The sequence below is a fragment of the Emydura macquarii genome, unplaced genomic scaffold (genome assembly GCF_026122565.2).
Source record: "Emydura macquarii macquarii isolate MOO-44397 ecotype Brisbane River unplaced genomic scaffold, CSIRO-AGI_Emac_v2 contig_2768, whole genome shotgun sequence".
Classification (NCBI taxonomy): Eukaryota; Metazoa; Chordata; order Testudines; family Chelidae; genus Emydura; species Emydura macquarii.
Window position 1 is genome coordinate 27458483 of NW_027132905.1, and position 288358 is coordinate 27746840.

The 288358-nt window shown below is 43.1% G+C and overlaps 2 protein-coding genes across 6 annotated transcripts; both read right to left on the reverse strand.

Annotated features, from left to right (window-relative positions):
- Positions 1-92945: 92945 nt before the first annotated feature.
- On the reverse strand, positions 92946-218154 carry FBXW11 (F-box and WD repeat domain containing 11). Of its 5 annotated transcripts, none has more exons than XM_067566758.1 (14): positions 218031-218132; positions 197358-197459; positions 159556-159618; positions 156427-156652; positions 131967-132153; positions 130909-130999; positions 108151-108288; positions 107773-107891; positions 106495-106744; positions 105083-105201; positions 104209-104319; positions 102851-102929; positions 101039-101227; positions 92946-95526 (listed from the first exon to the last, which is right to left on the reverse strand). In XM_067566758.1, exons 1-13 carry the CDS (start codon positions 218073-218075, stop codon positions 101066-101068), a joined length of 1692 nt encoding a protein of 563 aa, XP_067422859.1. In that variant the 5' UTR covers positions 218076-218132; the 3' UTR covers positions 92946-95526; positions 101039-101065. The 5 variants fall into 5 exon arrangements, with proteins under 5 accessions (XP_067422859.1, XP_067422862.1, XP_067422858.1 ...); XM_067566761.1 differs by lacking the exon at positions 197358-197459 and adding an exon at positions 207413-207492 and having other exon boundaries at positions 218031-218090; XM_067566757.1 differs by lacking the exon at positions 218031-218132 and adding an exon at positions 201609-203119.
- A 30382-nt stretch (positions 218155-248536) lies between these two features.
- On the reverse strand, positions 248537-281039 carry ETF1 (eukaryotic translation termination factor 1). The gene is made up of 11 exons (XM_067566763.1): positions 280902-281039; positions 280706-280813; positions 261928-262103; positions 261116-261255; positions 257931-258069; positions 256629-256819; positions 255916-256045; positions 254961-255116; positions 254242-254306; positions 252473-252620; positions 248537-250725 (listed from the first exon to the last, which is right to left on the reverse strand). The coding sequence occupies exons 2-11, from the start codon at positions 280789-280791 to the stop codon at positions 250643-250645; spliced, it is 1314 nt and encodes a 437-aa protein (XP_067422864.1). The 5' UTR covers positions 280792-280813; positions 280902-281039; the 3' UTR covers positions 248537-250642.
- Positions 281040-288358: the final 7319 nt, after the last annotated feature.

Here is a 288358-nt window from a genome sequence, read left to right on the forward strand (position 1 = left end):
CAGAACAAGTTCCCCTCCCCCTCCACCTTTCCCTCCTCAGCTTTCGCAAATTACCCAATTAAAAGAATGATTTGCAGGATTTGTGAAGTAGACAAGAGGGGTGGGACTGAAAGGGAAAACCTTTACAGAGCACAGGATGAAATGCTAGGCTCTCGATGTTATATTCTTTCGGGGTTTTGAGCCTCACTTAGTTAAATCACTAAACCATAGTGACATGTACATAATAATAAAAATACTTTGCAATTATAGTGTGTATTCAACTCCAAGAATCTCAAAGCACTGATCAAGAGGAAGGATGCTCTTTCGGTTAAAGTGCAGTAAATTTAGGGTCAAATCCTGCAGTTCTCACTCAGGCAAACTCCTTGTGAACTCTAGTTGGTTTCAAAGGGAATTGGTCTGAATAAAGATGGAGTAAAAGTAAGGATTTGGCCCTTGACATTTAATTCCAAAGGTCAGCTGATTAAATGCATTCTTTCCATTGCACTTTACACCATGATTTGTTCTAATTAAATGTTGACATTTTGTTTTGCCCAGTGCTTCTTCAATTTGCCTCCTTCGAGGCAAAAACCCAAAAACCACATCCAATATTGCTAGTCAGCCAAATGTACAGTGACTTCTTTATTCCACTCCAATAATACCTAGAATATGGACAGACTGACATAAAGGAAACCGGTGAGTCAAGGCATCTATGGTAGGAAAAATAAAGGTGACCCATAAAGTACTTCACCAACTTTCCTAAAGACTTCATGTTTGTAACTTATAAATCATGGAAGTTTGTTCCATAATGGCTTTGCCAATTATGCTACATTGCTCTGAATATCTTTAAGAGCTCACAGTGACACAATGGCTTGTTGACTGAACGTATTTACACAAAATTTCCTACATCAATCTTGGGGCACAAATGGAGGTGATGTAATAAAGCTGTGAAACAACTATCAACTGTAAAAAAGCCAAAGCTGTCTCGAGGGCTGAGGGTTGCTTTTAATTTACCAAAAAAAAAAAAATTGAGCTTGAAGGTCTGTGCTTTGGAGTCAAATGTCCCCATGACATAGAGCTTGGAAGAAGAACTTTATTTAGAGCAGCAAGTTTCACGTTGTGTCCGCCTAGTGCTTAAGTATAGTAGTGTCCACCAGCAAGAGCCATTGCAGTTAGAAGCATGTCAGTATTTCATGGAATTTATAACTCAGCCATAAAAATTTGTTCCAGACATTGGCATTCAGAGACTCAGCCTAGCACTGAACAGAACCTGTTGGGGGAAACGGAGTTGGGTGTTAACTAATTTTCAGAAGAAAGAAAGCCGTTTATTTTCCATTTAGAATGACAAGAATCCATTTCCTGGTTTTCCTTGGACAATTTTTGGGGTCCCAAGAGGCCAAATTTCCAAAGAAACAAACAGATGATCCCTCAGAAATAATCTGCAACTGTCACTCACAAAGCCACATATCTATACTAAAAAAGAACCCTGATAAAGTTCAGACCTTGGTTCTAAATGATCCTCAAATTCACAGCCATTCTGATATAGAGGCTTTGGTTCTGCCTATTATACAGATAAGAGCTAGATTCAATTTTCCGCTAAACTCAAGGGTGTTTAGATCTGGCGATATAGTTTGGGCCCGTTTCCAATGTGCATATGCTAAACGAGCGCTTATAGGTAGTTACCCAATTTGCATATGCAAATATATATTTTTTTGTTTACACATGTATCTATTTTGCTCACCACCCATGAATATTGGGCCACGTAAGCTCAACTAGTTTCGTTTTTATTCAAGAAACCTGCTGTAGACATAGAACGTGGTGGGCATGAGTAAACTTTCATATAGCTTGATTTGAGTGCAAGATTAAACTGTCAAGTTTGTGACATGCTGTGACCTGAAGAGAGGTTCTTCAGCTAATTGAGATAAATTGGAACACTTTGAACGGATAAGCGTGAAATGTAGAAAAGATGAGGACATAAGTGATCGGTCCCTACATAAGCCATGCAATATCCAAACCAATTAGATTCAAGAAGTATAGACATTAGTAGCTAGGAAAAATGTACATCAACTGTGTAGTGTGTGGAATTGCTTATTACCCTGTACCTAAAACCTCTGCATCTAGGCCTGGACAGTGGGGGCAGAGAGCAGTTGCATGCCAGTAAAGTAACATGAGTGATGAGCTAGAGTCAAACTTAGGTTTTGGATCCCAGAGAACTAGATGAAGTTTTCTCCTAAAATTGGACAAGGTATTTTGGATAAGCTAAGTGGAAAAGGTCTCGGCGGGAATCCCAACACCTGCACATGCTCTGGTCAATGTATTACTCTGAAAATGGGAAGCATGAATATACCGGGCATGTAATTATAAATATAGGGTCCAATCCAGCCCTGACCTGAGAGAGGCACATGGACAGATAAGGTATCAGATTGAGAAAAGCTGCAGCAAAAAATGAACTGCAAAGCTTACCAGATCAGAATTTCATGCAAGATGTCCAGCAGGGCTGCAAATACAAAGAACAGCTTCTCTCATGGTAACAGTCTAGATTATCCAAAAAATCCTTTTTGACCTTAATATCAGTTAATCTATTTTGACCCTCCTCCTCCTGTTTCTGTTCCCCATTGGGAAGCACTGAGGCTCATGAAAATGAACAATAATGGGAAAAAGCCCAAACAGTTCAAACTTGCATAAAGGGTTTGGGTTGCATTTTGGCGAGAGATTGGTTCTAATTCTATCCCACCAGGTTCAGGCAATCTTAATACAAATCACCAATTCTGGATCACAGGTGCATGAGGGTAATGGTGCCCCTGAAGCTTTCCTCACTGGTATTATTTACATATGGTTGTGGGAGGGATACAAAACCATCTGATCTAAGTCAAGCCGTATATGATCATTTTTGAGGTCATGCTTGATGGAAACTCTTGGTGAGGTTTTAGTGCAGTCATGTGTCTAATATTATGAGATGCAACATTACATAAAAAATAAGGGTCGTGGGACAGCAGACTGACAGATTGTAAATTTAACAGTAATCCAGAACTATTAAAAACACCAGCATGGCATCTCTTCTAAACCAGCCTAACATCTGGGAGATCAAGTCATAAGAGAAACTGTCAAAGCTGCGTCTTTTCACAAGGAATAGCTAGGATGCTTGCCAGTTTTGTGAGGCATGAAGAGTATTATGGACCATGGCCTTTTTAAAGAGGCGATTTCTCTGCCCTAGTTGTCAGTTCCCATTATTAACAGTGCAGCCTTCACTCTCCTGGCCCTGAACTATAGAGGCCTGTGTGCTAACTCGGTTTCAGGGGAACCCTGAGAATGGTGAGTAATTTGGCAATGCTAATCTAAAATTCACATCTGCCAACAATTACACTCGCTCACCAGCCACAAAAGAATTTTGCTTGTTTGTACAAAACTGTAAATGAAACATGGCATTGGCTTTCAAACACAAAGATAAGTCTGTCATTACCTCAATTGCACATTATCAAACTTTTAGACATGCCAGCAATTACTCTCTGATTTCCAAATGGTAAGGTGGCTGCATATTAACCAGCATCATTTGCTACCCCTTCCGATTCTTTTCATTCAGAAGAAATTAGTCCAGTACCAAATGCATGAATAAACCTTTTCATAACAGAATTAATGTACATGTAAGTAAATTCGTGAGAATTCCTTTCAATCAACACGTCTATCAAAAATGGTCTCTGGGTTTTAAACAGCAAGTTGTTATAAACAAATAGATAAGGGTCCAATCCCAAAAGGTGCTGAGTTCTCCTGAGATGTGCTGAGCATCCCAAACACCCTACTGATTTCAATGGGAAGGTATCTCAAAGGATGTGCTCAACACCTTCCAGCACTGGGTTTTAGTTGTGAACAAGGTTGAAGGTGATTGGTATTAAACAGAAGAGCACCACACCTGGCTGTAGGTACACCGCAACACTGATGCTGCACAGGGCATTGATAGTTTTGGTTGAGGTCTGGTATCAGTGATGCATGTTCCTCTCACACACTGAAAGTGCACTTCACTTTCATTCATAAATACTCTGCGAGTGTACACATCCCAGAAATACAAGATGGCAACATCTTGGCTCATTCCTATTGAAAAAGAAGTTCTGGAATGTTAGCAGCACCGCAAAGACTATAGTAAGACTAAACCAAATGGGCGAATGGGATGAGAGTATATCATCCCAGGTGTCTGTGGCTTGTATCAAATGTGTTTTGTGGGCTTTATCATACTACCCTGTAGTACAATGATTCCAATTCCTGGTCTCTGGGCACCACGTGTCTTCTCAGCTACTTCAAGGCTGCTGCTTTGACATCACTGGCAGTTGTACTGATGTAGCCAAGATGAACATTTACTCTCCAGAAGGGGTCTCAGGAGATGAGCCTGTGGTATTTGAGCTAGCGAGGTCCCATGAGTGGTAGCTCTAGGGTAAACACTAGGCCAGGGAGTTGACTTTTGACAATGGGGACCCTTCTTTCAGTAAAATCAGTTAATACAGAGGAAACGGGTTAGTGTTAGGTTAATGTTTGTCCTTTGACCCCACGCAGGATTCTACCGGCCAGCAGGATCTGGCAGAAGATGAACCTGCAGACAGAAGGATGGGGAGGGGGGAATCCTGCTTCCCCCCTTCTCTACTCCAGGCAAGGAAGGACAAGGCCCTAAACATTTTCCATGGAAATACTACGAGCTGGGGTACGTAACAAAACTGCTGAATTAGAAGCATGTGTTAGGGGAGAAGTGTGATATAACTGGCACCGCAGAGACATGATTAAAGCAAAACTGTGGCCATGTCTACACTAGAATACTTGCAGTAGCACAGGTGTATCGATAAGATCGCTTGTGTAGCCGCTGTATGTCGATGGAAAAGAGTTCTCCCATCAGCATAATAAAACCACCTCCATCAGCAGTGGTATCTATGTTGGCAAGAGAAGCTCTTTTTCACACCCTTGACTGACATAAGTTATACAGACAAAAGTGAGAATGTAGACGAGCCCAAATTGACTTGGAGATTAAATTACCAGGGCACTGAGCTACAGAACTGCTGAACGAAACAGAGAAGAAGCAGAAGTGACAATAGGAGGAAGAGAGAACTTTGTGTCTCATTGAATAGAAACCACAAACTGTCGGCTCATTTTCAGCAAAGCCCACGTCAGCGTCCAACTGCTTCAACTATAAAGGAAGCTTCAGGCCTGATCCTTTCATTTCAGCTCTGCTTAAACTTTAACAGGGAAGGTCTAAGCCATAGGACCGAGGTCTCCACGTAGATACCTGGATTACCCTGGAATTCTCATGGAAAACCTCTAACACACACTACATCTGAACTGCAATTTGGACTATAACTCTTTGGATTAATTCCAGAGAGCCTTTTACAAATCAGCAGCTTCAACATCACTGCTATGAAATTGACCTAAGAACTTTACACACATTTGTATGTATATTCATCTCAACCATTCAGAACTCTGTCTTTCTTTTTTCTTTTATTAAAAAAAAAAATCTTAGATTTAGTTAATAAGGATTGGCTGTAAGCATGTATTTGGGTAAGAGCTGAACTATTCACTGATTTAGTGGTTAATGTGTCTGATCCTTTGGGATTGGTAGAACTTTAAGTATGGTGAATGTGATTTTTAGTAACCCCTCCCCCCACAATATTAGACTTGATTGTCTAGATGGAAGCCAATGGCTGGAATGCCTAAAGGGGACTGTGTTTGGCTTTTTGCTAACCAGAGTGGTACTACAGAAGTACTTTTGTTACTGGCTTGGTGAATCTAATTTAGAATAAACCAACCGTTTTGGGGATTGTCTACCCTATTTCTTGCAGCCTGCTTTGTAGGTGGCACTCTCAGTGTGGCCCCTCAAGAAACTGGTCACGCACCCCTCACCTCCAGCCTGGGAAAGGGGAGATAGGACACTGCTGTCCCCCCTCAGTCCAGGGGACTAAAGTACCCAGGAGGATCAGAAGTGAGGCTGAGGAGGCAGAACAGAGGGAGGCTGAAACAGATGGGAGGACTGGGCAGAGATAGAAATGATGTGGGGACAGGATTAAATTCTGGGAAGGGGCCAAAAGACACCTTACCCAATGCATTTGAGACAGTGGGCAACACTTGCTGTCACACGCACCTGGGATAGGCAAGGAGAGTTCAAAAATCAAAAGACAGACTGGAAAAATATATTTATATTTGTTTTTTTTTAAATCTCCTGATTTGGGAGCCAATCGTGATTTTTCAAGGTCCAACTCATCATTTTTCATCTCTTGGGGGGGAGGGGCTCTGTTGAACACATGAGGGGGTTTCCCTCTGTGGATGGGCTGACAATGGCACAGGGGCTGGCGTTTTTTGCCTTCATGGCCAGATTGCCTGCACTGGGGCCAAAATGAGAGGCAAAAGGAGCCAACTCCATATTAGTGTCATTGATTTCAGTGGGAGTAAGGTACTAAAAAGTAAGAACAGCAGAATAGGGCTCTTTATTATTTCTATTAAGGTAGAACCCCAGCTGAGATTTGGCTCTCATTTTGCCAGGTAATATACAAACACACAGTAAGAGAGAGTCACTGCCTCAAAGAGAGACCACCAACTAAACAGAGGGTGAGAGGGGAAACATGAGCTATTTTACCCAATGGCAGAACCAGGAAGAGCACCCTTTGTTTCCTGAGCAGAGCTGGGCAAATAACACATTTTTGAGTTTTCTGGCAATTTCAAAAAATTTATTTAGAAAAACAAAACATTGGGAATTTTCAGCAAATCAAAAAGTCAAAAAAGATGTCCTTTGAAGTCAGACTACATTTTTCATTTCAATTTCAGCAATTTTTAATGTTGCTTGTTTCCCCACAAAATTACAAAAAAATTCATAATGAAAAGTCATTTCAAACGAAAAAAATTATTTTTTTTGGAAACAAAACTTTCGGATGTCAAAACAAAATGTTTAAACTTCCTGAATTTTGGGTTTTTTCCCTCTAAAAGATCAATTCAGCAAAACTAACACAAATTCACAAAATGTTTTGATTACACCAAAGCTGCATTTTTCACCAAAAAATTTTGGCTGAAAAATTGTGCCCAATATTAATCAATTCCCAATTCACTACATTGCTCACCGGCCTTTATGCATTGACTTGTCGCTTTGCGTTGCCTTTTCCATTGCTGCAATATTAAACATCTAATCTGATTTCCACTCTGTTAGTGCCAGTTCACTAGCAAAAAATGAAAATACACCTCTTGATTGTGCCAAAATTTACATTTCCTGGCCCTTATCAAAAAGCTTTGTGCAAAATTAGCAGAATACCATGGATTAGAAGAGATCTAGAATCCGACAGAAAGGAAAAGTGTATTGGGAAATCACTCAGAATTCAGGATAAAATTTCCACCAGGGAAGTTTGCAGACCTTTCCAAACCTGAGTTTTCCAAACCAGTTATTTGCAACCTCACTGCTGTAGAGAGCTAAACCTGCAGTTTTAGGTGAATATTTCCAAGACAAAGGATGTAGCATTTGGAAAAGATACCCTGGTTTTAAAAGATGAGAAATAGGAAACTGTTCTTTTAAAATAAATGCAGTGTATTTTACAGTTAAAGTGAGACTCATTATAGCACTGTAGTATCCTTTTAGAAGGGAGGTTACTACTAGACTCTTTAAATATACCTATGCTAATTTTTAATTATTATTTTGTATAGGAAATATTAAATATGAAAACCACATTTAAAATTTATATGAACCTGAATTGATAAAAGCCAAGAAATCCCAAGTTAAAACTGGCACTATTCTCAACTTAAACAATTAACGGGGAGAAAAAAATATTAAAGTTCCATATGGCCCAAAAAGGGATTCTATAAAAATGGCTTCTGGTCTTACTCAGCACATATGCTCCCTGTGAGTGTGTTCAGAATAATACTTCACTTAGAAAAATAAGCTTTGACTCTGGAGCACTAAAACAGCGATGCCAGAATGAGCTGGATTCGACTCTGGCTCATACATCATTAAACTCATAAGCTGGTCCATTTGCATGCCCAGTGTAGTTGCATTGGTATAAATGATGGAAGAATTTGAGTTCCAGAATCAGTTACTAGAAATTATGGACAATCCAGAAAGAACCCACCTGGGCAGGCAGTTAAAAAAAATTCTTACTTGGAAAGTAAAAATCTATTTATTAGGAGTCAATGAGGACCAAGTTTCTAAAGGTATTTTGGTACATAAAGATATAGATGGACATCTAGAGGCACCTATATGCATCTCTAGGCATTTAAATACCTTTACAATCTGGCCTTGAGAGAAAATAAACATGGTACCATCAGATACCAAAGCTACTTTTCAGAGCAATCTTGCAGCGTATGGAGATAAAGGGATTGATTCAAAAGAAAACCACAACCAGCCTAACTTTTTGAGTCTGCAATTTGCACACACAATTATTTATTAGAGCAATGTTGTGCATACACTTAATTGAAAGTGAACATCAATGTATAATCTCCAGCAAACTGATCTACAGTCCTCCATGAACATTTGTATTTCTGAACCACTCCTAATCAGAGAATTTGTCCTTAGAAAGCAGCACAAGGTCAGAGTATCATCTGTCACCTCATCTGTTTGTCCTATCTATTGAATGCCTTATAATAACAGTGTCATCAAGGCATCACAATCCATGACAACGAACTATATTGCTCTTTTTGTATATGATATTCTGCTTTCTCTCAATGAAATACAATCAGTGCCTTAAAGAAGTCTTAATGACCACCAGCACTACCTCTGGTTTCCACATAAGTAGGGCTAACTCAGAAACAATGCCCTTAATAACTCATTCAGTGATACTGATTAATTTTCCCCGATAAAAGTCTCTAGAAGAATTCAAATACCAAAAAGTACCAATCTCACCCAATTGAACTAAACTAATAACTAGGGATGATCCAAAATTTTCCATCAATTTGGTTTTCAATTAAACAAATATTTTGGCAGAAAGTGATTGCTTTCCTTCAAAAAATTTGGTGTAGTATTGTAAAAATCTAAAACCTGAAAATTGATTTTTTTTCAGTTTTTCATAGCTTTGGGGCAAAGTTTTTTCAGCCAACATTTTTTTGGATTTCTACAGCCTGGGGCCAAAATTTTCAAATTTTTAATTGCCAAAAACAAACAAATCCAGTTTTGATTATCTGGAAAAAAATTCTGATAAGTTTTGACAAAAATGACATGGTTTTATCAAAATTTTATGTGGGGGAAAAAAAACCTATGCTCATAATGCTGAATCTGCAACCCCTTACTATATCTTCATCAAGACTTCAGAGAGATAATAACTATTATTATTTATGTGTGGATGAGACAACTTGATATTAATGAAGGTCCTATCTCAAGTCTTGTACTTTCCACAGATCCTACTGATCCTTCTACTACTTTAGTATAAAAAATAGAATATGGAGCTATTGTATATGGCAAAAAAGAGTATTTGCTTTTTAAAGGTCCCAAGACAGAAAACAAAAAGCGATATTAACAACCCCAACTGGAATTTCTGTGGGGTGGCAGCTGTAATTCAATGTTTGGAACAGATTACAATTTACAGAAACTCAAAAGACAGCCACATGAGAAAGCATTGAGGCAACTTAGTATTCCTTTAAAAAGAGGTAGTTAAATCCTATTTAGGAAGATAGAACTGCATAAATTCTGGCAAGTGAAGTGTAAAAATATAATTAGGAAGGCCAAAAAGAATTTGAAGAACAACTCCCCAAATACTCAAAGTTACAGCAAAAAAATGTTTAAGTACATCAGAACAGGAAGCCTGGTAAACAATCAGTGGGGCCCCTGGACAATTGAGATACTAAAGGAGCATTCAAGAAATATAAAGCCACTGAGGAGAAACTAAATCAATTCTTTGCATCTGTCTTCATGGCTGATGATGTGAGGGATATTCCCAAACTCGAGCCATTCTTTTTAGGTGAAAAATCTGAGAACTCCCCCAGATTCAGGTGTCAATAGAGGAGGTTTTTGAATAAATGGATAAATTAAACAGTAATAAGTCACCAGGACCAGATGGTATTCACCCAAGAGTTCTGAAGGAACTCAAATGTGAAACTGGACATCTATTAACTGTGGTATGTAACCTATCATTTAAATCAGCTTCTGTATAAGATGACTGGAGGATAGTTAATGTGATGCCAATTTTTTTTAAAAGGCTCATAGGTGATCCAGACAATTACAGGCCGGTAAGCCTAACTGCAGTAACCAGGCAAATTGGTTGAAACTATAGTAAAGAACAGAATTATTGGTAACAGATGAACGTGATTTGTTGGGGAAGATTCAACATGGTTTTTGTTAAGGGAAATTATCTCTCACCAATCTACTAGTATTCTTTGATGAGGTCAACAAGCATGTGGACAAGAATAATCCAGTGGATACAGTGTACTTAAATTTTCAGAAAGCCTTTGAGACGGTCCCTCACCAACAGCTTTTAAGCAAAATAAATGGTCATGGGATAAGAGGGCTCATACAATACATTCTGGCTAGACTGCATCTGAAAATGTCATTCCTGGAATAACTGTCCAGCTACTTCTATTTCCATTTCAGAATGGAATCAGTGATTTCAACTGGCTTAAGCAATTTCAATTATTTTCTGAGCTTGCACTTATTTTGCTTATTCAGCAAGAATCCAGAAACAAAATTATTTTCTTTAAAAAAAAAATTAAAGCCACTGCATTGTTTGAAAAGCTGTCATGAACAGCCAAACATGCTGCACCCATGACAGCAGATGTCCTGGCTGATCTGACATATGGATGGGTTATTTTCAAATCCCTGACACAGATGACTGTAACCTCTAACCCCTCCAATCATTTATGCCAGGGTGTGTCACATGCTCAGAATCCTCCTTTGTTTCTTTGCAAGTGGGATAATCACGAGGGGGACATGATGAATTTCTCCCATCCAGGGAGCTGGAGATTTCAGTTCTTCATTTGAGGCATCAGGCATGCAGTTACTTCTCCATCAAGTGTACCATGCAGCCACGAGATGTATGTTGCCATGTTCCCCAGAGGCAGGCAGTGCTGCTATCCCCCACCCTGCCTGACCCCATATCCATTTCTGGTTTTTCATTCTTTATTAGTCATGGAAGTTATGACTAAAACCCAACTCACTCTCCCATGGCTGTGCTGGGTCTATAACGTAACAAGTAGAAAACACTCAGATTTGTCACTAACCTAAGCAAATCCCTCTGGACACACAGTGAGCAGATCTGCTGGGTAATCACTACGTGTTAGGCACTTCCTTTTCAGAGCAGAACAGCAGTTTGAATCTACCTTAGCGATTTTAGTTTGGAGATTATATTAAATAAAATGGGTGGGAGACATCAGGTGTTTTTTTTTCTGGAAAGGAAACTAGGAACAGAGCATGTGAGCTTTGTTGCAAAAAGGAAACCATTTCCTAAGTCAGAGCAAGATCTATCATCACATCCTGAAATTCCCACCTTCAGGGCTTCATTAAGTTGCCCCTCTTCCCAAGCCAGAGGAATAGCACTGCTCATATTTTCAGAGGTTCCCATCAGCACAGCCACATCACCCTGTCCTCAGCCAACTGCAGCAAATCCCTGTTCCTTTATGGATCGTCTTCACTCATTTGCAAATCCCTCATGGGTAGGATCTAGACTGCGTCACAAAGCCTGTCTGTTACAGCCGGGGCTGGGACAGTCACATCTAGCAGTCCGAGCAGGAGTCAGGATCCCGAGCCAAGGGTGAGAGCCAAAACTAGAGTCAGGAGTCAAGCCAAGGATCAGAGTCAGAGACGAAGGGCAGAGATCGGAAGCAGGTCTGGAAAGCAGGGTTCAGGAGCCAGGCAAGAAAGCAGAGTCCAAGTAGCAGCCAGCCAGGAATTTATTCAGTTGCACACAGATGACTTCCTCTTCCTCCTTCTGGCTTAAATAGCACAGTCAGACCAATCTGTGGGGCCTGGTGCTCCTCCAATCAGGGCTCCCCGGGCAGTGCCTCTGGTGGGGCCAAGGTTCAGTCAGCCACTGAGCCCACCAGTCAAGATGGTGGCCAGGACGCGAAGGCTGCCTGAGGACCGATGGAGCTGGGTTCAGGACCTGTGGATCCTCACAATGTCACCCCTACCTGCCTCCCTTCATATAGCAAGGGTCTCTTCTCTGTCCCTTGGAAAAGTAAGAAGTGTGAAGCCCATATCCATCCCCACTGGTAGCATTGTAAGCAGTGATTGCACTTGGGGCCTTTGGATGCAGCCCCTTCACATGATCTCGCTGCAGTGGCTGCACAAGCCTTCCTTCCACCTTGCTGGGGCTCCACCAGTTTTCAAATCCGATCTGAAAGCATTCATTGCCTGTGGTGCAGCTAATGTGCTTTCCTAGTGTATAACTTAGCACGGTAACTTCCACTGGTGTATGCAGTGGTGTTGCAGCCTTGTCGGTCCCTGGCCTGTGGAAGAGCTCTGTGTAAGCTCAAAAGTTTGTCTCTTTCACCAACAGAAGTTGATCCAGGGAAAGACATTACCTCATCCACCTTGTCTCCCTGTTAGCTCTGTAAAGCATGTTGGGTGAACAGCTTGTCAGAAGGATGCTACACAGTACAATCACAAGTGACGTTATTTTCCTGCATAATGAAGGCCTGCAGTGCAGTTGTTTGACAAGAGACAAATTGCCTCTGACTTGGCTAAGAAGGTTCTTTGTCCTCCCTCTGTCCCAAATCAGAAGAATGGGTCTCTAGTTTCATTTGTATAACAAAGTTCCAGCTGAGCGGAAGAGGATGAGGTAAAAAGAGGCAAGGAAGCTGTGAGAAATTATGATCAGTCCCTCTGTATCCCCTTCAAACAGGTCCACAAAATATACCCAACTAACACTATTGTCACCTCTTTTGCAATATTTGGGGTCTTCCAGGTTGTTTCTGTTAGAAGAAGTTGATGGAGTCTCATGTACCCATAGCAGAAATCAAATCAGTCCACTGCCTCTGCATTTGTTATCAAACTGCCCTTGGGCCACACAGTCCACTCACTGCTTAGGTGATCATGCTGTCTAGCCCTTGGGTGGTGGTTTTCCATTGTTTCAGCTATCACTAAACAAAGGGCCTTTTAATTGCTCCTTTGTTTAGCCTAAACAGAAGGCAGCCATCATGCCAAAGCTTTGACAATATGGAGTGATTGTCCAACCCACAGGCTCTTAATATCTTCCTGGAGGAGTCTCTATTGCTGCTTTGATTTATTGGCTGGCTGAGCAAATTCACTGTTTGGCTAGGATTAGTTTTTGCTCCTGGTTAGTAATCATTTTTTAGGTTTCTACGTTTTTGTGTTTGGATGTTTTAAATTATCTAAATCTAAACATAAAACAGGGTTACTTACCAGTAACTGTTGTTCTTCGAGATGTGTTGCTCATATCCATTCCATTATAGGTGTGTGCACGCCCTGTGCACAGATTCCCGGAACTTTTTTCCCCTTAGCAGGCCCCGTAGGGTCGGCTCAGGCGCCCCCTGGAGTACCGCGCTCATGCCGTGGTACAAAGGGTGCTGCCGACCCCGCGGGACCTCAGTCCCTTCTTTCTGCCGACTCCGACAGTGGGGACGGAGGGTGGGTGTGGAATGGATATGAGCAACACATCTCGAAGAACAACAGTTACTGGTAAGTAACCCTGTTTTCTATCTTCGAGTGATTGCTCATATCCATTCCATTATAGGTGATTAAATAGCCATACCTTGGAGCTGGGTAGGAGTTAGCGTTACACCGCCCTTGCCAGGACGGCTCTGCCGAACCCCGCGTCCTCTCTCGCCTGCTGCACGATGGTGTAGTGGGACGTAAAGGTGTGAACCGACGACCAGGTCGCTGCTCTGCAAATGTCCTGCAGTGGCACTCTTCCCAGGAAGGCTGCCGATGAGGCCTGGGCTCTGGTTGAGTGCGCTGTTACAGTCCTGGAAGCTCCTGGAAGCGGCACCTTTGCCTGCTCGTAACAGGTCTTGATGCAGGTGGTGATCCAGGTGGAGATGCACTGGGTGGAGACAGGTGAGCCTTTCATCCAGTCCTCCACTGCCACAAACAGCTGCGTCGATTTCCGGAATGTTCTCTCAATGTAGAAGGCCAAGGCTCGTCTGACATCCAGGGAGTGCCATCTCTGCTCCTCCTCTGAACCGAGTGGTTTGGGAAAAAACACGGGGAGGAAGATATCCTGCTTATAATGAAACTGAGACACCACCTTCAGCAGGAAGGCCTGGTGGGGTCTCAGTCGCACCTTATCCTTATAAAAAACCGTGTAGGGGGGCTCTGAGGTTAAAGCCCTTATTTCAGAGACCCTCCTGGCTGATGTAATGGCCACTAGGAAGGACACCTTCCAGGAGAGGACGAGCAACGGGCATGTAGCCATGGGCTCAAAGGGGGGTCCTGTCAGCATGGTGAGGACCAGATTTAAGTCCCAGGGAGGCACTGGGTCACGGACCTGGGGATATAGCCTCTCCACCCCCTTAAGGAACCTAGATGACATGGGGTGTGAAAACAAGGATCTGCCCTCCATCGGCTGGTGGAAGGCCGAGATGGCCGCAAGGTGCACCCGCAGGGAGGCCAGGGCTAAGCCCTGCAGCTTCAAGTGAAGGAGATACTCCAAAATCACCTGTATTGGCGAGGAGCATGGTAGGATGCCCCGGGACTGGGCCCAACACGTAAAACGCTTCCACTTGGCTCGGTACACCACCTGGGTGGAAGGTTTCCTGCTGCTAAGCAGGACCTGCTGTACTTGCATGGAGCAGGCTCTCTCTCCCTCCATTAGCCACAGAGTCTCCAAGCTGTCAGGTGGAGGGAGTCCAGGTCCGGGTGGAGCAGGTGACCCTGGTCCTGGGAGAGCAGGTCGTAACGCCTCGGGAGCGGCAGGGGCGTGGCTATGGACAGGTCCAGCAACATGCTGAACCAGTACTGTCTCGGCCAAGCTGGGGCGATCAATATGATATCCGCCTTGTCTCTCTTGATCTTCAAGAGGACTCTGGGAATCACGGGAATCGGGGGAAACGCATAAATGAGGGCCCCCATCCAGTCTAAAAGGAACGCATCGGAGATGGAGCCCAGCTCGTGACCTCGGAGCGAGCAGAACCTCAGGCATTTCCTGTTCCAGGACAACGCGAACAGGTCCAGTTGGGGAACACCCCACCTGCAGAAGATGGAAGCTACCACCTCCGGGTGCAGTGACCAATCGTGCCGGGGAAGGAACGACCTGCTGAGGCGATCCGCCTCCTCGTTCCTGATCCCCGGGAGGTGAGAGGCAGATATATGAAAGTCGTATCTCACCGCCAAGTCCCAAAGTCGTATGGCCTCCTGGCATAGGGCCGAGGAGTGCGCACCCCCCTGCCCGTTCATATAGAACATGGCTGCTGTATTGTCCGTTAGGATCTGTACCACTCTGCCCTTGAGGAACCGGAGGAAGACCTTGCATGCCAGGCGGACTGCCCTGAGTTCCCTGACATAGATGTGTAGGGACATCTCGCTTGGTGACCAGCACCCTTGGGTGCTCCCCACCCCACATCTGAGGCGTCCGTGATCAGAGTCACCAACAGTATTACCTCCCTGAAGGGAACTCCCTTCAACACCTCCCTTGGATCCTTCCACCACAGCAGGAAAGCCGATATTGGGGTGGGTAATGTGACCATCCTGTTCAGAGGGTGTCTGACTGGGGCATACACTGAGACTAGCCACATCTGGAGAGGCCTGAGTTTGAGGCAAGCCAACCTTACCACATACGTACAGGCTGTCATGTGTCCCAACAGCTGCAGGTATCGCCTGGCTGTCGTCGTGGGAGACCTGTGGAGGTCGTCTATTATGGCAGCCATCGTCTCGAAGCGGGGCCTTGGGAGGAAGGCTCTGGCCTGGGTGGCATCTAGTGTGGCCCCAATGAACTCTATGCGCTGCACCGGGGCGAGAATGGACTTCTGCTCGTTGATGAGCAGCCCTAGGTTGGTGCAGGCTGCGCACGTGAGCTCCAGGCTGTTTCTGACGTGGGCCCTGGAGCTGCCCCGAATCAGCCAGTCATCCAGGTATGGGAATATCTGAACTCCCTTGCGGCGCAGATGGGCCGCTACTACCATCATACACTTTGTAAATACCCTTGGGGCGGAAGAAAGGCCAAAGGGCAGGGCTGAAAATTGGTAGTGGGCACCAGCTACCATGAAACGTAGGAACCTTCTGTGTCCTAGGATGATAGAAATGTGAAAATATGCGTCCTTTAAGTCGAGGGCAGCATACCAGTCCCCTGGATCTAGGGTAGGAATGAGAGAGGCTAGGGAGACCATCCGAAACTTGAGGCGTCTGATAAACCTGTTCAGACGGCGGAGATCTAGAATGGGCCTCAGGCCCCCCTTGGCCTTGGGGATTAGGAAGTATCGGGAGTAAAATCCTTTTCCCCTTTCCCGCGGGGGAACTTCCTCCACCGCTCCTAGCTGGAGGAGGGAGCAGAATTCCTGAGCGAGGAGTTGCTCGTGAGAGCGGTCCCCAATGGGGGATTGGGTAGGAGGGGAGTCTGGAGGAAAGGCCGTCAGCTGCAGGGCATAGCCCCTGTGGACAATATCAAGGACCCATCGGTCTGAAGTGATGGTTTACCAATGAGCCTGAGTCTGCGGGCAAAGGGCCGGTTGAGATCCAGGAGGAAAGGAAGAGTGCCACCCTCTTGCGCACCGTCAAAAGGATTTTTTATTATTTTGGCCCTTATTAGGGCCTTGCTGGGCCCCTGCCGAAGACCCTGAATGGTTGCTGTGGTTAGGACCTCTGAACAGCTCCCGACCCCTCCTAGGTTGAGCGGGTCTGGGAGGTTGTCTAGGAGGCGGCTGAGGCTGCCGCTTGGCCTGAGGCCGAGACTGACGCCTCGAGGCCTGTGGAGTGTAGAGCCCTAGGGACCGCAGCGTGGCCCTGGAATCTTTCAGGGCATGCAGCTTATCAGTTTTGTCCGAAAAGAGGCCAGCACCATCGAAAGGGAGATCTTGAATAGTGTGCTGGGCCTCTTGGGACAACCCCGATGATTGGAGCCACGAGGACCTTCTCATCGCTATGGCCGAGGCCATAGCCCTACTAGTGGCATCCGCCACGTCACTGGAGGAGTGCAGGGCTGCTCCTGCCACTGCAACGCCCTCCTCGATCACAGGGGTAAAGTCCGCAGTCTTGTCCTGGGGTAGGACCTGCGGGAGGATCTTGGCGAGTCTCTGCAGCGAGGACGAAAGGTTGAGCTTGTACCTCCCGAGGAGCGCCTGATGGTTAGCGATCCTCAGCTGCAGAGATGCCATCGTGTAGACTTTGCGGCCAAACAGGTCTAGTTTTTTGGCCTCTTTGTTCTTGGGGGTGTTACCCTGACCCCCGTCTATCCCTCTGGTTCACCACGTCCACAACCAGTGAGCATGGTGCAGGGTGATTATATAAGTACTCCATCCCTTCAGCGGGTACAGAGTACTTTTTCTAGAGCTCCCTTGGCAGTAGGGGGAACCGAGGCAGGGGTTTGCCAGAGGGACTTCGCCACCTTGAGAACCCTCTCGTGGATGGGGAGGGCTACTCTCAATGGGCCTACCATCCCAGAATCCCAGAATAGGGGATCCTCTTCCTCTGAGAGCTCTTTAAGATCTAACCCCAGGTTGCTGGCAACCCTCTTCAGCATGTCCTGGTGAGCTCTAAAGTTAGGTAATGGAGCCCTGCGATCCCGGGAGGTGACATCATCTGGGGATGAGGAGGAGGACTGAGGAAGCAGCCCTGTGGAGGGGCCTTCCTCTGGGTCTGACCCCCGTTGGAGTGATGGTACTTATCCTGCTGGGTTACAGGAGGTGGTGGTGGCGGGGCCACAGAAGAGTGGAGTGAGACGGAAGCCTGGCCCACCTGTGTACCCCAGGGACCCCAATATGGCCACTGCAAAGGCCCCTGAGGCCATGCTGCAGCTGGTACGGGGGGCCGAGATCTGGAGCCGGAGCCGCTGGATCTCCGCTTACTCCCTTTTTTGGGAGAGTGGCTCCTAGAGGACGCGGACGACAGTGAACGTCGGTGCTGTCGGGTGTGGTGCCGGCGTGGAGAGGAGCTGCTGGAGCCCGAGCGTCTCCTCCCTCTCCACGACTTGCGTCGACGTTTGTCCCCCGGACACCTGGAGAGGTGCCGTCGGGAGGATCGGGACCGCGATGATCGGTGCCGACCAGAGAAGCAGGACCAAGACGAGTGGGACCAACCACGGGATGACGCACGAGTTGGTGCCGAAGGCAGCAGTGCCGGTGGCGGTGTGGTGCCGGAGCCGATGGTGGTGCCGCCATGTAGGGCACCGGGATCCGCGCCGGGCTGGGTGCGGGGGATCGGGACCAGTGCCGTGTGCTGCGGTGCCGAGCCGGACTCTCCACGGAGGACTGAGAGGTTAGTCCTTCGTGAACTCCTCGACCTCCCTCGGTGCGGTGTCGAGGAGCTGGACTCGGTGCCGGAGCTGGGAGGGGAGCCCACACTCTCTACCCTCCTTGGCCGTCTGGGGGGAGACTTGGACTCCTGTCTCAACCACCCACCGGGGCCACCCAGCGCGGGTTTACCCCGAGACGCAGGTCCCCTAGCTCTCGGCCGAGGAGGCGATGGAGGCGTGGGCAGGCCCAAGAGGGCACGTGCCGCGGCGAACGCCTCCGGCGTCGACAGTCCTTGCAAGGGCACTACCCCATTCCGCGGAGTCGGGGAAGGCTCCCTGCGTGGAGATGCTGGTGCCGGAGTAATCTCGATGGCACGTGGCTGGGGCATCTCCTGACTCCCCCAGAGTCAAGTTGGTGCCAGGGAGTCTCGATGCGTGGAGTCCTTGCGGCGCTTCGGTGCCGGGCCCTTGGTCGACGGTGCCGGTGCCGGTGGAGCGCTCCGCACCGGGGAGACGCTCGGTGCCGCAGGTGACCGCGCCAGTTAGGAGTGCGGACGGAGGGCAGACTCCATCAGGATAGCCTTCAGCCGCGCTTCTCTCTCCTTTTGGGTGTGTGGCTTGAAGGCTCTACAGATTTTACATTTGTCCCTGCGGTGCATCGGAGGCAGCGAGAGTGAGGATCACTCACAGGGACAGGCTTAGTACACTCGGTGCAGGGCTTGAAACCCGTTGAGCCAGGCATGGCCCAACGTGAAGAAAAAAAACCCTGAGGGTTTCCTAACTATCTACTACTGAAGTCTTTGTTCTAAACAACTAAGTACTAAGGGGCTGTGACTTGCAAAGCAAGAGGCAATGTTCCAGCAACCGTCAACGGGCGGAAAGAAGGAGCTGAGGGCCCGTGGGGTCGGCAGCACCCTACATACCATGGCATGAGCGCGGTACTCCAGGGGGCACCTGAGCCGACCCTACGGGGCCTGCTAAGGGGAAAAAAGTTCCGGGAATCTGTGCATAGGGCACGCACACACCTATAATGGAATGGATATGAGCAATCACTCGAAGATGGAACTGATTAACTAGCGTAACTAAAATTGTATTTAGAAATTAAACTGAAAGACTAGAGCAAAGACTATGATCAGCAGCTAAACATTAATCGCTGAGAGTGATGCTAGTATTTAGCATGTGACTTATAGAGGGAGGTGTTAAAGAAATTGCCAGCAGGGTGGGAAAAAAGAGGAGGAAGGAATCACTTCTGAGCCCACAACAATTGCCCACTGAATTGCTGCTCTCTGCTGATAACAGCTAACCAGATTGAAATCCCATATATATATATTTATCACTAGAGAGCTATTAAAAGAATCAAGAGGTTGCCTATGTTCCCATTCTTCTGTGGGGTATACCTGCCCTGGACACATGCCCATGAATTTTTTTTAAAAATACAGACTAGAACGGATGGAAGAGCAAACTGAGGACAATCAGGAATGTGGGCAGGATGCTGGGTTGAATGGACAAAGAGATTCATGACCAGGGATTTGTTTATATGACTAGTTTCCTTTTCCAGTCAACCATGTCTCCCTAAAGTCCTCTTTCCAGCTTAGCATAGCTCATCATGAATCAAATCCAACCCAAAGCGAAGCGAACAGAGAGGTGAGTGGTACTGGAATTGGGATAAAGAGGTTTGAGTATTGCAGGGCTGATACAGGAAGAACAAGATAAATGAGTGCATTGAAAGAGAACAGAGGTGGAGTACGAGGAGGAGGAGAATGGTATCGTAGGAAGGGTAAAGGAAGAGGTAATTGTCCATATTCAAATGGGAGTGGAAAGAAGCTGACACAATGGGTTAGATTCTCAGGTGGTGTAAATGGGCATCGCTTCATTGCCCTGAGAGGAACAACACTACTTTACACCACTTTACAGCAGCTGCAGATCTGACCCAGTAATCCTAGGCTTCAGGATAGATCACATTCATCTCAGGACTGTAAGCCTTCCCCACCCTAAGAAAACAAGCAGCATAATCTGCTTCCAGAGCTTGCTTTAGCCAAATGGAAAAGGTGCCAAACACCTGAAAATCCCATATGTGAGGCTCTTTATTTTTAAAGAGAAATTCAATTTTACTGCCAAATAAAAGGGTTCCTGCTGCTTTTCTGTAGAGAAACAATGACATCCAGTGGTAAGTTATGTTCATCACCATGGCTTTATATTAGCCCTTTCTAGCCCACACCTGCTCTTGGAGAGGTACCAGAAGCTGCCTCCATCCTGACTGTGTTCAGCATTATTCCACCTCTTATGGAGTTTTGAAACTGTTCTTTGAGCCAGCTGGATGCTTCTGCATTTTTCTGCCAGTGCAGTTCTGAAACCCTGCTCTATAGGACTTTAAGGCGCTAAAGTGGGGTTTAATCTTGTATGGCAGAGACACATCCTCTCCTAGACTTCCATAGGTCATCAACTCCTTTTCAGTGGTGACCTAGATCTTGGCCCCATTCTCCCCCATGTGAAAATAACCCACACAGAGGAAAGGAAACTTCATGTCTTTCAGTGTATGGTGTTTCCTCTGTTTTCTCAGATCAGGGGACAGGATTAAGAGAATGGTTTTGCCCACTGGGGTAGGAACACTCTCTTAGATACATGTGGGTTATATGAAGCAAGGGGAAAACACATACAGATGCAGGCTCCTGTCTGTTCTGTAGATACCAGGGTGCCATGACTTCCAGAGATTCCCTCCAAACCCTTAAAAGTGGGAGAAAAATGATTCCAGCTCAGGCTGCATGATGCTTCGTTGTGTGTTGGGAGATTCCAGAGGATCCCTTGCCGGTCCTTTGCCATCTCCACTGAACTATACTCCCACCAGTGGGGCAAGGTGGGAGCACATGGCTTAGGTAGAATTCCCCCTCTGCAACAGATGCAGAGCCCATCCACATATGGATGCCAAGGAGAGCATGGGACCATTGATATTGACAAAGTTTAAAGCCTTGCTGCTGACTGTGTAAACAGATCACGGCATTGCTGCTGATGAGAATATAGCAAGGTAGAAAGAACCATGTCTGTGTGATGGAGCCATCAAAGATGAGAACGTTCCAGTGGGAACCCGCTACCTCCACAACTGGGATTGTCTTGGTTCCTATGTTTGGACAGCACGCAGCACAATGTAAGGTACATATCTGGCCCTCACATCACTGTAGTATCTCAGTGCCTTGCACTCATCAGTGTCTTTATCCCCACAGCATCCCCATGAGACAGGGCAGTGCTGTTACCCCACTATCCAGATGGGGAGCTGAGGAAGAGAGAGAATAAGGACCAGATTTGTCACTGCCTTTAGGCAGCTGAAGATGCAGATAGGTGCCATGGGTGGTTATAAAAGCACATAGGTACCTAACTTCCTTTGATTTCAAATGGGAATTAGGCACCCAGGCACTTCTGAAAATCCTGCTAGACACTTATCTGCACCTTTAGGCTCCTAAATACATTTAGATAGGTGGCCCTAATTGACTCATCCAAGGTCACACAAGAAGTCTACAGTGGGGTAGGGAAGTGAACCTGGGCTCCTAGCAACCAGACTCAATCCCAGCTGGGATCCCAATGCTAACTGGAGCGCTGAGGCATTTCCAGAATACCAATATTTACTACTAGCAAACAGGTGTTGCTGAAGGGTAAGCTAATTATACTAATGCACCTCTTTCAATATCTCCTAAGAAAGACCCCAGAATCAGACAGCAAAAGAGGAACCAACAGCAAAGCAGAGGACTTCTATTCTCCAGCCCACTGCATTAGGGAGTCATCCTGCAGGTTCCAGGGTTAAGGTTGCATTAGGTCTATCATCATTTGAATTAAATCTTTGTAACCATTTTGTCACAGTCTAACTTGATTGATTTTGATCAACAGTAGGGAAAAATGATAACTCAGAGCATCTCTGAATTTTCACAGCATTCTGGGTTCCTACATTAGAGTCACAGGGTGTTTTTTAAAATCCATTTCCTCCCAGGTATTTAAACAGGGTTATTTCTCAGAGATTTTTTTATGATTGTCTTCTCATTTTGTACTGAACACTTTTGACAACAACAAATAAAGATCATCATAAAAAAAAGAGAATTATCTGATCAGTAAAAACACTTATATTGAAAGTAAAATCCACCAAAATTTCTAACAGTGCACTAGCTTACAACAGTACAGCAGACATGACAAATTGCTGTGATGAGCTCACCTGTATAACAGGGACATTTCCCGTCTCCACAGTTTCCAGTCCAGTTCTCCAACTCTAAACCCAGGAGGTGACTATTTGCCCTAAGAGCAGCATGGAGTTCTAAGGCAGATAATGAAAGGTAGCAATGGGCTGAGCATTGGACTGGGAGTCAGGACCTCCAGCGTTCTAATCCTAGGTCTGACAATTACTCCCTCTGTGGCTTCAGCCCAGTCACTCACCTCTCTGCCTCTCTTTTCCCATCTGTAAATGGGGGTAATGATACTTCCCAACCTCAGATGAGGACAGGCAGGTTTAATTGAAAATATTATTGTTTATAAAGCACTGTGAAGATGAGTACTGCAAAATATCATCGTTATATTCTCATTAAGGACGAACAGGACAACCGTTGCACAGGTTAACCAGCTAGTGGCTCCAAGCAGCAAGTGCCAGTCCCCATCAGAAGGGAATGTACAGGTCAAAAGGTCAAAAACCCTCAAGCAAAGAAACTAGCCAGAGGATGATGTCTTTGGCCTAGCGTCTGAGGAGATGTATAAACACAGCTTCTTGGTTATGTGCCAGTAAAGGCCCACTGACAACCACAAAAAGCTGTGTAACCACTGCAAACAGCTGGAGACTGGCAGAGAAACACAGGACTGGCAGAAGTCTCTATAGCCATTAATAATGGCACCCACTGTACAAGCCTCCAAAGAGAAATGAAGGAAAACACCACTTGAAGCTAAGAAGAGCAGCATGGTTTCGTGGCTACACAGTGAACTAGGGTTAAGAGGATCATGCACACTGCTATTAGCTTTTTGCGACCTTAGGCAAGGCACTTAACTTCTCCATGAGCCAGTGTCCCTATCTGAAAGCTGGATGACACTTATCCACCTTGAGATTCATAAATTAAAAGCACTACAGAAGCACAAACTTACCAATGTTATTGAAGTCATAGAATTTTGTACTCTGAATGAAAGAAAAACAATGTACAGCAACAGCAAAATCTGTATAGCTAAACAAAGTGGGTGAAAACCTATCATGCTAGAAGAGGACGAATGTTACACCAGACTCAGAAGAAATAACACTGAATCAAAGCTCTTGAGCAAGTCACAGGACTGCACCTAGTAAAGTACTGATCATTAAATACTTTGCACTATTGTACAGAATCCATGAAGCTCAACATGAATTATGAGGAATTTTTGAAGTGGCAATGGCGGGAGACATGGGGAGTAAAGAGAAGAAACATTAGCACATAAGACTGTTCTGGCAGAACCATTCCTACGTCCTTCTATTGTCTTTTCACACAGCCAACCAGCTGAATCCAAAACCCAGAGTCTAAAACGTGTCTAACATCCATTGAAATCAGTGGGAGTTAGCCTTTGAAGATCTGAGCCCAAGTGATTTGTCTCTGATTTGACCAATGCTGGATGCATCAGAGGAAAACATATATAGTGCCATTTTGCACCTAACTACACCATAAAGATGATTACAATTTTTCCTACCAGAAGGATTTTTTTGATGTTATTGAAAAATGGCCTTTCTTCAAAAACAAGTTTGAGAGAAATTTAATTATTTTCAGTGATTTTCACAACATGAAATTCTCATTTATGTAGCAGTCAATTTGTTTCTGAAACTTACGCAGCTAATTTATTTACCTCAGTAATATCCTGGGTTAATATACAGTTTAATTATACGTTATGTAAAAAACAAAATAGCATTTCAAAGGCATGATACTGCTTCAGGATGTTTGCTCAGAGCGAAGAGGTGTGTGTTGGCTGATGAATGCACCAAGAGGTGTGTGGGTGTTGGCTGATGAATGCACATCCTTTTGTGTGCTAAAATTATTAGTATTTGTATTATGGTAGTGTCTAGAAGCTTGATCAATATCAGCATCTTGTTGTGCTAGGTGCTGTACAAACACATAGTAAGGCTTTATCCTGAAGAGCTTACCGTCTAAACAGAGAAGGCAGACAAAGGGGAAACAGAGGCATAAGAGAGGGGAAATGACTAGACTAAGGGCATACACCAGGTCTCCTAGTTCAGTGCCTTTTCTCCTACCTATTATCTTCTAAGATCATGGGATGATATAGCTGAGGTTAGTCCTGCTTTGAGCAGGGGGTTGGACTAGATGACCTCCTGAGGTCCCTTCCAACTCTAATATTCTATGATTCTATGATTCTATGATCACAACTTCTACAGATTGGCTGGTCTATGGTGAAGAATTTCCTTTGTTCCAATTTCATTCAGTGACCCCTTGTTTTCATGTTCTGGGTCAGTTAGAGGAACTGATCAGTTTTCATGGCATCTTTCTTAACCTTAAGCATTTCACTTACATCCCCTCTAACTCTTCCCTCTTCCAGGCTAAACACACATAGAATCATGAAAATGTAGGGCTGGAAAGGCCCTCAAAAGGTCAAGATCAGCCCCCTGCACTGAGGCAAGACCAAGGTTCACAGGGTACTTCTTCAGCTACCCAGAGTGCCTTGCTGCCTAGCCGAGTTTCATGGTCCCTCAGTTACAAACACATTCAGGCTGTTTCCCTTTCACCACATATACCTTCGTTCTTCAGTTCTCCAACAAGCAGAGCCTAACACAGGCGTTCTGCAGAAGAAAACTTCTACGCAGCTCACCCTCTGAGCTCTCCTCCCTAGGCTGCCTGTTCCTCCCAATTACTGCTAAACATATCATTAGCCCAGCAATTAACACCCAGCTGTTCCTAATCCCCCAACAGAAAATGGTTAATTGCTCCTACCTAAGTCTGCAGGCATTTCTGTGCTGCAGTAAAGTCACTCATGACAGTGCTACAGCTAGTACTCTGTCACACCAAATAAACCTAAGCCAGCCCTGACAGGTGGTTGTCTACTCCATTCTTAAAAACCTCCCGTGCTGGGAATTCCACAGTGTCCTTAGGAAGCCTTTTCCAGAGCTTAATTATCTTTAGAGTTAGGAAACATTTGCTAATATCTATCCTAAATCTCCCTTGCTGAAGATTAAACCCATTACATCTTGTCCTATCCTCAGTGGACATGAAGAACAATTGATTAGCATCCTCTTTAGAACAACTCTAAACACTTTTGAAGATGTATCAGGTTCCCGCTCAGTCTTCTTTTCTCGAGACTAAACATGCCCAGTTTTTTTAATCTTTTCTCATAGGTCAGGTTTTCTAAAATTTTGTTACTCTTCTCCAGACTCCCTCCAATTTGGCCACATCTTTCCTAAAGTGTGGCACCTAGAATTGGACACAGTATTCCAGCTGAGGCCACACCAGTACAAAGTGGAGCAGGATAATTACCTCTTGTGTCTTACATACAATACTCTAGTTGGTTTACCTCAGACTGATATTAGCCTTTTTCACAGCTACATCACATCGTTGATTCAAATTCAATCTGTGATCCACTATAACCCCCAGATCATTTTCAGCAGTGCTACTGCCTAGCCAGTTATTCCCCATTTTGCAGTTGTGCTTAGGAAGTTAAAAATCAAATGCAAAGTACTTTGCATTTATCTACTGAATTTCATCTTGTGGATTTTGGATCAATTCTTTAATTTATCAAGGTTGTTTTGAATTCTAATCCTGTCCTCCAAAATGCTTGTAACCCTTCCCATTTTAGTGTCATCCGCAAATTTTTTTACTCTCCACTCCGTTATCTGTCATTAATGAAAATATTGAATAGTACTAATAGTAAACAATCCTCAATTCCATAATCTATCCCCAGATATAAACCCCACCCAGACCTCTAACCAGTTTCTGACATGCTTTTGAGGGATTTCCAAACCAAAGAGGTTTCCAAACTGAACCTCCAAAAATGTTTGAGGTTTCCCCATCTCTGAATAGTACTTTCCAAAAGCACACTCCCATTGATTCTGAATGCAGCCTTCCAAAATAATCAGAGTGCAGTCAGGAACAAGTCTGGTTAGTTTATAATGAGCGACTATGCTGTTGGGAAGTATCACGCGGTGATGGGTAAACCTCAGGCACATTGGAGGGTCTGTGCATAAAATTTTTTCATCTGAATGTCTGACCCACTAGCAAGGAGATGGTGAGCATGCAGGCACACAAACGTGCCAGCTCTGATACAGAAGAGCAATCACCACAATAGGCAGATGGCATAGTCCCTTACATACCCAGGCCTGTCAATGGAGACATCAATCCCAGGTTTTTATCATGCAAAGAAAATGGAACATTACCAGTAAAAAAACCCAAATAAACCAAAACTATGCATCTAAAGTTACAAATCAGCTTGCCCTACTTTATAAACTCTCAATCCAGGCAGCTCTGGCAAGGCTAGTTCTGACATTGCTCTCAGATCTGCAGCTGCATAGGACTCCAGCCAGGACAGGTTCAAATGACAGTATGAGCTGTACTTCTCAGTGCTCCTGAGCCACATGAAGTATAAGCAGGTTTGTAAAAACAGAACTCTGTGGGGATGACCTGTTCTTTTTTGCAGTTGCTTTTTCTTGGTCCATATTAAAAGCCGTTTGCACATTGGAAGTGCATAGTTTACTCTTGTAGTACATGTAACTCACTGATCACAGGTCCCCCTCTGTGATCAATCCACAGAGGCTAGGAGTTTGTTATAGCCCCCAGCTTCTGAGCCTGACTTTTTAGCTGAAGCTGTAGAGACTTTTGCCTTCACCTCCGAATGGCCCCAGTTTGCCAACAGGTAGCCATCACATAAAGGAACAAAAATTCTGGCAACGAGGTTGGCACTGGAAAACAAAACCAGGAAAGGACAAGAGTCAAGCCTCCATGAACAAGCCATCTCTTTCTCGCTCACTCATCTGTCATGGGAGTGGCTGGCTGAGCTCTGCACATGGAGGGCCTGGTTTTCATTCACATGAAGACCCTTTTGACACCACTCTAGCAGGGTAAAAGCCACCCCCTTGAAGGCCTCATTGCACTGCCAAAGCTATGTAAAGGCCTTAATGTAAATAAGAATTAGGCCCAGGGGCTTTATAAGGTGCAACAAATGGCATCATCATTTCATAGCTGCATACTCTGCACCATGCCCCACTGTAGAAACCCCCAGTAGTGTGAACGAGTTGTGACACGAGACTAGGATTATGTACTTGCACTGCCCTGACCCCCCTGCACAAAAGTCTTAAATCTGTTAGCGAGATACAGAGCGAGTATGAGCTACTATTGTGATGTCCAACTGAGTAATACCTGATTTCTAATTTTAACTTTCAAGAGGAACTTTTTGTTTGGTCTGGCCTGGCTGGAGAGCCATTGGCAGGTGCCTTCAGCTCTAATGCTAATAGGTCAGGAATTCAAGCTGGCATCCTGCATCCCTGTGCACTGATGAGGATTTGTTGTTTCTCAGTGAACTCTCACTTCCCTGTCTGCCTTTGAAGTTGGCCTCTAAGAATGTCACAGAACAGGAGGTTTGCAGGTCGTGTGGCCCAACTTCCAATGTACTGTAGGCTCCTGAATGAAGTCAATTGTGCATCAGTGCACCTCCTCCTCAAGTGAAATGGAGTTCACAGACAACCAAAGTGCCTGGGAAATGTTATCAATTTTAATCTGATGCTTATTGTGATTGGAGAGTTGGGCAAAATGGGTTGGAGAAAGTAAGAATTGAACCAAAATGAACTTGCTAGTTTTAAGGCCTGAAAAAACTTAGTTAACTTTTTATTATAATAATATATAGTTTTGTGCAGCCTCTGCGTTTCTGAGCTGCAAGCAGTATGGGAACAGGAATGGCCAAAATACTACAAGAAAGAGTTCTTACAAAATCATGATTGCACTTCAAGCCATTCCTCTCTTGCTTTGGGGCTTGTCTACTCAAAGGTTGGTGGAGTTCAAGGATTCAGGTAGGTCTGTCTCTAGGTCCTAAGGGAAGTGCTGCCTGGGCTGCTCCCACAGCTCTACCACCTGACCCAGCTGAGTGATTTCAGCTTTTGTTGCTGACTAGTGAGATCTGTCTCAGAGTCCCTCAGGATGGCTGCTGGTCTCTGTAGCTTCAGCATATCACCTCAGCACCCTCACCTGCCTCAGCAATATCTGCCATCTTCAAGCTACCTCAGCTCAGTCCAGCCTACTGTCTCAAGGTCATCCCTTCTCTTGAAGATGCCTCTAGGGTGAGTCTTGAGAGAAAAATTAGCGATATATAGGACCACTAACAGAGTCCTTGCAACCCCAGGATCACACCCAGCATGAGACAGAAGCCAATCTCTCCACTTTCTAGTCACCTCATGCTTTGTCCAGACACCATTACCCAACTGTGCCAGGCCATGCTGATGGTCAGGATGATCTCTGACCCCAGGCACATTTGGTGTAGTTCTCGCACCCTTTCATTTCCCAACAGGGATAATGGCATTTTATTGTCCACAAACTCAAAAGTTAATAGTATTTTAACCAAAATGCCCCAAACTGTCACATAACAGAAATGCAAATGAGGCCTACCCATTCAGTCATTGCCCCTTGTTCACTAACAGATGGCAACAGAGCTATCCTCCCACGGAGCTCCTTTCCAGCTGGAATTCTTAAGCAGCTCTGGGCCGCTGTTCTCCCATTTCCCCTAGAGGTGTTAATAGCAAGCTCCCTACTCTCTAGGACTCCAGGCCACAGGTCTTACACATTTTTCAACAAGTCTTCATATTTGCCTGAGGACTCTGCCAGAGTGAGATACATGCCCCAGCAGCAGCTACTATGATACTTGCAACGTACAAAGAAGTCACTTTGATTTTGCAAACATCATCTGGGAGCCTATTATTTTTCTAAGTCAAGCTGAGTTTTAGAGAATTTAAGACTAACCCTCGTTCAAGCTTGGGAAAAACACATTGTTCCCGTGAAAAGCTGGCTTTTCCTCTTTATGGCTGGGTTCACTTTCTGCCACAGCCACTTCAGCTGACTGCTGGCAAAATCAGAGCAGGTAATAGAATTTGATGCTACTCTATTTGGAAGAGGGACAGAAGCTGTCATTGACTCATCTGTGCTCAGACACGCTGATCCCAGGCACTGACTCGTATTTAAGATTTTTGTCTACCGGGAGAGAGATTTATACTTTGATGGATTAGCCTCTATCATCCTCCTGATGGTATTGCTGGGGAAAAGGTTTTAGCAAAAGGCTCACTGCCCCAGATAACAAGGTTGTAGGGAAAGAGATACCTGAATTCTAATTTGCTTTGGGGAAAGCATTTTGTTGATGCCATATTTCCAGTATGGCTTTGTCTGGAAACTTCAGATGTGTTTCTTTCATGAACCCTGGACAAGATACGAGGCCAAATCCTTGACTGGTGTAAAACAGCATAGCTCCATTGAAATCAATGATGATATGTCAATGTATACCAGCTGGGGATCAGGCCCACTGACTCCAAGGGAGCTTGGCCATTTTACGACAGCTAGGGACTTTTGTACATAAAACCGTTTTAGAGAAAATGGGAAACTTATTTTGGCTAAAGGAACCAGTGAAAGCTTAGTCAACATAGAGGAACAACCATCCACATGGACACAGGAATCACCATACAGCATTAGCCTTGTTCTTCAGCTGATGGGGTCCAGATCTCTCAACAGCATGCCATACCTCGCTCTCCGGAGACAATTCTGGCTCCCTGTTTTGCACGTGGGCAGTGTGCCACTATCCGGGCTGCTCTGGGGAGCAGCCCCCAGTAGCTAGCTAGGAGATGAGCGGAGGAGAGCCTGTGATGCACACTCCCATCTGTGTGCATGGAGAGATGTCACCATGCACAAGTCACACCCACTCTGTTATGGGCAGGAGTTGTGAGCACCTGCCACCCTCAACCTGGGTCAGCCCAGAACTGCCACATTCCACAGCAGCTGAGAGGCCCACAAGGGTGGGAACACACGGAGAGCAATGGGGAGGTGTGGGTGGTGCAAACTGGGAGCAAACCAGGGAAATAGGCAGGGAGCAAAGAGTTGGATTGAACAAAGAGGTGCAAGTGGGGGAAAAGAAAACAAGGGAGGGGGGAGCAAAGAAGTCTGCCATAACAGCCTATTGCCAAAGATCCTAGGAGAGTTCTTGCCATTTGCCTCTTTTGGTAGCGGAGCCATCCATAATGCAGTCCTGGAAAAGCATCCTCATTCCAAGTCTAGCACACAATGGATCCAGGAAATATTAAATCCAACTGCTGTGGAGAAAATGTGTTATCACCAGCAAAAACCCCCGTTTGATTTATTCTCTAGACACCCAGTCATTGAGCTGTGCTATCTAATGTGGTGAGACGACTTCTAGGGAATTAACCTGTCTTTGCCATGACTCACAGTGTTTGCTTTTCCCCTCTTGCTTTATACTCATCTGATCCCTCCCTTCTTATTATGATTCTAGACTAGTTGAAAGGTTGTAATTTATACTAAGGACTGTGGCTTTCGTACTTTTGTCAGTAGCTCGAGCCAGGGAACGGAGTTATTCTTGCCCTTCCCTTGTTTCTCTGTCTCATTCTCTCCTGGGCTGGAGTCTTACTCAACCTAGAACCTACAAGGCCGTGGTGTCATTTCACTTTCTAGTGAACTTGTCATGTCATTTACAGTACAGGAATTGGCTTGGAGACCTTTTGTGCTGGGGGTTACATATTTCATTTGTACTAATAACTTACCATGACAGAGCACCTTTCATCCCAAAGTGCTTTCCAAACTATATATTTAGACACACAAATCACTTCACTTAGCACTGAAATACAGCCACTTCTGTTTCGTGCCTTGTCTTCACTGCAGAGTTCACTTGGACTCCTACTCACATGTTGCCCCAACCTGACCACACATAAAAGCCCTCTCACCTGAGTATGGTGAGGCTTTCATCCTAGGCTACCTGGCCCATACTGGGGCATAGGCCAACGCCCAGGTGCTGCTTACACTCAGGATGCATGCCTGCCTGCCTTACAGAGAGAACATAGGCAAAACCACTCACGGGCTAAGTGTGCTCCCGTGCATTCCCACAGCTTCCCCAGTGTGCCAAAAAGGACGGAGCAGTCAGTCTACCTCTCAAGCCCCCAGTCGGGGCGAATGAGCAAGGAGTCAAGTGCTCCAACCCCTAGGCAGGGTGAGCAGAGGCGGATCGCTCAGGCAGGGCGAGCGAACAGGAGTCTATTGCTCCAACCCCTAGGCAGGGTGAGCAGAGGTGGCAACGGCTTCAGGCGGGGTCAGGAGAGCAATTCTCCTGGGGTGGCTAGGGACAAGGGGGAAGGTGAGGGGGACGCAGGCCCACCCGTCTCCACTGCGTCCCAGCCGAGGGCCCTAGCAGTGGCAGAAGCAGCTGCCACTGTGTCGGCGGGGCTCCCGCCGCAACACACCGACTATGATGCGGCTTCAGCCACAGGCCGTGGCTGTCCCTGGGCTACTTCCTCCCCACTGACCCAAGTAACTGCCTCCTCTGTGCCGCGAGAATAGTCCACCTGGGGTAGCGCTGTCAGTCCTTCCTGATCGACCGGGTGTAAGGCAGGAAGCTCCTCTTCAGGGGGCAGCTCCTCAAGGTCGTTGTATGGTGGGGCCGGGGTTCGTCGGCGGCGGCTAGGCTCTGGCCTAGGCCTCTGCTGGCGGGGCAGCACGTCTGCCTCTGGCAGCAGTCTGGGGCCTACTGAGCTCAGGGGCCAGGCTTTTGTACTTCCCCTTCCTGTTGGGGCTCTGCCCCGCGGCTGCCAATTGGCCTGGCTGGGTGGTCCTATCATGGCCCGGGTCCCTTGTTGCCAGGCAGACTCTGGGGCAGGGCGTGAGCTGAGCCAATCAGAACGCTGGTGTCCTTCCTCAGGCTCTGGCTCCGTGGGAGGCCACAGCGGCTTCCTACACACCCCCTACAATGAGGATTTTGGAATGGCTGTGGTCTAGAGAAATACCAGAGTCGGGCCTGGTTGGTACTTGCATGAGAACCTTCCAAGGAATGCCGAGGGGGCCTCACCAAGGTAGGGTTAGCAATTCTCTAGCTGGCATCTGAGGCCATTCTGTGCTGGCTTCCTGAGAGAGGAGCTGCTATCTTTTCAATTGGGCAAAAGTCTTTCAAGATGACATAGCAAGTTGCAAGAGAATCTGTGTTAGCATCAGGGCCCTGGACAACTCAGAGCTGGTCAATTTAAAGTACATTGTACCTGCCTTAAAAATGTTCCCACCATATTTTAAATTGAAACAGGTATACTTAATCACTTAACAGCTGTGCGCTGTTTAATAGCTGCAGTGGTCCACCCCAGGGATGGGTGCACTTCAATGATAGGTGAAGTGATTCTTATATTTCTGCTTAGAGGTTTCCAAAGGACCATATATAGCTGAAATGAAAGGCACCATTTCTCTTTATATCATATCATTATTAATAGTATTATTTCATACCAGCCTTTTGTCTCACATTCTGGGGTTACCAACAGAACATGAGTCTTCCTGCCTGTCCCCAATCCTCTAATTAGTCATGGCTCCTCTCTAACACTGTAGCACTTTGAATCAGATTAGTTTCCAATCATTTCGGTTCACAGAGCCAGACGCTGGGTGTTTCTGTACTCGGTAAAAAACTTAAGAATTTTTTCCATCTAAAATAAAAGGCAAAGTTATTTGTTAAATGACTGTTTTGAACTTGAATCCAATATTTTTAGTAAAAAAGAAAAATGCTTTTTAAATTGGAAGCAATCCAAACTATCCACAACTTTTATAGCCCAGCTTCCTTATGAGTCAGGATATTTACTGCCAGATAAATATTATTTTAACTTTCTCAGTGTGGTGCAGTAGTGACATCCAGTGGTTAGTAGTTAGCTTAATGAATGGCCAGGTGGGAAATACGACTTTATGGACATTTGGGGACTGCTCCAACTCCCATTATCCCATTGTTAAAAGTCCATTAAGCTTTAATGGAAATTGGATCAGTTCCTTTGAATCTGTCAGTATTTATCATCAGAAAATTCTAATGACAACAAATCCTGCATCTTGGCAGGGGCTTAGACCAGATGACCCTTGTGGTCCCAACCCTACGACTCTATGATTCTATGATAGGCTGTAACTTTCTTTGAGTCCTCATTTATGGCAAGCAAGGTGAAATGCAGCCTGGTCCCTTCCTTGGTCCATTTTGGAGCATCTCAGCATGAATGTGCATTAGCCAAACTTTTTAATAAAACAATCCATCAATTGCATTTTCTCTTTTTTTTCCATGCAATCCACCATTACATATTGGCATCCTTTGCCCTGACACACAAACCGAGCCCAGGGCAGAGGCAAGGGGAGGCAGGGGAGGAGAATGAGCCCATCTGTAGCAGCAGCTCCCTTGACTGTAGCCATATACTTTGGACTCATGACAGATAGGTGGCCAGGCCAAACCTCAGTGGCACTGTGACCCCATGAACCAGGTCACAAGGATCAAAGGGGAGAGCTGGGGCAGGACAGGAGCAGCCAGGTGAGAGTGGGGGTTGACTTTCCAACCTCTACCCCCAAGTCAGGAAAAGTGTAGGTTTGCCTTGGGCCCCATGACCCATCTAGAAACTGCACATGACCCACTGATGTATCAGGCCCCACCATTTGGGAAACACCGCATTAGCACCTGCTAGCAACCACCTTCACCTCGACCGAAAGCAAGGAGAAGTAATGTTCTCATTTTTCTCCTGCACCATGCACCACAAAGTAATTTACACCATGCAGCCTAAATATCATGGCCGTGTCCCAGCTCCCATTGACAGAAGGAGCAGGACCATGTCTTTAATACTAATGGAACAATGGCCGAAGTCCTTTTTTGAGCCCTGCTCCAGCACACATGCTTAACTGTAGGCAAGTGAGCAGCAAAATCCTCAAGTTCACCTAGCCAAGTGAAATTGGAAAAGTCAAGAAACATATGTTAAGGTTCCTACAGCAATATGAGGGTGGCCATTTTGCTCAAGTGTAATATTTTATATTCCTGGGATGGGCGTTTATTAAATATGTAGTTTAACATATCGTTTGTTTATTATGGAGTGGCAATTAAGATTACAGCCTATTTCCATTATAAAGCCCTAATTTTAGCTTCTCTTTCCTTCCTGTCAATGTCTTTGCTGTAGAAAATTAGATAGGCACACAAATTGCCAGATTTCCTCTGAAGACCAAGGAGAATGTGCCTGTAAATTTGAAGAAAATTGGTCAATTGACTTTGGAGTTACAGGTCATTAAAATGACTCTGATTTGAAATGCTAACACAGATCTAATGTTTGTTTTTGTTCCTCTGACTCAAAAACAGTTTGTCACTTGTTCAAACCTTCCATGTAGTTAAATTGGTAGTCCTGTTCAAACAAAACAGGTAGTAATTAAACAAAGCTATTAATGAGGTTTTTTTGCTTCTAGTTCTGGACCTTCTCCTACCCCCATTGGGGTTAGCAGGCGGTTTTTGCCACAACATTGCTGCTGTTCCTGCTGAAGTATGTTTTTTGTAAGAATGTTGCCCTGTATTGGCTGCTTGCAGCTGAGAAAGACCATAAGGAACCTTCCCTAGCCAATGGCGATCTCCCTTCAGCTTACTTAAAAGTCTGTTACACACAGCTGTAGGACAAGGGTTCTAGTTGTGGCTCCGCAGGTGTGTCTGTTTTATTGTGGAAGGATTTACTTTTCCCTTGTGCAGCAATGCCAAGACTCAAGAGGAAAACATAGCTGGGAGACGTCTAATTTAATATTTGCCTTCAGTCTGCAGATTGCATGAGATATTGCAGAGTCCAGTGCAACTCCCCGCAAGCATCCAGGATTCTTAGATTTTTTTTTTTTTTTTGTGACGTTCAAATTTTTGAAATCCAGACCAAAAAATTCAGACTTTTTTTCCATTTATGTAGTCAAGTTGTAATCCTCTTTCACAAATGGCAGGCTGAGGAAATGAACAGTCAGACTCTAAGTTTGACTTGAGCATTGGAGTGGATATCTAATTAAAACCTATATCTGAATGTCCACAGTACTTGATGAAACTCAGATCCCAGAACCAAACTGTGCCACTTGGATCCTACCCTATTAAGCACCCACTATTCGGATAAACAAAAAACAAGGTTACTTACCAGTAATTGATGTTCTTTGAGATGTGTTGCTCATGTCCATTCCACTATAGGTGAGTGCACACCTTCATGCATGATTCCTGGAACTTTTTTCCCCTTAGCAGATTCCGGAGGGCCGGCTCCGGTGCCCCCTGAAGCCCCGCACATATGCCCCGATATATGAGGCACTGCCGGCCCCACACACCCCCAAGTCCCTTCTTCCTGCCAATTCCGGCAGTGGGGACGGAGGGGTGGGTTGTGGAATGGACATGAGCAACACATCTTGAAGAACATCAGTTACTAGTAAGTAACCTTGTTTTCTTCTTCGAGTGACTGCTCATGTTCATTCCACTATAGGTGATTAACAAGCCATACCTTGGAGGTGGGTAGGAGTTACCGGTGAACTGCCCTCAGCACCGCTCTGCCAAATCCTGCGTCCTCTTTCGCCTGCTGAACGATAGTGTAGTGGGATGTGAAGGTATGCGCCAATGACCAGGTGGCAGCTTTGCAGATGTCCTGCAGGGGCACTCTCTACAGGAAGGCTGTAGACGAGGCTTGAGCTCTGGTTGAGTGCACTGTGATGGTTCCCGAAAGCGGCACCCTTGCCTGCTCATAGCAGAACTTGATGCAAGATGTAATCCACGAGAAGATGCGCTGGGTGGAGACAAGGGAGCCTTTCATCTGGTCAGCCACTGCAATGAAGAGCTGCGTCAATTTCCGGAACGGCTTTGTACGCTCAATGTAGAAGGCCAGGGTTCATCTCACGTCCAGCGAATGCCATCTCCTCTCCTCCTCCAAGCCGTGCGGTTTGGAAAAAAACACGGGGAGAAAAATATCTTGATTACAATGAAATTGGGAAACCACCTTGGGCAGGAAGACTGGATGCGGCCTCAATTGCACTTTATCCTTATAGAATACTGTATAAGGGGGTTCGGAGGTCAAGGCTCTAATCTCGGAGACCCTCCTAGCTGAGGTAATGGCTACCAGGAAGGCTACCTTCCATGAAAGGTTGAGTAGAGGGCATGAATCCATGGGGTCAAAGAGGGGCTCCGTGAGTCTCAAGAGGACCAGGCTGAGATCCCAGGGAGGCACGGGTCACAGACCTGTGGATAAAGCCTCTCCACCCCCTTGAGGAACCTGACCAACATGCAGTGGGAGAACAGAGATCTCCCATCTAGCGGCTAATGGAAGGCTGAAATAGCCACAGGTGAACCTTCAGCAAGGCCAGCACCAGACCCTGGAGCTTAAGCTGGAGCAGGTACTCCAGGATCGCCTGTACAGGAGAGAGGCTGGGCGGAATACCCCAGGACTCCACCCAAGAGGTAAACCATTTCCACTTAGCCCGATACACAACCTGTGTGGAAGGTTTCCTGCTGCCCATTAGGACTTGTTGGACCTGCACCAAGCAGGTTCTCTCTCCCTCTGTCAGCCACAGAGCCTCCAGGCCGTGAGGTGCTGGGAGTCCAGGTCTGGATGCAACAGGGACCGTGGCCCTGGGAGAAAAGGTCGTGTTACTTCGGGAGCTCCAGGGATGGGGCGATTGAGAGGTCCAGCAGCATGGTGAACCAGTGCTGTCTCAGCCAGGCTGGAGCGATGAGTATAATGTCCGCCATGTCCCTTTTTATTTTCAGCAGGAACTTGGGCAGTAGCAGAATGGGTGGGAACGAGTTCATGAGGGTCCTCGTCCAGTAGATGAGGAACGCATCAGAAATCAACTGAGTCTCGTGACCCCGGAGAGAGCAGAACCTCAGGCATTTCGTGTTCCAGGTCAACGCAAATAGATCCAGTTGGGGAACACCCCACTTCTGGAAGATCATAGCCACCACCTCTGGGTGCAACAACCAGTCGTGGTGGGGTAGAAAAGACCAGCTGAGGCGATATGCCTCATCGTTCCTCACTCCCGGAAGGTGAGAGGCAGTTAAGTGGAAATCGGACTGAGGAACGCGCTCCCCACTGCCTGTTTAAGTAGAACATGGCTGCGCTGTTGTCCATCAGCACCTGTACCACTCTGCCTGTCAGGAAACAGAGGAACACCTTGCACGCTACGCGAATGGCCCTCAGCTCCTTCACATTGATGTGCAGGCACCTCTCTTCCCCCGACCAAAGCCCCTGAATGCCTAGGTTGGCACAGATGTGGGCTCCCCATCCTACATCCGAAGCATCAGAAATTAGGGTGACCGACAGGACCAGCTCCCTGAACGCAATGCCCTTCATCACTGCCCTGGGAGTCCACCACCAGTTCAAGGAGGCTAAGACAGGCGGGAGAACTGGGACCACCCAGTCCAATGGGTGTCTGCTCGGCACATATACTGAGGCCAACCACGCCTGAAGCAGTCTGAGCCTCAGGCGAGCTAGTCTCACTATGTATGTGCAGGCCGCCATGTGGCCCAACAGCTGTAGGCAGTGCCTGGCTATTGTCGTGGGGTATCAGTGCAGCTGGGAGATGATAAAGATCATCGCCTCGAAACATGGGTGAGGCAGGAAGGCTCTGGCCTGGGATATGTCCAGGGTCCAATGAATTCTATGCATTGCACTGGAGTTAGTGTGGACTTCTTGTTTATGAGCAGTCTCAGCCTGCTGCACGTGGAGCAAGTGAGGGTCATGCTCTCCTGCCCATGGGACTTGGACCTTCCCCTCATCAGCCAATCATCCAGGTAAGGAAAAATTTGCACACCCTTTCGTCTCAGGTAGGCAGCCACTACCGCCATGCACTTGGTGAACACCCTTGGAGCCGAAGACAGGCCAAAGGGTAGGGCTGTAAACTGGTAGTGGAGCCAGCCACCGTGAAATGGAGGAAACGCCTGTGGCTGGGGAGGATAGACACATGAAAGTATGTGTCCTTGAGGTCAACGGTGGCATACCAGTCTCCGGGATCCAGGGAAGGGATTATGGAGGCTAGGGAGACCATGCGAACCTGAGTCGTTTGACATATTTGTTGAGACGATGTAGTCTAATATGGGTCTCAGACCCCCACTTTGCATTGGGGATGAGTAAGTACTTTGAATAGAACCCCTTCCTCCTTCTGCTTTGAGGGACCATTTCCACAGCTCCTATGTTGAGAGGGTGTCCACCTCTTGCAAGAGGAGTTGCTCATGAGAGGGATCCTGAAGAGGGATGGAGGGGAAGGGTTATTGGGGGGGTAGATGTAAGCTGTAGGGTATAGCCCCTTGAGACTATGCCAAGGGCCCAACGGTCTGAAGTGATTTTTGCCCATTCAGGATAGAAGGGTCTTAACCTGTTTAGGAAGGGGAGGATCCAGGAGAGCAGTTGGGGCGCCACCCTCGGGTGCACCATCAAAATTGTCTGCTCTGGTTGCCCAACCTCCTGGGGGGCCCCTGCTGGGGAGCTGATTTCTCCTTCTAAATTCCCTATTCCTATCCCTATTCCTAGAATAGGGTCGACCCACCAAAGGGGAGGTCCCGAATCCACTGCTGCACCTCCTGGGACACGCCCGAGGATTGCAGCCACGAGCACCTTCTCATGCAGATGGCGGAGGCTATGGCCCTGCCCGCCGAGTCAGCAGAGTCACAGGACGCCTGGAGCACTGCCCTAACCACCGTGGTTCCTTCCTCCACGATGGTGTTAAAGTTTGCAACCTGGTCCTGGGGCAGTGCCTCAGCGAACAGACTGAGCGAGTCCCACAGATTGAAATTGTATCTGCCCAGGAGGGCCTGATGGTTGGCAATCCTGAACTGCAGGCTTGCCGTGGAATAAACCTTTCTCCCAAACAAATCCAGCTTTTTATTATCTTTGTTCTTGGGAGTGGATCCTGGCTGACCTTGCCTGTCTCTTTGGCTAGCCGCGTCTACCACCAGGGCTCCCGGGCAGGGTGAGTGAACAAATACTCAAACCCCTTGGCCTGGACATAATATTTTCTCTCAGCCACCTTTGATGTAGGGGCGACCAAGGAAGAGGTTTGCCATGGCTCTCCTGACGGCAGTGCCCCTGGGAGACCCTGAGTCACTGGACCGGCGGTGCCGTGAACGGCCTCGGTCCCAGGCGTCTTTCCATGCCAGGATTGCCCTCTCGATGTCTCCGACCTGGAAGACCATGAGGACTGCCTCCATTGCCCCGAACAGTACCGACGAATGGAGGTGGGCTCCGAAGAGCTAGAGGTACCAGAGAATCGTCTCAGTACCGATGACTTCCAGTAGCGCTTGCCATGTGGCCCTGCAGACCCTTTCAGTGACCGAGGTCGGCACCACTTCGAGCTCCTCGGTGCCGAGCTGGACTCCAGCGACCAGGTTCTACGTTGTGGACTGCGCAGTGCTGGGTCCTCCACTGGCAACTGGGTTCTGCACTGTGTGGGCACGGGCGAACTCCCCGGTGCCGGTGAAGTGGGACGGGAACTATCCGAGAGCTGCCTGGCAGACCTCAACCGCTACCACCTCCTGGCCTGCGCTGCCTCTGGTGCCAGGGATCGATGTCAGTGCTGAGAGGGAGACTCCGCGTCCTGAGTCGAAGGAGATTGACAACAACGCTGACCTGGAGCGACTGCTGGGGGACCATCTCTGCTCTATCTCTGGTGGCTGTCCAGTGGGAGATCTTCCTCCCCGTACTGGGGATCTCCACCGCCCTTCAGTGGGACCCAATGCGGGTTTCCCCCATGACACCAGCCCCTTCTCCCTCGGTGGGGGGGAGGGGCACAGAGGTGGCGTAGGCAAGGCCAACAAGGCTCCTGCCACCTGAAAAGCCCCCGGTGTCGATGACGTCGGCTGGGGCACTCTCCCAGGAGTCGGAAGAGGCTCCTTGATTGGAGATGCAGGCACCGGAGAAGACTCAACAGGACGGGTCTGGTGCATCTCCATGCTCTACCCTGCCATACCAACAGCACAGGGGAGTATCTATGCTCCACACACTGCTTCTTCCTCCTCAGTGCTGGCAATGTTGCACGGTGCCAAGTCGAGGCTGGTGCCAGTGGTGCGCTGTGCACAGAGGTCACGCTCAGTGCCGAATTGGAGCAGGCCGGCTCGGACACCGGGTGGAGTGCTGCCTCCATTAACAGGGCTTTCAACCGGATCTCTGGGTCCTTCTGAGTCCTCGATTTGAAAGCCCTGCAGATCTTGCACTTGTCCTTTCTGTGTGCTTCCCCCAAGCACTTAAGACAACTGTTGTGGGGTCGCTAAGCAGGAAGGCCTTCCCACAGGAGGCACATGGCTTGAATCCAGGTGACTGTGACATAGCCCGGCCACTCTAAGTCCCTGCAGGGACTTGCCTTATCTCTAACTACTTAACTAACTAAAACTAGCTTAAAATAACAAACAAGTTCAAATAAGGGGAATGGTACTTGCTGAGAGCAAGGCTAGTTCCAGCAACCATCACGGGCGGAAAGAAGGAACTGAGGGGGCATAGGGCCAACAGTGCCTCATATACCACGGCATGTGCGCGGGGCTCCGGGGGCGCCGGAGCCGGCCCTAGGGGATCTGCTAAGGGGAAAAAAGTTCCGGGAACCGTGCATGGAGGCGTGCACTCACCTATAGTGCAATGAACGTGAGCAAGCACTCGAAGAAGAAACCCAAATTAGGTCCTTAACTTTCATCAAACTATCTTGCCTGAACATACATCAGGCAGTGTCCTTTCCAGATCCAACTATCGGTGTCAGACGTCATCTCCAGAAATTACACACCATTCCTTTGCCCAAGGCAACATGCTATACACATGCTGAAAAGTGGCATGTCAAAGCAGTCACTCGGGGGAGACTTCAAATATTCCATCATGCCCAACAGGGATATTTATACAGCTGCACTTTCAAACACATTCTAGCTTCTCCCTTTCTTAATACACGCAGTCCAGTTAAACGTTCAGCCTCCCAGACCCAGGCATGTCTCTTTTATTTGACCAACCCTCTGTTTTTCTGACCTGCTCCCATAAATGTATTTGCATGTGTTGATTTTGCAGTTCAATGGGGAAAAGAAACCAGATGACAAGCTACACATGTAACTTTGGTATGTATTCAGCTACCATACAAATACATGGACAGGGTGACAATTTTCTATCTGTTTAATTTACAGGAAGAGAAATGGCATGTAAATTTTATAGAAACAGTCCCCAGGGGGTTATGGTTGCTTTTTTTTTTTTTTTTTTTTTTTTTTTTTTAAAAGTATCAACCCATTTGTTTTCCATGGGAGAGAGACTGTATTCAGAGGTTCACTTAGTCTGCTGCTCCTTTTGTGATGCCACAGCTTCAGACAAGGACATGAAGGCAGGGCACCTGGTGGGGTGATGGGCGCTTAATCTGAAGAGATATGGAACACTCACATCACTAAATGAAATCAATAGGAGTTGAGAGCACTCGGCGCTTTAAGGTTTGGGCTGACAGTTTTCAGATGATGAGATGGAGAAACTTATTCTCCACAAGATGGAACTAGTGGAGTCATAGCATGTTAGCACTTGCGCTGAGGCACTGGAGTCTTGAAGATAAATATGGCTCTAAAGACCTAATATCTGACACCTCAGTTAGATAGAATAGGAAGTCAGGCAGTCCTCATGATCAGAAGAAGCACAACATGTTTCTACTGAAGAAGTTATCCAAAAACCTTCCATCCTGGGCTTTGTCAACAGTACAGTTTTTTTGTCCATAACCTCCCATCATTAGTACCATGAGATCAACTCCACCACTGGCAATGCTAGTGTAAACATGGCACTGGCAGCCATATTGCTAGACTATTTTGAGCAAGATTTAGATGATATGATACTTAAACTCCTAGCAGCTGCTAGCACCCTTTCTACACTAGTGCACCTACTGGTGGGACTGAACCAGTGGTAGCAATAGTGGGAAATGTATGGCAAAGAAAATCTAGTGTAGATGTCCACTGATGTCCAACCTCCACCCCCATCTTCCTGAAATTGCCCTTTGTGAATAGCTATCATTTATACAACAAACAGATGCTGCCTCCTACTCATTTTCATTCCCTCATTCTGGCTTCTGTAGCCCCCCTTCCACATAAAGGCAAACCAACCTATCATCAACAGTAAAGACTGCAGCTTCATTTTCAGAGGTAGGCACCCAAATCCCATTGGCATTCTACCAGAGTTTGGTGCCTGACACCCATAGACTTCTGTGAAGATCCCATCCTGTACATGTCAGTAAAATCAAAGACCCATCCACTTACTGAAGGTGTTGCGAGCAGGTGAACTGTAAAGAACAGAGCTCTGCTCCCTCCCGTCATGGCTTTCGGGGATTAAAGTGGTGTGACAATCTGAACCTACCCGTAAAGTTATAATGGGATGTCAAGCAATTTATTGCCAAGTCTGAAAAAGAAAAACATTTCAATATCCCTAGGGCGCCTCCACAGTCCTATAGCCTGCTGAGAACTGGGCTCTAAAAGTGCTGTCCTCACCAATTGCTGTGACCTTTAACTTCTACTTGGAGGCATTGTTTTTCACTCAGCTATAAATAAGTGACTGAATCCTGGGCCTTTTCAAAGGGAACACGCACCTGGAATGTGTGGAAAAGCTTGGGTTAATGCTCCAGCAGTGTGTCTAGGCAGTAAAAGGTAATTGCATGTAAAAGTTGTGCAATCCCCTATGGCAGGAGCTTTGCATCTCACAAATCATTAGAATTAGACAAGGGGAGGGGGCTGGGCATGTTTCCTTATTTGGGCTTCTCGGTTCTATTTTTTGTACCTTACTTTAAGGTGTGCAATCATGATTTAATATTTTGCTCTAGACGTTGTTGCCATCTGGCCCAAATTTGAGAAACCGGAGAGGCTAGCTCATCATAACATTGTATCTAAGTAAGCAGTCCAAGCTCTCCAGTTAGAAAAAAAAGATAGTTTGATTAAAAATAGTAACACTTGTTGTTGTCATCATTTAACTCAAAATATCTCAATTCCTTATTTTGTTCAATGAGAGAACTCAACTCCCCACCCCAGAGTACTACTGTTTGTGTGTAACCCAAGATTTTATTCTGCAACTCTACAGCCAAGCCAAGAGAAGGCACACAGGGTAATGAAGAAACCCAAGAGCTACACGTGCCTTATTATTAGTTACATTCTGAAGGATACTAATGACAGGAAATGAAGTTCCCATGGCAAAATCTTACAGGAAGAATTTTGGAACTGGTTGCAAAAAGATAAGAGATATTTCAATTTTTTTTAAAATCAACAGAAATGAACATTTTTGTTTTGTTCGAATTTTTCTATTACGTTTCTCTTTTCTTCTAAGAAAAGTTTCAAATCACATTTTAAAAAGTTTTGTTTGGTTGAGAGAGGAAAAAAACTCACTTTTTTACTTTTTTCCACTAGAAAGAAAAAGGGGCAAGTGTGCTTTATTACCCACAAGAAAGGGAACAGCCCATTTCCAAAACATAAAATGATAAATTTTGACCAACAGTCACAAAAATATTCATTTTGAGTTCAAAAGCATTTTCCATAGAAAAATAATTTTGGCCAAAAATTTTCAACCCGCTCTAGAAGACAGTCAAAATATTTGCCAAATATTAAAGACAAAGCTGTGCGGGATGGGGGAATTGTGATAGCACTGGTAGAAATAGGAACTAAATAACTGGGTTGCAAGAGGAGATCTGCTAAGCCAGAGCCACTCGTGTGCTGGGATGGAATGGAAGCTGCTTGTGCTTCTCCTATTCGTGGACTGTGGGGGCCCCCCGAGTCACTACAGGGGAGCTGAATCTCCAGGACACTATTCTACCCCAGCCATGCAGCTTCCCACCGTCAGCTTGCCCCCTGCACACTCTGCGAAGCCAGCTGGGCACCCAGTGAAGTGGCTTCATGTGCCAGGAGTATTCCCCAGGCAGTGGGGTTCTGGAGGCTCAGTGATCCCTTTGCAGAAGTCAGCTGAAGCAACAGACCCACAGGGCAACCATGAATCAGGCCCCCAGCATTAAATAGGATTGGGATACAGACCCAGACTCTCCAAAGAGCCTAGTGGAATTAGGCACCTAAACACCACTGAAAATCAATGGGATTTGGAAACCTAACTTCTTCAGTCTCCTTTGAACATCCCTTTCCCATAAGATCTGAGTGGAGTATTTAAACACCTAGGATTCTCCACTGCCTTGCATCGTATCTACTCGTGTTTTATAACCACCAGGCCCTTTCTTTGCAAGGTGCAAACGACTGCACAAGACAGGGGCGAATCAGGCCTGTATTGTCTAAAGGGCAGGAATTCCATTCAGGAATGATAAGCTGAAACGGCTCGCTCTCTGTTAGCAAGACAAACCCAGAGGGACTGTCACTGGCTAAGTGATCAACTCACTTACTCAACACCAGAGCCAGGTGGCTAAAACCATGGGGAGCAAGTGATTTCTGAGTTACAAGCCAAGCCTGTGTTCTTAAGGTGATGCTTCACTATGCTTGGGGAAGAGTTAAGACCCTCAGAATCTCAGCATCTTGGGACACGTTAGACAGAACACAGCCTGTTCTTGGCTGGAGGTGCTGAGACACAAAGCTGCTCTTGCTGGAGCTCTGAAAATTGTTCTGTACCTGTTATTTGCGGCAGCTTTGTCAACAAAAATCCCTGTCAGAGGATGGAAATGACCTGTGAATAAAACAGACTAGGAACAAAAGGGTCTGTCTCCCCTTCGGCCTCTCCTACTGAGGAAATAGCCCAGCCCAGAAAGCCAAAGCCTTGCTGACCGTTTGGAAGCCAAGACAATGCGTTACCAAAACAGTGTGTTAAACAGTGGAGAGTAAAAGAAACCAGACGCACAATCAAAAAACATGCAATAAAATGGGTTTTCATCACTTCTTCTATGTTAAAAAATCTGGCGTCTATTTTAAAAATGAACTGAATGTAACTGAATGACCAAAAAAGGCAAGTGGGTGATGGCAGGTACCCACTTCTCTGAGCCTCTCCTGCATCTGTCTTGTTCATTAGAATGTCAGCTCTTTGGGGGAGGGCCTGTTTCTCACTGTGTCTATACATCACCTAGCACAATGGAAACCTGATCTCAGCTGGGACCTCCATGCACCCCTGTGATGCACATAATATGATAAAGGGTATCTAATATTGGAGACAAGATTTTCAAAATCATTAGTGATTTCAGGTGTGTCCATCTGGGGGTGCCCAGCTTGAGATGCCATGAAGAGGCCTGGTTTTCTGAGGATGGCACTTTCTGGAGATCAGGCCCCTTATAAGTGTCTCAAGTTGGGCAACCAGAAAAACTGAGGATCTCAAAATCACTAGGCATACTTGACCTTAGAACTTTGAAGTGGAGACAGGAAGGTCAGGCTCGCATTTAATACAATAGAGTTAAATGGGCTACGGTTGGAATATATAAGGTTTGAAGGGATATAAAAAACAAAGATGCTCACAAAATTGTTCAGGGGTGGTAGATTCAAAAGCAAGAAGGATATGAGCTGACGCGGAGAAAGGCGTGGAAAACTGTAGGACTAGAAGCTCAGGTGGGGGGGGGGGATGGAGGGTGTTCTCTGTGGACTAGAATCCTTAAGACAACGATGGAAGCTGCAATTGTACATCTACAGTGAGATTTTCAAAAGTGCTGTGTTGACCTAACTTTCCCACTGAAGTGTCCCATTAATTCTTAATGGGAGCAGAATTAGGTCAGTGCTGATCACGTTTGGGAATCCCATCCACACTGCATGGGAAGACAGGGAGGGACTGAAAATGTTGAAAAAAGGTAACAGAGCACAAATGCTAGCTAGCTAGGCCTTGAAACATGCCAGAGATACGGTGATCTAAAAAATGACTAGCAAAGCCAGCTCCTCCTGTCACTTCACCAATCACTAGCTCCTAGTCCAGTTGCTCAAGCGGAAGATGATTTTCTTACTGCACAGCACCTCAGCACTGGTTGAGCCCAAGGATGAATATCCATTTCAAATGCAAAAGGTCACTTCTTGTTGGTTTGACAATCTACCAGCCAAATTTGAAAAGGGGTCTTTACTTATGAGTTCGGGTAGCCCATCAGCTAGAAAAGTGTTATTGCTACCATGTTAGGCACATGCTTGGTGGTCATCACAAGGGTGGATGTATATGGCTGCTATATTAAGTAGTGTTTAAACGTTATTGGGCATCCAATTTGAAAAAAATCATAAAATCACAAAAAGGGCCATATTTTAAAGAAACAGTCTGATTTTGGCAGAAAGCTTCTAAATACAACTGATGATGCTACTATGTACTCAAAAGAGTATTGTTTTGGAACGTTTGGGCAATATTTAACCTCTGGTCATATATTTCAAGCATTTTCCTGTCATTTTTGGCCTTCATTTAGAACAAAAGTCTGTAGTAACACAACAGTAAGAGCTTGTTTGTACCATATTCCAGTGTGATCATGTGAATTATACTAAATGAGGTTGCGTAAAGCCAGACTTCTGGAAGAGGAGAAACCAGATATACATCATGCAGAAAGCTTCTAAATACAACTGCTGATGCAACTATGTACTCAAAAGGGTATTGTTTTGGAAAGTTTGAGCAATATTTAACCTCAGGTAATATATTTTAAGCATTTTCTCGTACTTTTTTTACTTCAGTTAGAACAAAAGTCAGTAGTAACACAACAGTAGGAGCTTGTTTGTACCATATTCCAGTGTCAATTATACTAAATGAGGTTGCGTAAATGTAGCAGAAGCCAGACTTCTGGAGGAGGAGAAGCCAGATATATATTATGCCTAATTAATAGTCAGGGAGCAGTACATGGGACTGCCAGACCCTTCAGTGCTGTATGGCATGAGCTGGTCGCTGAGCAATCTCTCAACAAGGACTGTAGGAAGTATCAGCATCTTTGCACAAAGGATAAGGCTCTGACCAAGATTTACCTGAATGCATGTTGTAAGGCAGCTGTGACACCTATGACAAAACAAATGTGTGGGATGTACCGTTCAGCAACAGATCTTCACAAAGAAGCTACCAGAAAGTGCATGACTGCAGGTGAAACTGCTGTCCAAGATATTATAAACATTGTGGCTGAAAGAATAGCAAATTCTTTTAGCACTGAACCTGGAACAAGCCCAGACAACAGCCAGACACTTGTGAACATTGCAATATCTACTGTGTCCCCACCTGAAATCGCAGAAAGTTTGTGCATGATCAGAGAGAATGGCACACAAGAAATGAAGCAGTAGACCTATAAAAAGGCCTAATCTCAAAATCCTCTGGTGATCTCAACAAAAGAGTTGAACAAAAGCAGCAGCAGGCAGCACAAGCAATAACTATTGGTTGCCAGACATTCAGCAAGCTGACAGTTATTGTCCAGTCCAGAGAGGTTGATATCTAGAGTTTGATGAAATATGAGTGGGCACCTGTCCCACTTTCCCTCTTCAACTTGGATGGATCTCTATGGAAGATCCAAAAGAGCAACATACTGTCTTAATTAGAGAAAAATCTGTCAATTGTTGAGCTACCAGCATCTGATGAACCAGCATTAGCTATTATTGACCTCATGATGTGTCTGCAGGTGGTGTGCACTGAAACTGCCAAGTGCAAAACTTTGGGGGAGTTATGTGATCAGCTGCTGAACATTGTCTTTGTACGCAAGTGTCAATACACTGCTGTTGTTGGTAACAATCATGCAAATGAAGAATCAATCAAATCTGCTGAGAGAACCCACAGGGGGAAAGTCTGAAAGCGAGAAGTTCGGAACCCTCGGCACTGGGTCAGTACCATTACCAAAGCAACACTTGAAGATGATATCAGAATCAAAGAATAAATCAAACATTGCAAACTTTCCTCACGTGATGGTGCTGCCATCTACTCCAAACGCTATCCTCACCTTTGTGCAGTGTGACTGTGAGAATACTGGGGCAACAAGGAGTAAAAAATACCATAGGGAAGATTTGGTATGCTCTGATGCATGCAGGTGTGACAGTGACGAGTATGGCAACAGACTATTGAACACATCCGTCATAGATTCTGAGGGGGATAGAAATCTTTCAATTATCTGCAAATTACTGGGACTATTTTTGAGAGTAAATGTAGCTTAAAGGGGTTGCTGCATTAGACATTCAGTAGCTCATAATTCTATGTAGGGGGTCACAGAAGAGTACATGGTTATAATTTGTTATTCATATGATATATTCATACAAGACATTCTATATCCTTCTCCTAAGAGTCATTACTGTTATATAAGTAGTTTACATATATTGTTGTAGTTTTCAGTGATCACGAGATAATTACGGTTGTACCATGTGTGCTTTAGACTTATGTCTCCAGCCGAACAGATAACAACAAAAATATATGTTCTATAATTGAGGGCAAGGGTCCTTCTACCCGTATAACTTCATAAAATAGCAGATGAAAAAAGTTCTCAAACCAGGCAATTCAACAAATAATGACACACATTTTGACGTGTTACATGGTATAAAAAAGTTCATATTGTTGTATCACTACAGACTTTTGCTTGAACTGAAGGTGAAAAAGTATGGAAAATACATATCACCTGGGGCTAAATATTTCCCAAACTGTACTATTTTGAATACATGTTACATCCTCAATTGTATTTAGAAACTTCCTGACAATTTTGGTCAGAATTAAATTATATTTCTGAGAGTTATGGCCCTTGTGATTTTATGATTTTTTCAGATCGGATGCCCGATAACATTTAAATATTACATGATACAGAAAAACTGCACCACTTCCTGCATCTACATCCACCTTTGTGATGACCACCCGATACAGCCTAACATGCGGTAGCAGTGACGTTTTTCTAGCTGATTGGTTACCCCTTCGTTCCCAAAATGGATAGACTAGCAGCTTTAAAGGGAAATTTCATTAGGAGTCTGTCTCCATCTGTGCAATGGCTAAGAAAGAGCATGGCAGAGTCAATTTCTGCACTGGAGTGTTTCATGAGGGACAAATTAAATACTCAGTCATGGCTTCAGGAGCTTCCAAACTGTGGAGAAGGCGGTGGAAGAAGTAAAAATCCCACCAAGTCTCACTGGAATGTGTGTTTGCACTAACATTCATGATGGAAGTCTTTGCACAGTAAGATGAGTCCTATTTCAGTTATCCAGTCAGAGGGGAAACAATATCATCCATTTTAAGAGATTAAGCACACACTCTGAATGACCAACAGCAAACAGGCAAAAGCTCATCAAAACAAATAGTTCATCCCCAGTCCCTAGGCTGAAACAGATTCACATGGAGTATTCAGGCAACTCTGAACAAATTCGAGTGTTTGCAAGAAATCCACAAACAGAAAAAAGGTCTCAATTTGTCAAATAAATTATGTATTATAATTTCAAACACTTTAGCCAGCTCCACTCATAGCAAAAGTTTAGAAACAAATAGAGTAGGACGTGGTGTGAATGTATTGAACTGTATCAATAACTAGCCATAGGCACTCACAAGAAAACTACTCGTCTGTGAGACACTAGCTGAACCCACAAGCTGCCAGCAGAAATTTGGATCAGATCTTTGAAATCCAGACTGTTGGGCAGGGATCCAAGTACCCAGCACCACAATTAGGCAAGATTGTCAAAAGGCACCCAGCATTCACCCAGTGTGCAGAGCTCTTTTGAAAATACAGCCACTTATTAGGTTTCCTAAATGGGAGCTGAGCTCAATTGAAAACCTGGCCCTAACCACTCGAAAATGACAGCCTGGCTTTGGACCCAGTGTTGTCTCTCCATGGTCATAGGATGCAATAGAAAAATGAAACTGTGAGGGCGAAAGGAGATCCTCTCCAAGAACAGCAGTAAGAAACTGTTGTTCTGCTAACTTGCTTTCTAACTGGGCCTCCCTCCCAGTTCGACCCCAAGCAGCACATGGCCTGAACTGTGATGGATCAGCACCAGCACATATATAGTTGTAAATAGATCCTATATAATAATGTTTCTTCTTGTATTTTCCAGCTTGCCAGCAGCTATAGATACCATGTGTCTATGCGCAAGAGACAGAATTTAACCCTTAGAATAATAGCTACATCATTTCCCATATTATTTGTATTACGGTAGCACGTAGTGGCTCCAGTCAGGATCAGGATCACACTGTGGCATAGAGAACTGACTCTATACCATAGTCACACCGCTGATCGGTCACCGAGCTGGGACTTCCAGCCCAGTGTCCTATTCACTAGACCATATAGCTTCTCATAACTGAAAAACTGTACCGCTCTCATGGCAGGTGGGATACGTTCCCCATCACTATGACCTTCCATTCTTCTCCATCATTGTATTTACTACCTCACCATTTCTAGTATCACCTGGGTCAGGACAGCCAGGTGATCTGCCATAGCTGGAGCAGGAGCAGGGGCAGTCTGCCAGAGTTACCAGGCATCTTGACATTGAGCTTATATACCTCCCTTGGGTCACCTGGTTATATCCTTGCTTGTGGACTGGCTGGATTCTTAGGACTTGCAGGAAATTACCTCAGATGGCTCATTGGGCACAGAACGCTCACCACATCTCAAAATTTGATCACAGTTCATTTTACACCAAAGAAACACACGGACAAAGCAAGACTCAGTTCAAGACTTCAACTCATGTGCAACAAGCTGATAAGACACGGAAAGACAAGGAAGCCCAAGCAGTCAGGGAGACAGACGTGGTAAGGGGAGTAAGACTGGCACAAATACCTTCCAGAGTAACAAAGACCGGACACGAGGTGAAAAAGGCAGAGTTAAGAAGAGCCTCACCTCACTGCTGCTTTCCTGAGGCCTCATTGCTGGAGAAATGGGGCTGTTGTAGAGCTTACAGGCTAGACGCACAGTTTAAATTAGGTCTTTGTTGGGCTTGTTCAATGGCACTGTCTCAGGGCTCTGCAGAGGTGTGTCGGGCACTCTCTCCACCAACCACGTTAGCCAGTGTCCCATCCCCTATGAAATGCATCTCTGCTCAAGTGCTCAGGCATGCTAAGTTAATATTTGCTTGCCATAAGAACTTGTGACATACCAGGATACAATCCAGACTAGTGGGAGGGCTGTGTCACCCCTGCCCTGCAACTCTGGGTGCCTTACAATGCTTTGCTGTGGTAACGCCCACCTGAGCCACTCACAAATAGCCTTCTATAGATCACAGGTCACACCCTGAGTGTCTGTGTGCAACTAGAGCCAGCCAGCTACACCCTGGCTTTCTCCAGCCTTGGTTATACTACAGGGTGACCCCAACACACACCCAACTTAGATTTTTCCCCTGAAACGTATGTCCTGCACTGCCCAGCCCTCTCCTGGACAGTACAAATATTTTACGCCTGTTATTCCTTTAAAGGAAAAATATATCATCTTATTATCTTAAATACTTACCCAGACACTTCAATTTAAATACACTGAATTAGGTAAAACAGCAAAAAAAAAAATTATTAGCTACAAATAGATACATTTTCAGTGAGTACAAGTAATGGGTATAAAAGTCAGAAATGGTTACAAGAAAAATAAAGATATATTTACTAATGCCTAACAAACTATGTTAGATTCAAGCAAAGTTTCTCAGCACACGCTCCAGCCAATTACTCACCAAACTCTCAGGTCAGGACTCCTTTCCCAGAGTCCAACAAATACTTCCTTTGTCTCTTATGGTGCAGTGAATGCGATGGTCAGGGAAAGGTAGACAGGTGTCTTGAGGTGTTTTGTCTCTCCTTTTTATAGCTTCAGTCCCTCTCTTGAAAAACATTTCCAGCTAGGCACTCAGAGATAAAGTCTATGTGGAAGGATGTTCACTGCTGGCTTTTCTAACCTGTTTGAGCTTTCTTCGTTTCCCTTCCTGCTTGATGACTGTTTACTGCTTAAATGTAAATTAAGCCAAGCACACATTCCTTTGTTTGGGACAGACCTGTCTGCCAACTTCTGTTTCAGCAGGGTGATCGGGTTTGGAACATGTGTTAACATGTTTGGAACATATAGGGGAATCTTATAACTTCATATACAATGTCGCCATGAATTTTATCAGGACAATACTGACCAGCAAATCATGGGTTTTCATTTGATACCTTACAAGTCATACTTTGTACAGGGATTATTATAACAGTGTGTAGGGTGTAAATGCAGGGGTGTATTCTGGCACAAGTAAAACTCAGACTCAGATTTGCTCCCTATGAACATGCAAAAGAGGCACAAGCCTGGACAACACCAATTCATTTGTAAGGACTTGAACCTGCAAACACCCTGACAAGCTGATGCAGTGGGATTACTCACCTGAGTATCATTTCTCACATGCTTAAAGTTTGCAGGAGTTGACCCAGAATTTGAATGACTGCTCCTGAATATTTGTCTCCTGCATCGTCCCAGGATGGTGCTTCCCACACCAACAACTAAAATAATTTGATACCAGGAGAAATATAGAAAAACCTGGCCAAGAAGTGGTGCTGGGAGGGTGGTGCCTGTGTGCATGCTGATGCTGTTATGCAATTTCCAGTCCCGTTTTGCAGACCCAAGCAGTCTGGATTCTTCAGAAGCAGCATCCAAGATTTCCTTGGTGCTTCTATACCCGCACTCGACTCCAAGCCTGTTATTTGCATCTGCAGAGAAGAACTAGACTCCGTACACGGGGAGGAATTAATACACTTCTTTGCACTTGACAATGATTTTGAAGGGAAAGCTAATCCACGCTCCTCCTTCAGTCTTTACCCTACTAGTCATCCAGGGCTATTTCAGTCTCACTTCGTTGTAGTCCTTGCCATGAACATGATTTGTCCTTCCCTTGTGCCAATTTTCTTTCCAACCCTTGTCAAGAGAGCCTTCACAAAAGTTTATTGCCTTTCCATGCTCCATGAAACATGATCATATTGGAGCATGGTTGGACCTTTGCTCCCTTTCTGCCCAGTTCAGCACTCTCAAGCTGTTCCATGCAGCAAGCACAGCCGACTGGTGCCATGCCAGTGGGGTATTGTTTTACAGAACAGTAAGCGCAGCATCAGCAAAAAGGAGACCTTTCAGTGAATATTAGTGTAATGAGCCTCTGGCTCTGTCGCTACAGTCTCAAGGTTCTCTGGCGGGATGAGGGACAGATCCATAATGGGACTGGAGCATTGTACCTTAAATGCAGCAAACAACAGAGGCCAAAACCACCACTCGGAATCTGCTATGAAAACATGGTGTATAAAGACATGGCTACTTCCAATGCCAGGCTCCAGGCTGGCATGGCGCCATCTAACCACATGCCTAGCCTCAAAAACTCAGCCCCTTCCTTGCCAGTCACCTTCCTTTACAATTCCTGGTTCACTACCGGACGTGCCCAGTGGAGGGCACCTTCTAAGACCTTTCCCGAGCATGCTGCTCTGATAATTGGCCCTTTACCTTTGGTAGAGACAAGCCACAACAGCCTTAAAGTTGCCACTTGCTGCCTCCTCCTGCTTTTCTAGCTGGTAAATATTCCTGTTGTGACTTCTCTTTTACTGCTCACTGAGAAGATGATGCAACCTCCCAGGGCTCCTTGGCACCAGCCCCTGCCACCTGAGCTTGGGGAGCCACTTGAAGCTCAGAGAAACGGGCCCTTATCCTCACCGGGGAGACCAAGGCCCGTGCACTAACCTAGACAGTATGCAGGCACTTCACTGTGGGGTTTCCTGAGTCCGTTTTCACTCAGAGTGTAGTGAATGGGTTACCTAGGTTGGTGGTGGAATCTCCATCCCTAGAGGTTTTTAAGGCCTGTCCTGACAAAGCCTTGGCTGGGATGATTTAGTTGGGATTGATCCTGCTTTGAGCAGGGGGTTGGACTAGATGACCTCCTGAGGACCCTTCCAACCTTCATCTTCTAGGAGTCTAGAATCTCCTATTTCCCTCCCTGCCTTCACTCACCTGGAAAGGTATCATGTCCAGGTGACCCTTGGTCTGGCTGAAAGCCAGCCAGTCACTTCAGAGCAAGACATGCTGTTCTCACATCCTCCCACTGCCTGCTGAGGACCTGGCATTTCAGGAGCAGCAGAGCTTGGGGGCAGTCACAGGCGGTGGCAGGTAACAGGGCATCGGGTTGGCTGCTGAGCAGTGGCTGGCCTGCTATTCCTGGGGATGGACAGGGGAGGGGTTGTGCATGGGGCTGACAGAGGGAGGGAAGAGGTTAGGGTGGGAGACATTGCTTGGGAGGATACCATAGAAAAGGTATTTATTGCTTGTATGATCTACAGGTGCAGGTCAAACATGTTAATGCAAAAAAAGTCCTTGGCGGCCCTGCTCTCTGGATTGGGGGTGTCCCCTCAGGCGCTGGCCTCTGGAGCAGGACCCATTCAGGAGCAGCTGGAAAAGTGGCTGCAGGGAATGCACTCCACCTACCCCTAGCTGGCATGTGAGCCACAGGGCAGCGAGTGGTGATGGCTGGAGCAAAGACAGCCCCCAGGCTGGGGCAGGGAATCAGGGAGCTGGTTGCTGGTTCTTTTTAGGCTGGCCTGGCTGGCTGTTGGGGAAGGGGACCCTTCTGCTGCTAGCCGCTCCCAGTCCACTCTCCCCAGGGCTCCAGAGCTGCTTTCCTCCCTGCCTTGTGATGCAGCTGGCAGCCAGAAGGGGAGCGGCTCCGAACCCTCCCTTGCTCACACCAGCACTGCTGCCAGGGCTCCAGGGACAGTGGTGGCCTGTAGCCACGAAGGCCCTGGATCGCCATGCTGCAGGGAGAGCCTGACTAACTCCAACACCTCCAGGGGAAAAGTGCAGGGCTCTGCTCAGGGGGCACATTTCCAATTCATAATCGCACTCAAACGTGCCTCTCAAGACTGCTGCCCTGGAGGGGCACAAGTGGCACCTTAGGGCACGTTGGTCCCACAGCGGGGCATGGCAAGATGATTGCTCAGGGTGTGGTCACCAGGAGGGAATGGAGGAAGAGCTGCCAGCTAAGATGGCTCTGAGCAGCACTGTGAATGAGAGGGAAGAGAGGGAACACAGCCAACATGGCCCGAAAGGAAGATGACCTTTGCAGCAGAAAGATGGGAAATGGGGAGGCAAGAGAGGGACTGATGGAAGAAGTGGCCTAAGCACAGAGCAGAGTTCATACCGGGAGGAGGAATGAGGAAAGGGCAGATTCTGCGCCTATTGTAAAGGAAAAAACGGGGGATTTAGAGAGCCTGACAAGAGGAGTCAGAAACTACCCCAGAGAGTGACTTCAAGAAACTGTTCCCCATACCTATGTAAAGGATGCAGGAAATGTTCGTGCATCTCACATCATCACTAGTGCACACCACAGCAACTGTTCCCCGATGAAATTCAATGTTGATAAATGCAAAGTAATGCACAATGGAAAACATAATCCCAATTATACGTACAAAATGACGGGGTCTAAAATAGCTTGTACCACTCAAGAAGAAGATCTTGGAGTAACTGTGGATAATTCTCTGAAAACATATACTCAATGTGCAGCAGCAGTCAAAAAAGCTAACAGAATGTTGGGAATCATTAAGAACAGGATAGATAATAAGACAGAAAATATCATATTGCCTCTTTATAAATCCCTGGTACGCCCACACCTTGAATACTGCCTGCAAACCTGGTCACCCCATCTCAAAAAAGATACATTGCAATTGGAAAAGGTACAGAAAAGGGCAACTAAAATGATTAAGGGTATGGAAAAGATCCAGATGAAGAAAGATGAATAAAACTGGGACTTTTCAACTTGGAAAAGAGATGACTAAGGAGAGATATGATAGAGGTCTATAAAATTATGGCTGGCGTAGAGAAAGTAAATAAGGAAGAGTTATTTACTCCTTCTCATAACATAAGAACTGGGGGGTCACTAAAGGAAATTAATAGGCAGCAGGTTTAAAACAAACAAAAGGAAGTATTTCTTCACACAATGCACAGTCAACCCGTGGAACTCCTTGCCAGAGGATGTTGTGAAGGCCAAGACTATAACGGGGTTCAAAAGTAACTAGATAAGTTTATGGAGGATAAGTGGTTAGCCAGGATAGGCAGGGATTGCTGTTTGCCAGAGGCTGGGAATGGCTGACAGGATGGATCACTTAATGATTACTTGTTCTGTTCATTTTCTCTGAAGCACCTGGCATTGGCCACTGTCAGAAGACAGGAGACTAGGCTAGATGGACCATTGGTCTGACTCACTATGGCTGTTCTTATGTTCCCTTACTGCAGCTTCAGCTCTGGGGTGGGCAGTCACATTACTTACCCCAGGATACCCCCCGATTGCTGTTGTCCCAGGGTTGTCATTGCATAACAGCACCACAACATTGCAGCTAAGCTGGGTAAAATGACATCACATGTAGCAACGTCCTGCTGGCCCAAAATACAGCTCTTCCCTCCACCCCTAGCAATTCCTGCATCCTTCTCCCAAAAGTGAAGCTATAAAAAAAATGTTATCGTGGGGGGCAATGGACATTGAGCATGTCTGTCCTGGAGAACCCAGAAAACAATTTGCAAGTGAAAGGTTCTTTTTTAACTGCCAAACCAACAAAGTCAACCAGGGCTCAAACAGTGAAACAGGGCTTTCTCCGTGCTTCACCAACCCTATAGGTTTGACCCTCAGGGACATCTGTGCAACTTCGTTGCCTTCACATTGTGCCCTCAGGGACACCTGTGCAGTCCTGCTACCTGCAGTGGGCTTGCCCAGGTGGGAGTGACTGGAACCTAGTGAACAATTCTGTTGCTGTGATATTCTCCTTCAGGGAGAACTTCAGCACTGGCCAACACCTCCTCAGTGCCAGCACAAAGGAGCAATAAAGCTCCCGCTGGAAACACCCCGGTCCTAGGCGCACCATACCCAGAACTGGCTCTGCATGTCCCAGCTGGAAACATTCTGGGGAGGGAGAAAGGGTCATTGCTAGGGTAGCTCTCAAAGCAGCTCTAAGCAGTGCTGGGAGCCAAGCTGGTCCTAGCAGCTTTGGGGCAGAAGAGGTGCCTTGTCTCCTCCTCAGTCCCTGCACAGGGATGAATTCAGACCTCAATCTTTAAAGCACTGGCTCTGCAGGGCTACCAGGACTAAAAAGCAGAGGAAATGGGATTTCTGTCGCTAAAGTGACAAGGTCTATTTGAATACACCCACTGAGAGACTGCTGGTCCAATTGGAATGCACAGACACATACCTTCACAGTCAGACAGTCTGTGGGCATGTATGTGAATACACACACACACACACACACACACACACACACACAGAGGACTGTTCTGACTGTGAATGCTCGCACATGCATGCACACAGTGTGCAGGTCTAGATGCAAATACATGCAAACACATGCACACAGAGGGCCAGTCTGGTTATGGATGCATACACATGTGCACACACACAAAGGGCAGCTCTGCTAAGTAAGAAGGTGCCTTTTTGCATCATCACTTTTTAGAGCAGCGCCACATTTTAAACCCTAACTTTCACACAGTACAAGATGAATTGAAATCCAGTCATGATTTCCCATAAATCACCTTTAGGACTGAAAATGTCTAGACTTAGTATCTGTCTGAAGATGACGTATTTTTAAAATTTGACTAAAATCCCTTCATTCCATTATGATGCCGGTGAAGGGAAGAATCTTTTCCAGTTCAATATATCTCCAGATGCACTTTCCCATTGCATTACAGCATGCAAATGGGATTGCATGAAGATTAACTGACAAGCTTAATACAACATTATAGCTCAGATTTACATGCCCAAAAGCCATTGAATTCGAAGTCCCACAACAACCCCACCACGGTTATATTGCACATCAAATTTGGAACGTTCATTACCATACACAGTAAATGCAACACTAAACATATACAAGGGGCACAAGCTGTAGTCGCTGTGGGAGCCATGATTTAATAGCTTGATTTCTGTGCAATTAAAATTTAATTCCTGATCTTGTATTAATGCATGTACAGAGACCAACTTGGTTTGATGAAGCTAATTAGAAGGAACATTCTGAGAGATCTCAGGTCTCTTAGAAACACAATTTCAGTCCAATTTAATGAGATTGTATTGGCATGGCAAGCAATGCAAGCACTGGCAACGTATAACCTCAGCATCAGTCATAGCCATCATCTGCACGTAAGGTCCACCCAGGACAGGTACGCCCTGTTTGAGCTAGTGTCCACGTCAGCAGCGTCTAGTTCTGATCCAGTGGCAGGTTGCGACATAGTATTACTTCAGCACAAGAGGATGGACTAGATGACTTCTTAAGATCCCTTCCATCCTTCCATTTCCATAGCATGATGCCATCTCTCTCTCTCTCTCTTCTCTCCCAAGACCAGGCAGTTTTTCCTCATCGTTTTCTGATGTCATATCTTGTATGATTTCTGACAGATTTCCTCAACCTTGCTTGCACTTCTTTGTATTCCGGATTAGGAAGTATCTCTTTCTCAATCTCTCCTCAGTCATGGAACCTGCACAATCTCCCTTCTCTGGCTTTGGCCTCTAGGGTTATAAACTCTAGCACTTCTTTATATAGGTGGCATGCATGCTCTCTCTCTCTCTCTCTCACACACACACACACTACAAATAGTGGATCATCTATACTAAGACAACACAGTGCCATCACTGTATTTCAATCAAATTCTTCCGTGTCTTGGGCTGAAGTACGCAGGCAACCTTGATATCCTACTGAGGGCATTAATCTGTTATTAATGATGTCTAGACACCTGTTAGCATAACATGGATCTCCCACAAACTTTTATTCCTCTCATTTCATGCAGAATTTGCCAAGGCAAAAGATGCACTGCCTTCAACCAGCAATTGAATTGCCTTGTATTGCTGCCCTAAAATGATCAACATAAAGGAAAGATTGATTAGAGTAGGGGAGATGGATAGCTTTGTGGTTAATACACTGGGCTGGGACTCAGGCTTAATTCCTAACTCTTCCCTTGATAGTGCCTGTGAGGGCATGGACAAGTCACTATTTCTCTGTGCCTCAGTTCCCAGCTGTAAATGGCGGATAATACTCCCTTTCTCCCAAACATTTTGTGCCTTGTCTGTTTAGATCATAAGCTGTTTAGAGTAGGAACCATCTGTGTGGGTTTGTACAGAACCTGGCACAATACTTGATGCATTATATTAAATACAATATGACTTTGCTCAAATTCAACCAGAAGATCAAGCTAATCCAAGCTTGAATGAAAGCATATTCTATTTGTCAATGGATGCTGTGAAAAATCAACATGTAAAAGACAGCAGGAAGTCTGGGGAGCAAGGAAAATTAGATTTATCCCAAACAAAGCAATTTATTAATTTGATAACCAGCAGCATTTTATTTGACATTAACTACAACTCAAATCTAGCTATTGGGAAATGCCAGCCTTCTGTGAGATTGATGGATTTTATATAAGACTAAAACGCTCTAGAAACATTTGTTTCATTTCTGATGGAGAGTTTCACCCTATAAGAAGCATACTCTGGTATGTGTTTTAAAAAAAATATTTCCATATGCTAGAGGAATGCACACGCTTGCCAAAGAAACTGGTTGTTACAACAGGCCAAGGGCTGTTTTTAAAGGAAAAACTGTTGCAGAAACTAGGTATGCACAGAGGTGCACTAAAGCAATACTAACTGGAGTGACCTTGAGTTGACCTCGCCCTCCTCATATTACAAAAATGAAAAGGGAGTTAGAAAATCTGAGGCTAATTAGACGTTTTTCTTTTTTCTTTTCTTTTTTTTCCCGGAGACATGATGAAATTTCCTGAAACAAAAACTTTAGCAAATTCTGTAAAATACTTCTAACTTTGGTGGAAAAATAAATTATTGCCTTTTTATCTCCTCATTCCTGAGGTGCAAAACTGGCCCACTTCTGTTTGTGCAGATGGATTGGAGGGAAAACACCCAAGGAAGAACCAAGTGGTGAGATTCTTGGCACAAGCCATTAAGTGTGAAGTTATTCTCAGGGCTGCCAATTTGTTATTGCAGCAGGAATCATTAAGATGATATGGAAAGATGCTGTCTGGGAAAAAGGGTGAAGGAAGGATTGTGTGTCCTGAAATGTGATTCAGGAAGAAAGCAGTCTGTCTGTCAGGGGTGGGATCCCTGTGGACTGACAGTACAGAAATGGCTTTACAGTGACAATGCTCAGAACTCAGATGGGTCACTGCAATAGATCTTCACCTCTTACAACCCCAGCAGATCTTGTTTTGAACTTTATCTCTTAGAATATTTATCCTTGAGGCAGGGAACAGTTGTTTGCATTGAAGAGCATGGGAACTCACTTCATCCCCTCTTGGATATTTCTGTCTATAGCTGCTGTCCAATAGGATGATCATTCATGACATTAAGGCACTGCTTTCACAGCTGTGCATCAGCAGAGCTGCCACCAATCAAGCTCTAAGGCCAGTGCTGCTGGTATTTTTTAAAACAATGGAGCAAATCCTGAAATGTTTTTTTGTGCAGAACTCTCCCTGATGTCAAAAAGAGCTCCTTAGAGGTGCAGAACTAGGCCCAAGGAGGCATTATTGGCTGTAACTAGCCATGAGCCACATCTCAATCCTATCTTTAACTCAGATTCATTGCACACATACATTTGTGCACCCATGCAACCAATCTAAAATAGCATGCGATATACATTCTTGCGAGCAGCGGATTGGAAAATAAGAACATGCATATTTAGGATAGGGTACAATGAGCCCATACGGCCTGTTTGGAAGAGAGCAGCTGAATTCCAGTTCAGCGCCCATTGTCATATGTTCACACGTCACACATGCTGTCCCAGCTTTCTCTTTGCTGATGGTTTCAGCACACAGGCTGTATCCCTCCCTGCTCACCCTTAGCCATTCAGGTCAGGATAAGGCATGCTGCCAAGGGAAGAATGAAAGCAGCTAGCCCTTCCACTGACCATGATTTTCTTGTTTGGTGGAGAAATGAATGGGTCCCAGAATTGTCAGGGCAGCAGGGAAGTCTCTGAGATATTATTTCATTTAAAAGATAAAATAACTGCCCTTGAGTTGGTATAAAGACCATTTAAAAATTAAAGGCCTGATTCTGACCTCAGAGCAGCCAAAACGGACATTCATCAGAGTAAAACCAGTCTGAAATCAGCCCGACACTATGGGCCAATGAAGAGCTAGTTTGCAGCAAGATTCTGAATCTTCTTTACCCCTCCCTGTTATTCACAGCATGGCATACACTGCTGGGATCCTCTTTGTCCCAAACAGAAAAGGCAAAAGGCCATTACTCCTCCCTCTTTGGGTTCAAGGCGGTTCTAGCCTGCTCCTGCCCAGCATTGACCACAAGAGCATCATCACCCCCAACCAGCTGTCGTGGGTGCGAATGACATCCCTGCAGCACTGGTCTGGCAGAAGTCTGGCTTGGGATGCCCACATGCGATCGAACCGGCAGCTGCATGTCTTGACTCATCTGCGGATGCAGATTTATTTATTTTTATAAAACCGGGAAAGTCTAAATGAAGAGGAGGATTCGCGGCAATGAGAGCACAGTGGATATGAATTCTCTCTCTCTCTGCACTGCCTTCACCCTGCATGGATTCTCCAGTCAACACAGGCTCAGACTGGAGCAACTGAAGGCAGGAGGGATCTCCACTAGGTTAGTTTTCTGAGCAATACACAGAAAAACTACAATATCGAATGCATGACTTGGACAAGCTCTGTCAGGACTTGCAGCTGCGCCTGCCCAGTCTCTGGGCAGCCTATGAGTATGGCTGAGCCACAGCGGGGTCTCCTGATGGACCATGCAACCTGACCGGCCAGGGAAGTCAGCAAGCCTGCTCTTAAACCCAGAAACAACCCCTGATCTTAGGCTGCTCAACATGAACGCCTACAGCTGCAATTGCTCCACTGCATGCCTTGTTCCCAGCCTCGCCCCTGCCCTGCCACAGTCTGCCGCAACCCTCCTGGATTCCTGACCCCAGATCTGACTTGTGCTCTCAGTACCTGGTTTCAGCTCCAACCCCTTGGCTCCTGTTACTAGCTTCCCGACTCCTGCTCCAACCAGTAGACCTGACTGCCTAAGTCCCATTTCACAACACGCTCTAGAGACTGGTGATCCATCTCAGATAAAATAAAGCAACTCTTGACCTCAGCACCAAACCTTCTCTTGGAACACAAACTCAACCTGGGCCTAATGAAGAAGTTCAAAGAGTTCAATCAAATTATTTCGCCCTGCTTGTCTACATTGGTCTACAAGACTCGGTGCTCCTCTCCTCCAGTGAAGTCTCTCAGACACCCTTCACTGTTCCGCAGGTGCCTACATGTTCACTAAATCAATCGTGGAATTAGGAAGACTGTTCTCCACCTTTCCCTCACATAGCACCAGTAGCGTGGGCTGCCCAAAGGCAGTTACTGGGAAAGAGACGGGTCTGTGCATCTCGCTCAGTGGGACAAGCTCCACAGTCAATCTGCTGAAATGGGGTTTCACAGCCATGGGTCAGATGCCAAGACAGCTCAGGCCCCCTGAGCTTGTGAACCTCAACTTAGACATGATTTGCTCCAGCATCTTTGATGAACACAGATGCCATGGCAGATCCCAGACGTGGAAAGAGAAGCAGTCATTGAGAGCTGAGACTCAGCCCATTGTGGGATTTGAAGTTCAGATCGGCCCTTGACATGAGATCCAGCACTGCTAGGGAGCTAGTGCAGTAAGCGGAGCACCAGGGTGATGTGCTTACATCCCCCTGTGTAGCTGAGATGGGCGTGATGGGGACCCTGCAAACCGGACAGTTTTAGATGGCGCTGTTGCACAATCTGGACCTTCTTCATGGTAGTCAGTCACCTTCCCCTCCTGGGAAGAGCACTGGGCAAATCAAGCTTGGAATCAGAAAGCTTGTAATTCCCCATGCCCAGTTCTGCCTAGGACAGGAAAGGGTGCAGCCCCTGGGGCAGCCAACGATGAAAAGAGGCATTTCTGCAAGGCAAACACTTACCATCCCCTCACCATTGAGAAATGCACTCCCACTTCATCACACCGTTTTGCCGCCCACTGGATTCCATCTCCTGCTCATGGCCTGTTGTGCCCTCCATTTTGTTTTTGGTGTAATTTTTGATCATCCGCTCCTTGGGCCAATTACCACGGGCCAAATTCAGTGAAAATGCAAAGAGTGAAGCAAGTCAGCTATGGGTGAGCATCTGTCAATGCACATTACGCTCCAGTGGAGCGGAAGCAACAAGCAAGAGGGTATATCTGACCTGCTTTGATGTACCTCAATCAGCCCGGCACTCTGAATGTTCAGAGGCTTATTGACGCAACTAAGCATGTGACCATCACCAGAGTATCGAGGCTCCACATAAATTATAAAAGTTTTTCTGTCCACAGAAGGGAAGGCAGAGTTTTGGGGCAGCAGCATCCTGGCCAGTTCCCTGGATCTTGCTTCCTAACTCCTGACTTGGTGCTTTCCCATTCAAGAGAGAAATGTTTGCATTTCAGGCCAAATCCTGGTGGTTTGGACTTTTCCTTCACATCTTGATCATCATGGTGTTTGCTTTAAGCTGCAGCAAGGGTGTGTGCCTTGGCCTGGAGTGTGTGCCGAGAAGAATCACAGATGTGTGCGCGTCAGGGAGAGGCGGTTAGGATGTATTTTAATATAACTCACCAAACCAATCCAGAGGGATTTGGGATCAATGGTACATATTTCCAGTAATCCCAACCCCTCCCTCAACCAGCTTTTCCCCTATCCCAAGTCTAGAGCACTGCTGAAATACAGACAGACAATCTGCCAGGTGAAATGCACATACACACATGCCAAACTAATCAAAGACTCACCGTACTTAGAGACAGGAAAGACCTGCCAGGTTATCTAGCACATCCACTGGCTAGTGCATTCATTGTACTGATACCAGAACCCCATGAGCAACATGATCCTGCATTTTAAACTGCATTCTCCTACCCACAAGGATGCAGTGTTTTTACAGTGGTGACAGAACATTAGGAAAATGATAGACAGTGGTCAACCACCAAAACTTTTTAGATGCCTTTGTAAATAAATATCACCACAATATTCAGTGCTCCCTGTAGTAAGGGGAGAGCATACTGGGCAATGTTAGCTAGTCAGCAAAGAAAAGAAAAAGCTACAAGTGTACCACTGTATACATAGATTATAAAGCCAGAAGGGTCCACTGTGATCATCTAATTTGACTTCCTGGATAACACAGGCCATGGGCCTTCCCTGAATTAATTCTTGATTCAGCATAGATGAAAGGAAGAGAGAATACATACTTAACACTTTGGAGAGCCATGCTGTGTAGTTCCATGACTTGACTGAGGTCAGACTAGTTAAATCTATTCAAGAGAGTGGGTCAAAAATTTTCCAGCAGAACTCTAATCCACTGGAAAATGCTGGTTAGACAAAACAAACATTTTGTAGAATGTATCAATGGGCAAAATTTTCACTGGAAATTATCAAAAAGTTTCATTTCAATAAAGTCAAAATGTTACTATCATTTTGTTTCAGCTTTATTGGTGTAATCTTTATGTTAGAATATACATATAACAATATAAACATGGAAATGAAAATCAAAACAAAACATTTCAATCAAGACAAAATGAAATATGTGTAAAATTCTGAGATTTCAACTTTTTACCTTATTTGGGTCAAAACTAAATTTCAAAATCTCAGAACTGTACAGGACAGAAATTCCATTTTGTAGCCCGCTAGATTGTTCAATGAGAGTGGGATTTTTCAGAAGCGCTCAGTTGGCCTAACTCTGTTTCCACTGAAGTCAATAGCAATCAATGTCATTTGGAGCAGACAGCGCACTGGTGAGTGCTTTTGAAAACTGCACACTCAAGACTTAACTACTAATGAATCGACTGGAAGAAATGGGGCTTCATTCATAAACAATTTACTAACCCCAAAGGGACATAGATTCATAAAGTGAACAGTTCAACCAGTTCTAATACCTAGATCAGTCCCAGCTAGAGTTCTATAACACACTATCTGTAGTTTTGACACTAAATTTGATCTTTGTAGTCTATATTCTATATTCCAATGTTTTACTCAATAGAATACTTTACTAAAACACATGTTTCTATGGAAACCTTATAGAAATTCCAAGGGGACAAAATCTTTCAAACTATGAACATTTTCTTTGAAATGTTTCACTGTTAATACATACCTTACACTCTACTTCAACACTGTATAGTGTGCAGTACTGAAAAAAGCAACAACTGGAAAAAAACATAAATCTGGAAAAATCCACTAATGCTCCAGTCCAGTCCAAAAGAGAAAACTGCATCCCAATAACACAGGGTACAGCATGATGTACGCAAGCTATAAAGCCTACATACAAGGATAGGCTGCTGCTAATATACAGCATGGCACATTGATTAAATCACAATTGGTCATGTGAGCACAAGGAGACAGTATTAACCTAGCACCGGACAGCCAAAAAGATGAAAAGTTGTGTGCATATTGCAGTAGCATCCAGAATCTTCAGTTAGGATCAAGGTACCCATTGGGCGAGGTGATGTAAAAACAAGCTCAAAGGGCATGTTCATACTGCAAGTGAAGGTGTGATTATAGTACGGGTAGGCAGGGACACCCCCAGAAATTTTCCCCATGTTACGTACCTTCAATCCCTGTGGAGCCATTCTCACTGCAGCCATTGGCCCCAGCACCTCACCCACCAAATACTCAGCCCCTGCCCATCGAGCCCACCCCAGCCAGGGGCAGTGTCACTCCCCATCCCTGAGGGACAGAGGAGCAGCGGGGCCAAATATGAGTGCACCGCAACCCCCATGTGCCAGGTCACAATGCCACTCACCCAATTTTGGCCTTGTGGCCCATCCATCACGAGGAAGAGCCAAACCTGAGTGGGCAGGGGAGTGACCAGCACTGCTTCCCCTCACCTCTGCCAATGGTATGCACCGTGCATACCTCTGTGAGCACCACTGGTAGGCACACCAGTGCTAGCAGTAATCTACCTGGCCCAGGTAACAATAATAGTACAGACATGGCAATGGGGCCTTCAGCATGAGCTGGTAATCCAAGAACGCACCCAGCATCCTCAGCAGGCTAGTGCTGAGGTCGCTGGCCCATACTGAGGCCCATGCGGACATGTCAGCACTGCTAGTGACCAACGCTAGCTAGATTAACAATAGCACAGGTAGGTCTATCCATGCTACAATCACAGCTTCACTCACAGTACCCAAGATGCCCAGGGTTGGCTGTCCTCCAGAGTGAGATTTACAGCCCCACAGAGCGAGATTCAAAGCCAAAGAGGAAGACTTTCCAGGTGGTGTGTGAGGTCATTGTTTAAGACAGGGACTCATCTTTGATCCTTGGCAACATCCAATAAGCCAAGTTTTTAATCCAACCAGTATAACTGGACTTTCACAAGCATGTATATGTTAGTAATAGGATACAAATAGTGAGTGGGTTTTTTATGTGATAAGGATTGCAAGTTTGTGACTGTGTAACTTGGTATATGTAACACTGTATTTTAATAATCCTGTTGCCTAGGATAAAGGCATCAGCTAATTTAATTCATTAATATTCAACCCTCATCAGGACACTTTGAAAACTGTACAGAAAGCAGAAAATCTTGGACTCAATATAAAATTATTAAAAACTGTCAAAACTTTTGAAAGAACATTGCAAAGTGTTTCTGACAAAGTAGTAGGAATAAATTACTGTGCTACCAAAAGAAGTCAGCAAACAAATTACTGCTGGGGAAACCAAGTGCTCTGAAGAGGGTTAATAATAACTAACAGTAATCATAATTATTAAACATATTTGACTTACTTTATCAGGGAGGGGATTTGCCACAAGTACAAAAGGAATTTTTGGCTGTGAAGACACTGCACTGCAATATGTTTGGTGTATTTCACTTTCCAGATGACGAGTGACATCTTTTTCTACTTGAAGACAACAGGACAGCTCCCGGCAACACATTTAAAAAAAGAAGTCTTGCTTGCTATTGGGACAATGAAGGGCCATGAATATATCCAGTGTGGTTTAAATTTTGAACTGTATTTTGCAGAACCTGCAAACTTCAATCAAATCCTGCTCAGTTTTTGGGCGAATTCATTTTTGTGACCATCAAGTATTCACAAACCTCCCCTCCCCCCTTTCCGCCGCCGCTGCCGCCACCCCCACTCCCATGCAGCCTCCTCGTGCGTGCATCAAATGTGGGCCTATAGTCTCCATGGTTACCACAGAACACAAGCTTGGAAAGCCGCTTCCCAAGCTTTAAGCCCCTTTCCTGAGGCCCCGGATGTATTGTCTCTTTCAGCACCTGAGTAAAAATATTTTAAATCTTTATATATTTACTCAAAATGAGTGAGATAATTTTAGGAATATGTGCGAGTGAGATAGCATGCTAATGAGGGAGTCTCACGCTCAATGAGTGAGATTTGACATGTCTACAGTATGGACATACACTAAGAATCTACCTGTTGAGGGCATGTGAAGTGAAACTGGATTTGTTCTCCTTGGAAAATGGGAAGATCTCTTAGAGCCCACTTACGTGCTTTGCCCTGAATGCCTGCAAGATGACTGCAGTGGAAGTTGAGAGCACACAGCAAATACCTCACAGTGTCAGGTCCAAAGAGGCCTGCATTAAAGGGAGAAAAAATTAGAAATGGAATTGATGAAGGTGATCCAAATATTGTTTCATATCCTGATGAACAGTTCAAACACTGGACCATGTTTTTAGACTTTTTACCAAACAGATATAGAAAACATTATAGAAGCAAAGGCATTTCCCATAAATTAATTTCTCCACAGTGGATTCAATTAATTTCAATTAACACCCCAATTAAAAACTTTGCAGTAATTGTTGTGGGGGGAAAAAAGGGAAAACAAGCCCTGCAAGAAAGAGAGAACTGACATTTCATATGAAATTGTTTTTCTATTTTTCCACCTCTGCTCATTGACATCAGGGAGTAATTCAGATGTGTTATGGGTGGCGGGATCATCCACTAAGTAATTATTTATAATGTCTCCCCACCACCAACAGGTAGGAACTGTCAGTGAACTGCAGGTCAGCTTTCCATTGGAAGAGCAATCAGAGAGTGCGTTCAGGTATATTGTCAGTGCAATGAGTTTATTTACACTATATACAACAATCATTGAATAGGGGAGCTCACAAATGGCAGGAAGGGAAACCCCTTCCTGGAATCTCAGCCCAAACACCAATATCTGGTTACCAAGGAGCAACTCTGCCCTAAGAATTGACTCCAGCTAGAGAAATTAAGGCAGAAAAAAAACAAGGTTACTTACCAGTAACTGTTGTTCTTCGAGATGTGTTGCTCATATCCATTCCACTATAGGTGAGTGCACACCACCGTGCATGGTTCCCAGAACTTTTTTCCCCTTAGCAGATCCTGGAGGGCCAGTTCTATTGCCCCTGGAGTCCCGCGCACATGCCGCGGTATATGAGGCACTGCTGACCCCACGCCCCCCCAGTCCCTTCTTTCTGCCAACTCCGGCAGCGGGGACAGGGGGTGGGTTGTGGAATGGACATGAGCAACACATCTCGAAGAACATCAGTTACTGGTAAGTAACTTGTTTTCTTCTTCAAGTGATTGCTCATGTCCATTCCACTATAGGTGATTATGAAGCCATACCTTTGGTGGTGGGCCAGAGTTACCAGTGAGCTGCCCTCAGTATGGCTCTGCCAAATCCAGCATCCTCTCTCTCCCGCTGGACAATGGTGTAGTGGGCCACGAAGGTATGCACCAATGACCAGGTGGCAGCTTTGCAGATGTCCTGCAGGGGCACTCTCTCCAGGAAGGCTGTAGACGAGGCTTCAGCTCTGGTTGAGTGCACTGTGATGGTTCCCGGAAGCAGCACCCTTGCCTGCTCGTAGCAGAACTTGATGCAAGATGTAATCCATGAGGAGATTCCCTGAGTGGAGACAGGTGAGCCTTTCATCCGGTCTGCCACTGCGACAAAGAGCTGCGTCGATTTCCGGAACGGCTTTGTACGCTCAATGTAGAAGGCCAGGGTTCATCTCACGTCCAGTGAATGCCATCTTCTCTCCTCCTCCGAGCCGTGCGGGTTGGGAAAAAACATGGGGAGAAAAATATCTTGATTACAATGAAATTGGGAAACCACCTTGGGCAGGAAAGCTGGATGCGGCCTCAACTGCACCTTATCCTTATAGAATACTGTATAAGGCAGCTCCAGGGTTAAGGCCCTAATCTCAGTGCCCCTCCTAGCTGAGGTAATGGCCACCAAGAAGGCTACCTTCCATGAAAGGATGAGCAGAGGGCATGAAGCCATGGATTCAAAGGGGGGCCCCGTGAGTCCTGAGAGAACCAGGTTGAGATCCCAGGGAAGCACCGGGTCACGGACCTGCGGATAAAGCCTCTCCACTCCCTTGAGGAACCTGACCGACATGGGGTAGGAGAAAAGGGATCTCCCCTCTAGTGGCTGATGGAAGGCCGAAATGGTCGCCAGGTGAACCCTCAAGTAGGCCAGCACCAGACCCTGGAACTTTAGCTGGAGCAGGTACTCCAGGATCGCCTGAATAAGAGAGAGGCTTGGCGGAATACCCTGGGAGACTGCTCAGCAGGTAAACCGCCTCCACTTAGCCCGATACACGACCTATGTTGAAGGTTTCCTGCTGCCCAGCAGGACTTGTTGGACCTGCACCGAGCAGGCTCTCTCTCCCTCCGTCAGCCACAGAGCCTCCAGTCTGTGAGGTGTAGGGAGTCCAGGTCCGGGTGCAACAGGCGACCATGGTCCTGGTAGAGAAAGTCATGCCATCTCAGGAGCTCCATGGGCAGGGCGATCGAAAGGTCCAGCAGCACGCTGAACCAATGCTGTCTCAGCCAGGCCAGGGCAATGAGTATGACATCCGCCTTGTCCCTCTTGATTTTCAAGAGAAATTTGGGCAAGAGCGGAATGGGGGGAAACGCGTATATGAGGGTTCCTGTCCAGTCGATGAGGAATGCGTCCAATATTGATCCAGCCTCACGACCCTGGAGCAAGCAGAACCTCGGGCACTTCGTGTTCCAGGTCAATGCGAATAGGTCCAGTTGGGGAACACCCCAGCTCTGGAAGATCAAAGTCACAACCTCTGGTTGCAATGACCAGTCATGAGGGGGTAGAAACAACCTACTGAGGCGATCCACCTCATCGTTCCTCACTTCCGGGAGGTGAGAGGCAGTCAAGTGGAAGTCCTGCCTCACAGCAAAGTCCCGCCTCACAGCCAAGTCCCACAGACTGTTTACATAGAACATGGCTGCGGTGTTGTCCGTCAGCACCTGCACCACCCTGCCTGTCAGGAATCGGAGGAACACCTTGCACGCTAGGCGAATGGCCCTGAGCTCCTTCACATTGATGTGCAGGCGTATCTCTTCCCCCACCCAGAGCCCCTGAGTGCCTAGGTTGGCGCTGATGTGGGCTCCCCATTCTACATCCGAGGCATCGGAGACCAGGTGACCGATGGGACCAGGTCTCTGAATGGGACACCCCTCATCACTGTCCTGGGAGTCCGCCACCAGTTTAGAGAGGCGAGGACTGGCGGGGGAATTGTGACCACTCGGTCCAAGGGATGCCTGCTCGGCCCATATACTGAGGCCAACCACGCCTGAAGTGGTCTGAGTTTCAGGCGAGCTAGCCTCATTACATACGTTCATGCTGCCATGTGGCCTAACCGCTGTAGGCAGTGCTTGGCTGTTGTTGTGGGGCACCGGTGCAGCTGGGCGATGATCAAGGCCATTGCCTCAAACCGTGGCTGGGGGAGGAAGGCTCTGGCCTGGGACTTCTGTTCGATTATGAGCAGACCCAGCCTGCTGTATGTGGAGCAAGCGAGGGTCATGCTGTCCTGCGCATGGGACCTGGACCTGCCCCTGATCAACCAGTCATCCAGGTATGGGAAGATTTGCACACCGCTTTGTCTTAGGTGGGCCACCACTACCGCCATGCATTTGGTGAACACCCTTGGAGCTGAAGACAGGCCAAAGGGCAGGGCTGTAAACTGGTAGTGGGAGCCAGCCACCATAAAACGGAGAAAACGCCAGTGGCTGGGGAGAATAGACACATGAAAGTATGCGTTCTTGAGGTCGAGGGTGGCTTACCAGTCTTCTGGATCCAGGGAAGGGATATTGGAGGTTAGGGAGACCATGCGAAACCTGAGTCGTTTGATGTATTTGTTTAGACAACTCAGGTCTAATATGGGTTTCAGACCCCCCTTCGCCTTGGGAATGAGGAAGTACCTTGAATAGAACCCCTGCCCCCTTCTGCCTTGAGGGACCATTTCCACTGCTCCTAGGTTAAAGAGGGTGTCCACCTCCTGCAAGAGGAGTTGCTTGTGAGAGGGGTCCCTGAAGAGGGACGGGGGCTTGGGGGGGGGGGGGGGGGGGGGGGGGGGGGGGATAGATGTAAATTGTAAGGCGTAGCGCCAAAGGACTATCCCAAGGACCCAACAGTCCGACATGGTGCTTGCCCATTCAACGTAGAAGGGCCTTAATCTGTCTAGGAAGGGGCGGGGCAGATCCAGGGAGGCAGTAGGGCTGCCGCCCTTGAGCACACCATCAAAATTGCCCTTTTTGATTGGGGGGCCCTTGCTGGGAGACTGAGGATGAGCTAGGGGGCTGATTTTGCCTTCTAAACCCCCTATTTCTGTCCCTGCCCCTGTAAGGCTGGAAGGTCCTACGCGAGGGCCTTGGCTGCTGCTGAGCCTGGGGTCGTGACTGCCGCCTGGAAGCCTGGGACGTGTACAGGCCCAGGGAGCGCAGCGTGGCCCTGGAGGCCTTAAGACCGTGCAGCTTCGCATTGATCCTATCCGAAAACAGGCCCGACCCATCAAAGGGGAAGTCCTGAACGGACTGTTGCACCTCCTGCGACACCCCGAGGACTGCAGTCATGAGCACCACCTCATGGCGATGGCGGAGGCCATTGCCCTACTCGCCAAGTCTGCAGCATTGCTGGACATTTGTAGCACCGCCCTAGCCATTGTGATTCCTTCGTCCAGGACAGTGGCGAAGTCTGCGGCCTGGTCTTGGAGCAGAGCCTCAGCGAACCGCCTAAGGGAGTCCCACAAGTTAAAATTATACCTGCCCAGTAAGGCTGGTGGTTGGCAATCCAGAACTGCAGGGCTGCCGTTGAATAAACCTTTCTCCCAAATTAGTCCAGTTTCTTATTGTCCTTGTTTCTGGGAGTGGACCCCAGATGACCTTGTCTGTCCCACTGGTTGGCCGCATCAACCACCAGGGTTCCCAGGGCCGGGTGGGTGAACAGAAACTTGAAACCCTCGGCCGGAACATACTTTTTCTCAGCCCCCTTTGATGTGGGGGCAACCAAGGCACGGGTTTGTCTCAGGGCGTTGGCAATTTTAAGGACCCTGTCATGGACCAGTAGAGCCACCCTTGCCAGGGCACCTGCTCCCAGCACGCTGAAGAGGGTATACTCGTCCTCCTCTAACTCTTTGACCTCCAGCCGTAAGTTAGAGGCCACCCTCTTAAACAGCTCCTGGTGCGCCCTGAAATCTCTCAGTGGTGTCATGTGGTCCCTGGAGGCTGCCTCATCTGGGGAGGAGGACTGCCAAGGTGCGATCTGGGGCTGTTCCCACCCTGACCACCGGGTGCATCCATGGAGGGTCCCTCCCCTGGGTCTAATTCCTCATCCGAGGAATGGTCTTTATGGGCTTTGTCCAGGGCAGGAGGCGCAGACTGAACTCCCGATGATAGGACGGACTGTGGCCCCGGTCCCATCTGGACGCCCCATGGGCCCCATAAAGGCCATTGCTGCGGCCATTGACCCTGTGGCCAACCAGGGGCTGGCTGCGGCACCGGCTGAAGTGTCTTGTGGGGGCGTCAGCTAGCCTTACGAGTGTCCCAACTGCTGTCCCCCTTTCGGGACCTCAAGCCACTGGAGCGGTGGTGCCGAGCCTGCCTCCGGCCCTTGGTGCCGCTCCATGCCGGGGACCATCCTCTCAACGCCTCCAAAGTGGAGGATGACAAGGGCTGCCTCTGTCTCTGCGATCGGTGTCAGCGAGCGGAGGCGCGCTCCAAAGAGCTCGATGTCGTCGAATGCCGACTCGATACCGACGACTTTCAGTGCCATTTGCCCTTAGGAGAACGGGAGTGGTGCCACCGGGATCTTTGTGGTGCCGAACCAGACTCCTGTGACCAGGTTCTGTGTGCCCCTGAGGGCGACCAGGTTCTACGCTGCGTCGGTGCGGGCGAACTCCTCGGTGCCGAGCTCCCCGACAGTGACCGGGTTCTGCGCTGCCTCATTGTGGGCAACCTCCTCGGTACTGGGGATTGTGAACTGGAACTGTCCCCACACTGTGCTGTGGGCCTTGAGCGGTGCCACCTTCTCTGTGCTGCCTCTGGTGTCGGGGACCGACTTTGGTGCCGAGGGGGGGACAGACTCGATGAGGTAGACTCAGAGCAACTGTTGGGGTAGCGTCCTCACTCTACCCCCGATGGCCATCCAACAGGAGACCTTTGCACCCGTCGGGGGTCTCCATTGCCCTTTGGGGGGACTCAATGTAGGTTTGCCCCGGAACACCAGCCCCTTCTCCCGCGACAGAGGAAGGGGGGAGGTGGCATAGACAAGGCCAGCAAGGCTCTTGCCGCCTGAAAAGCCTCTGGTGTCGATGGCGTTGGCAGGGGCACTCCCCCACTCCTAGGAGTCGGGGGAGGCTCCCTGCTCAGAGATGCAGGCACTAGTGAGGACTCGACGGGCTGTGGCCAGTGCATCTCCACACACGACCCTGGGCTTACCAGCGGCGCAGGGAGGTGTCCGCGCTCTGTGCGCTGCCGCTTCTTCTTCTTCGGCACCGGGGATGTCTCTCAGCGCCGAGTTGATGTCGATGCTGGGGGTGCGCTCTGTACCAAGGACACACTGGGCACCGAGGTGGATCGGGTCGACTTGGAGGTCGGGCGGAGTGCTGCCTCCATCAGCATGGCTTTCAACTGAATGTCTCGGTCCTTTTGGGTTCTCGGTTTAAAAGCCCTGCAGATTTTACATTTTTCTTTTCTGTGCTCTTCCCCCAAGCAGCTAAGGCAGCAGTCGTGGGCATCGCTAAGCGAGAAAGCCTTCCTGCAGGAGGCACACGGCTTAAAGCCAGGTGACCTGGGCATGGCCCAGACACCCTAAGCCCCTGAGGGGCTTCTAATCTATCTAAACTAACACTACTTTAAATACCTTAGTTCATTGTTGTTAAGAACAAAGTTCAAACGGTTCAAAGTTCAAACGGTTCAAATGGTACTTGCAAAGAGCAAGGCTAGTTCCAGCAACTGTCATGGGCGAAAAGAAGGGACTGAGGGAGCATAGGGCCAGCAGTGCCTCACATACCGCGGCATGCGCGCGAGGCTCCAGGGGGCAAGAAAGATGGCCCTACGGGATCTGCTAAGGGGAAAAACGTTCCGGGAACCATGCACGGTGGTGTGCACTCACCTATAGGGGAATGGACATGAGCAATCACTTGAAGAAGAACTCCCCTGCTGCTTGCCACAGCTCCCTCAGAAAGAAAGTGCATCACGAAAGCAACAATAACAACACTTCTTCAAAGATGGTACACGGCTTGCACAACGCTCACAATGGCTTCTTTCCCTCTTCTTTTAAATACCAACTCACTCATTTGGAAGAGAGACTGAATTACTCTAGCTTTTAAAATATATAGAGGGAGGCAACCCTCAAGAACACTCCCCATTTGTAGCATTTAATGAAGGAGGGGTTCACAGACTCCCACATTAAATCATCAACTTCTTGCCATTCAGAGCATTGGGAAGCAGTCAACCATCCGAATAAAAGAATCTATTAATTCCCCATTGTTTTAAACAGCAGCAAGCGATGCAAGCTAGTGATGATCTAGCTCAACCACAAGTTGTTGGGCTGGATGTAGGAATCACTGAGTGAAATTCCATAGGCTGTGTTATGCAGAAGATCAAACTAGACGATCACAATGGTCCTTCTATGAAACTTAAAGCATCCCACTGTTAACTGTTTCCACTGTTAAGAGGTGCTCATATCTGGCCCCACCAGATCCCACTTTGACCCTTTTCTCTCCCTATCCAACTCTTTCAATTGAGAAAGCTTTGTCCGTTATCTTGAAAAATCGCAAAAGTAGGGGAGTTTACACATTCATTCCATCATAATGGATAGTTCCAGCTCCTGTCTTCACAGAAGAATTATAGAAGGAATTAACTTTTCTTATGAGCACTATGTTCCCACAAATTAAAATAAATACCCCAAGCTTTCTCAAAAAAAAATTTAAGACTATGGAAAAAATAGACACAAGAGATATAGATGTCTCATTTTATTTGCATTAAACTTTGCCAAGAAAAAGATGAAATTGCAATTCTTCTAAGAGTTCAGGCAAGAAAAGCTGTTTCTACTAAGAAACTTCCATCTGAAACCTGTCTGAAGATAAAAGGCCACCCAGTCAGTGGGCAGATTTACCATAATGACTACTGCAAGTGATCAGAGCATAGTTTATGGAGCTTGGCAGGCAATCCACCTTGTTTGCACTGCAGAACGAAAGGAAGTTATTAATAGATTGATACGTTTCACATGAACGTGTTGGAGCTGAGTAACTTCACCACCTACAAGAGGAATCTACAAACAAGTAATGGGAACATGTTTTACAGCTTGTTCTCAGAGTCGAGATGGGAAAACCTTCTACCAGCAGCGCTCCTTCTCTCTCAATCTTCCGCCCCCATTGGCCAGGTCAGCCAATTCTTGCAGTCATTACTATGGGTGTGAACCCGAAAGCTGAGCACCATGGATAAAGCTTCCAAACATACACATCACTTTTGTTTCTTCTTCAAAATCACTGCTCATTGCTTCTCCTGTGGCCATATGTTTGAATTCCTGGCACCAAGAACCTGTACTCTCACTTAAAGAAGCTCTGTAAAGGTGAACTGTAAAGCTGATGTTGCATAGTACATTGATTTTGGGTGAGTTGAACCTTGGACCCCAGATCTAAAAACATTAACCTTTACTGCTTGAGTAAAACCACCAGACTCCTTACTTCCAAGGCTGTAGCAGATTTAAAAATCTCTAAGTGCTCTAGCCAATAGAGGGGGAGACAGAGCCACATTTGATTCAGAAAACAGGGTTACTTACCAGTAACTGTTGTTCTTCGAGATGTGTTGCTCATATCCATTCCATGATAGGTGTGTGCGCGCCCCGTGCACAGATTCCCGGAACTTTTTTCCCTTAGCTGTCACCATAGGGTCAGCTCAGGTGCCCCCTGGAGTACCGCGCTCATGCCGCGGTACATAGGGCGCCACGGCCCCTGCAGCCCCTCAGTCCCTTCTTTCTACCGACTCCGACAGTGGGGACGGAGGGTGGGTGTGGAGTGGATATGAGCAACACATCTCGAAGAACAGTTACTGGTAAGTAACCCTGTTTTCTCTCTTCGAGTGATTGCTCATATCCATTCCATGATAGGTGATTAAATAGCCATACCTTGGAGCTGGGTAGGAGTCAATGGTGAGCTGCTCTCATCAGCACGGCTCTGCCGAATTCTGCATCCTCCCTCGCCTGCTGTACGATGGCGTAGTGGGACGCGAAGGTGTGGACCGACGACCAGGTCGCTGCTCTGCAGATGTCCTGCAGGGGCACTCCTCCCAGGAAGGCCACAGATGAGGCCTGGGCTCTGGTTGAGTGCGCTGTCACAGCGCCTGGAAGCGGTACCTTCGCCCGCTCATAGCAGGTTTTAATACAGGTGCTGATCTAGTTGGAGATGCACTGGGTGGAGACAGGTGAGCCCTTCATCCGGTCCGCCACTGCCACGACCAGCTGCGTTGACTTCCGGAATGGCCTGGTCCGCTCGATGCAGAAGACCAAGGCTCATCTGACGTCCAGCGAGTGCCATCTCCACTCCTCCTCCAAACCGTGTGGTTTGGGAAAGAACATGGGGAGGAAGATATTCTGGTTATAATGGAACTGAGACACCACCTTAGGCAGGAAGGCTGGGTGGGGCCTCAGTTGGCCCTTACCTTTATAAAAGACAGTGTAGGGGGGCTCCGAGGTTAAAGCTCTGAGTTTGGAGACCCTCCTAGCCGATGTAAGGGCCACCAGGAAGGCTACCTTCCAAGAGAGGACGAGCAGTGGGCATGTGGCCATGGGCTCGAAGGGGGGGCCTGTCAACACAGCGAGGACCAGATTTAAATCCCAGGGAGGCACCGGGTCACGGACCTGGGGATACAGCCTCTCCACCCCTTTGAGGAACCTAGCTGACATGGGGTGAGAGAACAGGGTACACCCTTCCATCAGCTAGTGGAAGGCCGAGATAGCCGCCAGGTGCACCTTTAGGGAAGCCAGTGCTAAACCCTGGAGCTTCAGGTGGAGCAAGTACTCCAAGATCACCTGTATGGGTGAACCGGACGGTGGGATACCCCAGGACTCCGCCCAACAGGTAAAACGCTTCCACTTGGCCCGGTACACAACCTGAGTGGAAGGTTTTCTGCTGCCCAGCAGAATTCATTGGACCTGCGTCAAGCAGGCTCTTTCTCCCTCCGTCAGCCACAGAGTCCCCATGCCGTCAGGTGGAGGCAGTCCAGGTCAGGGTGCAGCAGGCGACCCTGGTCCTGAGAGAGCAGGTCGTGACGTCTCGGGAGCGGGATCGGCATGTCAATGGAGAGGTCGAGCAGCATAATGTACCAGTGCTGCCGCGGCCAGGCTGGTGCAATCAATATCATGTCCGCCCTTTCCCTCTTTATTTTCAAAAGTACCCTGGGCAGGAGCGGAATGGGGGGGAACGCATAGTGAAGGGTCCCCTTCCAGTCTATGAGGAATGCGTCGGAGAGGGAGCCCGGCTCGCGACCCTGGAGCGAGCAGAACCTCGGGCACTTCCTGTTCCAGGACCACACGAACAGGTCCAGTTGGGGAACCCCCCACTTCCGGAAGATTGAAGCCACTACCTCCGGATGTAGTGACCAGTGGTGGTGGGGTAGGAACGACCTGCTGAGGCGATCTGACTCGTCGTTCCTGACCCCCGGGAGGTGAGAGGCAGACATGTGAAAATCATGCCTCACTGCAAGGTCTCAAAGAAGAGTAGCCTCCTGGCAAAGAGCCGAGGAGCACGCTCCCCCCTCTGTTTATGTAAAACATGGCCACCCTGTTGTCCATAAGGACCTGGACCATCCTGCCCGTCAGAAATTTGATGAATACCTTGCAGGCCAAGCTCTCTGGTGACCATAGCCTCTGGGTGCTCAGGTCCTTGCTGATGTGGGCCCCCCCCTCGTCTGAGGCGTCTGTTATCAGGGTCTCTGAGGGGGCCAAGCCTCTGAAGGGAACGCCCCTCAGAACCTCCCCAGGGTCCCTCCACCAGTCCAGGGAGGATAGTACCTGGGCGGGAACTGTGACCACATTGTTCAGTCGATGTCTGGCTGGTGCATAGACTGAGGTCAGCCACCCTTGGAGAGGCCTGAGCTTGAGGCGAGCTAGCCTCACCACATAAGCACACTCCACCGTGTGTCCTAACAGCTGAAGGCAGTGCCTGGCTGTCGTCATGGGGGACTTGTGCAGATCATTGATTATGGCGGTCATTGTCTCGAACCAAGTCTGAGGGAGGAAAGCTCTGGCCTGGGTGGCATCCAATGTGGCTCCTATGAACTCTATGCACCGCACCGCACCAGGGTAAGAGTAGACTTCTGCTCGTTGATGAGCAGTCCCAGTCTGGTGCATGTGGCACAGGTAAGAGCCAGGCTGTTCCTCACATGGGCCGTGGACTTGCCCCGGATCAGCCAATCGTCCAGGTAGGGGAATATCTGGACCCATCTGCGGCGCAGGTGGGCCGCTACTACTGCCATGCATTTTGTAAACACCCTTGGCGCAGACGAAAGGCCAAAGGGTAGGGCTGTAAACTGGTAGTGGCATCCAGCTACCATAAACCTTAAAAAATTTCTGTGACCTGGAAGGATAGTGATATGAAAATATGCGTCCTTCAGGTCGAGGGCGGCATACCAGTCCCCTGGATCTAGGGCAGGAATAATGGACGCTAGGGAAACCATACGAAACTTGGTGCATCTGACAAATTTGTTCAGACATCTGAGGTCCAGAATTGGCCTCAGGCCCCCCTTGGCTTTGGGGATTAGGAAGTACCTTGAGTAGAACCCTCTTCCTCGTTCCTGTGGAGGAACTTCCTCTACCTCACCGAGCGTGAGGAGGGAGTTGACCTCCTGTATGAGGAGTTGGTCGTGAGAGGGGTCCCTGAAGAGGGACTGAGTAGGGGAAGAGTTGGGTGGGAAAGCCATAAGTTGTAAGGCATAGCCCCTGAGGACTATGCCAAGGACCCATTGGTCCGTGGTAATGGCTTCCCATTCAGTGTAGTAAGGCCGAAGCCTGCGGGAAAATAACTTGGAGCGATCCAGTGGGAACAGAGGAGTGCCACCCTCGTGCACCCCGTCAAAATCTTTTATTGGTAGTGTTGCTCTAGCTTGGGCCTTGCTAAGACCCTGTGGGGGGCCCTTGGTGGTCGTGGCAACTGGGAGCCCGGTACCGATCCCGACCCCTCCTAGGCTGGGCGGGTCTGGGGGGCAGCCTTGGTGGAGGCTGCGGTTGCTCTGGACCTGAGAGCGGGCCTGGCGCCTCGAGGTCTGGGGGGCTGTATAGCCCTAGGGACCTCAGGGTGGCTCGTGAGTCCTTTAGGGCGTTGAGCTTCTCGTCTGTCCTCTCGGAGAAGAGGCCGGTGCAATCAAAGGGGAGGTCCTGTATTGATTGTTGGACCTCCTGGGACAGGCCGGAAACTTGTAACCAAGAGCAGCGGCGCATGGCGATGGCCAAAGCGACCACCCTGCTAGCAGCATCCACTGCATCACTAGCTGCCTAAAGTACTGCCTTAGCCACCACCACCCCTTCCTGCGACACCGTGGCACCGTGGCACCTTTAGAGAGGACCAGAGGTTCAAATTGTATTTCCCCATGAGGGCCTGATGGTTTGCGACCCTCAGCTGTAGGGCCGCAGTGGAGTACATTTTACGCCTGAAAAGGTCCAGCTTTTTCCTGTCCTTATCTTTCGGGGTGCTGCCCTGGCTACCCTGGCGATCCCGCTGGTTCACTGCATCCACTACGAGCGAACCTGGGGCGGGGTGCGTATAAAGAAACTCAAACTCCTGCTTAGGCACATAGTACTTGCACTCAGTGCCTTTCAAAGTGGGGGCCACTGAGGAGGGGGTCTGCCAGAGGGCCTTGGCTATCTTCATCACCCTCTCGTGAACCGGGAGGGCCAGTCGCGATGGGCTTGCTGCTTCAGAGACCCCGAAGAGGGGGTCCTCCTCCTCCGACAGTTCTTTAATCTTGAGCCCGAGATTATCTGCTACTCTCCTCAGGAGGTCCTGGTGTGCCCGAAAGTCAAAGAGGAGGGCCTTGCGGTCCCTGGCCGCCGCCTCATGCGGAGAGGAGGAGGAGGATTGTGGAAGGGGCCCCTGTAGAAAGGCCTTCCTCTGGGTCAGACCCCTCCTCCGAGGGGTGGCCCTCCTGTGGACAGGTCGGTGGGGGTGCTGGTTGGGCCACCGAGGAGTGAATAGAGGCAGTCCCTTGACCCATCTGTGTCCCCCAGGGCCACCAATATGGCCATTGCCAGGGCCCCTGGGGCCATGCGGGTGCTTGCAGTGGAACCTGCTGGGTCAATTCCAGGCGGACCCCCTTTGGAGCCCAAGCCACTTGACCTATGCTTATGGGTGGAATGGGAGCAGCTCCGGGACAACGAAGATCTCCAGTGCCGGTGTCTGCGGTGCCGGCAAGGAGGGGAGCTGTAGCTGGAATGACCCCTCCACCTGGAAGACTTGCGGCGACACTTCCCAGATGGTGGCTCATGGGAGTCATGTGACTGCAGTGCATCTTGGGAGATGTAGTTTGGGGCTGGGGAGCCTGGCTCACAGAAGAAAATGAGGGCTTGAGGCAATCAAACTACACTTCCCGTAGGGCTTTGTGGCAGCTCAAGGGGAGACAGATTAATGTTGAACTAAGCCGAAATGAAATGGAATCAAAATTTTTCAGATCTTTCAGTTCTGCAGAAGAGTTGGATATTTGAACTTTTTATTGCAGTTTGGGACAAAAAAAAAAGTCAAACTACTGGAATTTCCTGAGGGACAGGCATATTTTGCCAGTCTCTATTATTCATCCTATCCAGGATCTCTTCCAACAGTACTTGCAAGCACTTCCTTCACCACTTCTCATGCTCTGATCAATGATCCACTTTTCTCAGCTGATGGGCAGAAAATTGTTTTCAGAACATGGGTCTCTTCACAAATTGTTCACTTTGACACACTAAATCACCTGGTATTGCTTCTGTTCACTGATTGGGTGCTTTTAAACCAGGCAAATAAAATAGCAAGTCACATACCCTCCAGTATGAGTCGTTTCTGAGCAATAATTGTTTATGTCAAGTATGAGGGATAGTGAACGGTCAAGGGGGTGGCAGAAAGGGTTACAGGTTACAGCAGCAGCATGAGTCGATTTGGCTGGTGATGGACATATCCTGATGGGTTTGGAATAGTGTCATGACCATGAGGGGGAAGAGGAGTGTTCAAGGCCACATGGAAGAGGTGTGTTTCGATGAGGAACTTGGAGATGAGGGTGCAGGAAAGGAAATCCAGGGTTCACCAGAGCCTGAGAATTGCAGCCTCTCACGTTCCCTCCAAGCACCACAGTCTCTTCAGCAAGTCAGCATGCCAAAGATCCTTTTATACAGTGGCAATTCCAGTCCTTAGCTCATAGTTGACTGTCTCCTCTGTTTCCAGCAAGATAGGGAATCTGTAGCTTGTATCCCAAGTGGTTCGGGTATTGGGATGCAGCTTTCATAGCAGACATCCCTTGGCCCTACGTCAATCAGCCGCTGAATGCACAAGGCGGTCGTCAGCTTACTTATACAGCTCCCACCCTGGAGCTCCGATTAGGTCAGCTCTCAGATGGTGAATGCGTAGAACCTGCAGGACTGCTTGCATTTAATGGAAACTTTCTGTATAGCTTCAGGAAAGGTATAGAACATATCTTGTAATGGCCACACCCCTCCTTCTAGATGTCTCTGGGCCCTTCTTACTACATTGTCTCACCCTGCTCTCTGCACATGTACTGGGTCACAGAAGATTCAACTACATTCCAAGTTTCCTCCCCGCTGCTTCTCTCCCTTTCTTTTGGCTTGAAAACCAATCAAATTCTGCAGTATAACATGTGGGTTGCATCACCATGCAGCCTTTGAATCGTATTGACAACTCTTGGTCCCAACCAACCTGGAGTGGATTAGCACAATCAAATCTAGAGCTGAAGGAGTCTGCATTGCATTCTCAGTCCCCAGAACCAGACTTCCCCAGAGTCTCCTTCTTACCTTAACAACATTCAGTTTCAGGCCCTCTGTTTATTTTTGAAAATCCCAGCTGTGCCTCTGAACAAACATGTAATTGCCCTGGGCATGATGGTCAAGAGGATTAGAGAAACCATCCTGTCCTGGTAAATGACTATGCTCTGACATCACACAGTCCTAATGGCATCTCCACTAATAATATCCTCACTACTAGACCAGTGGCTAATGAAGAGACGTGCCTCCACTTTCAGCGAACACCACAGCAGGCCGCTCCCTCACCTCAGCTCTGGGATGTTTGATAAATTACGCTTTCATTCTCATGCGCACCTGTGAAGCGCCTAGTTCTGGAAAAGCCTTGCTGTTCTCATCTCTTGCACCCCTGCATCAGGAGATTCTTTTATGAGGTACTGAGCGAAACCTGTTTCCTCACCCCACACAGCAATGGGATGCTTTTGTCAGTGTGAACACACTTATCCTGATTTAAATATAGCGCTTAGCTGTTTGGCTGTTTTTCATAAGAATTCCTTTTGCTCAAAGTGACACAGTATCTGGTGTCCAAACAACCACCTCCTCCATGAATCTGAATCTGTGCCTGGACCCCTCCTTCCTCAGCACTGACTTCCAGCCTAGAACCATGTCACTCTTAGAGGGAGGAATATGTAGTAGTGGAGAGACATGTCTGGACCATGACAGAAAGTTCCTGTCCCCACATTACTTCTCATGAACACACAAGAGGCAGCCTTCATCTAGCAGCTCATCTTATACCATTTTGATTCTGAAGCACGTGCTATTGTTGTAGGTTGGGTTGCATCTCATACAAGCTGGTGGATAGTGTACGGTAATAGAAGCAGTTGAGCACTTTTTAAAGAATCAATTGCAGTCTCCAATCCAAACCCAAAGGTGCATGTCACTGCACAAAACAAAGCCACATCCAAGGCCACTCACACTCAGGAATTTGAACCATAGGCTTGTCTACACAAACAAGACAGTGGCACAGCTACGCCGCTGCTGTAGCACTTGAGTGTAGATGCTCCCCATGCCAATGGGAGGAGTTCTCCCATCAGCGGAGGTAATTTATCTCCCCAAGAGGCAGTAGCTAAGTAATGCGTCCGTCAACCTAGCGCTGTCCACACAGGGACTTAGGTCAGCTTAACAATGCCCGTCGTACTTAAACCGATCTGACTTTCTAATGTAGACTAGGCCTATGTGGGCAGAGAGGGCTTGCTGGGCGTTGTTTTGGGTAAAAGGGGTGTGTGAGAGAGAGGACAAGGAGACAAAGCAGAGGAGCACCCAAACAGAGGGAAGGAAGTTCCTAACACAGCCTGGACAAGCCCCGCGTATAGCCCTGAAAGAAACCTAGACAGGCTTTGAGGCAGGTGGTGGCTGAAAGAGCCTTGGAGAGGTGAACAAAGAAACTTTCCTGTTTGATTCTTCCTGTGTTCAGAGAAACAGGACTTGGTACATTTTTTGTAAATAAAATTGCATCCAAGGTACACCAATTTCTCCTCCCCATTGGAATCACTCACAAACACTCCCAAATTTGTGGCTTAGCTGCGCAGGTCAAAAGAGGTAACACTTCTCCCTGGGTTTCTTACCCATTGGCATAAGGGGAGAGACCATGCATGCCAGTGCGCCCTCTACTCCTGGCCCACACTTTATATTCCTATTGCCATATTTCAACTCCTTTGTGCCTGATCAAGGAATCCAGAAGATGGTGGCCCAATAGAAACAACTGAGACGAACTCAAATAGTGTTTGACCTAATGTGAACCAATCGCAGCAGGGAAGAGAGAAAGTTACTCGAGCAGGTACATGAAGAGCAGCATACCGAGGAAGAATTCGAGCCTAGAGCAGCCTGGACACAGCAGCTCGAGTTTCATGCTCAGCACTGCAAATCTGCACTGCTTTCCTCCAAACCCTTCAATGTCTATGGGCGGGTGCAGCAGCAGTGATGGAAAATGAGACACCTTATAAAACAAAGTGCTGCTTGAGCCGCAAACAGGAGTCAGTATCGTTAACAGAGACCTGCAGAGTGAAGGATGATTGCCATGGTCTCTGTGTGTACAAACTTGACGCCTCCTTCTGTTGTTTGCAGCATGAACGAAGGGCAGCTGACTGAACCAGAATCCAGAGCACATGCTGCTGGGGAAAGAGAAAAACACTTTGGAGAATTTGCCACCTGCATCAAGGGCATTTGCCATCAGACCACGTCTATTCTATAACTGTGGTATTCATTGCTTCTGGATAAACAGATAGGCATTGTCCCTAGAGATGTCCTTATGCCAAACTAGGAAACAGTACCCCCTTCTTGCTACAGTCCACCTTGGCCCTGGTGGTCTGCCCATTCACAACCCCCAGGCTCAGTCACTAACACACTGTATCTAGGAATTAAACCTTTTAAAAAAGGCTCCAGTTGGTTCGCTCAGTAGCGCACGATGCCAAGACCACATCACCCCAGTGTGCCATTCTCTTCACTGGCTTCCTGTGGAATACTGGGGTCAGAGTCAAGGTCTCAGTCTTCCTCTGAAAATCTCTCCAGGGATTTTACCCAAGTCACCCAAGGGACTGCCTCACTTCATGTGATCAGAGCCTCCCATGACAGTCACAACCTGCCAGCCAGGAGAGAGGTAGGCTTGTGCAAGTGAGACGCAGAGCTGTATATGAACTCAGAGTAATGATTGATAAAAACCAGGCAACTACAACCCCTGCCTAGATATTCTCTTATTACAAACACATTCCAAAACATTTACACTCTACGTACATGAGTTAAGGGAGTTCACATTTGCAAGATACAAAAGGAAATTTGCTCTCAGCCTGACCCTATTCATTTTCCTCTCATTACAGTATTTCCAGAGCAAGGAGTAAATGGACTGATCCTCTGTTTACAAAGTGGGATAGGCTGACAGAAAAAAAGAAAGTCCTGTAGATTCTTTCAGCGCAGGAAGATTCTGTAATGTTTCCTGTAAGCTTGTTTGCACACTTTGCTATGCAATTTAGGGAGGAAAAAAAAAAACCAGGTTGCTCCAGATGCTTCCTTAATTTAGTTCATGAAATGTTTGAGATGTGCTTTTGACTTTAAGCAGTGTTTATTCATGAAAGATGGCAATTGCTTCTGAAGCCAGTTTACTGTATGCTATCTACTTCAATTGTATGAGAGAAGTGTTATTTTTACAGTATCATATGTGCCTCTGATATGATGGCTTGGTATGAATTTATGGTAAAAGCCAGATTAAAAAATTGATCGATGCCTAATGAATTTTTCTATTCAAGAGTATCTGATACAAACAAAGAAGAATGAGAAAAACCTATTGAGTTATGGCCAAATCTTGCTGTATTTACTCCAGCTGAACTCCCACCAACAACCATGTGATTTTTGCCTGAATAGTTGGGAAGTGCAGTTCTGTTCAATATAAATGGGATATCTAGGAAAAGAGACAAGTCAGTAGAAGGCGAACACATCTCAAAGAGCACCTCTGGCTTGCAAGGCCTGCTATGAGAGGAAGGTCTGAAGAGCTAAGAAGCAAGTAGCATCTTAGGGTACTGCCTGCCTACACATAGCCAGAATAGTCACGTTCATGGGTGAGACACATTAAACAAATATTAACTCAGCTGCCTATGCACTAGAAAGCAGAAAAGCTTAGTAACCACTGCCATGTTCTGGGGTGCAATCCAGGGGTTGTGTTAAATGTTCTGTGGCTGTGGCACACAGCCTGGACACCGCCAGCCAGCAGACATGCATGCATGGAGTGTCTATGTGTTAAGCAGCAACTGACTCCAGCCACCTGCTTGTTATACCCCTTCAAACTCTGGCCTATGCCAGCTCTTGTTCTAACCAGCAAGATGACACCGACACTCTTCCAGTCTTACATTCCCCTCCCCTACTGCCCTGAAGTATCCGCCTCTCTCCTGGAACACTCAGACAAATAAGGTTTGTTTGCTCCTCTAAATAGACGAATTGCACAATTTACCACTTTAACTGGCATTAACAATCACTTTAAAACAAATACAGCACTGGCTTGGTTTAGATTAAAAATAAAACAAATTTATTAACAAAAGAGGGTAAAATTTTAAGTGAGTTTACATACAAGGGATAAAGTTTGAAATGTTCCAAGCACAGAAAACTGAAAAATGCTTTCTAATGGCTCAGAGTTAACAAAACAAGCTACAGCATGTTTTCCTTACCAATTTACCTTCCAGTAAGATGGCTGACCAACCCTCTGGTCAGGATCTGCCCCAAAGTGCTCAGTTCCTTTGTTTTTTCATGTGATAGATACTTTGGGGTTCTTTGCCCCTCTCCTTATAGGCCAGTGAACCTTTGAAATGGATTCTTCTGAAGGTTACCCCATAAAGAAAGTTCATGTGCTTCCTCACAGATTGCATGGAGTCTCCTCTTGAAGGAAGTTTCAGGCTGGCTTCTTCCCCTTCTGGTATTAGCTAAAATGCAAATTGATCTATTTCTTGCAATCTCCTCCCCTTGTTGGCCCTATTTACCTTGTATGTAAATACATTCCCATTGTCTCCAAATGTACCTTGGCAATACCTTCAAGGTGGCAGAGCCAGCTTGTTTTGTGGAGGGTAGGTTAATTTTAGCCCTGTCTGGCAGACACTTTAAGACCATAACTCACAATATATTTGTAATTTTGAATTTGCACTCTACGTACACCAAACAATAATCAAATTTTCATTGATATTTTACATGACACCTTTTAGACGTATATTATGGCATTAGAGAGTTGGGGAACACTCAGCTAGTGAGGCCTGAAACTCACGACTAGACACCAGTAAGCCCCTGCTCTCTTGCACTAGGATGCAGTCAGAGTCACACCTATCTTTTTCTGAACTCTCTCTAGAGATTGTTCAGATGTAAGGGTGGGCTGGGGCAGGCAGAAATGGTTAGAATGGATTTGCTACTTGGTAGGCACATGTGCCGGCACAGTATTAGTACAACCACCAGTAGGCAATGGACAACTACATGCATGAGGTGAAAAGGATTATTTCTAAGTGGTTACACTCGTCACCCCCTGGTGCCAAGCACAGTGCTTGAGACATGATCCAGGGTGTCTTGCAGATGTCCACCAAGGCGTGGCCTCTTTCCTTACAGCAAGAAGTACTGGAATTTATTGAGCGTGCCTTCACCCCCCTTCCTCGACATGAAATGCTTCAGCAAAACAACTTGCAATCCCTCTTGATAATGGAGTCTCAAACCAATTCTTTCCCTTCACACACTGAAAGTGTTGGCAACAAAGAGTTCATTTGCTTCTCTGCATTTCTGCCATGCTCACTCTCGTCTATTTCATGCCCTAGTCTGTAGTGAGCCACACTTGGGCAGAAAGGTATGGATCAGGTGCCCTGGGAAAGGTATCAGATAACACCTTCAGCTGAGATGTCCAAACCACACGACTCCATGGGCCATGTGGCCCATGCAGCACAGCTCTGACTGACATTGCCCCTGGCTGAGATACCCATCATGCTAATGTGACTGCTATTAAAGGTTTTTTAATGGTGAAAGAAAAAGCAGGACAGAACTGGAGAGAAACCACATGGTGGGGCCCAGAGGAAAACCATTTAAAGGCAGCGAAGGTGAAATGGAGATGTGAAGAAAAGTACATGTGATAGGGATGCGGCGGAGACAACTCAGTGAAGATGAACGAAAGTGCTCTGTTGGGCACTTGCCAAGACAAGGAGATGCTCTAGCTCAGTGGTTCCCAAACTGTGGGTCGCAAACCCAAATGAGGTCATGCCATCAGCAGATGGGGTCACAGCGGTCCCTATTATGTGGAGAACGCCATTTTCTCCACAGAGCATGACGTCACGGATCATTGCATGGATGCCATTTTGTTCTACAAAATAGCATCTGCCACATAGTGTGACCTTACATGCACCATATACCAGGTCACACTGTGCAGAAGTTGTAATTTGGTAGTGCCAAATTGCATCCTCCATTCAGTGGGACCTCACACATACGGTGCATGCGAGATCACACTGGGCAGATGATGACATTTTGCTCTTCAAATTGGCATCCTCCATACTGTCTGGGTCCCGGCAGGAAAGATTTCATTAAAATGGGGTCATGCCAGTAAAAAGTTTGGAAACCTCTGCTCTAGCTACATTATACATTAGCCCCACTGATTCTTCAGCTCATACCCACCTCCAGCAACTACACTAACCCACCCTATAGAACAGGATTCTAGATATCCCACTGATTGAGAATGATCAAGTTACATCACTCATAATTAGACCTAATTGGGACCCCTTCCTAGAGTTAAACTCATCGATATAGCTCTGATTTGGAGAAGGTGACCAACTGAACCACAACAGTGTGAGATTTAATCTGACTATCTACATGGCCAATCTATTTGTAGAGTGGCTGTTTTTTTAAAGCTATCACATGGTTAGGCAGTTTAATTTTGCTTTGAATAATTGGTTTATGTGGACACACACATTAGCGACTAATGGTCCTACCCTCACTCTGCCTTGCCAACACTCTAGTTAAGATTCTGTATTTTGGGGTGTTTCTCGGCATATTTTCCCTGCCAAAATATTCAAGACATGTTTATGAGGACTCTGAGCAAACAGCTATCAGTCCATATTCCATGCTTAGCATGTCATCTTCATGGGACCACTGAACTCCAGTGACGCACGATCTGCAGCACCATCATGATTATAGGGCAGGGAATTGCAACAAGTGCTCTGTCCTTCCTATATTGTCAAATGAACACAAGGGGGAAGGGGAAGAGGAGCTGGTCTGGAAAAGGTTGAGAAACACCCATTTTAGGGTATAAGAAGGATCATAACTACATTTGAGAAAGATAGACCCAACAAAGCAGTTTCTTGCACTGCATTAAAAAGACATTGGCTCAGAAGCCAATTTTCAGCTGCATATAAAATTTAGACCTTAATTCTCTACAAAACCTTGTTTACTTGAGCACAAGGGCCATGTCTAAACTACAGAATTCTAGAAAAATATCTACCCCAGTGCTACCGTCTGTTCAGAGGAATTTCCCAGAAGGCACATATGGTGCAATGAACCTAGTGAAGTCTCGGTCACTTGACATATTTAAATCAAGACAGGATGTGTTTGTAAAAGATAAGTATAGCTCAAACAGAAGTTATGGGTGGGCAGAAATTACTGGGTGAGTCCATGGACTGTGATATGCAGGTACGTGATCACACTGGTCCTGTCCGGCCTCAAAGTTTATGAACACCTGAGGATCTTCCATCTGCATGTGCAACTACACCAATTTTTTAGACCCTCTGAGAAAAGTTTGAGGCAGCAGCCCTGGCTGGAGGTTCCCCCTCAGAAATGTATCCTCTTCCATACCCCCAAATTCCCACATGCAGATGTAGCTTAAGTGTTGGTTTTAGATTATTTAGTTCTGATAAGAAGGGGAATCACATTAAACACACTGATCAAATACTATATGAAGACTTGATACTGTTTTAGTACAGATTAAACTGATAGGTTGGGGACAGGTCCATGTTAACAAGCCAGCAGGCACTGAATAATTTACTCCTTCCCACTTTACAGTAAATATTCATACACAAGTTGCCCTAAACATCTCACTGGATCCCTAAGCTTCTCTCCCACATGAAAATAAGCACTATACGTCATCTCCAGAAGTGATAGATCTTTTCCTTTGTCTTTGGTCCTGAAGCGCCCAAGGACAGAAACGCCTGTGCTGTCATAGGTGAGAAATAGAAGATGCCAGTGCAGAAATGGACAACATTCTAGATGGACACCTACATTTATAGACTTCTTTAAAAAAAAAAAAAAAAAAAAAAAAAAAAAAAAAAAAAACCCTAATCAATCACAGAGAGACCTAATATATTTAATTCTGCTTTGCCCGAGTAAGGGAGGTTCACCAAAGTCTCACACATTGAAATAAATCTAGCTCAATAAGGACCCCTTTTTTCCTAGCACCTTGCTAGAATGCGGAAAGATTCTGCACTATTATTTAGCTCAAAGTTACACTTGCACAGTAGCCAGCCTCAATTTGTGATGACTTGAAAAGAGATTTATGGGAATTAAATTGAAATGGATAATCAGAGACATGAGAATCAAAGTCGCCAAATGTTCTGTTTGCAGAAGCCTACAGTTCCAATTCATGAGCCCATCAGACTAGATATTGAGGGCACTATATTTTCACTAGCAAATTTCAAAAATCTCTTTGGTTGAAATTCAATTATAATATAATTCACATCTACACAGCACCTTTCATCTTCCAATTTGTTACAAACTGCACATACAATGCAGCTAACCCGAAGAGTGTCTGTCTGCCAATCAGCAGATAAATTAGTGCATAGCACACTCTAGATAGGAAAGAGACTATCAAGATATCAGGGCAACCCCCTTAGTCTTTAGGCATCAGAAGCTTTTCAATATGTATACACAGCAAACGGGACTGAGTTTTCAAGATTAAACCCAATCCATTAGCTCATAACTCACACACTGAACCGCACGATATCCTTTTCCCCCATGGAATCATGGTGTTTCTTACATTGAACTTATCATGAGCACTGAAAAAGCCTTCCAGCAATGAACAGATGGATCTAACAGTGATCTAGTTACGAAAATATATCAACATTTGAGATTTTTTTCCCAGAGGTTATCAAATGGTAACTATACACAGTGCCTAACAACAGTGAAATTTGACAAAGGAACAAGTGGAGAAGAAGGGGAAGAACTGACTCCCCGTCTATTATGAAGTTGGTTTTTTTGTTTGTTTTAAATATACAAGGCTATCTCAAACCTTGAAACTGGATTATATCCAATTTTCTTTTCAACCACCTGCAGACATTCCTCATCTTTGGTTGCACGATGCCCTGTGTTCTGATCACAATATTTCAGACTACTATTATTGCACCATGCACACTACAATATATCACTCTCAATTATGTAAGAAAAATGAGTTAGGAATACTAGGACCATATAAGGGTGTGTGAGCACAAAGCAAAGATGATGTCTCAACTAACTTAGTACAAAATTCCACTGTGAACAAGGCAGAAATATCTGATGCTACTTTGTATCACATACAGTACTGACTGCCGAGAAAAATCAAAGGCCAATCTAGTAAGAACCAGAAAATTTTTTTTAAAGTAGTATGAGAGTATCTAAACCCAGAAAATCTTACATTCTAAGTTTAAAAACCTCCAAAAAACAAAAACCAGAAATCTCACAAGCTTAAAAGGCTTACTCAGTTAAGGGGACTCACTGAGACTTTCAGACTGACTTAGAAAAATTAACGTTTAGTAACCTTTTACCTAGCACCTCTAATCTAGAATGAGACAAAACATGTTCAAGATTATATACATAGGGATCACTTCCCTTTCATTGAAACACATCAATATTCACAGTGGAAGTCAAGAGTTATTTTGAACAACAGTATCCAACAGTCACCAAGATGGGACATGAAGAATACAATTACCCAATTGAAGTTATGGGGGGAAATTTAGGTTGATGGAATGTAATTAACAAAACTGGGATCTAGCCAGGACACTAGTCTTACCCTTGGAAAAGGTTGGTGGGACCTTGAACAACCATTGAGGTTAGGGCTTTTCCTTTTTAGTCTCACCCAACAAATGGTACCATTCGCAGAAGAGTGATCCCCAGTACCAAGCGCAAGTACAGGTAGGAAGCTTGTATGGTATTATACCAACTGCACAGATACCTCTGTCAGTGATGAATTAACTAAAGCCCATAGTGACAAGTCCATAAAGGTTAAATTTCCAACTTTCCACAACTCTGTATATAATTTCTTCCAGGTTTCTCTTCTCTCCCCACACCTTCTCACTCAGACCAAACCACATCAGCTAATTTACAAGGCTCACGGCAGGACAAGGTTTCTGCATTGTATTTGGCCATGGCCCCACCACAACTGGATATTGTCAACTGGCAGCATACAAACTCCTAGCTCTCTACCGATGGCACCACTCTGGAATTTGCTAGAGATGATAGTCCCTGATTGTCACCACATATCCACCAACTGCTTGGAGTAAGCCATCAGAACTCAGGAGGCAATTCTGTTAATGCATGAGGCAGAATAGAATCTTAGACCTTGTCTATACTAGCACTTATGCTGGCAAAACTTTTGTCGCTCAGGAGTGGTTTTTTCACACCCCTGAGCAACAAATTTTGCCAGCATAAGTCCTTGTGTGGCCAGTGCTATGTCGGCAGGAGACACTCTCCCACTGACATAGCGCTATCCACACAAGCGCTCTTACAGCAGCACAGCTGAACTGGTACAGCTGTGCCGCTGTAAGTTTTAAGTGCAGACTATCCCACAATAAAGCAGAGATGTTGAGTCACTTTTCTGACCATTAACACACTTGAAGCTCTGAAGTTTGGACAGGGAATAAACATGTTGAGCTATGTAAGACACTGACACTGTGGCTTTTAAACAACTAAAAGGAATTAACACAAGCATTTTAAAAATGATTAAACACAATTCCAGGCCATGCAGTTGGTGCCACCACATATGCACGTTTCAAATTATAAAGTATTTGGCCTTCAGTCTCATTGCTTCACACCACACCCAAGCCAGCACTGGGTTACTATACATCATTGTATTACAGGGTTAGAAGCATTTTGGCCTGCTAGAAAAGTTTTTATAACATAATACAATGAAGTATAGGAACATTTTATTAAGAGCATTAGCTTTGAATTAGTATTTGAAGGAACTGTGCATTAAGCTTGGATTAATGCATAATAATGACATTGGGTTAGATTACATTACTTAGCAATTTATTGGACAAAGGAAGTTCATTTTTTTTTTATTAAGCACATTCCACAGTACAAAGCTTTAGATCATGAACAATATCTGTACAATTTAACAGTTTCAATCAGCTGTTCATACACAAACTTTCCAAACAGGTCATTGGCAAACATAATTACAAGTTAGAATTAGACTATCCCAGTGCTTTGAAACATTAATATAGCAGTAATGTACAATTGCTCAATTATGGTTAGCAAAACAAAGTCCAGAGTGCAGCCAGGAGTCCCAGGAGCCAAGTTCCTTGGGTGCCAATCACAAAGTCCACTGCTATGTTACACAAAGCACAATCAAAGAAGGTGAGACTGCATGTTCAAATACCATTACCTCCCAAGGAAAAACATGAATTTAATCTTACACATGCATAAAAAAGGACTCCATTCTTCATAAACAAATAGCTTTTTCTTCAGGGCTGCAGTTGATGACTTTTTAAAAATAGTTTAATATTAAAGCTATTAGATGAAAAGGGTAAAGTAAGCCACTTTCACAAACTACTATCAAGCTTACCAAAAGGTGATCTTACAGATGCTTATCGAAACATGTTATCTTCTGTACTTCATGAGGTTTGATCATCTCGAAGAAATAAATATCTTTGTAGTAACAAGTTAAAGGGAATTTCCTAACTTAAACACTGATCCCAATACCTCTCTCTCAGTGCGAAAGGTGTAATAGAGGACTAACCATAAGTTGCACTTTTCTAACATTTCAGTAACATTTGATGTGTGCTTTATTCTGAATTTGCCTGACATTTGGGTGGATGACATCTAACCATAGCTGTTCCACTGGAAGTTTAATATTAATTCACTGGTCATCTAAAGTGTAACCAACATTCTTTAACTCCCCTTGACCAAAAAAAGGGAAAATCTGAAACCAAAAAGTGCTGCCAACTGAAGACAAAATACATGACAGATGATGATAGGAGAAATGACTGGCTACATTTCTGTGACAACGGTTCTCCCACAGGACAATAAGTATATTTTACACAGTCTTGGTTTTAGTGCATTTTCAAACTAAGCATTAAAGAAAACTACTGAAAACTGTAGTTATACATGGCAACTTAAGAGGACAATACTATAAAGATGGCATTTATCAGGGTCTTGCTTACACAAAGAAAAATATGCTTAAATAAATGTGACCACATAAATTAGAGACAGGAGAATCATGACAACGTAAGAAGGAACTACTAAGACATTTCCTAATAAGGACATGCTAAAAAAGAGAAACTTTGACCATGGCATCACAACAAGGTCATAGTGTAACAGCTATGGGTAAGTGATCTTAAATCCAACTTTAAGCCTGGTCAACATAGTACTGACTAGAAGGGGCCTCTACCCCACTTCAAATGTTACAAATTACATATTTAAATAAATTTAACTTTGGCTGATGGCATTTCTTCCATTGAGCAGCCAAACTAATGTTATGGAAGGACATCTGTAGGAATGTGTGGTAACCTACCAGTTCAGAAAAAAAAAAGATGTTTCGTAAATACTGCGGCACAAAATATAAGATACAGAACATAAATTAAACTTTTTTTTTAATTTTTAAAAAGTTTAGAAATTACATTTCAAAATATGTAGTTCCCATTAAAAAAACCCCTAATGAATACTGAAAAACTCCTTTTGCAAAGAAATATTTCTAGGTAATTCATATTAATCCCTTCAGTGCCAGTAGTTAGAATGTCCTGCTTCCAAGTGCTAACACATTTTGTATTAGTGTGTAGTGTCAGGAGATCCTGACTTCCAGCACCTGGAGGTTAAACTGTTATGTACATTATATCTACATGCTTATACAGTATTTGAAATTATGAGGCAAGCACACATGGAAAGATTTTACTATACCAACATTAGGAAGAGTAGGACGGTTGTATTACAGGGCACAGTTAAAAGAAAAAAGACATTACTATACAACTAGTTTAGATAATCTAGCCTGATTTACAGGTAATCTTTAAATTAAAAATCTATTGGTGCAGAAACAAGTAAACTCTAATCCAAAAATATTATCGATCCATTCAGAAATATTTCTAATAGTCCAACGTACACTCCTATCAAATAAAACAGGCTCTGAATTTGTCATGAAGTCTAAAGGAGCATGGTGATTTTGAAAGCAAAGCTCTGTACATTCTGGGTATGTGTTTGGCACCCAATTTCACTGGAGAATATTTTTCTTTAAAGTCAGACAAAAGTGCAAAGCAATATAAATTAGGCCAAGTCCTTTCTTGACTTCTGATTTATTTCTGGAAAACAAGCCATCATAGTTCAGTTTATATGGACAATTTACATGTGAAGCTTTGGATTTTTCACCACAGTGAAGGGTAGGCTTCTGATTTTCATCTACTTGAAGTCAGTGAATTTGTAGTAAGCTCCTCAGAGGAGACCACTGAGGACTGAAGGGGAATAGAAAAGATTAAGAGATACAGAATTGTGCTGCTTTGCATCTACACAGCATCTATAACCAATTCTGACTTTAGCTGTTAAATTAATATCTTCAGGCATGTAGTAGCCAGATATCCAGTAGTTCAAAATTATGGAACCCTGAAAAAGATAAAGACAAGCTGAAACAATGTAAACTACAATCAGGCCACGTATAATCTATTATTTGTAGACATATGGCAGAAATTAGTTGGTATCCACCACGGAACACCCTCCAGCCTCCTCAATGCACTCTGAGTGAAAACGCAGGTTTTAGTCTGCTAAAATAAAGTGTCCAAATATAGCCAATCAGTACAGCATAGGCTCCTTAGAACGAAAGTGTTAACGGGACCGGAGTTCTTTTAGAATGGTGCACTCAGGGCTAGAAATGCTTTTCATTTAGTATACATCTACACTGCAATTAGACACCCGCAGTTGGCCTGTGCCAGCTGAGTCAGGTTCCCAGTGCTCAGGCTAAGGGACTATTTAATTGGGCAGGATTCCAGAGCCCAGATGTGTACACTGCAATTAAAGAGCCCCTTAGCCAGAGTCCCACGAGCCAGAGCCAACCAGCATGGGCCAGCCACAGGTGTCTAATTGCAAGTTAGACTTCCCTTAGATGCTCAAGAGGTGACAATACCACCACTATAGGACATCATTTTAGTTTTGTTGATTGGGGAACCTAGACTACACTTTAAATCAGATTTGTATGCAGATAGGGATTTGCGCTTTTGCAAGTTTTTGAGAATTCAGCCCTATAAATTTAGCAACTTTGAATTAAACTAACCTTTTCCTTATATATGATACAAAAGTCTTTGGGGACTGAATGGCAGGGGAGGATGAGCAATGGGCCTTGTTCAAGGTTGAAACTTATCTAATGGAATTTCAGCCTACTTTTAACACATCTCAGGAAACAACCTTCTTTCTCCACACCACACTATTCAGAAGTGACCTATGTTATCCACTTTCAGTAAAAATATGCATAGGTTATATCTAGTTGGATTTAATTTTTAATCTTAGGTCCAAATACTTGCATTGGGAAAACTGGCTTGTGAAACCATTCACTTCTTTTTTTTAAAAGGCAAACCGTCTAACCACATAAACTATCATGTATTCTATCTTCAACAGGACTATTAAGTTCAGTTACTCATTATATTAATGCATGAAAACGAGATTTAATGATCTTTAGAAATAATCCCACAAATCAGATAATTGGAATATTTCCACAAGAGCTACCTTTTCACACAGTTATATGATTACACTATTTTATTAAATAGCTTTTACGAACAAAATTCTTACTGTAATTAAGCTTAAAATAGTTAAACCTAAGGTTAAATTTCACTTTCCATTCCCAAAAAATAAGCTGCAAACTTTAATGAACTGTTCTATTCATGAGAATCTCATAGTTGAAAGGTTAAAACATCTTTTTCCCCCAGTGCTTAAAAATAAGAATATTAAGACTATCATATGGTAACAATTTTTATCATGTTACAATAAACAAAAAGGAATTCAACAGAAGGCAATAAAAACTTTCTTCTAACCCCCTGCCAGGGCTGTCAAAAATGATCCACTTTGAAGAGGCATATACATGCACAGCCTTGTAAAGGGTACAAAACTTGTTTTTGAGAATGCGGAGACAGTATTTGGGAGCATATAAAACTGTTCCATTAAATATCATAATAAAATACTGGATATTTTACAGTTATATTTTATGTAGATTTATGGTTTTGGATTCTGATTATGAAAAAAATTCAGCAAAGTGACACTGCATGGTCCCTTCTATCCAAGAAACAATTACATAAGGGACTGTCATTACCAAAATCATTTAACTACAGGGATATGCAGCTTTGTATGTTTTCAGTGCTCTGTGTAATAGGACAAGTCAGACATATAAGCTGCTCCAAACTATGTCAAATGTATGGAATCTGCAGGGAAGTCGTAATAGTGCCAAAACATTTCATTTTGTACCAACAAATCTTAACATAATCAAAGAGTTTGTGAGAAAAGGGCAAGAGAAAGACTGAAAATAAGTCATGACACTGATGCATTGCTGACCAAATGGAGCAAAATGCATAGAAGTGTTTTGGAAAAGACTGTGCTGGACCTCCTAGATGCCTATGTAGTTATACTTCTAACTGGCATGAAAAATTTAAGTGTTTCCATGATTGGCAGGTAATGCAATATAACCCTCCCAATCATATTTCTGTACAACCTTTAAGCCATTAAAAACTATCTATATCTTGCTGGGTGGGAAAATATGTAATTGGTACATGTCAGCTGGTGGATTGTTTTATTTTGTCACTAAGGAAGTGTGGTTTTCCACCAGGTAGCTTGTTCTAAAGGTTTCAATCTATAAGAAAAAAAGAAAATAGTTTGGGCAGGGTGTAGGCCACGTTTAGCATTTTCTGTCTCACAAATACTGACCCATGAAACCTGTAGTATGAGAGTTGCCCTGTCTATAGCAGAAGGCAATTCCTTTAGACTTGATCCTACTCCTATTAACGCCAATGGGAGTCTTTATCCTATAGGAGTAGGATCACATATTTAGGGGCCCACCACTGGCAACTTTGGGTAGGCCAACACCATCACTGAAGGCACTGCTGTAATATTGCCACAATTCAAACAAAAATGAATTTTTAAAACACTGTAAGAAGCAGAAAAGCCACAGGTAGACAGTGCTGAAGGAACTAGTGAATAGGAGCTCAAACTGCCCATTCTGCTTGCCAGGTTGATGTTCCTTTTAAGCATTTACCTACCTGGTATAAATAATGAATTTAGCAGGCAGAGAAAACTAAAGTCATTTTCAGACCTCAGGTCTGTGTAAAAAGTCAGTAAGGGCGGTTTATGCATGCCAATCTTTAACTATCCTTTGCAGCAAAATTCTTAATTTCTCAGTTTTTATAGTTTTCGTTAGCCAATGGTTACATTTTTCTATATTAGTATTTAGCTAATGAATATTAATGTGGAGGGGAAGTGAACAACAGAAGATAGATAGAAAAGATAAATTAGGCACTCCCATTTAAAGACTGCATAATTAAAGGTTGTGTGGGCAACCTTAAAACACATTTCTTAACTCAGGTGACTGATCTGCAACCTAATTTTCTAACAGCCCTTTTTTTTTTTTTTTTTTTTGGGGTGTGTGGGGGGGGGGGTCATCTCAGATTTTTTATTTTCCTTTTTTAAGAGTAAAAAATGCTATTAAGTGTAATTACTCCTTAATAGCCATGCACCATCAGCAGAGTGCAGCACACACTGCCACTGCTTGAGCTACAGATCTAAGCACTATAACAGGAAGCAGGAGAAAGCTGTTATCCTAGGACTGCTGGGTCCTAGTGTTGAGAAAGCCCAGCCTGGCATGGTTCTCTTTTTTCCTTTCTCCCCTCAGGGGGTTGGGAGAGCTCCAGACCAATGTGGTACCCCCAGAGGAGGGGATGGAAGAGTCCAGCCTGGCTCTCTTTTGAATGGTCATGAGATTTGTTATTAGTTTAGTAGGCTGCCAACATTTTCCTGAGGCATGCATGTGAGAAGAACTGCTACTTATAATAGTTTACATCTCATCAAAAGCAAAATGGAATTTCGTAAGGCAAAGAAAAGACATTTCACAAACCAGAAGGCTCCCTCTTTTTCTCTCCCCCCCATTGCAAAATATTAAAGGTCTGTTGTAAACAATGAAATTTGTGGAACTCTCTGCTACAAAATATCAAGGCCAAGGACTTAGCAAGACTTAAAGCAGGAATTCTTGTAGCCGTGTTGGTTCCAGGATATTAGAGAGACAAGGTGGGTGAAATAATTTTTATTGGACCAACTTGTGTTGTGTAGCTTGAAACCTGGTCTCTCTCACCAACAGAAGTTAGTCCAATAAAAGATATTACCTTGCCCACCTTATGTCTCATTTATATGTGCAACAAGACTATCCATTTACATTTGATAGGAAAATCACCTTTTAGACGAGATAAAACCTCATACTTTCAGGCATAAGCCACACTACTATTAATTGCTTCTGGTTAGAAAAAAAAACTTGTCTTATGGGCAAAGCTTATTCCATAACTGTACTCTATGGGATGTCTGACCTTCCTCTAAAGCATCTGGCGTTGGCCACTATCAGAGACACGATACTAGACTGGACAGGCCTTGGGTCTGATCTAGTAAGGCAACCTCTGTTTCCAAGTCTCTAAATTCACTGCTATTTATAATATGAAGTGCAATTATTGGCAACAACATGAATGACATAAGAAAAAGACTCCACTGTCTAGGAAATGGATCTACAGCAGAGTTTTTACCCAATATATTTAGACAACTACATGTATATTGACTGTTGCAGAGAAATAGAAACTAAACAGTCAAACTTCATGTGAGTCTTTTCTGATGGCTTCAAAACTGTCATTTTTCCTAACGATGTATATTTCCTTTTGAAACATTTTCTATAACTTGTGGTTATGGGGAATGGTCGCTTATGACGAACGTTAGTCGAATAGCATACATCTCAGTTTATTGGAGGCTGATGGGCAATGTTGGCTAGTCCCCGGAAGAGAACAATAAAAGCCTCAGTGAGGAGCACAATCTAACTGAACTCTAAAAGACACTTCTTTAGTTTCATAGAAAGTTGTGGCCTGTTAAGTGAAGAATACTTTTTTCAATGTTACTGTAATTTACAACCATGCCTCCATCATGTAACAGTTTCCACACAAAGAATTTTAAAGTGCTATATATCAGTAAGGCTTACAGAACCCAAGGAAGGTAGCAGTATAAAGGAAATCTTGTTTTACAGGACAAAGGACTGATCTGCTTTGCAGTAGATGTGCCCTGCTCAAGGAAAATCTATAATCTCCATACTACTAATGTAGAAAGTGGCACTGAAAGATGTGACATGGCCAAATTCGCACAGTCAACAGAACAGCCCAGGACAGAATCTGAGGCTAGAATATTGAAAAGTGCTTCATGTTGTGCTTACTCTGCTCCCCATTGAAATAAATGGGGAAACTTGAGCATCTTCAGGACAGCTCTGAGCATTTCTCTCCCAGTGCCCTCAGGCTAGTTATTGGATCATAGGTCTTCACACACACCACATGATAAACTTTAGGCTCTGAAAGAATCCTCCCATTCTAGCCGGTAAATGCCTAGCCAGGAAGCACAGCATCCTTGCCAAAAGTACACAAACATTCTGATGGAAAATAATTAATATTAATGGTACAAACATTGGTTATTTTTGAATTGTACCAACATCTACACATTGTGTCCTTCTAGAACATTTGGTTTAATAAACATCATTCTCAGTTTGAGACTTACAACAACTGAATACCTTTTTAAATGACCTAATTATATATTTGTACATTTCTCAACCATAAGGGTGTTGTGAAAATGAAGCAGTTAGTACCTCAATTGCCTGATGAGAGGCAGGAGGAACAACAGTGAAGATGTGAGATATGAATTAGATACTACGATGTTTTAAGATTTAAGAGTCAAAGCCTGATGCTATGCAAAAGCTTCCTGATCCAAACAGCAGCAGCATCAACACAGATACAGGAGATATATAGGTGATATAGGAGAACTCAGTGGCAACTGATGTATCAATTACCACCTGGCAAATGACAGTGAGTACAAGTATAGAATATATTTAATATAACAAAGAGTTTACCTTAAGAGGCTAATAAAGTGCAGACTGTTATCTGGAGATGTAAGTGTATGTTCTTGATGGAGAGCGTGTCTCGTTCTGGGCACTGGGTGGCACATTTAAGAAATCCCAAATCAGAATTGTGTCATCGTGGGAACTACTGATGATCTGAAACTCATCAAACTGGAGTCTAAACACACGTCCTGAATGCTCCTATGAATAGTAAGAGTTTAGTTAGTGGGCCAGGAGATGGATCATCATTCACTAATTTCATACTCAAACACTCATTTGGACAAAAAATTGTAGATGAAAGTTTTGACTTACTGGTCAAGCATCAAACACATCTGAGAAGAATTACTGTTATTTAAAGAATCGCAGCAAATACCGTGGCTTCAAAATAAAGTTTGGGTAGGCCACGAAGTTTACTATGAAGCTGAAAGCCAGAGAAGTAAAGGCTGAGAGAAATACAGACCAGCAGAACAGCCTGGACAGACTGCCAACTGGGAGTAAGCAACAAACAAAAAAAGACTGGCTAGCACTGACAAACTGTCAGGGTTTATCTGCTGCATAAAAAATGTATAGTATGTTAACAGTACTGCTACTTAAAGGATTGTGCAATTCCCATAAGCCACTTCATAAACCGATCTGGGATTTACTCCAGGCCAAATTATTTGTAAAAAAAAAAAAAAAAAAAAGGCAGTGTTTAAACACACTCTTGAGAAAGAGTTTTAGATGTGGCCACTTTAGGAACTCTTCGCGGAAACAGCATACCAAAATGGCACCAGGATTTTGCATTCCCACAGGATCCTGCAAAGGTCTGTGATTGGCCCTGCTGATCCAGCATAGTAAATGATGGCACTGTACCCTTTTAAAACTGTGTAGAGGACTGGCCAAAGGTGCCATATTGATACCCCAGTGACTGTAATCTTTGTAGTCAACTCATTCAGTAACTGAATTATACACATAAGGAATAAGAGGTTAGTGGAGTCTCCATGCCCATTCAATACTTGATCTCTATGCCAAGACTGCTGATAAGGGAGCCAATTACAGTTTTTGTGCTGTGGGCCCTTCTGAAGGAAGTGGATAATCCAAGTGGATAAACCATCAAACAGATACCATGTAAGCAATGACTTTGGTCACTACTAACTTGGACACGGTTGAAGCTTTGAATCTGGAGATGAAAAGCTCTGTATATTCAATGACCCATACAATAAGTTATCCAATTTCCCTACTATACTTGAAGAAAATTAGTACTGCCATAAATCAAAGCCTTTATTACAAAAAAAAAATATGATCTAAGGTAGCCACATAAAATATGAGAGTCTTCTTTGAAGTGATTAGAGCTCCTATGGTAATCCTCTCACCACAAGGACCCCTCCCTTCCTGCATCTATTCTTTCCATGTCTACAATTAGCAGAAAGGGTTAGGGAAGGACGGTAGTATTCCAAATTGTTTTCCTTTAATAAAAGTCCATTTATTTAAAGCCAATGATACAATATTTATATGATATTAAAATACCACACCAGGAACCAGAATGATTTGGATGAAATGTTATATTGATTATATTTTTAGAACATTTGGGAATACCAAGACAGAAGAGCTTAACAACTCTCTTCTATGCTCAGAGTAAACAAGAATTCAGTGGACACAGAAACGTGCCCAATCGTCTGTTCCCAGAGCTGGGAACAAAGCAGAATTTGCAGAATGTGCTGAATTTCTTATCTACCCCAACACACACAATGGAGTTGCAATAAAATTTAACATTAAAAGTTCACTTTTGCCAAGTGTACAGTAGTATTACTGTGTAAAACCCCCAAGGGATCAATGTTTACATACCACCAATGTACGCAAGCATAACGTGCTGGCTGGGGCACGAGGGTCAAGAGCAGCTTGCAAGTCCCAAACTTTAATTTTGCTATAAAGTGAAACAAGAATGTGGGTTATTTTATTATAATAGAAATGTTGCCTCAATTATAAGCATTACAAAAACACCTGAATCAACACAAAGCAAATGTTGGAATCTCCCCAATGCTAACCTATTATCAGCAAGAAAATATTAGACAAAACATTCTAAGACTAAGTTTGCTGGGGCAGGGATTGTCTTATGTGTACACAGCACCTAGCACAAGGGGCCTTCATCACTGATTGGGTGTCTAGGCACTACTGCAACACATATATATATATATAAACTTAATTACTTCTGGATTTGGGGAATATTTTGCAAATGAGCTTAGAACTGCAGAAGACCTCAAAGTTCCAGCATTCTGCTGATGAAATGCAGGGTGAACAGCCTCTGAGAATCACTTTGGGATTACAGATCCCAGGGGAGGTAGAGAATCAAAATAACCAATTCAAGTCAAAAGGAGTTCCTAACTTGCCTTCAACAGAACTATGCTTGTCACTTGAACTAAAATTCAGCCCAATACCAGAGGTGACAGGGAGAGTAAAAGAAATAGGATAATCCACGCCCTTGTATGGTTTCCTTGAATTCATTCAATTGTTAGGCCATTTTTGTTTACAGGTGGCTCCGGATGCCCTTTATAGCAGCCCCATGCCACTAATTTTAAGGTTGTTATCAGAGCACAGGATATATTGCTGTCTTTCTGCTGGACTGTGGTGCTGCAATTTCCAAATTTTATGAGCTCTACAATGTATAGCCACAGAATGCAAACAGTCTCAGTACTGGTGTCTAGTAAAACGGCAGCCATATTTGTTGGGAAGCAGGAGTTTTTCAAGGAGTGATATCTGTAGGGAGGAAACAAAGTGAAGTGTCTATTCATAACAGACACCACTTAAGGCAAGCTATTTGTCCATTCTAGCCACCTTGAGCTGTACAGCAAAGCCATATAAACTTGATTAGTAGAACATTTAATTCCTCAGGGAGCTAGAACTACCCACTAACCACTATGAACAGAGTTAAAGAGCACTAAAAACAAGTTACTGGAAGGAGCTGCAAATATAAAAATATATATATAATATTCAAAGGCTACATTTGGGTTATAGGCTGCATTGTTGAAATCTACAGGAAGTGGGCAACATCCAGATTAAATGTTGATCTGTCATAACCAGATCACTTATAGATAGCAAACCAAAAGAGAATCCTCTTTCTGCGCATTAGGGATGAGAACTTTCAAAAGTGTGCTTTACAAGGAGATACATGAATAACTTTCTTAAAGCGTGTTTGAAGCACATACCCGTCATAGGCTCCGCTAACAATTCTCTTGTTATCAAATCTGATGCATCGAACCAGTTCTTCATGGCCTTCCAATACTCTTAAACAGGCACCACATTCAATATCCCATAACCTTAAGGAAACAGAAGAAATGGATCTTTGAGAAACTCATGTGAGACACTAGCGTCCCCACCCATTTACTCATGCTGCAATTTCCATTTTAACATGCTCTTTATTGGTTCTCAGAAAACTAAAACCATACTGGCAAAAAAGTGACTGGAAAGTCCAACTGAGGCCCCTGTACACAGTCCCCAGAAGGGAGTACATTGCAACTCAGACACATTCCTGGTTAGTCTGCCCCACTGAAGTGGATCGATCATTTTTCCAAATTAAATGAATTTTAAAAGTAAATCCTGGAAGCTTGTGACTCTTTCAATATAAATAAAGTTTATTGCTAAATCCATTTCCCTTTTTATTCTGCATGTAAAGTCGTGTGTATCAGAAGTATATGTAATAACTGTAATAAACTGGTGTTTACACCCCCCATTTCTCCAATGATCTTCATATCGGTAGAATGTGTTAAGATCTAGTAAGATTTGTAAGTTATTTTTTAGCTGCTGACATCAGCCACCCAGTTTGAGAGCTGTACTTGCTTGTGCATATGGTGGATGTTACTTGTTCCCTCCTCTTTGTATTTAAATTATCAGCAATAGTTGCCTGGTTCCAATGCTGACAACAAGATGTATCAAAAGATAAAAGTTCACAATCATTGTGCTATTATACTGGCAGGGGATCAACCTAAAACAGGAGCAAGGGCCTAGAAAATAATCCCTTCTTTTCACTTTTGCAAATGCACATTCTCTCCAACATGCTCTTAGCAATTGTCTTCCACCCACCTAATGGTGTTGTCTGATGAGCCACTCACAACTAGTCGATCCCTATACTGGAGGCATGCAATGCCACGTTTGTGCCCATTTAGAGTGCGAACAAACTCACATGTGCTTGTACTCCAGACCTGTGGAAAAAATTAAAAACACTCAATTTTTAGAGAGTTCAAGGTTGTATAAGTTAAAGAGAAATTATGTTCACATTGCATTAAAAAAATCAGAACTGTGAAGTAGAAAGGGGAAAGCTGAATGAAAGCTTAGATTGTAAGGTCCTCAGGGGCTAGGACCATGGTGTGTTTTGTATTTGTAAAATGTATGGCACAACAAACCCAGCTGGGTCCTCTCAGCACTGCTAGAATACACTAATCTGTTCAAACTGACTAAATCATCTTCAATTTAGAATACTAAATCATGTCGAAACTATTTCTTAAAGCAAGCAAGCACTGTTTAAGCGATTTTAAAATTCTGATTGAATTTAAATTGTGGCTAGTTAGTAATCAAATGACAAAATAATCCGCTTCTAGATACAAAAAAACTAGTTTGAACATCTTTTTTTTTTTTTAAAACCATTGACATGGCCAACAATCTACTGCCTATTGCAGACAAGACCAGGACATTTGACTTGAGGCTGAAAGAAGAGAGTTTAGGGGTAGAAAGGTGGGGGTTAAAATTAAATGAATTGTTCAGAATCTTTGTGTTTTTTTGTTTTTTTTTTTCCAAAAAGAAGTTGTATTTAAAGTTGTAATCTAAAGAGTCCAAGGGGTCATTTTCCATAAGAGTGCAGTACCTTTGGCAGGTGTCTGGGACAAAACTCTGCCAAAAAAGCCCTCTTGGCACAGTCTAAACCAGCTGTGGTTCTAGGGAGGGAGGGATGGAAACATCTTTGTTATATTAGTAAGTTTTGGGTAACCAAGATCTTCTGGCATGTAATGCAGTCTTCAAACAGCATTTTAATCCCTCAAACATGGCAAAATTTGGTTTAGTTGCTGAGAAGGTGTGGTGCAGAAAGGTGGCTGCCAATAAATTTCATGTCTAGAACAGGACTGCCAATTTATGTAAAAAAACAGATCATTTAGGAAAAAAAGCACAGAAAAGTGCCATGTTTAATTTTCTAGCCAATTTCAAGACCTAATCAGAGTTTAAGCATATCATGAGTAGGTTTTACGCTTTTTATAATTTTATGATACAAACCACAAAAATGTTATAAGCCAAGCTATTTGCATAATGGCATTAACACTTAATAGAAAGTGACTGAATGGTACAGAACTGCTCACATACACATTTGGGAACTGGATTTTAAGCACACATTCAACAACTGGAAATTCTTCGGAAGTGGAATTTTTTCAAACTTTTGGGGACACTAATCATTTTGGTTTGTAGTGTCCTGTGTAAATAGAGCAGGGCTCTTTATTCCAACTTACTTTAATGGTCCTGTCACCTGATGCAGAGACAATATACTTGTCATCAAAGTCTACAACGTTAACAGCAGCACGATGGCCAACCAACACACGACGCAAAGTGATATCAGTAGGTGATGCCATATCCCAAACTGCAATGGACCTGTCCTTTGAACATGTCACCATTAAGCCATTACTGAAACGCAGATGAAGCACTGCCTCATTGTGATGAATCAGTGTGTTCAGAACTTCGCCTGTGTTTACATCCCACACTCTGGGGGGAAAAAAAGTGAAATTTATCCTGAGTTAACTGAAATGACTGTAAACATTACAAACAGGAAATGTACACAATAAAGAGTGGTCTGCTAGTCTGAGGGACAGCCCTCCTTGCCCATTTTATCCTTCTGCCTGCCCCAAGTCACTAGGTCTCATGGCTTGCTTCCAGAAGTAATTTTAACAGACAAAGTGGCTTATATATAAAAGCCACAAATCAAACAGAGGTTGAGGATGAGGACTGGTAATAAGATGAATCTTTCACCGATATGAAAGATGCCAGTTCCAGTCCAGGTCAGTAGCAAAAGGAAGTTACCACCATCCAATGGCTGTCCACTACTAGCTCATGTGAAATGAAGATCTGGTCATCTCCACCCATTTCTTAGTGCAATGGCTTCCAGACCACAAAAGAGACTTTAAATGGCTCTCTCAGAGATAAGAACTGAATAGACATGAAGAATGAAGTCTCCTCCAGGTCAAGGTATCACAACAGAACACTCCAAAGAAACCTGCAATGCCTTTGACTGTGCTGTACCTGGGCAGAGCATTGCAGTTTCCAGGGCTGTCACTACAGCCCCTTTATTGAGCACTAAATTCACATAAAAATTTAAACCAAAGAATACATTTACTGCCAGCAATCCAATGTCAGTATCCTGTCACCAATGGTGGTCACTAATAGATGTTTCAGAGGAAGGTGCAAGAAACCCTAAATGGGGCAATTATGGAATAACCTACCCATCAGAGAAGATTCTTCTATCCCAGGCAGATGCTGGCTTATGATCTGAATCATGAGGATTTATATTCCTTCAAAACCTTTGGAATTAAAATCCTAAAGTATGCAACTCTAAAGCTTGGGGTTGCTAGAAAATACTACATACAGACTTTTGCTGTATCATGTGCCTAGCTTTTAAAGGCACACTACTATATTTGTACTGTGGAGTGGTGCTTATGCTTTAGTACCCACAGTGGTGTTCTGAGTGTCCCTGCCCCAGACTTGATTTCACTGTGCTGATACTTAATAGAGCTCACCTCACTGTAGAGTCTGAAGATCCCGTTACAATGACTCTCTCATCATACTGCAGGCAGAGAACGGAACCAGTGTGTCCTGTTAATTCTTTCAAACATTCCAAGCTTGTTTTATCCCAAATCTGTCAAAAACAAAGATGTGGGTCCAAATTTTGGCTTTCACACAAGCAGGGATATATTATCCACTTTCCCTGAGAGATCATGCAAAACATACTATCGTCAGAAAGTGCTGCATGAACACCACTTTCCCACAAAAAGACAGGATACGTGCCCTAAGGAAATAAGCAGCACCTGATAGCCTCCTTGCCAAGTCTAAAGACAAGACAGAGGCAGCAAATCATCTCTCTAAATAAAGGAGGAGGAGGAAAGGAGTACATTTACCTTAATAGAGTTATCCCTTAGGCCACTGATAATCTTTTCATCATCATACTGTAAACAGTAGACACCTTTGCTATTTTCAGAGCGGCACTGAATTCTTTGCAAGTTGTGTCGTCCACATCGCCAGTTAGATTCTATAGTCTAGAAAGAGAGAAAAATTATTTCTTCCAAGTGACGAATAAGGCTGTGTATGTTTGCTAAAACCATAATTTCTGCGACAAAAACATGACTTGGTCTTTCATCTGGAGTAAAATTCCTCTATGAATGTTGACATATTTGGCTCTTTTGAAGCATTTAACTTTCTATGTACTTTTAAATTATGAGCATATCTAATACTTTTTCAACAGCGAATAGGTAAAATATGACTAATTAGAATGATGACCTTTGCATTTTGTCGAGACAAATCTATAACTTTTCCTCATTGTTACAACCACCAATTCTGCACTGAGATCTCTGATGCCTGACCTAGACACGTGCCCTTTCTATGATGGGAAAAATTCCGTTTCCTCTAATTAATCCATCATCTGATATAGGTAATGAAACCTCCGTTTTACCATTCAGGGACATCACACCACACTCAGCCTCATTTGGGAGGATGAACAACAATACAAAATTGTTTAAAGTCCAAAATGGAGGTCAAGACTGTTTTGAAAACTTTAGTTACCATGTCAAATAAGAAAATATAGTAAATGATGCTTGTTTCTTAGGAACCAATTTTGTGAAATGTTTTTGTTATACATCTCATTTTAAACCCTGATGAAAACCAAGAAAACACTAAAATAAAAATATGAAATAGGGACTGTTATAAACAATGAAAATTAACTATTGGGAAATTGCCTTTATAGTCTTTATCAGATGCTATCCACTATGTGTTCTTCCTAAAAGTCTCCTTTAAATATGAAATAGTTCAGGCCTCTCACTTTGATTTTGTGGTGTATACTTTGCTGGGAAAATAGAAAATTCAAATCTGCTGTATTTAACAAATAGGCTGTAATCAATTTAACATTAAAAGCTAAGCAGTTTCAAAGAAATCAGGGATACTGATTGTATACTGGAAGTATAATAGTACTCGTAAAAGAATTAGTGCAGTGGGACAAATAAACAAAACCACAGCATAATATTTGGAAACCCTAGATACACTGTTCTATTTACCATCCCCTGTTAACACACAGAAAAAAAGTAAGTTATATGACAGATTGCAATGTTTGAAAGAGAAAAAAACAGGTGAAGGGAATCTAGCACTCGATGAACTGAAGATCTGTTCCGGAGATCTTACTTGTTGATATCTTGATGCTATGCTCAATTTATAATCTCCACCCTCCACCCACCCAGGGCATTCCTACTAAAGTACTTCATCTCTGAATCAGATTTCTGAACTACGTTTTGTCCTTCCTTCTGGCTTCCCCTCAAAAGCCTGCAAAACTATTCAAGAACAAATCAGGGCACAGATTTGATTTCTCAACTTTTTTTTTTTTTTTTTTTAAAGTTGCTGTCCAATGGGATCTCATAATGCACTCTGGGGAGAGAACATACATAATTATCCCACAACATTCTTCCTGACATGCCAGAGGAGTACAGCTAGCTTATACAAGATAAGAAATGGTGCAAAACAGAAAGCCATGCTGACAAATGTTCCACTTTTCCCCCCCTGCCATTTGGTGACATTTACAAGAAAATTAAGGCAGGAAGCCATTTTTCACTTTCAGATCAGCAATATTGGTCAGTCAATGCTTCCAAGTTTTTCACACTGTTGGTCAGCAACTCATACGTTAAGCATTAAATAATGTTGCTCTGTTTGTCTGTATTGAGTTTTTGACCACCACACCAGCTTCAGAACTGGGAGTCTATTGTAGTGTGCCTGGCAGAGATCAAAAGGCTCATTACAATACTTGTTTAGGTTTGGTTTGTGTTTTTTGCAGGAGGAAGAGGGAACTATCTAATTTTTGGTTTACAACATTCAGTTTTGTCTGTATTAAAAAAGGTGATATCAATCACCTGCCCTCTGAAGAGCAAATCAGATCATTCAATGTTCTGGGTAACAGAAGGCAAGACAGTTCATTTTAAGAATATCTAAACCAAATAGAACTGGTTAGACAACTGAAGGCAAGTACAGTACAGCAGTACAGAGACAATCCAGGAAGTTTTTGGAGAGTGTTGGGGACAACTTCTTGATGCAAGTGCTGAAAGAACCAACTAGGGGCCATGCTTCTCTTTATCTGCTGCTCACAAAAAGGAAGAGCTGGCAGGGGAAGTAGAAGTGTACGGCAATCCGGCAGCAGTGACCATGAGATGGTAGAGATCAGGATCCTGACAAAAGGAAGAAAGGAGAGCAGCAGAATACAGACTCTGGACTTTAGAAAAGCAAACTTTGATTCTCTCAGGGAACTGATGAGCAGGATCCCCTGGGAGGCGAATATGAAAGGGAAAGGAGTCCAGGAGAGCTGGCTGTATTTTAAAGGGCACAAGAACAAACCATCCCAATGTGCAGAAAGACTATATAATATGTGGAAGGCAAGCAACTTGGCTTAACAAAGAAATCTTCGGTGAGCTTAAATACAAAAAGGAAACTTACAAGAAGTGGAAGTTTGGTCAGATGACTAGGTAGAAGTATAAAAATACTGCTGGAGCATGCAGAGGCGAAATCAGGAAGGCCAAAGCACAACTGGAGTTGCAGCTAGCAAGGGACCTGAAGGGTAACAAGAAGAGTTTCTACAGGTACATTAGCAACAAGGTGGTCAGCGAAAGTGTGGGCCCCTTGCCGAATGGGGGAGGCAACCTAGTGACAGATGATGTGGAAAAAGCTAAAGTACTCCATGCTTTTTTCCCCCGTCTTCACAGACAATGTCAGCTCCCACAGTACTGCACCAGGCAGCAAGTATGGGGAGGACGAAAGCAGCACTCAGTGGTGAAAAAATAGGTTCAGGACTATTTATAAAAGCTGGACGTGTACAAGGACATGAGGACAGATTCAATGCATCCAAAAGGTGCTGAAGGAGTTGGCTGATGTGATTGCAGAGCCACTGGCTATTATCTTTGAAAACTTATGGCAATCGGGGAGGTCCCGGATGATTAGAAAAAGGCAAATATAGTGCCCATCTTCGAAAAAGGGAAGAAGGAGGATCCAGAGAGCTACAGACCAATCGGCCTTACCTCAGTCCCCGGAAAAATCATGGACAGGTCCTCAAGGAATCCATTTTGAAGCACTTGGAAGAGAGGAAGGTGATCAGGAACAGTCAGCATGGATTCACCAAGGGCAAGTCGTACCTGAACAATCTGATTACCTTCTATGATGAGACGACTGGCTCTATGGATGTGGGGAAAGAGGTGGTTGTGATATATCTTGATTTTAGCAAAGTTTCTGATATGGTCTCCCACAGTATTCTTCCCAGCAAATTAAAGAAGTATGGGTTGGATGAATGGACTATAAGGTGGATAGAAAGCTGGCTAGATCATCGGGTTCAACTTGTAGCGATCAATGGCTCGATATCTAGTTGACAGCCAATATCAAGCGGAGTGCCTCAGGGGTTGATCCTTGGGCTGGTTTTGTTCAACATCTTCATTAAAGATCTGGATGATGGGATGGACTGCACCCTCACAAGTTTGTGGATGACACTATGCTGGGGGGAGAGATGGGTAGGGATAGGATATGGAGTGACTGAAACAAACTGGAGGATTGGGCCAAAAGAAATCTGATGAAGTTCAACAAGGACAAGTGCAGAGTCCTGCACTTAGGATGGAAGAATCCCATGCACTGATACAGAATGGGGGTCGACTGGCTAAGCAGCTGTTCTGCAGAAAAGGACCTGGGGGTTACAGTGGATATACTGGGCTGCATTAGTAGGGGCATTGCCAGCAGATAGAAGGAAATTATTATTTCCCTCTATTCTGCACTGGTGAGGACATATCTGGAGTAGGGTGTCCAGTTTTGGGCCTCCCACTACAGAAAAGATGTGGACAACTTGGAGAGTCCAGCGGAGGGCAACGAAAATAATTAGGAGGCTGGAGCACATGACTTATGAGGAGACACTGAGGGAATTGGGCTTATTTAGTCTGCAGAAGAGAAGAGTGAAGGGAATTTGATAGCAGCCTTCAACTACCTGAAGGAGGGTTCCAAAGAGGATGCAGCTAGACTGTTCTCAGTGGTGGCAGATGACAGAACAAGGAGCAATGGTCTCAAGTTGCAGTGCGGGAGGTCTAGGTTGGATATTAGGAAAAACTTTTTTCACTAGGAGGCTGTTGGAGCCCTGGAATGGGTTACCTAGGGAGGTGGGGGAATCTTAATTCCTAGAGGTTTTTAAGGCCTGGCTTGACAAAGCCCTAACTGGGATGAGTTAGTTGCGGTTGGTCCTGCTTTGAGCAGGGGTTGGACTAGATGACCTCCTGAGGTCCCTTACAAGCCTAATCTTCTATGATTCTATGAAAATATCCTAAAATATAACACTCTAAGCTATGAGTCAGTTTATTCAGTTTGGATTTAGATTACAGTTAGAAGTGAATTATTTTAATGCATTTTGGCAAGGACTGAACAAAAATGGTAAATTCAGTTATTTCTAATGTAAGTAAAATAAATTTAACAATGCACCATATCAATAGTGTTCTGATTGAGACATAGTTCTCCTTGAATTAAGATTATTGAATAAAACTCTGTATTCCTTGTATATTCTTATAGTTAATGATTCTATAACTGATCTCCAAACATAGCTTAAACTTCAAATGAGCACATTCTATATGATTCAACAAATCATACAGATGTAAGTATCTAATTCCAATGGACAAGAATATGAGGAGAATTTCTCTGGAGTAGGAGTTCTACATTTGACAGGTCTGAAATAAATCTGTTTTTAACATCTGAATGTAACCCATTTGATTATTTTAACTAGCTGTTCAGTGCTCTAAAACTAGCTGGCAAAAACACTGCTGATGTACTTGCTCTTCAGGTTTATAATTCTTCTCTGTTCGGCATACCAAGTATCATTAAATTGTTGAGATTTTGTTAATCATAATCAAATTACTAAATAAGGCAATGGTCAAAATAATGCTGACCAAATGTTTAGGACACTACTATTTCTATTTAGTTCAGTATTCAAAATTTTACCATTGGAAGCTACTTAATAAGGTTATCATATATTGGCTACAAATCAAGGAAACGGAAATATTATTTATATCTTTGCCTGAGTATTATAAAACAGTAAGTCATGTGCAGGTGTATATTTTAAGTTTATGAGTCGTTGTCATTTTGTTTAGACATTTGTGGTGTGGCTACTGTGGGAAAATATTTCATGTTTTTTGAGAACCTGTAAAATCCCCTTACACTGCATAAATTTTGAATATACTGGGAAAGTAGCCACGATACACAGAGAATATATAGCAGCATTACAATTGGCAATAGAGTGAAAACAGATGTACGAGTATAGAGAAAACATTTTAGATGACTAAATACAGCTGAGTGGGTGGGCAAAACAAGGTTACTTACCAGTAACTGTTGTTCTTCGAGATGTGTTGCTCATATCCATTCCAATATAGGTGAGTGCGCGCCCCGTGCACGGGCCTCCGGAAGCTTTTCTGCCCCTAGCAACTCCCTGTGGGTCGGCTCCTGCGCCCCCTGGAGTGCCGCGCTCATGTCGCGGTATATAGGACACTGCCGACCCCGCGGCCCCCAGTCCCTTCTTTCTGCCGACTCCGACAGCGGGGACGGAGGGAGGGTTTGGAATGGATATGAGCAACACATCTCAAAGAACAACAGTTACTGGTAAGTAACCTTGTTTTCTCTCTTCGAGTGATTGCTCATATGCATTCCAATATAGGTGATTAAATAGCCATACCTTGGAGGCGGGTAGGAGTCACTGTCGAGTAGCCCTTCTTAGTACGGCTCTGCCGACAACCGCATCCTCTCTCGCCTGTTGTACGATGGCGTAATGAGATGAGAAGGTGTGGATTGATGACCAGGTCGCTGCCCTGCAGATGTCCAGCAGTGGCACGCGCTCCAGGAAGGCCACTGACGAGGCCTGGGCTCTGGTCGAGTGTGCCGTCACGGTCCCCGGAAGCGGCACCTTCGCCTGATCATAACAGGTACGTATGCAGGCGGTGATCCATGCAGAGATGCGTTGTGTAGACACAGGTAAGCCTTTCATTCTGTCCGCGACTGCAACGAACAGTTGGGTTGATCTCCTGAATGGCCTTGTACGATCGATATAATAGGCCAGGGCCCGCCTGACGTCCAAGGACTGCCATCTCTGCTCGGCCTCCGATCCATGTGGTTTGGGGAAAAAACACGGGGAGGAAGATGTCTTGGTTACAGTGAAACTGAGACACCACCTTAGGTAAAAATGCTGGGTGGGGTCTCAGCCTCACTTTGTCTTTATAGAAGACCGTATAAGGGGGTTCCGAGGTCAAAGCTCTTAACTCGGAGATCCGTCTAGCCGATGTAATGGCTACTAGGAAGGCCACCTTCCAGGAAAGGACGAGCAAAGGGCATGTAGCCATGGGCTCAAAGGGGGGTCCCGTTAATATGGAGAGAACTAAGTTCAGTTCCCAGAGAGGTACCGGGTCACGGACCTGCGGATACAGTCCCTCTATCCCCTTAAGAAACCTACAGGACATAGGGTGAGAGAAGATAGACCTCCCTTCCATTGGCCGGTGAAAGGCCGAGATGGCCGCCAGGTGTACCCTCAGGGAGGCCAGTGCGAGGCCCTGCATCTTTAAGTGTAGCAGGTACTCTAGGATTGCCTGGATGGGCGAAGAGTTGGGTAAGATACCCCGGGACTCCGCCCAAAAGGTAAAACGCTTCCATTTAGCCTTATACAACACCTGAGTGGAAGGCTTCCTGCTCCCCAGCAGGACCTGCTGAACTTGTGTTGAGCAGGCTCTCTCTCCCTCCGTTAATCACAGAGCCTCCATGCAGTCAGGTGGAGGGAGTCCAGGTCCGGGTGCAGAAGGCGACCCTGGTCCTGGGAGAGGAGGTCGTAGAGTTTCGGAAGCGGTATTGGCTCAGCTATGGACATGTCCAGCAGCATACTGAACCAGTGTTGTCGGGGCCAGGCTGGTGCAATCAGGATGACATCCGCTTTGTCTCTTTTGACTTTCAAAAGTACTTTGGGAAGTAGCGGAACGGGGGGAAATGCATACATCAGGGGCCCCGTCCAGTCTATTAAGAAGGCGTCCGAGAGGGAGCCCTGCTCGCGTTCCCGGAGCGAGCAGAACCTCGGGCACTTCTTGTTCCACGCTGAGGCAAACAGATCTAGTTGGGGAACACCCCACTTGTGGAAGAGAAAAGTTGCCACCTCCCAGTGGAGCGACCAGTCGTGGCAGGGTAAGAATGACCTGCTGAGGCGGTCCGCCTCGTCATTCCTGACCCCTGGGAGGTGAGAGGCAGATAGGTGAAAATCGTGCCTCACCGCAAGGTCCCATAGTTGTATGGCTCCCTGGCACAGGGCCGAGGAGCGTGCCCCCCCTTGCCTGTTTATATAAAACATGGCTGCTGTATTGTCCGTGAGGACATGCACCACCCTGCCCGTTAGGAACCTGAGGAACACCTTGCAGGCCAGCCGGACAGCTCGGAGCTCTCTGACGTTGATGTGGAGGTGTAATTCGTGAGGCGACCATAGACCCTGTGTGCTGAGGTCTCGGCTCATGTGGGCTCCCCAGCCCACGTCTGAAGCGTCTGTTATTAGCGTTACAGAGGGGGTCAATTCTGCAAAGGGAACCCCCCGCAGTACTTCCCTCGGGTCTGTCCACCAGTTGAGGGATGTTAGTACCTGGGCTGGGATGGTGACCACCTTGGAGAGTGAATGTCTGGATGGGGTGTACACAGAAGTCAGCCAACCTTGGAGAGGCCTGAGTTTGAGGCGAGCTAACCTCACCACATATGTGCATGCCGCCATGTGTCCCAACAGCTGAAGGCAATGCCTGGCTGTCGTCGTGGGGGACCTGTGTAATTCCGAAATTATGGTGGTCATGGTCTGGAATCGAGGCAGTGGGAGGAAGGCTCTGGCCTGAACTGCATTGAGGGTAGCCCCGATAAAGTCTATGCGCTGCACCGGGGTGAGTGTGGACTTCTGCTCGTTGATGAGCAGCCCCAATTTGGTGCATGTCGCGCAAGTTAGGGCCAGGCTGTTCTGTACATGGACCCTGGATCTTCCTCATATTAACCAATCGTCAAGGTAGGGGAAGATCTGGACGCCTCTGCGCCGGAGGTGGGCAGCTACCACCGCCATGCATTCTGTGAAGACCCTGGGCACTGAGGAGAGGCCAAAGGGCAGGGCCGAAAATTGGTAGTGGGCACCCGCTACCATAAAGCGGAGGAAACGCCTGTGCCCAGGGAGGATAGAGATATGGAAGTAGGCATCTTTTAAGTCGAGGGCAGCATACCAATCCCCTGGATCCAGAGCAGGAATAATAGAGGCTAGGGAGACCATACGGCATTTGAGGCGCCTGATAAACTTGTTCAGACGATGAAGGTCTAGAATAGGCCTCAGGCCTCCCTTTGCCTTGGGAATAAGGAAATACCGGGAATAGAACCCCCTGCCCCTTGCCATAGGAGGAACTTCCTCTACCGCCCCGAGAAGGAGGAGAGAGTGCACTTCCTGGACGAGGAGTAGCTCGTGAGATGGGTCCCTGAAGAGGGACGGGGTGGGGGGAAAGTCCGGTGGGAATGCTGAGAGTTGGAGGACATAACCCCGTTTCACCACGCTGAGTACCCAGCGGTCCGAGGTTATCCTCTGCCACTCTTGGAGGAAGGGACGCAGTCTGTCTGCGAAAGGTAGAGTGGGATCCAATGGCATGGAGAGAGAGCTGCCCTCGAGCGTCCCATCAAAAGGACCGCTTATTGTTCTTTTGCTGGCCTTGCTGGGAGCCCCCTGCAGGGCCTTGGCGGTCTCTGCGGTTCGCCTGCCTAAAGCCGTCTCGACCCCTCCTTGGCTGGGCAGGCCAAGGAGGCAGTCTGGGGACAGGCTGCTGCTGTCTTTGAGGGTGCTGTTTGCCCTGGTGTCTTGTGGCCTGTGGCACATACAGGCCTAACGACTTTAGGGTGGCCCTAGAGTCCTTTAAGGCATGGAGTTTACTATCTGTTTTATCTGAAAACAGGCCTATGCCATCAAAGGGCAGATCTTGGATGGCCTGCTGTACTTCTAGCGACAGACCGGAGGATTGTAGCCAAGCAGATCGTCGCATGACTATTCCAGATGCCATGGCCCTCCCTGCCGCATCAGTGGCATCGCTGGCAGATTGGAGAGCGGCTCCTGCAACCGTCGCGCCCTCCTGGAGAATGGTGTTGTAATCCTCCGCCATGTCTGGTGGCAACGCACGAAGGAACCTCTGGAGGGAAGCCCAGAGATTCAAGTTATATCTGCCAAGGAGCGCTTGGTGGTTCGCTATGCGTAATTGCAGAGCTGCAGTCGAATAAATTTTTCTCCCAAAGAGATCTAATTTTTTGTTCTCATTTTTGGGAGTGCTCGACTGGGCACCTTGTCTGTCCCTTTGGTTGACAGCATCGACAACCAGCGACCCTGGGGGAGGATGATTATAGAGATATTCAAACCCTTGAGGGGGAACATAATATTTGCACTCAGCTGTTTTAGAGGTGGCAGCTACTGAGGCAGGAGTCTCCCAGAGGGGCTTGACCAGCTTGAGAACCTGGTCATGGACTGGGAGCGCAACCCAGGAAGGTCCCGCTGAACCTGAAACCCCAAAGAGAGGGTCCTCCTCCTCTGACAGTTCCTTGAGGTCAATTTGCAAATTGTCCGCCAGCCTCTTTAGTAATTCCTGATGGGTTTTAAAATCAGGAAGGGGGGTTCTCTGGTCCCTGGATGTAGTATCCGGGGGGGAAGAGGAGGAGGACTGTTGGAGGGGACCCGTGGACGAACCCTCCATGGGGTCAGAGTCTTCATCTGAGGATTCTGCCTTCTCCTGGCTAGGAGGTGGGAGTGGCGGTTGGGCTGCCACTGAAGGAGCTGACGCTGTGCCCTGCGTCGTTTGTTGCGGCCACGGGCCCTAATAGGGCCATTGCCAGGGCCCTTGTACCCATGTCTGTACCGGTCCCGGTGCCGTATGAACCGGGCCCGCGAGGTGCCGGACTGCGCGATCTAGGGCGCTTTGACCGATCCCTATCCCGATCGGGTAGAGATCTGCTCCAGGATGATTGGGAGCGGCCGCGATGGTGTCTATGGTGACGGTGGGGGGGTGACCGGCTGGAGCTGGTGGATGAATGCCCCCGGGTCCTCTTGGTCTTACGGCGATTATCTGCCGGCGACCGAGGGCATTCCCGCTCGCGACTGCGCCCTCTATCATGCTGCGGTGCCGGAGAATCTCTCGGTGCCGAACTGTGCAGTGCCGAGGGCCGCGCCGGGCTGCGTGCAGGGCTAGTCCTTGCAGCTGTGTAACGACAGCTGCTACAGGACTGGGAACTGTATCTAGTTTCCCGTGACTTGGCGCGAGTACGGTCCGGGGATCTAGACCGGTGCCGAGGTGTTTTGGTCGCTTGCGGCACCGGGATCCGCACCGGGCTGCGCACCGAGGATTGAGAACGGTGCTCGCACTGAGCCGAATGTCTTTGCACCGCAGGCGAACGGGACCGGTGCCGAGAGCGGGAGCGGTGCCGGGCATCCCTGGGAGAGGTCGACCGGTGCCGGGAGCTGCGCACCGAAGATCGAGAGCGGTGCTCGCGGGTGCGCTCCAGGTGTCTCGGCCGAGAACGGGAGCGGTGCCGGGCGTCCTTGAGCGAGGTTGATTGGTGCCGGGAGCTGCATACCGTGGCAGGGTGGTGCCGGGACACCGAGGACCTGTCACCCGAGCTGGAGCGGCTGCTCCTGGAACCTCTAGACCGCTCCCGGTGCTGCGGTGTCGAGGTGCTCAACGACCTGAGGTCGGAGCAAGGAGGGGGAGTTCCCTTTTCCCCCTTCCTCGACCGTCTGGGGGGAGACGTTGATTCTTGTCTCCTCTGCCCACCGGGATAACCCAGCACGGGTCTACCCCGAGACACCATCCCTGACTCCCTCGGCCGAGGGGGGGACGGAGGCGTAGGCATGGCCATGAGGGCTCTTGCCGCTGCAAACGCCTCCAGCGTCGACGGCCCCTGCAGGGGCGCTCCCCCACCCCCCGGGGTCGGGGGAGGCTCCCTGCGCGGAGATGCCGGTGCCGGAGTTATTTCGACGGCACGTGGCTGGGGCATCTCCTGTGGCACCCCCTGCTGTACCGGTCGCAGGGGGGAGTCCATGGGCACGGCCTCCAGCCGTTTCTTTTTCTTCGGCACCTTGTGAGCCGGTGCCGAGGTCGGTGCCAGGGAAGCACTGTGTGCCAACGAAACACTCGGTGCCGTCGGCGACCCGGAGGGCTCGGAGACAGGACGAAGCGCCGACTCCATTAAAATAGTCCTGAGGGGGGCATCACGCTCCTTTTGAGTCCTGGGTTTGAAGGACTTACAAATTCTACATTTGTCCTTCCAATGCAGCTCCCCCAGGCAACGGAGACAGCAGTTGTGCGGGTCGCTGACCGGGAAAGCCTTCGAACACGCGGCGCAGGCTTTGAACCCCATGGAGCCCGGCATGGCTCCGCCTAGCCCCTAAGGGCTAACTAAACTATTTCAACTATGAACAACTAACTTTTTCTTTTATATATATATATATATATATATATATATATATATATATATATATATATATATAAATAAAACTACTATAAACAAACTATGAACTTTCTAACTAACAACTAACAAACTAAGTTGGAGATTGCTACTTGCGAATGAGCAAGGGGCAGCGTTCCAAAGACCGTCACGGGCGGAAAGAAGGAACTGGGGGCTGCGGGGTCGGCAGTGTCCTATATACCGCGACATGAGCGCAGCACTCCAGGGGGTGCAGGAGCCGACCCGCAGGGGGTTTCTAGGGGCAGAAAAGCTTCCGGAAGCTCGTGCACGGGGCGCGCACTCACCTATATTGGAATGCATATGAGCAATCACTCGAAGAGAGAACTTGGAAGACCCTCTAAAAAGCAGCATGTTAAATACAGTACCTGCAACCACATAAAAACTTGCTATATGAAATTCTTGTTGTTGCTGAAAAGTGCAGTTGACAAAGATTTCACCTGCAACTTCCTCCCAGCAGATATTTTTAAATAAATTATAAGTCTGGAGAGTAGGTAAGTGTTTGTCTGGAAGGAGTGATTACATTTTATGCACTAGAATAAACGTTACGGAATTAATGCTGCAGAAATCCAAGGTTTCTTCACACACTTAAATTATAAAACCTAAGCCACTTGTTACCTGTAATTTTTATATACATCCCCTCAATAAAGCTTCAAATTATAAATAAAACCACCTCTAAACTCAGCTCCCAGAACTATATGCCAGATAAACTTAAATGCTAAGACATACCAGTTTCTTATAGTATGAATACACCCACATCTCCACACACTTCTCTAAACAAACTCAAAGGCAGGAGAACCAGTAACAAAAAGAAGCTATCAGAAACACTACCTACACAGCTAGAGGAAAATCTCATCCAACCAGAGCAGGTAATTTAAATCAAGGTGATTTGGAAGCACTTATTTTAATCAAGATAAAGAATAAAACAAAAGGTTGATTTTGTTTTGTTTCCTAAAGAAGTTCTCTCTAAAGTTATCCAGAAAGAAAAATGGTAATACCTGGGACATGCTAGGAAAGAAGCCAGAGCATCTCCCATGGTAGGTGTTCGACTGGTCAGCCGGAAGAATACGAAAAAAGGGGTGGCTGAAAGAATCCGTCTGTCAGTCTATGCAGAGAGGAAAAACTAATGGGATTTAACATAGAGGATATGCAGAGCAGCCTGGGATACATAGGGATGGCAGCACCTTTTTAGTGCCCTAAGCAACATTTGACTGCGGGGGAAGTATTCAGATTCAGAAGTTCAGTTAAATGTCACAATATTTGTTGTCCATTGGATGTGTTAAAAATATAGATTATCCACCTGCTACAATACCGTTTAATAACACACACGTGATTTGTTTGAGCATTTTGACCTTCATGTGTGTTATAGTAAAAAGTGCACTTGGTACACCCTCACAGACAGAGCTGAATTTGTATTTGTATCTCTTGCAGCACAAGACAGGATTCACCCACTGGGGAAGGGCACATGGCAGTATCACTTCTATGCTTTCCTGGGATAATCTGTTAAGTTCCCTAAGTTTACTTTTTAAAACATTAGTAACAGGTGTAGGGATTTTCCTTATGAAATATTACAAGCTTTTGTCGCAAAGGCAGCTGAAAACCTGCAGTCCCACCCACATTCCCTCTTCTGCTACCTAACTAATTAAAAATTAAATATCCACTAGAGACATCTATGGACATCATCTTAGTGAGAAGCCCTGTCACACCTCAGAAAGGAAGGGCACATTCTGAAATTCTTACCAGGATGCTGACCCTGTGCCCTGCTCGAGGGCTTCATTTTTCACATGATCTCCTTGAGCTGGAAAAGAGTTTTCTCCCTCTTCCATTCCACCCCACATCAACTAAGTACACAGGAGGCAGGTTTGTCAAGACAACACAGCACTTTATTAACTGCACAAGCTCTCAACAGTCAGCCTGCTCAAGCTTCTGGAGACATCCAGTTTACACTGGGCATGCACAGAGGTTTAACAGGAATAAGTATAGTCACTTCCATATTAACAACTGGATATAGAACATTGAAGTGTAGGGCTGGAGAAAAGTCATCTAGTCCAGCCCCCTACTCTGAGGCAGGACAAGTATCCCTAAGACTTTCCCTGACAAGTGTTTATCTAACCTGTTCTTAAAAACCTCCAATGGGGAAACTACTGATCACTGTCTCTTTGTAACAGCCCTTAACATATCTGAAGACTTATCAGACCCCCCTCCCCAATAACTTATTTTCCAAAGACTAAAACATGTCCAGATTTTTTTTTTTAACCCTTCCTCACAGATCAGGTTTTCTAAACCTTTTATCACATGTGTAGCTCTGCTCTGAACTCTCTCCAATTTGTCCACATCTTTCCTAAAGTTTACACCCAGAATTGGACACTACTCCAGCTGAGGCCTCACCAGTGCCAAGCAGAGCAGGATGATTACCTCCCGTCTCTTACATGCTACACTCCTGCTAACACACCCTAGAATGAATTAGCTTTTTTTTTTTTTTTTTTTTGCAACTCCTTCACTATAACTCCTTTTCAGCAGTACTACTGCTAAACCAATTATTCCACATTTTGCAAATGATTTTTCCTTCCTAAATGCAGTACTTTGCACTTGTTTTTAATGAATTTCATCTTGTTGATTTCAGACCAGTTCTCCTATTTGTCAAGGCCATTGTGAATCAAAGTGCTTGTGACCCCTCTCAGTGTGATATCACCTGCAAATTTTATAAGCTTACTCTCCACTCCATTAGCCAAGTTATTAATGCATATATTGACTAGTACTGGACCCAGGACAGACCCCTGCAAGATCCTATTACATACGTCCTCCCAGTTTGACAGTGAACCATTGATCATTATTCTGAATACGGTCTTTCCACAAGTTATGCAACCCACCTTATAGAAATTTCATTTAGAAGTACATTTTCCAAGTTTGCTTATGAAAATGTCAAGTGGGACTGTCAAAAGTCTTTAAAAAAAGAAAAAAGATATATCACATCAACAGCTTCCCATCTACCTACTAGGCTAGTAACCCTCTCAAAGAAGGAAATTAGGTTGGTTTGGCATGATTCATCCCAACAAATCCATGTTGGCATTTGCTTACACCCTTATCTTCTAGGTGCTTACAAATTGATTGTTTAATTATTTGTTCCAATATTTTTCCAGGTATTGAAGTTAGACTGAGTGATCTATAATTCCATGGGTCCTCTTTCTTTCCTTAGCCTTAGAGCCACGTAAGAACCTCATGGCTGCTAGGAATCTTTCCACTACTTTACCCCAGCCTCAATTTTTTGGATCTTACTCCTGTGAATAGCTCTGTGGTGTCTCCCTCTACGGTGGATTTTAGCATTTGCTATGTAATAGCAGAATTAAATTTACATAGTTCTTGCTGCACCACTGCCCACAGGATTCTGAAGAACAGAAGAGAAATGAGCAGAGTTAATTTTCTTCTGCTACTGCTTAGGAAAGGTAGAATCAGCAGCTGTGTCACTGGAGCTATATGCATGCAGCCTCATTATGCATCAGGTCACATTCATAAAGTTCTCTTCACAAGCACAAGAGAATTTAACTTTTAAATGAAAGCTTATATTCTGTAGAAATTGATGACTTAGGCTCTTGTCACTATGAAAGTTCCTACCTTACCTTGGGTGAACCATTAACTGAAAATACAAATGAGACTGTCAAGGAGGAAAGGGAAGGATTAACTTAGAAAAATTATAGTAACCATTTTATCCTTGTGAGTAATGAAAAGCTGTTTTATCACAATTGCCTCCTTCAGTAAAATAAATGGAAGAAATACATCTCCACTGGTACAAAGGTTCAATAGGTAAATCTGTAGAACATAAGATTAAATTTAAAAAAAAAACAGTATGAAATCAGGTAGGTAGCCTGATGATTTTTACAGGAGCTAGAAACTAGCTTAGTAAAAAATTTCATTAAGTGCCTCAGTAATGTTTCTGATAAGAACAGAATAATAGAAATTCATTATGTCTCTATCTACATGTATCATACAGTAGAATTTTCTTCAGGTTCAGAATACATTTTTTAAAGTTTTAATAAAGACATGAAAAGGTAACCTTTGCCAAAGATGTACCAGAAAACACCCACTAAGTGAAAACTGTCTTCTTGTCTTGCTTTAATAACCATCTGGGACAGTCTTTGCAACATGGCAGGATAATCAAGTGAGACACAGCAGGGTCAGATGGCAGCAGTAGGGTCAGAATGGAGATATACAAGTCCCAGAATGTTACAGGCCTTATACCCTCCAGGCTGAGCATGGGTTTCTCTACAGGTTAATTAGGAGCACCTGAGGCCCAGCTAGAGTCCTGATAAAAACCCCAGCTCCAGCCAGATGCGGGAAAAAGAAAGGAGAACTGGCAATAGTGTGGGAGGAGTCACAAGAAAGGTACAAGAGAACAGAGAGGGAAGTAGCCCAGCGGAAAGAAGTTCAGCTGTGAGCAGTGTCAGCAGCACATAGGTGCTACTCATAGGGCCCCTGGAGTGGGGCCCGGAGTAGAGGGTGGACCCAGGTCCCTTCCCCCTCACTGTGCACTACAGAGGTAACGACATCCAGAGACAGGGTAAGAGGTGGTGCCCCAACCCACCACATGAAAGCAAGCGCGTGACCTCTGGATAAAAGAGGTTATAAAAGGGTGATGTCATGGTAGGTATCTACTATAGACCATCTGATTAGGAAGAAAAGGTGTATGTGGTTGGGTTGGGATTTTTTTTTTTTTTTTTTTTTAAACTAACAAAATCTTCTAAACATCGCAGTTGTATGAGCACATCCTAAAGTGCTTAAAAACACTCTCAAGCATCCCTCTATTTGTCAACAGTTTCATTTAAGGACACTTAACTACCCTTTAATAAAACTGCCACTAAGAATACATGACTTCAATGATAAGCTCTCTAAAGGCAAGATAACTTGGATGTATACAACTGACCAGATTTCCCAACAAATTTTGAGTCATCTCACGCCAATACTGTAAATATTACTACAAAAATGTATCTCCTTTAAAAGTACACATTAGAGCTTTGGCAAAAACTGAAGAGTGAAGTTCTTTCCCTGTCTGACCATAGTCACAACTGCACTGAAGCACCTCTTCTCTCATCATGTTTTGATCTCTTGCGTCCAAGATTTTAAAAGCTAGCTTGTATTTTTTAAAATATGAACTCTCTTAACTTTTGGAAGAACACATGGAGTCTATTTGATGGCCTGGCCACATTCTTTCCTAAATTCTTTGGGGAAATCTCATTTTATATTCTCATCTTAATTAAGCAGACTGCAGTCTCCATAGAAACAAGATGAAGAAACTTCCCATGTGTTTCAGGATATGAAGAACGTGTAAAAATAATCTTCGACAGATCATGAGGAATAGATTATACTTGTGCTAATTCTAAAGGGATAAATTGGCCCAGTTTCATATATCATATGGAAGAGGTCCAGGGATTTGGAGTTGTGAGATCAAAACTATACAACTACTATTTGGCAATTTGCCTATTAATGTAGTTTATTTAAAACAGTTTATCTGCACCACAATATTTGTGAACTGTTTCCAGGTACAGGGTTAACAGAACCAACTCAGATGATCTCCACACAAACAAAATTTTGCACACCCACATACAGTTTTCGAAGACAAACACCACACTAATTTTCCTTTTAAAGGAGCTGCTAAAGTACTTAGCTTGGCTGTTCAGCAACAACAGATCTGGAAACACCAGAAGTTACTGGACTACTTCTTATGAAATAAAACCCAGTTAAATATTTGACTTCATTTACTTTTCACTCCAGAGGTACAGAGAGTTACATGCCTCTTTCCAAGCATCTGATTTTAGATCTCTAAAATGTCCCTGCTCATTCAATGATTGCAGAAGTGATGGTATGTTCTGAAAATGTGCTTGGCAGAGAACAAACAGATTTTGGCACTAATACATTTTCAGAGGCAAAGGAGCCTCAAATTGCCAAATCATAGGCTGTATTACCTTGCAGCTAACACCGCTTTGTGGCTGCATGGACTTTTGACCCCAAATGCTAATAGAACCCCAGGGAAAGAATTAAATTAGCTCTTTATTCATCCCTCATTTTTTCTTCCAATTGTCAATTTGGTTTCTGGATTACTTTTTTAGTTCTGTCATTCAGTCAATCCAATGGAGACAGACCATTTTTCTACTGCACTTATCCTCACTTATGACCCAATTTAGTATCAGCTGCATAAATTAATGAAATCCCCTTTGTTGTTAGAAATGGTTTAACAATGGGTTCTGGTTTACCCTTGTACCTCACAGGTGAAATATTGAACACAGAAGTTCTTCAGTCATAACACGTACATTTTGTTATACTAAAAATGTGGCCTTCAGGTAAAAATCTTGTAAAAACACGTTTCTGTCTTCTGAGTGCTAATGTGATAGTCACCAGGAAAACAACTTCAATGGTGAGCCAAAAGATGGATACTGAATTTAGAGGTAGGAATCACAAAGCTTCCAAAGGAAGATTTTACAGGTAGATATTACAGAAGACGGTTTGAAGAGAGCAACACTGCTTTTAAAAATCAGCAAGGATAGAAAATCCTTCAGATCCTGAATGATCCCTTAAGATGAAGTCTGGTATTTTTATAGAAGTCTTTTGCAGGACCTTTTGAAGAACTCAAGAATGGAGGGGATGAAATGAAAGCAGGACCTGCCCCTCTATCTCCACCCTTTTGTTCGCAACACCTAAAGAAAAAGTTGTCGAAGTGCTGTAGCTGGCTTTTTGTGTTGCACACTTTCTGGATTTGAAGGACTGTGTCAACAACTTGTTCTGAGAGTCCACAAGGAGAAAGCCCTTTATGAATCATGCTGTATAATGAAATTTATTGGAAGAATTAAAAATGATGGGACCTTGAAAGAGAGAGAATTATACGATCCTTGACTATTGGCTCAAGAAGTTCAGGCTACCAAAAGCATTTACTCTAATACAGGATGGAAACATCTGGAATATGGGAACATTTCTCAGGACTTAGACTGAACAGAACAGAAAACAAGTCTCAAGTTGCACAACTCCTCAACTCATCTTCATTCCATCCTCCAAATTAACAACTTTCAAAGGACCAAAATTAGGAAAATTTTGCTAGAATAAGCTGAATGCTTGAGATTCTGGAAGTGAGAACTGGCTTTACAATAGAGACTTCAAATTCTTAGAAGTCTGGAAAAAGACATGTCTGTTTCCTGAATGTGGCCAAGCTGAGGCTTATACTTATTTTGGGTAGAATGAATTCCAGAGTGAATTCCAGAGAGAGAGAGAGACTGTAACTGAAATACCTGGCTCTCTAGAGTTTACCCATTTGAGTAGCTAGCTTAAGTGTCCTGGACAAATAAAGATGACATGTTAAGTCAGGGTGAGTGTTTGATGTGGCCAACCTCCCCCCCCCCATGTGGGGTGTTGTGGGTGGCAGCCAGCCCCTTGAATTGACCTGATATGACAGACATTCAGTAGAGAGAGCACAGACGAGTGTTACACAGATTTTAAAGCCAGAAGGGACAGTTATGATTATCTAGTCTGACATCCTGAAGAAAAATTATGCTTTAGAATTCCACACAGATTCCTACATCAAGCCTATAACTTCTGATTGAGATGGAACATCTCTTTTAGAGAGACATCTAATCTTGATTTAAAGATTTCAAATGGTGGAAATCCCTAAGAAAGCTGTTTCAATAGTTAATTACCTTCATTGTTAAAAATGTATGTTATTTCTAAATCTGACTCTGTCCAGTTTTTGCTTCCAGTCATTGGATCTTGTCATATCTTTGTCTGTTAACTTAAAAAGTCACTTCTTCAAAGCCCTAGGGAGTCCCAGAGAAAAGTCAATGTTAAAATGGAATTACGGTTATAAGTTTATATCAGTAATTTTGGGGAAAGACTAAAGAGAATATTTTACAGACACCAAACATTAGAAGGCCAGTACATTTTAAATTAAAGACACTTGCAAAAAACCTAAATGTTATGAAAGTATAGAAATGCAAGAGTTAAGGTTCCCTAAACCACCTTAAGTCCAATCCTGTATTCTTACCTCCCTTCACTTGAGTTCATGAGACAACCCATACCTTCTACATGGCCAAGTAATATTCCATACTCCATGTATGAATGTAAGCATCAGCTACCGACTACAGAAATACCACCTTCAAAGCCAGATTCTTCTCCATTGTCTCCCGCATTGACATGCCAGCTACACCAACAGTTTCCCACTTACCTTACACATGTCTCCCCCAAAGCAATGGGTACCACACCCATCTAACTATTCTGTATTGTTACGCGACCACAGGAGAAACGCATTATCTACTACATATCACTTTCAGCTATCCTTGTTCCAACAGATGCTTCAGTCACAGACAGCTGGACAGGCACCTTAGCCCTGTACATTATACAAGTACTACCCAGATAACAGAGGAACCTCATTTAATGAAAGATGTGACAGGCCAGGGCTGTATTCTGAGTGGCAGTTATGGAAGCAGAACTACAGTTCAATTGAATATCCTGACTCTGCATCTCCAGATTTTGAAATACCTGGAGTGTTTGCTTGTGGTGTTGGGTTTTTTTGTTTTGTTTTGTTTTGTTTTGAAGATGTGAACCCTCAAAAATGTCCAGGCCATCTAATGCTTGTTTTTGTAGTACAGTGGGTCTATTAAGATGGGTTTTTAAGATACAGTTTTGAATTTACAATCCTAATTAAGTTTAATTTTCTCGTAAACTTGTACAGTTAGAAGAAAATGTCTCCATGGGACCTGTAGGTTTCAGTGGTACCTCTTCCTCTCTTTGTAAGTTCACTTCAAAAACCTGAGTTTGGATTTTTTTTTTAATCATAGAGGGCAGGGTAGATTTGCGGAGGGTGAGGTAGGGGGCTTTTATGACTGTTCATTTCCTGTCAGTTTCAAAAGTTTCGTGTCTAACTCTGGACAATAACATTAAGATGTACAAAGGATGCAAGTAGTAAAGAGAAGGCTGGGAGAATAAGACAAGCCATCTCACCGCACAAGTATTTAAGGCTGTATGGTCTAAGATCCCTTGCTGCACCTCCTCCTGTATGTAATCACAGAATCAGTGTTAGAAGGGACTGCAAGGATCATCTAGTCTAACCCACTGCTAAGATTCAGGAATTAGAACACTTCCACCATCATACAGGCATTCCAACAAAAATGCCCCATTTATATTTGTGGCTAGGATGAACTTAGGAAGAGCGAATGTCAAAAACTGGAATATAAAACAGTCTAATTACTGTATCATTTAAAACTAAGCCTCAACCATTCTGTATTTTCACACTTTTTTAATTGGTTTTTCTTGCTAATAGAGACTGAAATCTATAGAAAGCAACAACAAAAAATATTTCTGTGGAGTGTTTCCCGCTTATCTGGTGGATCCAATGGGGGTAATTAGAGAGACCTACTCAAAAGTTTTCTTCCTTTGCAGATACCAATCTTTTCTGGTAACTCTCTTCCCTTTCCTCCTTGAAAAGACTCTCAACAAATAATAGCTCACTTTCAAATGCGATCTTAGCGCTTACCCCTATCTATACCCCCAATCAATTCCAGAGTATTCTACTGCTTAAAGTACTGGCACAAAATCTACTCTCATTTCTTCCAGCTAGGAATCCACACATGAGCCCAAATCTTAAAATGACTCCACTCAAGTAATTACTTAGCAGAATTTGGGCATAAAAATTCTGTGTCACCAAAAATGGAAATTTTGCTACTTACTTCAATGGGAACAGAATCTGGCCCTTACTATTGGAGAAGAGGGCTCGAGCAAGAAATAAAACTGAAGTAATGAAGGGGAGCCTGCTGCCTAAACCAGGTGCCAATCCCAGCAAAGCAAGTATTAACCAATACCAGAGAGAAACCTCTCTACTTGATCTTATTTCAGAAATCAACTTCAACTATGCTGAAAGAACTTGTATGCAGAAGAGAAAAGGATAAGAAGCCATCTTACCACTCAAATATGTAAAGGTGTTTGGTGCAGAACTAACAAGTGCTAATATCGTAGCTGGTTATATTTTGCTTAGGCTTTATTTTATGTTCAGATCGATATTGGAAAAAATCATTTGAATTATTAACAGGAGCTTATAAAAATATGTATTTGAAAACGATGGCTAGAGCTGATTTGTGGAGCAGCTACATTTTACAGACAGGTTGGAGTTTTGAATAATTTTGTTCATAAAGTGCCAGCCACACAAGCTCACATTTGCCATAACAGAATGATTCCATTAGTTAACATCTGTCTTTACCAACACACACATGTTTCTCCACTAATGAATTTTGGACCAATAACTTTTATGTCCATCACCTGGCTGAAATAAATGCTTTACAATTTTCGGTATAAGTAATACCGATACTTTATGATAGATACACAGCTAACCAGATAAAACTAAGCTTTTCTGCCAGTAGGTGAACACCAAGATGATCCTGATCTGTCAAAAACATACGTTAAAAAGTAAACGAGCTATCACTCTGTAACTCTTTTACAAGGTAAGCAAAATACCACATACTGTCAAACAACAAACTAAAGCCATTTCTGCCTCACCTTTACCCCTAAATCCCATTTTATTACATGGCTATAACCAAATGGACTCTGACCACAGTCATTCAAGAAAAGACAAAATTTTGCACTCATTATGCAGCTACATTTGTGATCTTGAGTTTCTTAAAATTAAGGGGGGAAATGAAAATATTAAATAGATCGTGGTATTTGAATGTTTAATATTAGACGTTGAAATTTAGACCTAGTTTTTTAAAAATTAAGATAAGCAAACTATGTAGAAAATCTGGTTTTACAGAATGCATGGGATTGTCTGGGGCTGCAAGAGACCATTAAATATTACAATATTGTTAAGTCAGACTTCACAATTCATTTCTGAAAAGTCCCAAAATCTTTCAGAAAATGAAACATGCTTCTAACATTGACATTAACAAGTTACCTTCATATTTAATCTATCCAATAAACTACTGCACATGTTTACCACATTTTCCTGGCAAACTAGAATTACTACTAGAAATAGTGTAAACAATTACATAATACATTATATTTAAAAACATGCTGTTCAGGAATATATCAGAGTAACAAAGTATCATGAAAATGTACTAGCTTGAAAGTTATTTGCATTGAAAAAGTTGTGTTAGAAAACATACCTCTATATCCTGTATTATCTTTGGGTATAACGACCTGTAAAATGAATTGGGGGGGCCATCTGTGGGTCTGTTTTTAAACAGATACTGATCCCTAACAAAGAAAAAAAATTATATTTTTCAGTTTAACATTAAAACAAAAATCCCTGCAAGATGGATAACTGCTGCATTAAGCTAAAACTTAGCATATACATTCTCAAACAATACTTCTGATACTTTATATTCAAGTCACCAATCCATGTAAAAGACACTGAGGTGTGTAGCCCTTTAGATATTAACAGCTGTATTTAAAAATGTTTGAGGTTTGAAAAAGGAAACTGCTTTCTTTCATTGCGTTCTCTAAATAGGAATTTGCTATTTTGACAAGTTGTTTTTTTTTTTTTTTTTTTGTTTTTTTTTTTTTGATTGCTGAGTTTCCCACCTTTGCCAGGTCTTGAATCAGAGGCTGCAGTTTCATAAGCATGCTATTATAGAGTGTAGTAAAGCAAAATGATAGAGAGGAAAACACACAGAGTAACCTCCCACTCTACCTTCAGAGTCTTGCAAAAGATTGAAAAACCCAGTTTTCTCCAATCTGCGAACAAAGTATTACCAGGAAAGAAATGAAATTTTTAATTCTAATTAGCCATTTTGCAAAAGTTTAAGTGGCAATATTTCATTTGAGGAAGTATCTAACAAGCATACTGAACAGCTTTCTGTACTCAGTGTTGCACATTACAGTTCAGAGGCAATATGGATAAATATACAAAACTGCTACAATGAGACTTTGCAGAGTAAAATTTACCCTGAGAACTCAAAAATTGAAAGGCAATGGGGTAGGGAAACCGAGCACGACACCTGAAGAAAAGGGAACAGATTAAACTAGAACAGATTTCTAATACTACTTATGACCTCCATCCTTCCCCTTCCCAACACACACACTTTTCCACAGAAGATTTAAGAGGACCAACAATACTCGTCTACCATAAATTTATCTTTTGGTAAACACTGGATTAGGGACACTTGTTATGGATATCCTATAAAGCTGAGTGAATTGGTTTACATATAGCAGTGGTACTTACCAACCCCTTCTTTCAGAGAGCCCTTTCCACAGTGGATCAGTGCGCACCATTCTCTCAATCAATTTCTTCCATAGCATTCCCTCAGAGATGACTCTCTGCCATTCCTTACACACTAGCTCTGCTGCACAGAGTGATCTGGCATCAAGATAGGAAAGGATATTTTCTGCTATGTGATCTAAGCCTTGCTCTACAAAAAATAAGGACAATCAAAATGTCAGTCTTCACAGTAAACCACTAAATGATCTCAGCTTGTGTGGTACACTCAGGAAAAAGATAACATGGTTCTACTTAAGGCACTAGAGCAGTACTAACACTTAAATGTATTTGTTTCATAGAAAGGGTTAGTACAGTATCATTGTGGATAAGTTACCTAATAATGCACAAGAAAATGAAGCAGCATCATGATCTAACAAATCAAACTTGAAAATGAAGTACTAATAACCTGAGAAAAACACTCCAACTGCACTGAAAAACAAGTTTAGGAGTTAGATAAGAAAATACAGCTACTAGTAAGGAAGCATCGAGTTCAAACTGACCCAAGAAACAACATTTTGAACAAGTTTATAATTCTTTCTTCCTGCTCTCTAACATCATTTGTATACCAGAATTCCACGCTATGAAAGCAGGAGAGTATACCAGAATTCAGCACAACACTTATTCTGCAGCTCCTGGACTTTGAATCATGAGTCTTTTCTGCTCCATGTTAATTCCACAACAGATGTGGGCAGGGATGCTGAACTCCTTTTCAGAATATATAATTTGCTAAATGACAACACAAATGAAACATTTAATATTTCACTTCTCTTACCATTCCTTCCTTTTCATGATTAACTCCTACCCTGGCAATATAGCATAAGAGAACCCAGTATATGATCAATTCCTCTTGAGCAACTGCAGATACATCCTTGTGAGCTGGCCAGGAAAGGTAGTAGAAAGAATGCTGTAGAGACACCTTCTAATGTCAAGGTTAAACGTCTCTTCCATTAAGGTGGTACCAAAACTGGAGAACATCCTAGACGACCACTTCTGAACTTACTTCAGAAACTAAAGTAATATTATACTAAATATTTATATATTTATATTTATTTTAATATTATACTAAATATGGTATACTAAGGAGATCACACACTTTGCAAATTAAGAAAAGGCAAATGAGAATTAGTTATACTAATCTATTAATTTGAATGACATTTTTAAATACAAGACAATTATAACAGCTGACGGTTCATTGTCTCTCGCCTGTCATCTTAAAGGAAATACTGAATGATTTACACTAGAAGCAGTATTTATGAGATCTCTCTACAGCTAGATCAAATGCAAAAGCTGTCAATGTTAAGACTAAGTTAAACTCAAACGTTTCAGTAAGATTACTTGGAACAAAAGTAAATTCACCGCTGAGGAATTTAATTGTCTAGTTTGAGAACCAGTCAAGAAACCTCTGCATTGTGTCTCCAAGGGTAAAGGTAGCTATCTGCAGGATGTCACCAGATAACCACTTTGCCATAGCTATTGTATCATAAATCCCAGAACTGGATAACCCTCTGTATCTCGGCTTTATAAAGGCAGCGTAATGTTACAATTTAAATACCTTTAACTAGTTAGAGAGAAAGTAGATACTACTCCAGCATCATCTCTTCAGAGACAGTTCAGTAAGCTTGCACCAGAAGGCACAGTGCTCCCGATGGCAAAAATGGTACCTCACCAACAAGCTTAAGATTGTGTCACAGTTATTTTTAGTAAAAGTCACACACAGGTCTCAGGCAATAAACAAAAATTCACAGGCGCCTGAAACGTGTCCATGACATTTACTAAAAATAACCAGGAGACGGAGGTAACAGCTTTGACCCTCTCCCCCGACAGCTCCAGCCCCAGCCACCGGGTGGGGGGAGGAGGAGAGAGAAGAGGGAAGAGGCTGAACCCAAAGTAGTCACAGGAGTCTGTGAAAGTCACACTGAATCCATGACCTTTGAGACTAAATCACATTCTTAACCATCAGATTCTGACAATACCTGAACTTCCAGGGCCAAAGAAAGACTAACAGCAGCACCATTTTTGTGACATTTTTTCCAAAATAAAGTCACAAGCAAAGCAAAGTTATACCAAAAGACAGCCCACTGATAGAGCTCCCTTCTTTGGCTGCAAGAGATGCCAGAAGTCATACCAAGAAAATACATTTAACTCTGTATTTCTCAGTCTGTTCCCTTGAGTTCCAAGTTTCCAGCTCAGTTACTACAAATATTGGCTTGGCCAAAGAAGTTAATTCATTTATTCAGCAACTGAGAGAAGACATTCTTCCAGGTGATAGTTCTTTTCTAATTATACTTGCTGCTGTCATGCAGTCTGACTAGCAAACAGTAGATGTAAATATATTCTCAGAACATTAATTTCTAGTATGAAAGCTCTGATTACTGGCATACTGAGATGGCTGCATATTTAGACCATTGTTTGCTTGGACACACCTTGTAGATCAACTCCATTCTCTTGCCCAAGCCCAAACACACAAATGTCCAGAATCTAGCCCACTGGCTCAGGGAGATGTAGATCATTGTTCTGCACCATGTTCTCTAATAACAGAATCCATCAGATAAGGTAGTCCTCATTCAAAAGTTGGACTACAATGCTCAGTTTTTGTTTTGGCCAAAATCAGTGATCCATAGACAGGTACAACTCCACTGAAGTCAATGGAGATTCACCTAGTGGTTTCCCAAAACATTTGTATTTGATTATTTCTATAGGGTGCTGCATGCATGGCCTTTTGCATCTTGCCTATAGTCTAGATATTAACTTCTATCAAGAAAGCACTAGATAATAAGCAGATTGTTCTTATTTAAAGTTGAACAATTTAGACAGTAGGTCAGGATTATATATTCAGATTAGTCTTTAAAAGAATTAGGATCCAACTTTAAGTGTGCATATTCTTCAGAAGCATTATTGGAGGCTAGATGAAAAGGCCTACTGAGAAAGGTCCCATCACTGGTCCACTGGGAAATCATTATTAGGTCCATTACTCATTTCAAAGAGCCTGGATTTTTGCCATATTAAAAATAGCACTAGGAGAATTCCAAAATAGATACATTAGATTTAGCAGATAGTGTATGTCAAAGAAGATTACTTTGCCAAGTGTAAAAGAAAAAGTTGTGGGTAAAAGCTATGACCATTTTTTTCCACTAGCTACTGTACCTCTGGTTTAGACCTAACAGTGCTGAAGAGCAAAGAAAACCGTATTAATTTAGAAAAGAGATCTATTTAAGAATGTTTTTATAGAGTCCTTCACTGAACTGCATAATAATTAGGCATGAGCTTTGTGGAAATTAATGGTGAAGGGAAGAGAGAAAATTGCAGAATAAATGGCTATTGAGCAGTTGTAAATGATATTTATGCAATCCAGAGACCAACAACAAACCATTTTCAAAAGATGATGATGCAGATTTTGCAACTACCTAGTCAAATTCGATTCATCCAAGTCCTTCTATATAAATTATAGAAATGTAGGGCTGGAAGGGACACAGAGAGGTCATCAAGTCCAAGCCCCTGTGCTGAGGCAAGACCAGGTAAACCTGGGCCATTTTTGACACGTTTGTCCAACCTGCTCTTAAAAAACTTTCAGCGATGGGGATTCCACAACCTCCCTTGGAAGACTATTGCTGAGCTTAATGATCTTTCTAGTCAGAAAGTTTTTCCTAATAACTAACAAATTTATTATTTTTTGTCCTGAAGTCCTACCTTCAGTGGACATGGGAAACAAATTATCACCATTTGCTTTAGAACAGCCCTTAACATATTTGAAGACTTCTCAGTTTCTCCCTCAATACCTTCTTTCCTCAAGATTAAATATGCCTAAATTTTTTCTTATTCTTTTCCTCATAGATCAGGTTTTCCAAACCTTTTATCATTTTTTGTTGCTCCACTTATGGACTCTCTCCAATTTATCGACATCTTTCCTAAAGTGTCACGCCCACAACTAGACAGTACTCCAGCTGAGGCCTCACCAGTGCTGAGCGGAGTGGGACAATTACCTCCCGTGTTGTATGTATGAGACTCCTATTACTATACCACAGAATAATAGTCTTTTTTACAGCTGCATCACAGGGTTGGCTAATATTCAATTTGTGATCCACTATAGCCCCCAGATCCTTTTCAGCAATACTACTGCCTAGCCAGTTATTCCCCATTGTCTATTTGTTCACTTAATTTTTCTTTCTTAAGTGAAGTACTTCTCACTTGTCTTTAGAGAATTTCATCTGCTTGATTTCAGACCAATTCTTCAATTTATCAAGGTCATTTTGAATTCTAATACTTTCTTCCAAAGTGCTTGCACCCTCCCAGCTTGATGTCATCTGCAAATTTTATCTGCAAATCCCTACTCCATTAGCCAAGTCATCAATGGAAATATAGAATAGTACTGGACCCAGAAGTGACCCCTGTGGGACCCCACTATATACGTCCTCCCAGTTTGACAGTGAACCATTGATAACTATTCTTTGAGTATAGTCTTTCAACCAACTGTACACCCACCTTATAGTAATTTCCTCTAAACCACATTTCCCTGGTTTGCTCATGAGACTGTCACATGGGGCTATGTCAAAAGCCTTCCTAAAAACCAAGATATAGCACGTCTATTGCTTTCCCCAATCCATTAGGTTAGTAATCCTGTCAAGAAGGCAATTAGGTTGATTTGGCATGATTTGTGCTGGCAAATCCATGCTGGCTACTCTTTATAACCCTATTATCCTCTAAGTGCTTACAAATTGATAGTTTAATAATTTCTTCCAGTGTCTTTCTAGGGCTATGTCTTCACTAACGGCAGCAAATTCGCCACCGTCAGATCGACTTATCTGGATTGACTGAGTGGTCAGTGAAGACCCGCTTGGTCAATCCAGAAATCAACATATTAAGACCACCTTCTCAAGTGGCATAGCGCTGCGTCGACAGGAACACGGCTCCTGTCGGCGCAGTGCAGTGAAGACAGCGCGCAGAACAGAAGCACAGAAGTCGACGGGAGTTACACAAGTTTTTTGCATAGTTTGCGTAACTCTGGTTGACTGCCACCAAATCTCCGAAGTAAGTGTAGACAAGCCCATGGTATTGAAGTTAGGTTGACCAGTCTATAATTCCCTGGTTCATCTTTGTTCTTTTTTCAGATCGGTACTATGTTTGTCCTGCTCAAAATAATTGCTAACAGTTCAGAGATTGCTTCAGCTAGTTCTTTAAGTACCCTGCTGACTTGAATACCTATAACTTATCTAAATATTCTTTAACCTGTTCTTTCCCTATTTTGGCTTGCATTTCTTCCCCCGTTGTTAATAATAATTGTGTTGAGTATCTGGTCACCATTAACCTTTTTAGTGAAGGCTGAAGCAAGAGAGGCATTGAATACCTCAGCCATCTTCATGCCATCAGTTATTAGCTCTTCCCTGCTAAATAGAGGGCCTACACTTCCCCTCTTCTTTCTCTTGCTCCTAATGTATTTAAAGAACCTCTTCTTACCAGCTTTTACATCCCTTGCTACATGTAACTCATTTTGTGCCTTAGCCTTTCTGAGTTTGTCACTACATGTTTGTGCTATTCTTTGTTCTCCTCCTCAGCAATTTGTCCATGTTTCCACTTTTTGTAGGATTCCTTTTTGATTTTCAGGTCATTAAAGAACTCCAGACACAGCCATACTGGCCTTTTACTATTCTTCCTCTATTTCCTATATCACCAATTTCAAACAAACAAGCCCTTTTCAATCTGAGGTTCCCAACTCTCATTGCCTATAAAATGGCAATTCCCTTTCTGATTATGGATCTTCATTGATCATTTATCAGGACTGCACCAGTATCAGCTGCTATGTCAGCATATTTAAGTAGGCATTTGATGCGTTTTATATAGCATGATCATTATGATAAACTATTTCTTCTAACCTGCACCTGTCCCACTAATTCTACTACATACTGCAATTCTAATCTTCTAAATCCTTCATTTCTTTTGGACAATTTTGCCAAAAGACCATTCTCTCATTTGACTATGTTCCTATTTCATTAGCTTTTTGAGAAATTTAATCATGAAGTGGTCATTTTAAAAGCTTTTAAAATAATTGATGAATTTGATATCGTGAAATCATATGAAGTAATTTGTGGCAAACAGTAAGAACACTTTTCATAGGCTAAAAATAAGGAAGGCAATAAAGCTGGACAGTTTTCAGATTTTGATGCTGTGGGGAGTGGAGGAGAAAAGGGGAAATATGCCTGTATATTAGAAGGGAAACATTTAATATAGTCATAATATATATATATTTTTAATTTCAGTAGGAAAGTGTTAAACATCTCTGCTTAAATCAACTTTTTAACTTCAGATCAGATCAATAACCTTAACAACTACATCTAGTGTCCAATAAATAAATGCTATGCCATATTCTCAATGCAGGATATAAAACAGCCTCAACACACAGGCACATCAACACTTGACAAAGGAAAAATAAAATCCTCTTTATATTAGCATTATAAGCTCCCAAAGCGAATGGAGCACTGGATATGGCAATTAACCCTTTTAACCCCTGATACTGTAACACTTTAGTGGAATATAGGGGTTACTGTGTAAACAAAAAGATTCCCAGGCTCCCATTCAGCCATATCGTTTTCATCTCAAAAGCCTCTACACAGACCCTGCTCCAGGTCCCACTCACCAACCTGTTTCTCCAAACTACTTGCTTAGTTTCTTCTATCCTTGTAATTTACAAAAATTCAGGGTAAAGATGTTAAGGTACCTAAAAGTCATGATATTTAGATAAATGGTTAGGTAAGCAATGAATCCACATACAACTAAATGGAGATGTAGTTCTGTTTAGCTGATAATTTAGTTGTATCACACTTGCAACAACACTAAATATAATTTTTGGGATTAACTGTAAAAACTTAAGTCTACAGAATGTTCTTTGTAATAGATCACAAAGGCCATAACATTTGGTACGTTTATATGACGGCGGCAAAGTCGCCACCACCAGATCGATCTTTCAGGATCAATTGAGCGGTCAGCGTAGACCTGCTCAATCGATCAGGAAGTCAACTGAGTAAAACTACCCCCTCAAGTAGCATAGCGCTGCATCGATGGAAACACAGTTCCCGTCAGCGCAGTGCATTGAAGAAGGCACGCAGAAGTTGATGGGAGTTACGCAAGCTACTCTGTGTAGTTTACGTAACTCCCGTCGATTGCCACCAAATCACCAGATAAGTGTAGACCAGGGCCTAGTGTTCTGAAGGAGCTAAACTTAATTTATAAAGAAAAAATACATTTAACTGTTGGACCAGGAGGTAGTCTTGCCTCTAGTAATTATTTTTAAAATGGAACTAAATGATTCTGGTGCCCACATAATTAGCTTTCTAAGGCACCAGCGGAACTGCCACTTCTGTATTTGTCAATTTGCACTTCCAAAACTCCAGTTCTCTCTCAGCGTCAACTACAGAAATATTATCTTTCCCTTCTGCCATAAGGGTGCTTTCCACCAACTGCAGCTTTGTAAAAGAACAGAAGCACTGGAGTTGCCTGCAGACTCAGGAAAAAGATACTGTATCAGTTGCACTCTGTTCACATTGGAAGATTATCTACAATCACAAAACCTAGAATTTTTTTTTTTTTTTTAAATGAAAGCTTAGATTCTGCAGAAGTTTATGGCACATGCCTGAGAAGGTTTCCTACTTGTTACTGACAAGTGGATTTTAAACTCTGGTTAATAAAGTTTACCACGAAGCTAAAACTCTCTTTACTATGACAACTCCTCATTCTCAATCACCCAGCTATGGTACTACACTCACCCATGGGAAAAATTACTAACAAGTGAGTGAGTAGAAAATCATTCAAGGCTGCTGTACACGTGTAGGATGCTTAGTCCAAGTAATCAATGATTGCCAGGTCAAAACAAGAGATTGAAATAAGTTACAGGGGACACTACTGGGCTAACAGTAAAACAGGCACATTTTTAAAATTACATTTTTGACAACAACAACACTTATCTTTTAAGGTGGGGGGAGTTTGTAACCAAATCTACATGAAAGCAGGAACAGATATGGATCCGAGTGTCTCTACTGATTGAATGTTTCAGAAAAAAGGCAATACTCTTTGTAAGTTAACCCAATAAAAAGATATCTCACCTAAAAGTTTAGGTATGTTCCATTTGAACCCTGCATTTCTTCTCTTTGGAGTACAGGGGTGTTAGTAACTTTATGATTAACCTTAAATTAACATATATAATTGAAGTTAATCCAATAATTATTCAACCACATGCCTGAGGAAAGTTAAAAAGCAGACAAACAGCAGACATTGATTTACTTTACATTTTTGAGCAATGTAATCAAGTGCCAGTCTTTCAAACATGGCATGAAATGCATCTTCCTTTACAATGTCAAATACATAGAAATAATACCCAATGCGGAAAAAAGCGACAGGACAAATATTACAAAAGTTCAAATTAAGTTAGCATAAAGCCCAACACTTATAAATTTATCTCTTACTGCCATCTTCTGGTAATAAACTAAATAATTATCCCTCCCTATAATAAACTAGAAGATTTGCCTTTGTTATTTTATTCTCTGTTGAGCTATAGTTAACTATTTTAGCTACTGAAATAAATTACATTTCAATATCATGAACTCAAATATGCAAATGTTTTATACTATTCCAATGTGATTATACTGTCTTGTACGTGAAAGCACTGAATACATTTAAATATGAATTAATTTTGATGCCCCTTCAATGGTCAAGGGGCCAGTGCAACTATTGTTATTTTCTCAATGGCACATAAACACATTTTAAAACTGAGTTGGAACAAACTCAAAGAGCCTTATTCCAAAAGGAAAAAACACTGGTTTTCAAAACCAGTTAAGGCTGCTAAATGATAGTGGACTTATCACTCTCAAACTCCAAGCATTTAAAAACCAATCATCATAGATCTTACACTGCCCACATAATGATCAAGTACAAAATATCATTTGAGAAAACTGTTTATTTAGTTTAAGTGTATTAAACTGCTAATGAACATTAAAATTAATTATATTTGAAACTCATATGTAGTATGTGCATATGTAAATTATATATATGAAAATGGCCATACTGAGTCAGATGGCCATACTGGGTCATGATGGCCAGGGTCCATCTGGCCCAAAACCCTGTCTTCCAGCAGTGGCCAGTGCCAGATGCTTACGAGTGAATGAACAGAGCAGAGCAGTTTATTCACTGATTCTTCCTATTGTCCAGTCCCAGCTTCTGGCAGTCAGAAGTGTAGGGACACCCAGAGCATGGGATTCAAAAGCACATCAGGTTCTAAAAGAACATGCTTTCAGACAAGTGTGTTGGGTTTAAATTTTGAGGTTAAAGATGGAACACCATTTTGATCATAGTAAAGGTTGTTGGGCAGTGATGAAATATGCATTCTCTTGTACTTTATAAGAATACGTTTGTTTTCATTATGTAAGTAGACAAGATGTGTAAGGCCCTTCATGAGACAGGGTTCTTTCTTTTAACCATTTGGGGTTAAGTGATGTGATATGTAATTACACTATATTTAACAATTTTAATTTTAAAACAATGTTTTTGGTTTTGCAATTTCTTTCAGCTGCATTTTCTTCTGAAAGTAAGACTTTAAAAAAATTAAGTGTGATGAATAGATTATTATATTATTTAATCAGAGTGAAGTGAGCTGATGAACTAATGGTAGTAAGGAAACCATCTTTCCAGCTCTCTTCATCTGTCTATGTCAGCTTGAATGATGGAAACTCATGCCTAATTTTCAAATAATGGTGATTTAAAAAAAAATTTAACTCTTGAAAACTGCCACTTGTACAAGCCAGTGTCCAAATCTATCTAATGTTTCAAATTTGGTAGAGTAATGAGATTTCACTGGGTAGAAAAAAGGGATGCAGTCATTATAAACGTCTTTTAAAATGTTTCCTTCCAGAAATTTTAAGTCGATCTCAAAAAATGCTTTAATTAATTTCAACATATTCCACTTCTTAAAGAAACAACTTTAAATATCTGACAGCCTGATGTTTTAAATTTTTAACTACAAGGAAAACCAACAGCAAACCTTTTAATGGAACCTCTGGTTGCAAACTGGACCTGGGTGTACCATCAAGTTGGTATCATCTTCTGCAACATAAATAAGTTTCTAGACATTATAAAAGAGAGAGAATTTTCCATACGTGAATTGACTAAACCAATGCATTGATGGCTCCCCAAGCCTGCAATGTCTCTTGTGTTGCAAAATGAACACTCGGGGGAAGATGCTCATGCACACAATGTTCAATCCTGCTGCCACTGACATCAGGGGCAAAAAACTGCTATTTATCTCAATAGAAGCAGGATCAAAATATTAAAAATCTGTGGGTAATTTGAACTCAATCATAACTTTAGACAGCACGAGTTTTAATGGAGATTTGACTATATGAAAAGTTTGAAGGAGCAGTAACAAACTGTTTTGGAGGTAAAACACAAATGTTAAACAACATTTTTTTAAAAATTACCAAGTTGTAATTGAAAAAACAGCTGATTCATATAATTCAGATTTAACAAGAATTCTTTTTTAGTTGCAGAGTAGTTGTGGTACTAATTAGATCAAAACTATTTTTCAAGACGAAGTTCAAGAGATTAATATAAGGTGTTAGAATGGAAGCTAGATCCAACCAGCTACTCTCTCCAATAGCAATATTAAGACACAATGCATGTTTTATGGTCTATTAATATATATCTCAGGTGACTGAAAGCACACAGCTGCAACATACCTGAGGTGTGTGTTAATGAACCAATTCCAAAATACTGTTGTGTCCTAAGGATCTACTATGAAACGAAATTAGATACAAATAAGAGTTTATTGATTAACTGCTGCAACCAACTAGGGGCCGTGCTTCTCTTGACCTGCTGCTCACAAACAGGAAAGATTTGGTAGGGGAAGTAGAAGTGGGTGGCAACCTAGGCAGCAGTGACCATGAGATGGTCGAGTTCAGGATCCTGACAAAAGGAAGAAAGGAGAACAGCAGGATACGGACCATGGACTTCAGAAAAGCGGACTTTGACTCCCTCAGGGAACTGATGGGCAGGATTCCCTGGGAGGCTAATATGAGGGGGAAAGGAACCCAAGAGAGCTGGCTGTATTTTAAAGAGACCTTATTGAGGGCACAGGAGCAAACCATCCCGATGTGCAGAAAGAATAGCAAATATGGTAGCCGTCCAGCTTGGCTTAACAATGATGTCCTTGGCGAACTTAAATGCAAAAAAGAAGCTTACAAGAAGTGGAAGCTTGGTCAGATGACTAGGGAGGATTATAAAAATACTGCTCGAACATGCAGGAATGAAATCAGGAAGGCCAAGGCACAATAGGAGTTGAAGCTAGCAAGGAACGTGAAGGGGAACAAGAAGGGTTTCTACAGGTATGTTGCCAACAAGAGGAAGATTCGGGAAAGTGTGGGCCCCTTAGAGAATGAGGGAGGTGACCTAGTGAAGGAGGATGTGGAGAAAGCTGAGGTACTCAATGCCTTTTTTGCCTCTGTCTTCACAGACAAGATCAGCTCCCAGACTGCTGTACTGGGTGGCACAGAATGGGAAGGAGGCGAACATCCCGCAGTGCTGAAGAAACAGGACTAAGACTATTTAGAAGGATTAGACATACACAAGTCCATGGGGCCGGATGCAATGCACCCGAGGGTGCTGAGGGAGTTGGCTGAGGTGATTTCAGAGCCATTGGCTATTATCTTTGAAAGCTCGTGGCAACAGGGAGAGGTCCCTGACGACTGGAAAAAAGCAAATATAGTGCCCATCTTCAAAAAAGGGAGGAAAGAGGATCCAGGGAACTACAGACTGGTCAGCCTCACTTCAATCCCTGGAAAAATCATGAAGCAGGTCCTTAAGGAAACCATTTTAATGCACTTGGAAGAGAGGAAGGTGATCAGGAACAGTCAACATGGATTCACCAAGGGAAAGTCATGCCTGACCAACCTGATTGCTTTCTATGATGAGGTGACTGGCTCTGTGGATGTAGGGAAGGTGGTGGACGTGATATACCTTGACTTTAGCAAAGCTTTTGATACTGTCTCTCACAGTATTCTTATCAGCAAGTTAAAGAAGTATGGGTTGGATGAATGGACTATAAAATGGATAGAGAACTGGCTAGAGCACAGGGCTCAATGAGTAGTGATCAATGGCTCCATGTCTAGCTGGCAACCGGTCACAAGCGGAGTGCCCCAGGGGTCGGTCCTGGGGCTGGTTTTGTTCAACATCTTCATTAATGATCTGGAGGATGGGGTAGATTGCACCCTCAGCAAGTTTGTGAATGACACTAAGCTGGGGGGAGTGATAGATACCCTGGAAGGTAGGGATAGGATACAGAAGGACCTAAACAAACTGGAGGATTGGGCCAAAAGAAATCTAATGAGGTTCAACAAAGAAAAGTGCAGAGTCCTCCACTTAGGAAGGAAGAATCCCATGCACAGCTATAGACTGGGGACCAACGAGCTGGGCAGCAGCTCTGCAGAAAAGGACCTGGGGGTAACGGTGGATAAAAAGCTGGATATGAGTCAGCAGTGTGCCCTGGTTGGCAAGAAGGCTAATAGCATATTGGGCTGCATTAGGAGGGGCATTGCCAGCAGGTCACGGGAAGTGATTATTCCCCTCTATTCGGCATTGGTGAGGCCACATTTAGAATAGTGTGTCCAGTTTTGGGCCCCCCACTACAAAAAGGATGTGGACAAGTTGGAGAGAGTACAGCGGAGGGCAACAAAAATGATTAGGGGGCTGGAGCACAAGACTTATGAGGAGAGACTGAAGGAACTAGACTTGTTCAGTCTACAGAAGAGAAGAATGAGGGGGGATTTGATAGCGGCCTTTAACTACCTGAAAGGGGGTTCCAGGGAGGATGGGGCTAGGCTGTTCTCGGTGGTGGCAGATAACAGAACAAGGAGCAACGGTCTCAAGTTGCAGGGCGGGAGGTCTAGGTTGGACATTAGGAAAAAGTTTTTCACTAGGAGGGTGGTGAAGCACTGGAATGGGTTACCTAGAGAGGTGGTGGAATCTCCATCTTTAGAGGTTTTTAAGCTGAGGCTTGACAAAGCCCTGGCTGGGATGATATAGCTGAGGTTAGTCCTGCTTTGAGCAGGGGGTTGGACTAGATGACCTCCTCAGGTCCCTTCCAACTCTAATATTCTATGATTCTATGATGTTACACACAATGAAATTCAAGTAACTCATATTAAGAAAAAATGCTACATTTTAAGAAGTTGGGGAACAGTACTGCAGTATTTCTTTGGTGCTCTCAAAATATATCACTTTCACTCTTGAAAGCCACCTGTAGCGTGTAATTACCCAGAAATGATTTGCCCAGTATGCCTTCTTGATTCTTCAATTTTTCTACAGGTAATTCACATCATAAATGAGATGTCCTCATTTAGTTATATCAAATCAAACTAGAAATGTGGAAACGTGGGCTTTATCCAAATGAACTTAGTAGTAACATGTCCAAAGCCTAGCTACTACAACAAGCCCATTTTAATTACCTCAGACAGCAAGTAGACCTCTCTCATTCAACTCATTTTAAAATATATGTAGTTCAGATCCAGAATGCCATCAAAAGGCTACAAATACACATTTTACATTTCATGTCTGTTTAAATATTTTTTTTTAAAAAAACACACACTTGGTACTGAAAGAGGCCATAAACTAAACATTTTCCTTAATAAGCGTGTCTAGCATTTGCTAGTATACTTTTCAGAGAAACAAAACAGTAACGTTACCCCCCTCAGAGAGTGTTCTGGTAGTTTTATATAAAATAGTAAAAAAAAAAATACAGCTGCTGTTGATTATAGGTACCAGATGAAGGTTTGGTTTAATTTCAATAATAAATTAAAACAATTAAAATCCGGAGAGATTTCAAAGCTCAATGTGTAAATATCACTTTGTATGAAAATGAAACCCAAATGCGGGATGTCAATTCCATGCAACCAACTAACGCTGGATATGAAACAGTCGCTTAGATCATCAGACTGCACAGATTTTTGTTATTTTAGAAACAAATTTCAAAGAACTTTGGCAGGATTTTACTTGCTCAATACAGTGTACAGCTTTCTTACTGTTTTAATACATACAAAACAGCTGCAAAAGGGACCTTATTTTTCTAGGCAAAGGCAACATAAGATATCATTACAAAGGTCGAAGCTGCAAGCAAACTAAGAAAAAAATCCATGATTTGCATAAGAAAATACAATGTATTATAAGATTCCTTTAACCTTCATTTAACCTTAAATAATTAAGGCACAAAGGTGAAATCAGTTACTCTTACAATTAAATTACCTTTTATTATGAATTAATGCTTTTTTAGTACAAATTGTATTTGACATGGTAAAAAACGTGGTCAGCATATTTAGAAGAATCAGAAGCCCTTCTGAATCAGTCTGAAAACTGTAAGGCAAGTAACATGGCATTTGCAACAAAACTGATTTGACAGCCTCTGGCAATACCTTATCACCTATGTGAAGTAGTAAAGATTTGCCTCTAGCTTGAATGATGTACAATTTTTCCTTTAATAACAGTACATACTAACCACAACTTAACCCTGTAAGAACAAACCCTGTAGACTAAACATTCTACCACTGCTTTTAGAAAAGCATACCATAATTATCACTTTTTCCACTGAAGAGAAAGGAAGCCAGAGACCACAAACATTTTCCATTTTCCTTGCATTCGCACAGGTGTAAAATTCAAAATGAACAGTAGCAAGCAACTATTTAAACTTCTCCCTTTTAAGTCTGAAAAAGGGAGCTTAATTATTTCAGACAAGTTATCAATGTTTTTCAAAACAGATAATTTTTAACAGTTATCTTTTAACACAGTTTTAGCCAACTACGGAATTAACTTATAACAGTTCAGAGTAAACTGCCTGGAACTTTTATACATGAGTTATTCATATACATTACTCTGTTTTCCTGATTTTTCTAAATGTTCATCACTGCAGCAGCAGCACCACACATCACTCTCCTTGCCCTAATTACTCTTTACAGAGAAATTCGTCAAACCTTACCACAGTTTAGTTAAGATCCAGAAAGTAAACTAACACTTTCTAGTTTAACTGCATGATCATTTCGGACATAATACACATATTTCAAGAGACAAAAGGCATACTTGTAATTGTACTCTGAAGGTATACTTCACACAGCTCATTCTGTGCACCTGCATACAAATGAAACTTAAGACAACCTCAAAGAACTAAAAAACCGCTTTGCATCCAGCGGGGGGTGTGAAGCACCAGCCCTTGCACAGCAACAAAACTACAAAACCTTCCATTCTACAGAAAGGTGGGTAGGAGATGGATAATCTTTTATGATGTGTATCTTAAGCAAGTAATTGTCTTTTCTCTAAAGACACTCAACAAATCACAAAGCTCTAATTTCTCTGTGAAACCACATGCAACATCAATGAAAAACTGCAAGCAGTATGAAGTGTAAACAAAGTGTACATACCATGGTTAGTAAAAATAAAATATTTGGGTGGGAGAGGATTGAAGTATAAATGCAGTAAATTTATTTAGAACAGAGTGGGATAAATTTCACTCCCTGGATGAAAATATATTAGATTGTTACCATAGCTCGGACAGGCATGCAAGCATGAGAAAATATCAGCAGAATAATTCAGGTGAAACTAATGCCACCTGAAGTGATGTTCGCAGCACTCAACAGCTTTGCATAAAGGTGTAGCCTGAAAGCTTGTCATGGTATTACCTGGAAAATGGCCTTCTATGTCCAAAAACTAAATTCACAAGCGCAATGGTCAAAATGTTGTTTCTATAAACTTACTAAAGATCACATCATTGCATTACAGGTGGGTTTGTTTAGGGTTTTTTTTTTTTTTTTTTTTTAATTAACTAAACCTTTTGACGTATTCACGAAAGGGTGAAAGAGATGACACTCAATGAATGATGCAGTGTAGTTGTCACCATGTCAGTTCCAGGATATTAGAGAGGTGGGTGAGGCAATATCTTTTATGGGACCAACTTCTGTTGGTGACAGAGACCTGAAGAGATCGGTGTGGTTCGAAAGTTTGTCTCTCTCTCTTTTGCCAACAAAAGTTGGTCTAATAAAAGATATTACCTCAATCAGTGAAGAAGACTAACAGGACACGAAGTGAAGGCGTAGGTCAAGCAGTTTGTTGGGGCATATAAAGTTATTTATTCTTTTCCACTTGAATTTGTACATTCTTCTTATAGGCTCCTGTACAGCAAGAACTCAGGACATCTGCTCAGAAACAAATCCATCAGCTTTTAGCCTCTCAGAAGCCATGCCAATAGGGACAGCAATTCCAAGCTGGCATTTAGAAAAGTTCCCCAGTTCTGTGAGATCAGATATGGCTAAACATGCATCTTGGTTAGCAGGAGACTAATGAGACTGCGGAACCCTTGTCTTCCCCTCAGCTTAGTCAGGATTCTTACTACTAGAAGCAATGAAGCAAATGCATAGATGAGCTTCCCTCCCCAGTGGATAGAGGTGGTTCTTACCACTGCAGAACACCTGCAGTGTGTCACCCAGATGTACTGCAAAAAAATATATCTCCACTATGTCATACATAACTAGCTGCTGTGACAATATGGCTAATTTATTTTACATTTTTCTATAAAACAATTAAAAAGTTTTATGGGAATTTATGCTATATCTCCTTCCTCTATGGATAACTCCTAATAAAATGAGAAAATAGGGAAAAAGTTAAATACTCTATCATTTTGAATTTTATTTTTGCTATCATTCCCCTTCCACTCCTTTAAAGTAAGTTATGAACTAACTGAGCCCCCATCTGACCCCCACCACAGATCAGAGCCCTATTGACATTTCAGTAGCAGTTTGTCAACCTGCAGTTATTTTGTAGATAAAAAAGTGAGTTAAATTTGGAATACTGAGCACCTCCCAATTAAGAGACTCAAATGGCATAATGCAGCTTGGCTCCTGAGGTGAGGGGCCAGTTTAAAACTGCCACTTTCAACCTCTCACTCCTCTAATTCCAGCCACTCACTTCCCCACACACCTTTTCATCTCTATCCATTCAAGGTAAGTTATCTTTTATAAAAATCACAACTGAGAGTTTGAAGAATTATGAATATTTTAGTTAATTAGTGCGGGCCATGGCATGGAATCTCTTTCATACTTTTGCCCATTAAAATATTAAAGGATGATTTGTGGGAAGTAATCCACATTAGGACCCAACATATTTGTTTAAAAACTCAAAAATTGCTTTAGTTTCTTCAGTGTTCCTTTCTATCTTTCCAATCTTGCTAAGTGAGGAAGCAGCTAAGGAACTACTGAGATCTGCTCTCAGCCCCTGGTAACCAAATAGGAAACATTCTTTGAGAGAGAACAAGCAACTCTCTGGTTTTGACTGAAAAGGGGATTTCAAACAGTGCTTTTTAAAAAAATTTATTTTAAAGAGACTCTTTAAATTTTCAGTCAAAACCAAAGGGTAGTTTGAGCTTTCCCTCCAGTTCTATTTTTTGCAATTGGCACCTACTTCCCATTTAGGCCTGATCTACACTACAGCTGTGTTGACAACAGCTGGCTTTTGTCGACAAAACAGTGGAGGTGTACATACTGAAATGCTCCCTCTGCTGAGGTAACTGCCTTGCTATGCTGACATCATAAAACCACCTCAACAAGAGGCATGTCAATATAATTAGGGTGCTGCCTGTCGTCATTCTTGTCAATTTCACAGATCTGAAAGAAAGCTGGGCAGCTAGAGACCAGCTGTCCCCCACTGTCCTGGAGAGGTGGGTGGCTTCTCTGTCCACTCGCAACCAGGAGACAGGGCAGCCTTGTCAATTTCACGGTGCAGACTGAGCGAGTGGCCCTGGGCTGCTTCCCCCCACTCCCAGTGGGGAACCATTTGCCCATTAAATATAATAGATAGCAACAAGGTCCACACTGCGACTTGCAACATGGCTCAGATTTCAAAAAAGGCCAACCAGCCAATCAAAATGTACTTAGGGACTTAGACTATCCCTAGCAATGTTCTAATGGCAGTTGGAGCTTGATGATTTCCTACATTCTATTGCTGGGCTGATGCAAGATATTTCTTTCAGCCAACAGCTTTAAAATTTTGAACCTTGAGAATTTCTAACTTGGTCACATACAAGAGAATGGAACCCAAGAGCTGGGATAGGTTATGAAGAGTATCTTTACAGAAAACTCAAATACTGAGCGCTAAGTAGAGAGAGGTAAAAACTCTTTGAGGGATCCTGAAAACAAATCCATATGTAACATCATCAACCAAATGTTCCTTATCCTAAAGGCCCACACAACTTATTTGTAATATGCATGGTAAGTGTTCGAGTATAGATACCTTTTTCAGATGATTAAATCAGAGCCCAAAAGCTTTGTCTAGCCTATTCTCATCTCTCCACAGCAGCAGCATTTTTTCTGGATGCAAATGTTTCTATAAAGCAAACCATTCAACTTTATATGAACATTCAGTTCCATCTTACGCCCGAATTTTGCTAAATATATTCATTTTAATCTAAACCTTCATGTAAGTAAACCTTCCCTTATAAACACGGATGATACAAGGGTGTCCACTTGCCCTTTTCAATACTCTTAATTTTCAGTGAGCCATTTGCTACAGCTTTTCCCAGAGATCAAAGGTTGACAAAAGATGCTGAGTACTACAAACTATGTTATGAAGATCTGACCCCTGCACATCACAGACCCAGAATAACTTTTTAAATACTTATTTCAAGCCATTTACTCTTTACACTCTGGTATCCAGGTACAAGAGAAACTATAATAAATTTCAAGTCATTTCTTTAAATCCCTTATGCAATTCCTCAATTTTTAATCCATTTCCTACATAACTGAACTGAAACCAATTGTATATATTAACACTTTATTTGATTAACTTCTATTTTGAAAGTAACTGATAAGTGAAAAAAGGCAGTTTCAAAAAGGTTTACACTTTGTTTAATTTACCCGAACAAGTCAAACTAAATAAAAATGATTTTTTTATATTTGTTATTTCTGATCTTTACTAAAAATTGAAAAAAGTTACAGACTTTAAGACAGGGATGTCAAACATCTGGCCCACGGGCCGGATATAGACCACCAACCTTTTTGGTGCGGTCCCTGGCGGCAACGAGATGTTCTTTAATTTCATGACTAAATTGTTGCCAGAGAGTACAACGCCATGAGATCTCACAACAGTGCGTGACGCCGCCAGAGAATACAACGCCACGAGATGTCGCAGCATCACGCGCTGCCACGAGATCTGTGTACTCTTGCAGCAGCGCATGGATCGCTGTGTGCACAAGACACAGCACTCCAAAAGGTGGGAGAGGGACAGTATGGTCTTGGGGCATCATGCAGTACTATAATTCTTAATCATTGATCGATTCTTTTAATCGTAAAATAGTAGTAGTTGTAGAAGTGAATTTACTGCAGTTTTTATATCGCTGATATCTAGCAAATAAAATATAATACTACATAAAAATGGTTGTGCCTAATATTTCGATTTATGGTATGTACGGCCCACTTGAAGTACATTTAATTCAAATCTGGACCGCCATAGCAAATGAGTTTGACACCCCTGCTTTAAGACATTAAACAACAGGTACTCAATATACTAACTTCCTATTTTAAAATAATTGCAGAAATAAAGGAATTAACTCCTTTCTTAAACTCTTATGGTATTAATCTATCTCCAAGAATGAGGATAAAAATAAAGTTAGTCTAAAAGAAGAAAAACCATATAATATATGCCATAGCACTGAACAATACCATACAGTTTATATTTTGCAGAAAGTGTTAAAATGGTTTGAATCAATAGCTTTCACATACCACAGATTCAGGCACAGCAAGATCTCAAATGCAGCTCTTTAGGCCAACATCCTTACCCCTAACTATAAAGCATAAGGAATATCAATGTAAAATGTTACAACTGGAACATTTGCATAAAGAAGAATCTCTATTTTTAACGTACACAGGCTAATTAGCATATATGCCCTGATCCTACAAATTACAATGCATGGAACAAACCCTTGCATTCCCTAGATCCCTCTGATTTCAGTGGAGATATTGTGGATGTAGGGATATGCTGACACTGAAATCTGCAGGATTGGGACTCTAATAAGCAAAATCTATCCAATTTTAAAACGGCAAGCTGTTTTCAATGAATGAGTGGATAAGAACCTTCACACAGTGATACGACAATAAAGAAGTATGTTTGCACAGATCCAAGACAAATATCATATACACTTAGTACACAATTTTTAAAATATCGCAGAAGAGCTGGATAAAATAAGCATCACAATGGTAGGCATTTTCACAATACGTAAGAGTAAAGTAAACCTGAGTTTAGTCATGAAATTAAAGAACAAAATTGCACATTTAATTAGCTAGTTAAAAACCTTTTACACAGAGAGAATACATTTCTACATGATAAAGTTAAAGCTGTGCTAAAAATTCAGGACCGGATTTTTAAAGGTATTTAGGCATGGTGCCTAAAAATCTTTAAAAACCAGACCTTTTGCGAGTCTTGGTCTGGATCACATCTTTTACAAAACTTTTACAAAAGCTAGAGGATGCCAACATTTATGTCAATACATATGGGCTCGATATTCTAAGATCTATGCCACCTTCATTAGATTCCTCTTAGTGGAGATTCCCCCCACCCATATCTGTTTAATATAAAAACATTTATTCTAGTACTCCCCAATATTTATCTGAAATCCTTTTTAAAAAGTAAAGTTTGCTAGATAAAAAAGATGGTTTCCTGTGCATGACAAAACAAACTTTGTACTAGAAATGTATAGTGGGTGCAATACACAAAAATGATTTGACAGAATGAGAGGGAGGAAGGCCAAATTCAAGATCAAGAAGGAGAACAACCCTATTTTTCCTCTACAAGGCTTCCCATATGTATGTTGTATCTAAAAATAAATACATTAAAAATTTAGATTTTCTCCAATCACAATAAAAAAGCTAAAATCTAGGACAGGGCCCAATTAATATTATATGGCTGCATCATTCAATGTCACATCTGCATTACAACTGTCAGAAATATCAATCATTTTCTGAACAAAAGAGCAACCATGCAAAGCTTATCAGTTGTGTGTGTGGGGAAACACTGAACTCCTTAGAGGAATGTTACCTTCAAATAAGCAGGACTTGAAATTAGCATTTTATTAACATTTTTTAATGTAATGGCCACCTTTATATTTTCAGAAAATGCCATACTTTTCCCAACAGAAGTGTAAATCCAATATGTACATTAATTTTCATACTCACAAGGTCAAGATTTGCCTGACAGGAAGATTTTATTTAAAAAGTATATTGTTTTACTGACAGTAGATGCTGCTGACAAAAAACATTTTAAACCATCTTACTACAATCCAATAAACTAACTTCCAGAATCACTTTGCCTGTAACCGACCAGAAAATATAAGCATTGACCTTGATATGCCATCTTTGGAAAAGTGGGGAAAAATGAGAAATAGAAAGTCAAACATTGGATGTCATATATTTTATTGTATCTAATATATTATATATAAAAAATATAAATGTGTATATGTAAATATGAGGACCTATATGGCTCTATTTTTATGAGCAAGTGATCTGGATCATCACAAATCTTGGTAATAGGTATATAGATTCCACACTGAAGTTCAAAATAAAGCAGCTGCAAACTCAAACTTGTGCTCTAAACTCCAGTGTCTTAACTGAAGACCACACTGTATAAATGCCTTGACCAGGCAGGCCTGATTTTTAAGTTGCACACTTTTTAAACATCTCCACGGAAAATATAAAGCAGATATCCACTTTTTAAAAAGGGGCTGGAGCGATGTAATTTCTGAAGGAAAAGCTAGGAAAATTCACTTCTTTGCTAGAAAGAACCAACCCACAATTAAATCAGATTGAAAAATATTGTATAAAGCTAGTTCCAGAGGGGTAGCCGTGTTAGTCTGTATACAGCAAAAACAACGAGAGTTCTGTGGCACTTTAAAGACTAACAAATTTAATATTTGCAGACATAAGCTTTCGAGAGACTTCAACATTGTTCTCAATGCACCTGGATATCTATAAGATGCCTCTATGTTATCTTTTTTCTGTATTACTGCATCTGAAGAAGAGAGCTGAAGTCTCTCAAAAGCTTATGTCTGCAAATATTAAATTTGTTAGTCTTTAAAGTGCCACAGAACTCTTGTTGTTTTTGCTGTATAAAGCTAGCTTCTCATAACACTGATCTCATCTTTCCCCTTCCCTTCACATTCTACATTTTTCCTTCTGCATTTTTTCCTGTCCAGTTTTTTTTTTTGTACTTTCCCTTTTTTCCTTCACTCCCCCTTTGTCCACAACTGCTGAAGCCCAGCCCCTCATTTTGCCCTGTTGGAATGGCGCCACTTTACTATGAGCCAGGACCTCTGCACCTGCCAGAACAAATAGAAAATTCTCTCTGCCCAGTGACTGAGTACAGGCAACAGCAGAGTGAAACGGATGTGTTCTTGGTTGGTTTCACTACTTTATTCCCCATTCATAAATGGGGATAATAACATGCTTTCTCATCCCTTTGTTTGCCTTGTCTCCTTAGATTGCAAATGATTTAAGAGAGGGACTGTTTCTTACTGTTTATTTCCAACCTCAAGTGGGACTGTTAGCCACTACTGTAATATAAACACCACTTCTTAAGTTGTGAACACTTGTATGATTATTTGAAGTAAGTGAATTATCTATCGGTAATTAAGTAAAATACCAACATGAATGTTTATAATCAAAACTAGATCCCATCTCATAATACATCACTGGCTCCTAGTGTCTTTTCTTTTCTTTCAGTTCTCCCTATTGTGTCCCTTACTAGGTTTTCAGGTTTCCCAAAGGTGTTGAGGTCTTAACAGTATTTAGCATGCCTACAAATAAACAGTTAAGATTTTAGTTGCAAAAAGGACAGAAGGAGAACAGGAATAGCACTACTTGCTTTCTTACAGTCATTCAGCTCCAACAGATTCACCCCCACAGCACTGCATGAATCCAATCAATTGCATCTCACTATCAGTGTTTCTCAGTAGCTCAGGCCTGTTTGTTTCAAACATCAGAAATCATAGTGTGTTGTGCTGGTGTCCTTTGACAAATAATATGTAAAACGATGTGCATAATCTGGTATTCTAGTTATTGTTTTTATGACTGCTCAATGCAGAGGACAGAACAAGAGATGGTCAAAACAAACAAGGGAGAGAGAATATACAAATACAGGAAGGCAGGAGAATGTGACAATACTACGAGAGGAACAAGATTACAAAAGGAAGAAAACTAACCGCAATTAGATAAAGAAAATCCTAACCTTATATTAACAGAGCATTTGACGCAAATTTTTTTAACTGACTGACTTGTGGCACTTTCATCATAACTGCCTGGATTTAAACTAGCAGGCTTTACCAATGGCTGGGTAGACCAGGTTCTTGACAGTTCATTAGCTACTACATCAACTAATAGGGACTTCTTCACCACGTGGTTTCTTGAATTCCTAAAAGACAAGTGATTTTTCTCATATCCAACATTTCCTGCAGTTGTTCCACTGTACCTGTAATTTTTATTATAATAAATCACCATATGCTGAATTCATATTTTTAAAAATCATCATGATAAAAAAATCAGAACAAAATCCAGGGAACCAATTCCTTGTTGCTCTTGCTCAGGCTACTGTGAAATATTAGGTGCCTGCCAAGCAGAAAAAAGTCTAAAGCTAGAGAGATTGTCTGAACCTGGAAGAGTAGTATTCTATCCTCTTTGTGAAGTTACATGGTTTATGCAGAGGTATGAACAGTCTGCTAATATACAAGATACTGAGGGTAGGTCTCTGCTGACCTGAGGCAGTACAGAGATTAAGTAGCTGAAGAAAGGAAACACTTGGACTGTGTACAAATTTTACCATTAACTTTTTTGATTAAGAGTCATAGCAAGAAAGCCCAGATGTCTAGACCAGTTTATCCAACCAGACAGCTTTAAGATTGGAGTTCACTTTTAAAAAAATATTTGAGAAACCTAGGACAAAACAAAAAAATGCAGTATAGACTTCACAATTTAAAGCCATGCAGTCTAATGGTATTTTCTACATTAGAGGGTTTGGTATAGAAAAGAAATCTAGGATACAGTTTGCAGTTGAGATGCAACTTTTACAACAATTCAGTTTCAATTTAAACACAGACTGTTCTTTAAAACATACTATTTAAACTGTATTTATGTGGAACAATACTGGCATCCAGTGGCCAATTCAATTAATCACATAAATGGCTGACTTAAGTTATTCTAGTATGCATTTACCCAATTATGAAACATAACATTTATAGAAGAAAATATAAATATGGTGGCTGTCCAGAAAAATGTACACTATATTATGCACATATATCTATAGCAAACTATGTACTTATCTCCCAATTAGATACAACACCAATTAGAAATCTCCTAATAGATACAATGTTTGTTACCTGGTAAAGCAGTGATGAAGTCCCGTTGTAACATGGGCTTCAAATAAGAGTTAATATGTCCATGCTGATAGTGACACATTCGTGAAATAAGGTGTTCCACAAATTCAACCTGATCTGATTCAGACCACTGGTCAAAATATTTAATACACAAGTCTTTTTCCTTTTCGTAGTTTCCTTCCGATGGCCGTTTCCTTGAGACTATCACGGATGAATTTCCATTACTTATCTATTTTTATAAAAGAGATAAAAGTCAATGCTTAAATATCAACATGCATAGCCAGGTAAGAGTAATTAGAACTCTTTGAAAAAAGGAGTGACAATGCAAGGGAGTGCATCTTAACGGAATTAAATTTTAAAATCTATAATTAATGCCATCATCTATGCAAAAATATTTACTTGGACATTCTACTTCACAGATGAGATTATTTAAATTGTTTCCTCTTATGTAATTATAAATTATCAATTACACCTCTTCAATGCTTAGCTGAATGGTCGGCTGTAGCAATCTTTCACCATTTGGTCTATTCCTGTGCAGCCACAAGGGCTTGATGGGCCATGAGTCCAACACTGGAACAGACTTGATACACCCATGTAATTGGGGGTCTACCTTGGGGCTGCCTCCGCCCCTCAGTTGGTGGAATTTTATCCCAGATGTCACAAGCAACCTGGAGAACGGCGTTCACCAGAACATCTTGTGGCATTCTTGTGACATGTCCAAAAGCATAAGACTCCATCTGTGGATCATGGCCCCAGTACTCTGTAGACCAGAGCAACCGTAAACATCTGCATTACAAATGAAGTCATTCCACTTTATGCCCAATATATGATGTTGGCATTTTGTGTGGAAAGCCTCCAGCTTTCCCCAGTCTGAGCAGCATAGTGTCCATGTTTCGCAACCATACAACACTGAAAAACTAAAATTTTCTTCCTATTTACAATGACTTAAAGAATCACTGTTTACAATTACTTAAAGAAACTACTCATTCATCATGGTGGAAAGGCTCTTCTATTCATACCATTACTTTCTACTATTGTATTCCTTCTACAAACAACTTCCATTGGTTTCAACAGATTTAACTGCACAACACAATTGGGAAAAAGATGTGATGCTGATAATAATTTAAAAAGATAAAATTAAAAGTTGCTCTGCCCATTTCTTGCTCCATCATTGAAGAATGACATGAATTTGTAAATCATAGCTCCTTTCCTTAGGACAGTCCACTCCTGCCACCTGAGGGTGTGTAAATGCCAACATATACCATTAAATGGGGCCTTGGTTTTTAATTTTCCACTTGAGTGTTGGAACAGACCTTGCCATGAATTACACACCGTTACAGAATACAGATGTTTAATTTTTCATTCAAGAGAAGAAGAAAGTTCATGGCCATATGGCCTAGCTCTCATGATATTTCTTGGTGCCAAACATTCTCAATAATTGGTAAGACTTTCTAACCATCACTGTGCATACACCGCCACCTAGTGTTTGAATCACACAATGAGCACTATTATAAGATGACAAGACATGATGGATTTTTATGCAGGAAGAATGATAGCAAAAAATAGGACAGCTCCACTAGGAAGTGCAATATATTGACACAAGGCTAATCTTCACTTGTACTCTGAAAATTTGAAACTAGAGTTTCCAGATCTAAAAAAATTTATACATTAATCCATTATGCTACATGCAGACACTTAGACGTGCAAATTGATCCACAGAGCATTTCAAGGTACACCTGCAGAGTTTATAGGAAAAGCAGAGACATTTACTATTAATTTCAGTTTGCTCCAAGATTCCGTAAGTTTCCAAAAGCCTTTTGAAACTAAAAAATAACTACCACTTAAGCAAGCTGAGTGGCTGTTTCATGTCTTTCTTTGCTGGGTGTTGCTCTGGTGTAAATTTGAGCCAATCCTCAATTTGCCAGACACCAAAATTGCATGGGTTGCAAATATAGGGGAAGACAGAAGAGCTAAATAAGGGATTGCTTGCAGCCCCAACTACTTTCAGGGAAGATTTGATACAAATGTGGTTTACAAACATGCCCCAGAAAGAGAAAATAAAGAGAACAGAATCGAAGGGGGCGTATGTCACCAAGCAGTAGATAGATTTTCTTCATCTTTCCTTTATTTTTTCATGAAAAAAAGCGTAGCAGTTTCTGCACGTGGTGTATGACTGGGACTCAGAGGTTAAAGTTTGAGCAGACATGCCCTGTGTCTCTCTCAAGACGCATTTGTTACTGACATTCCATGTTTTATTCATTTACCTCTTCTTTATACGTGGCAATAGTTACACACTTCTGGGTTATTCTTTGTATTTTTCTTGTAGAGCAATTAAGCTTTACAGCTAGGGAGATGCCCATTTAATTATAAAAACATCAGTATACAGGGGGAAGTTACCCTATAATATTTTTGTTTGTTTGTTTTGAAAAAGGACAAGATTTTATGGACAGGCAATTTTGACTGTTTATTTTCCTAGCAAATCAATCCACACATTTACTCATGGCTGGTCTCAGGCCGAGATCATGTGACTGCCTTTACGCAAGGCTTATTTTGTTTTAGAATCAACTCTAGTCTAGACCACATTCCATATAAGCAAGTTGAACTGCTCAGGAGAGATGACTGACAACTATCTGGCAATAACTGATCAAATGAAATCCAGAGTCAGAAATGTGTTTCAGAACATAATGGCAGCAAACTTGGAATACTCACTCTCCTCCTCTAGAGAAAAATATCTGTAATGCATATTCCACCAGTCAGTTTTCCAGCAATTGTAGGACAGTGCTAGACCTGGTTCTTTCCATTTATGGCCATTGCACTGTGTCTCTATTTTATTAATTTGTATTGTAATGTATGTTTTGACGCTGGAATTGTCTCATTTCAAGGCAGAGTGAAGAAAATTTTAAAAATCTGGAAAGAACAAGTCATTTATAAATTGTCCATCACTGTCATCTTCTACCTAACCACTGACTCTACTCTGAGCTATTTATACGATGGCATGAAAACCAACTAGAAATAAAGGGGATATATATGAATTTGCAGGAGCAAGCCTCTTAGAAGCTTTTTCAAAGGCAGAAACATTGAAAAGAATGGCAACTATTATTTACTGGCTTTCCTTGAGAACCTCGGTCCTACCTGCCATAGGGTATTTTTCTTTGGAGATTGATCTTCATTCTGATCCTCCATTACTGATGTGTTCTAGGAAAAAAACAGAAATGTTATTTGAATTTTCCTCTGCATGTGTTTAAATTTTGTGACAATTCCATGTCTCTGCAAACATTTTGAAAAGCACATCCAAAAAAGATAAAACCATATTTTCCTATAGAACATTAAATTACAAGAGAGGAGATTTCTAGTCCCATAAAACGTAGATACTATAAATGTTTAGGTTTCCCAAGAACCAGAATGTGCTCACTGATTCCATTTACAGTAAAGATAATTCCATTTCTGAGCCCTCTTCAATTTCCATCAACAGGTTCTCATCTAACCTTTTAATGATCATCCCAATGAGAAATAAATCCATTTATGAATTAAAATTAATCTCCCACAGGTTGAACAGGAAAATTGCTGAAGTGATTAAACAAGCAGCTTCTGATGTGAAGTCAAAATACATACATCTAGGCTGAAAACATCTAGTCAGTACACTCTCTTATACATGTAATAGGATCATATCAGAAATAAAAGGCCTATCAGGTCATCCAGCCCACTAAGACAGTGCAGGATTTTTCTCTATGGAATATTTTGTAGTGCATTGCCAATTATAGTTTTTAACATCCCAAGAGATTTGGCAGCTGATATTTCCCTTTCCCTTCCATCTTTACCAGTATATGTCTCCCTTCAAACTTCTCTTCTCCCTCTTTCTTTTTCCACTTTTTCCTGTTTTCTTCCCTTCCCCCCTTTTTTTTTAAATAGAAAACTTGACATCTGCCTCCATCAACATCCATCCTCCCCTCTAACCTTCCTTTTTCCTCAGTTCACTCCTCCTTTTCTCCATTACCTGCCCACATGCAGTCATTCAATTCTGCCACTAAAACTGAAACAGTCATGCATTCACTCCCACCAATTACACTCATGAATTCTGACTTAATACCTGCAACGTCTCACACCTGTGCAATCACTAGTCACTGGGCTCACCCTATACACCCATCTCCTTCCCTCCATCACTCAGACCTACAAGAAATTGGCCAATTGAAAATGGATTGGCTGCCAGGGAAAGCTGTGTATTTTTTTAAAAATGAAACAGATATTTATACAGATGTGTATATTTTGATGTGATGCCTATTCTGTTCTCCTTTATATATCACTTTTTAGCGGGGCGGGGCGGGGGGGAAGGAATGTGGAATTAAGGTATGTCTTATCATACCCACTTCTGCTTCTATATTTTATTCCACTTCCCTGTCCCTCCTTCCCCTTTTTTGTCTTCTTCCATTATGAACTCTCTGATAGAAACTGTACACGCAACTGCTTAGGAACCACTCCCCCTTCCAGGCTACTAGCTGTGTTCTACACATATTTACCATCCTTCCCTCCTCCACACAGTTTTTGTCATGTGATAATAGTGAATCACAGAAAGCAACTTTATTTCAACATCAAAGGAGGAAGCTTACTAGAAAAGTAAAACAGCATTAGCCATAAAACTACGCTCACTGACACCCCCATCACCCCTGCTTTACTGTAGCGCTTCCTTCTAAAACCTATTCGAGTCCCTCTTGCCTGGCTTCCTGTTAGAGAGAAATAGCATATCACACTTGTGAATTACATTGAAAAAGTTCTACCCATCGCCAGCAAGAGGAATTTGCCTGGAAGAAAAAAACCAAGCTCATCTGTTTATGATGTAAGCAGCAGAGACAAATACAAGAAAAGTCGAAGAGGAGAATCCAAATACAGACAAAGACACTACTATTTACGTTGACTAAAAATTTTAACACTTCTTTGAGGTGACCTATACATATTTTAAGCACAATTACACTTGAAAAAGCTATACATATTTGCCTCATGTTTTAAAATTATAGTCCAGTTGGGATTATCTGTTTTTTTAAATGCAACAGCACTATCACCAGTGTAAACACCTCTTTTTATACATGATTCTATTTGCTGCTGCAGAGCCATCCAGAAGGAGCACAAATTAATTGACAATTACAGATACACTGCCCATCCATACCAATCCAGTGAAAGCTCAGTGAGTTGTCAAGGATAATGACAAAGTCAAAAAATAATTGAAGTGAAAAATTTGCAGGAAGTACAGGTGCAAGTGTCTAAGAATGAACAACAATGGAATAAATTAGTTACACCTGTATAGCCCAGGGTGGCCAAACTCACTGACCCTCTGAGCCGCATACAACAATCTTCAGAAGTTTGAGAGCCAGGGAACATCTGCTGAGCCTCCAGGCTTCAGCCCTGTGGCAAGGTGGTGGTGGGGCTTGGGTGCCTGCTAGGGCTTAGGGCTTCTGCCCATGGGGAGGCGGGGTGCCTGTCAGAGCCTCAAACCCCAGCAGGTGCCTCCTGGGGAGCTGAAGACCTGAGAGCCCACTCCCTGCAGGGCTGAAGCCCCAAAAGGCATGCCCTGTGAGGCAGAAGACCAGAGCCCCAGCAGGTGTGTGAAGCCCTGAGACCCCTCTCCCCTCCCCTCCCCCCCCCCCCCCCGGGCACAAGCCTCTAGCCCCGCCACCCCATCACAGGGCAGAAGCCCCACACTCCCCATCCCAGTGTGGTAGGTGGAGAATGGCCACCCTGGTATAGCTAATCTCCCTTTATAGATTAAATAAAACTAACTTTTTTACATTTGTATGTGCTAGCATAGTAAGAAATTCACTGGTAACACACAGCACAAACAACTGAAATGTTTGAATGTCCCTCTTAATCTGCTGTCTTTTGGTTGGTGTATTCAACATATCAGCCCAGGTGAAAGATAAAATGCTGCCACTCCACCCAAACAGTCCAATGTATTTAAATCAGTCTTGTTTACCCAAATAATTCAATGCTGTGCTCTCATCCCATCTCTTTGTAGGACTCCATTGCTGCTATCCCACTCCCACTACTTTCCTGATTCTTGCTCCCTCCCCTCCTCAACACAAATGTTTAAAAGTCATTTTTCCTCACTCCCCTTACCACCAAGAAAAATGAGCAGTGACTAAGAGGCTGCTCTGCTCACTCACTCCTTGCCTTCCATAAAATGAGCCAGTAGCTCTCAATCCCCAAATTAATCATGCAACAAAACTATTATAGTTAAAATAAATCTTCTAGACTGTACACTTCCCAGAGCAGAAACTGTCTTGACACGTGTTTCTTGTATAGTGTGGAGCATGCTGTCAGTGCTGCAGTTAATTTGCAAATCTTTTTCAAGGACACTGACACCTTCAAAACAATTAGTTTGTAATACTGTCTTAAAGAAAGCTCAAGGTATGTTACTCTCCCTAGCTTTGTATTTTCACTTGGCAAACATTTAGCCTTTTCCCCCACTTCAATGGTGCACTGCCAGTTTGTTTACTTTTCAGCCTATACACCATCAAAGCGTTTATCTTGGCTAGGACAAAAGGGTGTGTTATGAGAATGTTAGCTAACATTTTATAAACTTTATTAGAGCCAAGAGAGAGTATACTTTTTATATGTGCTAGCTGTTTACGTTGAAATTTCTAGGATTCAACTCAATCAGCAAGCATGCCTTAAAAGTAAACAATACCTGGTCTATGGTAGAGGTTTAGAATGCTCTGTCTAATATGTTCTAACACTACACCTCATATCCACAGACATTTGCTACTGGAATGTGTTAATTCATTGGACCAACAGATAGTGGTAATGATATCCTCTAGATTCCAAAGGAGCTCAGTGGTATCCCATTAATGTATTACTATATGCATAATATTGTCCATGAATCTAGTTAAATAACTAGAATGTTTGTGGAATTGTCACAATGGGGTTAAAGCCTATACATACGTTCTCCCTCAATCCTGGTTTTCCTTACTCTGCTCTGACCCCTGGTTTTCCCATCTTTTCCTTTAATCCTTATGGTCTTCAATCTTTACAGAAACTTTGTGGAGCCTTGAGATCTCAGATGGACCGCTAAGGTCCCTAACACAGACACTGCAATGGCAGCTGCATATATTCTAGGGCATTTCTTGATAGTTTAGGTTTCTGAGCTCCACACCACTAAGCAGTAAGGACCAAACCTACGAATGAAGAAAAGAGACGGGAGAAGTGGAATAGTTGCAGAGTTAGAAGGCAAAACTTTGATATCTCATGGGTGTGGGAACACCACAGAATATTATATGGAAAGGAACAGAAGGAACAAATAATGAGAGAAAAGGTCATAGTAAAACATATTGAAAGGAACATGCTTTAGAAAATTTGTCAAATTCTATTAAATTTGCTATGAAAACGTTAAATATTTCCCTTCCCACAATGCTGACAACCTAAATAAAATCAATCAATAAAATCTACAACTCCTAGATGAGTGGCAAGAACTTTGTACAGGTGGATTAGACTATTGGGCCATCAAGCCAGGTATTCTGACTGGGAATACCAGATGCTTCGAAGACAGGTGAAATTCCCATAATGCATGTAGCCAATTGAACCATGTTTTGAGTAAAGGTAGATACAAGAGTCATTAATAGCCCTATGCAGCAATTAATTTATTCCGAAACATGCAACTGAGCGCCCTTCTTACAATTACCAAAGATTGTCATAAAATTACAAAGTTAACCAACTGGAATTGATCATAGATATGAGAGAAAAAAGGGGAATTATACAGAGAAGAGGAAGGGAACATATAAAAAGGAGAAACAAATAGTAACCAATGCATGAAGAAAGCATAGTAATGAACTATATTATAAACCCAGAACAGCATAAAACTGAATTTTAGTTAAATATAGCACTTTTTGAACATGCTCAAATTTTAATAGCAATTCACTTCCCAGATACATTGGGAAAAACATTGCAAGGATGTCTGTAATGAAAAGCATTAGGAAACCCTAACACAGAGGGTTTCAGCCATACCCCTTACAATAAATTGGATTAATACTAACCATGTTGTATAGATTAACAGGAAAAGCAATGGTTAAACGGAATCAGGATTTCGGAACATCTTCCATTTCCCTTTATATGTCACGGGTATATAAATCATCCTAACCATAATCAATCTTTGTTGGCGACAAAAGTAAGCATATGACTAGGAATAACGTAAGTACCTATTACATGAGAAAATACTATTTATTCTAGCGTATCTTGTACAAGAACATACGTCTTGAGTACATCAAAGCTGCATATGGATTTCCAACCTCTGCTGCCCTCCCCCTGAGATTAACACACTAAAACTAAACTTTTTTTCAATATTTAGAAATGGGAAGCGTACCAAAATCCCAGTTACATTTAACCACTGCTTTTCCTGTTAATCTATATCACGTGGTTAGTATTAGTCCAATTTACTGGAACGGGGGATGGCAGAAACCCCCTCTATTAAGGTTTCCTGACACTTTACATTACAGACATTCTTGTGACATGCTACACCACCATCAGAACTCTGAAATGTACAGAAGGATACATCTGGGGTAAAGGAGGTGCCTTTCTGACAATATGCCACACACATTCTATAGCACTGCCAGCATACTTCACCTCAGCATTTCAGACAGCATTCACTCCACATGGGACACAGACAAAACAGATCCTAAAGCTGCCACACACCCCATCAAAACATTCTTTGGCCTGTACTGGAAACCAGAAGACCATGAGCTCTAGAGTCACTTCATCTTAGTAGGGCTAATAATTCTGAGCCTTCACAATCCCTTTTTGAGGAAGACCTCATACCCCACTGAGAGGTTATGCAAGACAGAACTAGAACCCAGATCTCCAGTATGACAGACCATAGCCAGCTCACATATCCACACTGCCTCTCAAACAACCTACTCTCTCTCAATTGTCAGCTTTGTTGCCTGTAAAATGGGGCTGCTAATGAATAGGAAATCCTCTGTTTGTTTCAGATCACACTGACACATGATGTGTATGACAGCTGCACATAACAGAATGTACGCCTCTTCCTTTTTAGACACCTAGGAGAGGCATCTGGAAGTTCAGAAATACCAGAATTAAGATTGTCCATGAAATCTTAATTCAATCCCCTTGTATGTATGCATTATGATACAATCTTTTGTTATATGGTTGGTTTTTTCCCTCCAACAGACCTCTGCCTCATTACTGCACACGCTGCACAGGGCTCAGCAAATTAATCAGGGTTGTGTGGCGAACATGGCTATTGTCTGTAGGACACCTACCTCAAATGGTCTGAAAGTTGGAAGGAAAGAGGAGAATGAGGCCAGGGATTGCAAGAAGAAAACAAGGCAGGGGATTGCAAGAAGAGAAAGGATGGTCTTGTGATTAAGGCAGTCATATGCCACCCAGAAACAGATTCTTATTTCTGCCTGTGTCAGACTTCTTATGTGATGCTAAGCAAGACACATAGAACAACATTTTCTCAGATGGCCATTGTTTCTTCATTTTCTGTGCATTAACCTTGATTGGGACCTGATTTTCAGAAGTGCAGGAACTCAACTGTCCCTGTCTCTAAAACAGGGGTCACAATATCAGCATTCAGATACTCCAGAGAGAAGCACCATAGAAAAGCTCATGAGGAAATTAATAATTCTGTATGCTGCAAGGCTTTGCTGGTGTACAGTAAAGAACGCATGCTGTCACACAAGGAATAAAGCAGATAGGAAATATAGTGACTGTACAATATTTCCTAAGTTCAGCCCACCCCATGCACAGATGGAGACAGGGAGCCTGTAGGGGAAAAATTGCATGCAATCAAGTAATTAAATACTACAATAATATATACATGAGGAGGTAGAAAAAGATGCCACAAAACGTAATTTTGGCATTTCCTAACTACTGAGTGTGTGAATTTGCAACCTTAACATTCTTTTAACATAGCACAATCTGTAATTACATACACAAAGCTGATAACAATGCCTAAATTTAAGGTTGCTTAATACTTTTCATTACAAACTCCCATTTTCAATTGTTTATAATTTTGCCAAACTAATTTTTCTGGCTAAAAAGTTTGATATGTCAGGTGTCTAAGTCTGAAGTTTTACGGAAAGTCACAGCAAAAAAATGGTTTAGCTATTTCCTAGAATGAGGTTAGGAAAGAAGATGATTTGCCCATATTAAAAAACACTTACATCAGTTTAAACTAAGTAGCTCTAAACGCTTCCATGCTTTAGAGTAGGGATCTGAAATTTAGCAGGGGGCCACGCAGGTGTCATAGACATGCCTTTTGCGATCTTCATGAAAATCTTCTGAAATTTGGCCATTATGGGACCCTGAAAAATTGCAGTATTTAACATGATCAGTAGAGGCTTAGAGGCGCCGAAGATTCCATCTGCATTGAGCACGCTCCATCCTCACACAGTGCCTACATGCCAACAGGACTGCATATGCATCATCCTCAGGGAGTGACTGAGCATTCTCCATCCGTGAGCTACATGGACTGAACACAATTTTCCCTGCCAGTGCTCCTCCTGTCTGCCAGAGGCTCCTGCAGCACCAGGGCAGACCAGGGACACACTCTTTCCTATGCTCTCAATGTCCACCACTAGACCCAGGCATCATGGAAGAGAAGGAGGAAGCAGCCTGATTCAAATGCAATGTGGTGGGGAGGGAGGCATGGAAGAAAGATGGTATGTGTGTGGGATCTGGAGGAGAGAAAAGCAGAGACGCCTGGCGTAAGTAAAGAGAACAGAAAAAGGCTGAGGAGATAGGGGTAAAACGTGCTAAAAAGCCTGAGCCTTACCCTTCCTCTGGTGTCCGAAAATAGCTGTAAATCCCACTGGCAAGATGTCCCATCTCCACATAGTGTCCACATAGTGGATAAGAGCTATTACTGCTATCAGTAACTCCATTGGCCCGAGGTCTGGGCTGTTGATTTAAAAATCCCAACCAGGGTGACCGATTTGAGGGTCAATATGGCTCCAGATAATGGAATGTGTTTTTTCAATTTACTTTGTTTTTAAAAAAAGTAATTACATTTAAAACATTGTATTAAAAGAGCAGTAAGATTGTGAAGTTAGTATAAAGGACAGATACAGGACTGTGCTGTCTGGGGCTGTTGCCTGTAGGAATCATCCTGCGTCATTTGCTGCAGAAGTCGTAATGTGAACAAGGTAGGGGAATACAGGAAAAGAAAGGATAGTCTTGTAGTTAAGGCAGTTAAATTCCGCCCTGAGAACTTGAGTCTAACCCTTGTTTCTGCAAGACTTTAGAAAAGTCACCAACAAAACATTTCACAGGTTCTAATTTTGACTGTAGTCTCTGTGCCTCAGGTCTCCATCTGTAAAATGGAAATAATACCACCTTACTTCTGGCATTTCCTAACTTCCGATTGCTTGATTTCACAACTTTAATGTTGGCTTTTTCTAGGTAACAGCACAACAACAAAATATATTTTTTTCAAGCCAGAGATGCAGAGCCCATCTCTTCAGTTCTGTATACTCATAGCTGCTGCCGTTGTTGCTTTAAGTGTGGGAAAAACTGTTCAAATAAGCTAGTGGACCGTGACAGTTGTGTGAACCACCAACAGTATAATGGTTCATATATTCATTTAGAAGATACTATCTATTTATGCCAGATGAAAAGGTTATTTTTACAAGATGTTTTGCATTTATAAATTCATTCACTGATTTAGTATGCTCTTTTATCATGAATAAAAAAGAAAATCAAGCTCTTTAGGAGTGTTTGGTGAGTAACCCCAACTCATCTAAGATCACAGAAATGTGTCCCTCTTGTTAAGCATAGCTCCCTCAAGCACAGGAAAATTGGCCCAAAGTGGCTTTTTAGATGACTAAAGCAGCCCTACATTCTTCACAAGCCTTAATTCAAATGTATGAAAACAAGGGAAGAGGAAATGTCCTAGTTTTTGTTTTGTTACTATATTTCCTTAAGCCAGGGCCACTGACAGAGAGCTAAATTTGCATAACAGTCACTGCTTTGATGGGTCCCATTTGGCAAAAATACTGACCAGGGGAGGATACATTACTAACTTGAAATGAGAGATTTAATTATCTCTGCACAGGAGTAGAAGGAGTATAATTAAACTGTGTAAGTTTAACTGTTGCCAAGTCATATGGTACAGCTGATGAATGATATTTTTAGCCATTTTTACTTGATGCCTGGATAGTAAAAAGCTTCTTGGCACATAGACAATAGATATGAGTAATCTGCATTTGAGTTTGAGTTTAATACCTTAATTCTTCCCTAAGAAAAAAATTATACCAGGCTACATGAGTTGTTAACTCTGGGCTTCAAAGTTTTACCTGTCACCACCTAACAAAGATTAAAACTAATCTGGGTGGGAAAATACCTATGTTACTACCACACCACCTGCAATTTAAAAATGTATTCTTACATTAAATATAAGGGACAATTGACACTGTATTATTTTGAAGTGTTGTAGCAGTGTTCGTCTGAAGATATTAGAAATATAAGGTGGGTGAGGTTATATCTTTTATTGGACCACCGTCTGTTGGTGAAAGACATGAGGCCTCGAGTATGTAGTACATTTCTGATGTGCAATTTATTACATCTCTTGTTTCTGTAATTTCTTGTTTCCCTTCAGCTTCCTTCCTCTCTTTCCTCCCTCTATCAGACTAGGGTTCCTTGATCCTACAATACATAAGAATGATGAATCTCTTCCTATGTAGATTAGACTTCGGTGCCTGTTTCTCTTCTCTCTCCCACCACACGCAAGTAGATATCTTGTGTTCCCCATACTACTCTATTTCTTTCCCTATATTGTGTCTCAATACCACACTTTAACAAAGAAGAAACCAACCTTTCCTACACAGACACATCTAAGCTACTGGGCAGAGCAAGGCTCTTGGAACTCCTACCAATTGTTCCTGGACCTGGCTTGGTGAAGACTCCAACTTTTAGAGGCTGCATTAGGTGTCTGAAATTAGAAGCTCCATCTCGAGCCTATTCCCCTTTGGTTGCTGAAAGGGGGAACAAGCATTCTGTTCCCAACCTGCTCCAGCCCAGAGCATTTTGCAAAAGTGAGAGGTGGCTGCTTCCATACTTTTCCCCCAACCTCCATTTTTGGGTATTTCTCCCAAAACACACTCCATGGCTTATCACCTCTGGCTCTCATTTTTCCCAGGCAGCAGCAGAGTGAAATTGACCTGAATCTCATCAGTTTCACTGCTTCTCTGCTTCTGAATAGCTGTGAAAGTTGACAAGAGTGATCAGTTTTTACACAGCTGAAGCTAGACAACTAATGAAAGAGCTGCAGTAACTCCACCAGAATCAGATTCCAGCCATAACAACAAACCAATAAGTGGAGGATATTTAGCTTATCTGGACAGTGCACCATTCTAATTCCAATTTGATTTAAAGATTCAGCTCTGTAATTTCTCTCTCCTTGCACTCTGACAAAGATTTCATGAAAATCTCATTTATCACTTCACTTAAGGTATACATATAAACCCAGTAAAAAATCTCTCAGATAAACAGATTCATTTTTCTCATTTTTAATAGTTTATGAATTTTTTCCAAAGTCTGAGATTTAAAAGTTAACATCTACCTAGTTATTGCTAAAGGGAACGAGAACATTTCTGGGTAACCAGGACATGACATGGGTGTTTGGAAGTCATTGGCAGTGGTGTAAACCGTACAGGAAGTACAATAATCCCCCATCTCGAAATACTGCTTGGAGTGGGTTGTGAAATTCTAAATTAATGTAAGAAAGAAACTAGGAACAAAGTCTAACCCGTGTATTTCTTGGGTATCACTAACATTAAACCAAAAGGCCCATCTCAAATGCCATGGCTAATGACATACCATTTACAAACTGGTTTGTCTCGTAGGGAACGCAGATGTTAGATCATTATAGCTGATCAACTTCACTATTCTGTTGCTCATTGTACATGTACAAAATACCCTTCAACTAACCATTAACTTATTTCTTTCACCTTATGAGAAAAGCGAGATAAAGATTTAGCTTCTTCAACAAAGGAGGTGATAAAATTTTCCATGAAGTTTACTAGTCAGGGGCATTCATACTAAAAGACTCCATTTTCAATTTTGACTGTAAACTAACCACAGGAATACACAAGACTTAAAGTCATTTTCTGCACTGCAGGAAGTACTACAAGACCAAATCAGAAAAGTGATTCTAAAGAAAGCTAATTAAGTCCCCCCACACACACTCCTAACGCAATGGAAAATTGTACTGAAAAATATGTGAAAGTCCTTCCATGGTTTTTTGTTTTAATGTATTGAAAGAAAAAAACTGGATGAATTCAAACAATCTTGAAAATTAACAATATAAGTCTGTTTTGAAAGCAGTGGCCATAACTTTCCAACTTGATAATTCATCAAGCAGGGTTCAGGGATGGCATCCAGATAGGATCACAGAAGTTACATGATCATGAACGCGAAGTAGTCTGGCAACTGTGAGGGGAGGGGTCCATGAGACATTAGTAATCTGCACTATAAAAAGTTGAACCACCACTGGTTTTATTCTACACAATACAATAAATAATGTTTAGCGTAATTGCCTGCATCAAAATCCACAGATACTACCTTGCAGAAAAATGCTACAACACTGCAGTACCTCCATCTGCAAGGTTAGAAATAGTTAACCACTGGCATGAATGGAGATCTGCCAGTATTTGTTTATACCAATCAATGAAGTGATTCACCTGCTGTCTTATCAGAAAAAATTCTTCTCCTGCATTTGATGGAAGGCTACAGTGGGAGGAAGTGGGCAGAATCCATTCTAGTTACAGCTGCAGGGGGGAAAAGACTATGAATTATCCAGTTAGCAGTAATCAGTAATAAGGCTATATCTTGACTGCTAAAAAAGGTGCTTTTACAGCAAGGTAACTAATGCACATTAGCTATCTTGCTGTAAAACTCCTAGATGCAGGAGACAAGATGCAGGCAGTTTTTACAGCAATGTAGCTAGGTTAGGTCAAATGGGAGGAGGGATTGTAGTGTTGACATCTGGTAGGCCATACTGTAGTAAAAACCGCCTGAACCTTTGCCTCCACTAGGTTTTTACAGAGAGATAATTAACAGGTTAACCCTTTTTAGACAGTGAAGATAGAGTAAGGTAAGACTTCCTTGTTGAGATGGGGAAAACATAAGGTGTAAAATAAGTCAATGACAAAATCATTTTTAAACTTTTCACTTCCAACAGGTATGTTCATTTTATGTTTGTAGTTACTGTTTGTAGAACACTTTCAAGATAGAGTACTAAACTTCACTGGGTCAATACCTTATGAATATTCCACTCTGGTTAGTTGCCAACTTAACGTTAACTGAGATAAGCAAATGCTAAACCGGTTTAAGTGTGCATTAAGGGTTTGCACTGGTTTCACTGGATCAATTTTTCACTCTCTTGTTTACTGGGTAAATTTCTCTATCACAGACAAGGCCCAAGTCCTGGGCTGAATAAAGGATACAGTCAGAGTTAACAAAGATCATCATCAAGTTGTAATGAAATACACTCAGCTTTTTCTCCCTTGTCTCTGTATCTTGTACCCCACTGAGGAACAGCCTCTCTTCCCACACCGCTTCTCTCTCACCCTCATGCTGCATGGAAATATTTAGCCGTACTTTGGCAATCAGTCCGTTTGTGTTTACGTTATATTTTAAAACCTTTCCCTTTTCTCTATCCTCACACACACACCCCACTCATCAGCAAATCAAAGTTATTTTAAAACTTTACTGGGGGAAATAGGGTAGACTACCTCTCTCTATCAAGGCTAATGAAACTGAATGAGGAAGCAGGAGAGCTGAACAAACCATTTTTTAAAAGTTAAACTAGGTGATAGAGAAAGACATCCTTCCTCAGAGCAATGAATAGCAAGGAGTTATCCCCATTTGTTGTGCGTCTGTGGCTATGAGGTTGACAGCAATGAATGGGTTTCCATTATTAAATAGTTCCACAACTGCATGTCACTAACTGTATAACACCCTGTAGCATTGGTTGGCAGAGAATTCTATTTCAATATAGTTGTCAGTTCCTTAACTTTCAGCAACAACAATATAACGTGTCCCAAAGGAAGACCATGCAAAAAAGTTGTTACTTAAGGTTGGCAATTTGTCTTTCATACTGCAAAGGAGAAGGTATGTGATACTACAGGGCTCTTTAATCTACCACACAAGGATATAAGATCCAATGGCTGGAAGTGGCAGCTAGAAAAATAAACTGAAAAATAAGGCACAATTTTTATCTTATTTTATGTTTTTAACAGAGTAACTGGCTACTGAAACAGCTTACCAAGAAATGGGATAGTTTCTCTGTCACTTAACATTTTAAATTAGAATTGGATGCCTTTCTAGAAGCAATTCAGTGGTTTTCAATGTTTTTTCATTTGCAGATCCCTAAAAAATTTCTAATGGAGGTACAGACCTCTTTGGAAATGTCCGCAGACCACATGTTGAAAACTACTGTTCTATGGAAACGACAACCTTTCTCAGACCTCTTAGACATAGTCTACGGACCCACGTGGGTCTGCAGACCACAAGTTGAAAACCACTGCTCTAATTCAACCACAACTTGTGGGCTGAATGCAGGAGTTATTAGGTGATGGTTCTACAGCCTGTGTGATGCAGGTCAGGCTAAATGATCAAAACAGTCCTTTTGGCCTTAATTATCAATGCTAATGAACTTGTTTAAAATCTGGCAACAGCACTGGTCAAAATTTTCAGAAGTGACTTGTGATTTTGGGTGCCAAACCTAAGACACGTTAAAAGGGCCTCATTTTCAAAAAGTTCAGCTGAGCACTTGCCCTCCAAAAATCAGACTTCTTTAGGGAGTCTCAAGTTGGGCACCAATACATAAATTCCAAATCAATAGGCACTTCAAAATATTGGCCACTGTGTTTCTCTGTTTAAAAAGAGTTAATTGTCTTTATGAACTGAGTTCAGCTAAGTCTGGTTATCTGCAGCCCTCTCTTCATCTTAACGTGCCCAGAGTCAAATGGATGTGGGCAGGTATCTTACATATTTTTAAACATTAACAAGTTGTCTGTTTAATTTCATCAGTGATTTGATATCTGGTAATTAACATTGTGTGTTTCAGCTTTGTTTCTAGAATACCAACACTTGCCATATCACTAACAATTAAATATGCATATTTTCTGAAAATATACAAATTTAACTGCAGATCTGATTCAATATTTAGTAAGCCTGATGCCTCACTTATGTTTTGCAGGGTGGATAAAAATCTTTTTTTTTTATTTTAAAAATCGGATTTTTTTTTTTTAATTTAAATTGTATTTTTTTTAAATCAATAAAATACTAAATTTCTCTCTCGTTTAAAAAAATAACAGTTACAATTAAATCTCACCACAAACATGCTAAACCTACACTTCCAGTCTCATAAAAACGAATGAATGGCTCTAATCTGTCCAGCCTAACTACCAGCTCTTGCCTCTTGAAAGTTCTGGGCTTTGTTTCTGAGCAGACTAAAGTCACACGTGCAAAGAAAGTCACAGGCTGGATAGGGTTGTTGTTGTTCTGTGCTTATGTGGTGGTGGAGCCAGGCCAAGCAAGGTAGAGGAGTTAGTTAAGACACTGTCTTAAAGACAGAGACAAAGGATGGAGGCAGAATAGAAAGAAACAGTGGAGTGGACTGAAAAGAAAAAGGGAAGACATTATTCAGTACACAAACAGCCTCCTATATTCCCCCACACTTTTGCCACAGAAAAACTGTCATGGCTTCTGGGCGTAAGAGAGACCCTATCTGGGAATATTTTGAAGAAATTCCTTCCCTGGGTAAAAAAGGCAAACATGTCAAGTGTAAGCACAATGCAAGAAGGAGATGCAGGGCCTAACCTGCAAGAATGAAACATCATAATGAAAACTGCTTACTGGGAGAAAATGATGTGGATGAAGATGTGGGTATGTCTGAAGAACAATGTGGATCAACTGGTTAGTAACGTAAATAATTCACTTTGCAGTGCATCATTTTTCAAGACTCTGTACCTTCTAGTGTAAGTGTGATTTAACAAGTAAATTCCCAAGCTGTTTGCTATGTTGGATGTTGCTAGGAAAAAAGTTCACTTTACCTAATCCTTATGGCTTGTTTAATTAGTTAACAAGGTTTAGAATCTATCACCCAAGTATACGGTACAGAAAACTGCAGTAAGACAAATCTAGAGTTGCCAGTTGCCACTGGGTGTCATTTTCTTATTTTATATTACACAATACATGCCCCTTATTTTGGAACATCATGGCCACAGACCATAATGGTGATGCCATGAGTCTATTCCCTATTTTACTTGTTTTCTCAAAAAACAGAAGTGCCAGTGAGTTCTATGGGGCTTACTCCAAAATTAAGTGCACTCTAAATGCAGTCAGACTTAGCTTTTTTGGTAATTTGGAATCGAATCCGCATCCTTGCTGAAAAAAATGTAAATGATTAACTGAATAATAGAGTGAGGAGAACGGCTATTCAAAACCTTTTCTGAATTTTGTTTCAGGATTCTATTTAAGCATAAGAGACTTTGACTGTGACTGTCTATCTGCAACAACTTCAGAGTCATTCTGCAACTAAACATATTTCAGACAACAAAGTATCAGTAGCAAGCAAAAGATTTCAATCATCCAGTAAAACCACCACCATGGATGGGTTTGTAGTAAGGACCAGCAAATACCAACAAGACGTCATAGATGAAAAGATTGCTCAGTTCATTTATGTCACAAATTCTCCTTTTCGCATTATTAACAATAAACACTTCATTGACATGCTTGAGTCCTTACAACCAGGCTACACTCCACCTGGTAGAGCAGACACTGGTGGAAGGTTGCTAGATACAGTATATGAGAAGGAACTTGAACAGTGTGCAAGAAATACTGAGGGGAAATTTGCCAGTTTAAGCCTTGATGGGTGGAGGAATGTACACAATGATCCAGAAATATGTGCCTGTGATACAACAGAAGATGGGGTTGCATATATTTCAGAAAAAAATAGACACATGGGAGAATGCCCACACAACAGAATATTTAAAAGAAGTGGCAGTGAAAGCTGTAATAAACCGTGAACAAAAATTCAACTGTCACGTGCGCAGTTTTGTCAGACACAATGCTGCAAATGTGGCAAAGATGAGAAGATACTTAGAAGAAGAAACAGAAGGGATGCTCCTTAACAACATAGGGCTGCAGTGCCCATTTAATGCATCTTTTAGCCAAAGACTTAAGTACATCTTCTCCAGGAATAAAAGAATATGTTGCTGAAGTCGCAAAATATTTCCGTAACAACCATTTTGCTTCAGCTTCACTGAAGAGAGCAGGAGGATCCAAACTAATTCTCCCTCAAGATGTTCAATGGAATTCTGTGTTGATTGTTTTGAACAATTTGGCCTATTCTCATAAAATTTTGTGAAGAAAACGGGATAAAATAGATGGAAGTATCTCATCTAACGTATCTAACATTAGATTAAAGAGGAATGAAGAGCATATGCTCAGTATACTGAAGCCTATATCCATAGCCTTAAACGAACTTCAGAAAAACTATTGCTGATGCTGTCAAATTTGGAAGGCACTTCAAGAGACATTGAAGAAAGAAACACCTCGCCAGAAAGCTAAACTGCAGGCAATAAAGAAGCAAATGGATCAAGCACTAACTCCACCTCATTTTCTTGCGAACATTCTCAACCGCAGACATAAAGGTAGATGCCTAACTTCTGAAGATGATGCTGCCATGGCATGGGCATCTCAAAATCACCTCAGTTATGCCAGTCATAATACATTTCAGGGCTGGAGCAGAACCATTTAAACAGTACATGTTTACTGATGATGATTTGAACAAGGTCACTCCCCTGAATTGGTGGAAATCATTAGCCAGGCACCTTGAAACAGAGTTCCTTCAGGGGCTAAGCCAACTTTTCATAGCAGTAGCTTCCTCTGCAGGCACAGAGAGAATATTTTCATCGTTTGGTATTATTCACTCAAAGCTAAAATAATCAACTGGGAGTTGAAAACACAGGAAAACATTTCTTTTCGCCTATGAATAAAAATGACAGTAGGAGTGGGGAAGATGAGAGCTAGTTGTAGAAGTTTTAAGGACAACATACATTTAGTGTTGTGATGACTTCTCTGCTAGAGTTAATAAAATTTGAAAATTAAAAAAAGAGTTTAAGGACAGCCGTCAGCTGACAACTCAGGAGAATGCTGCAATTGCAAATGTGAAACATTTATGTAACATTTAAGGTGTAGTTTAATAAAATATAAGTGCTATTGTGTTTGTGTGTTATTTGGCTCTTACCATTCCTAACGTACTGCTGCTGCATCTGCAGCTTGACACAGGTAATAAGTATTATGTACCATTTCCTAGATTAATAAAAATCAAGCTATCTAAAAAATTACACAAAGTATACCCGTCTAGATGTTGTAAAATGCTGCATTGAGTTGTAAATCAACATGTTTTAGTGATGCACCATTGTTTAAGAAATATGTGAAGAAGTATCAGTGGGAAACTTGATTTAAATCAATTATTTTCTCTTGGTGATTTAAACCTTGATTTAAATCAATCTACCCTGCATTTCAGAAGTCCTGTGAACAGGTCACTGCATTTTTCCCCACTGTCACTTTTTAGTAGAATTGCTGCTACCAGCAATAGACTAAAAATGCCAATTACAATTTATTAAAAACATTTAAAAACATATTTGATCATTTCCTGCCCCATGTAAGATTTAGTTACTGTACTAAGCAAAAGGTAAATTTAGTGCTTTAAAAATCTAAGTGGAAAGCTTTCAGATATTGCTTCTAATTAGTTTCAGATATAATGAAGCAAGAGTTCCCCTCAACTGATTATTGCAGAATTTTTGGTAGTAAAAAGGCACCATGCGGTTTGTGTTTTGTTTTGCATCTACAGGCTAGTCATGAACCTCTATTCCTAAATTCACTTGCACTAAGAGAATCTCAGTAAAGGTGTTCGTTTCATTTCTGGACTGGAAACTTTTACACAAAAGATTACAGATACCACAGTCACTATGTGTGCCACTTATAGCTACAACAGAAGTCACCCCTAGATTTTGGAGTATGAATTCAAAAAGCATGCTAACCCGTAAAGTAAGATTTTTATTGATAAGATGCACTTCACTGCTTATGAAATTTCAGAAATGGGAAGCATACCAAAATACAAACCCTTAGACAGATTGGAATAATAGCATGCGTAAATGGTTTTAAACAGGAGCATAGACAACTTAAAAGAAATTTATTTTTGTCTACTATTGTTACAAGTGTTAAGACAGGGGACTGGACAAGATGATCTATCAAAGTCCTTTCCAGTCCTACATTTCTACAATTCTATGATTACTTTAACAGATTAGTCTTCTTCTTTTTTTTTTTTTTTTTTTTTTTTTTTAAACATTGTGCTTTTTACAGCATTTCATATAGTCAGTTTCACTCTTTCCCCTATATATTCAATTAGTTTCTAGCTTGTCTGCATTTTTCACTCTGTAACAAGGGAGAGAGAAAGTATTTAAAAAGATAAGGAAATAATGAGTAACAGGAAACTGGGATTAAAACCACAGGAGATATAGTAGGTGGTTCCAGAAGCAGATATAGTTCCTGAAATTACTTTTCAACATAAATCTGAATTCAAGTTGACAGTGTCCCTTTAAATATCAGATTATAGTCTCCTGGTTTCTTCCCATGGGAGATCTTTTTGAGTAAGAAGTTCAGGACCAAGCCTAAAACATTCAATACATAACAGTATTTCAGATGTACAAGAATTGTGGTTTCACACACAGGATATTCAGGGTGGCTGGAGTAGAAAGATCAGAGCTCAAACTGCTTGTTTCCATCACATTAATATGGTGTTATATTGCACAAGGACAATCAATACTGTACTGTATAACTGTAGCAGCTGATGAGTCATCCCTGCACCATTCTGATTATCAAATCATGAAGGCCTGCAAAACTTGTAGACTACATACATACACTTCAGTATACTGCCCATATTTGACCCCAAATTTACCTTTTAAAATATATTTCTTCCATCCCTGCCTCTCAAAATAAATCACCTTATCCCCAAAGGGAAAATTACTTTAAGTCTACCATATATTAAGGTTAATTTTTTTAAATTTATTTCTAACATTTTTCATAGTGCCTGCTGCCCAGCTCAAACTGAGGGTTAAAAAGAGCTGAGTCAACACAGAATCATCATAAATACTAACAGCATCCAGCTGTAAATGAAATTCACGGACAATATTGTACCAGAATCTCAACAAGTCATATTTGCTTCACATCAGCTGCTACCACAGGAGTTTCTCCCAGTACAACTCTAAGCAATAATTCACTATCAAATTCATAGACACGTTGTTTCTTATGCGACTAAAGCCTGTCATATACAGAACATGCATACTTCTGAGGAAAGATAAGCTATATTGTCTAAGCAGCTATACAAACGACATTTAAACATAACCTCACCTGGTGAAAGCTTTGCTGCTATTGTCTAATGATAGACAGTCAAGCTCTCTCTGAAATTCAATTCCTTGTCTAGATATATGGATACCCACAAAATTATCCAGAAAGGTTTCTGTAAGAGGATGTGCAGTATACTAATAATTCCCCACTGGTGCCTGGAACGGAAAAATTTATTATACTCCACATAAAATAAAATGTTTTAAAGCAAAACATTAGCTTCACAATTGAGAGAGTAAATATCAAGGGTATCTGAGACTAATAGAATATTCAGTTATGAAATTGATTTTCTACCTTCACACATCAGGCAACTACATTTCAGAAAGGGAGAGAGCATCGCAATTTACAAAAATCAAAATTTCAAGATTTAGTTCTCTGAATTATTTTTACGGAATTCAAAATACTATTCCCAGTTTTCCCATGTGAAACAGATTTGAAGCTGGCTTCCTGTGGTATACCTAATGAATTTTTCCATACAATTTCCAATAAGCTTTAGACAGAACATATGGGCCTTCTAAGTATTAAGTAAAGCACTATAGTGCAAAACAATCCTTCTATTAGATGCAAATGGGAATTTAATTTCAGGAAAGACTTTAAATCCATCAGCTACATAAAGGATGAATTCAAACTAGTGTTGTAAATTGGACTTGAGTTGTGGATTGCCAACGATACCTCCTTTCCATAAGCACACTTCTCTTCCTCCTAATTTCAGGCCTATACACCAATTTAAAATATTGGCTTGAAATTAAAATGCATTCTGTAGGTGAAGGTAAGATTTATCTGTCAAAAAATAGATTAATTTAAAAAAATAAATTAAACAATTTTTAAAGCTAGTATTTTATAATAAATGCTTTCCTGAATAGCAAGAGGAAGTTTTCAGCAACCTTTTAATTCCCCTATAAACAAATCAAGAGCAGAGTAGAAATCTGAAGGGGATTATTAGATTAGTTTAAAAGGTGATTATACATACTGGTTGTTTACTTTCAGAGTGTGGCAAAAGCAACATCAATCTTTGATTGAGGTTCGTGTGTATTTATAAATAAACTCTATTACAGAGATTATTTTGCTTTTCAAATACCCTCCGTATTTTAAATCTAAATTCTATTAGAACTTCCATACTAATCCAAAAAAGGATCTGTCTATCGGATGGCCCCAGAACAGCAAACTGATGTTTTTTAATGCTTGTAGGGCCATCAAGGCTACTTCCTAGCTTCTCCCAAGTGAGGATTCCATCCTTCTGTCATGGGTTCTCTTGGTAGGACATCCACCAATGCAGTGTGCAGGGTAATGTATGGATTCAATTTCAAATCTTAAGAGAATTTCTTCTTTCATTGTTTCACTGACCTATCTTCCTGCTTCTTCTTGGTTTCTCCTGTGGAAGTGACAGACTGGCAATAACCCTCCTGGGCAGAGCAGTCTCAAAATACACATGGAAACAGTCTGTTCTGCATTTCTTCCTAGGAGTACACGTATTGTTCCTGATGCTTTTACTTTTGGTTTTCCTTTCTGTGACCTGCATTGTAGTTTGTCACAACAAGGCCCCAAAGGACAATGATAACCTACTTTGGATTTTATAAACTGCACTCTCCCCTTTGGCTAATGCCTCAGTTTTAGTTATCCCAGTCAGACTGTGGAATCCCAAAGCTGAAACAGCATTGTACCAATTTTCTTTGGCAACTGGCTCTATAATTATTTCTACTATTTTGCAGTGCTTTAAGATTCTTCTTCTGGATTCATAAAGGGAGAAAAATGCAAGATAAACTATTTTTCCTCAATGATTTAGGTGGATGGTTCTTTAAATCTGTAGTAATCTGACCTCTTCACACACCCAAGAGAAAAAGAGGTCTCTGGATTACAGAAGAGGATCTCAAAAACAAGGCGCTTCTCCTAAGTGAGCAAATCTCATGACACCATCACTAGATCTGAGGCTACACCAGATGGTAAGAACCTCCTCCTTCCAGGAAATCTTGATTCAGGCCAGCGGAGAGTGTGAACTTGAATGTCTGACTGAGAGGATCCTAAGAAATACAGTGGCTGCTGCACTGTTGATTGAGAGTAGACAAGCCTGAAAGGCCTCTTCTCCGCTGTTAAGTCTATTCTGCAGGTTTTGTATTGTAACAACACTTTTGGGGGATGGGACGAGCTTATGCTGGAAGTGAGGACTCTGATCTGGTACAGCTGCAATCAGTGAGAGTAGAGTTGCAGACGCACATTCCGGCAGTTTGTTTCCTTTGAAGAACCACCTATCGATCACTGATCCATGCTTGAGAAAGTAACTGGGATACATTTTTCTGTAGACACTCCCTGCTTTCAATTCAGTGACGTGCCCTTCACAGGATGAGAAAAGGTGAAAGCCCTGGGTCTAAGTAGCAAGAAAGTGGACAGAACTCCATCTAAATAAACATTCTATGAAAGAGGATAAGCAGCAGGAGCAGATCTTTGGTTTATTTTTATTCTTCTATTTGGCCTGGCACATTGGAAAATGCCTGGTGCAGAAGGGAGAAGTTCAGTGAAGTTTCTCAGGGTGTGTCTACCCTGTGGAGTGAAGTCGATTTAATATCAGTTGACTTTCACCCACCTGAACTTACAAAGTCCGAGGAATGTGATCGCACCATGTGCATTGCTTCAGGTGTTTATGTCCCCAACAGCCACGCTTGCACTGATCATCAAAGCAGCGCGCCGTGGGTAGCTACCCACAATGCAACTACCCAGTGTCTTTTGGGAAGGTGGTTGTCCTCCCACGATGCAACGTACTCCCTTCCCCCACCCCTCTTGACCAAAACAAACAGATGAACTTTTTTCGCACCATTTTTCCAATCCCACCACTGCTGCACGCACGCCATTGCTTGGAGAGGCATGGAAGCTCAGCTGTGCACAATCATTGTCAGCATCACAAATACCCCATGACTTATCCTGCAGTATTTTCAAGGCCAAGACAGGAGCCAGACCACAGAAATTTGTGATGTTACTGAAGCCTTCCTGCTACAAAGTCATAGAACGAAACAATTCCCATTTGCTGCATGCTGTCATGCACCATCTTCAGTCGGTGGAGCACCACTTCTGGTCCCAGGAAACAATCACTGACTGGTGGGATCGCATTGTTATGAAAAATGGGATGATGAGCAGTGGCTGCGGAACTTTCGTATGCGAAAAGCCACTTTCCTTAAACTTTGCACAGAGCTGTCCCCAGACCTGAAACACATGAATACTCGCTTGAGACCTGCTCCGACAGTGGAGAAGCAAGTGGCCATCGCTCTGTGGAAGCTAGCAACCCCAGACTGCTACCAGTTAGTTGGGAATCAATTTGGAGTTGGTAAATGCACTGTGGGATCTGCTTGTGATACAAGAGTGCAGGGCCATTAATAGACTTCTGCTAAGAACTGTAGTGACTTTGGGAAATGTGCAGGGACATAATGGACGGGTTTGCCGCAATGGGGTTCCCAAACTGTGGTGGGGTGATGGATGGCATGCATATCCCTATCTCAGCACCAGACCACCTTGCCACAGAATACAGAAACTGAAAGGGATACTTCTCAATGGTGTTGCAGGTCCTTGTCGATAACAGGGGGATGCTTCACTGACATCAATGTGGGGTGGTCTGGAAAGGTGCATGATGCGTGCATCTTTAGGAACTCAGGTCTGTTAAAAAAGATGAAGGTGGGCACTTTCTTTCCTGACCGAAAAATAAATATTGGCGATGTTGAGATACCTATAGTGATCCTGCCTACCCCTGCTCCCCTAGCTAATGAAGCCCTACCCCGGGCACCTGGACAGCAAGAAGGAGCGTTTCAACAATCGGCTCAGCAAGTGCACAATGGTGGTGGAATGTGCATTTGGCATTTTAAAGACAAGATGGTGCAGTTTGCTCACTAGATTAGACCTCGGTGAATGCAACATCCCAACTGTTATCTCTGCCTGCTGTGTGCTCCATAGTGTGTGAAACAAAGGGGGAAAAGTTCCCACTGGGTTGGGTCATGGAGATTGATAGGCTGACCGGTAATTTTGAACAGCCAGATTCCAGTGCAACACTGAGAGCTAACCACATGGTGCTGCACCTCAGGGAAGCACTGAAAACCCATTTTTGCAATGAACCGCAGTGATGTAGGTCTCTGTCACTGCAGTCCCTTCCCTTCCATCCCCTACCCTTGCACCATCATTCCCCTCCTCCTCTTCCCCTGCCGACAATCCCCGAGCTTTCAATGAATAAAGAGTAATGTTTTTAAAAGCAGTACAGTTTTATTGGTGATCCGTTACAGTGGGGGGGAAAGGAAGATAATTTAACTTTCTTATAATGCTGTTAGGGGATCCAGAACAAAGTGTGACTGTGCAAACAGCAAAGCACACACATCCCCAGTTCTTAAAGGGCCCATCGCCTCTTTCTGCTCTCCTCAACCAGGGTGGAGTGGAGCATATATTGTACCCTGTTCAACCTCCTCCTAGAGTGCATGGGGATGGCGGTTGGGAAACAGCTTGTCAGCTGAGCGTTTTGCAGGGGCTACAGAGGGAGTCTGTCCTGCCACTGCTCTTCGTGGAGCTCTACCAGATGCTTCAGCATATCTGACTGATCCCTCATAATATGCAACATCTCCTCTTGAGTTGTACTCTCCTGCTCCTGGGCTCATTTTCTGTTTTCTGTGTTCATGTTCAGTTTTTCTGACACTGACATCCTCCAGGCTCTGAGCTCTGTGTCAGGCATTCATGAGTTAGTTGAACATGTCATCCCGAGTTTTTTTCTTCTCTCCCCCACCTTCTAATCTGGGAAAGGCACTCTGCAGGAGTAGCAGCTGGGGTGAAAGCCGAGCTGTCCACTGTAAGGCAAGCAAAGCACAGTTTCCATTGTTAGCTGGTCCCATGGATGAAAAGCAATGTTACAGTGTAAAAAGAACTCCCCTTCATATTCACAAGGCGACACCAGACCCGCATACCAATCTGTACATGTTGCACGGGTCAGAGCGGCATTCCAGCCATGGTAAGTAAGGGTCCCTTGCATCCATTATAGGGAAGTCTCTGTAGCACTAAATTCCACAATCCACACTTAACCAAAGAGCAGGATCAGAGGGCTCCCCCTTTACCATCCCAACGTCCGGTTTGGGAAGAGGTGATCCAAAGGGATTGGTGGAGGGTGTGGGTGAAGTGTCACTGGAGTAAACATAGGGGCACCCGTTCCCAGAACTCTAATACCCAGGACAACAATGTCATGGCTAAGAATTGTCTGTGTTGGGGCCTACGACACTGACCATGGCAGGGGAATAACATACAGTGACTATATTGGTCAGGTAATGTAAACTTGCGCCATCTTCCCTAGGTGACCATGTTTAATATCAGTCTGAGTAAACACAGGCAGAAAGGGAAGATTTGCCGCAAGTATCTGGGTACAGGCCTGGCCTTATGCTGCTATGCTGTGTTCCGCAATGATGCCTGCTCATTTAATAGCAGAGTGGTGAGGAAAAATGTTCTGCCATGGCAGAAGAAATAAGGATGCCCTCCCCAGAAACCTGCAAAGGATTGCAGAGTACCTACATGAAAGTTTCCTGGTTTCCATGGAGGATTCTCGGACCATTCCTGTGCATATAAATAGTCCGTTTTGGGGATAACCTCTGATTAAGTGAACCAACACTCAGGAATCCCATCCCCACAAACAGACTTCTGTTTTCGCAGAAATAAGAAGCTGGACTGGGGCTATAACCACAGAAATACGATTTGCTATACACACTCACCAGATGTGCCTTCCTCTGCATCTCAGTCTGTCACACCGTCCTGCATCCAGCTGGGCTGCCATGGGGTAACAAACGGGTCCTGGATCTCCGGGAGAATGGATACCCCACTCTCCAGCCCCGTTTTTCTCATCCTCCTCCTCGTCCACAGAGTCCTCTTCATTCATCCTGGACTGGGATTCTTCAGAGGTATCAATGCTGTGTAGTGGCACAATGGTGAGGTCACCGCCGAGAATCGCATGCAGTGTCTCATAAAAGCAGCATGTCTTTGGTGACGAGCCAGAACAACTGTTCTCCTCCATAGTTTTCTGATATGCCTGCCTCAGCTCTTTGATTTTAATGTGGCACTGCTGCACATCCCTGTTGTGGCCCTTCTCCACCATACTATGCGATATCTTCTCGTAGCTACCTAAATTTCTTTTGCTGGCTCGGAGCTGAGCCAGAACAGACTCTTCGCCCCACAGGCTGATGAGATCCAAGACCTCAGGTTGACTCCATGCTGGAGTGCTTTTGAGGCATGCAGTCACCATGAGCAGTTCAACGACAAAGCTCTCTCCACACTGACCAAAGAGGAAATGGGAATTCAAAATTTCCTGGGGCTTGAGGGGCTGTCTCCTGTGCACATGGCTGCAGTGCAGCAGAGTGCAAATGTCTAGAGCGGTCACAACAGAGCATTATGGGATACCTACCAGAGGCCATTGACATCGATTTACATTGCACTCCGCCTACACTGATGCTCATTCGACCGATACAATTGGACTTAATAAAACCACCTTTGCAAGTGGTGTAATGCTGAAGTCGAATTTTACTGCAATTTAGGTCGGCGGAATTGACAGGTCAGTGGAGGCACATACTTTGTGGTCGACAGAAGCCACATTCCGTCAACCTACATTGTCTGTGTAGACCAGGCCTCAGTAGGGAGTCAAAGAAATAGTCTCACCCTAGGCACACAACACTGCACAAAGCAGCCCCACATGCAAACAGATGACTAAACAGCTATTAAATTGGTAAATGAATGTACTACAATTTTTAAAGAATTCAAAGGCAGCAAAGAGGTCTGTCTGCCCACTCACAGCTGCAAAGGCAGAGCAAACTGGAAAGCTGTTTAGAGGAGGACACCTAAGTCCTTGATAGGACTGGTTCTGCTCTCAAAGCTGCAAGCAGGTTGAAGATCCACTGAAAGATCTTTGGATCTGACTGTGCAAGTGTTATGAGTTCTCTACTCTTTGTAAATTTACAACTACTTACATCAGGTGTGACAGGTAGACTTTGCCCCAAAATGGACAAATTAGCAGTTTGCCAGGCAGCCAAAAGCCCCACCACCTAAGGCCATTGCAATTACCACCATCTATAAGGTTGTTGTGCAGTGAAGACTATAGGTCACCCCGAAATGCTCATGTTTATATATGAGTAACCTAGCCACATCTCATGTCCCTGCATGCTGTCTCTACCTGATGCACCTCTGTACTACAGAGAATGATGAATGCAATCGGCCCATTTGATAAAAATTAAGTGGGATTTTCAGCTGCCTAGTTACTGAAGCAGTCCCCTCAAATAGTCAAAATTTGGCCACGGTCTCAGTAAAGATATTTGTAAACTTAAAGAGCATTGGGAAAAATACTTTGAAATATAAGATTAATACAAGTGTTAATGCAAAAGGCGTCCTAACTTTAAAACAGGAACCACAGAGGAAGATGCTTTAGTTCACAGTAGAATGCTGGGGCAGTAGGACACACTGGGTACGTGTTAAAACAACTAGAGCAAATAACCACTCTCCTCCACTTAAAAATAAACAGATTTATTTAATTAAAGTGTTAAGCAAAAAGAATCACAAATGTTTAAAGAATCAAGAAGGAAGTTCCAATGACCTGTGAAGGGATGTTAGATAGGGTGGGTTCTGAGTTATTACAGAGAATTCTTCCTTGGTTGTCTGGCTGGTGAATCTTGCCCACATGCTCAGGGTTTAACTGATCACGATATTTGGGGTCAGGAATAAATTTTCCCTCAAGGCAGATTGGCAAAAGCTCTGGGTTTTTGGTTTTTTTTGCCTTCCTCCATAGCATAGGGCACAGCTCACTTGCTAGTGGATTCTCTGTACCTTAAAGTGTTTAAACCATGATTTGAAAACTTTAATAACTCAGTTATAGGTCAAGGGTCAATTACAGGAGTGGATGAGGGAGGTTCTGTGGCCTGCCTTGTGCAGGAGGTCAGACTAGATGATCACATTGGTCCCTTCTGACCTTAGAGTCTATGACAACACTTAGTGTGATCTACTGTCCAAAACCAAAGGCAAAGCAAGAGTATGAGCTTGTTAGTCTTACATTATACATTTGTTTATTAAATAAGTATCAACATATAGTAACAGATTAGGTTCAAGAGACAATTCCACCACACATCAGGAAGCACTCACCCCCACCCAAGAGGTTGCGAAAGTAACAGAAAATTGCAAGGACTGCAATTAGACTACTTCAACATTCTTATAGTAAAAAATGCTGGTGTCAGAAGACGCAAAATTACAACATGTTCTATTACAGAAACCCTAGCACCAGAACAATTGGATGTTTAGGTCACTTCCATTTTCTCCAAGTCTACACAAACAAAAATCATTAAAAGTGAATTATCCAACCATAAATAACAACTCTGGGGGAGTTATCTAATATTGTATCAGAGATCATTGAGAGGTCCAAACTTATTTAACAGCTTCAGTAACTGTTTAAAACAGGAAATGCATGTTAATGTAATCCAAATTACAAACATGACAAGGCCAGACATAGTACAAAAGAAGCCTACTAAGATCAGAAATAAAGGCACCAAAAAAAGGAGATTCTGCTCAGAATAATGTAAGCAAATCCAGACTTGGCTCGAGGGATGAAATCAACTGAAACAGCTCCAGCTGGGAATAAGAGAACTGGGAAGTAGTAATGCTGGGAAACATAGTGGACTAATTAGACATGAGTTTGCAACCTGACATAGCCACAAATAGGCCAAAGCAATTTGGGGCCATTTAAACAAAGGCATGTCACAGGGCACGGAAGTAAATAGCCCCTATACACAGTGCTGGTGATACTGCTTCTTCAATATTAAAATTAATTCTGGAACTCTGTCCCAAAAATATGCAGACAAATTAGATGGAGTTCATAAATAAAAGGACTAGAAAGAACTGAGGCAGAAAAATTAAGAGAATTATGTAGATCTTGGCTAAATGATTATGAGAGAGATACAGCCATTTATTTGAAGGGTATAAACTTCAAGAAGGAAGAATTATTTAAGTCATTACAAGGAGAAACTAGGAGAAATTCTGAATTTCTAACAACATAAATAGATATCCTTACAGTGAGATATTAGATAGTTGAACAGTCTCCCAAGAGAAGTGGTGGATGCCCTACTGGGCAAAGCACTAGAAAATGTATTAAAGACCCATGTGTCATCTAGTTCCATGTGCTATTCCTACAGTTTAACTACAATCATAAAATGGTTCTCATAGGAAGACTTGTGATTAAATCAATTATAATTCCTGAGAAAACTAACTATCCTCTCTAACTTTCTCCTTATTTCACCTAATGGGCTGACCACTACTTAACAGTAGTCTCTGCTTCCTTGTAAAAGACCGTCAAAAGCAGTGTTCCAAAGACTGGCTGGAAGGACAATAGGTCTGAAATCCAAGCCCAGTATAATCACTATAATCACCAAGACCTTAACTTTTCCATACTGTTCTGAATAGGATAGCAAATGGAAGAAAAGCTTAAAGCAATACTGTTGGGCCACCACTGTGAGAGAATATACAGAGCTACCATCTCCTTGTTCTTGTGCATGGAGTAGAACCTGTGATAGACTGCTTGGATTAGACTAGGTAGATTACTGGGAACTTGGAATTCCTAGGTTAGCAATTTAAAATGCACACTCTTGCACACTTTAACCAATCATCTGTAGAACTGAACTTTTCTTCCATGTACAGGAAAGATGTTTTGGCTTATTTGAGCAGGAAAATTGCTTTCTTATGCAGTCAAGAGGATCTGATGCCCTCATTCATTCAAAGGCCATAAGTGAGGGATTTCCCATTATCACCAAAATATGGTGATGTTTCAAATGATCTTTCAGGGAATGCCAAATAGATGACCCCAAGCTCTAGTTAATCTATATTCCAGGATGCCTCTTGCTAAAGCCAACAGCCCTGCAGTCTACATTGAGAAATTTGCTCACCATTCAAATGTGCTGGCATCTGTTGAACTTGTAAGATGTGACCAGATTCTAGTTAGAAGTCCTGATTTTAACAGGTCCTTCAAAGACACCAGGAGATAACTAAAGATCAAACCAAATCTTGCTTTGTGAATGTAAGAGATGTCTTCAAAGATTTCTACTGCCCATTACAGTAAAGACCATCTGTGGACTTTGATCTATGTTGACACACCTTTGTAGAAGACAAACGTATCCAACAGACTTGCACTTGGGTGAAGGAAAGGGCGTGGAGACAAACTTGGTTTGTCATTTTGGCTGTAGAAGAACCTGAAAATTTTCCTATGTGAAGACTGTGAAAATGTGTTTCCTTTATATTGATAGATGTTAGATATATGACCCAAGAGACAGCATCCATTCAAGAATTTCAAAGTCTCCATTCTGAATTTTAGTTTCCTGTAATATTTGTTCATTGACTTCAGGACCACAATTGCTCAATTCTGCCAGACTTCCTGGGCACCAAAAGAAAATTAAATAGGTCCCTTGGTAACATTCCCTCTTCAAGATTGATGAATTTAAACCCATTTCGAAGTATTTATCTGGGTGACTGATAATGGGAAAGGGAACATGTTTGTTCTGTAGATCTCTGAAATGTTATGGTAAATGGCCAGCGAAGTCCGTACATCTCCCATCTTACCAAAAAGATGAAGGCACAGTTGTCTGAATACCAGAATAATCTGTCCTAAAAAGGCCCTAAATCCTCTGAAAGACGGAGGGAATTTATCCACCTCTCTTATTGCTGGATAGTTGTTTGTTAAAGCTGGGTCTACCACTTGTCCTGTTCTATTGTCCTCAGGAACAGCATCTATGATCTATGGAATTTTGAAACACAGCCTTGGAAGGGCTGCTTACTTCTGTAAGATCCAAATTCTCTCCTGTTGCCTAGAAAACGGGACAGACCTTAATTGGTCACCTCAAATCGCTACTTTATCAAGGAGTTCCCTGGTAATCTTATCCTCAGCCTACAAAAAAGATATTCTGCCTGGATGCACACCTATCAGGACCTTATCTCAGAGGTGTCCTCTGGCTGCTCCATTAGTTGCTGCTGATCTGGAAGTGAAACAGAGTCTAGGAATAAGCTGGATACAGAGGCAGCAGCTGGAAAAATCTCAAATGGAGGTGCCTTCAAGTCTGATTCTTACAGATAGGTAGGTATTTAAATACTGTTCACGGAGGCTCAGATGGAAAGCAGATGGATGCAAGAGAGGCACTATAGTCACAAAAATCTAATAATCTATCCTTTGAAGGAATAACTGCCTCTAACGAGACAACAGCTGCATCAACCTTAGGATGGTCATGCAGCTTTGCTTTAGTTTTTGGCCTTCAAATTAAGACTTATATTTGAACATTCTAGTCACATTTGATTATATCTTCCTGCTAACAATATTAAACAATAATAGCAAACAGCATTTCAATATTAATGCTCACAAAACCCTCAAAATCATTCTTACCTATCATTCATTTTACATATTAGAACAAAAAACAAATATTTTATTATCTGCTCATGGTCAGGGAGGGAATCATTAGTAAAGCCAAAATTACTACTCAGTAGTGCTTGGCTTCTAACCCCATATTCAATCCACTGGGTTATGCTGCTTTTTTTAGATTTGGTTTGTTGTTGATACAAGACTGGTTCTTAATCTACTATCAGATGATGATGCCAGGATATGTAATGCTGAGTCATGACATGGATTGAACTTTATGTTGTAAGTTAGTATCCAAACACGAAACTGCCTCTGGCAGTTTTTAATAAGTTTTCCTTCACTTATCTGGATATTGCAAATCACCTATTTCTTAAAACTGCACAACCACAAAAATAACACGTAGGAAAAGGCACACAAACTGAGTTATGACAGATCACCATTTATTACTTTGCAACTTGTGATATTAAGCATGGATGAAACAGGGTTTTCAAGGAAAGCAGCCTGTATAATGGTACGGCAAGGAATTGCTCCCCACCTACCACTAATTCACTGTACATCTCTCTGTGCCTCAGTTGGTCTGTCTATAACCAGTCTGATAACATATCTGTCTCAGAGGTGTGTTGTGAGAGTTAATGTTCATAAAACTTTGATAGTCACAAATGAAAGACTGAGTATTTAGTTTGGAACTGAAAGAGTATTAGCTATAATAAATGCATGAAAAGGTTCCAAATGGACCCAAATACCACATTATGATTTTGGGAAGCTATTTTTGTGATGAAAGAATACCAAAAGGGCGCTTTGGCAAGTGAATACTAAATTGCACAGTTAATTAACAAAAAAACAGACTCTCTCCACTTCCTGTTTTAAGAGTGATGGTGCTGAAGTTTCTTACTACTAATCTGTCATTTGCTTTACAAAATACACTAGTCTAAGTATTAAATACAAAAAACCAAGTATTTCAAAAACTCAACTGCTCAGGGCAAGTAGGAAGCTTTACTTGACAAGTACCAACTTCTACAGAATTTAAGAGTCCATTTAGATTTCTAGACTTTACTACTGTGAAGAAAATGTTCAAATGTGAACTGAGTGTAAATCAATTTAATGCCATCTTCCTAACAATACAGCTAAATTTATCCAGTACCCCTGCTACTGCCCTTAAAACTTTCCAACAGGCCTTTCCCAAATTCCTGGATATTCAGAACCCCCTTGGGCAGCAATGAAACTGACAAGAATTGAGCCAGTTTTATTCTGCTGCTGCTTGGGAAAGCTTTAATAGCAGAGAACATAAAATAGTCATATCGGGTCAGATCAAAAGTCCATCAAGCCCAGTATCCTGTCTTCAACACTGGCCTATCCCAGAGCTTGGGGGAGGGGTGCATGTAATACATAACAGGGCAATTTTGGAGAGATCCATCAATTTTCCTCTCCTGGCTTCCAACAGTCAAAGGTTTAGGGTCGCCCAGAGCCTGGGGTTACATCCCAGACCATCTTGGCTAACAGCCACTGATAGACCTATCCTCCAAGAACTTTCGTTCTTTTTTTAACCCAGCTACACTTTTGGCCATCACAACATCCCATGGAACTCATTGCCTCATTGTGAGGCAGACAATGAAGCTATTCTCAGGGATGGAAAACCCAAAAATTAAGGTAGGGGGAAGGGTGCAGTATTGGAGAGCCTCTATTGGAAGAGATAATGTATACTGGAGGCTGATATAGAAGTTGGAGCACCTGAGCAGGGTCCATTACTGAGTTCCCAGATAGGATCTTACCACCTTCCCCTTTCTGGAATCTTGGAGAGGCAAGCTGGCTTCTCAACGGGCACTGGCCCTCCTGGAATTTCTTATCTTTCATGGCTAGTAAACTTAGCCCTCTTAAGCATCTGTTAAATTTTCCAAGCTGTGTGTGGGGATGCATTGATGAGCATAGGAGTGGGAAGGAAAGATGATCCAACAGTTAAGTACTTTTTGTGTTATTTGACCAGCTCTTACTACTCTGCAAATATATTACCTGACAAACCAGTGAAATTTAAATACTTGTGATATTTGCTGCTGTTGTACTAGCCCTCAAAGTTAATTTTTTTTAAAAAAATATGAAATAGAAAATTGAGTTAATTAAATACAGTACAGTATGTTTTTTCCTTTACAATGCATGGGCATGGCTTTGGAGAAGCATGGCATCAACTTTTTCTCACACTAGCTGGTAGGCAACAGGTAAAATTTTCAAGACCAAGATAAATTCCCAAAATTATGGATGTTCTTACATTAACTATGTTACACAATCAGAAACAGAACCATTGTTTCAAAACAAGTAGGTAAAGTTTACTTCTCTCTCATTTAGGTCCTGGCTACTGCAATCAGATCCATGCCAGAGGAACAACTGGAGTCAATGGTTTTTGCACAGGTGCAAGGGTCCACATATGTGGTTTTGATTCCAGGATGATGCCACTGGATGGTAAGCTCTTTGGAGGCAGGGACAGTATTTTAAGTATGTAAAGTGGCCAAGAACATAGGGCCCCAATATTTATAAGGCCAAACAAGTGCTTACATAAGGCATTTCTAATATACCCATCTTAATAATAAGCACCAGATGACACTATTTCAATTAGTAAAAGTTACAGACTCTCCAAATGATTTTAAAGGTACTGAGCAATAGAGTAGCATGGTACAGAATTCAACATGCAAAGGAATAAATGTTGGCAAAAAAAATGTCCCATGTACATTGATTGATTTAGAATCAGATTGCAGAATCCACAATGACAAAGTGAAGATGCCTGACTAGCATGCAGCAACAATTAAAAACAAGAAATTTGCCTGCATGAAAAAAACATAGCAAATAGATGAACAATGGTCAGCTCTCATTTCGAGTATTATATCCGATTCACTGGATTCAGAGGACATTTGGTCAAATCCTATAGCTGGATTTTAAGAAGGTCTGGATAAATTTCATGAATGCTAATGACATTTCTCATTATGCAAATTAAGATAAGAGTAAATCTAATCTCAGTATTCAGCTTTTAAACTGATCATACTTTACTCTTGAAGTGTTACACAATTTGAAAAGATCAAAGATTTAACAAGGACTCACTGAAGTCATTCTTAAATCCCAAGCCACTGAGTAGTTGCTTCTTCCTCATTCTGGTCTACTCTCTCATCAGTGCAGGAGGTATTTGTGCACATAATGCCAATAGATGGTACCTGTGTAAATCCTACGTGCATCAGTGAATGAAGGGATCTTTTAATTCCTCTTGCGAAACTGCAGTTAGTCATTGCCCTACTTTTATTTGTCCTACGGGGACATGAAGCACTGCTAGAATACATAATCTAATTGTTTAAATCAATGTTCAGGTAAAAAGAATCTAGCCTAGAAACATCTAGCCTAGAAAAAGTGAACGACAGGTAATGGGGTCTGCTATCATCTGAGAATGAACAAAACGAATTCAGCTTCACTCTCGGATTCCCAGTATGGCAGTATTTGGGTTGCAGAGTCCAGAAGGGAATTATTTCTTTAAAGCAAACTTCATTTGTTTGTTTGGTTTTTTTTTAAATCTGTGCATACACACCGCTGGTCATAATTTTGTAAGAGCTGGCTTTTCCAAAAATTTATGTTTTGGGTCAAATATGAATTGTCAGTGATTCTTAAACAGGACCTTGCCAAATCTTATGCCATGTACAGCTACCACAAAATTATACCACTCCCTTTCTATGCAAACTGTCAGAGCTCATCCAGAACAGAAAGATACTGAGTGAATGCTCAAGCTTAGGAGTTGCAACATACAGGACTAATGCCAGGGAGGAATTTCTACAGGGCTTATTCACTGTAAAAATGTTTTTTTCCCTGCATACAATGCTGACCCCTCTCTGGTCAACTTCACAACAATCCCATCAGTGGAAATGGAATGTGAACATCCACACATTATTGGATCTTATTAGTGCCATCTCCTAAGACTAATTGATACTTAACATACCCTATGCATGTTACGCTCTGACACCAACATTTCACTGCAGTTACATGTAATGACTATTTGAAATGGCAGTTAAAATTAAAACTGACGAACTCAGATGAGAGCTAACAAACACTAAACATCAAAAACTTTGACAAATTTTTTAAGTGCAGACAAATTCATTAGCTAGTATCTTGCATAATTATAGGATGTGACATCAGTGATTTGGCACAGATTGCCAGATTACATTGTGGCACTATACAGTATATTTTAGTAGCTCCTTAGTAGTGAATGATAGCATAAAAAGAAACTTGGCCAAAGTCTCCAACATAATAAATGTACTGCACACAAGGTAATGTACAGTCTCTAAACTTCTATCTATGGAATTTATACCGCACCATAGGATCTAGATGTCAGATGACACTATGTAAATATTATCTAGCAATAGCTCTGATTTTGTAAATCTTTTAGAATCATAGAAGATTAAAGTTAGAAGGGACCTCAGGAGGTCATCTAGTCCAACCCCCTGCTCAAAGCTGGACTAACCTCAGCTAAATCATCCCAGCCAGGGCTTTGTCAAGCTGCAGCTTAAAAATCTCTAAAGATGGAGATTCCCCCACCTCCCTAGGTAACCCATTCCAGTGCTTCACCACCCTCCTAGTGAAAACCTTTTTTCTAATATCCAACCTAAACCTTCCCCACTGCAACTTGAGACCACTGCTTCTTGTTCTGTCATTACTACTACCATTGAGAACAGCCTAGGACCATGTGCATGTGTAAATATATGTATATATATTTACTAATAATGATATACACTGAACATCTCATTCGTATTCTTGTACTAATATTGTGAATCGCTTTAATAAAAATCAAATTAGGGGGAACACATGGCTAAGTTGATTTTTGAACATACTGACTGCCATTTCTGAAGAGCTGATTACAAAATAGGTTTTGATAGCTTTGAAGCTATTTGAGATTCAATGGTAAAGGATGTCTTGCAATATCTGAATCTTATGGATGTTACAGGTGAATGGGCATAAATCCCGTGTGAAATAACATGATTTGAATTTATAAGATCAGCTAGGTTGGCTCTATTTCTGAAAGTTTACTTCTGCAACTGCGTGGGAAACCTGCAACAGTTTCTTCTTGAGATCTGCAGCCCAGTAAACTGATACCTACTGAACCCTTTAAGATAAATGTTGCTTCAGATAACCCTCCCATTCTGAAACCCAGATTTCTCAAAGTGAGTCAGAAGGGTGGCTGAGAGTTGTGACATCATCCCAGGCCTCTAAGAAGCAGGTGAACAAGTGAACCAAGGGAAGGAGGAGGAACTTTACCACTGTCTCCTCTCTCATACTGCATTCTGCTCCAAGGAATGCTATTTAAAGGTGGCACACACAAACAGCTGCCTCAGCCCCACTTACAGCAGTCAATGATTTCCTAAACCCCATTCAGCACCACCTTTTAAAAAGACGTCAAACAACAGCACTAGGCCACAGAACTCATCACTACCTTACACCATCTCACAGATTTCATCTCCCTCAGCACTGCTTACCAGCTCCTTCACAAAACCATGATTATTGCTGTGAATGAAATTTCACAATACTTCACAGCCACAAAGGATTGTGGATGTAACTAAAGGGCTATAGTCATGACCAAAAAAAAAATGCTGCTAATTTTGGAGTCTCACATGGAAAACTTGAGAACCCCTGCTGTTAAACTCTCAAACTACTTTACAACACAAAAAATATTTCCTCCTACTTCAGGGTGTGTCAGATTCATGGATATTGGATAGGGTGGAAATAGGTTTGTATTAATGCCAGATCATGAGTACAACAACCCAAGCACCAAATCACTATGGATTGGAATTTCTATTTCAGTTAACCTTTGGTTAGGTTTTACAATGTTAATTCGTCTTAAATTATGCTATCCATCTCTAGCAACGCAGCAAGGAAGAAATTTCTCTTACTTTCACATTCGGCTTATTAGCAATGCTTAGAAAACACAAGTCTTCTGAAAGAAAGCAATCCGTCAAGTTTACATTTGTATTTTGAGATACAATCATTTTGAAACTTTAAAATGAGAATCTCAAATCTGCCAGAACTACAAAGGCTGGCTTCTTGCAATACGAGGTCATTTTCAAAGAAACATTCTTATTTCACTGAAGGGTGTTTACAGTTGGTCGGTTCAGATTGTCTGAATTTAAAATTTTCATTCACAAAAGCAATTCCTTCTACACAAACTCCTGTGCACATGAAACAGGTTGCACCATTGGACTCTGCTATTGTTTGCTTTTTTGTTAAAAATAAAGATAGAGAAGAGATACTGATAATATAAATTTGTGCTGTAACACATTTTATGTACTAGTGTATAGTTCTTAAGAAAATATTATATAAATAATTACTAAACATGCTCTATTATTTTCCAAGCTATGTTCCTTGTAGATTCAAAACATTTCACTCATACCAAAAATGCACAGACTACTTTTCTTTAATTTGCTATTTTGTAAACATGCTCTGCCCAAACAATTGGAAATAGCAATTCTCCTCCTTCCTCTCACTGCCTATAAATTAGGCAAGTTTGATTTACACAATTTACTACAAATGAAGAGGAAAGAAATTTGAGATTTAGTGGTCTTGTGTTTATAGGAAGCTCCCACCCTTACCATATTACCTTTTTAAAATCAAGAACTACATTAATATGTAAATCAAACAGCTCCAGGACTATATACTAACAAAATTGTTCTGTATTCAAACATGCACAATGATGGTAACTTAATGACGTAACGAGGACCACGCTAGTAAAAAGCTCTTCCTCTAAATGAAAATTCAAAAGCTGTATTATGGGCCATTTAGGCCATTGCAATTAGTTTTTAAAGGAATTGGCAAAACTCATTAAAACTAGTTTTTAAAACCAAAAATGAAAAAGCAAAATGTAACAGGCAACATGCACAACTATACTATTTGTATTACAACTTCAGGCAATAAACACAAAAGATCACCACCCCCCACTGAAAAAATAATCAACTTCACACAGAGCCCTCTTAATGACTCCTACAAAATAGTTAGGTAGAAGATTTCAGAAGGATGCACAAAAAACATTTAGCAGACTTAACAATTTGATTAAACAGAGCCCTGAGAGAGTTTAACAATGTTCACAGTATACGCATAACACATTTACAACAAGAAAGAAGAAAGGCACCTGGAGACATCTGACACTGGGCATGCTCTGCAGGCATCTCAGTGCGCACATGCTCTCTACCAGGTTGGAGCAGCCTAGCCACAAAGACCTTGGCACAGAACACTGCAGGGTGACAAAAAGGAAGGAAGAGAAGAAGCAGTTAGATGCCACAACAAATCACTTAATGCAGGCAACTCATTAGTATGTTAAAGTGGGTATGTATTTCTGTTTACTTCTATGTTAATCAATAATTAGGAGCCAACAGCAAAATTACTACTGAAGATTCTTTTAAAATAACTATCCCTCTGTCACACGAAGGATAATGAGTTGATTTTCCCATTCCCAACTGCTCATTCCTAGCACCTACCTGAATATTATAGCCTATGATAAATTGTGACAATTCTGATACTGTGTATGTTCAATATATTCTGCTCTTGAATCAGTTCAGAATCTTCCATTCAAGCACTGTTATAGTCAGAAAAGTGACTACGTAAAAGTGGCACCTTCTTAATCAATCATGTGTGTATTCAGTCAGTCATACTTGCTTTTTTCAGTGTACATTTTTACTATTTTTTTTTTTTTTAAACTTTTGCTATTGTCCTAGGAGACAGGACTAGGTGCTTGTCTTCACTAAAAAAGGAGAGGTCATTAGAATACAAATTTGAGGAGCTCGGTTAAACTAACATGGTGTGTTACACAAGACTTCCAGTTACTCTAGGTTCACCCATGATTATTTGACTACGTCAAACACAATTTGCCCCTATCTACACTGGACTGCAAAGTCTTCTTTAAACATCATGTTTGTTAACACAACCACTCAAGGTCATATTCTAATTTGACTGAATGTTCTAATAAAAAGGAGTCCAAGAAAAGAGCTGAATTTTATTTTCTCTCAAATAAAAATACTTTTTAACAAAAGGATAAGTTGCAGGGCAAAATTCTACTCTCAGTTATACATGTGCTGCTACTCATTGAGTTATTGACAAAAATAGTATTGTGCCATAGGCATAAGTGAGGGAAGATTACTGGTAATGACAAGCCAAAAAGAATAGAGTTCATCTACCAGATTTCAAGTTGTTGGCACTGGTGGTTAGAAAAGAGTCTTTTTACTTGCAAACTGGTGGACATGTGATATGGAAGTCACACAAAACTTTGGCATCTCATGCTGTCATATTTTAGAGAGTCAATTTTCAGGATTTAGCGGCATACTTAAGATACAGATAAAGTAATCCAAGTGGATTCAGTTATTCACTACTGAGCAGCAGATAAGACCAACTCTAAGTTTGGCACAGTCCTAGTTTTCAAGGGCTTTTCACATTAATAAGTGACCTATTTAGCTTTTATTACAAACACCAAATCAAATGCATTAAAAAGCTCCCAAATTAGTTTGTACATTACAGTTAAAGCTGCATGGGGCCACAGATTAAAACCCTTGAAAAGCAGTTATTGTGCCAGTATTTAGGAGGGGGATCCAGAGCAAGAGGAGAGGTTAAAACCATATTTTCTTATTAATTCCCTTCTTCCATTCAGGATTAAAGTTCTTAACTGTGCTAAAAATAAGAAAAACTATAAAGGCCAAAACTACCATGATTATGGCCAATATAAAAAAATTACTCAAATTCTCTCTTCTACTCTACGAGCCTGAATTTATTTGGGCTATGCCTGGAAAGTTATGACTGAGTCTGCATACATCTCATTTATAGTTTGTAAGACTACAAACACTACTACTCCAAATAAATTAAAATAATTTTGCCTCCAATACCCAAATATAAGCGTATAATCTTGAAAGTTCATATTTAAAATTTGAAAAAGGTGATTTTCACTTGCCTACCATATTTCAGTTCTGGAGGTCATTCTTTGCCCTGCAATAGCTGATGTTCTCCCACCTAAAGCTTCAGTCCCTGAACTGTTTTAAGCAATTCATTGGGATTCTGATCTTCCCCTGCTTTAGCCAATCTCAGAAAACATTGGCAAGCAAGTGAAAATTTTCAAAAGTAATTTAGAATAAAAATGTATAATCTTTAAATCTAAACGCTCATTCTAATAAAGATATAGGTTCTTAAACTTTACACACAACATTTGCAGTTCATCTGAACCTCAACTCTTTGGCTTAATGGCTTCTCAAAAAAATCTCAGGTAGACCCAGGCACAATCACAGCTGGATCAGGCTGTGGGACTATATAACTGAGGTGTAGATGTTCAGCTTCGCACTGAACTCATGGAGTCTCAGAGCCTGGCCTCCAGCCTGAGAATCTACACTGAAACTTTATAGCCCCTCAGGACAAGCCCCATGAGCCTGAATCAGCTGACCCAGTGCCACAGGGTTTTTATCCCAGTATGGTTTACTTAGTGGTTTACTTTTCTGATCCTCTATAAGGGGAAAAACTTAATTCAAATATTGATTTTTGGCATATATACACCAATGTACACTTTAATGTCATGAAACATGTTAGTTTGTTAGTATGTTAGTTATTGAAGAAAATTTGTAAACATCTTAGGTATAGTACAAAGTTTTAAATATTTTGGTCATTTTAGTCTCAACTAATTTAAAGAAAGTCAGTCCAGTTTCTAGATCATTTACTACATTTGTGTTTGTACAGTGCTCTTTAAATGACTGAAAGACTACGAAACTTTGGAGAGCAACGTGTAATCCATAAACTTTCAATTTAACTAAATCATTGGGCAGAAACGTTTATTTTCATGCCAAGTTTAAGCCACATGGGAACTTTTTCTTCCAGTGTTATAAACTACAGAACAAAGGGATTTATTTATAAAGGAAAAACTGATACTCTTAGCTATAGCAGTATTGTGCTTTACTGTACATGAGAGAACTTCAAATAGTGCATATAAGATTTTCTAATAAAACAGGAAAATGCAAGTGAAATATCTGTGTGCTTCTTCAGCAAAGAAAAAAAAGTGTTCGTGATCTGGTGTAGCAACCCACTAGCTACTATTGGAGGCACCGAAGACCTGTAACAGTCAATGTAATGATCATGAAGTTGTCCTTTTGCTTTCTAACAAGAACTTGGTTCTATGCTGGCAGTTTCCACATTTTAGCCCAACAGGACCTTAGATAGCTGTGATGATCTAAAACTGATGATCTCACAGAGATGAAGAAAGTGAGGATTGAAGAGAAAGGTGCATAACTAAAAATAAATGTGGTGGCTTTATCTCAGACCATATTAGATTTGCCCACCACAGGAAAAAGGAGATGTAATTATTTAAAAAAAAAAAAAAAAAAAAAAAAAAAAAAAAAAAAAAAAAAAAAAAAAGAGAGAGAGAGAGATTTCATCTTGGACATACTTAATGCCAACTATTAATTTTCTCTTTGGTGCCCAGACAGTATAGCACTATACTTAATAAAAACACCTAACAGTTAAATGCACCCCAAAATCTCCAGCAATAAGCCCTCTCTACATGAGACACTAAACACAATAACAGGGATGTTGCCTATCTAAACAGGATTGTTGGCTAGGGTGTGTGGGGAAAATTTCACAGCTGAGTCAACTCAGTTTTGTTAGTGAGGAAAATACAGTTTCTTACTCCTAGCACAGCAATTCCAAAGCTCCAGAGAGCCACATAAGGGGTTAAAAGCATGCAAGACTTACAAGAGGAGAGACTGGAAATACTAGGGATGCTAGACTGCAAGGAGATGAGTTTGATAGGTCTTAATAGAATAAATTATAAAGCAACAACAGAAACTGGTCAGACCCTTTTATGCTTAGAAGTCACTCAAAGTTAGTGGTTGAAAAACGTACGTTTCAAGAAATACTTGACATGGTACAGGCCATCTGCATAATTCATGAACAGATGGTTACAGTCAAATTGTAAATCCATGTATAAATAAAACTGATGTTATGTCCAATGTTTGGAGTTAAGCAAGCTAAGAAGGCTAATCAAATCTCAGCCTTCGAGGCATAATTACCTTTGGGTGGGGTGGTTGTTCAGGAAGTCACACACTCGAGTATACTGCCACACAATTTTCCAGGTGAATTATTTTAATTTGGGGATAATAGGGTTTAAGGGTTGTTCCCTTTTCCTCAATACTATTCTTCAAGCATCAGGGATATATCGCGATCAGAGACAGAAAAATGCATTGCTGAACCATTGTTCTGAACTTTCAGAAGTCCTATGTTTCTAAAATGATCACCACATTCATTTCATTGTGATAAAATTAGTCTCCTATAAACAATAATCAACTAATTTGGCTGTGACACCAAAAAGATCTTCAATATCTTACTATTTAATTTTTTAAATATAAAATTAGGCTACCTGTAGAAGCGTTCGCTGCCCTATGACCCATTTCAGCAAACAGAATTGGAACATCCCGTAATGTCTTGAAAGGTGGGCAGTGAGGACTTCTGACATGAGGATTCGTGATGTGGGAATTTTCTTTCTTTCCATATAGAACAGAATTTGTCAGTGACATCCTTAAGGGGGAGGATGAAAACTGCTTCCCTTGTAAGCTTGTAGCTTAGGGCATCAACAGTTTTAGAGCACTGTTGCTATTTTGTTTTCAGTTATTTTGTTAAAGAACTCTCCAAGTCAAGAAACCTTTGGATTCAAAAGTCAAAAATTAAAATTCATCTAAAAATGGGAGATCAGAATGTTTCTGAAACTTTTACAAGCATTCAGTTATGACTAACATCAGATATTGTATAACATCTTCTAGGATAGCTCAAAGAAAGTTATAAAAATGTGTCCCAAAGTGGAACCAATACCCATTAGATATCCAACAGTGGTAACATTATGCTGCTATAGTTAAGGGTATCAACATTTTTATTATAATTTCTTTTTGTTGAATATTTCATAAGTATTATAAAAATTCTCTACAGGATAAAACTTGACATTGAAGGTCCCAACCTGGGAATGATCTTTTAAAACCACACACCACTTCAATCTATTAAGCTCTCACAGTACCGGAGGGCAGAAAAGTATTTAGTCATTTGGACATTTGTTTCTATACCAAAAAGAACAGCATTGTCTTTCAAAATGAGATTTTGATTATTTAGTCCAATATGGACATGACCTTTTGGTATTTCAGAATGACAGAAAGATACAATAAATCAAACGAGGTTTAAAAAGTAGCTAAAGCACACTACCTCATTTTTAGAGTGGGGAGGGTTAAGCTACAGACACATGAACTGTCTACACATACACAATCCCATTCTAGGGCTGTTTCTTCTACAGTTTAACATCAGAAAGAAAATTAAACCAAAAGTCCCTTATGTTATGTTGAGTCCCATTTAACGCCAGAGTCTGAAATGCCATCCCTAACACACCCTCTTGTGCCAATGAATTAGTCAATCAGTAACTAGTATTTTGGGTTTCCCCATATAGAGATCCATATTTGAAACATTAAGTTACAGTAGGAAAAGTTAAGCCTCCATTTTCCCCAGTTTCCCTAGATACATGTTATCACAGGCTTCTGTAAATTGGTGCGGTTTAATTTGCTTTGGTTCAGCCTCAGCAATAGGGGAACTGGAGCTGCCTCTACTAATCTTTAATGCATTAATGTGCATTAGCACACGGTATTGGAAAATTAAGATTCATAGATTAACTGTTGCTACATAAAATGCTGTTCTAGGTCTGGGATAGAGAGGACATCTTCACTGGTAGTCTAAACGTAGTCCTCTTAACAAAGGACAATGAAAAGCAAGCTTCTCCTAGTGAATGGAAACAAGACATTATAACCATTGCTGAAGGAAATTCCATGATCACAAATCAAATTTTAATTCAGGTTCTGGTCTCACCCCTCTCCCTCCCCCAAAAAAGCACAACAACAACAGAACAAATTGTAATGTGCTAATGCTATTCAAGGGCCTTCAGTATTTTACTCTTAAGAGGGAGTAATTGCCAGCTGCATAGCACTCTCAATCCCCTTCAGCTATCTGAGGTGTCATGCAGACGTTACCTGGCATTTTTATCTTACTTATGTGCCTCACTCGATATAGTCATAAGCAGAACTAGTACGTATTGAGAACAAGTATTTGGAAGATTTGCATGTAGTGGGATAGTGCAAATTCTATCAGAAAAGTATGTTTTTAAGTTGTGAATATTTAGTGGAAATGAAGTATGGGGCTTGCATGTGATAGGAGTAACCATGTTTCACAAGTGGCAGCTTCGTTTGGCTTGGCTTGATAATGATGCATTCTTTTTATTCTGTGCACTTAAATACACACACAAAAGTTCAAGATGTCTTATGCATCCTACTTCTATTAAAATGTTCTAAAATGCAAAACAATGTATGTCAGACCAAACAGTACTTTGGTACCTCTACCAACAGTACCTCTTTCCCCTTTAATATCAAAACAAAGTTATCTTATGCAGATGCAGTGTATGCATATAGTCCCCATAAAATATTTTTGGGATAGCAGCATCACATCCCCACCTATTCCAGAAACAAAATGCAACTGATGTATCCAGGCCTAAGTGTCTACATTCTAAATCAAATGTAGCCTGAACACCGTATTTACAGTATTTCCAAAACACGTGAAGTACCAAATATATATTATGAAATCAAAGTTCTAGTTCAACTCACAAAGTGCATTTAGTTACCTTCTTATTTTATTCACAAGTCAAGAAAACTCTTTTTGTATAACAGAGTCAATTTACTTTTCCATTTTAGTACTTGAGATTAACAAACACTTTAAGACTGAGTTTCTCGGAAGTCAGTGCATACCTACACTGTTGCAACCAACCAAATTCATCTTAAAGACTTCTTTGTGAACGTTTTGGCTATTCCTTTATTGATAAAGACAAGTTTCTTCAATCTTTTTAGCATTTTAGAGTCTCTCTTCCATTAAATAATAGTCCAGTTAAGCCGAATGACAGGCATTCAAAACTCAACCCAGTGATACAGCTTCCCAATTGGCATTCAAGATCTGTACATAATTTCCTTGCACTTTGGGAAGATTCTTACCAAAACATTATTAGTTTAAAGTATGCTATAAATAGAAAGTAATTTGATCTATTAGACAAGTTCTCCCCATTACCAAACAGTTCTTCTACATAGGACAATATGAATTCACAGAAGGGTGATCAATACTGCAGTCCCATTTTGTTCCTGAAGATACATATTTGCCACAAAAGGAGTATGAGTTCAGTGGAGGAGAGATTTAAGTGCTTTTCCTTGAGCATAAAAAAAAATAATCTTACTCCATTTTAATTTGTTCATCAGGATAAGACTCATGAGATGCAATATCTTGTTTTCATGAGGACCCATGGGGACTACTAAAGAAAACACTAATACAATTACATCTGTGTCACTAAGCATATTAACTGACTCTTGAGACAAAGCTGTATTTTCCAGCATATAGTATAGCTACATTAAACTTACTTTTCCCTCATGCACATATACTCCAACTCCAACGGAATTTTGAAAATTCAGAAAAGTTATGTTCCTTTCTAGACTGACAAATCTGCTATGTGACATTAAAAGTGTCTTTTTGGAAGGACAAAATGAAAAGCAGTACCTTATTTTCTACTCTCACATAACAGAAAGTGGTGTCACATACCTGTCTGGAAACAGTAGCACGTCATGCTAACAGTCTATCAGGTCTGAGAAACAAGATGAAATATGGAAAGTGGAAGCGGGGAGTTGCCAGGTGATCTAGCAAAGGCTGACTGCACAGCAGTTAGGCAAGTAGAAAATTATGGTTGAAGATAGTCTAAAGTTATGCTTTGAGTTAAAGAGCAGGCTCAGGTTCTCACATCAATGGGCTTGTCTACTTTAGGATTTAAAGGTGTGCTAGAATGTTCTAGCTAACATTTGATAACTAACATATTCTAAAAGTCCAGTGCAGACAAGGTAGGTATATAATTTAACATGTGCAAAACTGGTCAAATTAAAGCTTAGGCTTAACACATTATAAAGTATGCAGTTTCTTAGTGCTGCAATATATGAGTTTCCAAATAAACGACTTATTGTAATTTTTAAACATTGTGAAAGCATTTCCACTGGTCTTGTGTTTGATAAACACTTATTTTTACAAGATTTAAATACTGGGAAAAATGTAGGTCCTGAACCTTCAAACACTTAAATATGTGGTTAACTTTACACAGTAAGTAGAAACTTACTTCAACAGGAAGAGTCCTTTTTTATCTGTCAAAAATTGAACTAATAATTTCATACAAACCAATGTGTACTAAAATCCCATAAATTCAAATGACTAAAGTACTCAATTTGCAAGAGGAAGTCATTTTTTATTTAATTTTAATTTTAAATGGTTTGTATAAAGGCAACCAGAAATGTAGTTTCTCCATTTTGATTTCTTCATTTTTCAAAAACCATGTCAGGCTCACTGCTGAATGCTCATGCTTTTAAAACAATAGATGATGAATACCAAATATGCCATCAGTAGTATATTTCCCATTGTAATTTCACAACTAGATTCAGCCACTGAGGTATATGGGACCCTTCCCCCACTCCCAAAAAAAAATTAAAAAACCAACATGTAATCATCAAACAAGGGCAAATATTTCTTAAACTAAGGTTAGCCTGAAAGTTTCCTTCTGTCCGCCTAACCAAATAAGATCCAAGGCAGCCAAAATAAAATGAAACCCAAAAGCTGCAGGCACCATTGAGGAAATTATTCATGTATGTTTCAATCTGTTAAATCCAACTACACTTTTGCACTTATATGCACAAAAGACTACAGATCAAGGAATTTGTATAATTCAGCAAGACAAGAAATATCACTAGAGAGTGACAAGATCTAACCACAGAAGTTAATCAATTTTTAATACAGAAGTATCTTAAGGATCTTTGTTTTAAATACAAGCAATGACTCTCTTCAGAAGAGAACACACTGAGATGCCCTGAAGTATCAAAATTAGAAAGGTAATTAAGGTTAAATCAAATGTAAATCTAAAAATACAGAAAATGGGCAACTCATGGAAAGGTAATGCCAAGTGTGCTGTCCTCAATATGCTGAATTTAGTATTACTATCATTAGGAATTATACACAAATCTGTAGCATATCAGAGGACAGAAGTTGCAGAGCATTGGAAATATATGGAATATCTTGTCGAGATAAGTCCATGAAAGTAATTTAAGTGAGAATAAAGCTGGATGGCAGGGCAGGGAGACGGCCTAGACAGCCCTCTGCTAATTTAAGACAAGCCCTTTTTCTGTCCAGCAATCTCCTGTGTACTTAAACAGACACACCCCTCCATACTACACACACTCCCTATGTCCTGAGGCATCTAAAAAAAATGAACACAATTCTAATAATGTAGTCTTTTAGAGATATTTCCATCTTTCTGAAAGAGAAATCTATTATAGGTCACTTGAAAACTACAACCGTGCAAAAGCAATTTGTTCATACCAGTCTATTGTAAAATCAACCTGATATAACCCACCAATAAATGCTCATGAAAGCCAATCATTAAAACTGGCTCATTTGTGTTTTATAAACTAACTAAATTCTAAGTGTAACTTTCAGTTGTGGAAGTTTCATTAAGGGTTTTAAAATGGCATACATCAAACGCTAACTACATAAGAATTTCTAATCGTGTTTTAGCTCATCAACACACACACAATTAGAAACTGTACTGTAGACAAAGAAAAAAATGTATTCCTTGTGTAAAAGGATTGTAAATTGTAGAGAACACATGATAATACAGATAAAAATCATAGGATAAGCCTTAAGTGTTACATTACTAAGCTTCATTAAAATGGTCCTCAAAGTCTGAGCTTCTTTAGCCATTCTAAAAAGACTCCAAGAGACCATGCACTGTTTATTTTTTTCGCCAACTGTTGTCTTGTAAACTATCTACTTTGAAAGTCCATGCATGCATAGATATTGTTTCCTATTTCACCGAGAGATACAAAGTTTATGGACTGTAGTCTGTTCTAAAAATGTATCCATCAGCAAAAGTAACTTGCTAAAATGTTATGCATGTATATACTGAATATATCTTTGTTTAAAAACTGAACATACATGGTAAATAGCTAGCATTTTTTCATCCTCTAATATTTTCAGGGAGATTATGCAGGAAAAACCAGGTGTTGAATTTTCAGACAAATGCAACTAAACAGAAGCAGTAAGATATAGTACAGGGTAATTTCTTACCTGAAACTTTGTTTCTGAGCTCCAGATCCACCAATCCAGAATGAATGGGGATTCGAATGGGTTTTCCTTCTCAGACTTGTCTGTCAAAAGAGAGCAGCCAATCATCTTCAGCTTGGTGTACCTACTTCTTTCTTGAACGAAATCCCAATTACGTACTCCTATTGCTGTTAGAAAGACAAGGCAACCACTACAGCTTACCACAACTCCAGTAGCAAGTAAATTTGAGGGGTCACCGGATTGGTGGATCTAAGACAAAGAAACTAATTTACAGACAAGAAATTGCTCTTTCCCATGCCCTAATCAACCAATCCAGAACAAGTGCTTTTTGGTCAAAAGAATCGCTTTATCAAGGGTAAGAGGGATGAGGACAAACTACAACTCAAAGAATGAAGCATATGCTAAAACCTCAACCACCAGTTTACACCCAGGGAATGTTTCATTAATTACTAGAAGGCTAATTTACAAGTTTCCAAAACAGACATCCCTTCATAATCCAAGATGCTGAGCTTCTCTATTAAAATATTGCTCTGCTAAACTGCCTGCACATACATGCTTTGAACCATTTTACGACAATGATTCTTCGTTTTTTCTCAGGGTCCCAAAACAAACAATTTTTTCCTGTGTGCCAGTAGTAACAGGTAACCTTCAAACTCTTCTAACCTGAATTATGCCAGAGTTCAGTGTATTTGTAGTATCACTGTCTTGCTGAAAAACTAGACATAGAAGACTCTGATAAGATAATTATCTTGGCCAAAAGAGTGGTTTATTAGAAAAATTCTTCTTTATACTGCCAAAATCAAGTGACAAAGCCTAAAATCAACGGCAGTTCATACACTACCTTTAGGTGTACATTGAGGTAATAAAGTGGGTTTAAGTGGCAAACCTATTAGAGAAAGCCTTCAAGAACACTAGAAGATGGATCCTGCAGATCTTACTGTGCTTCTTGTACCAACTGTGGATGTTTATCTTACAGAGATTGAACTCTTTGTCCAGCTATTGCTCAAAAAGGCTAGTTTCAAAAATAGATACTCTAAGAAATTATTTATCTTCACATTAAGAAAACTTTTTTTTAAAACTTGAGAAGATACTGTGGGGGCCACAGAAAGATTTGTATTGTGTTCACCAATACTTCTGATTTCATCAATCCCTCCCACAAGCCAGTCTACTGATTGTTCTTATATCTCCACAGGGAGTGCCCCATACATCGAAACAAAGGGACTTTAGAGAAAGATGGGAGAAAAACAACTGCCATTCACATTAGCTGCATATACCACTAATTTATAAAATCTGATACTGCCAGAATCTTACTGAGGAAAGGATCTTCTGCACCTTTGTGTTCATTCATTTGTTACTTTATTGCAGACATATTGATAAGTCTGCTGCAAAATAATATTTCAAGATGACAAATGGCCTCAAGAGTTTGACATTAGGTCCAATCTATGATCTAAAAACCTCAGTAGTTACTACATACATCAAAACTAAGCAAGCCACAAGATGTCTAGACACATGAGTCTCAGAGATAAAGAGCACAACATAGCTTCTCAGGTAGGAAGAAAGCCACCCAAAATACCTAAATGAACTATTTATCTAAGCAACAACAGAGTCAGAGGGACATGAGAAGGAATAACCAAGTCACCACGAAGGCATCTCCTAAAAGTTCTTTGGAAATATGCTGCAGCATAGGCCTCAATTACTTTGGAAGTGAATACCTGTGTCATGGAGAGAACTTGAAGGTCAAATTTTCCTTGTTAGTTTTAGTTGCCTGGGGAGAGAAATCTTCCTGTTTAATAATTCTAATCAACTATAAACTGTCAATGAACCAAACTGATAAACTATTTGCCATACACAGTGAGAATTTAGATTAAAACGTTGTACACATTGCTGCAACAGACTAAAACTTCTATTTGCATCGCTACATATTTTAAAAAGCCCAGTAAACTGTTAATAAAATAAAGTCATTCTAGCCACTTCAGAAAAGTGTAAATCCCACAAATGACATACAAGTTGTAAAGGTACATGCAGACCAGAATTTAATATTCAAGGATAAAATTGATCAAAATTAGAATGATTGATGCAGCTATACGGCTCACGGAATTGACACAGAGCGCCTTTGACTTCTAGGTCACCAGTTCAAAAAAAAAAAAAAAATTCAGGTCAGCAGTGACTTAAAATTGGCCCTAACAGCAATTTGGCAGCTTATGTAAAAAGAGCCTGGGTCTCAATTCCTAGTGAATAGGAGGCTGCATCAAAAAGACCACCACAATTTGCACCATTACTTGTACAAAATGGGCCTTGGTAGCTCGACTACCTTCTAACCCCAAATGGGGAAGGTTGAAGCAAACTAGTGCAACTGTGGAGAAGCTTACTATTGCCAGAGCTATACCTATCCATGAATAAATGGGTGTCTTCAACTGTCCCCATTTTTAATCCAGATCTTTTTACTGGAAGCAAATTTACTTCATAAAAAAGTTAGTGCTTTCTCAAACTAATTCTTTTAAGTATGACATGCATTCAAGTATTTTAGCACCACAAGTTATTGGGTGTCTATTACTAAAACACTAGGAGATAACTTGTGAAATAGTACGAGGAACACAGTAGGCTGTACAACATAACAAAGCAGGTGAATCAAAGTAGCCACACCAGGGAGGACCCACATTGGGAGGGAGGATTTTGTTATGCCACAGGCTGGCAAAATGTTTACCACAAATCAGATTTCAATAAAATGTCCTTAATACTAGCATAGGTTAATTTGGGAAGTGTGTCCCCCAACCAGAGAAGGAACAAACTGAAAAAGTATGGCCATGCCCACTTCATCAAAATCTGAAAAGTTCATAAAAGTGAATATTTTCTACAAGTAATGAACCACTAGCAACACCAATATGTGCACACATGACACTGAGAATTTAGAGAATAAATATAAAACAGATAGTAACATCAGTATAAAAGAATGTCACTGTAGAAAAATCTAGCACATAAGTATGCTATTAAACATTCATTTAAAATTACTCCATACACATTCCTATTTCTCTCCCTTTCATTTGCTTCCTCACTCCCTTCTTTGAAAAAAAAAAAAAAAAAAATCATGCTAGAGCAGCACACCCTTACCTCTATGCTTCCTTATTCTCCCAATCTTTTTCCTTTCTTGTTGGCATCTTTACTACACCAGGTACTTCATTTAGAACTTCTGGGTTGCAATGTAAGGCTACGTTTACACTGACGGCAGCAAAATCGCTGCCGCCAGATCAATCTTTCAGGATCGATTGAGTGGTCAGTGAGACTGAGTAAGTCCACCCCCTCAAGTAGTGTAGCACTGAACAGTGTGAACAGCGCGCAGAAGGGAAGCTGAGCAGTCGACGTCAGTTACGCAAACTACTCTGCGTAGTTTGCGTAACTCCCGTCAACTGCCGCCAAATCGCACGGTCAGTGTGAACCAGCCCTAAGAAGCAACAGCAGTTTCACTTTGCATACCATACCACAGTGCTTAAAAGCAGTAGAAAAAAAGTCTAAGATTAAACTCAAGATGCCATGCTAACAGTGACTTCTGAAGTCGACAACACTATTGTAGTAAACACTATGCAACAAAGAACAAATACCAGATTGATATAGCAGATAGCAAGAGTGTTTCAGAGGACAGGGAAAGAAAGGAGGAAAGAAAAAAGGGCTCTGCATCGAACCTTCAAAACATGTCCTCAAGCCTCACCCATGGCACAACCTGCACTGAGCCAATTTATTTAACAAACCAGGCAAGATCATGTAATGAATGCCAGAAGTCCAAGTCCACAGTAATGCTTATAATAATCCTGCTTAAGGATGCTGATAGGATCAACACTGTCATGGAAATATACAAGGTACAGGGGATATGCCAGGCACTTCCAAACAGTTTTAGAAATAGGAGAGACTAAACTGAAAGTTTCAGATCACATAAGTGCAAGATGACCATAAGAATGCACTGGCATGTAACTCCATAGTCCTCGCAACACTGCTGTCCATCAGGTCTACAACCAACATTCTACACTTTAGAGCTTCAATTTAAAAATATTTGGCGCAAACTAACCTATTTAGAACATTCAAATCAATTGTCAGGCAAATATCTCACTGGTGTCTTGTGTTCAGTAAAGAGTTTTGAGTGCACGAGGCAAATTGCCACCAATTGAACTTGCGCAATTTAAAGTGATAATTTCATAACCAGGCCAACAAATGCAGCATCTGTTACTTCTTCCTCTCCATGACTGGTATGGCTGCTAGTAAAAAAATAGAGGTCAATATTTGGAGTGTCACTCTTCCTTTTCCCTAATCCTTTTCTGTACCCTTGAACTCCCCCTTCTCAGCTCCACACATCTCAATTCCAACACACTTCCCATCCTTCTCACTCTTGTAAATCCTTTTCCTCACTTTAGTTTTGGCATTCTTTCCCCAAGATCATGCCTTCCTCCCCCTCCCTATCCATTTCCCTCACTCCATCACCATCACCCACGCTCTGCTGGCTCCAACCTCAACAATCTCATTCCTATTCATTTTCTTTCCAACTCAGTCCTTCTCCTTCCTGATACTGCCTAGCAATCTGTGTTCTCTATACACACCTCCAAACACTCTTTGAAATGTGGCTGTCCTCTTCTGGCAGACTCAGTAGCTGCAGTCTTCTCACATCTCCTGCCCCAGAGACAACTACTCTCTCCTGCAACTTTAAGCCATTTTCTCCAACCACTCCCTCCATTATAGTACACACCATCTCTCCTTTCTTTTTCCTCTGCATGTGATTGTCTACTAACCTGCAGGCTTCTTATTTGCCTTTTCCCCTGACATTTGGCTGCTCTCCTGCCTTTCATCCCAGTCCATTACAAAATAACAAATGATTTCAATCTCCATGTTGCTGACCCGCCATTCTGCCAAAGTAATGACTGTAAATTGTGAGAAGCAACTGGCAAGATTGGTAGGTATCAATCCCACTGACAGAGCACACTCATCAGCTATTTACTCAGGTTCATAACCTAGGAGTCTCCTTAGTTCCTCATTTGCTCCGGGACTTGCAAGTAAGAGAAGTTGACCAGATTATTTTATCAGATACATTTGGCAAGACAAGAACCTCCTTTTTTTTCCAGATGAAGACATGACCATTATCCATATCTCTGTAACCCCCAGATGGACGATCCATAATAAACTGTACATTGGACTGCATCTTAAACCCGTTTGGAAACTTAAGCTGTCGAAAAATGCAACTGCCCACTTGCTTAACAGTGTTTTGTACAAAAAGTATATTACAGTGGTGTTCTAAGATCTGCCTGAGTTGCAGATTAATTTCCAGGTGGTATCTTGAAGGTTTTGGGTTTTTTATGCCCTTAAACGGTTTGGGTCACGACCACCTCCTCCAATTGTGATCATCCAGGGAACTTAAGCTAGCACCAGCTGGTTTACTAAGGAGGGAGCTGCTGATGAGGTGCTCTCAAATGAAACATTTGATTCTGGAATTCAGTTGCCTTCTAGATTGAAGATGGTCAACACACATTGCATGGCTTTTCCAGGAGTAGGTGGAGAGATTTTTGGTGGGAGCTTCAATTATAGTTCTTCATTTATTATTTACATTGAGGCACTTAAATGCTAGGCTGTTTGTATCAGCTGGGCAGAAGCTCCAGACAATAAAAGTAATTTAAGGAGGATGCGTTTCATCAATGAATTTTTAAAACATGTTTAAGGGCAGAAATAGGTGCTTTTCAAATCTTAAATTTTACTTCTAGCCTTTGCCCTTCTATAACCACCCACTCCACTGCCATGTTATGTTTAATTTAGACTAAGTTCTTCAGGGCAGGGATCTGTGTTTGTAAAGTGACATGCACACCAAGAGTGCTGTAGAAATACTGAAGACAGCAAGCTCAGCACTTGAAAAAGTTTGAACATGCTTGGCTTCCTACCTTAATAAACAAGTCTGATGGATCCACAAAGACACTAAGGCCTGAGAATACAGATTTATGTTTCCACACTTAACCAGATCTTATGGTATATCATTAATCTTACAAATATGTACTTCATTTTATATTACATATACAATATTTTCCTCTCTAGTGCCTCCTTTCACAATCATACATTATGCAAATCACAAGTCACCAATAATTTTTCTGCTTCCAATTAAGATACATGGTGATAAAATGAACAATGCAGTAGAATGAAAAGGACCCTTTTAAACAGAAAACAAAACACAAAAGTTGTACCAATAATCTTTGATTTATATTTCTAATGGTGACAAATAGCACAGAATGATTTTTACTAAAAAGATAATGAAACTGAATGTTCATTATATTCAGAGTTTAAATGCCATTCAGAATTTAGAACCAAACAGTATCATTTATCAAAACTGATGGGTGAAAATTCTGCTCATTTTCATATCTTCTTTGGATGAAATGTAGAATATAATTTGATTTCTTGAGTGTGACAGGAAGGCTAAGGTCACCGAACTTTACAAAATGTAATTCAAAAATGTTATTTTTATGACTCATAGAAGTTAGGGATAGAAAAAAAGCTTTTTGGACCACTCCATTCAATTATCTATCTGTTCTGGTTACTTCCTTACTATGTATTTTCTAGTGATTTGTCCAATCTATACAATGCATTTCACCAAAACTGTGTAACTACTACTTTACTATGATATTTTATATTTAAGTCATGGCAATTTTGTCAGATTCATTTTCATAGTCCAGATGGCATATCTGCTGCAGTCTAGAAACAAATTAGACTTCCAGGTTTCATATTTCCAGAATATGTTCTCTAAGCAATGTATTTCATGCCTGTAAATGAGGCTATTCATCCTTATTTACCACTATCGCCATATGAAAGCCACACAGTAACATTGCTAAATGATCAACCTTTTTCACCAGAAGTTAAGTATTAGTAAAGTTAATAAGTCAAGGTGGAAAGATCTGCAGAAGTAAAATAAGATTATCTAAAACTCAACCTGTCCTATAGAACATTTAAATAAGTGAGTATAGGAGCACATTCATTAAAGCTTAATTGGAACGTACCATAGCTGCAACTTAGAAACCTTAAAATATTTCACACTTGGCTTTACAAATAGAACCAGTATTACCACCACCAGAGTTTGCATTCATTTTCAAAAAATTATCTGTCAAGCTAAGGAACAATTGAAAGCTAGAACATAATGTTCTGAAACTCTAATGCAATTAACATGATACATTATCTCTTGTTTATCACGGAATTCAGTCACTCAGAATTACATTCCAGTTGCTACTGAGAATACTCACCACACATTTGAAAAAAAAAGTCACATATATAATCAAATATATATTAATTCCCAGCCTAGGAACAAAAAGATGCTGTAACCAAAATGCACTGTATGCCAATTGCTATATCAAACAGGGAGGCACAAAAAAGTTTGTCTTTATAATCTAAATGCTCTTATCTTATTTCACTTTCAAAAAACATTCTGAAATTCAAAAAGCACTGAAATAAAGCTTGTGTTTCAAAATGGTCTCCATTTTAGAGATGCTGGCTAGCATTAAGAACAGTTGAAAAAAAAAAAGCTTGCATATTCTATTAAAATGGCCTTGACTATTCTTTTTTATACATAGTGCTTTTCATCTGTGCTTACTTTACAGTTCCCACTTTTCCACAGAATCCTAAATCTAATATCCCTTTTGAGAAACAAGGCAAAACATTATCAAGTTGTTAAAAATAAATGTTTGTTTATGAAGACTGTGTAGATTCAGAATAATGTTTAGCTCAGGAACAAAAGTATTTTTTAATACTGCCTTCACTTGCACCAAAATAAGTGTAAAATTTAGTTACTATTTACAAATGACTGTTTTCTATGGAATAATTTGTAAGGTACAAGTTTTTTCCTTAATCCTATTAAAAATTTTATTTTTATGAATTTGAGACAGCAGCAGCTCTGGCTTTCAGCCCCACACATTCACTCTTTACGAGCACTGCAAGCACATACATACATTAGCCAAAGTAACTGTACATTTTATTGGATTCCTATTGAACAACACAAAGAAGTTTTGATTTTTGTTCCTTAAAGAGATCCAAAATCTTTTAAAGTATTTTTTTTAAATCCCATCATTGCTTTTTTCCCCATTTCCCAGAATTGATCATAGCTAGGCTTGCAACAATTAAATCATTCAAAATTTTTATTTGCTTGTTAGTTAGCACCACAAAACAGAAGATATTATTAAAATGGTGGTGAGGCAGCCAAAACACCTCCAAGAAAGTTAAGTAAAACAATTCCACCTACCTGGCTCAAACACCCTTTAAATTTTAGTACACAACCACCCACCATTATATGGTGCAAAACAGCCGCTAGAATTCAACTTGCATATCTGAGATATGTAATGCTTCCTTACTTGGAGCTACATAAAACTCATTCCTGAACAACTAGATTCTTCCTCCAACTGATAACCTTGACTAGTAGCACTAGCTAGTTTGCAACATTATAAGCCATTAACATGAAAGCCATTCTGATGTCATCAACATTAAAATGTGGGACCACTAAATCAATAAGGATCAAGGAAGTAAGTTCATTAAGAACAGCTATTTAGCTACAGTCCTCAGTGATTAGCAACAAGTTAATGAAAAATAGGAAGCATGACAGTAAAATGACTGTCAGAGAGGCTCTTGAATTTCTGCTACTTAGTAAAAGAACAAGACATAACAATGCTCAGCCATGATGTGCAGATTTTATAAAGGGAGTTCACAGATTTCCCAAACCAGGTAGTTTGCTCAGACTATATTACTAATAGGATGTGGAAGTGCTTAAAGAATGCCAACCTGCATCATCTTATACTTATACAGCACCTATCATACATCCAATCCTCAGTAAAAGCATGCAAGAGATCTTGCTATCTACATTTGTTATTTGCTTCTTTGAACAGAAGATTAGCCATACTGGATCAGACAAATGGTCCATCTAGTCACGTATCCTGTCTTCCAACAATGGATGGTGCCAGATGCTTCAGACAGAATGAATAGAACAAGGCAATTATCGAGTGTAGCACCTAGAAGCCCCAGTCATTGACAAGACCCCATTGTGCTAGGCACCGTACAAACACAAATCAAGGATAGCTATGCACCACCATATTTAACTTTCTAATTAAAAGGTAATAGCTTAGTGCCAGCAAACTAATACACAGAAAATATTAAACTTGATCATCCTTTCTAATACTCTCCAACCACTAATTTAAAAACACACGATTTCCCTCTAAAATTATTTTATTCTAATTCCTCTAACATTTTGTAACCACTCTTGATATTTCTATAAAGAATCCCTCCTTCAGTCCACTTCCCCAAAGCCAACTTTCTGCCAACCTAAATTTAATGGCATAAACATTTAGTCTTGTGGTACATCAACAATAGTACCCAGGTTTCATTAAGTTACACACAGTTTGAAGATTTATTTATTGCATTGAACAATTCACAAAAGGTTTACTAATGCTGCTATTGTAAAATATAAGTTGAGTCAGTGTATGCTTGCTCACTCAAATAAAAGAAATTCTCTTTTCAAACAAACTAGAAACTTCAGTAGTAAAAGTAATTTCCAAAAGATTTTGTATACCCTAGTCACTGTAAAAATACAGTATTAATTACAAAATATATTTGGCTGAAACAGATCAGAATGCTAAACTATAATTCAAAGATAAACCCCTTTACATTCTTGGTAATCAATTTAAGCCAAGTGATTCAAAAATACTGGGTCTCAGAGACTGTTTCATTATAATCTATACTGAAGAGAAAGTTTAAAAACAAGATGCTGCATCTCAGGAGAATCTCCATGAACAAAAAAAGGACAATAACTAAATGCTGATCATCATCTTGTTTAAAAAAAGCATTTGTTTAGCATTTTTTAAAATATGTGTCCACATAATCCACACAGGTTGCCAATTATCTGTAGAATTCAGTAAATCTTTTAAACTACTTGTCAAATCCTTAAAAATAAAAACAATCACAGGTACTTTTCAACCGCTCTCATGACGAAAACTTTGAGATCCTGGTTGAGGGGGGTTCCATATTTTTGGGAGGGGAGAGGTTTATTTGTTGACTGACGGGACGAGGGTGTTTCTGGCGAACAATGAATGGGAGAGGGGAGAATTAGGGGGAGGGGCAGAGCACAGGAGCAGGACTTGGGAGGGTGCCAGGGTGGGGGAGGCCCGTTTGTTGGCGCTAGGGGACTCCCTCGCCTTGGGAAAGGCTAGGGGCTCCCGGAGTCCCTAAGCCCAGCCCCACTCACCGAGCCGCCAAGGGGGATGATCCCAAAGCTCGCACCTTCCACAAGGCCCGGGTGGATTCAAATGTCACCTTCGCTCGGGGCGGTTAGGAGGGAGGCCCCCGCCCGCCGTAGCGGGCTTGAGACCCAGCGCCCCCGGCTGCAGGGGCTTGGACCAACCCCCTCCACAGGGCCGGGGCCTACTCCCGCTCCCGGGCCTGCGCCTGGCTCAGCGCGGCACCAGGAGGCCTCCCCCGCCCCGCCGCTCTGTCTCATGCCGGCGGGGCGAAGGGAGGCCCTGGCCTAGGGAAGCGGCAGGGAGGCGCCGGTAGGGCGGCCTCCAGACCGGGGCAAGGGAGGGGCTGTTCCGGCCGGCCGGCGCGGCGGGCGCTCCGGGGGAGGGTCACTCACCATCAGCTCGATGGTCTTGTCCTCGATCACCGAGTCGGGCTCCATAGCGGCGGGCAGCTCCTCGTCCTCTGCCCCCCCCCGCGCCTGCTTCCCGCAGCGCGGACCCGCAACCCGACTAGCTCTGACCTCGGGCCGCCGCCAGCTGCTCCCGTCCCTCCCCCCACCCGCCGGACGCACGCAGTCTGCAGCCCCCACGGCGTAATCGCGCCGCGCGCCCAGAACAGGAAGCGCGCGCCGCACCAGCGGCCCCCTCAACCGGAACAGAACGGCGCGGATGGACTACAACTCCCGGCAAGCTCCGCGGCCCCCTCCGTACACAGCGCGAAGAGGACTATAATGCCCAAAAGACAACGCGGCCAGAGCCTATCGGGGAAGCTTGGGCGGGAGGCTATCGTAGTGCATGCTGGGAGTTGAAGTCTTTGACGGTAGAGCCAGGATGCAGATTCAGGAAGAATGAGGAAGGGTCACAGACTCAGGTCCCTTCATTCAACCCACCGAGGCTGCGAGGCCTGCAAGGCACTCCCTAGCCTAAGTGGGGATAAGGGGATGTTTCTAGGGCTGTGAGACCTGGTAGCTGAGAGTACACTCTCCTCTCACCCACCTGTGCCTGTTGCTCTGAGACCCGCCAACAATGACCCCGTGGGTTCTGAACCCGCCATGCCCCGGGGCAGGTCTGTCAGGCAGACAAACCCACCCACCCAGTCTTTGGTGAGAGAGACCTGCAGGATGCTCCATAACATGGTGTGCGGAACAGAGACGCTCCTCCCCCCAGGACTTGAAGGTATTAGGTGCTGCAGGATCCCTGAAGGTTTCTGGGTCAGGGTTAATAACCTGTGGCCATAAGAACCAGATCGGTGCAACTGTGCTCTGGTTTTTTTCACTTCGTTATAGGCCCTGGGGGTCATAAGCAGATTAAGTGTAAATTACATCAGCCTTTCTCAAACTCTGGCCTGAACAGTTTCTGGGTGGGACCTCATCTTGTCTTAGTGATGTTGTTGTATGCTCTTATATTTAAGAACATTCAGATTATTGCATGGAGTTTTCTGTTATAGTCCCTGTGCATTAGCTCTAGCTCCAAATGCAGTGTCTTTCATGCACGCAGGACGGCTTCAGGAACTGAGCAGGATTCCAATTGAGTGACTTCTCCTAAGTGTCAAGGCTATTGTAACACCTCCCCACTGTTCTCAGTGCTCCTCCTATTGGTGCCCAGCTACTGTGGTTCTGCCAACAGGGAGAGAGAAAGGAGATGGCAGCATCCCGCTGCCACTCCAGCCCTTGCCAGAAGGGGACACCATTGTAGGGGGTAGAGGCAACAGACAAATGGAAACTCAAGGGACGGGAACAGAATTGGGACAGTGCTTAACAGGGTAGTGGTTAAAGTAGGTTGAAACAGGAGCGAGAACTCTTACTTTCAGCAACACCAGCCGAGCAGGAGAGAAGGATCTATGCTCTCTTCAAAGCCACCTTTCTTTTCCCTCTTCAGGAGAAGTTAAAGTATGAGGGAAGCAGAGTCTCAGAGGAGAATGAGTTGTGGGGGTGTCACAAGAAATAAAATGGATGAGGCTTCTCTTATATGCCTCTCACTCAACACTTTAAAGCTCTTCCTCTATCTCCAAACACCACTCCATCAGGCTGCCTTTCACTCTCCTTCCCTCTCCAGTTTGCCCCAAATCCCTCCAGGGTACTGCTCTGCACTAGCTGCGCTGGTTCTCCCACCCTTAGCCCCTTTTTTGGCAATTGAATAAATGAGCAGAGAAAAGCTCATTCAGCTCACTCAAAGACATAAGGCCACTTCACTTAATTTAATGTTTTAGTATTCCATTCAGAATTGTGGTATATTTGGCCTAATTCCCAGTTTCCCTGCTTTTGCATTAGGGGCAGCAATGGAGAATGCAAAGATGGCTATATGCCCCCTTTACTGTGGTCTGAGAGCAGCTTTATGCCAGCCAGAGCTGCCCCCTACCCAACGGAGTGTTCTTAGATACCATTTCTGCCCACTTAAAGCCCCTTTGCACTGTTAGAGGGATGGAAAGGAACCTTAGTGTAACTGAGAATTGAGCCCATTTTCTCTAGCTGTTGAATTCACTTACCCTTACCATATGTAAGGGATCTATTAGCCCCTTACTGAAACCGAGTGGGTCTTTTTGGTTGACCATCTCTTGAGAAAGCAGGACCCTGAAACAGACAGCCCCAGGGCCAGTGGAGAGAGGCCAACTCAGGTCAGCCTGATCAACAGGGCGGGCGGGCGGGCCAATGAGGGAGCAGGAGGGCGGGGGGGGGGGGGAGGGAGGGGAGTCCCGTCCTCTGTGTGCGGGCCAAGCTAATGACAAAGCAGCCAGTGGTGTTTTCCTTTAACATTATTCCCCTTTATTTTTTTTTAATTTTTTGTTTAAATAAATTATCTGTTTTGAACACTGTGCAGTGATCAGTGGGTCAGGGAAGCGTCCATTGCGGAGAGAGCCCCCCAGGGTGGGGACACCCAAACCCCTGCCCTAAGTGACCATGTCAAGATTGGGAATCAAGCCTCCAAGGAATTCTGGGCCCAGCCTTGTCAGGATTACAGGGACCCCATCACACAGGAAAGTGGGAGGTGAGCCCTCGAGGTCAGGCAGGCCTCTGGGTAAAGGGAGTGGGGGTAAGGACTCAGATCCTTTTGCTAGCCACCTTCACCGGGGTAGTGTATGAGCCAAGAAAGTTCCCCACAATAGCGGGACTATTCCCCTGCTTACACATACCTTTTGACAACATAGGGTTTATTAATTGTACCATTCCTGGCAAATTTTTTTTTTTTTTTTTTAAACTCTTGAATTCTCTTTCTAGCAACCTTAACTTTCAGATAAGGTTTTTGACTAGGATTCACCTTGATGGATGTTCTCTGTTCCATTCAAAGTGACAGTTGAAACAATAACAGGGCTTCACATCTGGATTCTTTAAAGACTTAAGCACACACCAGAACAGCTGGTTTAGAAACTGAGGTTACAACTAGCTCCATCTGTACACATTGTACAGGGACATAACTTATTGTTTGTATCCCTTAAAAAATCAATTTCACTTTGTTTATAGTGAGTTTCACTTTTAGGTTTTTAACTGTAATGTTAGGGTTTCAAACACTACAGGGGAATGTTTGTTTGTTTAAAAGCAATTTTTTCCATTGACATTTATACATATTCTTTTTATTAATTTTTTACCATGGAAAACAACGAAAGCACATGATAAGAGAGAGCAGTGAGAGAATATATAAAGAAGAAAATCTACTACTACAAGATAGTTGCTACTGTGGCTTTGCAACCTTTTGCAAGTGACAATCAATGAAATATATACACAAATATTTACAAGCCAGGAATTAAGGGCTAAAAGCCATGAAATAGTTAATTCAGTCTACCTTATACATCCACATTGTGAAGGAAATGGATCTCTAAATCTATGGTAGGTATGGAAATCTTGTCCCATTCTCTGAGGGTGTTTTAATATTCATCACCTGTGTATGCAGTTGAGTATTGCATGGTCCTGGTTCTATGTGGTGAGTGTTGACAGAATTTAGTCCTCTGGGTGGAGAGACAGTCTGCATAAAATGTGTTGTCCTTGCAAGTAGCAGATTTCCAGATGTCACATATGGGCTTGCATTAGATATCCACTCACAAACTTAGGATCCACTTTTTCGTCCTCAATGCAAACTTGTTGCTAGCATCATTTTCATACCCATTGCAGTATTATCATTATTGGCATCCTGCAAACAATGGGTACAATTCATCCATGTGCAGAGGACTAGCACGGGGCCTATAGATCACATAAATACCACTGAAATCCTCAAAATGGAGCTTAACTGGGATTTACATGATGCGTAGATGTTTTGCTCGTCTCTGCACAGGGGTGAATTTCTTCCATGGGGCTACAGTGAAAATGATTGAGATAGCTGTCATTTCTGTACAGAGCTTTGAACCTGGACCTAGAAATCTATTAGCATGAGGTTTTAAAAAAGTTTGCTTTTACAAAATGTGATGGGTGGTCCAATTTAAGTTCTCAGCATCCCCATAACCTTTTCATTGTCATCCTTATTGCTTCCTTAGTAATAATGCTTTGCATTTAGTAATAATGCTTTGCACCCTGTAATGCAGAAGTAAAAACAAAACAAAAACAATAAATACCCTAAAACCTGTCTCATTTAAATTAACAAAACTATTCTCTATTTGGTTATGATGGCGAGATGGAAAAGGTGATTTCCCAAAATCTAAACAATGACAGACATACAATGATAAAACCCAAGTTTTACATATAGTAACATACAGGCTAGTATGTATGTGTAGCACTGCTTCTACCAGATGGAGTTGGAAAATATTTGCTTCTGTCAGACTTTATATGGCTAAAAGCTAATAGACTGCTCTTTAGGAGAAGAAAATGTTGAAATATATCCCTGTTCTTGCCATGAAATTCCAAGTCACCATGGTTTTCAAAGTCCTAGATGACATGGATTTATTACACTTATGTCAGAATTGAGACTTGAACTCCTGTGAAATGCCATCTCTAAATTCTATTCCCATTGCTGCTCTTAAATTCTGAGTGGCCCTGGTATGCAGTATAGGGACAACTATAATGATCTAGGTGGCCACAGATTTGTTATAATATTATTGCTGACTGAGTACGGACAGCGTGCTCAGCTTCTAAAAGCAAACAGAGTCCTTGCCCTGAGGAACTTTCAATCTAGATTAGATGCAGAGAGCCAGAAGAGGACAAATACAACAGCTCAAAAAAGAGGATGTGCAGTTCCATGGCACAAATTGCTTGACAACAGAATGGTGTCACACACAGCTCCATCTAAATAACTGCAATCTGCATTCTTAGCCTTTTCAAACATTTGCCAAACGCTTAGTGTCTGCATCCCATTTCCAGGCAGCCAGTCTACTAGCAAAGAGCCAGGATCATCCTCTACCAGCTCAATCATGGTGATGCAGAGTGACAGATTCAGCTCAAGCATCTGCAGACTTTGGCTGAGGAAAGGCTGTTGGAGCGACAGTATGTTAATAAGTCTGGAGACAGAAAGTGGTGATGATTAAATCTCAAGTGCTTTGGGTTACCAAGGTCACACAGGCTAAAATCTGATGATACAGCAGGGACTCTGCATTTGTAGGTGTTGGAAATCAGGGGCAAAAATGTCACACACAGCAATCTGCTATAACAGCGTAGCATTAACAACACTGTAACCATGGTGAAAACTGACTTAGTAACTTTCATTCTACGTACCTTCCTAACAATTATCTTTGGGGCTGAAATTTCTTATATTTCTTTTTAATTCTGAAGGTCATTTTTGGTGCTGTGCTCTGGGTGAAGAAAGCCTAAACAAAAATTGTTCCATGTTCTTTGAGTTAGTGGTGTGGAAAAAAGGTAGTTTTTCATCAACAGTTCTTTTTTTCAGATGCTTTTATCCCTCCCTTGTTTTGTTTGAATAACTCCCCCAAAGAGATTTAATCTAACACTTGGCAGGTGCACTGCAGAATCCTCAGTGAGGAATGTGGGCTTTACTATGTTAACATTTTTTTAAATTGGTTAAGAAATAGAGTATGAACAAATGAAAATAGCATATGCAGTCTCTTTTCCTTAGTGATGTAAGTGCCTACTTCAAGCCCACTGGGGCCAATAAGAATTTATTTTATTTATTTAGATGCATAAAAATGCTGATAAGGGTGCCTAGTCATGCACTCTAGGCACTCTTGAGTCTAACAAAAGTACATCCTAAATCCAGCAAATCCCCTCACTGCAAACAATTCCCACCCTTACAATTATAATCTCGCACACACAGTCACATACCCACTCCTGTTTTCAACTGCCTCCCTGGGAAAAGAGATGAGCCTTGCAATGTGCCCTGAAGGTCATCAGATTTGGGCTATTTCAAACCAAGTTGAATTCCAAACTCATGGGGCACTCACAAAGAATACCCAGCCAGCAGCCCCTCTCATTCATACCAACAAAACTCTAGCTCAAGTGCCTCCGCTGATGTCAGCTGTGGCACTATCCAGATGTGGGAGTTTTATTCTTGGAATCTGACAGCCAAGCCAAATTCTTTCCTCCTTGTACTTGACAATCAGTAACTAAGGACTTACAGGCCAAATTATACCCGCAGTGACATGTGTAATGCCATTGACTTCAACAAGTTTGCAAAGGTGTAACTGACTGAGATTTTGCTTATGATGCACAAGATGGAATGAAATTCATCACTCTCTGTGCTGCATTCACTCTACAGGCCTAACAGAAGAAAGAAAGAATCAGTAGATATTTATTTTTGCCACTAAGCCTTTATACATGCAGAGAGCAGATCTGCTGACTAAGAAGATGCCATTTTACACAGTTATTTTTCAGAGTACAATTGCAAATTCAGAGATAATCTTCTGGATATGAACCAGTGGAATATTGTCTGAATAATCAAATAGACCGAAACAACTATATGAGATTTGAATTGCTCCATTCATCTTAATGGGGTGTAAAACTCAGGAATCTGATAATGGCAATTTGAATGTCAACATTGTTAGCTCAATTTCATGCTGCAGCAGAAACATCCAGCCACTTTGGGATTGTGGATAAGGGAGGGTGGCTAGAGGTTGGGCAGAGAACCATTACTATCATCACCAAATTGACCCCATTCACCTTTCTAATCATCTTCTTGATTACTCACTAGCACGGATCTAAATTCAGGAAACTCATTCCATAGGAAAGATACTTTGAAATTTCCTTTCATCGCAATTTGGAGCAAAAAAGTCAAAACTGAAATTTTGAAAAAAATTAGTTTAAAAAACATCAAAACAACTTTATCAAAAAAACTTTTCATTTTGATAAAGTCAAAGTGCTTTGTTTCTAGTATACCATAGCAAAAGTTGAAATGATAAAGTAAAAACAATATGCTTTGACTTATCAAAACAAAATATGTAGGTAACTGTCAAAAATTTGGACAAAATCAAAATGCTGATTTTGTCAAATCTGCATTTTTTCATGGAAAACTGATGCACTAGAAATGTTTCACCCAGTCTGGTTATCAACCATCATTATTTGTGCTGTCTCCCTGCATAAGTGTTTCTCTCATACATAAAAACATAACACATGCAAAAAGGACAAAAATACAGAAACAGGGTAAGTAATGTGGTTGGGGGACCAGCAAAAGTAGTGAAAGCAAGGATCCACAGATATTCATGGTTTCAACCCCAGGGATCCCTGGCTAACCACACAGAAGCACTATCTCACTATATTAGTCTCCAACCCCGCTCCTCACAATGGCTTGTCTGGCTTAGCAATCGTGCTGCCATTGACTGGAATCACAAACCACAAAGGGAGGATATGCTGTTTCAAAGCACTGTTAACTTCCCATCATGTTTACTGGGCTTGTTCTGGAGACAGCATTCTGGCTAGGAGACTCCTCCCTCAACAAAGGGCTTGCCCCCCCCCCCTCTCTCCCAGTCAAAGGACTATGCGGATTGCATGAAATGGGTGAAAGTTGTGCAGAACGGTGAGCCCCCTGCTTAGCCATTTGTCGCCACTCACTAGGTATGGCTCACTAGGTATTTTTCTATGGTTTTACCTCCCTCTAAATAGTGCTGTAGAGTGACCAAAATGATGATAAAACTCCATGCAGATACTTTGGAAAGAATGGAACTAATGGCTAGAGAATGGGGACTTGTCATTTCAATGGGACACAGCTTTATCTGCAAATTCACCTCTGTTTTGTCATATCAGTCCTCATTAGTGTGCAAGAGGACACTTATACTAAGTGGATGGGTCCATGGAATTTTAAGCTCCTTTCACAGTGCAGGAAATTTAGGATTCTAGAAGGATCTAAAACTCTTTTGCAAAGAATAGAAATGCAATTAGGCTTAATCTGAGAGCATCCCATGGAAATTCAGTGGGCAGTAGCTGGTACCTAACTCCCTTTCGCTCCTTTGAAAATCCCAACCTAATTATTTCACCCTCTAAACTATAGATCCTATGATTTTTATTTAGGCTTGGAAGGATTAAGATCTTTATCGGTAGATGTCGATAAACATTGATGTCACCACACACACACACAAACTGATGAAAAAATATTTCCATCAATAAAACCAAAATTTACAGATAGGCAAAAAAAGAAAAATGCTGCTTGAGAACTTACTAGAGTTTGATTTAAGGATATTTATGTTGTATATTTTCACGTGATATTGACAATTTGTGTTTTCACAGGTATAAAGCTTTAACTTTTTGAATCTCAGTGTCGACTGTCAATAAATAATGGTCTGACCTTACCCCCATAATTTCCCTCCGTGAAAATTTAAATAGATAAAAATCAGAAAAAATGCTTTAATAAAGATATTATCCATCAAAAGTATTTTTAAAAACTTTGAATTCTGACAAGCCTGTTTGTATTGCATGCATAGCCGACTGGATAAGGATCAGAGGTCACCAAATGGGCAGTAACTTGTAACAGTAACACACCGGTATAGAAGGGCAGCTACATATCAAATAAGCCTGTTAGAAAAATAATTGTTTAAAATTATAGCGGGTAAAAGGAGGATATCAATAAATGTTACTGTAATGGCAGAGACAAGTGCACCATGAGGACTAAAATGTTTATTCCCACCTCAGGAGAAAATATGGTTTACCTGAAATGTGATGGTGCTAGAGATGATGGATTTTTAAATAATTTTTTTAAAATAAACTGATGTTTAATACCTCTTCTTACTACTGCCTAATAATAGATGCAGTAATTCCAGCCAGACACTAAGGGATAAACAACCATTCCTCATACAGATCACATATGACATAAAATAACGAGATTTGAAGAGAGATTACTGCATGTGAGGAGGAATCAAAAAGACACTGGACTTTACTAGGATAAATATGCAAAGCTCAAGCCTGGCAGAAAATGAATCGTGACCAGTTGTTTGACATTTTCCTTATCTTTACAAGACAGAATTGAAAGTGTCTCGAGTACAGGATAGTGCACGCAATAGCCAAGGCAACTGTGCTTGCTGGTTCCAACTGTGTCATATTATCTGACATCTAATGCAGCTCCTGCAGGTTAAATGATCCCTCTCTGACAAGGAATCGCCACACAGAAGAATTTACAGCAAAGCCAATGATTTCTGGAGTGGAGAAGAGACTGTTGGGGAAAGGTGCAAAACAACAAAAAAAATCTCTTTTGTGATAAAGTGCTTGGTGCTTTGGCTTGAATGGGGGTCACAGACGACCTGTGTAAATGGAACCAGTGCCACTGTGCTGTGAGCGGTAGCTCCAACCATCAAGAGATCATACAGGAGTATCATGTCCCTCTTGCAAACCATGGAACACTGCTCAGTTGTGTCTCCCCACAAAAGCACAGAAGGGGTTTGGGGAGGAGCAAGGGTATAGCCAATTAGTTTGTGACCCTGTGAGACCCACCAGCCACTTTGTGTGTGTAGTCAACATGCAGATGGTGCTAAGTCACTCAGGATTCTGCCTGCATGTTAGAAGAAAGGAGTGCATCTCCCCAGCCCCTGTGTAGGGTCTGAACACAAAGTCCATTTATTCTTGCTTTGCTCACTTGACTAAGATTTGGAGATGACGTTTGGACAGGGACTGGAAAGATTTGTTGGGAGTTAGAAATCAAATGACCCTCATGTGGATTTTATGACTCCTAACCATGTGTCTTATCTGTTGCCTGGAAATGAGCAGGCCCCTCCTCAAAGTACTTGTTCTTTTTCCTACTAGGCACACCTCTGTTGGACAGTTTGTACGGTCTCGCTGTCTCTCTGCTCTGCCAACAGGGAGCCCAATCTTCAGATGGTATAAATCAGCATAGTTCCATTGAAGCCAATGAATGTCAGAATGTTGAATAGAAATAAATCCTTCATATTGCAGCACTGGCAATTCATCCCTTTACTCCACACACTACCACTTGACATCTGTGCAGCTGGCAGACAAGACATCCTGCTAGATATATTAAGATGTCTCTGTAACCCACCTCCTGAGAGAGGCTCCACGGGCTGATTGAAAGAATACAGTAAGATATGTGCCAATTCTCCCTACACTAGGCATATACCCCTTACAAAGCAAAACTCTAACAGTTCATGGGAGTAGCTCAGATGCCAGGTAAAAAAAGAACACAGGAAAAACAAATGCAATTTAGCATGTGATGTCTTTAGCTAGAGCAGCTGGAGAATAATGGATTAAACCACCTGTGGGTCTTGGTAAGGGAAAGAAAAAAACCACCATCCTATTTTTTTCTTAGTCTGAACTAGTTTTTCAGATTATTTGCATTTATTGAACTTTGCAATGAATTATTGCCCTGGACTTGCTCATGTGCTTGCTCTTAGACCCCTACAGTCTTCATCCAAACCCATCAAACATCTCTTCTGTTGCAAGCAATACAAGATGGATTGCATCAAGCCTTTTTCCAATATCCACTGAGTAAAATAAATCCAAAGCAGTTTGAGAAGTCACATCCCCACCACCTCTTGTGGCATGCAACCACACATCTTTCCTTTCTGAAGTTTGTCAGTTAGAAGGCATGTCAATTCTTTTAGCAGACTTGGATGCGCTTTTACATATTTATAGCATCTCTTTAATTTCCATAAAAACCTGTAGTATGAAGAAGGAGATTGAAGAATATACTGGCTGGTGTAGAGAGAAGGGATTTGGATTCCCAGAGCTTTGGGATGGAGTTCAGTGCTCAGTTCCTCTTTGGATTACACAATCTGCACTTAAACTGGAGAGGTATTGATCTTCTAATTAACAGAGATTGGGCCACATTCTGTCCCCTGCTCTGTCCCCATTGTGTCACTCTGAAGATGTAAAGAGCTGGACAGGAGCCCTTATCTCCCCTGTTGAGATTTCCCCAGTGAGAGGTGCAGAGAAGGAATTCTCAGCAGGTGTAGAGCTGAGAATCAGCCCCTACGCTACCCCTCCTCCTAGTCCCAACATGGAGGATATACCCCAAGTCTTTAAACCAAGTAATAAAAAGGCATAGGACAGGAACTTTCACTTAACTCAAGTGATCCTCATCTATTGGTGTAAATTTTCATCGGCCTGTGTCTGAGGATCTGTCCTGTGGTGTGTACTTCCAACACTGTAATGGCCAGATTGGTGTAGGGCCAGCCACAACACCACATTCATGTCATGTTGCTCCATTTGGGCAGCAGTCACCCACAAATCCAGCCCCCCTGTGCTGCTGAGAACAAGGACTGCTACTGACTGTTATTGTGGATTATTTTGCAGCACTCAGAACTGTGCTAGGCACCTCACAAATAAAAAAGGCCCTTCATGCACCCAGAACAGCGAGGAATGGCCTCAAACCACCTTTGCAGCTCCCCAGTTCTAGGGAGTGGTGGTCTGGCCCAAATATTCCTGGCTGGTGGAAAGGCCCATGCAAGTTAAGGCAGTATCTGAGGCTATTCTAAGTCAGTGGTTCCCAACCTTTTTGGCTCAAAGGCCCATGATATAATTTTTACAACCCTGAAGGGCCACCAGCATCCCACCCCTCCCTGCACTGCAACCAGACAGAAGGAGGACTCGCTGATCTCCCGTCCCCATGGCTACAGCAGGGAAACTGCACGTGTCCTGTATCCCCGTGTGCTCCACCTGGGTCCCTAGGCAGTGGCTCCCTTCTGCAGTCACAGTGCTCCCCTTCCTCTGGCTCCAGCAAGGACCCCAGGGCCTAAGGACCCAGGCGGAGCGCTTTGCTGTGCTCCCTGCTACAGCCAGGGGAAGGGGAGCACTGATCTCCCATCCCCTTGGCTGCAGCAAGGAGCCTGCACAAGTCTTGTAGCCGCACGGCAATGCGCTCCTCCCTTTAGGGTACATCTCTATGTACGGCAGTGTGTAGAGTATAGACAATGGACACTCATCTAACCCAGGTATAAATAGCAGTGTAGATAGTGAGGCACAACTTAGGCAAGTAGAGTGCCCTACACGCCTGAACCCTACATGGCTCTCTACACTCCCAAGCAGTGCCAACCAATGCTATTTTTAAGCAGTGTAGTGTCTTGCTGCCTCCCCTTGCAGAAGCCTTTCAGAAGGGAGCTGCCAAAGCCTTTTCCCAGTGCCAGAGTCTTTCGCTGCCATGTGTAGCTACACACAGCAGTGACAAGTGTGGACACAGCCTACCTTTCACTGCGGCACATGTAGTACTTATACTCTGCATGGCCCCGTAAATGTAAACACAGTCTTAGTGAGTTTCAGAAACATCGTCTTACGCATCACCTCTGAATTTGGTCCAGTAAATGGAGATGAGCCAGGTATAATAAACAAGGCAGGCACGGAAGATCGGCAAGGATCAGTTCATATCAGGATTGAATGTGAAGGAGGGCGTGCAGACAGGTCAATCACACATTGGACTTTAAGAGAGTAGATGTTTAAGGAATGCAAACTGAACTAAATAAGATTGGATGGAATTTCATAATGCCTGGAAAACTCAAAGTGTAGAAGAGGGAAGTGTTTATGATCCAGCTGGGGAAAATGCAATCAACATCCAACACAGTCAACCAAAACAAAAAACTAACAAGAAACTAGAGACCTATGTGGCCAGGCAGAGAGGTAAAGAACAGCATGGAAGAGACAGAGGGCATTTCAACATATGATGAAGCTGGATGAGTTACAAAAAGAGAAATCACACTAGCCAAACAATTGAGAAAATACAGTAAGTCCAATTCACCGTAGTGCAACTCCATGGATGTCAGGAATAAATTTGGCCCTTAATGTTAAAACAGGCTCGTATCTGGGTGTTTCCCATTTTCGTTTATTTCTCAGAGCTCTAGGCATTTGACCAACTCAGAAAAATATATAGTCACAAAAGGGCCAGATTGACAAAGGTATTTAGATGCCTGAAGATGCAACTAGTGAGATTTAGGGAAATGTTTAAATTCCATTGATTTCAATGAGAGTTAAGCACCTAACCTGCTTAGGTGCTTTTGAATATCACACTGGATGCCTATCTGCATCTTTAGGCACCTAGATGCCCTTGAAAATCTGGCTCAAAGGGCATAAAAATGTAAAAAGCCCCAACCCCAACCCACTCAGCTAAATCAAGGAATATGGGAAATAATCAATTCTCTTCTCTCTCTAAATCTCAGCACCCAAGTCCTCTCCCCTTTTCCCACATGCCAGAGGAAACAGATGGTCTTTACAATGTGTCCTGAATGTCAAGCGTTTCAGGTTTATTTGGAACTAAGCCAAGAATGAGTTCCAAAGTCCTAGGCCTATGCAAAAAATGCAGCCACCTCCCCATTAGAGGCCCCTCTGCTGAGGCCAATATCACAGATTGGGAGAAGGGCCGTCCCCCAAGTAGACAGGACACAAAGTATTTCAGATTCCTTAAACAGAACCAATATCAACGCCACCAGGAAATCAATTGGCAGACAGAGAGATACTACACTTCACAAGCAGGCAGCCATGTTAGCCCGTCTCTGAAGTTTTAAGGTGTAGCCCTATATAGAGCACATCTGGTTCAGATGAGACAGGGATGTCATGGGCATACGGAAGGCACCACAATCTATGGTGTCTCAGTAAGACTCCCAATCTTGGAGCATGCAATGCCAAATTCCTATCAGACAATAATACTTGGCCCTTCCATAACAATTTTCACCAGAGGATGTGAAAGTCCTGAACAAACATTAATGGAGCCTCACAATACCCCTGAGAACGAGATGAGCCTTATTATCCTTTTGCAGATGGAAACAGTGAGGCACAGAGTGGTTAAATAACTTTCCCAAGTCAACATAGCAAGTCAGTGGTAGAGTTGGATAGAATCCTGGATTATTGGCTCTTGATTAAAGCTGGTTGGGAGTTGTCTAAATGATTTTCTGACAAAATGCAGTTTCTGCAAACTTTTGTTGAAAACTTTTTATTTTTGTGTTGGAAAAAATCAAAAATAAATATTTTGTTTTGTGGAAATTTGAACCAAATCAGATATTTTATTTTCTTAAACTGACCCAAAAGATTTAGTTTCTAATCCATTTTCCTATCAGCACATTGCCTTACGAGAGCTGTAAGTCAGGCCCCATTCTCTCCTATGGGCTGGACTTTCTGGAAGATTACATCTCTGATGAGGCAACACAGACTTCTTCTGACCAAGCAGTGTGGTGCATCATAGGAGATGTAGCCCTGCCAGGGAGCCTGACCCATGAGGAGAATCCAACTCTTGAACTATATTCCCACGAGGCAATGCACCACAATGGGAAAATGCTGCTTTAAATGCTGAACTGACTTAAAATAAATAATCTGGGCTCAGTTAAAGAAACTGAAATGAAACATTTAAATTTCAGAAATGTCTAAAGGTTTTTTAGTTTTGAGTAAAAGGAAATGTTTTGACATTTATGAATCCAAATTTTTTGGAATTTGTTTTCTGTAAAATTTCAACATTTCATCTCAATTTGGGACAAAAACCAAATTCTGAAGTGTCAGAAAACTGGAGGGAGTTGAGAAGGTTGACAGAACCAAGAGATGGCCAGATAGTAAATCTTGGTTAATTTAAGGGGACTAGTCTTTTTGTTGGTGGTGTTTTTTTTCTTGGGGGGTTTCTTTTTTGAAATTATTTGAACCTTTGAATATGCTTCAAATTGTCAAGGTGAGAAAAGTCCATTGGCTGGAGACTTGAGGCAGTGCTCAGCCCCCCAGAGAGAATCAAGGGCCTCCTACTGTCTGCTGAGCTCCTTTAACCTGTGTTCCTGATGCTGAAGGGCCAGCGTTCTCATCTCAGCAACCCTCCTCCCAACTATGGTAAACCACCTCCCCTTTGGGAAGCCTCAGGCCACCTTAACACCCTGTCAACCAATAACATTCTCTCACTGCTAGGGTTCAAGTGCATTTTACAATACCCCACACATAACGTATTATGCTAAGGAACACTGTGTAGATGGCTAGTCTGCTACATTCTAGAGACAATTAATAAACAAAAGCTTTGTTAAGCAGCAGCTAAGGTCTCCTTCTCTGATCACAATCACCCACACTAAGCCTGCTGACTGTCTGCCTGATCTATAGTTTTTCTGACCCTTTCTGATTGGTTGCTTTCTTAATGTCAATCAACAGCATCTTTCCTGCCCAGGTGATAGCGTTTTTGACCAATCGATTGCCTAATATGCAAATTAGTTTCACTTGTTTACTTCAAGTTGGGACCTCCTTCGAGGTGATATCATTTTAACCAATCAGATATCTTATATGCTAATTAGCTTCACTTGTTTACTTCAAGCTTTGATCTCCTTCAGATCCTCCTCCTTACCTACTGACCCCACCCTGCAGGAATTAGGAGTGACCTTTATTTCATCCCAGTCTACCTGTCTGCTATTGGTTAGTTTAACATCTCTATTTTGTTTCTCTTGCTTAGCATCGGCCACCATTTAGATTTCTAACTAAAACTTGCTCTACACTATCTGTATTTACTACTTATCAAAAACCTTAAACTTAAAACTAACTATATTTCTATTCATGCATATTCATTAAGATTCTGTCACCATCTTTATTATTTAAATCCGAACAGATAAAATCCACAATGTTTTTCTCCCCGTCTGCCTGCTTTTCAGCCATGTGGCTAAATGTTGTCTCTGGTGCTAGTCTCCTTATGTTGACTAGAGCAGCTTAAAAGTCTCTTGTATCCCCACCATATTTTGATGGCTACTGTACATAGGCCAAGATTCTCAAAAGTGACTGGTGATTTTGGGTGCCCAACTTGAGACCCCCTGTAAGGAACCTGATCTTTAGCGGCAGGTGCTCAGCACCCTCTCATTAGCAGGGTTCTTTAATGTATCTAAAGTTGGGCACATAAATCACTACTCACTTTTGAAAATCTTGCTCTTGTATATCATCTCTGTTCTGCCCCAATGAGGGGAGGAACTTGGGAGAGCCGCATGCTGCTCAGTTTTTCTGATAGTAACTGCCTTTGTTTTTTTGAGTGTGGCATTTGCAGTAGTTTGGCTTACACCCCACATCTCACACATTTGTTCAGACAATGCACCCCCTTCTTTGGAGCTGACAAATCTTGTGTGTCCATGTTTCCCAAAGTCCAGAGGACATGACAAATCGCTCAGTTGTCCTCCGCAGTCTCATCTTTCTTTCAAGTAAATCTTTCACTGTTATAATTGCAAAAAAACCTTGAAAACATGATGTGTGTAACCAATGCAGTGATATCTGGCTGAGTTTGCAGAGGGCCTGAAGCAATAGTTCTGAGGTGTAAACTACCCTATTCAATACACTGGGTGTTAACTTAGATGACAATGATCAAACTTCACACACCCATGTTGTTAACTATTTCATTGCTCATCAAAGGACATAGCAAAGGAGAATAAATGTAATTTTAAAAGGAAGTTGATAAATTGGAGAGAGTTCAAAGAAGAGCCATGAGAATGATTAAAAGGATTGGAAAACATGCCTTATAGTGACAGACTGAAGAAGCTCAATCTATTTAGCTTAAGAGAAGGGTGATTTGATCATAGTTTATAAGTACCTATTTGGGGAACAAAAATGTGATAATGGGCTCTTCAGTATAACAGACAAACGTTTAACAAGATCCAATGGCTAGAAGTTGAAGCTAGACAAATTCAGACTAGACATAAGGTGCAAATTTTTAACAATGAGGGTAATTAACCATTGTAACAATTTACCAAGGAATGTTCTAGATTCTCCATCACTGGCAATTTTTAGAAAAGATTGGATTTAAAAAAATCTGCTCTAATTCAAACAGGAATTAATTCATGAATTTCTGTGGTTATATGGGTCAGATTAGATGACCATACTAGTTGCTTCTAGCTTATAATTGATGAATTGCACAATCTACTATAAGTGACTGCTTATTTAAGACAAGCCCTTTACCAACACATGGCAGGCTGAAGAAGAGTGCTGTCAGTTTCATCTTTCAAAAGCTCAGCTTTTGAGAATTTGGGCAGCAATGTTCTACAGAGACCACTTTTGTACCATTGCCTATCTTCTGTGTGGGAACGTTATTATAGCATCCGTGCCTCATCACAGGTTTTAACTCATGCACAGAACTGAGACAGGCGTTGTAGTAAGATTTCTGGCATGCAAGCCATGGAAACATATGGCCTTAGTTTTTCTTCAGTGGTTGAGAAATTGGATAGTTCACCAGTTGGGCTGGTTCTTGAGATGGTTAAATTCCCCTGTGGAAGATCAACTCAAAAAACCTATGAACAGTTTTTCAGACCATTTCACAAAAGGCATAAATATGAAATTAAAATGAATAATGAAAGAACTGCTTGTAAAATAAATTGTGGCCAAAGCTTACAAAGCAGATGCAGAGGGGGCTTTGCAAGGGGGCTTGGTCCTCCATGAAATGAGATAAAACAAAGGATAAGAATTGTGTGGAGACTTAATCCAGTTCTCTGCATCATGGTTTTGGAAGTGAACCAACAGAGCAGCTTATTGAACTTCTGGAATTAAAAAAAAATATGATGCTGAGTATGTTAAAAAAGGAGAGTGCTAGAGGCAGCTGGTGAGCAGATTCAAACTCAGAAGAATGATCCCTCTAGGTTTGCTTGGTAAATGCCCTTTGTCCAAAGAAGGGCAGGCTTGGGAGGAAAACCAAATCTAAAATAATAGAGACACATCTGGTCACCCTAGCAGCCTACAAGGTTTTATATTTTATTTATAAACATCAGTCTTCCAAAATAGTCAAGAAAACCTACCAGCCAAGGCAAAAATCTGCCCATCCCAAACATCCACATACACAACTGGGCCCCAGACAACCCCACATACTACATGCACACCCAGACATTGACTCTCTCTGACACACACACTTCACTAGGTGTTAATGTGCACGTTACACTGCCAGACCAGGGGCAATTTTACTTTTTTTAAACTTAGTATAAAAATACACACACCCAGCTTGCACAAGCCCTATTGTGTCTCAGGCCTTTCCAGGTATGTCTACACTGCACTTAGACACCCATGGCTGGCCTATGCCAACTGACTCGGGCAATAACGCACACTATAGCTAGTCGACTCATGGTGGGAAAACAGCTTCCTAAGCCTGGCAAGTGATCAGCTCACACCCACTTGCCATACACGTTCTAACCAATCCCCTTGCTCAGCCAGACCCTGATTGAGTCACCCATCACCCCACAATCATCAGGTCTCTTCCCATCAAATTCCTCATCTCTCCTCTCTGCTCCACCTTCAGATCAGACTCAGGAGCATTTCTTCGCAGCTGCCTCCTCTTCCCGTCAGGCCTTGTATATTCCTCTGTGCCAGGTGCCTCAGTGCTCCCATGGACACCCCACACAGCACCCACATTCGCTGGGGAGAAGCCAAGGGTCCTGCTGCTCTAGCTGTTCCTTGCTTACGGAGAGGGCCACAGAAGTTGCTGGGATCTCTTCTCTTCCTCTCCCTGTGCCTGGGATAGGGAATGCTGAAGCTGGGCATGGAGGCTGCAGCATGGCAGAGCAGCAGTGTTCTGGGGTTTGCCTTCATCTGGCCAGCGATGAGGGGGAAACAGGCCTGGCTCAGTGGAAGAGAGCTCAAAGAAACCCCATTTCCTCACATCAGCCAAGGGCAAAGGGCGCTAGGAGGATGCAGCCAAGGTGATGGCAGATACACATTCCTGCTGCTGGGGAGCAGAGACAGAGGAAGTGAAGCTCCCCCTGCAGGCCCAGTAGCATGACTGCAGCAGTATTGGTTGCACTCGCTTCATGTTTGTTCTTTAGCTTGCAACGGCAAGTGGAAAAATCTCAAAGGAAGCTGAGATTTTGAAGGAGCTGCTGGGACTGATGCTGCTCACCCAGAGAAGCATCCAGCACTCCCCAGCTGAGCAGGGTTTCACAAAGCTTATCCTCCTCATTGCAGCCTTGCTGGTCACTACCACCTAGGCCATGCTGAGATTCAGGCTTAAAATACATTGGAGAAATATATGATTACGTGATATTGGCTCGAGTCTGGGACAGTCCCACTACTAATGAGTCAAGGAGCTCTGGCTGTATGATCCAGGGCTGCTCGAAGTTGCTCCAGCTGCCAAGAAGAGCCAGAATGCAGCATGCTCCCCAGCCACTCACTCCCTCTGCTGACACACTGGTTGCATGGCTCCATCACACTACAGGAGCGGCACAAAGGGGCCCCGGTGAAACCATCTGGAGAGCAAGAACACTCCCATGAGTGACTATCTGTGGACGGGCCCCTGCGAGGGGGGGCAGCGTCCGGGGTGCTCCCTCTGGGTCCTTCTCAGAGGGGGATCACCCCTCTCGGCTATTCACTGCTGGGAAGCAGTCTCAGGCCCGCTTCTCGGGCAAGCATGCGATCTAAGGCTGGGCCTTTTGGCATCTGGCCAATACAATCTAGGGCCAGGCCCTCGGGCAGGGCTGTCCGGGAAGCCGTCTATTGCCAGGCCCTCGGGCAGGGCTGGCAAAGGAGCAGGCCCGCTTTCTGGAGCGGTATGGAGGGTGAGGCTCTCTCGGGGCTGCTAGGGAAGGGGGACGCAGGCCCACCCATCTCCACTGCGTCCCAGCCCAAGGCCCTTGCAGTGGCAAAAGACGTTTGCCCCGGGGTTGGCAGGGCTCCTGCCGCAACATGCCACCCGGGTTGCCCCAGACTCATCCACGAACTTGTGGCTGCCCCTGGGCTTCTTCCTCCCCGAAACCCTCAGTACCTGCCTCCTTCGGGTCGCTGGGGTGGGGTAGTCCTACGAGGCCCTCCTCATCCATGGATGGCAGCTCTGGCAGCTCCATGGGTTCCTCCACGGAGGGCAGCTCTTCCAGGTCATCTGGCCCCCAGGCCGTGGGTAGGTCCGATAGGTGCTCCGTGGCCCAGGCTCTGTACTGTTGAGGTGGGCCCTCCTCTGGTTCCCAGGCAGCGGGCGGTTCAGGTGGGCCCTCCTCCGGTTCCCAGGCAGCGGGCGGTTCAGGTGGGCCCTCCTCCGGTTCCCAGGCAGCGGGCGGTTCAGGTGGGCCCTCTGCCTGCTCCCAGGCTGGAGTTAAGACCAGCCGCTCCTGGTCAGCGTGGGTCTCTGGCCTGGTCTTAGCTGGAAGCCTCGGGGGAGAGGCATCCTTCTCCCTCGGCCGTCTCTCTCTGACTGAGCTCGCAGGCCAGGGTTTTAAAGGCCTGGCTCCGGTCAGGTGCTGTCCCTGGGGCTTCTGACGGCCTGAACCCGCCCACCTGCTTCCGGTCAGGGGTTTTCCTTCAGGGCTCTATCAGCCAGGGTGGGTCTGGCTCCCCCTCTGGGTCCTTCTCAGAGGGGGACCACCCCTCCCGGCTACACCATCCATCCGCCTGGTAAAGGGCTTATCTCCTTACCAGCAAGCCAGGGATCCCTGGCAATTTGAAAGAAGAATTAGCAAAAGGAAAGAACAGAGTTCAGGAAAACCCCGGGTACTAGCTGGCCAGCAAGGAGGTCCCATCATTTATAATAGTAATACAAGGCTATGGGCCAAATTGGCTTGGAAACAGCAGACCCAATTCTTTTGACTGGTTTCACTGGAGCTGCCTCTGTCCAGATTGGCCTGTACCTTGCAATGTCAGCCAACCTCAAGCACTATACAACCAGAGAGCTTTGTGGGACAGACACCTGCTTCCTGGAAAGGAGACACTTCTCTTGTGGGTGTCTACATGCCACATGTTGAATTGCCTTGTTTTTAGAGCCATCTCTTTGGCTCCATCTGCCTCTTTGCCCCTTCGTTTAATTGTATCCTTGATGCTGCTTTTCATGGAGCCTTTCCAAGCTGGCTTAATCCATCAAAATCTATCAAAGTCATACATCCACTGATGTTACATCTCAGTGAAGAGACCAGAACCAATTTAGCAGCCCCTGGGAATGCAGTAAAACAAATTAAGTGCTCAAAAATTGCCTAGTAGTGCAAAAAGAGAGAGGTGCTTCCTTTATGAGAGCAGCTAATGGGAACCATTCAGTCTAGAGACATCTGTTTTCATGTCATGGTTTGTTATTTACTTAGGAACCTTGGATTTACCACACCAGGTCAGGGCGTCTAGGCATTGTGCCTGTCTCCAGCAGCTTCTAGTATCTGTTGTGTAAAAAGATTGCAAAATGAGCCATAACCCACACTATAGCTAGACAGGGGGGCAATTACATACATGGTGGGGAAACAGCTTCCTGAGCCTGGCAAGTGATCAGCTCACACTCTACTGTGTAAGATTCCAAACTGTAGCCCATGGGCAACTGGTGCTCTGCAGAGCACTTGCTGGTGTGGTTTGCAGAGATCTGGCTGGTCACGTGATGCTTACCCACCGCCTTGTTCCCATCTTTTGATTTTTCTTTTGTCATAATGCTCCTGCTCTGTAGCTGGCGAATGGAGCTTCAGCAAAATCAGACTATCAAATGACGGAATACAAACACTGAGAAACTGAATGATAAAACAACAAATCATGTCAAAACACCCAGCACTAGTATTGTACATTAAAAACAGATACACAACTGAAGATGAAAGCCCCACCCCACGGACACCTCACACATCCCAGTTATTTACTCTTTCCAAAAGGCTGAATTAAAGTCAGCCAAATTGTCAAGAAGGAATTAAAGAGCCTCCTAAATTATGGACTGACTTGACCAAATGCAACCTCTGCAGCTCTGCTTGTGTGGCAGAGACTCCAGCCTCCCTTGTAGGGGTACAGGAGAATCTATGGAGCGACAATTTGTCAGGCATTTGAGTAAATGGGGCTATCCAAACAAAAGACAAAGGGCTTGATTCTCAATTACACTGGGCCCATCAACACTGCCAGAGTGGTGTAAAGGGGCATTAGGGTAAATGGGAATCAGACCCAAAGAGTTTTAGTCTCACAACAAATCAAGTTGTCTCTTTGTTAGAGACATTTCATGCACAGCAACTCTGATGGCACAATGCTGCTAGTTCACCTGTCATCCATGGAGTCTTACCGACAGAGTGCAGATATAACTTGTATTTCTAATGTTAAAAACAACCAACCAACCAAGCACAGAGCACCCCTCCAGCAGTTTTTAGGTATAACTGAGCCCCCATCAGATGCTCCGGAGCATTGGCAGGATGTGCTATTTACTCAGGAGTGAACAAGAGCAGGGTGAATTAAGAGAGGATGCCAAGGCCTCTTGCAGGGGTGATAGGATAGTAAGACCTGGCTGATATTGAAGTTGCTACTCACTCTGTATTGGAGACCAAGTCATTTGTGTCCCTGAACAGAAGAGACTTTAGCAACAGAGAGGGGGAAATCTGCCTTCCCTTTACCAAACATTCCCTTAAGGGATTACAGAGCCGATTAGCCAGGTTACTGATACTGCCCATTGCTTTGCTTAGCACATACACACAGTCACATGCAAGTTCCTTAGACTGGTCGAAATCACTTAAAAACCAAGCCTGAGACCAAACCCAAGTGAACACCATCTACTTCCAGCTCATCTGTGAGTAGGGGACATGGAAAAGGGAAGCGGAGAATAAAGGGTTTGGTTTAACAGGAACATTGGCAATGGAAAGAGCATGTAGACCAGGAAAAAAAAAAGAAGAAAAAAAATCAGGCGTTTAATATCCTGTCAGCTTTCCAGTGAATTGCAGGGAACATTTGCTCTGAATGGTCACACACACAGAAAGCACTCCCTCTGCTGTCCTACAGGATGTTTCCAGCACAAGCACTCTCTAGTGATCAAAGCATGCTGGCAGTACTGCATAATGCTTACATTCACTGGCTCCCATATTAACTTACAATATAAATGCAGTGGCAGCAATCTGAGCTAATGGGACGATCCTGAAATTGACTAAGAAGGCGCAGCCTGATTTTATAAAGGGCAACACAAACCGTGAAACTCTTCTGGGCATAGATCATATTTTCATCTGGGTTTGTACAGCACCTTGTGCAATAGGGGTCTCTGGCTGCCACTGCAATACCAATAATTACTAAAGAGGACATAATGAATTGTGATTCATAGCCTCTGCTTTCCTTTGGTACTCATAGGACACCTCAGCTGGTCAGATCATTATACCCACTGAAGCCATGGTGCGATGACCAGAAGACATTTTCAAGGGCCAGCAGGATTCAATTTCATTCTAGGGTGCTGAGTTACCCACAGGGGAAGTGATTCCTCCAAACTGCAAGGAGATTTCACAGTCAGCTGTGTTTGGGGGAAGTGACGCCAGCAGCACTGCCCCCACATGCTGCCTGCTCGCAGGGCAGCGAGATCAGAGGCCCTGATTTCAGGATTAGACTTCAGCAAAGGAGAACAGTACTGTCTCTCGCTGTCTATATCAGGCCCAACACTGACAGTCGCTCACCACAGATTGCGTATCACAGGGGTGCAACCACAACATTTTGCTTTGCTCTAGTTGCCCCTTTCTGTAGCTGCAGGAGTCATGGGTTGCCATCCAGTTTTTCCAGTGTAGTTACACCTGTGTTCACAGGAAGCTTTGTGGAAGAAGACTCAGACAAGTACACAGTCACAATGGGAGGGTGAATGCACACATGCTGGAAAAATCAGTCCAGCCACAGCAGCGTTTAATATCCACCTAGTTCTGTGACTTAGAAATACACACACTCTCGCTCGCATATGGCATCTGCAGAGCAGCATTCTATAGCTGCAACTGTAGGTCCATTAGCCATTTCAAGGCCCTCCATTATGGATATCACAGAAATACAATTAACATGAATGGAAACCTAAGGACACCGCAATACCCTGAGATTGAGAGATGTGTGACCCGCAGAAGTTGATCAAGCTAATAGCAGCCATATCGAACACCACATAGTTAAGGGTTAATTTGAACAAGCAGGGCTTTTTCTGTTAATCAGAATGGGATATGGAGTCAACAATTTGAGACTGAAAGAAAACAAGTGGACAGGAACCTTGAATTTAGGCGCCTCTGATTCAGAAGCTTATTATGGCTAAGATAGTTAACAAACATGTTGTTAATAAGTAGTTATTGAGGTTGAGAGGTGATGATCCAGTAGGGTCACTATGATCTATGTATTTTGTGATAGTTCGTATAAAAAGACTAGATAATAAAGTATTTTGGAGCAGTTCTCTGAAGCTATTGAGAGAGATTTTTCTTGACACCCTTACTCCTCAGCAGGAAAGCATCCAGCCAATGCTGACCTGTTGCAAATTACTCAATACCATTCCAGATTCTAGGTAATTACTTGGGAGGTGCTAAACCTATTGCTTATGTCTGTGTGCTTAAATCTAATAAATACTAGTTTTAGATAAGAGCATGCTTGCTTGTATTAATCTTTCAGAGGAAATGCTGTGTTCCCACTGATTTATTCCTGAAACCGCCTGGAAAGAAATAGTTATGTTACCACTGTTGTGGATTCTGGAAAGTACCGGTAACTGAAATTTCCATGCAAATGGCACCTGGGAACAGCGTGCTCTAAGGGCATTTATGGAGCATTAATCTGGGTCAAAGAGGATTGCCAAGATGCATTGAGACTCTAATGTAGAATAGGTGCTGCCCCACCTTCCCAGCCATTGTCATCTTGTCTCCCACTTAACCTAACCACCAGGTCAAACCAGCAGCAGGGCATTTGCAGCCAAGTGAGGAGCACTAGTATCAAGCAAGAGCAGACAGCAATGGAATCGCAAGCATGCCAGGCAGGGGTGAATACACCAGGTCGGCTGTGTGCAGCCAGGGAGCGATCTGCAGCTGCAGGAAGGCTTAGACGTGACAGCATCTGCCAGTCACCTGTGCATCTTCTTGAGGCATTGACACTTATGACAGTTCTTCCCAGCTGCCGCAAAGGTGAGTCTGTCTGTCTGTCTGTCCCACCTCCCCCTGGATGAGTCATGGGAGTTCCCCTCTGCTCGGCTAGCAGAGGATTAACCACGCTAACCAGGCAGTTTTATCCTAGGTACCTGGCTGGTATTCAGGCTGGAGGTTGGCTGGTATTCAGCACTGGAGACTTGCCATTGGGAGGGGATAAGGAATGCCGAAGGGAGACTGAGTTGAGTGCAGCTGCCATAAAACAGGCAGCCTAACGAACATGGGGAAAACCTCAGAAGAGGGACTAGCCTGGAAGAGGGAACAACAATGCCCTTGAATACTGCCAGCTGTCTCTGCCACAAAGGAATGTTTCCTTCTCCTCCCTGTGGCTGCTTAATCTTAATCAATGCTGCTCCATTCCACCTCTGGCAGGTAGGTCAGACGGCCTTCCAGAGGAGGATAGTTTCAGAGATGGACTGAACTGTCCTTCATGCTGGCATGAAGCTGGCCAGAAGCAGGTCAGCCTCAGAGCGTTATCCCTTATTTCTCCCATTTTACCATTCCCAATTTCTTTCATCACCTATTCTCATACAAGGCAATAGACACGTTAGGGAGCACCTTCAGAGTGAAATAAAGCCAGTAGAGATTGGCATTGCAGTAAGTTGGCTACTGCCGCCCTGAGGGGCAGACCTGCTTTGGCACAGGATTGTGTCTGGTAACAAGGGCTATGAAAGCCGTCCCCTACCAGGTTTCAAATAAGGGATGGTTTGTGTTAAGGAATAAACTACAGCCAAACCGCTGGAGCCTGGTGCAGGTAGGGATGTACAAGGTGTCTACAGGCAGCTTAGACCTACCAAGACTCCCTTCTGGAAAATGATTGAGAGGACGGCCTGAGACCAGGAGGGGCAGAGGCACAGTTAGCCCAGTAATTGACATACCACCTAAATACCATGCAGGATTCCCACGTCTACATACCACACTTCCCCCTCCCCAGCACCTCAACAAACATCCCTACCCCCACAACACACCCCCGTTTAGCTCGTCTACTCCTAACACTATCAGGACCACAAGGCACCATGCTTCCCTCCACCCCAACCCCTAATGGAGGCTTCTCCAACAATTCCCTCAGCAGCAGGCTCCTCTTTTCTAGCCAAGTCCAACCGCTCTTCGTTCTCACGTTTGGGATACAGTTTAATACCATTATAGCACCTCTCACCACCTCAAGCAGAAGCCCCCTAAGGCAATCCACATACCAATGTGAAAGTTCTCAGACTTCCAGGTTGCACCCTAGTAGAAGGGGGCATAGATTTAGCAGACGGAACTTAAGGTGGTTAATCGCAAGGGTGCTGATGGAGAAGTTGAAATGCAGGACACGTTTCAAGTAATGTTAAGTATACTTCGTGACTAATCCAACGTATGGATCTCTTTCCTGAGAAGTTCAGATAGTTTGAAAATAGACTGAAGCAAAAAGGCTGAACAACTCATCTGATGCCCAATTAAACAAATACAAACCCAGACAGGGAAAGGAGCCAGTGTGTAAGTGCTGCAGATGACCAGTTTACCCTATCTAAAAACAACAGTGTGAATGAGGAACTCAGCCTTACCTGACCAACCATGTCTGTCGGGGAGCTAGTATCTGATGTTTGATGAGAAGGCACATGCTCTGATAGATGAGAATTAAAGCCTTTCACAAATTTTAGCTACTGAATTATCAGGATGCATTCACCAGCTATGCACAAAATTAGTTCTCTGCAAAGAGGGGGAGCCCTAGCAAAAGTGAATAAGCAACATATGCTCAGAAGACTGTATGGGTTATTTTAAGACCAGGTGTAAGATCTAAGCAAGACTACTGAATTACTTCCTCAAAACTCTGCATCTTGACAGGGTATCCATGCAGTCTCAAAAAGATAGGAACAGGGTTTTGGATCCAGCCTGATTCCACTGCATTTGCACAGTTCAATCAGTCTTCAGGAACTTCAGCGTAACAAGTCTCACTGACAGCAAATTTGGTCATGTTGCAAACATGCCACTGTCGGCAGCCATGTGCCACAGATGAAATTAAATGTCCTGCATCGTGTTGGCACCTGCAGTTGAGTACAATACTGAAGCCTTCTTCTGGAGGGCAATAGTCCATCCATTACATTTTCTAGGAGCTGATGGATTTTTGCTGCTCTCATCTTGATTCTTCTATTCTGCACAATGAAGTCAATTTTGACTGGATTGTTAACTCAGAATTTGTAGATCGAGACTTGCATAGCAAGGTGTCATGGAACAGCCTGTCTTATTGGTTTCCATTCAAAGATCCATGCTGTTACCAGAGTCTCCCTAGACCCACACACCTGAAAAAGGCGAGGACTTTAAATCAGCCCAGAGCTGGAAGACAAATGGGTGCTTTAAGGATGCTGCCATCAGGCCAAGGCACCAAGTTCCGCAGGGCACTACTGGAATGTGGGAGGCAGGCAGAACTGGATTTTGACAAAGCCTTAAGCATGGGTGAAGTAGAGTCCATCTTTATAGTTCCCACAAGGAAGCATGATGCAACCTGACTTGAGTAGGCCACGTGTGGCCCCTGCATGTGTGGTGGGAGGGCAGCTGGAAGGCATTAGGTGAAAGCTGTAGGTACACTGTTGCCTATAAGAGGTTACCGTGAGCCATTGCAGTTACTTCTGCAGCTGGGGAGAGGGCCAGTAAGGAAGAACACGTATCACCAGCCAGAAACGCACTGGGAGCCAGCAGCTGCATGACCAGAGAGCAAGACAGGGCACTACTTGAGTGCATAGGTTTGAGTTCATGGGATCTGGGAATCTCATTTGTATGTTTAATCCAGAAGAGGGCTGGAGGTCTACCAGAGCTAGGATGCAAGGAGCATTTGGTGTTGACTGGGGCACCAAGTCCTCCTGCTGACCCAGCACTGACACATGCCTGTGCCGTGAGCTTGAGATCTCAGCCTCATCTTCCTGTTTGTTTTTGCTCTGCTGGGTAGCAGAGGGTGAAGCAGGGGCTGTGCTCAGCCTCTTAACGTGACTGGAGCTGCCAGGTTCAGGTGCCACATGCCAGGAAACTGCTCCCAGCAAAGAATGTGGAGGGTGGGGGGAGGAAGAACGAGCAGGACCCAAAATTGGCTGGTAGAAGAAAAGCTGTACATCTCCTTGCCTGGCAAGGCTGCGGGGAGCACAGTGGGCCATAAGCTCAGAAGTGCCTCATGGTTGGCTTGTCTGCCAGGCATGAGGAGAGGTGGAACAAGACAGCCCTGCAAGTCAGAGGGTTACAATTCTTTGCAGGAAGAGAAGGAAGCAATTTTGGATCCAAACTGGTAGTTCAATGGGTTTCTTTGCTGCTCTAGAATTGGGATTGGGGGTTGAAAATTACCTGTTGCTGTTGGCACTGGGAGGTGGATCCAACTGCAGAGAGCTCTTCAGAAGCAGGAGCCAAACCCTGGCTGGCAACTCACAAGTCTGGCTCTGCCTCACATTACAGAGCAGAGGAAAAGTCCAGTGCAGGACAGCAAAGCAGGTTTGAGAGAGATGAACTGGATCAGTGATGCATGGTTTGGAGCACTGATATAAAGGAACCATGCCACCAGTAGTCTGAAGTTACCATTAGACTCAGACTTTAAGGTCAGAAGGGACCATCATCATCTGTCTGACACCCTGCACAACGCAGGCCACAGAACATCACCCACTCCTACAATAGACCCATCATCTCTGGCTGAGTTACCGAAGTCCTCACATCATGGTTTAAAGACTTCAGGTTACAGAGAATCCACCATTTACAGTAGTTTAAACTTGCAAGTGACCCTGTGCTCCATGCTGCAGAGAAAGGCGAAAAAGCCACAGGGTCTTGGCCAATCTGACCTGGGGGGAAATTCCTTCCTGACCCCAAATACAGCAGAACCTCAGAATTACGAACACTTCAGGAATGGAGGCTGCTCGTAACTCTGAACAAAACATTATAGTTCTTTTTTCAAAGTTCTGCAATTGAACATTGACTTAATACAGCTTTGAAACTTTACTATGCAGAAGAAAAATACTGCTTTTAACCATCTTAATTTAAATGAAACAAGCACAGACAGTTTCCTTACCTTGTCAATTTTTGTTTTAAACTTTCCCTTGTCAGTAGTTCACGTTTAACACAGTACTGTACTTGCTTAGGTTTGTTTTTGTTTTTTTGGTCTGCTGCTGCCTGATTGAGTACTTCCAGCTCCAAATGAGGCATGCGGTTGACTGCTCAGTTCGTAACTGAGGTTCTACTGTATGGCACGCAGTTAGACCCTGAGCATGTGGGCAAGACCACCAGACAGATACCTGGGAAAGAATTATCTGTAGTGACTCAGAGCCATCCCCATAGTCTGCCAAGAGAGGCTGGTCAAGCAACCAGATTTGATGGCTGTTAAGTGTTAAGGGAAAGTTACTGTCAAGCTGGCGTTCAGAGGCCCAACCTAGCTCCCTTATGGTGTAGCTTTTATTTTTCCACAAGGAACCACGAAGAATTACAATGTAATTTCTTATTTCCAACATAAGCCCCACCCAGAAGTTTAAGGTTTCTGCTATAATGCAATTCAGAACTATTAGCTACCCAACACTGCTTCAGTACTAGGACATATTATTGAAACATTTCAGCTCCAGTACAGTCAGCCACTTAGTTGTGAAATACCCAAAACTGCAGCCTGGCCAGAGGTGTGTCAGTGAACAGCCAGGGAAGACCCAAGTGGCTGTTGCAATGCCATGCCTGACAGTGAAGGCTGTTTGTGTAATTTCAGCTCATGCTGCTTTCCCCCTTTCTTGAAGATATAATGGTTCACATGTTCTCCTTCCACCTTCAGACAAGTTCCACAGCAGTGATGCATTCTCCCCTTCATCTCCTATTAAAGTATCCCATTTTCCGCTATTCCAAGCTACCATTTCAGCTACTTGGTATCTGTTTCTTAAATCCTTGCTGGGCTAGGAAAACAAACCCCACTTACCCTGAGTTCTGAAGCAGGTGATCAGTCACACAGGACAGCGGTCCTGGCCAACCTAGACCACCAGCTCATCTTCAACAGGGAAAGCACATTTCAGTACAATATCTAACCCACTGCAATAGCACTACTCAAAAGTTACAAAATAGAATATCAAAACAAAGCTGGCCAATGCTAGCAAACGTCAGTTACAGTTACCCAAAGGAGGAGACTCTACTTGACTCCAAGTTGATTAAACTCCTGCTGCCCCGTGCATTTCATCATAAACAGGGAAGCTTAAATTAAAGCACTTTTCAACCCAGTGTACTTATGCTATTTTACAAGTACTTCCCCCGATGAAAATGCAATCACTTACTGGCAAGGTCCTGTTTAATGTAACAATTTAGGACAGGAAGTGATCATCAATGACCACTGGAACAGGATGGTCCACAAGCACTGGGCACTACCCTGAACAGAATTTACCTTACTCTGAGACTAACAGACAGAGACAAGAGAGGAAGAGGCTGTTCAAAAGCACTGATGGTTCACTTTGATACAAGGCTGTTAGGAACATGATTTCTACATCTCTTCCAACAAGATGACCACCCACTGTTCTGCAGTTGTCCCAGGCATTGCCCAACACTTGCCACGCCCAGCTCAGTAGACAAGTAGCTAACCTTTAAAAACGGCATTTCTCAGTTTCAGAGTGCTTGAATTTGGTTTTCCCTTTCATGTTTCTAATGTTCTACGTTTCAGCTCAACGTTAGGGAGCTACACAAAGACTGTGCACCGGGGGCTGCCAGCTGGGGAGGCTTTTGTGCTAAATAGAAACAAGATGCTCTATATTTAGGTTTGAGAACTTAAATAAGAGGTTGTTTGACTAGGTGGCCTCCGCGGAGAGTTCATGAGGCCAATAAAGCAACACCACCACATGTAAGAGTAATTACTGTACTAAAAGAAAAATCAAGAGTCCATGCTATATTCTTAAATATGGTTTAATACTCTTCTCCATTTCTGTACATCACAACACCAAGATATCACTGCTTGGGATCTCTCTGCAGAGGCTATATAGTATGCGAAGGCTAGGATTTTTTACCCCCCTTTTAATGTGTTTGTATGTGTAAGTGTAATACATATCAGTATATATTGATATACACATCAATATATAATGCAATATATATCACTGAAGAGAACACATTGATTAAAGAAATACAAAAATTTGGCATCATTTCCAAACTTAAATAGTAAAAATAAAAACTACAAAAAGGAGCTGCAGACCCTAAATGTATCATGTGAAACAACAAGCAGTATATTCAAAAATGTAAATTTACATCCAATTTTTCTGGTCTTGTCATGTCACATTAGACCCATTTACAATGGCAAAATCCAAACATACTGCTTCGAAGACCACAAACTCACTTGCGCTTGGGTTTTGTGCAAATCTATAGCAGACCCAACTGCAAACTTTCATAGGAGACTCCAGCTTGGATGGGAACATCCGTTGTAGACAATGGCAAACACTGTTTGCTGGGTTATAAAATAGCAGTACAAGTTATATTGCTCACATTGAGAGAAAGTCATTTTGGACCTCTAGGAGTACAGTGTGACAGTCAGAAGCTTTATGTTTTAAGACAAACACCCCCTCCATTCAAGTGAAACAGGATTATTGGAACGATATGCAAGTATGCCACTTGGGAACAAGAAGCTGCTTTCCACCAACATGCTAAGAGTGACTGAGGAAGAATCAGTGAAGGACAGCAGTTAGGCACTAAAATGTCAGAGTACTCATCAGAAAACCCACTATCCCAAGAGAACAGAAAGGTCAGCTCTGTGCATTATGTCTCGTGCCAATGCTGACTTTAACCTTTGGCTCTAGATAAACAACCATTTCTACAGTTTCGAAATGCATTCTATTTAGCAGGCATTACAAAGACATTGCTTGAGAGTCTGGGTATAATCAGAAGTTTGAACCCACTTCTAAGGGTAGACTAGAGTTCAGCGTCAGATTTACATGACCACCTGCTGATCCATTATGAAGTCCTTGGTGCTGGGGAGCTGGGTTTTCCCAGGGGAGTACGTTAGTGTTCAACAGTAGCATCAAATTTTCCAAATCCACCAGTGCCAAGGGTTTAATCACAGTCACATCTTGTTAGTTGCTCCTGTGAAATACCTGCTTCTATTTAAAGCATTTATGGGTTCACCAACAATCAAATTCACATAATCAAGGACATTTTATGCAGTCCTATAGCAAAAATAAACTCTTACCAAGACACAGAACCAACCATACAAAAGGGTTACCCACCTTACTTCCCTTAAATCACATGTTTATTTCTGTCAAGACTGAAGAGCGAAGGCCACACCACTCAAATCCCAAATTAAGCCTGCTAAGACTCTGGCAGCATTTCCATTGCAATCAATGAAGCACGCTTCCTAATTTGTACAAGTAGTGCTTTTGCAAAATGTATTAAGGTAAGATAGTTTGGCTTGTCAATCCAGCTCCCCAAGCTATCTGAATTTGCCAGCCATACCTCTTAAGCTGGCACTCTGAAAGAGAGCCTTTTCTCTTATTCTTCCAATATTAAACAGAGAAACAGTGGCTCCAATATCTCACTCCATTTCTTCTTCTGCAGTCTAAGCTGACAATGCCATGTAAATGGGTCATGTCACTGCAAAATGCAGTAAATTGATTTTCTCCAATCAAAATAAAAGAAACAAACCAGTATGATCTTACTTCTATTAATTTTTGAAGGAAGAAGGTTTACAGCAGTTAATGTATCATGACGGTTAAAAAAATCATTTTCATAAAATACAAGAGCAACCAATTTCACCATCGAGTAAGAGTAAAAACTGGGATTCTTTTAAATTAGTCCAAAGTGGCATATAGGAACTTAGTAGTTTGCTGCTGTACTGACACTATGACAAATCAAAGTGTAGGGTTTTGTTTTTTTAAATCCAATGCTTATGGATCAAGTTCTGGAAATGTTCCAATTCTAAGGCAGGGATCTTTTGTGTTTTCCACCATTTGCTCCTTGGGTTGGATGCTGGAGGGGTGAGGCACGTTTTGCCAGACCCAAGTCGACTACCTAGTAGTCATCAAGGTCAAAAAATTCGTCATCTCCTCCTTGGTATTCCATTCCCTGGAAATCCACTCGGTACCGCAAGATACCTAGTAAAAACAAGACATACCTTTTAAATTCTTCCTAATTCAGTGTGCTGGAAAGGGCTTAGTACAAAATATTTTCAAATACACCATGGGACTTATTTAACGTATGTGCTAGTCAGCCATGACATCACCTCAAACCTTGACTTGCAACATGGAGGATAGAGACCATGATTTTTAATGGCAGAGTCTAATATTTCATCTGTGTGGAATTCCCCATGGAAGGTAGCCATCCAGAATAAAGATGCTATAGAAGTTTTAAATTCTTATATTTTCCAAATATTTCATGTGCTTCCAAGTCACTAGACTTCCAGGAACAGAACTCTAGGTACAGAGAAGCAGCAAGAGCAGATTGACTTTCGTTGTAAGTACAGTTCGAGACCAAGTAATTGAAAGTCATAGGACTAGTCAGCAGTGATCTGGCAGCGTGAAGTGACTTGGCAGTCCCAGTCCCAAGCTGGGCAGACACCACAGTCAAAGCCTGCTCCACTTAGCACCACTACTGGTAGTTTCCAGAGTGCCAATGATTGTATTGGCTAGGGAGACTGATCTCCTCTCCTCCTCCCACTACCATCCTCTCCCAGTGCCCAGAATAGGGCTGAGGCAGACTGTATTGGGTAGGGAGCCTAGCATGGAAGTGACACCTATGTATTCTGCAGCTAAAGGACAGGGTCTACACAGCCAAATTGCACCAGTATAGCTGAAGCAGTACAACCCCTTAGTGTGGATGTAGTCATACTGGTGTAGTTTAGTCCCATACAGAAAGGGAAATAAGCTATACAGGTGTAAGGAACCTTTGTGCTGGTATAGTTGGGTCCATGAGGTGGGATATACAGGTGTAACTATCTATAAAAGGAATTACCACGACAGTTATCACAGTACAAAATCGTTTAGATTAGGCCCTCCTCTGAGAATCACCCATCAGTTCTAAATTCATCTCCATTTCCCCCAACAAGGGCCTGACACTGGGGAGCATGAGCAGAGACCACATGTAAGAGTTCTATTTGACATTTAGCAGTTCTCTCCTGTAGTGCTCTGGAAGGCCTTGATCCCTACCAATGTTTGCTTACGTGAGCAATCATGAACTCCATCCTTCTAGGACTATGGGCACTGGAGCACAGCAATCAGTGGGCAAAAAAATCTCACCAGACAGTTAAGGCTTTAGGCTCATCAGGCTTCTAAGAGCTCTTGGACTGCTATAGCACTCCAAACTTGCCTAGAGAGAAAACCTGCCTTGAAAACTGGGAAGATGGATATGGGACATATATTCAAAGGAAAAAGCAGCAGATACCCAAATGCAACTGTGCCTCTGAAAACCTCTCTATTGTCACAGACACCTTCTTTCCCATTCATGAGGGTATAACAGCCTCATGCAACTATAGCAGCTGCTTAGACTGAGGGTAGGAATGTATTTTCAGCTGTCTTAACGAATTTTTGCAGTTGGATACAAGGGAAGCCAGCATTACGTGACCAGCCACTTCTCCACTGAGAACTGAAATGCGCCCTGTGGACCACCAGATGTCCATGGGCACCATTTGAGATACACTGCTATATGATGTAGCGTATGCAAAGTTGTTTCATTGAATGGGGCACTAGCTATATAGATAAATTAAAGACAGTCACTGAGCAGAGAGAAACATGATACGATGGGAATGTAGCCTCTCCCCTATTCTGGTGTCAGAACCAGATTAACAGCAGGTTACATATGATCAATGTTTTCTACTTAGCCTACATTTTTCCTCTTGCAATTTACCTCCAATTCCTCCAAATCCTTTCACAAACTGGGATCCTTCCTGTGACTTGTCTGTAACAATTTCCAACGTTGCTCCAAATTTCTTGTAGTTGTTAGCAAACCATTCCAGAAGGGGCATACTTTCTATCAGTTCGTGTTCCTGGCCGGTCTACAGACAAAGAAAAAAAAAAGTAAGGCCTGGTCTATGCTCAAAAGTTATGGCGACAGCTATGATGCTCAGGAGCGTGAAAGATCCCACCCTTGGGTGCCATAGCTATGCTGATCTAACCTGTGGTGTAGACCCAGCTATGTTGACAGAAGAATGCTTCCGTCACCCTAGCTACCATCACTCTAAGAGGTGGAGTTCCTACAGCGACAGAAAACCCCCCTTGCTCTAGGAAGCATCTACATAATGGGCACTACAGTAGCATAGCCACAGCACTGTGGCTGCGCCACTATAGCAGACAAGGCCTAAGTGATGTTTCTTTGACTTCAGTTATGTCATCTACTGAGGGGGCACTTTCTTCCCAATTCACATTCATTTTGTTAGACCAAAGCATCGTTGGTGGCTAACAGAGCCTGGGCTCCCCTGGTTTCAAGTTCTAGAAGCACAGGACTGAAGAGATGCTCTGGTGCTGAACATGCTCGTCAGAGCTCAGAAATGGTAAGTTCTGCAAGGTCTTGTCTACTTTTAAATTTCTACACTCGCAAGTGAGTGCAGGGGAGGGAATCTGAGGTGATGGGATGAACGTGGCCCTCTTCAGCCATGGCCTCTTGCAAAAGTTGACAAGATAAACATTTTAATCAGACATCCTCCAAACATCCCAGGAACACTCTTCATTTCTTGTGCCTTGAGCAAATAGTGTCATACGTGAGCAGTAAGGCAGAGGAGTCAGCGATTTAAAGGGAAGAAAGGCAGAATATGTCTGTCCATTGACCTCTCTCACCACAGCGGATAACCTTGTGCCACCATTACCATCAGGGCCTTCCACATGCACTCTAAAAACTGGTAGTCATGACAGCAGAACAAAGCAAGATGGAAATGGCTGCACTAGCCATACAGTCAAACTGCAGCTGTTCAGTGTCTTCTCAGTGCTATCTACCAAGGGGTCACTATTCTTTTCAGAGGGGACAGGGTCCTGCCTGACTTGTATGGCAAGTAAAGGAAAGGGGAAAGTAATATGGAAGAGTACTTAAGTTTCTCTAATTCAGGATAGGCAGGCAATCCCAAATGCACACACTATGGTGGATAGTTGCCCATCAACTCCTAGTATATCTAGAGACAGATTTTTCCATTGCCCTGCATCTTGTGCTGTCATTTAAAGCAGTGCAGCGTGGGTTCCAAATGCTACCCACTCAGAATGGTGAGGTTTCACACCCACTTTACACTGGTGTCGACTGCTGCACAAAGTGTGGGGTGGTGATGAATGGACCAAAAGAATAGGTGATCAAGTAGAAGTGCTAGGTTCAGTTGTGCTCACCTAGACCCTTGTACTTCATCTTCCAAGCTAATTTGACCTCAGAATGAACAAGGAGCAGCAAGGGAATCAATTAGGAAAAAACCAACCACGTCAGAATATGGAACAACATTCAAGATGAATAGGAAAGACTGCAGAGCAGCCCATCGAATTAGACTTTGTAAAGAAGCCAGGGGACATCATCTGGTGTTGACATGTTGGCACATTAGCTAAGTATGGAGCATTAAGCGCAGTTAGATTCAATCCAAGCCTTGCACCAGTACAGCATAATCATCCCTTCTGAACGTACAAGACGGCCAGGAACTGAAATACCTCTTTGTCTGTGAAGTGGGATTTATCTTTCTCTTGTTCTGGTGTCAAATACAGAATCTTCTCCTCTGAGAGAAAAAAAAAAAAACCAGTGTTAGAGATTGGATGCCACTGCAAGTAGGCTGGAATCTGGGTGCAGCGAGGAACACCCTGCAACACAGGGATCTCAAAGGTCTCCCACCTTAATCCCTTCCTTTCAGGGAAGCCTGCGCTCTGCAAAGCACATAGCGCAAGGCTACACATGGAGGCACTGAGCACATGAGGTGCAAAGTCAGAAAAGGTCCTTGGGCGTGTAATGCCCATGCTGGGCCAGGAGGGGAATTTTGCATCTGGACAAAAGGATGGAGGTATGTATAGGGGAAAGGGGGAGGAGAGTATGAGGGAAGAAAGGAAATGGGCAGGTGTCTAGATGCCATTGGGTCAAGTCAATCTCCCGCTGTATTATGCAAGTGTAAATACAATCACAACGCACAGATTAACACTATTTCATGAAGCTGAATTTTCAAGGTCTGCTTCTTTTTAGCATCCCCTCCCCACCTCCCCGGTCTGCTGATTTGGGGAGGAAGTGACAAGCTAGCGACTCTCTAAGGAGTTTTTCATAAAAATCATAAAGGGGAGGTTTTAAAGCACAGGTTCCTGCCTAACAGCAGAGTTCTCTCAAGGAACATGGACCAGCTAATCCCCTCGAGGCTCTTTTCTTTCTCCTTTGAAGTACTACATACCTTCCGTGCCTTGGCAATGGAGAACGTATCTCATTATATCCAGATTTTCATAAACTATCAGTATCTCTACCGCTCCCATTTCCAAAGCTTTTAGTGTATCTTCAACGCCAAAGCAGTACTTCCCTGTGTCCTGACTGATTTCATCGAAGTATCGGCCTGCATTCAGGAGACACCAGAGAAACAGTCGTGAACACAGATCACGTCAAATTATTTTACTACACCGAGTTTGAAGAAAAGCTACGACAAAACAGGACAGTTCTGTGCCTGGCTATACAGGGCCAGTCACTAGTATGTCAGACAGAATTAACAAACCACCACCAGCAAGGGAGCTGGCAAGACGTCACTCCGGGCACTTAGTTCAGAAGTCTCAGTGCCAGCTAGTCAGCTCTATCAGCAGCACTCTGAAGCAAGACAGAGGCTAACCTTTGACACCCAGCCACAAGCAGGCACTAAACTTTACTCCCCTTCAGCGTCAGGCAGCTGCTGTTACTGTCTCCCCAAGTGGGTCTTACTAAGCTTTCCTACTGGCGAAGTGTCTGCTCACCAGTGTGATGACAGGATCATTTCTGTTGGTATTTTTAAAGAAAATCAAAAGCCTAATCCTCATTTTCTTGAAGATGGGAGAGATCAGAGGAGGGGTTTTCCCTGACTGCACTGGGAGGCCTGAAACTAAAAGCTGGCCCTGATGAAAAACTGAAGAATAGGATGGAATGGATAGAAAGATCAAAATGGAGGCAAACTGGTAGGAAAGGGGGATTAATTTCTATTGTTAAACACCCATTTGAGGTGGTGCTTGGAGGATGGAGGGTGTCAGTGACATTCCCTTCTGCCCAACCTTTCAGGTTAGGACTGAGCTAGTGCACTGAATCCAATAGCAGCACTAGAATGACTAGTAGAGCAGAACATGGATGGATATCCAACTCACGAGAGGCTAGTTATGTAGATCTATTCATACCTATTAGTTTCTTCTCTTGAATGAATTTCACGTTGGAGAGGACTTCGGTGGACAACTCAATTGCTTGATTGAATCCATTTTCTCCACCATACGAGATATCAACTAGTTTCAACACTTTGGACTGCAACCGCTACACAAAAAGGAAATCAGTGTCAGCTGACCTATTGAGCAGCATTGAAATAAAGCCACTTCATAAAGCCATCAGAATAAAAATGCCTGACAAAAGCCACACTGGAAATTTGACATCAGAACCTGTGCTGCAAGTGACACAAAACAGAGTGCTGAACATTTAATGTGTAAATAAAACTTTAAGACTGCAGGGCCAGACAGATCAAATTTAGAAGAGTTTAATCCTACTAAAGCCTCTGCTTTTCACTCTGGAACACAATGAAAGAACATAATTCCATTTCAGCCAGAAAGGACAGGCATCCTACCAGGTACTCTCCATTACTAAGTAAATGAAATCCTAGCTCCTTACAGGTCGCTGGGATACAGCTCCCTTTCAGGAAAAGGAGCCCCCACTGGAATACCACAGTTTTACATTTTAATTACATTCTTAAATTAAGATACTTTAATTAGATTTCTTCTGAAGAGTATGTGTCAGCCATGGGCCACTGCAACCACTAGAACCATGTGGTTACCTGGAATAGTCACAGTCCTAATGCAGACAGGCTATATGTTTCATTGAGCACAAGAGGTCCATTTTAGCTTACCTGGTCAAACATGTCAGACTGACTTAGTTCAGTTTTGAAGTCAGCTGATCCAGCTAAAACGAGACCAGCCACATTCACCTTATCACCAGAAATGAACAGCTGCACAGCTGTCTCCGCTACCTTCCTTACGTAGTTGTGTCGCTTTTCCATTCTCAAACGAGCAAAACGCAAGGCAGACTGACCTCCTCTACCTTTAAGAGAAAACAGATGCGATGTAGCCTTTCTGAGGTCTACTTCCCCAGAATCTGTTGGCATGTGGCCCCAACTGGGTTTAGAGTAATTGAACCCAAGAGATGACGCAAATTACTCTACTAAAAGTAGAGACAAGGACATTCGGTTAAAACATCAAAGAGTGAACAGAAAGGACCCACCCATCAGGTGACTTTATACACATCTTCCACATGGAAGTTTGAAACATTGAAGAATGGCTAAAGATCTGTCTGCATTAAGGAAGTTTGCAGTAGTGTAACTGAATTCATAGTTTCCCCCCCAAACTCTTCCTGGACACGTGTGGCTTACATCAATGCAATTTACTTTGGTACATCACCAGACTATGCTGTAGTAACTTAAGCCTTGATACACACAAGTAGGGTGCTTCTGCAATAGGGGTCTGCAAGGGTTTAGCTACACTGGGGCAAACATCCTTAATGTGGATAGGGCTGAGGCAAAATTAGATGAAACAGATAGTTAACTAAGACTAGGCAACTGCTGGTTAAGTGATTCATTCTTTCATATTTAGATACAAAATGAATCAGACACCAGACTGAACAGAACATTTTAAAGTATAATTCACTTAACTCTGTGCCATTAACCTTTTGGCACTTCTTGTTGCTTTGACAGCACAAGGGACCTAGTCAGTTCCACTCCTGTTTGCATGCAACAGATCAGAGTCTGAGATGAACACACTTTCAGGGCAAGATTCAAAGGCATTTTCCACTGGCATTTAAGAGTCGTTGGTCTTTGTTTTAGAGAACTCAATTGTGAACACTCAAGTTGGGGTCAAATTTGACTGGAAAGTGTCCTTTTATACGGGTTAGCTGTGTAGCATGTTGATTTGCTAACACTGTTCATGCAACTAGTAGAAGATGGCAGTGAAATGGATTGCAAGAGTTGGACGCTATTTTTTCATCCTTTCAAATTTACCTGCCTCTTAATATTTCAGTGCCTAGGTCAGTTAGATATTTCTTCCTGAGTGTGGAATTACACACCGCCTCAGCATCACTAACTGTACTTTATACTCCACTCCCTCCCTCCACATTCCCTTTCTGCTGGAGGCAGTTAAGATCTTTGCTGCTGCATTACCATGCTTCTTTGGGAGATCCACAGTGAATTTGTGCAGAACTTCTCTTGTGTTTCCTTGAAGAGTTCCGAAGAGTGCGCCGCTACCATCTATTACGATAAAACCAAACTTGCTGTCATCAGATAGTAGCGCTGTCAAAGCCTGAAATGTGAACACAACACACTTAGCAATAAACACTATCAACCAACGTCAGCATTTTGGTCTGATTACTAAACAGAGCAGCAGTTTGTTAAGGAAGAACACCAGGTACAGTACAGATCACTGAAGCAATGGCTTGGTGGTCATGAAGCAGTCAAGGTGAAATACACAAAAATACCCAAGAATACTGTTGATTCTTGGTTATGGTCTTATACTCAGTACTGCTGAGTGCTGGAGTAAGATGCCGATGCTTTGAGTCAGGCACAAGTTTTCCCCATTTGCAGTGCCACTGATCAACTGTCCATTGCTTAATGGAACAGGTTTAGCAGAAGAAGGGTTACACCTCTGTGTACCCAAATTAGCTCTCCAAGTTACCAACTAAAACTTAGTTGCCTCTTTCCAAAAACTGCTTCCACTTCTAGTTTCTGGAAAGCAGGGAGGAATATTTTAAGTAGCCAGTGAACAAAGATTAGCATTGAAGTTGGACAAGAAACAGTCTAATCCTAATTCAATAGTTTCAGAATTTGTAACTGGTACCTGAAATTAATATTTAATTTGACAAGTTCTCAACAGCTTGTTGAATGCTGGAGAAGTGCTGCTGTTAACTTGTTACAAAGGGGCTTAAACTGCCTGCATGTCTGCCAGAGTAGGTTATTGGACTAAATGGATGGAACTAAAAGCATCAGTCATCTTTATCCAAAATCTACACAATCAAGCCTGTGGCTTTTGACTAAACATCAGGGAAACAAAGGTTTAATGGAAGGACCTTAGTCAAAATAAATATTGTTATTAATTTATGGGTAGTAGTTACGGTGTATTACATTGCAATCTATTTAACTGGGAAAGAGCCAAGCAAATTGTGTGACCAGGAGAAGCATTCCAGCCAAGGTAACAAAAAGTCATCGTAAATCCAATACTTAGACATGGACGTGAGAGTTCATACCCCCTTTTGGGAAGTTACTTTTATTTCATACATGCAATAAAATAGCTTGAGGAAATCTTGCCAATCAGGAGATACCATAAGATGTAAGTGACTAAACCTTGTGTGTTCCTGATTCACTTTTATTTTAAATTAAGTATCAAATTGTCGCCAGTGATTTCCCCCTCATCACTGCTCTGCATGGATTCTACTCTTTTAGTTATAGAGCCTAATGGAAAGGCCTGTTGCTTGTGTTCAAGCCTATTGCTTCAGCCTGGGTCTCATTCCTTCTTTTTAAACCATACTTCTGCTTGCCAGGACAAAGGTTCCACATACCGCATCCCAGCATCAAACTGGGATCTGAGGAGTCAAGTGTTGCACCTTCCATTTTACTCACCAAAATGAATTGCAGGTGTGGCATCTGGGCTTAATTAACTGGCACTACCGACTAAAATACAGCATGCTCTTTCATAGGTATATTGATTCTGCAGCACAAGCAGAGCTAGGACAATTGTAACTGAGCACATACTCAGTGGAGATAGGGAGCAGACAAGCCAAGGAGCAAGGTGCCATTATCGTGTCACTTTCTGATTGTAGCCATTACAATTTTCCAAAGTAAATGACATGCTCTTGCTGACCAGTGCAACGCCAGCTAAGAAGTAATTTGCTGGGCTTCCTCTACATTTTTTAGAAGAGGTTGAGCCCACTGAAGCAAAGGGTTTTAACTTTGTTGGAGCCCCCAATGTCTTTGACAGATTGTAGACTACTGTCCCCACCTCCAAATCTCAGGGTCCCCACATTGTATGCTGGAAAAGTTGCTATGTCTCATGCCTTCGTATTCCTCGTCTTTCCCTCCTAAATCTTTCACGTGATCAGTGGGGTAGGTGCATGGGTAGTAATTAACCCTCTGCTGTCAGATGACAGAATGGTGCTTGCTGGAAGTGTCATAAGTATGAGTCACATTTAGCAAGTGAGCTTGGATAGGCCAAGGTAATACTTATGGTAAACTAACTGACTTTGGCCTGGTCTTTGCTTGACAGGAGTGTTGCTTGCTAAATTTCATCCTAGAGACTTGTCTAAGTCACACTTACAGCAGCTATGTAGGATCAAGGTGATGTTTTGTACTGAATTGAAGGCCATAGATATCAGGAAGTTAATCAGTACAATAAAACAAAAGTTACAGACAAATCCTCCCTGTATTGTGAAAAACAGGAAAGTTTCTGCATTGAATGATATGATCAGAGTAAGTAAACCAATTTGGAGAGAGACATGAAAATAGCATGGACAGCAAGAGTGATGTAAACTGAAGTCTGCACATATGTATGGGTTATGTAAGAAAATGCTTAATGTTGATTGGATGGGTCAGATAATGTGGAAAGGATAAATAAGCTAAAGCGTAAGGGCATAGTGGGACCTTCAAAGGAGAAATCCATTGTGACCCACCTATGCCCCAGGAGAAGGTAATCAATCAATACCTTTTTCTGTATATCTGTCATTCGTTGCTTTTATAGTAACAGTAAATGCAAAGCCATGCTTTTGGTTCAAATAAAGGTTTGAATTAATAAACCTGAATGGCACGGCCCCAAACATGTGGTAATCCTTACCCAACATGCTGCTCCATTTCCTGCAGCAAGAAGAGTGAAGAAAGCTTGGCAGCAAGATGTGCATGAGAACTAGTGACGTTAGCACAGATATATCTTGACTCTTTTTAGCAAGCCTCACTTCAAGCATGGGTCTGAATGAGGTCACAGCACTCTGGTACTAGGGAAGGCCTGCCACCAACTCCAAAGAGAAGCCTGCATTTGTGGCTTATACAAACTCAGCCAAGTTATCCACTTGGGCTACTACGTTTAGCTACAGTAGAGTTTCTGATGACATGAGAACTGTGGATCTCTCCATGACAAAACGCCTATCAGCAAATATCATTCATTTCTGAACACTAGCCAGTTATAAGCCGCCCCGCAACATTTACACAAAGAGGGCTGGTTTCCTCTATTAAGATCTGCTGCTCTGGGGAGTCTGGACACAAGTACAAAAGGAATTATTTAGTAAGCCTACCACAGCTGTTTGAAATGCATCATCATGCTTTGGCTACAGCAAGACCTGTGAGCGGCATAGGATCTCTCCTACCTCCGTATGGAATTTGTTGTCGCACAAATACAACGATGTATTGATTGGTTTGAAAGGCTCAAAGTCAATGTTCACTTTCTTTTCTTTTCCTTCTTCTGTCACAATTGTTCCACAGTAAACAACCAGACCATTTGGAGGTACTGTAAAGGACACATGAATTACCATAATTTTAAATCATTAGATATCAATCAGAGATTACATTCAGTATCACTTACAATGAACACCAGGATTTCCAAGATCTGAGGGCACATGGATTTAATTTGAAACTTCCCATATTTTACTGCAGGAGTTCCCCCCTTTCCGAATTGCGCACCCCCCACCTCACTTGTTCTTTCAAGAAACCCGAAGAACTAATTTCTGTGTTCTCATCAGAGCTACATGGCGAGCACTGCACAAATGCACATCTAGAACTAGCTCAAAGCAGTAAGCTTGCTAACAGGAGAATTACTGATTGGCAGCTCGATGCATTACGCTCAGAGGTCCTCAAATGAGGACTGGGCCCCACTGTGCTGGGTGTTTTACCAACATGCTGGAAATTGCATAGGTTTACAGAAGGGGCTAGGGTTTCAAAACAGTGGTTTGGAGGAGGCCTCTCACCCAAGGATGACTTGCTTAAAACATCTGGATGGCAGTGGGAAAATATACTAGTGTGAAGTGGCAGAAGAATGATGAGAAGCAGCAAGAGAACATGAACTGAACTGCAACTTAGGATCTGCCTTCGCCAGCCTGCTGTAACAGCCCAAGCAAATATCCAAGTAAGGACAGTGGGGAAATGTTTAGCAAGCACAAGTTCCACACATGCCAGGTGTTACCTTTGTTATAGAGTTTGAGTCTTTGCTGTACAGATGTAATGGCTCCCAGGACTGAAAGGCGATTCACTCGAGACTTTATGTTTGATGCGGTACCAAACTCATCTGCTAACATTTTTGCCACTCGTGAAATCTGGTCTTTGGGAGGAATGATTAACGAAATCATGCTGGTGCCATTGCTGAGGAAGAAAAAAAATGGGTTTAACCACAGAAATGAAGACAGCCCATATTACTGGGGGGGGGCGCGCGGCCAGAACACAATCTCTTTGGTATGAACAATACCCTACAAGATGGGCTCGTCACCTCCCACATGCTCCCTGCACCTCACACTATGCTCATTCTCCTTCCATTGCTCACTCTTGTTGTCTAATAGGACTAAGTTTTTCAGAGAGGAATTTTGGCTCCCTGACTGTGATGCTACTAGCAGACTGGTGCTCTGCAAATCAGCATTTGAGTCAGTCATTACCAGTAAGTACAGTCAGGAATGTAGATCTCACAGAGGCATGCTTTTTCAACCTGCTCATGTTCCAGCTAAAGGTTGTGGACATTGGAAGTCAAATGAGAATTGTCTAAACAAAAGTCACTTCCACATTTCTTACTGCAGGGTCATTTTTTAATAAGTTCTATTTGTTCTCATAGGACAGGGAGATGGAGAGTGAAAGACTACAGGGCAAGAAGATCCTAAGTTGGTTTCAGCACCTCCTTCCATTTCAGTTTTTATACCAAAGTCCAAACTGAAAGTGACTCCAGAAAGAATAGCTTCCCGAGTAATTACAAGCCGCTTCCCAGCCCACACAACCATGGAAGCCATTTGAAGGAGACAAGTTTTAAACAAAAGTATGCAATTGTGATGCAGTGACTAGACTGTGAGAGCATGTCAGCTAGTTCAGCATTGCTAACTTCAAGCTTTCTAGAAATTCATGAGACAGACCCCCAAAAAGTCACAGATTGGCTTAAAAAGCTTTTTTTTTTTTAAAGCGTGGGATTGGGATTCCTTTTTATTTGTCTTCTGGTTTGAGCCCTCTGTGGTTTACTTTGAACTTCTCTAGCCACAAGGGCTAGAAATTTACTTTTAAAAGAAAAAAATTCTCATGTAATCACAGGAATCCAGGAGCTGGGGCTTGAAGACAGATACAAGTATGAGATTCAAAATCCTGAGAGTTAGTACCACTGGTTGAATAAGTACAGGGGGCTGTTTTTCTTTTTTTGAGCCCCCCGCCCTCTGTTCTTTTTACCCATTAGTGATTGTCTGGGATGAATAGGAGATGCATGCAGCCTCTAAAGAAGCAGACTGTCAGAAAATTTGGACATGCCTTTATTTTAACTACTACTAGTGTTACTACTGACTTCGCCAATCAAGAGCAGTTTAAGAGCCAGATTGTTTTTTGCAACTCAACCTGGGAGTGAAAGTAGGCTTGCCTCTCTCTCATCAGCTTTCTCTTCAGGTTCTCAAGCACTAGCAGTGTCTTCTGAAGTTTGAAGTTACAAACACACCAGGGGAAGGTTTTAAAAAGCATAATTTCTGGCATCCTTTGAATTTACAAGTGTTCTTAGTGTTTTACGAGACCTACATTTTGGGCCAAGTTTGACACAACAGCGTAAGTTTAACAAAAAGGTCCCCAACCTTAAAGAGGACTAATTGGTTTTAAATATCCCTAACCTCCACACACAGTAATCAAACAGCTGTGAAGAGTCATTTGCATGCAAGTTATTCCCCAAAGGGAGTGTGCGCGACAGAAGTGCAGCTCTGACTTCCAGGTCACAGTAGCTCAGCATACTTCATACCACTTGATTCAAGCCGTTAGCTACCTCCCTGAATGGCATGAACCTTGCCTGAGACACAATGGTCTAACACTCCCAGCTGGTTCCTTTTTAAGTGAAAGTGACGAGAATGAAGGCTCTCTGAGACTTTGTTGGGAGTTCACTTCAGCAAATGCTACCTTCAGAAAAACAGCTACAGATATCTCCTCTGAAAGCACCCTGAGATACCTGGAGACTAGAAATCTCTATAGATCACACAATTAGTTGCAGACTATTTGTTGCATGAATTAAGAATATTCCTGCTTCACCGGGGGGAAAGGGTTTTTTTGCCATGTGCATTGTGTGCCACTTTCTAACAGCAGGGCCCTAGAAATTTCAAACAAGTCTATCTCTACCTCCTCCACTGAGAACACTGATAGGAAGAGATCATAGGCTGATGCAGAACAAAATACAGAGAGCACTTATGAGGTTCCGTAAAGGTGCCTCCTGACCTGGTCAGTTCTGAAGTCTGAGAGCATCCATCACGGATGCATCTTCTTTTCAGTGAATGGCAGAGATCACCATTCAAATGCCAACTTCATTGTTCTTTCCCCATCAACCCATATTCCTGAAGCCCCCCCTCTCCTAGAACTTCACACTATCTTAAGAACATGCCATCATATCTACTCAGACCTTTTGCCTAAAGTTAGTGATACATACACACACTGGCACAGCTTGCATAGTTCCTGCAGCCATTCCCTTACAGCTCTACTTAAGCTAGGCAGCAAGCAGATCAGGCAGGCCCACATCTTGAAGACTTGCCTGGCATGACAGACTGTTTGGGCAATAACCCATGGATAAGAGTATAGTGGAAACTACAGTACAGTGCCAAACCACTGAAGATAGCTGTAAGGAATCCCATTGCAATAACCACCCATGGCCATATTCCAAGGGGTTCTCAAATTTTTATTTTTTTCTGGGACCCCCTTTGAAAATATTTCAAGCTATGACAACAAGCCCCACCCCAAGAAAAGTGATGACCACCCCATGCCATTCTTACTGGCATGCATGGGGGCTGACATCTTATGACCCCCCCCCCCGATAACCTCACGACCCCAAGGGGTCATAACCCCCAGTTTGAAAACCCTTTTTCACACTATCCCTGGCCACAATGGCACAGCCAGCTTCACAGATCCTTGTGGTCTGCCACTGTAGTTAGCAATGCAAGAGCAAAGTCAGCTAGAAGAGAGAATGCACATTGTACTGCTCTGCTCAAGCCAGAGTTTGATTAACCTTAATGCTCTGCTTTATATCCAGCACTTCAATGAATTCTGCCTCCCCGGTTCATCTGAAAGCATGCTAGTGCTTCTCTTCGATTTGACATGCTTCACCACCATTTACACAGCCAAGGCCATTCAGTATTAGCCTGTTTCTACAGAATCAGGCAAGATAGCAGGCTCACGATTTGACATTAGAAAGGCACTGCACTGTCTGAGCTTGAAGCTGGCATGGAAAGGTAGACAGCTCAGTTAGTCAAATATCATTTTCCAGTGCACAGAGTCATCTCTGCCAGACACCATAGCCATGCAGGTCCACTCAGCAGTTTGTGCTGCGCACTCTGCTGCCACCTACTGGGTAAGCGAGTAAAAGGAACCAAATTATTTTTCATTTAACAAAAAAAGGCATGGAAGTTCTATAGCCAACCCAAATGCACCATGTCTTAACGTTCTGGGTTCAATCATTTTCTTTGCTCTGAAGTCGCGTCAGTTACCCAAATTGGGATCCATAAATGCTTTTGAGAGACAGGACTGTTAGCTTCTGTAACTTAATACTAAGTGAACCTAGAAAACTAGGAATCCAGTAAGACGCCAGCTCAAAGGAACGTATATTCAAAGCTGCCTCATGGTGGTTGAAGAGCTATGGCTCTTACACTGATAATAAGATTCTGATGATAAAGTTCTCAGAACTCACCTGCATCAACAATAGCTTACCATAGGAAAGCAGCTTTCCTGTCTCAGAGCGATTACATATCTAACTCATCATGCTGCTACATGACAAGGCTATTCCTGTAAATCTGAAGTCACATCTGTCAGATAAGGGGGTTCCTGTCCATACAGACTGTCTCCTGAACCTCAGCTAAAGATGATTCTCAAAGAGGAGAAAAAACATCTCAAACGGAAGAGCAAACACCTCAACTGTCTCTTCCTTCATCTCTATTCATGACATCGACAACATCTGAACAACAAAGGAAGCAGCACTGGATTGGAACTCAGGAATTCAGCCAGTAAAACTGCGAGAATATGCGGTGAGAAAGACTTTGCTTTGAATTCACTTAGCTTGTTGAGTTAGGCATTAATTGCATTTTACTTTTATTTTCTTGTAACCAATTCTGACCGGTATGCCTCATCACTTGTAATCACTTAAACTATCTTTCTGTAGTTAATAAATTTGTTTCACTGTTTTATCTAAATCAGTATGCTTTCACTGGAGGGTTTGGGAAACTCCATTTGGGATAACCAAATTGATGCATATCATTTTTTATTAGTAAAATGACAGATTTTCTATGAACTTGTATTGTCCAGGAGAGAGCTGGCAGTACAAGACACACATTGCTGGGGACAAGTCTGGGACTGGGAATTTGCTGGTGTTGCTCTGCAGTATAATTAAAGAGTGGCTAGCTATAGCACTCATACAGTATAGCTGGGAGTGATTTACATGCTGGAGGCTGTGCACACAGACCGGGAGTGGTAGCTGTCACAGCAAAGCAGTGTAAAAGGCACCACAGGTTGGAGAATTGAGGGAACAGAGCTGTTCATCAGTCCAGATTGTACCCTGGGTACTGTCAGAACCTCCCAATCAGAGTATCCCCAAGTGCCTCAGACATCTCATTGCTATCTATGGGGGCTGCTGTAGAATCTGCAGGGCCAGAAAAAAATGCCTTTGGGGCTCTCTTGTGAGGCAACAGTGGAACTCCCAGAGCAGACATTTTAGACAACTAGTTTGGTATGGTTGGGCTGAATCTGCAGCCTAGAGAGCAGCAACTCCAAGCTGTGCTCATTTCTGTGTCTTTTCCAGATCAGACTAAAGGAAAAGCACAGCTACTATATGAACGTTCATAAGGCAAGTGGCCCATTGCATTGGAACAAGCTGCCTAGCATACCTGTAAAAGGTTACATTTGTTACAATTGGCATTTGAGTCTCCTACTAGAGGTGACCATCTTGCTAAGAAGGGATTTGGTTTCTAGGCATTAGTTTGTCAGAAGAGCTAAAGTTTTCACACTTTCAAGTTTCAACAGATAAGCCAAGCTGGTCAGTTTTGTCTCTTGAAGGCACGCACCCGGTGTCCTATACAGCATCACCTCAGCAAACTGGCTACCTCTTGCCCACAGACTCCAATGCAGCGTGGTATGGCACAGGTCATGCGCAGGAATGGTGATTCTGACCTTGGGACCTTTCATAGCACTAGGCAGAGCAAGTGGCGATCACAGCTGTAAATTTGGGGAGCTAGGCTCACTCTAGCCTGCCTTATTGACCTGATGCTGGTAAGGATTATAATTGTTTATAACCAGCCTTGCTATATAAATAGGAGTTAGTGGCCTACACTGAAGTATCAGGGGGAACCTTTGTTAGATACACAGAAAGATCAGATGAGCAGTAGCGTATTCAACAACAGAAGGTTTCACTCTAATACAAAGTGCCATGAACAGATACCAGCAGATGTAAGGAATGTCAGTAGTTGACAGAAGAGCCCTGTGGAGCTCAAAGCTTGTCTTTCTCACCAACAAGAAGCTGGTCCAATAAAAGATATTACCTCACCCACCTTGTCTCTCCAATAACTACTACTATCAGTCAAGTCCAGAGTTGGCTTGCTATAGTAGAAGATAGTAAAAGCTGGGAACTATGTTCTCAAATATTTAGTGCTGAGCTTTGTGGCCTACTCTGTGCTCTTATTTCTTTAACTGCAAGAGACTACAGTGAGCCTATCACAAACAAGATACACAAATACGTGATCCTAGCTACATATTGTAGCTGGAAGACTTTCTATGGAACCATCAACCCCATACATTGCTATCAGACGAGTCACCTTCCTGGATGTACTTTTTCCTCCCTCCAAAAGTGATTACAGAAATCAAGCAAAATCCCTTCAGGTTTAATGTGGTGGCAAGGAAATGGTCAGAAAGACTCACCACTGCCATACATTACCAGACCTACTGAAGTTATGTAATTGACATACATACGCCTTATTGAGTGAGACATGTGTCCATAGCCAAATGGGAGATTGATGGAAGCCATGCACAGAAAGCTTCAGTCAGTACTACTATACGTTCATCCAGAAGTCCAGACTTCTGAATTATCAATAGGTACCAGTGGCCTCCAGGCTGAGACTCAACAAGTGTCCATGAAATTCACAAATCCAATACAGCAAAAACAACAAATGCTACATAAGTGGGGCCTGAAGTCTCAGAAAAAGCAGGATTCAGCACACATATAATCTAGAAACTCACTGACTTGAGACTGCCATTCCATACTGCCACAGCTGCCATGAGACCCTGAGCTTGATCCCACTTGCTAAGGAGCTACTGGCAACCTTGTAAGGCCTCCTTTCATTTGGAATGCTCTGCCCTCCCTGAAGGTCAGAAATAGCCTGAGTTTACGGACCTTTCCAGCACAAAGCAGAGTCTGCGTGTGCAAGGATCGGACTGGTTTTTAGTGGGAAAGTACAATGCGTGTGGACCACATGGCTCAGAAACAAATGATTTATGGCAGGGTGGGAGAAAAAGGTGCTGCTGCTGCTTTGGCCGATTTTTACTTTACCTCTACGTTCCTATGCTCAGAGTGCTGGATGGGTGTTCCTCAATGTGGATTTTGCATAAACAATAAAACACTGCTAGGCTTGGTTTTCTTGTTAAATCTATCTTATACACATGCACCATTTTATTGAATACAGATAGTCACCCTCAACTAGGCAATGCCCCAATCCTGTTCAGTCTATTTTCTGCACCTAACATTGTAGGTTGACAATGCTATGCGCCTACATTGTACCCTGAAAGTCATGCTCTGGGGATCATGCATATAGGGCAAGCATTTCCCAGATGAGCACCAGCATTGCCAGAGAAACACGGAGAGGCGGTCTCAAGTAGCCACTACCCAAAGTCATTCAGGGCTTGATAGACCAGCATCACTTTGAAAATCACCCAATAATGCACTGGCTCAGTCTTCAAGGAACTGATACAATTTGCTGTCCGAGAGTAACACAACCTCCAAGAAAGGAAGTGAAAATGCTTTGAACGGAACCAGCCCTTCCTCAGGTGCTCTCAGCCAATCAGGAACAGGTAAAATGCCGTGTGATCTATTTCAAGTAATCCGAATCTTGAAATGTCCTTTAAGCAGCAAACAATTCACAGATATCTAAGGAGAGTCAACAGATTAGCTGACAGTTTGGACGGGGAAAGTTTCTAGCAACCACTGGTAAGGTCCCAAATGGAGGTTGAACTCAAACCCAGGTCATCTGGAACATTTACTTACTGTAAGTAGCAAATGTTTTGCGCCTCTCGATACAGATTCAGTAAGAGCCCCACGTTCTCTTGCATCAATACACTGCTGTTTGTGTGGGTTTCTCAAGTGCACTGAGATGCAGAGCACCACCCCATGTTCTGGACAATGTCTGACCAAAGGAAGGCTGCAGGAGATGCTAGTGTTCTGAGCAGCATCTTCCTTGGATCATGTGGAAAGCTTTGATCAACTATCAAGGAAAGGACCAGTTACTAGGTGGAAGGAAGTCAGGGATCTAGTATCTAATAGCTGTGAAAAAGAAGGACCTCTGGTTGGGACTGTGGTGGCCAGAGTCTGATCCTTTCCTTCTCTAACTGTAGCTCTGGTGGCCCTGAGCGGTAACTGGAACTTGAAGGAAATGGAATTCCTTGCCCTGAAAGGCGCTTCTGATCTGTGCAGTTAGTGCCCCACCTACCCTGTAGAGTCCCCACACCACCCTTTGGCAAACTGGAGCAGCCTAAACGAGAGTCCTGTAGCACCTTAAAGACTAACAAATTTCTGTGAGCATAAGCAACTCATGGGCTTATGAGGCTTACTTCGTGGGCTGCAACTCACTTTGTCAGATGCAAGTCAGGTCACTCCAAATGCTTCTCTTCAAGCTCTTTCCTGCACATCATGTGGTGTAATGTTACCAAACCCAGAGACATCAGAGCTTGGCAATCAGATGCACCCCAGAGTTCTTTACCCTGACTACCAATGCATCTGCTATGAAAGACGTAGAGAAAGGTATCCTGGAGCACAATAGCTCAATAGAAAAGTTAAGAACAGGGGAAAGAAAAAGCCTGAAGGAACACATTTTGGAATTGCCAGCAAGGAAGGCAGTACACAAATAGCCAGCTATCCTTTACAGTCACAGGTTCCTCCTGGATAAAACATGGCACAAGGAAAGTTGCTGTGCTGGAAGATGGGTTAGAACTGGGGTGTCAGACATCCACCCCATGGATTTATTTATCCAGCTCCAGGACAGACTGCGAAAAACAACCTCTCATTTATAAAAGAGTGTAGTGCTGCCTTAGACAGAAACAGCTTCCAGGAGTGAACGGCTGCCACTCAGCCATTTGCTTATTTAACCTCCAAGCCTAAGGACAACACAAGAGCCAGAATTCAAGATTTCAGCTAGGTGCACAGCTGGGTAACTAACAATATATTTGACCAAATAAGCTAAGGGAAGTGTAGTGATGAATGGGTAAGTTTCACTCTTCCTGAGTAACCTGTAGTCTGGCTACTATGAAAGGGTCATAGCCTATGCAGGATTTCTGCCAACATCCCCTCTTATCGAAAGTGGGCCAGCTCTCATAACATACATTTTTCCCTCTCTTCAGCCTGGGGGCAACAGCCCACGTTTGAAAGGCTCTCTGGTTAAAGCCAACATCAGGTTTTATAAAGTGCTCTTTATACATTGCAACTGAAGTGGTTGTTTAACAATCCAATTAAAACACAGAACAGAGGCATAACCATTAGGTAAGGAAGTCTATTTTCATAGGTGCCTCTTAGGTTGAAGCATGAAGGGATCTGTTAGCAGGACAAGTTTATTAGGAACAAGGGAAACTGATGTGAAGCACATATGCTGACTGTCAGTTTCATCCCCTACCTTTTCCTCAAGGAGAAAGTGTCTCTTGCTAACCTGCAACATCTCATTAGCAGGACAACAGTCATTACTCTACTTCCTGCAGAGCTCAGAACAGCAGGGCACTATATGCAAAGGCAGAGAGATTTACATCAGAAACTCCAAAAAGCTGATTATGAGAAAGGAATTTGATATGAAACTTAAGTTAGGGAGTCTAAAGCTCCCCCTCAAGGTTGATAGTTAATATCACCTTTAAGCATATGACTTCTAATGCACTTCTCTCATCTAGCAGAGCAGTAAATATTCCAAGAACTCCCAACAAGCTAAGCAACATCTCTATTAAGGAACAGATTTAGATGAGCCTTCAGGAGAGACAGGAAACACAGAACTGCTCCAGACTTGACTGAGGGACCCTCAACCCAGGACAAAAGACTAATTTTCCTTTAAGTAAGGTAAATTCCACATAGCATTCCTGATGGATAATGTATGTAATACTGAGGACCTCAATTTAGGCCTTATCCCTCGCTCTCAGTTTAAATATGGAGTTATTAATTGTGGAACTGCCACAACCCTGATGCAAGAATAGCCCGGGGGGTGGCGGAGGGGGGATGTTAACACACCATATTACAATTCCAGATTCCTCTGTTCAGTGCATGGGACGGGTTTCAGTTAGTGAGATAACGAAGCTTAATGCTTGGAAGCAGACATGCTGTGAGACTATGCAGAGGGGTGTTACCTTATCTCCTTTCTGCACTCCACTGGCCACACACAGATGAGGTAACATTCGGCTCCCCAACCCAGAGCCTCAATATGGATTGTGATGGGGACTGCAGGAGAGGGTCCAAGACCAGAGAGGGACATGGGGAAGATTGGTAAGCTGGGTCCAGAGACATACCAGGAGGGCTTGGAAAGTAGCCATGGTGAATATGCACATTGCCACACTCCTCTCCAAAAGTCCTCGTGAGGAAGAACAGTTGTGTCCTGTTCACAGTCAACTTTCTACTGCATTTTTTAAAATGCAGCTTCTTTTCCCCCCATCCCACCCATTTCATTATATTTGCTTTCCTTTCTGCCTTCGCATCTTAACATTATCTTTTCCTTTGCTTTCTCCTCACCATCTTAAAGCCTTTTGTTCCCTACTATATGTTGCCTTCTATATCTCCCTCCCCTGAATTTTTAATCCTTGTCTTTAACTTTGCTCATCTCTCTCTCGGTCACCATCTCCCACTCAAACCAACCTCTCAAACACAGGGTGTGTAGTTTGTCACCTAACGTCCAAAGGATTACATCTGAATAAGGAGCTGCACAGCCAGGGGCAGTGGCTAGGTCAGTGGTTCCCAACCTCTTTGGCTCAAGGGCCACAAATATCCAGATATCATTTTTACAACCCTGAAGGGCAACCAGTGTCCATCAGCAGCCCCTCTCCCCCGCTGCAGCCAGATGGAAGGAGTTCAGCAAGGAGGCTGCCTCCCTCCTCACTGACGTCCTGGCTGCAGCAGAGAAACCACACGTGTCCTGTAGCCCTGTGTGCTCCACCTGGGTCCCTGGGCAGTGGCTCCCATCTGCAGCCACTGCCAGGGGACAGGAGATCAGTGCTTCCATCCCTCTGGCTCCAGCACCTAGGGACACAGGCAGAGCGCTTTGCCGTGCCCCCTGCTACAGCCAGGGGGAAGTGAGCGCTGATCTCCCATCCCCTTGGCTGCAGCTAGGAGCCTGAACTGGTCTCTTAGCCCGTGGCAACGCGCTCTGCCTGGGTCCTTAGGCAGCAGCTCCCTTTCACAGCAAGGGGAGTGGCGGGCCACTCTGAAAGCCCCCACGAGCCACAGGTTGGGAACCACTGGGCTAGGTGATAAGCCGAACAGGGTGCCATCCCCAGACAAATTATAGCCTCTGTTATACAAATACCCATCTCTGGCTGGTGTTCTAGGAGATCCCCTCCCCCCCAAAGCAATTCTGCTTGCTGCACGAGTGCTCTCTGCTAACCTAGCCTTCCTCAGTCTCAGATCTTGGGTTCTTCTTGACGAGCAGTTTACTGCTGTTCTCTGCTGCTCAGACTGTGCACTGCTGCAGCAAGGTGAAGCCTATCTGATTCTGTAACAAATTCCAAGGCTAGCCCCGGGCTCTGCCCAGCAGCAGAAAGAATGGACATGGCTGATCAGTTTGCATTTTGCTGCATTTTGACAGACTTCTAAGCAGCAGCAGCAGGGGCAATGGAGCTGCATGGCTGCAGTGCAGGCTCAGGAAGACAGAGCTGCTTATACTTAAACTTACCTTTAGGAACTTTCCCATAACCACTATGGACACTAAGAGGAAAGTTTAGATTCTGCAGAATTCAATGACACTGAGGGAAAGCTACAGTCTCAGGACCGGGAAAGCTTCCTACTCAAACTGAAGGAGTGGGTTTTCCAGCCCCTGCTCACCAGGATCCAGAGATGGGGCAGGGCTAAGACGGAAACAAGGATCCCAATTCACGGGAGTGCTGAAGTGACATTTACTTGGTGTACAGTTGGAAGTGTGCACGCAAATGAGAAAGGGTACTCCAGCTTGTTCCTTCTTAGGACTGGCCTACACTTGAATGTTGATCAGTATAACTTAGTTGGGGGGATATATATATTTTGTTTCTTTACTGAAATAGCGATACCACTACAAGCCCTAGTGTGGGTGCAGTTATACACTAGGCAGGGCTGTATTGCTTTAACTATACCAGTATAATTGAGGCAGTATAACCTAGCATGCTATGCCTGCTATCGGTAGCATGAGCCATTCACAGTCAAGAAGAGCTGTTGTTTCGATAAATAGTTTAAATGCTTGTGTTTCTGAACATTGATATATTCATTATATTAATCAAAATAGATACTAGACAGTCTCTTCAGTGAATAGCAACACAATCCCAGCATCTCCGTACTGAACGTTTTCCTTTAGCCAGAGCCCTGTCCTCAGACATGACAGGAACAAGGTGAAACTCAAAACTGAGAGACCATTCATTCATACAGGAGTGCAATGTCAGCCATTCAAGTTTAGTGCTACACAGCATACTAAGAGGAAGTTATGGGTTATTTGTTAAGAGGCCTGTCATGATATCACCACGCCACATACAAAGGGCCCACAAAGTTTTGTCAGCTCACAAGACTGGCATGGTACAAGCATGCACCAAACAATGCATGAAGATCTGATTCAAGCCCTCCCAGCCTCGACTGTGTGCCGTTACCCAGAATGGATTTCAACTGGCATCACGCAGGGCTGGAAAGGGATGGCAGCCTAAGACTACTCCTGTAACTAGGCTATTCCACATGGGTCAGTAAGTGACCCAATGGGCCACAGGAAAATTCAGACAACAGCAGCTTTCTGCAACACATACTGGGTACCACCTTTGTTAAACTAAGTCATCTAGCTAGTGTTCAAGTATAACCAGTTCTGAAACAGGTCAACTATTAAGTGTACTATTTTGCAGGCGTTCCTGCATGCGCCTTTGAGACTCAGTCTCTTTACCTCACTTTGTATTTACCCTGTGTTACTTTCCTACATGTTAGATGTGAAGAGACCTGCTGGACAGAATGCATCTCCCTGCAAGAGTACGCACCACTTGCCCTCATGTGGGCCTAAAGATCCTGATCACTAAGCCTCCACCACCCAATCATGCTTGGTTTATTTCTTAGGATCAGGTGCAGAATTGCGTCTGAACAGGTAAACTGCTCTTTTTGCTACATGTAAGGAAGTGTCTGCTTTAGTTCCCAAGTGATCTCCCTTCTCTAAGCAAACCTGATCTATCACAGGCCAATAAAGCTACTATACAATCCTGGAAAACCTGAAGTCTTCAAGAGTCACTTCACTGGGTACTGCCCTCAATTCCTATTCACCCATTTGTCATCCTTCATTGTATTTGCAGACCATATCAGCCCCCCACAACACACCTTCCACCTTTTTGCTTTGCCCACCATTTCAACAACATTTAGTAAGATTATTCCCCATAAAAGGGAGTCCTTCTACTTGGGTGCAGAGATGGACAGATGTTCGGCCAAAGCCCTGCAGGAGCAATTTCATTGCAGTTGTCCCTCCATCACCCTCTAGCCCTATAAGGATGGATTCAGGTAAGGGCTCACAGGCTTAGCAGTCCTAAATGCGGTTGTTGGAAATGATTTACTAGCTTGTCAGTGTTCGTAGTCACAATTATCTGATCTCCCTTCCCCCTGATGTCCTCAAGTTATCTGATGGTTTTGGGTGGGCATTATGTTCAAGTCATAAGGCTCTGCTGTACAGGCCCCTTCAGAAGTGCCCCTGCTTTCTGTCAGTAGGACACTATCAGTCCTTTCATATTCCCTTACTCAAGGTATGAAAACCTATTCACCCCCTTGGAGGGAGGCATGTGGCAGCATTGCTTCAGCTTGATACAGATGTGAACAAGATGGTCTGTGGAAAAGTGAGCCACTATTCAGATTTACCCAACAGCAGCAGCCTAAGTTAATGAGTCTGGTCATTTACACAGCTACTTATTTCAGTGCCCTGGCCACCACTAAAATTCAAAGATTGTGTCAGCTTCATATAGCTAGTGGGAAAGCTGTGAGCAGCAACAGAGGCAGGAAAAGGAGTTATTAGGAGGGATGAAGAGGACCACCCAAATCAACAGAGGCTAAGGAGTCGTCCGGGGGCCAATACCATTTCTCTTCTGCCCTCTGCAGCAAGCAGAACACAGGGGATAGGAATGGCTAAGGTAGTGGAGACATCCCTCCCACTGTTGCAGCAGCCAGGAGGCTCAAAGGAGCGAGCTTCTTTTCCAGCAAATGCAGGATGTGAAGACTCAGTTAGAAGAACACATTGGCCAAAGATGATCCGAAAAGCAGAGCCCATTCACAAGGACTGGGCACAGCACCTTGGTAAGAATCTCAGCACTCTCCCCTTCCCTAGCAGCTGGAGTTGACATGGGACTGATCTTCTCACCATTCACCTTACGGGCCCCAACCCGTCTGCCACTTACTGGTAATAATCACCAGGGTCACAAGTATCTAGGTTTTTCGGATCCTGCCTGCTCTCTCTCTCACAATAAGCAGCAGATAGCTACTCACCCTCACATATCACTCCCCAAGGAGACTGGCTCATTAAGCTGCAAACTGATCTTGTAAAAGTTAACTAACTTGGGAGAAAGGGGAGTAGTTAACAATCAGTTTGGACAATCAGACATTCACTGACCACAGTTGTTCCCTTCCAGCAACAAAGGGAAGAGAAATTCTAGCTAGATGTCCATGAGAAAGAGAACAGGGTCCAGAGACAGCAACTTGACAGGAATTCCATCACCTTCCCAGGAGCTGGTATTCTCTCTAGCATGTTGCCCCAGACTTCTCTGGTAGGATCCCACTTTTGCATTGGCCTCTGCCCAGTCAGCATCTGGTAAATATGGAGTCCTGTTCCATTCCCTCAGTTTTCTGGCCACATCCCTATTGCTTACCTCATCTATTCCAGAGACATGATAAAAGTATTCCCTGCTATTGCTCTCACTTATTAACCCTTTCAGTAACACCCTGCACATTTCACTGAGATTTTACAAGTGGTCAAATAAGAGCCAGAATTAGCTTTGCCATCATGTGTCTACTTGTTATCTTGTGCTTTACAGAACTAGACCCATCTTAGTAACACCCAGCACATGAAACTGAGATACTGCTTTTGGTTACTGTTTACTGCATCTCCACCCTTCCTTACTAATGTGCTTCTGAGTCCCTGCCCTTTGCATCACCCTGTTTCTCCAGGACTATGCCTACCACCCACCCATTCTTGAATTCTCAGAGCTGGTCCTCCAACTTCAGAAGAAAAGGAAATGACTCCTGAAGACAGGAAAAGCCTGTTCCAAGGCTCAATCCTCCTGTGCTGAAGAACTTTGTGCGCCTAGATTAAGAAGAGTTGCTGGGCCTATCCCCATCTGAGGGTCTGTCTAAGATACAAGGTGTTCAACAGGGATTCAACTATGGGCTCCTGGAACCAATACATTAGAGCATAACTTGCCCTGTCTACACTAAGCTCTTAACATGTTAGTTAACATGTTTTTAAAAGACTTTTTATTCCAGTCTCAACAGAGCATTAGTGGTTAATTTGTGGTCACACACACAAAGGGTATGTCTACACTATGAGCCTATGCCATAGTTGTTAACCCAGTCCACTAAGGCAGATGCAGCCTACGCACACAGAAGAGTTTGTCAGTATAGGGAAAGCGCCTCCCTGAACAGCATTATCTACAACAGAAGCCCCCTTCTGCCAACACAACTGCATCTGCACTGGGGGGGTTTGTGGACACAGCTGTGTTGGTCATGGTGTGCTTCCTTCCACCCTCCCCCCCACCCAAAACTTTTAAGGGCAGACCAAGCCAAATGAAAATCCTAGGGAAGACAAGGCAGCTGCAGTTCTACCACATGTTGCAGATCTAGATCACTCCTACGATCCAGTGTTTCCCAGATCTGCTAGCACAAGTTTAAGTTAGACTGCCTTGTCTTCACTAGGATTTTACTATATATTAGCCAACACCCAAGAATATGCTCTCATCTCCACCTACTGTGTTCCTTATTTCTCTAGTCCAGTTTGGACATTATCCTTTGTGCAAAACACTTTTCTTTAACTGTATCTGATCTCTTCTAGTTTCCATGCTGTCTTTTTTCAGAGGCTTATGGTGGCGATTTCTGTGCCTCGCTGAGTTCTCTCAACATTGATCTTTCCAACAGCCATCTATTGCAAACAAAGAAAATCACAAGAACTGCCATTCTGGACTAAACCTGCTTATGCCAACACATTGTGGAACTGCAAGCGTCAGAATGCTAGCAGTACGCGATGGCTAATAAATGTTCTAGGCAGCCCAGCTATTATCAGCATTGCTCTAAACACTGAGGGACGCTCCCCAGAGCAGAGTGACTGACTTCACAAGCAGTTTAACAGGAAGCTCTAGTGCACACCTGTACCACTCCACACCTGCTTAGTTTCTTATTGCATTCTGAATTCAGAGAAACAAGCTGTCTTCATTAGCTACACAAGAGCTCTAACACCCTTGCTCTCCCAGCCATGGGAGAGCTTCACAGGCTCCTGAGCGTCTCAGGGTATGTCTACACTGCAGCAGGAAGTGAGCCTCCCATCCCACATAGACAGACTCACACTAGCAAGGCTTGAACTAGTACATTAAAATAGCAGTGTGGATGTTGCAGCTCCAACACAGACTAGGGCTAGCCACCTGAGCTCAGACCCAGGGGTTTGCATGGCCTTGAGCATCCAAGCTGCTGCCTGAGCTGCAATGTTCACTCGGCTATTTTTAGCACACTGTCTGGAGCCCAGCTAACATGAGTGTCTATCTGGGCTGGGAGGCTTGTTCCAGGCTGCAGTGTAGACATAGTCAGGCTTGATAATCAGGAAAAATATGCCGACTATTCACATAAGCCCAGAGCCATAACACAACTTCCCTGTCCCCTCCGCAGGCAAACATGCATGGGCTCAGTATAGCTCTGAAGAGCTCTGTGTAAGCTCAAAAGTAAGAGAGTCCAATAAAAGATATCACTTAACCCACCTTTGTCTCTTTAAGATTGTCCGAGTCAAACAAAGGGTAAAGAACTTTGGCTTCTTCTCATAACATCCAGCCCAAGAAGCTTCAAACCATTTCCCTTCTTTTGCCAAAGTTGCTAAGGAAACACATTGGAGAAAGGGCCTGGGGCAACACAAATGGACTCAGTGACTTATTTAATGTGATCCTACATTTTTTTAGAAGGATTAGATGCCAGCTTTTGGAGGATTGGGGTTCTCACTCTGTCACAGGGAAACAGTCACTTTTTGGGGGGTTGCATAAAGAGGAAAGATCTAATTAGTCACTCACACCAAAGAAGGAAAAGGAAAGCATATAAAGTTCTATCTAGCTGACCACAGAAGAACTGAGCAAAAGTCAAGCCCTCAACCCCCTGTAATGCTTTTCTCCAGCCTGCCCTTGCAACTAGGGTAGAACCCAAAGCAGCATTAGGACTGTCTGCACAAGCCTCTGCATACCAAGCATACTAGAATATGACATTCTTAAAATCCAGCTGACATGACAACTGGGCCATTAGGAGTTCACAACTCCACACCCATTCAAAAGGAGGGCTGTGCACATGGAATCCTCAGCATAGTGTTCTGCAGCCACCAGGAAAGGCTGCGTTCAGATCATTCCCCACTTCCCTTATTTGAGCAGAATTAGTATTCTGTGCTGAAAAACGCAGAGGACCTGTTGTGTTTCCATACAAACAGCTATAGAGAGCTTTTGCTTAATGAACTAAGTCATAGACCAACCAAATCTATTTCCCAGGGACACAATGGTGCCTTGAGGAAGCCATTGCACTTCTCTTACCCAAAAAAACCCCAACCCAATTCCATGCTTTGGTTTTGTAATTAAACTTATCATTGTGTGTTTACAGGAAGCACTTCACTCTCCTCCTAGCTCCACTTGCTTGTATTTAAAATACTTCAGCCTTTAACACAAAGGTTTTTATTTTCAACTGAAATCAACTGAAACATTGAAGGCATCTGCTTGTTTCACCAGTCTGTTTAGGGAGAACATTATTAGAGTCTGCTAAAGAAAGCTGAAGCCCTTTCCCAGCTGATGATACTGGAGCAACTGCAAGGGAAAGAAAAGTATCATACAGCTCTCTGAGCCGCAACAGACATTCAGTGTTTTTGCTGAGTGTAGGTAGATCATGGCTACTTCACTACACAAACCTAACTTTCCCCAGCATTTCAGCTCAGCTGAGAAAATGCCAGCCTTTAGGAAGTTCATCTCAAACCATGGCTAACTAAAATGCATACCACATGGCAACAGCCAAGCTTATTCAGTGATATGTGCACATCTCAAGTTACAAGCTACTAATGCTAGGATAGCTTCCTTTCTGCCAAGAAAGTATCCAGTTGCTATTAGTATATGCCAGCAGCTAGTTAACTTATCACAGCCAGTTTAAACCTCCTTCCCTCCCAGTTATCATCAAAATGGTTTCTGTAGCTGGACTCCCAACACATCACATTTCATATTTCTGAAGTTCTGGGCAATTTGGAAACCTGACTGTTCTAGATCCCCAACTTTATCCAGATGCCTATGCAGCTCTATGCATGGCAAACATCCAGAGGACAATGCCACAAAACAGGGAATTTACAAGAGATCAAACCATGGGGCCATCCAGTCCTGTGTCCTGTTCAACAGTGCAAGGTACTTAGTGCTTCAGAGGAAGGTGCAAAACACCCCCGTTCATCTGCCTAGAGGGCAGATCTATTGATTTAATTCCCCTTATACATTCCACCTCGTGTTTCGTGTCACCATGGCTGTCCTCCCACGCAGACCCCGTCGCTCTCAGATCCGGCCAGGCACTGTGTGTGGCCCTTCCACGTAGGGAGCTGCCGGCCTGTCGGCTGGGCTCTAGCCCCCAGGAGCTTTATAACGATCTCCCGGCATCGGGCCTTGGCAGAGCTGCCAGAGGCGCCTCACGCTCCCCCTGCCCCGCTCCACAGAGGCGGCGGTGCCGCTCCCAGCCCGCGTAAGCCACGCGCGGGGAGGGGAGGACGGCCCAGCAGCCGGGCCTCCTCACCCAGAGGGGAGCTGCCTCGGGGGCTCGCTGCCCGGGACGTCTTGAGCCAAGCAGCCGGCACGGCCCCCTCAACCGGGGTGGGGCTCGCTCTGCACCGAGACCTCGGGCGGTTCATACGCTGACCCCAGCAGGCCAGCAGCGGGGCCCGGATCCCCAGAGCCAGCCGAGCAAGGAGGCCCAGCCTCCGCGCCGCCGGGAACCCGCGAAAGCGGCGGCCGCTCCCTCCCCCCCCCCTCCCAGCCGGGACGGACGGAGGAAGACCCCACCCCGGCCCCCGCGGGCCGCTGCCCGCTGCCCCCGGCCCCCACCCCAGCGGCCGGCCACGCGCAGGCGCCGCCCGCTCCCCGCCGTGGCTCACCCGCGGGCCGCCTCCAAGCTCTTGATGAGCTTCTTGATCTTCCAGATCTCCACGTTCCGGTCGGCAGCGCTGGGGTCGTCCGCCATCTTCTCCTCCTCCGCCTCCTCCCTGCGGCGGCCGGGCCGGCGGACACAGAGCACAGCGGTTAGTCCCCGGCCCGCGCGCCCCGCGCCCCCCGCCCCGGAGCGGCGCTCACCTCAGGCCCTGTCCCCCCGGCAGCGGCTCCTCCCTGCGCGGCGACGGGGGCGGCTCTGGGCTCGCGCGGCGGCTCTGACGTCGGAAACCGGCTTCTCTCCCCCTCTCCGCGCTGCATGTGTTGCAATCCGCTCTCACATGGGGCCTGTGACATCACTTCCGCGGGACCCCGGAGAGGGCGGGGAGGAGAGAGGCGGCGGGACCTGCCGGCTCCACCAATCGGCGTCTTTCCAATCGCTCTCTGCCATTGGCTAGTCCCGCAAGGCCGCGCTCTCCTCACCGCTATTGGCTGGCTTCCTCAATCCAGGCTCCGCCTCCCCGAAGCGCCTTTCGGGGTTTGTAGTTCCCCCAGGCCGGGAGGGCGCCGAGTTGGTCACAGAGGGAGAGGCCTGGATCTCGCGATGTCTCAGCAATGCCGCGTCAGGCCAAGCAGCGGTGGCTCTTAAAGGGCAAGGCGCACGTGTCGGGCAGCATCAGCTGGGTGGCGCGGGAGGGACTGGCTGCAGGGCCAGGGCGGTGCTGCCCACGTGGCGGGAGTCGGGACTCGCTGTGCAGGGAACGGAAGCAGGGCGACAGCAGCATTGCACGCCAGCTCTAGCCCAACCCGACAGTGCCATACCTACTGCCTGGTGCCGGTAGTGCCTGATCCTTCTCCATCCTGCCTGAGCCAGCTTGGGCACCCCTGGCATTATCCTGGGTACGGTTGGCAGGATCAGACATCCCCAACTGTGCCTGGGACTAGAGTGGCCAGATAGAAGTGTGAAAAACGAGGATGGGGGTAATAAGCACCTATATAGGAAAAAGCCCCAAATATCAGTACTGTCCCTATAAAATTAGGACATCTGGTCACCATACCTGGGACCCTCTAGTGTCCTCATGCATTTGCACCCAGCTGAGTGCAGTGAAATCATGCAGCCTAATAGAAATCAGCAGGAGTGAGGCATCTAAATACCTTTGAGGAGTGGGCCTAGGCAGCTCTCCTAATATGCACATACTCCTAATGCAGCAGCGAGTTAGAGCCATGCTACTCGGGCAACATGCTGTCACAGGCATAGATCACAGGCTTGGAATGCCACCTTGCTTGTCATTATCTGCCATCATTCCTTCTCGTTGGGCTCTGCATGAAAACCAGAGCTCTTGTTGCTCCAACTCCACCTGCATGGAGCTACTGTGTCCCGGACCCGCACATGGAGTCATGGAAAATAGGTCCATTAATGGCTATTAACCAGGAGGGGCAGGGATGCAACCTCATGCTCTCAGTGTCCCTAGCCTCTGGTTGCCAGAGGCTGGGAGTGGATGATGGGATGGATCGCTCAGTGATTACCAGTTTCGTTCATTCCCTCTGAAGCACCTGGCATTGGCCACTGTCGGAAGACATGCATCTGACGAAGTGAGTTGCAGCCAACGAAAGCTTATGCCCGCAGAAATGTGTTAGTCTTTAAGGTGCTACAGGACTCTTGTTGTTTTTGTTGGAAGATAGGATACTGAGCAAGATGGATCATTGGTCTGACCCAGTATGGCTATTCTTATATTCATAAACATTCCCCCTGTTGGCGTGTCGCATACCCACCCTGACTCTTTGGCACTTTTATACTTGAAGAACAGCTAGGAATGGGGGCATGTCTGACGGTCGACAGTAGATGTGGCCTGACAGGGACATAATTGCACCTAGTTCCTTAGTGTCCTTATGACACACTAGCTGGAAAACCAGGATCTTTGCTCCACAGATTCATTAAGGCCAGGAGGGACACTTATGCTCATCTAGTTTGACACTGCATCACACAGGTCAGAGGACTTCACCCAGCAATTCATGTCTCCGTTGCAGGAGTAAGAGGAATATACAGCAGGGCCTATATTTTCCAGCTGCATATTTCAAATGATGGGTGTCCTGGGTGACCAACAAAAGGCTATTCTAGTCAAAGCTTCCTTGTTCAGGATTGGCCCTTAAGATTGTTAACTGAATGAGCAAAGCAAGAGGAAACTTGGTCTTGCAGTTAAGTCACTGAACTGGGAGTCAGGAAATGTTGCTTCAGTTCCTGATTCTACCTTAGACAACTTGTATAACCTTGGGTGAATTAGGCTGTGTCTGCCCTGGAAAACTGCACCATTGTCAGCTGAACCAGTAAAAGAGCACGGATGTAGGTTCCAGCCCTGCAGTGTACTCTCACTAAATAAGCTGCTTTGGGAGAAGTATGGTTGCAGTTTTGACCCACATTCATTGTAACACTCCACTTGCAAGCATAACGCTCTGTGAGTATGTATTCCACACATCCTGCTACAGCTCCTAGAAGCAGTGGATTTCTCAAAATTGCTTGGGAACTCCTATAGCTCTCTTGGTGTCAGTGTCTTTTCAAACCATTATCTCAAAATGAGAACCAGGGCGAATGTTCAGTTGCTCACTGGTTGCTCTGAAACACCCCCCACCTCCCCCAGATATCTGCTAACTTTTTAAAAGCCATCCTGAGGCGGCTTTTGCAAGGTGCTGTAGACCCAGAGACTGAGGTCAGCTGCTTGTCACACTGCTGACTAGTAGGAGCTGGTCAGGCTCCCAGCACCACTGCTGGAGTCTCTGATGTGCTGTACTCATGGATAATGTCTGCCAGGTGGGGCACTGCTTTCAAGTGTGGACAGCAACCACAGACAGTTGGGACCATGTTCGTTTTGAGAGCTGGGAATGACAGCAGCTTTCAAATAAGAAGGGAGACCTTTCTTGAGTTGTGCGATGGCCTTGCCCAGGCATTACACCCACAGAGCATCTGGATGAGCATCCCATGGAGAAGTGGTATGCGTGCTTTGAAGAACCTGGTACAGTTAGGCCTTTCTACACTAGAAAGTTTTGTCGACGTTAGTTTTTTCGGTGATAAAAAAGCACTATAATTACAGTGCTCGCACCCATCCACACAGCACTCATTTTGTCACAAAAACACATCCACATTTGGTGCTGTAATATCAACAGTGAGAGCAGTGCGTCATGGGCAGTTATCCCACCATGCACCTTGGCAGCTTCTGTTGCTAGGAATTCTGGGATGTGGGAGAGGAGCGCGGAGCAGCTTGGGTGCTGGCTCAGTGTACCATGGTGCATTGCGTTTCCGTGTCGTCATTCAGCAACTCATGCCACTTTTTCAACAGCTCCCCGCTATTTACTGTGCACCTGCCATCTTTATCTGAGAAGATGGATCCTGTGCTACTCTCCACTGTTACTTTCAGCATTCTGAACACATTGCGGCTGATCGCGCAGTACATCATGAGCTCCAAATCGGAACAGGAATCTGAGGAACCTGACCTGCTGAGTGACATGCAGACAAACAGCACTGCATTACTGTTGTCATTCACGGAGCATCTGCACACAGTGAACCACTGCTTCTGGGTGCATGAGACAAACACTGAGTGGTGGGAGCACATCGTTATGCAGAGCTGAGATGATGAGCAGTGGCTATAGAACTTTCAAATGTGCAATGCCACCTTCACGGAATTCTGTACGGAGCTCACCTCTGCTCTGTTGCACAAGGACACCAGAATGAGAGCTGCCCTCTCAGTGGAGAAGTGCGTGGCAATCGCTGTGTGGAAGCTGGCAACTCCAGACTGCTACCGGTCAGTCGCTAATCAGTTTGGAGTCAGCAAGTCCACCATTGGAGCTGTGTTATTGCAAGTGTGCAGGGTCATTAATCGCATTCTGCTGTGAAGGACTGAGACTCTGGGCAATGTGGGTGAAATAGTGGATGGATTCGCAGCAATGGGATTCCCTAACTGTGGTGGGGCAATAGAAGGCACACACATCCCAATTTTGGCACCAGACCATCTTGCAACAGAGTATATCAATAGGAAGGGGTACTTCTCTATGGTATGCTAGGTGCTTGTGTATCGCCATGGACGTTCACTGACATCAACGCGGGTTGGTCAGGAAAGGTGCATGATGCTCGTATCTTCAGGAACACGGGCCTGTACCAGAAACTACAAGTAGGGACTTTTTTGTCCCAGACAAAAAGATTCCAATAGGGGAAGTTGAGATGCCCATAGTGATCCTGAGAGACCAGCCTACTCACTAATGACATAGCTCATGAAGCCTTACACACGCAACCTAGAGAGCAGCAAGGAGCACTTCAATAACAGGCTGGGCAGGAGCCAAATGACTGTTGAATGTGCGTTTGGCAGGTTAAAGGCATGCTGGAGATGCCTTTATGGCAGGCTGGACATAAAGGAGGACAATATTCCTATGGTTATACCCACCTGCTGTGTGCTCCATAATTTATGTGAAGCTAAGGGTGAGAAGTTTGCCCTCGGGTGGACTGCAGAGGCGGATCACCTTCCATCTGAATACGAGAAGCCAGATGCCAGGAGTATTAGAAGGGTACAATGGGGGGCCATACACATAAGGAAGGCATTGAGGGCCCATTTTGACAGTGAGAACTCATCAGGTGTTTTTTGAAACTCCTCTGTGACATTCTATGATCGCTGTACAATGGTACATGTGTGTTGGTAATAGGTGCTCATATGAAGTTCAACACAAATAAAGAGTGCTTCTTGTTTTGAGAGCTTACTTTTATTATTAAACACAAAACAGCACACACAACAAACAAATCCTAGAGGGGAGAAAGTAGTGGGGGCAGTGCCAGCTACGACAGCTGCATGTAAGTCCAGCTGTCGTTCTCATAACTGTCTGAGGGGGTGGAAAGAAGGAGGCAGCAAGATGGCCTGTGACTTTGGTAGGAATGTGTAGGGGGAGTTGGTGGAGTGCAGGGAAAGAAGTTCTGTTGTGGCTGAAGGGGGGGCCGAGCTTGCACAAATTGTGTCTGCAATGACACTATTGTCTTTAGAAGCTCTGTCTGCTCCTCCATGGCCTTGATCATGCTCCCATGGCCAGCTAAAATTCTCTGCTGGTTTTCCTTCTGTTCCTGTCTGTCCATCTTCTGAGATTCTGACATTGATTGTCTCCATGCCCGTCTCTCTCTTTTGGACACCTCAGAGGACAGAAGGAGTTCCTGGAACATCTCCTCCTTGCTTCTCCGGCATCGCTTCCTTATCAGTCATAGGCGGTCCGCTGGTGTAGGGGCCTTGGCTGAGAAGGTCACAGCTGTGTAAGAACAAGAAACAATGAACAAAACCATTAGTCAGTGCCCTAACAGTACGTATGAATCACTGTGAAACACACCTCATTCTCACTGTCCCCCTGTGCAGAGTACAGCTCCCTGATCAGCCTGAGAATGGTGAGTGGGGGCGGGGCAAGACTATCCAAATATGTGAAGGTTCTGGGTTGGTGCTCTCTTGGGGCATAAATACAGGTACAAGGGGAAAACAAATTTCAAATTGTGCCACCATTCTGCACAGGCAGGGGCCACAGAAGCAGATATCTCGCTCCTTAGAGTCAGCAAGGATGCTAGGTGCATCTCCTCTACACAAGCAGCTTCAAACCTGGTCCCTATGCTGCACGACTGTGCGCTGCTTTGGTCCCCGCTCAAGTGATTGCTAATTGGTGTGGGAAAGTGACCTGCAACAGGGGCAGAAACACAGCCGCTCTGCCCAGGAATCTGAGGCAGAGAATCGGGGAATACCTCCAAGAAAGTTTCCTAGAGGTCACACTGGAGGATACCTGTGAAATCTCAGTGTACATTATGGTGCTTCTCAGCCGAACTGCCTAGATGTGCAAGGGAACAGGAAAGCACATGCAAACACAGCTACTCCTGTACATTTCTAACCCTTCAAGTACCTGTGTGTTTTAGCCAAGCTAAGGACCCCGACGCCTCCAGTACACAAGCAGTATCAGCTTCCAGACACTTACCAGAGCTCCCCGCTCCTGCACCTTGAGTGCCTGAGCTGAAGGGCTGTGGCTGGCTGTAGCCCTCTGAGGTGGAGAACAGCTCCTGACTCCCAACCACAGCAACTGAATTGCTCCCGAGCTGCAGGTCATCCTCCAGCTCCACTTCCTCATCCATGACCTCTTCATTGGGGTTTAGTCAGTATCCAGTGGCCCCAGGGCCATGGAGGTGTCTACGGGCATCTTGGGGGTGGATGTGGGATCACCGCTGAGGATGGATTCCAGCTCTTCATAGAAGCAGCAGCTCATTGGCTCCGCACCAGAGCAATGGTTTGCCTCTCTGGCCTTGTGGTAGCTCTTCCGCAGCTCCTTGATTTTAGCTCGGCACTGCAGCGTATCCCACTCATAGCCCTTCTCTGCCATAGCATGAGAAATCTGGCCGTAGGTATCAAAGTTCCTTTGGCTAGAGCAGAGCTGGGACTGCATGGCCGACTCCCCCCAAATGCTGATCAGGTCCAGCAGTTCTGGTGTGCTCTAAGCGGGAGAGCGTTTGCTGCGTGGAGCTGGCATGGTCAGCTGGGAAGATGAGATGATAGCTTTCCACGCCAACCAAGCAGGAAGTGGAATAAAAATGTCAAACTTCCCACAACTGTAAAGGGGGAGAGGCGGGTGGCTGCAGAGCAGCAGAGTGCAAACAGATGTCCAGAGTGGTCAGGATTGGCATTGTGGGACATTTCCGGAGGCCTTTTACCGTGACAAAAACATACAGCAGGGTCTACACTGCTGCTTTGTCGCTAAAAGTTTGTCGCAAAAAAAAAAAAAAAAAAGTTGGTCACCTCTCGTCGAGGTTGTTTTGTTTTGTCGACAAAAGGGTCATTGCAGTGTGTGTACACCGGGATTGTTTTGTTGAGAAAAGGTGACTTTTGTCAACAAAAAACTCTCTCATGTAGACCAGGCCTAAGTAACATACCCAGTACCAGTCCACAAAGACAATACAGGACACTGGAACCTTAATGGACCCTTTTATTCTATAGATCCATGCGATTAGCTCTCTTGCAGTTACCAACATTCTGCTCAGCTTAGCCATTCCTATAAAGTCGCCCCCCCCCCCCCCAACTCCACCCCCGGCGCATCTTAGCTTAAATATAAGAACCACATTTTGCTTTTCAGCTGAGGATCTCAAAACTACTCCTAAACACTCACAATTAATGGCTGCTCTCTTCACAGTTTGTGCACCAATTTAATTACATTGAGTTAACTCAATGTAACCTCCTCAGCCCTGTTCACAAAACAGCTGCCACCTATGGTTGCAGCATAACCAGCTCAAAGGACCTTAAAGGTGTTAAACAGCTGGAGAGGGTTCTGTGGAGCTAACTTGATTGAAAAAATTCACCTTTTTTGTCAGTGTAGGCAGGCCCATACTGTGGACACACTTAAACTGGTTTAATAGTGTCCACACTAGGTGTATTGCACTGATTTAATTTAATCATTTTAGAGGACAACTGACTTAAATCAATGCACAAAATATGTGTAGACCAGGCCCACAACTCTGCTCCTATTAGCTCCATTTCACAGCTGGATGCAATGATGAAGGTTGATGAGGTTTGTCCAAGGGTATGTCCACACGGCGGTGCCTATATTGGCCTAGATAGTTTGCTGTAGCTACGCCAGCCTAATCCCCTAGTGTAGATGCAGACTTCAGTGAT

Coding starts and splice junctions, on each gene's coding strand:
- FBXW11 (XM_067566757.1), bottom strand. CDS start 201,740: ATGGAAAGAAAGAAAATTCCCACATCACGAATCCTCATGTCAGAAGTC. Junction 159,619..197,357: donor CCAGTGTCAGATGTCTCCAG/GTGCCTTTCTTC, acceptor TTTTTTTCCTAG/AACACATCAGTAATGGAGGA. Junction 132,154..156,426: donor CTTCATCACTGCTTTACCAG/GTAACAAACATT, acceptor TATTTTTTGTAG/AGCAAGGCTTAGATCACATA.
- ETF1 (XM_067566763.1), bottom strand. CDS start 280,791: ATGGCGGACGACCCCAGCGCTGCCGACCGGAACGTGGAGATCTGGAAG. Junction 256,046..256,628: donor AGTCTGACATGTTTGACCAG/GTAAGCTAAAAT, acceptor CTTTTTGTGTAG/CGGTTGCAGTCCAAAGTGTT. Junction 250,726..252,472: donor AGGATTTGGAGGAATTGGAG/GTAAATTGCAAG, acceptor TGTTTTTACTAG/GTATCTTGCGGTACCGAGTG.